At 58.4% G+C, this 268,905-nt stretch overlaps 13 protein-coding genes and 2 long non-coding RNA genes across 48 annotated transcripts; 6 read left to right on the top strand and 9 right to left on the bottom strand.

Moving 5' to 3' along the window:
- Positions 1-437: 437 nt before the first annotated feature.
- Positions 438-11,908, bottom strand: DNAJC27 (DnaJ heat shock protein family (Hsp40) member C27). Of its 2 annotated transcripts, none has more exons than XM_075086467.1 (7): positions 11,685-11,908; positions 9,583-9,665; positions 8,112-8,181; positions 5,648-5,812; positions 5,062-5,184; positions 4,341-4,501; positions 438-2,950 (listed from the first exon to the last, which is right to left on the bottom strand). In XM_075086467.1, the coding sequence occupies exons 1-7, from the start codon at positions 11,769-11,771 to the stop codon at positions 2,818-2,820; spliced, it is 822 nt and encodes a 273-aa protein (XP_074942568.1). In that variant the 5' UTR covers positions 11,772-11,908; the 3' UTR covers positions 438-2,817. The 2 variants fall into 2 exon arrangements, with proteins under 2 accessions (XP_074942568.1, XP_074942569.1); XM_075086468.1 differs by having other exon boundaries at positions 11,694-11,867.
- Positions 11,909-25,389: 13,481 nt separating this feature from the next.
- On the top strand, positions 25,390-64,694 carry EFR3B (EFR3 homolog B). 4 transcript variants are annotated; one of them, XM_075086432.1, is made up of 23 exons: positions 25,390-25,494; positions 37,636-37,712; positions 38,773-38,900; positions 42,546-42,696; positions 48,247-48,368; positions 50,392-50,541; positions 51,804-51,938; positions 52,294-52,372; positions 53,854-53,989; positions 54,515-54,676; positions 55,298-55,409; positions 57,278-57,329; positions 57,551-57,723; positions 58,310-58,385; positions 59,257-59,418; positions 59,759-59,890; positions 59,985-60,052; positions 61,359-61,486; positions 62,725-62,816; positions 63,348-63,396; positions 63,726-63,832; positions 64,039-64,088; positions 64,433-64,694. In XM_075086432.1, the coding sequence occupies exons 1-23, from the start codon at positions 25,488-25,490 to the stop codon at positions 64,536-64,538; spliced, it is 2,454 nt and encodes an 817-aa protein (XP_074942533.1). In that variant the 5' UTR covers positions 25,390-25,487; the 3' UTR covers positions 64,539-64,694. The 4 variants fall into 4 exon arrangements, with proteins under 4 accessions (XP_074942533.1, XP_074942534.1, XP_074942531.1 ...); XM_075086433.1 differs by lacking the exon at positions 25,390-25,494 and adding an exon at positions 26,781-26,802; XM_075086430.1 differs by lacking the exon at positions 25,390-25,494 and adding an exon at positions 34,308-34,430.
- A 4,030-nt stretch (positions 64,695-68,724) lies between these two features.
- On the bottom strand, positions 68,725-70,915 carry POMC (proopiomelanocortin). The gene is made up of 2 exons (XM_075089813.1): positions 70,420-70,915; positions 68,725-69,782 (listed from the first exon to the last, which is right to left on the bottom strand). Exons 1-2 carry the CDS (start codon positions 70,546-70,548, stop codon positions 69,144-69,146), a joined length of 768 nt encoding a protein of 255 aa, XP_074945914.1. The 5' UTR covers positions 70,549-70,915; the 3' UTR covers positions 68,725-69,143.
- A 17,350-nt stretch (positions 70,916-88,265) lies between these two features.
- LOC142055589 (techylectin-5B-like) lies at positions 88,266-100,915 on the top strand. Its single transcript, XM_075089714.1, has 6 exons — positions 88,266-88,685; positions 94,183-94,405; positions 97,053-97,190; positions 98,611-98,827; positions 100,046-100,241; positions 100,769-100,915. Exons 1-6 carry the CDS (start codon positions 88,266-88,268, stop codon positions 100,913-100,915), a joined length of 1,341 nt encoding a protein of 446 aa, XP_074945815.1.
- Positions 100,916-108,588: 7,673 nt separating this feature from the next.
- On the bottom strand, positions 108,589-114,749 carry STMN4 (stathmin 4). 4 transcript variants are annotated; one of them, XM_075086429.1, is made up of 6 exons: positions 114,641-114,749; positions 111,528-111,585; positions 110,999-111,094; positions 110,129-110,337; positions 109,745-109,936; positions 108,589-109,244 (listed from the first exon to the last, which is right to left on the bottom strand). In XM_075086429.1, the coding sequence occupies exons 2-6, from the start codon at positions 111,538-111,540 to the stop codon at positions 109,098-109,100; spliced, it is 657 nt and encodes a 218-aa protein (XP_074942530.1). In that variant the 5' UTR covers positions 111,541-111,585; positions 114,641-114,749; the 3' UTR covers positions 108,589-109,097. The 4 variants fall into 4 exon arrangements, with proteins under 4 accessions (XP_074942530.1, XP_074942528.1, XP_074942527.1 ...); XM_075086427.1 differs by having other exon boundaries at positions 108,589-109,241; positions 114,641-114,691; XM_075086426.1 differs by having other exon boundaries at positions 110,129-110,334; positions 114,641-114,691.
- A 4,781-nt stretch (positions 114,750-119,530) lies between these two features.
- On the bottom strand, positions 119,531-124,344 carry TRIM35 (tripartite motif containing 35). 2 transcript variants are annotated; one of them, XM_075086424.1, is made up of 7 exons: positions 124,196-124,344; positions 123,155-123,602; positions 122,028-122,159; positions 121,407-121,637; positions 121,210-121,232; positions 120,595-120,716; positions 119,531-120,270 (listed from the first exon to the last, which is right to left on the bottom strand). In XM_075086424.1, exons 1-7 carry the CDS (start codon positions 124,276-124,278, stop codon positions 119,705-119,707), a joined length of 1,605 nt encoding a protein of 534 aa, XP_074942525.1. In that variant the 5' UTR covers positions 124,279-124,344; the 3' UTR covers positions 119,531-119,704. The 2 variants fall into 2 exon arrangements, with proteins under 2 accessions (XP_074942525.1, XP_074942526.1); XM_075086425.1 differs by having other exon boundaries at positions 122,028-122,123.
- A 689-nt stretch (positions 124,345-125,033) lies between these two features.
- Positions 125,034-139,662, bottom strand: DRC1 (dynein regulatory complex subunit 1). Of its 2 annotated transcripts, XM_075086421.1 has the most exons (16): positions 139,497-139,662; positions 137,929-138,019; positions 137,257-137,369; positions 135,376-135,559; positions 134,602-134,739; positions 133,809-133,895; positions 132,964-133,086; positions 129,565-129,704; positions 129,099-129,233; positions 128,748-128,977; positions 128,206-128,375; positions 127,535-127,624; positions 127,017-127,103; positions 126,475-126,665; positions 125,930-126,073; positions 125,034-125,817 (listed from the first exon to the last, which is right to left on the bottom strand). In XM_075086421.1, the coding sequence occupies exons 1-16, from the start codon at positions 139,649-139,651 to the stop codon at positions 125,448-125,450; spliced, it is 2,448 nt and encodes an 815-aa protein (XP_074942522.1). In that variant the 5' UTR covers positions 139,652-139,662; the 3' UTR covers positions 125,034-125,447. The 2 variants fall into 2 exon arrangements, with proteins under 2 accessions (XP_074942522.1, XP_074942523.1); XM_075086422.1 differs by lacking the exon at positions 129,099-129,233.
- A 2,583-nt stretch (positions 139,663-142,245) lies between these two features.
- On the bottom strand, positions 142,246-150,769 carry LOC142054196 (uncharacterized). 9 transcript variants are annotated; one of them, XM_075086418.1, is made up of 5 exons: positions 149,953-150,769; positions 149,635-149,817; positions 149,102-149,331; positions 147,797-148,887; positions 145,136-145,222 (listed from the first exon to the last, which is right to left on the bottom strand). In XM_075086418.1, the coding sequence occupies exons 1-4, from the start codon at positions 150,358-150,360 to the stop codon at positions 147,816-147,818; spliced, it is 1,893 nt and encodes a 630-aa protein (XP_074942519.1). In that variant the 5' UTR covers positions 150,361-150,769; the 3' UTR covers positions 145,136-145,222; positions 147,797-147,815. The 9 variants fall into 9 exon arrangements, with proteins under 9 accessions (XP_074942520.1, XP_074942521.1, XP_074942514.1 ...); XM_075086419.1 differs by lacking the exons at positions 147,797-148,887; positions 149,102-149,331; positions 149,635-149,817; positions 149,953-150,769 and adding exons at positions 142,246-142,557; positions 144,228-144,778; positions 145,526-146,742 and having other exon boundaries at positions 144,993-145,222; XM_075086420.1 differs by lacking the exons at positions 147,797-148,887; positions 149,102-149,331; positions 149,635-149,817; positions 149,953-150,769 and adding exons at positions 143,241-144,778; positions 147,434-147,559; positions 147,652-147,790 and having other exon boundaries at positions 144,993-145,222.
- Positions 150,770-157,595: 6,826 nt separating this feature from the next.
- PTK2B (protein tyrosine kinase 2 beta) lies at positions 157,596-191,823 on the top strand. Of its 11 annotated transcripts, none has more exons than XM_075086401.1 (31): positions 157,596-157,644; positions 175,849-176,096; positions 177,202-177,380; positions 177,516-177,603; positions 177,950-178,029; positions 178,214-178,276; positions 178,672-178,726; positions 179,417-179,557; positions 181,166-181,240; positions 181,338-181,439; positions 181,876-181,993; positions 182,223-182,262; positions 182,352-182,398; positions 182,702-182,755; positions 183,115-183,212; positions 183,296-183,380; positions 183,889-183,989; positions 184,085-184,200; positions 184,440-184,540; positions 184,766-184,855; positions 185,420-185,624; positions 186,077-186,185; positions 186,324-186,389; positions 187,088-187,213; positions 188,028-188,174; positions 188,881-188,916; positions 189,209-189,236; positions 189,632-189,678; positions 189,925-190,068; positions 190,605-190,685; positions 190,773-191,823. In XM_075086401.1, the coding sequence occupies exons 1-31, from the start codon at positions 157,608-157,610 to the stop codon at positions 190,986-190,988; spliced, it is 3,123 nt and encodes a 1,040-aa protein (XP_074942502.1). In that variant the 5' UTR covers positions 157,596-157,607; the 3' UTR covers positions 190,989-191,823. The 11 variants fall into 11 exon arrangements, with proteins under 11 accessions (XP_074942502.1, XP_074942501.1, XP_074942500.1 ...); XM_075086400.1 differs by having other exon boundaries at positions 189,922-190,068; XM_075086399.1 differs by having other exon boundaries at positions 189,623-189,678.
- LOC142055692 (uncharacterized) lies at positions 173,036-174,593 on the bottom strand. 2 transcript variants are annotated; one of them, XR_012659995.1, is made up of 2 exons: positions 173,565-174,593; positions 173,036-173,474 (listed from the first exon to the last, which is right to left on the bottom strand). It is a non-coding gene; the product is annotated as an uncharacterized LOC142055692 (long non-coding RNA). The 2 variants fall into 2 exon arrangements; XR_012659994.1 differs by having other exon boundaries at positions 173,036-173,457.
- CHRNA2 (cholinergic receptor nicotinic alpha 2 subunit) lies at positions 191,812-201,555 on the bottom strand. 2 transcript variants are annotated; one of them, XM_075086411.1, is made up of 8 exons: positions 201,413-201,555; positions 201,044-201,325; positions 199,066-199,424; positions 197,691-197,845; positions 196,932-196,976; positions 196,603-196,712; positions 194,375-195,488; positions 191,812-193,904 (listed from the first exon to the last, which is right to left on the bottom strand). In XM_075086411.1, exons 3-8 carry the CDS (start codon positions 199,295-199,297, stop codon positions 193,779-193,781), a joined length of 1,782 nt encoding a protein of 593 aa, XP_074942512.1. In that variant the 5' UTR covers positions 199,298-199,424; positions 201,044-201,325; positions 201,413-201,555; the 3' UTR covers positions 191,812-193,778. The 2 variants fall into 2 exon arrangements, with proteins under 2 accessions (XP_074942512.1, XP_074942510.1); XM_075086409.1 differs by lacking the exon at positions 201,044-201,325.
- LOC142054195 (uncharacterized) lies at positions 194,867-196,701 on the top strand. The gene is made up of 3 exons (XR_012659461.1): positions 194,867-194,944; positions 195,324-195,577; positions 196,614-196,701. It is a non-coding gene; the product is annotated as an uncharacterized LOC142054195 (long non-coding RNA).
- A 1,809-nt stretch (positions 201,556-203,364) lies between the features above and the next one.
- Positions 203,365-206,954, bottom strand: LOC142055691 (uncharacterized). 2 transcript variants are annotated; one of them, XM_075089812.1, is made up of 4 exons: positions 206,593-206,954; positions 205,182-205,660; positions 204,473-204,675; positions 203,366-204,068 (listed from the first exon to the last, which is right to left on the bottom strand). In XM_075089812.1, the coding sequence occupies exons 1-3, from the start codon at positions 206,917-206,919 to the stop codon at positions 204,522-204,524; spliced, it is 960 nt and encodes a 319-aa protein (XP_074945913.1). In that variant the 5' UTR covers positions 206,920-206,954; the 3' UTR covers positions 203,366-204,068; positions 204,473-204,521. The 2 variants fall into 2 exon arrangements, with proteins under 2 accessions (XP_074945911.1, XP_074945913.1); XM_075089810.1 differs by having other exon boundaries at positions 203,365-204,675.
- Positions 206,955-208,427: 1,473 nt separating this feature from the next.
- EPHX2 (epoxide hydrolase 2) lies at positions 208,428-218,913 on the top strand. Its single transcript, XM_075086397.1, has 19 exons — positions 208,428-208,600; positions 209,922-210,006; positions 210,147-210,306; positions 210,862-211,052; positions 211,182-211,304; positions 211,612-211,686; positions 212,002-212,097; positions 212,407-212,485; positions 212,709-212,743; positions 212,859-212,885; positions 214,804-214,889; positions 215,080-215,191; positions 215,525-215,599; positions 217,178-217,223; positions 217,303-217,405; positions 217,616-217,685; positions 217,764-217,844; positions 218,195-218,253; positions 218,360-218,913. Exons 1-19 carry the CDS (start codon positions 208,500-208,502, stop codon positions 218,442-218,444), a joined length of 1,689 nt encoding a protein of 562 aa, XP_074942498.1. The 5' UTR covers positions 208,428-208,499; the 3' UTR covers positions 218,445-218,913.
- A 5,970-nt stretch (positions 218,914-224,883) lies between these two features.
- LOC142054215 (L-gulonolactone oxidase-like) lies at positions 224,884-245,268 on the top strand. Of its 4 annotated transcripts, XM_075086459.1 has the most exons (13): positions 224,904-225,060; positions 225,816-226,010; positions 227,624-227,725; positions 228,350-228,475; positions 230,105-230,199; positions 231,784-231,874; positions 232,567-232,752; positions 241,454-241,561; positions 242,001-242,077; positions 242,977-243,126; positions 243,748-243,912; positions 244,400-244,490; positions 244,814-245,268. In XM_075086459.1, the coding sequence occupies exons 2-13, from the start codon at positions 226,008-226,010 to the stop codon at positions 244,940-244,942; spliced, it is 1,323 nt and encodes a 440-aa protein (XP_074942560.1). In that variant the 5' UTR covers positions 224,904-225,060; positions 225,816-226,007; the 3' UTR covers positions 244,943-245,268. The 4 variants fall into 4 exon arrangements, with proteins under 4 accessions (XP_074942559.1, XP_074942558.1, XP_074942557.1 ...); XM_075086457.1 differs by lacking the exons at positions 244,400-244,490; positions 244,814-245,268 and having other exon boundaries at positions 224,886-225,060; positions 225,865-226,010; positions 241,454-242,077; positions 243,748-243,838; XM_075086456.1 differs by lacking the exons at positions 244,400-244,490; positions 244,814-245,268 and having other exon boundaries at positions 224,886-225,060; positions 241,454-242,077; positions 243,748-243,838.
- Positions 245,269-268,905: the final 23,637 nt, after the last annotated feature.

The raw sequence follows: 268,905 nt of genomic DNA, 5'->3' as shown, positions 1-268,905 counted from the left end.
CCAGGCAGGAGGATGTGGGACTCGCAGGCCAGAGACAGGGCCTGGATGGTGGCAGCCTCACTGGAGGGACTTGGAGTTTGGGGTCCTGATGAAGACAGCACAGAGGAAACACACCACCGGGGCTGTTGGTGCGGAGGTGTGTGCCTGGAGCAAGGACAGAGCTACCCCTCTGCCTCGGGCTCCCCTGCCCAGGGCCAGGCTCCACCAGAGCTGGGTGCATCCCACGTCACGTCCCTGTGGGACTCCCAGGGGTGCATTGATCCCTCACCCAGACCCACTCCTGTAGAGTTGATTCACAACCTCCACCATCACCCTGGACGGCAGCTCTTCACCACCAGCCTCGGCCAGACCCAGCTGGGGAGGAGAGAAATGAGTCAAAGGGCAATTAAACATTAACAGCAGGCGGTCGCTGTGGGAGGACAGCTCACAGGGCTTCCTTTGTTCCAAAGGGGGGTTTAATTTATAAAAATAACACAACTTAGAAGGTCACCGGCATCTCTAGACGTGACATGCGTGTGTAAACGTCTCCAAACATCCGGTCAGCTCGGTAAACACACAAAAGAAACCCCAAGACGAGCGGCCAGAGTCACCTGAGGAGTGAACAGGAGGGCCTGTGCATCGCACAACAGACCTGGAGAGCCCCCAAGCAGCAGGAACCGAGGAAGCCTTTAAACTACTCCCAGGCACTGAGATCTCACCCTCAAAGCAAAGTGCACCATTCAGCAACAGGATTATTTACCTTCCTCAATGGAAAAAAGAATACAGAGAAATAGGTTTGAAGCCAGAACTAAGTGTGGTTTCCTCCACTAGACAAGTGGGGAGGTTCCCAGTGAACTCTGTACCGTTATAAAACGTGTGGAACAAGACCTCACCAGTGTAACGTGCCACAGCTCCAATGGCTGTCCTGCTGATCTCCCCCAGCCCAGCTTTTTGTACACCTGGGAGAGGAAAATTGAGCTATTTTAAACATTAACCTCTTGTAGCAACATCTCCCCTTGGTTATTTCTCCACCAGAGGAGCAAAAAGTGCTTCCCAGCAGGACAGCTGATTTCTTCTTCCTGGCAACCCAGCACCAGAAACCAGAGCAAGAGCAAAATGATACTGGCTTTAAAGTCCCTTAAAGCTTGCTGCCAAAAAGAGGGAGGGACCTACTGTTGATTTATGATATATTTTGAAGGGGAAACACAGAAAACCTTCCTAGAAGTGAAAAAATATTGCACTGACCATAGGAGAAAACACTTTTAAACAGGATACTTGTGGGGTAGGATAAAGATACACACACACACGCACACTCAGTGGCTTTCCTTTCACAGCTTAGTGTCCTGCCCTTCCCCGCCAGGCTCACACAGCAGCAAGGAAATAGAATTGGGTCCTGACAAAACCACAGGACCCCAAGGGATCTCCCATTTTGTTCCCCAAAGAGCCTGGCAGCCATCACGGCTCTGATCTCCCTCAGGATCACCACAACCAGATCCCAAGCCTCTGCAAGCACTTCTTGGGGTGACCAGCAATGCTCCCCTCTAAATCAACAAGACTCTTCAAAGTAAACGGCAGCTGTGACTTGGAGGGAGCAACCCGCACCCGCCTGCTGATCAGCAACCCATAACACAAGCAGCAGAACAGGGGGATGCGTTGCTGCTGTGAGAAGAGAGGGCTGGGGGAGAACACGTCCCCTCCGCTGCTCAGCTAACCTGAGAGCGCCGTGGGGCCAAGCGAGCAGGCAGATCGCAGGCACCCGCAGAGCTCCGCGGTGTGGGCGAAGCTTGGGAGGTGAGGCTGGCTGAGGGGAGGAAGGGCAGAGCTGACAGACAGCCGTGCTGGGGGCTGGCCTGGCTCCTCCTTGGGTCAGCAGCCTGTAAACAGCCAGGGCCACCCGCAGCTGAGGACAGTCTCCCACAGGGGCTGGTGACACCTACCCAGAGCTCACCAGCACGGGGCCAGGAGGGAGGGAGCACGTGGCTTGAGGGCTTGCAGCCTTAGGCGCTCTTCCTGACGAGCTGAGCTCAGAGAGGTGGAAAGAGGTGGCAGTAGGAGACTGCTGTGGTGAGGAGGTGGGTGCCTGGGGGAAAGCACTAGTCCTGCCAAAGGGACTTGTTCTTGGCACCATGACAGCTTGGGGAGAAAGAGGACAGGCCAGGGAAGACTGGGACACTCTTGGAGCCAGTTTCTCCCTACAGTACCAGAGAGGTTTCCTCGAGCAACCTGCCCTTTTCCTCACAAAAAGCAGCATCACTGGGTGTCAACTGGAAGGAGCCAGTTTTGACCAAGGAGCTGAACCACCGCGGTGCCCGGCAGTGCCTGTGCGGCTTTCAGCACAGGCAGCCTTGTGGAGCCAGCTCCAGGATGACCCAGAAGGACAGACAACCTGCTGTGCCTCCTGGGCATCCTCCACGCACAACACCAACGCTTTGAGGTACAACGGCTTTTGGGTCACATCTTGCCCTGCCCTCGCTGTATCCACAGGTTAGAGCCACGCATCCAAACCCCTCCACAGCTGGTAACTCCCAGGAGGTGTAACAGAGCCAGGAAGGTGGGGACCTCACTGCTTTCAGCACTTATGCCAACCAGGACCTGGGGCCACGGATACAGGGTGGGTTCTGGGGTCCCTCTCCCCTCCTCAGGACTCTGCCCTCCTTTCCACCACATCACAAGCGCACTACAGTCGGATGCAGTCCTGCTTCCATGGCTGGTGCTGGGAGCAGCTGTGTCCATGCCAGCGGTAAGCGTGAGGAGGAGAGGGGTGTCCCGCGGCTGTACGTCTGCCTGGGAGCTAGCTGGGAGGAGGGGAAGGTTTCCAGCTTGGAGTGGCTCTCTTCCCTACTTGATGTTTTTGAGAAGCGCGGTCCGGGCGTTCACCACCGCTTTGAAGGCGTCCTCGCTGCCGGGAGCCACACACTTATCGGGGTGGAGCAGCACAGCCAGCTTCCGATAGGCTTTGTTGACTTCGTCCCTAGGAGACATGACAAGAGTCAGGGGACCCACACAACACATAGCTCAGCTCAGCCTTGCCTCGGCTGGCAGAGCACAGCAGGGCCAGGAGCTCCCCCTGTGCTAAACAGCCCTGTGTAGACAGTTTTGAACCCTTCCTTTGCTGGCACTAAGGACCTCCGGGCTTTGGAGGTGATGCTATGGAGAGAGAGCTGAAGAAAAGCACACAGGGCACTTCTTGGTGTGGCAGAAGAAGAGGAGGGGGGAGAACCCCCTTCCCGGGGCACATACACCCTCTCCACCATGGGACTGCGCCAGCACGACTGCTCCCATCATGCCAGACACGTGCCTGCGACACATGCCTTGGTGTGCTGAGTCGCTGGCACCACGAGAGCAGAAAGCTGGGAGACAGCGTGGAGGCACACACACCCTGACTCAGCTTCGCATCAAACCGCCTACGCGCTCCGGGTGAAGGCACTGCACATCACTTCAGCCCTTTAAGCCTTGGGTGTCTGGTCCAAGGCAGACATTTCGACTCCAACTGCAGGCTGTGGAGAGAGGGGAACACCTGCTGAGGGAGGTGAGTCCATCCGTGCTGGTGATCACGGCACAAACTGCCCTGCAGAGCTGCTGATCTCTCCCTGTGGGTGAGAGGGGGCTGGAGGAGGGGTTAGGCTCAACACCTACATTTCAGAGAGCCATCGGGAGGACATGAGAGTCCTGAATTATATATGTTATCCAAAAATCCACTCTCCAGCCCCTCCATAAGGAGTACACAAGGGTAGTCCTCGTGTTTCAGAGAGAAGAAAGCAAGGCATAGCTCTGCGAGCTTGTTTTAGCTGCCCAAGTCATACAGCAGAACTGGGAGATTCAATGTCCAGTCTCTTACACAGGCAGTGACCAACTCCCCATGACTAGGGGTCCTCTGAGGAAGACAAGAGAAAGCTTGTCTTGTGGAATTACCATTTCCAGGTGGAAGAGCTGTAACATTGATCCCTTTTTGATAACGTGGGCAGCAGCCTTACAGTAGCCTAAAAGCTTCTCCAGACCTGGGGAGCAAGGAAAGTAAAGCTGTAGCTTCTCCAAACACATCTGGCAAGTGAAATGAGCAGAGACAGCTCAGCCTGGAGGCAGGATGCAGGGCCAGGCAGCTGACCGGGCTGAAGTTCTCATGTTCGTCACTCCCTCTTTGCCTCCAGCCTCACTTTTCAGTCAAAAGGGGAAATTTGGCACTCAGGACCGAGGGTTTCTTTTGCATTGCCTCAATTTAGTGGCTAGACGCATGTGCCCAGCTGCTATATAAAGCAAGGTGAGCTTATCAGCAGCCCCGTCACTAAAAGCTCACAGATGCGACCAGCCTGCTTGTTCAGAAAGATTAGAGCCAGCCAGGCAAATGCCAAAGTCTCCCTCACCTTGTGGCTCCAGGTTTGACCCCCAGCATGTCCCAGCTGTCCTTGCTGTTGCGGATCCTGCGAATGGCATCCGCCTGCTCTTTGGTGAAGCCGACCCCCATGCTGGAAGGAGGGCGCTTCCCGCCGTTGTCACACAGGTCGATGATGGCGGAGTAGAAAGTCTGCGGACACAGGGTGAAATTAGCGAGAAGGAACAGTCCCCAAAGGCGGCGGCAGCGCGTAGGACACCCCACTGCCCTCGCTGGCTGTGGGCTCATCCCCTGAAGCACAGGGGAGCATTTGCACAACTGCTGAATGTTGGTCCCCGCTGCCTAGGCCGTGGGGGGCTGAGATACCCCAGTCTGGGGGGATCCAGTCCCTGCAAAGACCATGGGACAGACTAAGGAGGAGGCCAGGCCCCACATGTATCTCAAACCCACTTCAGCTCGGTGCTAAACCTGAAAAGGTCCCATAGGCATCTCTGCTTCACGTTCCCAGAGCAGCAAGAGGGATTACCAGCTTTGAGCAATGCAATGCTAGGGCCAGCTCAGGACGGGGAGGACCAGTACTGATCCTGAGCTAAACAGCTACGGCTTTCTCAGGGCGACATTTCACTTGGAAGACACCTCTGGGGCAGAGGGGCAACAGGTTTTGTGGGATCCAGGCAGTTCAGGAGGCATTCCGCTGTCAAATCCTGGCTCAGTATGGCATCTGTGCCCTCACCACCTTCATCACACCTCACCTGAAACATCTCGTTGATTCCTTCTCCTGTTTGTGCTGATGTCTCAAAGTAAAGAAAGCCCCTGCTCTCTGCCCAGAGCCGCCCCTCGCTTTCATCCACACTGCGGTGCTTGGTGCAGTCGATCTAGACCGGGAGAAAAGGCAGAGATCAGAGCCCAGCCAGGGTCTGCAGCGGCAGCTGGAGGAACACAGCTCCAAGGTCGATCATCTAATAGCAGTAAGGGGCATGTCTGGTTCGAAAGGTTGCTTATCCTGAAGGGATGGAGGCAGCATGGAAAGAAAGCGAAGAAAATTACAGAGAAAAGGCCTTTGAGAGTTTATCTAATGCGGAGACAATGTCACCTCTACTTGATCCTTTCCTGTCTGATGTGTGGCCACCACATTCCCAAAACCCTGTTGAAATGAAATGCGGTCTCCAGCGCTCCTCACGCATGGATCTGGCTCTTAGAAAGCCTTCCCGACAACCGAACAACGCTTCCCTTGCTGCAGCTGGAGCTCAACAGCTTGGGCTGAGGCTGGGAACACAATGAGCCCCAAGGGCTGGAGATCAGGGCCGCACCGCAGCCTGGCTCCCCACCACAGCCCACCTTGTTTGCACAGACAACGAAGACAACGTTCTCCATGTTCCCGTGGGGACCCAGCTCCTGCTTCATCTCAGCCAGCCATGCATCCAGTGCATCGAAAGACTCCTTTTGTGTGACGTCGTAGACCAGGATGACCCCCTGTGTGTCCTTGTAAAATTCGTTCCTCACCTGCGGGGACAAAGGCAGGGCGCTGGAGTAGCGACAGCCAGGCTTAGAGCACACGGCCCGGCAGATTTGGGGGATCACCATTTACCTGGCACCTATTAGATTCTGTGATAAAAATCGTACGTCCACACAAACAGATGATCACAGAAAAAGGACAGACGAGGGAACCCAAATAATAACCTGGCCACGCTGCCCCCAGGCCCATCACAGCAGAGTGATCAGCCCACAAAAGATTCACCTCCACACACACACACACAAAAAAGCACAGAAGCACAATGGCAGACAAGGTGTTCGACCAGCTTCTGGGGAGACTGGAAGGTCTGGGAGTCAACCGAGAGACCTGTTTGCATGTGTGTTTCCCTGTGCATGAGGCAGCGGGGCAGAGCAAGGACCCGGGGCCAGCCACTGGACCGACTGCATATTTAAGCCTGGCTGCCAGAGGGATCCGCAGGACGTCTGTCTGTGCATGTGGGTGTGCGTAAGGGGGTCTGTACCAGCAGCTGGAGTGGGGCTGCAGCCTCCAGGGCTCATATGCCCAGTGCCAGCAACTGGGGAGACCAAAGATCCCCAGGACAGGTGCTGGATGAGGGTCTAAGGTCAACTATAGGACAGACAATGGAATAGAATAGAAATAGAATAGAAATAGAATAATTTCAACTGGAAGGGACCTACAACAATCACCTAGTCCAACTGCCTGGCCACTTCAGGGCTGACCAAAAGTTAAAGCACGTTATTAAGGGCGTGGGGCATCGACCACCTCTCCAGGAAGCCCATTCCAGTGTTTAACCACTCTCTCAGTAAAGAACTGCTTCCTCATGTTCAGTCTAAACCTCCTCTGATGCAGCTTTGAACCATTCCCAGGCGTCCTGTCACTGGATCCCAGGAAGAAGAGCTCAGCACCTCCCTCTCCATGTCCCCTCCTCAGGAAGCTGCAGAGAGCAATGAGGTCATCCCTCAGCCTCCTTCTCTCCAGACAAGCCCAAAGTCCTCAGCCGCTCCTCCCCAGCCCTTCCACCAGCTTTGTTGCCCTCCTCTGGATCCATCTGAGCACCTTAACATCCCTCTTAAATTATGGGGCCCGGAACTGTACCCAGCACTCAAGGTGAGGCTGCACCAATGCTAAATACAGAAATAAATATAGCAGAAAATAAACTGCTCTTTCCTAACATTCTATATATTTTTATTAGTCACAGGATGCCGCTTTGCTAAGCGTCAACAGTGTATTTATAATTAAGAATTAGTATGTATTACACTGTTAAAACACTAGGATTATCCTGGATAAACATTTAATGTTCCGTTCTTCCACTTGTGGGCCCACTTTATGACTTTGTTTATAATTTAAAATAAACGTGATTAGCAGTGAGCGCAGTCATGCCTTTGTGCCAGCTCTCCAAAATGGATGTTGCAGTCTACGTGTTCAAATCCTAAAGTTCTATCCTGCAAGCTCCTTTTTGTAAATAGTACTGTTTGTTACTTGGACAGCAAATAATTTTAGAACAGAATAGACTATTTCAGCTGGAAGGGACCTACAATGATCGTCTAGTCCAACTGCAAGCGTTTTACAGCACTTTAGTCATGGATTAGGATGCCAGTATGCTACAAAAGCCCAACGTAAGCTCCAAAGACCTCCCACTCTGAGTAAATTTAACCTCAAGATGGGCAGATTCAGAAGCACAAGGAGCCACTTCAAAATACAGCTAGCAACACGAGCAGTAGCACAGCCAAACTTTACACTCATGGTTTATGAGCAAGTTGTTGGGTTATTCTTTCAGAGTTGTTTGTGGCTTTATAAGTTCCAGTTTTAATAACTTTGCTTTCCTTCTGATCAGCCAGATTAGGACGAGGCGAGTGGTGCTGCCTGTGCCAGTGCCGGCCGTTTCTGCCTGTGCTGTTCTGCGCAGCCAGCCACGTGTATCCCTATGTATGTCTTGTATAGGTGCACCTGCACGTGCCTACCAGGGATACGCACTCAGCCTCGCTCCTTGTTGGACCTCAGAGTGCGGTGCTGTGGCAGCCTCACCTCCACCAAGCTGCTGGGCTCCGCAACCCCTAGCAGCGGGGAGTCGCTGCTCACAGAGAGGCAGTGAGGGCTTCCACTGCTGGCCTGCACTAGGTGTCTGTCGCAGGAATGCAGTGGGTGTACTGCAGTGAAGGAAGCTCGTAAGAAATGTATTTTCAAGTTTGCCACCCCCAAACCCAATTTCAGGCAGAGCTGAGGAAAGCTGATGGGTGCTGAAGGCTCCTGAGATGGGCTGGCTGAGGGCAGCCCTGCAGCGTGCTGACCAGAGCCGGCTCTCCTTACCTCGTAGAAGAACGGGTGCCCCGCCATGTCAAAGATGTTCACCTTGATCTCTCGGTCTCTGACCTGCACTCTGAAAGGAGAGGTGGGAAATGCTTGAGAAGGCTTTAGCTCAGCCCTTGCACAGGCTGTGCCCCCAAAGGAACTCCTCTTATCTCTGCCAGCCCTCTGCAGAGAAAGAGCTGGGTGATCGGGGACAGAAAAATCAGTAAGACTTTCCAAGTGTCAGGGTTTAATGCCAGAAAACTGTCCCCAGAGCTGGTCAGACAAGGAGGACAGCACCAGCTCAGGATGTAACATGATAATGGGGAGCTACGCTACCAGAGGAAGGCAGATTATGCAGATTATCTTATTATTAAAGCAGAAAATGCAGATTATGCCACGGAAACTAAGCAGCCTGGCAGAGCCAAGCATGCCTGGCTCAGGACAGCCCCACTGCACCTCTTCCCTTTGGCCCTGTGGAGACCATTGCCTCCTGCAGCAGGTATCTCACCCAGGTCCTGGCAGACCGATGCCTGCCGTCTGCAACTGCATGGCTGTATCGAGTTTGCAGAGCAAAGTTGTGGTAGCCGGGGAGGCTACAGGGGAGGCTTCTGTGAGAAGCTGCTAGAAGCTTCCCCCATGTTCAACAGAGCCAAGGGCAGCCAGCTCCAGGACGGACCTGCTGCTGGCCAAGGCCGAGCCCATCAGCGATGGTGGTAGCGCCTCTGGGATAACACAGTTAAGAGGGGGAACAAAAAACCCCTCCTGTGCAACTGCAGACAGTGGGAGGAGTGAGAATATGTGAGAGGAACAGCCCTGCAGACACCAAGGTCAGTGAGGAAGGAGGGGGAGGAGATGCTCCAGACGCCAGAGCAGAGATTCCCCTGCAGCCTGTGGGGAAGACCATGGTGAGGCAGGCTGTGCCCCTGCAGCCCAGGGAGGTTAGCGGAGGAGCAGACACCTACCACCCCGCACTGGAGCAGGTTTGCTGGCAGGACCTGTGACCCTGCGGGGGACCCAGGCTGGAGCAGGAGAGGAGTGTGAGGAGTGCTCCCCCTGAGGAGGAAGGAGCGGCAGAGGCAGCGTGTGATGGACTGACCACAACCCCCATCCCCGTCCCCCTGCGCCGCTGGGGAGGAGGTGGAGATATCAGGAGTGGAGTTAGGCCTGGGAAGAAGGGAGGGGTGGGGGGAAGAGGTTTTAAGATTTGGTTTTATTTCTCATTACCCTACGCTGATTTGATTGGTAATAAATTAAGCTAATTTCCCTAAGCTGAGTCTGTTTTGTCCATGACAGTAATTGCTGAGTGATCTCTCCCTGCCCTTCTCTCAACCCACAAGCCTTTTGTTATATTTTCTCTCCCCTGCCCAGCTGAGGAGGGCAGTGATGGAGTGCCTTTGGTAAGCACCTGGCATCCAGCCAGGGTCAGCTCAGCACAGCGGCTCACCCCACTCTCCTGGCACTTTCAGCTCCTCACCGCAAAGGTACTTACTTTGTGACACCGTAGTCGATACCGATAGTCGCCAGGTATTTGGGAACGAACCTCTTCTCACAATAACGTTTTATAATGCAGCTCTGGGAGAAAGGAAAACAGAGAGTCTCAGCAGGAGGGCACTGCATGCCCTAATAGTCATGTTAATATGGAATACACGGACAGCCCCCAGCCAGCTGGATGGCTGCAGTGATAACAACTCTGCCCTAAGTCCCTAAACCAAATAATTAACCCACAAACAAAGCACCAATCTTTACCAGGAGCAATCTCTACCAGAAAGGAAGCTGTAGCAAAGTGGGGGTCGGTCTCTGTTCCCAAGTCACCAGTGACAAGACAAGAGGAACCGGCCCCAAGCTGCATCGGGGCAGGTTTAGGTTGGATGTGAGGGAAAATGCCTTCCCTGCCAGAGTGGTCAGGCCCTGGCACAGGCTGCCCAGAGAGGTGGGGGAGTCACCGTCCCTGGGGGGGTTCAAACACCGTGCAGCCGTGGCACTTGGGGCCATGGTTTAGGAGGCCTGGGGGTGTTGGGTTGGGGGTTGGACTTGATGATCCTACAGGTCTTTTCCAACCTTAATAACTCTATGATTCTATGAAAAGCCACTGGGTGTCAGTTATTCCTTACTTGTTTGGAAACTGAAATGCCAAAACACTCTTGATTTATTCCCCTACAGAAAATATCCAGCCTGGAGGAGCTGTGTGTTCAGCGGTTGTGGGGGCAGTCAACTCCCAAAAAGCCATTTTGGCAGGCTGAGCAGGCAGCACAAGAAGTGTGTTGAGGGTCATACCAGGTCCCTCCAGCCCTAGTTCTGCCCCTGACAGGCAGAGGTACTGTTCAGGGAGAGCAGAGGAGTCGGCTGCTATAGGCCATTGAGAGATAAATGCCATAAGGGTAAATGTCACCTGCCACCTCTTTGCTCACTCACTCTGTCCTGCAAGATCACAGCATGCCCTGAGCTGGAAGGGACCCACAAGGATCATCAGTCCAACTCCTGTCCCTGCATAGGACACCCCAAATTCACACCATGTCTCTGAGTACCTTGTCCAAGTGCTGCTTGAGTATCTCCAGCCTTAGTGCCGTGATGCCTCCCTGGGGAGCCTGTGCCAGGGCTCCACCACCCTCTGGGGGAAGGACCTTCTCCTAATGCCCAGCCTAACCCTCCCCTGGCCCATCTCCCTGCCATTCCCTCGGGGCCTGGCGTTGGTCACCAGAGAGCAGAGACCAGCCCTGCCCCTCCTCCTGCCCTTGGGAGGGAGCTGCAGAGCGCCATGAGGCTGCCCTCGGCCTCCTCTGCTCCAGCTGAACAAACCCAGGGACTCCAGCCGCTCCTCGTACGGTTTCCCCTCTAAACCCTTCCCCAACTCCGCGGCCCCCTAGGGACACTCTCCAGTAGCTTTATACCCTCAATGTCCTGCGGCGCCCAACGCTGCCCGCAGCGCTCAGAGATCCCTCTGGATTTTCTTGCCATCAGTGAAGCACCTGTCTGCCCCAGGGCGGGTCAGGACTACATCTATTTAGCAAAAAAAAGAGCTTCAGAACAGAACTTCAGAACAGAACCTAGCTGGGAGAAACACCACCTCGGAGAAGGACTGGGTCATTCACCACAGGAGGAGGAGGGGGAGCTCCTGAGGCGACCCTACCTAAAGGTAAACCTGGGCGGGGTGGGATTTCCCCCGCAGCCTCCGGGGGCCCTCGGGGAAGGCGCCAAGGGCTGGATCCACCCTTCCCGCCCTCCGCCGCTGCGCTGCGGTGTCTGTGGCTGGAGCAGGGCCATGCGAGCTGCCTCTGAGGGGCGCTGACAGCAGGGTCCGTGGTCGCCGCCATGACACCCGCCTCCACCTGCTCGCCGACACCCGTAACCCCGCCCCTTCCCACGCAGCCAATAAAACCCGGCGCTTTCTGTGCGCGACCCCGCCCCCGCAGCTGTCAATCACCCGCTCGCCTCAACCTCCCGCCTCGCACCGCACGGCTTCTGATTGGCTCCCGCCGGCCGGCACGGCCACAAATCCGCGGCCTCTGTAGCAGCGCGGCCGCCTGCACCCGGCTTATCATTGGCTAGCCGGCTTGCCCGCCACCGCACTCCCCGCCAATCACAACGCCTCACCTTGCCCACCTCCGCGTTGCCCATGGAGATGACTTTAATTCGCAGCGATTTGCGCGTCTCCTTCCGCTTCGGCGGATTCGCCTCCATGGCGGGGCGGGCCGGGGCGGTGCGCGGCCGCGCCGGGTCCGGTGAAGGCAGCGGGTTGGGGAGGGAGGGAGGGAACGCGGCCGGCCCGGGGCCGCCCGCCCGCCCTGCGCCTCCGCTCGCGCGAGACTTCCGCCACACACCCCGCACCCCCCCGCTCTCGTCCCGGAAGTCTCGCGAGATCTGGCGAGAGCAGCGGCACGGCCGTTCTGCCGGGGCCGTTACCGTCCAGCAGGGGGCGGTAGTGAGGGACGGCGGGGAGGGGCTGGGCACGGACGGGACCTGCCGGCACTGCCCCCCCCCCGCCCAGCCGGCACTGCCCCCCCTGCCCAGCCGGCGCTGCCCCCCCCCGCCCAGCCGGCACTGCCCCCCCCGCCCTGCCGGCACTGCCCCCCCCTGCCCAGCCGGCACTGCCCCCCCCCGCCCAGCCGGCGCTGCCCCCCCTGCCCTGCCTGCACTGCCCCCCCCCGCCCAGCCGGCGCTGCCCCCCCTGCCCTGCCTGCACTGCCCCCCCCCGCCCAGCCGGCGCTGCCCCCCCTGCCCTGCCGGCACTGCCCCCCCTGCCCTGCCTGCACTGCCCCCCCCCGCCCAGCCGGCGCTGCCCCCCCTGCCCTGCCTGCACTGCCCCCCCCCGCCCAGCCGGCGCTGCCCCCCCTGCCCAGCCGGCACTGCCCCCCTGCCCAGCCGGCGCTGCCCCCCCCCCGCCCAGCCGGCACTGCCCCCCTGCCCAGCCGGCGCTGCCCCCCCCCCGCCCAGCCGGCGCTGCCCCCCCTGCCCTGCCGGCACTGCCCCCCCTGCCCAGCCGGCACTGCCCCCCCTGCCCTGCCGGCGCTGCCCCCCCCCCGCCCAGCCGGCACTGCCCCCCCCCCCCCCTGCCCAGCCGGCGCTGCCCCCCCTGCCCTGCCGGCACTGCCCCCCCGCCCTGCCGGCACTGCCCCCCCCCCCCCCTGCCCAGCCGGCACTGCCCCCCCCCCCCCCTGCCCAGCCGGCACTGCCCCCCCTGCCCAGCCGGCGCTGCCCCCCCCCGCCCAGCCGGCACTGCCCCCCCCGCCCTGCCGGCACTGCCCCCCCCTGCCCAGCCGGCACTGCCCCCCCCTGCCCTGCCGGCACTGCCCCCCCCGCCCAGCCGGCACTGCCCCCCCCCCCCCTGCCCAGCCGGCACTGCCCCCCCTGCCCAGCCGGCGCTGCCCCCCCCCCGCCCAGCCGGCACTGCCCCCCCCGCCCTGCCGGCACTGCCCCCCCCTGCCCAGCCGGCACTGCCCCCCCCTGCCCTGCCGGCACTGCCCCCCCTGCCCTGCCGGCACTGCCCCCCCTGCCCAGCCGGCACTGCCCCCCCCGCCCTGCCGGCACTGCCCCCCCCCGCCCAGCCGGCACTGCCCCCCCTGCCCTGCCGGCACTGCCCCCCCTGCCCAGCCGGCACTGCCCCCCCCGCCCTGCCGGCACTGCCCCCCCTGCCCAGCCGGCACTGCCCCCCCCCCGCCCTGCCGGCACTGCCCCCCCGCCCTGCCTGCACTGCCCCCCCCGCCCTGCCGGCGCTGCCCCCCCTGCCCTGCCGGCACTGCCCCCCTGCCCAGCCGGCACTGCCCCCCCCGCCCTGCCGGCACTGCCCCCCCTGCCCAGCCGGCACTGCCCCCCCTGCCCAGCCGGCACTGCCCCCCCTGCCCTGCCGGCACTGCCCCGCCGCCCAGCCGGCACTGCCCCCCCTGCCCTGCCGGCACTGCCCCCCCTGCCCTGCCTGCACTGCCCCCCCCGCCCAGCCGGCGCTGCCCCCCCTGCCCAGCCGGCACTGCCCCCCCCCCCCCCGCCCAGCCGGCACTGCCCCCCGTGCCCTGCCGGCACTGCCCCCCCTGCCCAGCCGGCACTGCCCCCCCCCGCCCTGCCGGCACTGCCCCCCTGCCCTGCCGGCACTGCCCCCCCGCCCTGCCTGCACTGCCCCCCCCGCCCAGCCGGCGCTGCCCCCCCTGCCCTGCCGGCACTGCCCCCCTGCCCAGCCGGCGCTGCCCCCCCTGCCCAGCCGGCACTGCCCCCCCGCCCTGCCTGCACTGCCCCCCCCCGCCCAGCCGGCGCTGCCCCCCCTGCCCTGCCGGCACTGCCCCCCCTGCCCTGCCTGCACTGCCCCCCCCCGCCCAGCCGGCACTGCCCCCCCTGCCCTGCCGGCACTGCCCCCCTGCCCAGCCGGCACTGCCCCCCCTGCCCTGCCGGCGCTGCCCCCCCCCCGCCCTGCCGGCACTGCCCCCCCTGCCCAGCCGGCGCTGCCCCCCCTGCCCAGCCGGCACTGCCCCCCCGCCCTGCCTGCACTGCCCCCCCTGCCCAGCCGGCACTGCCCCCCCTGCCCTGCCTGCACTGCCCCCCCTGCCCTGCCGGCACTGCCCCCCCCCGCCCTGCCTGCACTGCCCCCCCTGCCCAGCCGGCACTGCCCCCTGCCCAGCCGGCACTGCCCCCCCGCCCTGCCTGCACTGCCCCCCCTGCCCAGCCGGCGCTGCCCCCCCCCGCCCTGCCGGCACTGCCCCCCCTGCCCTGCCGGCACTGCCCCCCTGCCCAGCCGGCACTGCCCCCCCTGCCCTGCCGGCACTGCCCCCCCTGCCCTGCCTGCACTGCCCCCCCCCGCCCAGCCGGCGCTGCCCCCCCTGCCCTGCCTGCACTGCCCCCCCCCGCCCAGCCGGCGCTGCCCCCCCTGCCCAGCCGGCACTGCCCCCCTGCCCTGCCTGCACTGCCCCCCCCCGCCCAGCCGGCGCTGCCCCCCCTGCCCTGCCGGCACTGCCCCCCCTGCCCTGCCTGCACTGCCCCCCCCCGCCCAGCCGGCGCTGCCCCCCCTGCCCTGCCTGCACTGCCCCCCCCCGCCCAGCCGGCGCTGCCCCCCCTGCCCAGCCGGCACTGCCCCCCTGCCCTGCCTGCACTGCCCCCCCCCGCCCAGCCGGCGCTGCCCCCCCTGCCCTGCCTGCACTGCCCCCCCCCGCCCAGCCGGCGCTGCCCCCCCTGCCCAGCCGGCACTGCCCCCCTGCCCAGCCGGCGCTGCCCCCCCCCCGCCCAGCCGGCACTGCCCCCCTGCCCAGCCGGCGCTGCCCCCCCCCCGCCCAGCCGGCGCTGCCCCCCCTGCCCTGCCGGCACTGCCCCCCCTGCCCAGCCGGCACTGCCCCCCCTGCCCTGCCGGCGCTGCCCCCCCCCCGCCCAGCCGGCACTGCCCCCCCCCCCCCGCCCAGCCGGCGCTGCCCCCCCTGCCCTGCCGGCACTGCCCCCCCCGCCCTGCCGGCACTGCCCCCCCGCCCTGCCGGCACTGCCCCCCCCCCCCCTGCCCAGCCGGCGCTGCCCCCCCTGCCCTGCCGGCGCTGCCCCCCCTGCCCAGCCGGCACTGCCCCCCTGCCCTGCCGGCGCTGCCCCCCCTGCCCAGCCGGCACTGCCCCCCTGCCCTGCCGGCACTGCCCCCCCTGCCCTGCCTGCACTGCCCCCCTGCCCTGCCGGCACTGCCTGTACTCCCTACACTGCCCTCCCTGCCTGCCCTCGGGGTCGGTGTTGAGGGGACAGGCCCAGGTCCCCTGCCCGCCCCAGGGGCAGGGGGAGAGCGGCACCCCCGGCAGGGCCTACCCCCTGCCCCTGCTTTCAGCAGGGCGTCCCCTGCCCTCTCTCGGCACCTCCAGGGGCTCGGAAGCAGCGCCACGTATATGGCTCTGCCCGCTCCGGGGTGCTGCTCCCAGGCCATCCCGCCGGCCTTGCGGGCTGAGCTGTGAGCATTTGTGTGGCCCGGGAGAGCCGCAGGTAGAGCGGTTGGGGTTACATCTCCCGTTGCTGCATGACCATGGCGAGGTGTTTCCCCCCAGCCTGGAAGCCTGCTCTCTTCCCTCGGCTGGGTCCCTGCAGGGTGGAGGATAGGGAATAGCAACCCCTGGGGAGGCTGGGTGGGACACAGCTCACAGCCTTTCTAGGAGGGTTGGATGGAAGATATTGGTTTGGTCTTAGTTAGGAGCTCTTGGGGTCAGCGTCGAATCAGTTCTCCGGGTGGGGGAGAGAGTGGCCCCTCATTGAGGATGGACCCCGTGTGAAATACCTTCTTGAGGGGAGGGCGCTGCTGGTTGCTGAGACATTAGGTGACACCAGAGCTGGCAGTGGCCCCACAGCACCCCGGGACATGACCCACAGGGTCCCAGTGACCCACCCCTATGCAGGGGCTAACCTGGGGCAGGGCCACCCACAGGGACCCTCCTTGTAAATCATGTCCTTATTTACTCCTCGTAGCCCAGCAAGATCCTGCCAAAAAGGGGAACCTTTGCATCATGCCTCGAAGACAAGGTACCAGGAGGGGACACACACGGCTGGGGGGTTTGAGGCCCTCTTTCCAGGGGGGTCATAGCCACCTCTCGGCGAGGAGATCCCCAGGCAGGGACCACATGGTCTGAGCATCTCTTGGCTCTCTGGGGACTTGATAGAGATGGAGTTGGGAGAGGGTTTCCTCGGCTGAGATGCCCTGAGGTCAGGGATCCTGTGACCCCTCCCGCCATGTCCTGCTGGGAGCACGTGTCTGGCAAGAGGCCGGTCTGGAAGCGAGAGCGGCAGAAGTGGGTGCTGGGTGCGTGGCGGGGGTCACTAGTGTGTGCTGTGGGCTAGGGGTGCTGGCTGTCGAGTCCTCAGCACCTCTTCTAGCTTCCTCCTCCCTGGCGACACGAAGCTGCTTTTTGACAGGTCTGTTATGGGCTGTTTGGGATCTTCTGCCTCATTATATGGTCTCATAAATCTTTGCCAGAAGAGTCCTGCCATTATCCATCTCTGGGTGTTTTATGGCTCCAGCTCCGTTCTTCATCTTCACGTCACCTTATCTTTAGCTTTGTTCTTCTTTATCTTCAGTTTGTTCTTCATCTTCCCACTCTCTGGCCGCTTGATGAAACCAGGCACACATGTCTGTGCCAATTTAAGCTGATTCCTTTAACCCTTCCTCTGCTGGTCCGATGCATCCATGTGCAGACATTCCTGGTGATATGGGTGTTATTGTTTCTTACAAATCCATCCGGCAGCTGATTCGGTGAATTCAGCCCTTCCTCCTTGAGAAGGGAGATGTCTCTGAGCAGCTCCTTGCCTTGGCCCAGGGAACTGCCCCCCTACCTGAGCCACGAGGGGTCCTACCTGCTCAGCCGCAGCATAGGAAAGGGGCTTATAGTTCCCACTGCCATGCAGGAGGCAAGCGCTGCCCTGCCCCGATCCCAGCGGCATGAGAGAGGTGAGCTTGGGGTTTTCTTTGGGCATTTCATCCTGGGCCAAGTGTGTCCTTTAGTTTGTTTGGAAAAGAGGCGGAAGAAAGAAGGTCATTTTTTTCCTCTTTATTTTGCTGACAGATATAAAGCCCTCTGTGGGGTTTTCTCCGGGTTGGGAGGAACAGAGCCCCTCTGTGCCTGGATGAGGGAAACAGCTTAGCCCTATGCTGCTTCACCGAGGCCAGGCAGCGTAAGGGCTTACGGCAGCCCTGCCGACTGAGTGGTTCAGGGTATGGTAACAGACACCAGACCAGCAGCTTTCAGGATAAACAATTTATCTCTAAATAATGGTACAATAATAAATACAGATTAGTAGTGCAATTATCCAGGTCATAATGACAGCGAATCCAGTAATTCACTGATACAGGGCTAGGCTGAATATCCGGGAGTGCAAAGACTTACATGACCGTGGCTGTCAGGCAGGCAGGAAGCAGAACATGGCTTCTTCTCGGGACGAGAGACTTGGACCAGCCGACCAGGCTTGGGGAGCCCCAGATGGGACTGTCCTTTTTGATTGTTGCCTTGCAGAAGCCCCGCTCAGGCTTGTTAACCCATTATCACACCCCACCTCTGCTCCCTTTCTGCGCTGGTTCTGTCCTTGACATGCATGGGGCCTGGAAATAATGTGTGAGGCAACGCTAGCCTTGCGTTTCACCCCTTGCTTGGTGAGGGAAAAGGTGGTCATTTTGTCGTGGTGGTGTAAGGCCAAGATCAACGTTGATGCCTCCCGCCTCCATTCATGGGGGTGTCAGGCATGGAGGGGAATTTGGTCATGGAGTGATGAAGGGTTACGTTGAATCAATACAGTAGTGTGTTGAGAAACCATCAGAATAGTGCGGGCCGAAAACCAACCACAAATTTGTAGAGAGGTATTTAAAAGAATCATAGAATCATTAAGGTTGGAAAAGACCTCCAGGATCACCAAGCCCAACCCCCAACCCAACACCCCCAGGCCTCCTAAACCATGGCCCCAGGTGCCACGGCTGCACGGTGTTTGAACCCCCCCAGGGACGGTGACTCCCCCACCTCTCTGGGCAGCCTGTGCCAGGGCCTGACCCCTCTGGCAGGGAAGGCATTTTCCCTCACATCCAACCCAAACCTGCCCTGACGCAGCTTGGGGCCAGAAGTAAGAAACTGCCCAAAATAAGAACAACTAAGGGATGAAGTAAGATGTTGAATATTCTTACAGCGGGGAGGGGGAAACCACCCTAAAAGGGATTCCCACCGGCCACATTTGACAATTTTTTGAGCGTGTTCCAGGATTTGTGTGTCCTGTGGCGTCATGGTGGACAGGTATTGATGTTTGTTGCGCCTGCTCCCTCCCCTGCTTCGGCAGTCGATGCATGGCTGTGCGCTGCAAAAACTCTTCCTTTAGAGGTTAGAGGTAGGGTGTATAGTTAGTTGACAGTACTTGACAAGCAATAATGGGGGCAGTATAGTTAAAATCCCAGCCAGGTAGGGCAGTAAAGTTACAGATATTCACTTTAACGTAGATAAGGTATGGTTATACGTAGCGCCGATATCTACGAAAGAATATGAAGATGGTGAAGGTACACAGCCGTTTCTGCCACACATAAGTGTTGTCTCAGCGTGTTTATCAGGTGTGTTATGAAACAATAGGCTCCCCGGGGGAATTAAGGCACATATCAGAGGCTCTAAAGGGATTTTCTTCACACGCGAACCCTGGTCCTGGCTCAGGGACGTGAGCTTCGGTGTCTCCTGATCCACCAGCCTTCCCCTTGGGTCACCCCTCCAGCATTTGGTAACGACGTGTGGTCAGCATGATTTAGATGTTGCCATCTGCGTCCCTGCCAAGCCTGGGTTGTTCGTGTGGGTGTAGCCAACGTTTCTGGCCGGCAGATACTGGATTTTTTGCCTCCGTGGCTGACCTGGCCCTGCCACTGTCACCCTTCTCTGTTTGACGGTCTGGAGCAGCCGTGCATGAGGTGTGCAGGTAAAGCCGTGGTGGTGACAACCTTGCACATGTCCCCTGAGCGTCCCTGTGGCCTGCACAGCTGCTCTGGGCAGCCAGCGGTGTTTGGGCGTGAGATGCAGAGCGTGACTCAGTTTCCCCGTCTCTGGGCCAGGGTGCTGGTGTGCCGTGTTGGTGGGGTGGGAGGTGGGGTGGTGCAGACTCTCCCCAGACTTTGTGTTGGGGCAGAATAACCGCGGTTCTCATCTGTGGATGTCTGGGCCCCAGGAGGTGTTGGGGACGGTCCTGTAGCCCTTGTAGCCCCCAGCACAAGCGCGGGGCTTCCCTGAAGGTCTGCAGAGAGCTTCTTTGGGGCACAGCAAGGGCTGGGGAGATGGGGCAGGGTGCCATAGCAGGAGCTAGCCCCAGGTCAGCCCAGAGCATCGGGGAGATGTGGCTCAGGTGACCTGTTGATTTGCCCGCAGCATCTTCTGGAGCTGGGGCATCTCACGCTGATACCCCTGGACACACCAGTGCTCCCAGCAGAGACACCCATGGGTGCACCCCTTGCAGCCAGAGGGAAGGCAGCACCTGTGCTTTTCGGCAGCGATTCTCCTCCGTCTGCTGCTGCAAGCAACCCACGTGCGGGCAGCATCGCCTTGCACTGTGACTGTGGCCTTGTCCCTCCTGTGCCACACACGTGCAAGACCTGGATCCTCGTGCAAGAAATAACGCAGGGACGTGGGAGAGGGGGTGCACTGCACATGATAACCGCCAGGGCATGGGAAGAACCCGTCCCCAGGTGTCGTGCAAGCGACGTGGCGAGTGTTGGTGCCAGAATAGACGCAGGTGTGCGCGAGCTGGTGCTCACACCCCAAGGCTGAGTGCTGGTGTGCGGGAGCAGCCATGGGAGGGTGGCCCATGGGCCTGGGGCCTGGCTCTGTCCTGGGTGCGTGGTTGGGGAAGGGATGCCCGGCTCTGTGCTGGACACCCTGCAGCAGTTGCTGCAGCAGCTCTGTGGCCATGGAAACAGCTGCGGGAGAGCAGGGAAGGATGCGGGATGTGAGGAAGGAGGGAGCAGATGGACCGGGGATGGACATGCCTGACAAAGGAGGTGCATGGGCGAGCAGCTTCTTGCCATCTTCCCGGCATGACTGTCACAGCTCCAGCTGTGTCTGGGTCACTGCTTTCCCCCAGTGCCCGCCATCCAGCTCCCTCTCAGCCATCCTGGAGAGGGATCCCGGGGCACAGCGGTCCGTCTTGGTGTCCCACGTGCCCACCCTGCCTGCCATGCTGAGCTCTGCACAGGTTTCTGAGCCCTAGGCAGGGACATGGCCACATGTTCCAAGAGCATCCCAGGCCCCAGGAGATTCGGCATCCCCCCATGCATGCTGGAGAGGTGAGGGGACTGTGCTGTGCCGGAGAGACGTGCTTGGATCCCTCTGGGCAAGGCTGGAGGTGTTGGGGCCCCTGTTGTGACAATGGCAGGTAGGGGCTGAGGGGCGTCAATGGAGGTGGGCAGGGTTTAACTCTTCTCTGCCCTTGTCTTGCACCATGAATCAGGAGGAGTCATGTACCGGAGGTGGCCTGGACCCCTACCCCAACCTCCGCAGATCCATCCCGACCCTGGGCAGGGATGCTCATGTCCATCCTTGCTCTCTGAGGGCAGAGATTCTGCTGGGCCTTTCCAGTGACACCAACTTCTGGGGTTCAAACCAGCCCTCCGTGTTTTGGGTGTGGGCTGGGAGGGCCTCAGGGGTTGTCGATGGTGGTGGGGGTTGGCACTGGCAGCTGACTGGGGGCTGTCCCCAGGTCCCCAAAATGGTCCTGGGGCACTCATTTCCTTGGCCGCCCTGCAGCACCATCCCAATGGTCACTGTGTCCCTTCACGGCCTCACAAATCGCCGTGATCCAAGGGACGAGGGTTCCTGGGCTGGGGGGATTTGCCACGTCTGCTTCAGGCTCTTCCCTCATCATCAGGTTTTACTCTGAGGCTTTTAATTCACAATAAAAAGGACTTTGTGACTGCTTCTGGGGCTGGGCCCGGCCAGGGGCGCTCAGGACCCCTGTCCCTCGGTCCGTGAGTGCTGCCATGTCCCCCATGAAAACCCGCCAGCCCCCTGGGAACATGGCTCTTCATGCGCCTGCTCTGCCACCCGGGGAATTGGCAACGCAGATTAACTCCCGAAATGTTTTAATTAAAACATAATTTTCCTGCGAGGAGGATTGTGAGGCACCAGCTATTGCCTAATTAGATGATCCAACCCGGGGGCTTTGCCACATGGGAAGAGACGCAGTAAAAATCTCGGGGAGGGGAAGATCTGTGGCAGCACGGTGCCGGCACCTCCCTGGTCCCCTGGCCCTGCCCAGACAAGGTTCCCTGTCACCTCGAGCCTTGTCCTTGTCCCCAGCCAAGGCCCAGAGCAGCGTCTTTGCTTTCCTGGATGACTTGTGCTTGTGACAGGGTCTGGCACAGGGAGGGCTCGGGCTTTGCTGTTGGGTCGGTCTTGCTGTGTGTGGGGCCCCAGGACACAAGGGGAGACCCAGCACAAAGTCGCCTATGTTGGCCTGGCCAGCAGGGAAAAGAAGTGGAATGGGTCCAATGGTGGGAAAAAAGGTAAATGTAAAGGAGAAAAGGTAGTGCTGTGCTGGGCATTGCTGTGTAGTACTCTGCAGTGCCAGGCTGCGTGGTGCTGGGCTGGGTTGAGCCGAGCCGAGCTGTGCCGCACAGTGCTGTGGTGCGTTGTGCACGCCACACCAAACCAAACTTTCCTGTGCCGGGCTGCGCTGTGAAGTGCCGGGCCATGCTATGCTGTGTTGAAGCACGTTGTGCCTCACCTCTGTCCTGGAAAGGTGATGGAGCAGTTCATCCTGGAGGTCATCTCCAGGCATGTAGAGGCAAAGAAGGTTATCACAAGTAGGCAACGTGCAGTCACCAAGGGAAGCTCATGCTGACCAACCTGACAGCCTTCTACAGTGGCGTGACTGGCTGGGTCGACGAAGGGAGAGCCGTGGGTGTTGTCTATCTCTACCTCAGTGAGGCATTCGACACTGTCTCCCATAGCATCCTCATGGACAAGCTTAGGAAGTGCGGGTTAGGTGAGAGGACAGCGAGGTGGGTTGAGAACTGGCTCAACAACAGGACTCAGAGGGTCATGATCACTGGGGGCAGGGTGTGGCTGCAGGCCCGTAACTAGTGGTGTTCCCCAGGGGTCTGTGCTGGGCCCTGTCCTGTTTAATAGATTCATCAGTGACCTGGACGATGGGACAGAGCGTAACCTCAGCCAGTTCGCTGACGGTACCGAGCTGGGAGGGCGGCTGATACACCAGAGGCTGTGCTGGCACCCAGCGAGAGCTGGCCAGGCTGGAGAGCTGGGCCCAGGGGAGCCTCAGGGAATTCAGCCAGAGCAGTGCAAGGCCCTGCCCCTGGGGAGGAACAGCCCCCCGCACCAGCACAGGCTGGGGGGGACCTGCTGGAGAGCGGCTCTGCTGGGAGGCCCTGGGGGGTGCTGGGGGGCAGCGGGGTGACCCTGAGCCAGCACCGGGCCCTTGGGGCCAAGGGGGCCAGCGGTGCCCTGGGGGGCATGAAAAGGCGTGTGGGCAGCAGGGCGAGGGAGGTTCTCCTCCCCCTCTGCTCTGCCCCAGTGAGGCCACACCTGCGGGGCTGCGGCCAGGTCTGGGCCCCCCAGTGCAAGAAGGGCAGGGAACTGCTGGAGCAAGGCCAGGGAGAGCTGCCAAGGGGATCAGGGGCTGGAGCATCTCCCTCGTGAGGAAAGGCTGAGAGACCTGGGTCTGTTCAGCCTGGAGAAGAGAAGGCTGAGGGGGGATCTCATCAGTGCCTATAAATATCTGAAGGGTGGGTGTCAGGAGGATGGGGCCGGGCTCTTTTCAGTGGTGCCCAACGCCAGGCCAAGGGGCCACGGGCACAAGCTGGAACACGGGAAGTTCCCCCTGAACATGAGGACAAACCCCTTCCCTGTGCGGGTGCCAGAGCAGGGGCACAGGCTGCCCAGAGAGGCTGTGGGGTCCCTTCCCTGGAGACATTCGCCCCCCGCCTGGACGCGGCCCTGTGCCCCTGCTCTGGGGGTGCCTGCTCCAGCAGGGGGGTGGGACGGGATCATCTCCAGAGGGCCCTTCCAACCCCCACCAGTCTGGGAGTCTGTACCGTGCCTTGCTGCGCTGTGCATTGCTGCAATGCACCATGCCGTGCCATGCCATGCCGTGCTGCACCATGCCGTACCATATGGCGCTATACCCTTCTTCATGCCCTTCTGCAGCCCCGTGCCCTGGCCCTAACACCTCCACACGGTGCCGTGGGGATGCAGGAGCCTTTTGTGCCACCCTCCTCTGGCTCCTCCTCGAGTGGAGCCCAAAGACCAGGAGCTGCAGCAGTGACAGAGATGGGAACACCATCGCCTCCACGCGCTGGCTTGTGGCTCCCACTCTCTCCTCCCTGCCTGGGGTGTCGGGCAGGTCAGGACTCCATGTTCCCGTTTGTGGTGCCGAGAGGGAGTCGTGGGTTTTGGAAGGTGACAACAGCAACTGCACGGCCAGATGAAGCGTGGGAGATGATCAGCACTCACATCCATGACCTGTGGCTGGGTACTGGTGCATTCAGAGCAGAAGTGCAGTGCCTGTGGCACCGACGATGCCAGAACCTGGACAGGGTCACTCCCTGCCTCAGTTTCCCCTTCGGCTACAGGGCGTTGCTGCATCGCTTCCGTGATGCCTAAAGGCACTGCGGCTGAAATGCATAGTAAAAGCACCTTGGGCAGGTGTCTTCCTTATTCCTCACACCCTCCAAATGACCTCAGCCCTTTCCCTGGTGTCCCTGTCTCCCCAAGCAAGTCCGAGTTCCCCCATCTCGCTCTCCAGGACTTTCTAGAAGCAGCCGAGGCGACCTGGATCCATCTCCATTTCCTACGCCGTCCCATTGCAGCCCTCGCTGCCGGCAGCAGCACACCTCCGTATTTTGGGGCCCTGCTGCAGCTCCCACCTGGCAGGGAAAGGCCTCGGTGTTCGTGGTTGCCCCTCGGGCGGCCGCGGATGCCACGGCTGGTGCTCTGTGGGGCTGGCAGCGGGACGCGGGGGAAGCACACGCAGTATCTCCTCCCCACGGGGAAAAGAACCTTGGTGTAACGCTCTGGCGCACGTATTCCCGGGAGGAACGATGCAAAGAGCGAGCATGGGGCACTGCAAGCTGTCGAAGGGAACCTCTCTGCTGGGGTTTGGGGTCCTCACACGGGACTTGGGGCCATCTGATCCGCAGAGGAAGGATCTCAGGGGCTCACTGGTGTGTTATCGGGGGGGGAACTGAGCGATCCGGGGAACTGAGTGGGTCCCGGCTTGCTGGCAGACCCCAGATGCGCAGGGCAGAGCTGCTACCGCCCCGTGGCTTTGCCCCCTGCCAGGCTTATCTGGCCAAATGCGGGGCAAAACCAGGGCAGGCTGCCCCGTGGTGGTGGGGGGCAGGCAGCGGGTGCAGCGTGGGGTGGGTGCAGCGGGGTGTGGGTGCAGCATGAGGTGCGTGCAGTGGGGTGCTGGGGTATGGGTGCAGCGTGGGGTGGGTGCAGCAGGGTGCTGGGTGTGGGTGCAGTGTGGGGCGGGTGCAGTGGGGTACTGGGGTGTGGGTGCAGTGTGGGGCGGGTGCAGTGTGGGGCGGGTGCAGTGGGGTGCCGGGGTGTGGGTGCAGCGTGGGGTGGGTGCAGTGTGGTGTGGGTGAAGCGTGGGGTGGGTGCAGCATGGGGCGGGTGCAGTGGGGTGCTGGGGTGTGGGTGCAGCGTGGGGTGGGTGCAGCGGGGTGCTGGGGTGTGGGTGCAGCGTGGGGTGGGTGCAGCATGGGGCAGGTGCAGGGGGGTGCCGGGGTGTGGGTGCAGTGTGGGGTGCGTGCAGCAGGGTGCTGGGGTGTGGGTGCAGTGGGGTGTGGGTGCAGTGGGGTGTGGGTGCAGCGTGGGGTGGGTGCAGCGGGGTGCTGGGGTGTGGGTGCAGCGTGGGGTGGGTGCAGTGGGGTGTGGGTGCAGCGGGGTGTGGGTGCAGCGTGGGGTGGGTGCAGCGGGGTGCTGGGGTGTGGGTGCAGTGTGGGGTGGGTGCAGGGGGGTGCAAGGGTGTGGGTGCAGCGTGGGGCGGGTGCAGCGGGGTGCCGGGGTGTGGGTGCAGCGTGGGGCGGGTGCAGCGGGGTGCCGGGGGGTGGGTGCAGCGTGGGGCGGGTGCAGCGGGGTGCCGGGGGGTGGGTGCAGCGCCGGGCGGGATGCGGGGCGGGGGCGGGGGTTTGCACCGTGCGGGGACGCAGAGGTGGCGGGGGGCCCGGGGAAAGGGCGGGGGGCCCGGGGAAAGGGCGGGGGGCCCGGGGCCGCGCTGCGGGCGGGCGCTGCGGCCGTGCCGGCGGGAGGAGCCGCCGCTGCGGTGCCGCCCCCCCGGTGCCGCCCCCCCGGTGCCGCCCCCGGCCGGCGCCGCTCGGTGGGGCAGAGCCGGGCCGGGCACCGCCGCCTGCAGCCGAGCCGAGCCGGGCCGAGCCGAGCCGAGCCGAGCCGAGCCGAGCCGAGCCGAGCCGGGGCGGCGGCAGCGGCCATGTACGGTGAGTGCCCGCCGGGGACGAGCACGCCGGGGCGGCGCCGGGCCTGAGCCGGTGTCGGGGCCGGTGTCGGTCCGGGGACTTGCGTGTCCCCCGTTTCCCCCGGGATTCGGGCACGTCCCCGCGGCGGGGCAGGGCTGCGCATCCCCGGGCCCGGTTAGGGGCTCACCCCTTCCCGGGGTCGGGGCACCTCGTTCTTTATAGGGCTGTGCACCCCCTCACTTACTGGGGGGTAGCCCTTCTTTTGGGGTGGGGGGCACCTCTGTCCTATAGACAGCTGTGCACCCCCCATTTACTGGGGAGTGATCCCTCTTTGGGGTTGAGGGGGGCTTGGTCTTTTGCAGGGCAGTGCACCCCCTAAGTTGCTGGGGGTCATCCCCTCTTTGGGTTTGGGGGGTCCTTGGTCCTACACGGAGCTGTGCATCTCCCTGGTTACTGCGGGTGACACCTCTTCGGGTTTGGGGGGAGCACCCCCCCCATTTTGTGGAGGGTGTCCCCCTCTTTGGGGCTGGGACACACACCGTAGTCCCATGAAGGACTGTAAATGCCCCCTTTATCACTGGGGCTTTGCCCCGTTTTTGGGGTACTACTGGCCATTAACCATCCCCCCAAACCGGGTTCCTGGGGGTCACCTGTTCTCCAGGGCTGGGAGGACCTTGCTTCTTTATAGGACCAGTTACCCCCATACTGCTGGGGGATCACCCAGTCCTTGGGGTGGGGAAGTCTTGGGTGCTCTATGGGGCTCTTCAGCTCCACCTGGTTACTTTGGGGCTGGCGGGGGGAGTGTCACACCCCCCTCCAGGATCACGGGGGATCTTGGTCCTATATGTGACCGCCCTTTGCGGTACTGGGGAGCTGCCTGGTCGCTGGCATAGGGTGGCCCTCAGCCCCATATAGGCCCATGCTCCGTGTTCGGGGATCGCCGTTGACCCCCAGGCTGTCACTGTTGTCACCCCACCGTGCAGGGCGGGCATATGGGGTCCTGCATCCCCGGCTGGGAAGTGCGGCGGGGTGATGCCACGTGCGTAATGGGGAGCAGCTGGTGGAGCAGCTGGCTGCCCCCCCCCCGCCCGGGGCAGCGGGGCCGCGCTAAGCTGCTGGGAGGTTTTGGGAAGGGCCGGGGGGTGGCCGGGTGGCTCTTAAATCCTCGCTGCCAGAGCATCCTTCCCTGGGCGCAGGGCGAGCACCGCGGAGGAGGGAACCCCTGACCGCTGCCCTTCCTCGGGGGCTCCGAGCCCAGCCCGAGGGCTGCGGGGTCTCTTTGGTGCCGCCAGCTGAACCCCCTCTCTGCGAGGTGCTGTGGTGCCGGGGGTGAGTGAGTGCATGGTGGGATGCGGCAGGAGGGAGATGGGTGGGCAGGGTGCTGGCCCCCTTCTGGGGTGATGGGGGTGCTCATTCTGGGGCTCGGTGTGGTGCACACAGACGGGAGGTCCTGAGATGTGTTGGGATACAGCACCTGCCTCCTGCGGGGAAAAGAGTGGAGCCGGTGGGCTTGGGGAGCGCGTTTTTATCTAGTGGGGCCAGGGGGAAGGAAGCTGAGGCAGGACACGCGGGTTCTGTTCCTTTCCTCTCCTCGTCAGGGTGCTGACTCCTCCGTGGCCTCCATTGAGTCATTCAGGTCTCCCAGCTGGTATTTTTCCACCCGCAAAATGAGGGGGATGCTTCCCTCCCCTCCCTGGCCGTGGCAGCCTGCAGTGATGCTGCTGCGTGCCCTGGGGACGCCGGCCCCTCTGCAGCCCCCCAGCGCCGGGATTCCCTCGCCCGCTCAGACCACAGGACCCGTCTGTCTGGCGTGGGGTGCCAGCGATGCTCTCATTGCAGGACAGCCGGCCCCGATGCCCAAATGCTCCCGCTGGTGCCCTTTCCATCTGAGCGCCCGCCCTTGCTCAGGGCTTTTGCATCCACGTTGCGGCTTGCGTTGATTTTTGGGGGGTTTTCTTTTGGCAATTTGTGCTGCCAGCAAGCAGGAATTTGCAGGGAGCTGTTAATCCAAGCAGTTCGCAGCAGCCTGGAGCACCTAATAATTTGCTTTGACGGGGAACTGCAGGGAACCCCAGCCCCTCTGCAAACCTGGGGGAGAGCTGAGCCGTGGGTCCTCCCGGCCCCCCTGGTGTCAGTTTGGTGATCTGGCCCGAGGGCTGTGACATGTTCTGGTTGTCCCCTGGGGTCCTGGCTCAGTGGCCAGCCTTTCCTGCCCGTGGGGAACGGCAATGCCACATCAGGCCACAGCTCCTCTTACCCACAGGTTACGTCGCTCCTTGCATCTTGGGGAAGCCTCTGCTCCAAAATACTTGGCGTTTCCTTAGGGTGGGGAAGGGCAGAGCATCTTTGGGGACCTGAATGTGACTTTGAGGACAAAAGCCAGGCTGGTCCCTTCCCTTGGTAGCGCTCGTGGCCAGGCGTTGCTGCGGCTCATCGTCCTGGAAAGCATCCAGGAGCTGGAAAGCTCTGTGGGATACTTTGGATGAAAGGTGCTTTAGGAATGCACAGGATTATTGGTATCTTTTTAATCTCTCTTTTAACTGTCTCTTGACCTGGGGGAAGGGTTAGATGGGTGGCTGGGGATGGATTTTTTTCCTCTGTGGACCGGACAAACACTTGCTCCGTTATGGGGGAGACCTGCTGCCTCCCTGGGAGGCGGTTGGAGGGACAGCACGGAGGGGGGCACAGGCCACCCTGTGCATCCCCTCTAATCCCACAGCGCTGGCGCCTTGCGCTGAGCTGGTGTCTGCGTGTGCGAGGCGAGAGCGGCGTGCTCGGCATGGCACACCGTGGCTCGTGGCGTGGGGCCGTGGCCGTGCACGCGGAGCAGGGCTGCTGGGGGTCTGCGCCCCTTTTCAGCCCGGCTTCGGTTTCCTTTTGCATCACTGGTAAAAACGGGAGAGCTGAGCTTCGACCATGGATGTGCCGGCCTGGATGGCTCATGTCATACAAACCACAGTTTTTTGGGCTGAACCTTCAGGCTGGCGCCCCTGCCTCCGGTGGGAGCTGGCTGTGCTGAGCCTGGCTTGGGGATTAGCGGCTCCACAGGAGAATTCACGCTGCAGGAGCTGGGGTGCTGCTCTCAGGCTTTGGCGGGCAAAAAAAGCATGGTTATCCCATGCTTAGGGGCTGTGCGACGGCCCCGGCTGCAGGGGAAGCCCAGCGCTTTGTGGGTCCAGCCACCACCAACCTTCCTGCTTCGCTGCCGTCTCCAGGAGGCAGGGCTTTAATTCAGAAATATGTGCAAAAGGCAGAGCGAGCTTGTTGGGCTGAAAGCGCTCCAGGAGCAGGGACGCGGCTGGAAGGAGAGGTAGGGGGAGAGCGGGGAGCGAGAGAGCCGAAGAGATGGGATGGAGTTAACATCTCCGTGGGGGGGGGGTCCCCAGCGGGGCTTGTCTGCAAGTCCCCGCCGTACTTTCGGCAGCCGCTGGGAAGGCAGCGCGTGCCGGAGCTGCGGCAGCAAGCCTTTGGGAGCCGTATGCCAACCGTCCGGCCCCGCAGCCGCTCACCGCAGCTTGTTTCCCTCGCTTTGCTTTCTGGTCACCGGCACGGGCTGTCTCCTCCCATGCCAGCGGAGCTGGAAGTAGAGAAGGTTCCTTTTTTTTTTTCTCTCCAGCAGCAGCTGGAGCAGGGGAAATGAGGTTTTTCGGCTACCCAGGGAGGAGGCGTTGTCGGTGGTGGGCGTCAGCAAGGTCCCTGCGAGCCGTCTGGGGCTGCCAGCGTGCCACTGAGTCACAGCCAGCAGCCGCAGGAACGGATGGGTTTTGCGCTAAATAAATAGCGCTTGGTGGGACGGGATGGCTCAGCAGGGGAATGTGAAATGCAATTAAGCTTCTTTTTTTGGCTTTTTTTTTTTTTTCCTTCTATGCTTTTTAACTAAATGATCTGCAAATTAATTCAGTGCTCGTAGAGGAAAAGGGGCTGCTTGTGGTGGCGGCGGCGCTGGGGGCTTTCCTGAGCCGCTCGGTCATGGCTCTCACAAGTGTTTACATTAAACCTCAATGGCTATGGCCAAGTCCAGGGCTTTTTTCCTGTTGGGTTTCCAGAGAGCATTGCCGTGTCTGGGCAGAATTTGACCCCTGCATTTGAAGATGGGAACTCCTCTGCCTGGAGCAAGCGCTAGAGGGGATTGTGCCAGGCCAGGAGCTGGCATTGCTCGCCTCGAACCTCATCAAGCCCAACCACTTAAGGGCTCTGGTAATTTCTTGCGCAATCAGTAATTGCACAAGAAAATGCGCTTCCAGAGATGCTCCGCTCCCCGCTGAACCCTCTGCAGCGCTGTAGCTCCGTCACAGGTCGCTCTGCCTTGGGGACTGGAGTTGCTCCCCCTCCGCAGCGACTGCAAACAACCGAGAAAGGTGGGGAGAAAGCGTGGCTATGGCTGGTCCCATCACATTTCTGTCTCTCTGTAAATCACAGAATCCCAGACCGGTGGGGGTTGGAAGGGCCCTCTGGAGCTCATCCCGTCCCACCCCCTGCTTGAGCAGGCACCCCCAGAGCAGGGGCACAGGGCCGCGTCCAGGCGGGGGGTGAATGTCCCCAGGGAAGGGACCCCACAGCCTCTCTGGGCAGCCTGTTCCAGACCGAACATTAGGGCGTTCAGTCATATTTTCTGCCAAAAACTAAAACCGGCTGTGGGGTTTGAGGTGGCGTATCGTGGGGAAATGGGAAACCGCCGAAACGTGTGTGGTCAGCATCTCTCAAAGGTCCTTGTGTTTTTTGTTGAACATGCAAAACAGGGTGGAGGGTTTGCGTGTGGGTTTTTTTTCTTCTCTCTCTCTGAAAGCCTGTCAAACTTGCAAGCCTCCCCGTGTCCTTGGCCCTTCCATCGCATCCGGCTCTGCGCTGCGTGGGGCAAGGCCCTGGCCTTGCAAAATGACCCAAGCTCTTAATTAAGCAGTTTTCAGAGGCCAGCTCTGATGCTGGGTGGACGCCTGCCTCCGTCAGAGCTTCCCCACCTACATTGCGTGGACCAGACACACCATGTCCATGGGACAACTGGGGAAGGTCTTGTACCAAGGAGCTGCGTCGAGGCCAGAGTTTGAGTGAATTTCCTGCTATTTAAGCTTCTTCCTCCCCCCAGCTTTCCCTCGGCCATGCCTTGTACAGCGAAACCAGGCACCCATTAAGGCACTTAACTCCCCTTCTCCTCCCCTTGAATCGGCACTGCCGGCGTGCCGGCTACGTGATGCAAACCTCCCTGCGCGCAGCTCTGCCCTTAATAGATGGTTTCCCCCGCATGCAAAAGGGCTGGTGTGGTGTTAATGCCCGAGCCTGATCGCCGCTGTGAAATATTAATTAATGCGGCCGCTGACGAAGCTTCGCACGTGCGCTGCGGTGTCGGAGCGGCAGGCTCGGGCGGGCAGTGAAGTGTGAATAATGGAGGGTTGAATCCGTCGCAGGTGTAAGCTGGCAGTGGGGCTGATCTACGTCCCACTGCTCACCACGGAGTTGTTAAAGCTGGATTTGATGCCTGCGTGCCTTGAGCTGTCAGCATTTGGAAGGGGGGAGATGCAAGGGAATGCGTTTGGGCACATGCAGGTGGGATTCAGCCATGCTGGCACCGGTGTGGATTCGGCCGCTGGAGCAGCTCCCATCTGTGGGGGGGGGGGGGTGTCCCTGCGTGGGCTGGGGGGAGCCCTGGCACAGAGCCACACGCTGGGGCTCTGCGTTGGAGCCGCTTTGCTTCCCCCGAGCCCGGCCGCAGCGTCTGCCCCGGCGAGACTCGGCTGCGTCGGTGGAAGCGAGGCGAGAGCGGCGCGTGGAGGAGCGCCAGGGGGAAGCTGCGAATTTAATTGCTGAGCTAAAAGGCTTTGCGCTGTCGGCTCCGGGCGGGCTGCGGGCGACGTCTGGGAGAGCGGTTCCCTCCTCCGGCCTGCTCCTGTCCATCCCGCTCGGCAACGTGAGAAATACGTCCTGGCAGCGGCAGCCTTGGCTCGCCAGTCCTGAGCATCTCTGCTCTTCCTTCGCTGTCGGTGCCTCGAAATATTTCGCTGTCCCTTCGTGCCGGCATCAAGAAATGCACCTCCCTGTGATCAGCGCTGGCTTGTGCTTGCCCTTAGAGGTTTGGGTCTTCTGCAACATCCTCGAAAGTGTCTCTGCTCACAGATGAGCTGTCAGCTTTTATAACACCCCCTCTGCAGATGCTGGCTCTTACCGAAGGACACTTGGATGAGCGATGATTAATGAGCAGGGAAGGGAAAAAGCCCTGGCCGTGCAGCCCAAACCCTTCAGCAAGGTCAGGAACTATTAATTAACATCAGGGCATTGCTCCAAATTACAGAGCTGTGGGGGTGAGCTGGGTTTGACCCCCTCCCCAGCTCTGCCTCTTCTACTAAAGGTGGTAGTGGTTTAATGCAACCACACAGGGTCCCCCATCTTCTCATGGCAACTTATTTACAACAGCTCTTCTTTGCAGTGGGGTGACCTGAACTGCTTGATCCGGCTCCTCTCCCAGCTTGGGAAAGAGCAAACTTGAGGAAACGGCCCCAAGCTGCGTCAGGGCAGGGTTAGGTTGGATGTGAGGGAAAATGCCTTCCCTGCCAGAGGGGTCAGGCCCTGGCACAGGCTGCCCAGAGAGGTGGGGGAGTCACCGTCCCTGGGGGGGTTCAAACACCGTGCAGCCGTGGCACTTGGGGCCATGGTTTAGGAGGCCTGGGGGTGTTGGGCTGGGGGTTGGGCTTGGTGATCCCAGAGGTCTTTTCCAACCTTAATGATTCCATGATTCCATGATTCGGTGATTTTTGGGGGCTGCTGTTGCCTCCCCCTGCCAGGGCATGGGCACCTTGCTGTCCTCACCCCATTCCCTCCACAGCACGCTGCAAGGAGCGTGTTGGGCCACAGTTTTAATTGGTGCCCAGTGCATTTGGCTCTCTTAAATGCAATTAGAGAGATTTACTGGCTTGCTTTACAGCTCTGCCGGCCTGCGGAGTTGTGCTGATTTACATCAGGATCTGCCCTGGCTCTGTGGGGGTGCAGAGGCAAATGGAGGCTGGCTGGTGCAGAAGCTGGATTTTAACGTAGGTTTTTCTGCCTCTTAAATTGGTGACGGAAGCTCAGAGGAGCACCTGCGCGAGCCTTTCCCTCGGGGGAGCTCTCAGCCACGCTCGCTTATGGCTATCAGCTTTCCACTTGGAACAGCTTTCGGGGAGGAGGGGGAGCTGCAAGTTGTGCCTTACCTCTCCCCCATCCCTCACGGTACCGAGCCTGTCCCTGCTCCCTGCCAGCATCACTTGTTTCTTGCCTTCCCTGATATTTTCCCCTCACCTCCCACGGGCTGGGGCTTCTCGCTCCATCCCTCTGCCCACCCTGGAGTGGGTGGAAAATAGGACTAAGGGGTCTCTGGGCCAACTTGAATATTGCTCAGTGAGATTTCCGATGCGTCGCAGGGAGATTTCATCCTTTTCCTCGGGCAGGCTCGCCCACCGGGTGCCAAAGTCCCGAGAGAGTCAGTGGATGGGTATGAAGGAGACTCACATCAGCTGAGATGAGATCAAAATGAGATTTTGCTAAGCGGATTAGGGAAAGGGCTCTGGTTTGGTGCAGGGCTCAGCAGAAGACAACGCTGGGCTGCTGGTAACCCCCCCCCCCCACCTTCAGGCTGGTGTTTTTGCTTTGGGTTAAGAGTGACCTTCATGGGATATTAGGTTCAATGAGGGCTTTTGCGTGATTTAATTAAGATTTATTTGCAATCAGTTGGAGTGCCCTTATTAAGTGAATTCCAGGCCTCAAATAATATGGCCATAAGGTTTTCCAGCCGTGCTTATTGCCAGGATGCCATTAAAAAGGGGACAGGGGAGGGGATTAATGAGGAAAGGCTTATGGTCAGAGCACTGGTGGGAGAGCGTGTGGTTGTGCTGGGAGGTGAGCTGGGCCTGTGTCCCGTTCTCAGCTGGCCGTACTCAGTCCCAAAAACCCCAGTTACAGCTGGTAGCAGTGAAACCCCCTCCTGGAAACACATGCAATGAGTTTACCTGGAAGCCTCGGGGCTCAAGCCAGCATTGGAGCAGCTAAGTGGGGGTTCTGCTAGCAAGCCACAGTCACTGGGACTGAAAGACTATAATTATCCCCAATTAGATCGACTTTCTCGGAGCTGAACTATTAAAGCAAAAGACCCTTTTAGCTCGCTTTGCCCCCCGGCGAGAGCACAGATGTGACCTGCCATGTCTGCGAGTGGCGGTGAAGAGCCCGATAAATGCCACGGGGGTGCCGCAGGCGGGTGCAAGACGGGGGTGACACACGTGTCATGGGTAGCTGCGGGAGCCGATGCTGCTCCCGACTTTCCCACCTTATTCCCTCCACAGGGAAACGGGTTGAGTCATGTTTTTCCATGCCTCAATTTACCTGACCTTTAAGAAAATCCATGTCCTTGGTTCCCACAGCAGCAGGCTGCCAGCAGGAGGAGAGCGTGACGCACCGCGCGGGCCTGTGCTCGCGTGTCTGTCGCATTCCTGGATGCTGTTTTGGGGTCAGCTCCGACCTGCTGAGCCTTCCCCCTTGTTAGCGCTGCCTGCAAACGAGCGATGCTTCATGTGCCGAACCAGAGAGCTTTGGGCTCGAGGGACCTTGAAAAACCGCCCCCGTTCCCCACCCTCTGGGGCCCTCCGAAATGCCCAGCTCCCCGGCCGCCCCCGCGTACCGGTGAGGTGCCGGCAGAGCAAAGCCAGCGCCGTTCCCAGCTGCCATCGGAGCTGCCTCGGTGACTCAGCAGCCGTGCTGAAAGCTCCCTTATTTATTTAAACGGCTGCTCCCGCTCGCTCGGCTGAGCATCCCCTGCAGCGATGCTGCCGCTGGGCCGGCCGCCGCTCGGTGAGGAGGAGAGCGATACCCGGCACCCTGAGCCCCCCGGTTTGCTCCGGAGACGATGGCTTTGACTACCTGGGCTCTCGGCCCCGCGCTGCGGCTCTGTGCCGCCGGCCCTGCCTGCTCCTGGGAGATGCTGCACGTGGCCGGAGCAGGTACCTTCCCCCCCCGCTTTGCTTTTCCCCAGTTGCTGGGTTGGATCTCCTGGGAGGGGGAAGCCAGTCTGGCTGCTGGTGACCTTCAGCGTCATCCTTCTATTTTTTAAATACCTTGTGCCAGCCTGGGCTGGAGGAATGCGTTGCGGCTGCGGGGTTTTGTCCTCACGGGGAGGGACGCCGCCGGTCGGTGCCTTGCTCGGGGCTGGAGCTGTGGCTGCAGGGCTGGTGCAGGGGCACGAGGTGCCTGGGGTCAGTGTGGTGGGTGCTAAAGGAAACCAGTGTTTGGAAGAAGAAATGTCTGTCACCCTTGTCAGGTGGCCTGGCTGGGGGGGTGTCGTTGCTAGCCCCAGCGTTAGGGTTTGGTGCTGTGAGGGTCTGGGGGGCTCCCATATGGACCAAGCACAGGGCTGATTTCAGCCCTGGCATCAGGACCAGACTTGGGTTTGTTGCTTTCTGGAGAGCCCTTGGCAGGGGGAAGTAAAACAAAGGAAAATCTTCCTCTTTCCTCCAGGTCTGTGTCATTTTTACTCTGCTTTTTTAAGTATTTATGGTCTCCCTGCCTGTGCCTGTCTGGGCTGGGCAAAACCGAGAGAAGGTTTGGGGAAGGAAAGTTTGTTTTGGTTTCCTGCAAGCAGAGTAAGCGAGACCCTTTCAGTGCCCTGCTGCAGGGAGCTCAGCCCTTTTACTAGGCATCAAAGAGTCTCAGCTGGAGGCACTGCTCTGTAGGAAGCCCTGTCCTTCTGCTGGGCCACGGTGGGATCCTGCCCTGATGTGCTGACGTGACTTTGGGTTGAGCAACGTTCTTGCTTTCCCTGTCTGGGCTGTGCTCGTGCCCTCCTGCCGTGGGACCGATGGGTCGCCCAGGTCCCCTCTCCTGGCAGGTGCCCCGGGTCTTCGCCTCTCTCCCGCTGCTCCTTTCTTTAGGTGAGGCCTTAAAAATCTCCTACTTCTGGAAGAAGAGGTCATGTTAGGTGAGAGGGAAGGCGTTAGATTTAATTATGCAATTATTATTGATGGGATCCGTGCTGTGTCTGCTCTTCAGCTTCATTCATCAGGATGAGGGTGGTGGATTGGGAGCGCGGACCTTTGCTCCTCTCCCAGGCCTAGGAATGTGCATTAATCCTGAAAATACTCTAAAGTCCCATTTCTGGAGGTGAGATGATTACTGAGGAGCTGCAGGAGGCGGAGGGGACCTGGCTCCTTGGCTAATGGGATCGCTTCGGGGGGAGCTCTCCAGCTGCTTTGCAGGGAGAGCTCGTGGCCCATGCTGAGGCACCGGCAAGGTGAGACAAGTCACGCTGCCTCGGCCGTCCCAGGCGAGGGGAATTTATTAAGAGGATTCAGGAGATCATCAGATGAGAGTCAAACGAGAATTTATTAAGAGGCCAGATTAAAGGTACTTTGCAAAAAGAGCAAAATCGATCGAAGGCAGCTGAGAAGGGAGGAGGGAGAGCTGCAGGCGGGAGACTCAGAAATGAACTATCAGATAGCGGGAAGGTGTAGAGGGGTTTGCAGGGAGGGCACAAGAGGTGGAAGGAGCTCTTTGCCGCGGCAGCATTGCCCGGCGTGGGGACCCCAAAGGGGACCCCAAAGCAAGCGGCAGCCTCCCCTGCGCGGGCGCCCGCCGTCGGAGGCGAGGCGCTCAGGAAGCGAGCGAGCACGTTGCAGGAAGCGAGCGGTGCCAGCGCCGGGAGCTGGCGCGAGCCGGCGTGAGCTCATGCGTTCCAGCGGGAGCGGTCGCCAGCTCCCGCCGGCGCGGCCTTTGTCCCCCCAGCTTCTGCTTCTCGGCAGCCGTTGCCAAAAAGCAGCCCCGAATTACTCACGCTTCCCCGGGCTCAAAAAGGCGGGTGCTGACACGGGTCTCCTCCGTGGGGTGCAGCGTCCGAGTGACGCCAGGCCCTGGGGAAAAAATGCATTGTGCTGGAGCAGGGGGATCCTGGCGTGCGAAGCCCTCCGAGAGGCACCGGGGAGGGTAGCGTGAGCAGCAATCCTTTTTTTCTTGTTTTTCCCTCTTTTTTTTTTAAAAATAAACACAACTGCTGATATGCATCAGCAGCCGGGAGGCAGGGCGGTGCTGGTACAGCTTTACGCAGGGGAATGTATCAGGGTGGTGGTGCCCACTGATGCTGAACTCCGGCGCATGTGGAAGCACGATGGATGCTCGAGAGCCTGCCTGGACCACCGACCATCCCCGAGCCGAAGACGGGGGCATCCCTGGCTGCTGCGGGGAGTGTGCTGCGGCCCTGAGAAACAGGATATGGCACAGGGAGAAATATCCAGGTTGCAAACAATCCCTGCCTCCCTCGGCAGCTCCCTGACAGCGGAGCGGGGGATGGCAGCCACTTTTGGGATATTTGGTGGTTAGGGCTAACTGCTTTGCTCTGAGTTGGGATGAGGCTGATGCGCGCAATTCACTGGCCTGCGGAGTTGCTGCTGCAAGGGGTTTTGGCCCTCGGAGAGGCTGCGCGGGGCACGGCTCGTGCATCAGAGACAGCTGCTCTCGTGTCTGAGGCCCCTCAAAAAGTGGGGCTGGGTATGGTTGAGTCAGTGTCCTGCGAAACACGGGTCACTTTGTGCCTCCCTCAGGGGAGAGCGACGGCGGTCCAGCAGCCCAAAGGTAGGGGGGCAGTCAGAGGTGTTTGGTGTTTCTCAGCAGCTCAGCTTTGGAGCTGCAAAGAGGAAAAGGCATTTTCCTTTCATAGCCTTCATAAGATGCTCTCTTTTTCTGTCCTGCTGTCTCTCGCAGCCTGTGCTCTCTTGCTGGCCGCTGGCTCCCTGGGGAGCACAGGGCAGGGTGCGAGTAGTGTGTCCTCGGGTGAGCGGTTAGAGGAAAGAGCTCTTGGTCTGAGGATCCGCAAAAGAGGATCTTGTGAAATAGAGAGGCACAGGTTTAGGGGAACTTTGGAGGTCTTGGTCTCTGGGGACTGCTTTCTTGGGTGAGAAAAGCAGATAACCCTGCAGTCCTGTGTCAAGTGATGCTGGTCACCAGCCAATTCCCTGCCTCTCAGCTGCGGTTTTCTTCCCTTGTTTTTTCTGGCTGCAAAACTCTGAGATGTCATCAGCTTGGTGCCCTGTCCTCTTCCTGGGCTTCCCTACTGAATCCAAGGCTATGTTTTCTACCAAAGGCACCTCCACACAGGGGTCTGCCCTGGAGCTGGGGATTTTATCCCTGCTGTGAGCGGCCCTGTCTCTTCTCTTCCAGGTGTGTGCGGCTGCTGCGGCGCCCTGCGTCCCCGCTACAAAAGACTTGTCGACAACATCTTCCCTGAGGACCCAGAGGTAAACGAGGTGCTGCTTCACGCACTGAAGCTCTGCTGCTTGGTTTGCAGGGACGCAGTGTCACCTGCCCAGGAACAGCTCCTGGGAGGTGGGCGATGCTTTGACTCCATAAGACCGTACCTGGAGGGTTGGATTTTCCTTCAAAGCCTGTTTGTGAGCAGAAATACAGAAGCAGCTCCTCCAGCCACGCCGGCCTGGAGGGACAGGCTTCCTTTCCCAAAGGTGCCAGGCAGATGCACCATCCGAGGACAGATGGATGGCAGGATGGGGACTGGACCTGAAGGCGTACCTCCTTCTCTTTGCAGGACAGGGAAAGCAGCTTCTAAGAGTGGGGGTTTCTTGGGTCCTCGGCCAGATTTTCAAGCTCAAAAGCTCCTTGTGCTTCCAGGATGCGGGGAAGCTGGTGCCCTGCTTGCTGCCTTGCTGAACCGGGGATGGGGGATGCCCTGCCAGCTGCGCCTGGAGCATCCCACCTCTGGCCTCTCTGTCTCCTTTTCAGAGCCAAGATGCAAAGGCAGTGGAAGAGCTGCTTGCAGTGGGGGGCAGTGGGGCTGGGATTACCCGGGGAGGTGGTGAGTGCCTGTTTTTTCATGGCACCGGCAACAAAACTGAACAAGAGAGGAGGTGCTGCTGAGCCATGCGGAGAGGAAGAAGCACCGCAGTTGTCCACGCTGCGGGGGATTGGGGCTGGCAGCTTGTCACACTGGTGTTGTTTGGCCTCAGCAGCCTGGAGGTGTCGATGTCCCTGTCCGTCCCTGTCCATCGTGGCGCTGGGACGTAGCTAGGGGTTGGCAGACAGTTCTTGTGTTCACGGTGTGGGGTGCTCGATGGAGACTTGCACTGGGGTCACCCCTGGCTGTGGTACATCAGAGAGTCCTCAGCTGAAGGAAAATGCAATCCTCCTTTGCCTTCCATGGTGTATAAGGTGTGGGGAAGTGCTGGGATGGGACCGGCGTGCTCCAGACCTCTGGCATCTCTGCCAAGGTTTGCTGCAGAGATGCTCCTGATGTTTGCTGGGTCTGGGTGTGAGGCTGTGACCCCCTGCTCTGCTCTCTTTCAGGATGGGCTGGTGAAGACCAACATGGAGAAGCTGACATTTTACGCCCTGTCTGCCCCAGAGAAGCTGGATCGCATCGGTGCCTACCTCTCCGAGCGGCTCATCCGAGATGTGAGCCGGCACCGATATGGGTAAGGGCTGGGAGGCTGAATCGGCCGCCCCAGTGATTGGCATAACGATGGGCCGCTAGACAGTAGAGGGGGTTCAGGCGAGGGGGAGGATGTGTGGGGTACGCAGCTCCTATGTGTTTCAAGGTGCCCTGAAGCTATAAGCACGCAGCAGGGAGGCCAGAGCATGCTCTGCCTCCGAAAGTGAGACGTGGGAGCACACAGGGATGTGCAAACTCCTTGCAAAGTTGCAAGGGACTAGGCAAGCTGGCAGCCATGTAGTGCTTCCCTGGCATCATGCTGTCCATCCTTGAGGAGATTGCATGGGTGTGGCGTTTGTCCCCAGCAGCAGGACTGCCATCATCCCTCCGGGCCGTCATCAGGAGCCTGTGGCACCCTCCTGGCCTTTCAAAGCCCACAGTGGCTCTTCCAGAGCCAGGTGGGAGTCTGGCTAGGTGTGGGCAAGCAGCTAAACAGGGTGGCCCTGGCTGCAGCTTGCTGGGGGCTATTCAGGACAAGCTTGGGTGTGTCGCACGCCATGCAACTCTCTATCGAGCTATGGTGACGTGGCACAAGAGGGAGTAAGGATGAGCGGCAGCACGCCGACGCTTTTCCAGAGAGCACGTGATGGGGATGCATTGCGCTGGATGAGGATTGCTGTGTTTGCTCTCTCCGGTTCACCTGCGTGGTCCTGCTGGGCCCCGTTCCCTTTGTCTTCCCTTCCCGCGTCGCTTCCAGCAAAGTTTTGCCGTGTTTACTGCAACAAGAGCAGTGCCCGCCTGGAAATAGCTGACTGCCCTGATTAGAACTGCTGGGGGAGCACAGGAGGGCTCCTTCCCTTTGAAATAGCTCCTGGATTGATTCGTGTTGTCTCCTGAACAAAGCCGCGGCAGACAAACACGGCTCAGCTTTGTGGTGCGAACTTCAGCCTGCCTTTTATCCTGGGGGAAGAGAAGCCAGCAGCCTGCCTAAGAAGTGTTAAAGTTGGAAAACCTTCAAAGCCTCATCCGCATCACCCATCATCGGGAGTGACAGGACATTCAAAGCTCTGCCTGATGTTCTGTGGTTAAGCGGCTGTTAACAGGCTCTGCTTGCTATGTTGGGAAAAGAAAGGATTTCAAAGATTTTTGACATCTAATGACAAGCCTTGGCGGGTGGAGGGGGCTAAAATATTCCTTCCTCCACCGCCTGTGCATGTAGGCACGTAATTGGGTTGGAGCACTAGCTAATTTTCAGAGTCTAACTTTGAAATGCCTGAAATGGGTTTGGATCAACCTTTTGTAGGTCGGCGTTGGCTGGAGCAGCAGGGCTCGCCCCGCTGCAGGCACTGCAGCCGGGCTTTGAAAGAGCAGCCGAGCACATGGGTGACTCTCCTGCATGAGAGACGAAGGCAGCCTCGATGTCAGGCCTGTTGGGCGTCACCTTTTTGTTACCTTTAATGCTAAAAGGAGAAAGTGTTCTTGTTTGAGTTTGCGGCAATGCAACCCACCATCTGTAAGAGGGTGGTTGGACGAGGTCGGACGTGAGAGCTCCGCAAGTGTCCCGTTTCCCTCTTGGTGGCCTGTGGCCGGTTGTCCCCAACAGAGAAGCCATGCTGTTGCAATAATACTGGGCACAGAATGTTGTTTCCAACCTTGTTTCCCATGAGAGAGAGTTTGATGCTTCATGTTGGTTGTCGGTCACCTCTTCATACCTTTTTTTTTCCCTCTGGGCCAGTTTCAGCCCAGTTTGACAGATGGGTAGGAGCCTTACAGGTCCAAGAATAGCTGGCTGCTTGTTTTCACGGTACCTGGAAGAGCTGTAAAGGTGTCAGAAGGACAGGCTGCAGTGTGAGCTCAACCACGCTACAAGACACCAGAGAATCTACTCAAGGCTGGAGCCAGATTTCAACAGTTCTGGGGCCTCAGGAGAAGGGGATCAGTCTTGCTGTGTTTTACCAAGCTGGAAGCCCAGCGTTTATCAGACACCACCTCTTCCCCAAGAGGGCCGTTCCCCTCCCCAGCTGCCCTTTAACGTCCCGGCAGGGCTGGCACCGGGAGGTGGGCGGCTCCCGCCCGCCCCGGTGCTTTCGGGTGTCCCTCTCGCAGCACGAGCTGGTGGCTGCTGCGTGCCACCCAGGCTGCGAATCCAGCCGGGCAAGGAGCTGGATCGAAAAAATGGAGGTTAAAGGAGAAATTGTGCTTGATATAAAGAGATCTGGGCTTGTCGCCTCCTGCCTCCTTGGCTGTGGCAGATCTCTGGGCTTGATGTGAGCTGCCGTGGTGCAAAGATTCACACCTTCGCAGAGAGCAGGAGTCAAAGGGAGGGGGTAAGGGACTGGAAAGTTTTACTCCCAGCATCCCGGTACCGGGTCTGTGTCAGGTGTTTGGGTACCTCAGAGGTCCTGCCAGAAGAGCTGGAGCTGTGAGACTCGGTGCAATCACCATTTAGTTTTTTTTTCCTGTGTTTTGGATAACTCCAGCTGGAATAAATGTCTGCTCAGAGCGGTCAGAGGTTGGGGTTTGCTTCTTCGCTGGGCTTTATGCACACAGTGGGCGACCAACAACTGGAGGTCAGCGTGGTCATCGCACAAGGAGCCCATCCAGGGGCTCCGGCCACCGCGTTGGTGATGAACCAGGCGCCGTTGGTGCAGAGGGTGTCGCAGGACCAGCCAGAGCCGCTCTGAGCAACTGGTCCAATTTGTCTTGGAAACATGAAGCAACACCTGACAAATTCTGCCATCGCAGTATAAGCGTCTGGCCACCTCCGTAATGGGCACCCGATCGAGATTCATCACTGGGAACAAGGGCTTCCAGCTTCCTCTCAGAGGCAGCAGCGTTGCAGGACGGGTTTAATAAATAGCCTTGAAGATACGCCGTAGCAGCCTGCACTGAACCCAGCTGCCAGAGGGTGGTCTGTGGGTGAGCTCAGCCTGGTCGGGAGCGATGGTGAAGGGATATGCTGTGCTCAGGGAGGGCCCCTGCATGGCCCAAGGACCTGTCACGGATACGTCCCATCTTGCTGCTGTATCTGAACCGTGCTCTGGGCTTCCCCTGCCTCCGTTCAGCGCATAGAGCCGAGACTGAGTGACCGAGCCCCGTCCCCGGAGGAGGGATGGGGACCAAAGTAGTCCTGGTGTGGGCGATGCTGTATCCTGGTCTGTGCACTGCTGGAGGAAACCCTGCCCACCCCGGGAACTTCTGGGGTGTTGTGACTATGCTTTGCAGGGCTCCTTTATTGCGTATTTAAGCACAGCTTTTCTGGAGCACATCAGTCTAATTCTGTGTTCTCGTCCTGTCCCTCCTCCCTGGCCGGGACCAGCTGGGTCTGCGAGAAGGGCTGCGTTGGGCACTGAGCCTGCCCTGTGCAAAGCCCAGTGCTCCCTCATGGGATATAAAGACCATTTCAGGGCAAGGGAAGCCCACGAGCAGTGTGGGGGGAGATCTTGGGTGTTGCTGGCAGCATTGGTCCTGGGGCAGCTGGGTCTTTGCTAGGAGGAGAGATGCTGGGAACAGCCAACACCATCTAAAAATATCCCAAGGGTATTTTGGGTGTTAAATTTTTCTCCTCGGCTTGGCCAGGGCAGGAGGCTGGCATTTTGCTGGTGAGCACCCGGGTGGTTTGGGAGGGGGATGGCCACGGGCCCGTGCTGCTGTTCAGGGAGTGACCCTGGCCTCTGCCCGCTCCCAGGTACGTCTGCATTGCCATGGAGGCCTTGGACCAGCTCCTCATGGCCTGCCACTGCCAGAGCATCAACCTCTTTGTGGAGAGCTTCCTGAAGATGGTGGCAAAGCTGCTGGAGTCGGAGAAGCCCAACCTGCAGATCCTGGGGACCAACTCGGTGAGTAGGAGTGCAGCGGGACGTGGCAGCACCCGCGTCTCTGCGCAGTGCCAGGGCAGCAAACCTTGTTGGGAAAGGATGGGCGGAGGCCACAGGGGAGGATTTATGGTGTCCCCTCTCACGTGTCCTGCCACGTGTGAGGCTTCTGAGACCCCAGCTGCGCTGCCCCTGCTGTTTGCTGTCTGTGACCAGTCGTTGGTCTCTGATCTCTGCTGCCATGCCTTCCCGCTCTTGAACTCAGCATTTCCTAAATGAGCCCGAGGACATGGGGGCTGTCAGCGGTTTTGGACAACAGACCAACTGAGGAGGCGATTGATCCCCATGGATTTGAGGTGCTCTTTGTGCTCAGAAAAGGGCTGGCTTAATCAGAGCTGCTGCTTGCAATAAATGGCTTAGCTGGACTGGGGATGTGTCGGTCACAGACATAAAATGAGGGGAAAGGAGAAGCATGGATGAACAAAGGTGACATCCTCCCAGCATCCAAACTGCTGATCCTCGCTGGCAGCCAGCAGCCACTTGTGCATGGCCTTTCTGCTGTTTTTTTACTGGGAACAGTGGGTGTACCTGGCACCTGGGCTTGCGAGGGCTCTACCAGCGCCGGGTAGCTTGGCTTGGACAAGCAGCATGTCCTTACTGCATTTTAAGAGGGAGTTTAGATAGCTGATGATCCCATGGGCAGGAGGGTGGACCGGGTAGATGCTCTCTCGAGTGCCTGGGAAACGCACAGCCAGCTCAGCCCTAAGCTTTAATTCTCTGCCCTGTGTGACGGGGAGAGGGATGGTGTTAATGTTCGTGCTGACGCCTCCCAGACAGGGTAGCACTGCATCCTGCAAGGCTTCTCTCCTCCAGGAGCCGGCACGGTCCCAGATGAGGCACGGGCAGTGGAGCGGAGACCTTTCACACCCCATTCTCCCTCACGGCTAATTGCTCCCAGCTGAAAGCGGTGTGAGCTGCCCATCAGCAAACCTATTAATCCATGGCTCTTGAAGAAGCAGGAGGATTGATCCCTCCATTGAAACCCACTGCCAACAACAGCTTGCCGTGGCGTTTCAGTGCAGTGGTGCCCTGGGAATGCTGCAGGGGTTGCCTGGGAAAGCCCCTTGTAATGGGAGCAGGGCCTCCGGGCAGCACCCACATCCCTCTGCCCAAGGGTGGCCCAAGCTCCATGGGAGTCCGGAGAGGTACTACTTGCTGTCCAAGCTTCTTGAGGTGTGCTGGAGCTGCCTGGATCCATCCCAGTGGCAAGCAGCTGGGTCTCTTGCTAAGAAAACACCCTATGTTGTAGTGCAGCCCTGCCTGGAAACGCATGCAATATCCCCTTGTCCAACCCCCGAGCTGTTTGGGAAATGCAGGGGTTGTCCCAGGGTCCAGAGGGACCTGGGGTAGAGGTAGGGTTTAAAGTTGAGCTCAGCCATCATCTCCCTCTCCCTCCGTGGCCACTCTCTGGACACTCCTCGGGTGCTTGGAGGGTGCCCAAGCGGAGCCCTGCATCAGAGGGGCTGCCGGCACGGGGCATGGAGCTGAGCCTCAACGGGAGCTGCCGGCGTGGAGCCGGGGAGGGGACAGCCCACGCCGCGGGGGCTCACAGTGAGGCTTCAGCAAACCAGCCCCAACACAGACATCATCGAGTGCGAGGCATCGGGTCAAGGCAAGACAGAGCCCTGCCTCTTGTTTCCAGGCGGTGCGGAGCAAACCTCCCGTGTTCAGGCACCCGCGGAGAGGAGAGGTGGTCCTGGACCACGGGTAGGTGTTTCCTTAGCGCTGCTGTCACTGCGGTCGGGAATCAGTAGCGGGTGTTTTAATGAGGGGTCCAGGTCAGAAATGATGGTTTAGTGCTGCTTTTTTTTTTTTTTGCCTTCTCAAGCGTGGCGGCATTCAGAGGGCAAATAGCACAGAAAACTTGTGGGCTTTTATAGAAGAGTGAGTAATGATAATGAGACACTTCTTCCTATATCTGCTAATGAGGAATATGCCTCAGGCTCATGCTTAATTAGAGGGTGCTGTCTCAAGCAATCTTCACAATAACGGAGCTGATGGCAAAGGCGGGAGGAGGTTGTTTATAGAAACCTGCTCCGAGTGAGTCATTCTCCGCGGCGTGAAATCTCGCCTGAAACACGTCTCCCTCCTCGCGCAGAGCCAAGGTGTCGCGCTGCAGAGGGGCTGATCCCAGGGACCAGCCCGCCAGGCTCCACGGCTGCAGCGCTGGATGCGTCCCGTGATCACTAGAACCCCATCCTATAATCCCCAGGGTGAACATATGGAGCTGCAGCTTAAATCCACTTTGATTTCTCATCCTTGTTAGGAGGCTGCTGGGCAACCTCCCCGCTTTGGGTAGGAACCATCTAATTTCCAGCTCGATGTCATTCCCGTTTTATTTTGTCTCGAACCAACATTGATCTTTCAGTTAAACAGCTCTTCCCCCATCTTGATTTGCCTCTTCTGATGTATTTATGTCTGATGTATTTATAGGTGGCAGTGTTATCCCTTCCCAGCCGTTTCGCTTCTCCAAGGCAGCCACGCTCCTCGCGTTTCCCCTGCGCTTGCTCCCTGCTCGTCCCAGCCGTGTTTCGGTTGGAGCTCCTCAGCTTCCAGCGCAGGAGCCCCAAGCTTCCCAGCCCCACACCCCTCCAAACCACAGCAGAAAGTGTGTGGCATTTCAGTGCTTTAAATTGTTTTCTCAGTGGATATACAGCATGAAGCTGTAGAGCAGCTTTTCAGCTGGGATGCGGTGCCTGTTAGTGAAAATAAGTCGCTTTCCCTGAAGACTTGATGCCTTCTTTCCTCTTGCTCTCGCTGGGTCGTTTCTGTGTGTCCTGGTGCTGCTTTTCGCCACTGGGCAGTGGGACTGGGGTGGGCATCTCCCGTCATTGCTGCATGGTACAGCACCCTTGTAGGGGCAGCCAACTCTTGGAAAAACACAATAGTCTATGAGCAAGTGGTAGAGTCCTAAAAACGCCCCGTTGCCAGAGCAAGGAGGATTCAAGGCTGTTTTTAATCTGGTTTTGGCTGCTTTTTACAAGTTCTGGCCCTGCTGGAGGCTGCAGGCTGAAAAACAGATGCAGCGAGGGCAGCTGCCTCCAGCTGTTGGCAGATGTGAGCACTGTGCCGCATCCAGTGCCACTGGGCATGGTGGCACGGCGCGGGGACATCTGTCCCCCGAGGACGGAGGCAGGCAGGGGAAGCTGCCCTTGGGGCAGGGAGCTGATGACCCGCAGGCGCTGCTGGCGTGGATGGGTGGGCTGACAATCCCCGGAGCCTCGACAGCTTCAGAGCAAGGACTGCCGATGAGGTGGCCCTGTTTGGTTGCCTGATGGCATGAAATGAGCTGCCGGCCTCCGGCTGGGTGTGGGGTTGATACCTGCAGATACTGGCTGCAGAGTAGCCAGTTCCTTCCTTTATTTCACAACACTTCTTGGCCATGGGACGCTTGGGAGGGCTCTCCCAGAGCTGCCACAGGGAGCCCTGTTACTGCCTCTCGCTCCGCATCCTGCCCTCACCTCCGGTTGCACGTGGAGTTACCATGAGCTTAAAAAAAACCCCCCCACTTTGTGCACTGCCTGGTACAGAGGTTTCTTATATAACAGCCCTGCATTTTTCTGGTGAGTAAGAGGAGTTTATCAGTTGGAGCTGGTCCCTGCACTCTGGGAACAGTTCCTGGCGGGGCTGAGCCGGCTCCTTCGCTTGGACGGAGGCAGCCTTTGCAGCTGACGTTATTAATAGCCCGGCGCAGCGGGTGCATGCTAATCAGCGCCTGGGATGGGCAGGCTGGCTTTGCCAGCTGTGGAGGGGCACCGGCGGGGTGGGCTGTTTGCCTGCTGCTCTCCTGGCTGGGCTGGGTGCCAGAAAATGCAGAAAGCAAGAAGTGAGAAAAGCCTGTGGGTAGGGCTGGGGTAAAGAAGGAGCTCCCGTGCAGCGTGGCATCTCCGGAGCACCCTAAGAAATGCCAGGTGGACAGGTAACCCCTTGGAGGTAGGTTAGGTCTGCCCAGCTGGAAGAGGAACTGGGCAGTCCTGATGCCTTGGCCCGGGACAGCTTGCCCGAGTGATGTGGGATCGCTTGGCGTGACCGCGGAGCCCCGTGCCACGCTGCCGCAAGCAATGGGGCTGCACCAGCATCGGCGCTGCGCCGTGGTCCCACGTCTCTGTCTGGCAGAAGCACGTCTTGCGTATGGTGTGAGCGGGTGCCCGTGGCGGGATATGCCTCGCTCGGAGCAGCGGTAGGTGTGTGCAGCTGAATCCCCCGCCTCTGCTGTCGGGTCAGCGCTGGGATCTTTCCCAAGGGCTCCTTTGTGTCTCTTGGCTGATTTCCGAGCCTGGAGGAGAGCATTTCCAGTGAGCGGCTTCCAAGATTGAGTGCGTGAGCATTGTTGTTCTCCCAGTGTTGCTGGGCAGCTGTTAACAGCTGGGGTGGTTTTGGGGATTGCTCGGACAGGGAGCATCCTCTCCCTTCATCGTGTGCCCATGCAAACAGCCTCAGCTTTCCCGGCGTGCTGAAGCGGGTGCAGCAGGGGAGCACAAAAGCAGCCAGCAGACTTCTCTGCCCAAAATCTTGGCAAGCAGCTGCTTACGCCCTTGCTCCAAGTGGGAGGATAAAGCGCGGGGCCTTGGTGGCACGGTGCTTGCCCCAGGCCAAGGATAAACCTCGTCCGTTCGCAGCGCCCGGCGCTGTTGGGCGGATGCAGGCTGAATGCTCTGTACGTTCCAGCGAGGGGCTGATGCCTTGGTGTTCGTGGCAGCTCTTGTGCTAATGACTTTTTATCTATTTTTCCTTTTTTAAAGCTACCCCGACAACGTGACCGGATGAGTTGATGTTCCCCCTTCCTGCCCGCCCCTTTGTCCCCATCTTTTAATGAATAAGTTTTGTAATTCAGAGGAAGGCTTGGAAGCATATTTATCCTTTCTTCCTCCTTAATTCTCTCCCTGAAAGTTTAAAAGCTAGATCTGTTGGTCAGCTGGCATTTCTGGCCGGCTCCGTGCCTGTCGGTGCGGCCACGCTGGAAGGGAGCGATGGGACCTCGTGCCGCCGGGTGCTGCGGGCGTCGTCTGGGATGTGGTTAAGAACCTGCTTGCGGGTGGTTTCTCCACTGGCATTTCCAAGGCTGTTTTCACCCCTGCAGCAGCATTTGGGAAATGCTGGCCAGGTTTTGTGCCGCCTGGGAGGACGGAAAGAAGCTGGGGGCAAATTTATTTCCTGCTACTAGTGTGTGCTGCATATTCAGGATCGCTGACGCAGAGCCTCGTTGCACCTCTAAATGCCCTTTACAGGGACCACTGGGGTTTGTGGTGCGGTTTGCAGCATCCGCAGCCAGGCCTGGGTGCTGATGAAGCTTGGAGGGACAGTACGATGGCACATTCCCGCTTGGGGACCCCGTGTCCTGGGTGCAGCTGGGCAGCCTGGCTCGTCATCCTGAGCACGTGCTGAGCTGCTGTAGCGAAGAGCCCTGTGTCACGCTGCAGAAACCCACAAATGTTTGCTGGTTTGGAGAAGAATTTTAAGAATATTTTTTGTTATCACGCCCTCTGGGCTGACCCCCTCTTTCTTCTCTCCCAGTTCGTGAAGTTTGCCAACATTGAGGAGGACACCCCATCTTATCACCGCAGCTACGACTTCTTTGTCTCCCGCTTCAGTGAGATGTGCCACTCCAGCCACGATGACCTGGACATCCGGACGAAGTGAGTGCTGCGAGTGGGGTGTCCCTGGCCCCACGGGCTCTGCAAACACATCCTGGGGGGCTTCCCTGCACCTCCAGCCTCTGCCTTTCCTGGAGAAGCACTTGCTTTCGGGGACAGGTTGGATGCAGGCTGTGCATGGATTGATTGCCTCGTGCTGTGATGGGGATGCGCAGTGATTTCTCCAGAGCTGGGCGCATCCAGGCTGCTGTTCTGTACCCTGCCTTATTTTCCAAGCGTTAAACCCTGCTGGCTATATGGGAGGGTGAAACGGGAGCCTAGAAAGCACAGTGCAGCGCACATCCAGCCTCCGTTGCTGTGCGGGATGTTGCGTGCAGTATTACATGCGCGTGAGAGAAGCTGGTTTGCCTTTGCCCTGAGAGCCGGGCCAGCTGTGGTGAGGCATTGGCTCGCTCTGACCACGGCCGATGGCAGGAGAAGGACCAAACGTGCCCTTGAGCTTCCACCTTCTTTTCTTTGGGCAAAATGTGAGCAGGTAACACCTGCAGCCTGCCCGTCACAGGGCTGTCTTAGTGCATCTTTTAAGCATTTCTCACCTTTCCTCCACGGCCCACAGACAGCTGGAGCTCAGAGCAGGAGGCAAGGAGGTGATCCTGGCCTGAAAAGGAAGGATGATGACAATGGGAAGAGGCCCCCCGCTCTTAGCAGAATGAACGTTCACTCAGAAACTGCCTCCTGCAGCCCTGTGGTCCATTATTTTCCATGTTTAAAGGTGGTTACATCTCTCTAGATGGCATCGAGGACTGACTTGCTTTGCTGTGATGGGAAACGTACCCCAGGGGGATTAATTACGATTAAAGCAGACAGATTAGTGTTGTTTACAGCTGCCAAGGCCAGCCCTGTCAGTGGTGTATTTAAAAAGACCCGGTGCCTGAAATGGCCCTGTGAGGCACCGACGGCGTAGCCCCTGCTGTACCAGGGACGAGTTGCCTTGCAGAGGGGCGAACCCCTGAGGTTCACCACTCCTAGCGGAGGCTGGTCTCCGAGGGCCAGGCTCGCCTCCTTTTACTGCTGCAGACTCACAGGTGGTTATTACTCCTTAATAAGGAAATAATGCAGAAGGCTCATTATTTCAGCTTGACCTTCAGGGCACTGGTGACGCTGGCTAAATTGCATTGGAGGCTAGGAGAGAGAAATTCGGCAGCTGCTGTAATTAAAAAGGAGCACGCTGTTTTCCTGGGGCCTTGGTCCTGCTCAATGCTCCTCCCTCAAGAATTGTGTCTCGGTTAGATTATTGCCTTGATTAGATCTGCAAAACACATTAGGGAGACCTCAGAACAGGTTATTTAATGCATTTGTTTCTGCAGATAAGCACATGCTGTCTTTCTCGGGCATTAGCAGTGGGTGTTGAGGGACTGGTTTCAGACCAGCCTGCTGTGTAGGGAGATGTTTATTGATGGCTCTGTTGCTGACTAGAGCAGAGTTAGGATCTTTGGTCCCAGGAGGGGCATGGGTGTCAAAAAGCACCTAGGTTTCCTTAGCACCCAGCATCCCCATTGGCACAGCGCGGCTCTGCGGCTGCTGGGAAAGGGGGAGATGGGAAAACCCTCCATGCACGCTGCAGCTGGGGAGCGGGGACCTCCCAGGTCCAAATTCACAATCCTTTGGAGAGACCAGGCTCGCTGGCGTCACCTCTCCATCTCTGGTAGCATGTGCGGTGGAGATGGGTGGCTGCTGCTTGCCTGGGGGCCTCCCGGGAAAGACGATGGATGGGAGCCGGCTGCTGCTGCCAGGACAATTTTAGCTGGTTCAGAGGCTTTCCCGCTCGCGTGCGTTGGGCTGAGGGAAGCCGCGTCTCTCGGGGATGCGAGGCAGAAGGATTGCCCTGGGGTACGCCAAGCCTGCAGCTGGGAACTGGGGCATTGCCTGCATGAACCCCTCCAGCAGCGCAGACATCAGTGTCCAACTTCTTGTGCAGTTTCACCCATGTATGTATGTGTATGTAAAGGTAAAATAACATATGCTATATAGATACGCAGCATTTTGGTGCCAATTTGTTTCCCAGGATCCGTATGTCCGGCATTAAAGGCCTGCAAGGGGTGGTGAGGAAGACGGTGAATGATGAGCTCCAAGCCAACATCTGGGACCCGCAGCACATGGACAAAATCGTGCCCTCGCTGCTTTTCAACTTGCAGCACGTGGAGGAGGCCGAAAGGTGAGCGCTCGCTGCTGTCATGACCCACCTGCTCCGCCAGCGGCTTCGGGGCCCTGGGGATGCTTTTGAGCAAGGTTTTGCAGGGCAGAGGCATCGCAGGCTGATTTGTGTCTGCAGCTCGTGAAAAATGCACCGAGTGGCCAGAGGGGAAACCCTGCAGTACCTCACTGAAGGATGCCGCAGGTGGCAGGAGCCCTGCGCGTCACCCGGTACCGTGAAGGTTATTGCTGTCTTGGCCACTGCAGGGCACCGTGACTCCTGTGGAGCAGAGCTCTCTGCGCTGTCCCTGCAGCTAAGGCACGCGGTTTGCAAAGGCTCTGAGCTGCCTGTTCAGTGGGATGACCTCTGTGAGGGATTCCTGCCTGAATGCTCCCGCAGCAGCTATTTTAAAGCCAGGCAAGAGGAATCTCAGGAACTGAAGTATGGCCTTGCTCGCTGTCCCTCCATTCTTCTGGCGTAACCCCCCGCTGGCTGCGTGCTTGCCACCAGCCGGGTGGTTAAAGGGGATTTGCTTAGCTGAGAAACACAGAGCAGGGAAGCAGGCATGAATTCCTCCTGGGATTTTCCTTTTGAAGGTTGAGAGAGATGTATCAGCCCTGGGAAGTTGGCTTCTGGCCAGACGCCTTTTCCCTTTTTCTTATAAACTGAAGCATCAAGGTGGAAAAAGCATTCGTAGTGTTTGTGTGATGCCAAACAGCCCGAGTGTGGAAAAAGGGGGTGGATGTCCTCTGGGGTGTGCACGCTCAGGGTGACTTGTGCCAAACCGCGACTGCTTTGCTGTTCTTCCCCCGGGAGGCTGTGTCCACCCTGGAAGGACGTTATGTCCTGCGTCCTCACCAACAAGATCCTTCCCCCTCCAACACTGAGCACCGGCATCCTCCTCCCAGTCCCAGGGACACGGGGGGCCGTCCCTGCTGCCTGGCACAGCCTGGTGCTGCAAGCGGGGCCGTCCTGGCGCGTCCCCCTCCTCTGCAATCCGTGCACCCATGCTGCTCTCCGATCTGGCTCAAATCCAGCAGCGTTTTATCTCTGGGCTCTGCCGGGATGGAGCTACCCTGTCTGCCTGGCAGGGTGACATTTGGCTGCTGCGGGGTGGCCGTGGGCTGTGCGAGGGGTCGCCCACGGCTCTGTGCAGCACGGGGTGCGGGCAGATGCCACGTCCATTTTTGCTCCAAGTCTCCCTGGCCGGGCTCTGTGCCTCTTCTCCCCCACTGCTGCCGCACACTCAGTGCCGCTCTCATCGCCCTCCTCTGCTTTCGCAGCCGCTCCCCCTCCCCGCTGCAAGCCACCGAGAAGGAGAAGGAGAGTCCTACGGAGCTGGCAGAGAGGTGTCTGCGGGAGCTGCTGGGACGAGCCGCGTACGGCAACATCAAGAACGCCATCAAACCCGTCCTCATGTAAGTCGTGCATCCCTTAGTTTTGGCACAAGGGAAACTGAGGCACGGGGAAACAGGTAACGCAGGCCGGAGCTGGGGCGAAGGCGTGGGCTGCTCTGGCTCCCCCCGGCACAGTACTGGAGACGGGGACTGGGTTTTAGGCTCTCATTTTTGGATGCAATGAGGAAGGTGGCATGGGAGAGATACCTGTCGCTGAGGAAAGTCACCCCAGAGAGGAGTTTGTGTCCCTGCCCTCGCCTGCAGCATTTGCTCCCTGCTGCTTCTGGCCATCCCCGGTGCCTGGTGCTGCTTCGCACCTCTGCAGGGTTTGGGGGACAGACAGTTACTTTCCCCTCTGTTTCCGTCTCTTCCCCAGCCATCTGGATAACCACTCGCTCTGGGAGCCGAAGATCTTTGCCACTTGCTGTTTCAGGATCATCATGTACTCGATCCAGGTGGGGAGCTGGCTGGCGGCACCGGCTGGGGACACACGTGCGTGCTCGGGAGCGCCCACGTCTGCCTCCGCGGCTGGGGCTGAGTCAGAGCCGCCGCCGCATTGCCGCATCCCGGCAGCGCCGAGTCCGGGCGCTCGTAATGAGCTCGGCCACCAAGCGTTGCCCCGAAACGGCCTGGAGGCCGGCGCGGCTCGGGGGTACGGCGGCATGGGCTGGGAGCCCCGTGGGTATGCGGGGAAATGGCTGATGGGCGTTAGGTAGCCTGGCTGTGTGCCAGCCCTGCGTGCTTTAGGCTGCTGCTCGTGGAGCTTGTATTTCAGTCCTGGGAGTGATTCCCTCCCTCTCAGCGGAAAGCAAAGGCCTGCTGAATCAGACGGGTAAGCGGCGCGCTGTGTGACATTCCAAAGGAAGCAGTTAGGCTTTGATGGAAAGCTGACTTTTTCCAGATCGCTGCTGTGTAAATCGGCCCAAGTTCCTCATCCCTGCAGAAAAGGAGAGCGGCTGTCTGGGGTGAAACGTGCCCCGGGCAAACCAGGAGATGCAACAGCACCTGCAGCCCAGCATCCCCATTCTTAGACAGAAACCCAGACTGGTGGGGGTTGGAAGGGCCCTCTGGAGCTCATCCCGTCCCACCCCCTGCTTGAGCAGGCACACCCAGAGCAGGGAAACGCTCTAGGGATGCTCTAGACATGGGGATGCTCAGAGACAGACCCTGCCAGGCTCTTCCCTTCTCTCTGGGGACCATGGAAATGCAGTTTAGGTGGACCCCAAAGTGATGGGAAAAGGTCCATCCTTTCTTTTTTCCATGTAGATCTCAATGAAACTCAGTTTGCACGGCTCCCTGCATGCTGTTGGGCATGGTGCTGCCTTCCCACCCTGTTCCCACTCTGCTGGGGCTCTCCCAGACCTGCTGCCCCACTTCACCCCTTTGGGAGTTTGCTTTGCTTTTGGACTCAGCCAAACTCTGCTTGGAGAGCTCTTACAGTGAAAAGCAGATCGCCGCCCCCTGCTCTTGTTTCTTGTTTTTAATCCCATAAACTGCCTAAAACCCTTTACAGCGCTACTAGATTTTATTAAATCCTGTTAATGCATATTGGAGGTGCAAGGTCACAATACCTCAGAAGGACTCTTTTGAAGTATAGACATGTTTGGGAAACCCTGGCAAAAATCAAAGCCCTTCTTCCTGAAATCCCCAAGGAGATTTCCTGGGGTTTGTCACCATTTCCCAAGATCTGTACAGCTCTTTAGATTGTTTTTCCCCTGAAAATTGCTCCAAGCTCTTGCTCAGGCCTGTGAAACAAGCTTCTTCCGGGTGCCTCCTCTTATTTTGCATCTGGAGCTGTCTTGGAAAGAGCTGGGCAAGGACTCAGCACATCTGGGCACGTGCGCAGGATTTGTCCCTGGCAGCCATGTGGGTTACAGGAACGGGCCGTCACCTCATGCATGCAGCACCCGTGCTGACGCTGATGTTCTCCTTCCAGCCACAGCACTCCCATCTCGTGATCCAGCAGCTCCTGGGGCACCTGGATGCCAACAGCAAGAGCGCAGCCACCGTGCGTGCGGGCATCGTGGAGGTCCTTTCGGAGGCAGCGGTGATCGCAGCCTCCGGATCTGTTGGTAAGTGGATAAATTTATCTTCTCCATCCATCCCTTCACCCTTTTATTGTGGTGGGAGAGGTGCCGGAGGTTTGGGCTGGGCTCTGGTCTGTGCCCAGGTGTGAGCTAGTGATGGGGGATCCAGTCTGGAGCATCCAGGGGTGCTGGGGGTTCTGTTCTGTGCCGTTTCAGTGCTCCCAAGCTCAACACCTGTGCCCACATGCAGTGACCTAAGCCTAGAGGGTGAATGCGATGCCTGCTTTTGCCTTCATGGCAGCGGGCAAAGGGATTTTTCGGGGGCTTGCTGTGAATATGCTGGGCTGATGGTGCTCCTGCAACGACATTTCTCTCCTGTCTTGACTGGGTGAACTGGCAGGGCTTAAAAGTCACTGTGTGTCCGGCCAAACTGTTTCTCAACCTGTTTATGGGGTGGTGGGAGGTATAAACCACACTGACCTGGGGGAAACCACAGCTTCCGTCTCCGTGGGGAAAACTGCCGCTCTCCTGAAGCGATGCTCTGCCGTCTCTCCCCTCTTGCCACCCCAGGCCCCACGGTGCTGGAGGTGTTTAACACCCTGCTGAGGCAGCTGCGGCTCAGCATCGACTACGCGCTGACGGGGAGCTACGACTGCGCCGCCGGCGTCAGCACCAAGATCATCAAGGAGCACGAGGAGAGGATGTTCCAGGAGGCCGTCATTAAAACCATAGGTGGGGCATCCTGCGGTGGGCTGTGCCGGGGGGCGGCCCCCTGGGTGGTGGGTTTCTGCCTTGTGCATCTGCAGGATTATCTGGGGTGAAACAAAGTCACCCTCATCCTAAAAGCGGTGATGGGAAGTGAGATTTATCTGTTGGGGCGCCGCTGCAAGCGCGGCGGCGGGTTATCGGCAGGTGGCATTGCAACCCCAGCCATCCCCAGCAGAGCTGCTGTGCGCAGGCAGAGCCCTGTTTTTCCCTGGGTAGGAGATCCTGAGGAAGGGACGGAGAGGAGGGAAGGAGGGCAGGCGTCAGCCTGCTGCAGCTGCTGAGGATGGGGATGCACCGGCCCCAAAAAAGGAAAGGGTAGAGGCAGGGGTGGGCATCTCTCAGCCTCACCCTGCCTGGGCCGGGGCTGCCCCAGCTGGGAGGCATTTTGGTGGGTCTTGATTCACCCTGAAGGTAAAACTGCCTGCGGGTACTGGATCCAGGTGGGCACTGTCCTATCCCAGCCTCGCTAGGAGGGTCCAGCAGCTGGTCTGGAGCAGGGCAGGTGGGCAGACCTCGCGGCACCGGCCACTTCTGGGGGCGGTGGGATGCGCCTCGCACGCTGCCAGCTCGCTCTTGTCCCCGCAGGGTCCTTTGCCAGCACACTGCCCACCTACCAGCAGTCTGAGGTGATGGTCTTCATCATGAACAAGGTGCCGCTACCCTCCTCGCAGCAGTCCATCGAGGCTGGCAAAGCCGGGTGAGAACGGATGCCTCCCTCCCTCCTCTTGCTCCCCCCTGCCCTGCTCTCCCTGCCGCTGTCCCGTGTGCGGTGGTGGGAAGGCTTTGAACGTGGGGTTGGAAGTGCTGGGGAGTTCCTGAAACACATTCCCACCTTGAGGTGGCCTTTGGGGACAGAGTGGGACACGGGCACAGTATCGGAAAGGCTGAGAAATGAGAGCTTCCACTGAAGACCGAGGGAAGCTGAGTGACGTGAGATCCGTGTTCAAAATGCTTTGCTGTCCACTGCAAATGTGATGACAAGGGCCTCTTGCGACACTGGAGCATCAAGGAGAAAAGGTGTTTGCAGGCAGCGGTGCTGCACTTGAACTCAGAAATTCAGCTGTCAGGAGCTCGGTCCTGGGGTGTCATCCAAAACTAGCCAGGAACTAAAAATAACGTTCAGGCGAGTGACTTCAGATGTCTCAGGGCATCGAGGTGGTCGCTGGTGAGTGAGGGCTGCCCATGGCTTTTGGGAAGCTCGTGTATGGCTTCGTGGGACCGGCTGCTCATCGCTGCCTCCCACCGCTGGCGCGTGGCCCCTCTGAGCTGCCTCTGAGCTTTTATTAACACTGAGCTGGAGGTGGTATTTATACCCGGCGGTGGAGGAAGAGAAGGGAGGGAAAACACCCAAACAACATAATCGCTTAAGCAAGTGTGGGAACAGACCATGAGAGCTATTTGGAGTGAGGGTATCGGCGCTGAAACATGTAGGTAAGGAGCAAACAGATTTTCAAGCTATATTTATCTTCAGAGTACGGTCAGGCTCTTCCCACTTGTCTCTGATGGGAGAGAGACTTTGCTGGCTGATAGGAGACACGCTCTGCGTCTCGCTCACATGGGGGTAGTTCCTGACGCCTGCGTTCGATCCCGATTCGCACGGTGGGAGACGCGCTGGGTGCTGGGTGCTGTTCAGCCAGGGCAGCTTTCCTTGCTGCAGGAGCAGCGTCGGGCTCGTAGCCCCAGGATGGCAGTCGCTTCTCAGCGCTAGGCTGGCTGTGCCAGGCTGCTTTGTCACTGCTCCTTTATCAGCTCATGAGCTTCCTCCGGGTGAGTTTTTAAATCTCACCTGACGCTGTGTGAAGGATGGTGCTTGCTCTGGGTGTGCAGGTGAACCAGGGGTTTGCAGAGGAGCTGCAGCCTGCGGTTTGGCTTCCGGGGATGCTGCCATTTGCAGTGTAGCTTAATCCCTGGGCAGAGGGAGGCAGCACAGGCACCTGTTGTGGGTGACGGGACAGCCTGGAAATCCTTTGGGAACTCCCTGTGTCGCCTTCCAGTATAGGGCTAGGAAGGACTGAGTTCAGGCGGTAGAGAATTCAAGATTTCCTCTTTTTTTGCATAAATGCCTCCTCCCGCGTCGCTGAAGTGGAAGCATCGTTCATGGTGTCTTCACAAGAAGTGAGATGGGAGTGAGGAGCAGGGGTACCTTCACGGACAGGAGGGCTTGGGCTTCGTCTTGCCAATTTTCAGCTGCTTAAAAGTGAGGAGCCTGTTCAGAGCTGGTGCCTGGCGTCCCTTGAGAGCTGCTGTGGGATGGGCATGTCCAGAGGGTGCTTCGTCGTCCTGAGCTCAGCTTGTGCCTGCCTGGTGGTGCGAGTGCTGCCCTGCTTCTGGGGACTATGGCAGGATGTATACTTTGAAATTCATCGTTCCTTTAGCAGCCTTTTTCCTGGCTGTTAAATCTGGAGCTCATTTGCTGGAGAACTTTACAGCATGGCTGTTTGTGGTGGTGACTCTTGGGAAGCTGGTCCTGCCCTTCCTGAGGCTTTTCCGTCCTTTGGGTATGGGACAAAACGGCTGTTTTGTTTTCACTTGGATTTTACCATTTGTTTCTTCTCTCCGTGACAGGGAGAACCGGAATCGGCTGACACAGATAATGCTTCTCAAGTCCCTCCTCCAGGTATGAGCATGTCACCATCCCTGCAGGGGTGTCCAGCCCCCATGAGACATGTGGGGTCCCCAGCTGCTGGCATGGGGGTGCTGAACTCGGGGACCCTCTCCCCCAGAGTGGTTTAGGAAGAGCTCAAGCTGTACTTGCTTGCGTCCCCGCTTTCTTGGTGTGCTTTAACCCCCCTCAAGTGACACTGTCATGTTGCCTCCCTTTTCCTTTGGTGCTTGCAGGTCTCTGTAGGCTTCCAGTGCAGTAACATGCTCACGGCGCTTCCCAGCGCCTTCCTGGATAGGCTGCTCTCTGCAGCTCTCATGGAGGATGCTGAGATCCGCCTCTTTGTCCTGGAGATTCTCATCAGCTTCATCGATCGCCACGGGAACCGGCAGAAGTTCTCCACCATCAGGTATGTCCCGGGGACCCCCTGATAGGGCTGGGACCTGCAGACCCTGCAGAGCAGGCTTGGGTTGGGGAGATCTGCTGGGCTGGGAGCGCTGGCAGGATTATTAATAAATCTGGTCCCAGTTCTGGGGTGGTTTAATGCTGGAGATCAGTGGTCTGCTAAAAGGCAGATGGGTGGTCCCAGGAGGATGCGCAGGAGCAATAACCTCCTTGAGTGGGTTCATCGACTGCATTGCATCCCCATGGATAGGCCTGCTGGGCACTGGGGTTGTCCGTGCTGTGTTACCTTGGAAGAAGGTGACTGTAATCCCAGACAGAAACATCTGCATGGGTTTTGCTGTGGTCCTGCTAATCCACTTTGCTTGCACTCTTCTTTGTCAGCTTGCCAACTTTCCTGAGCGCCACTGCCTTGAAATGCTGTAGTAATTTGGCTTGGTACTCTTGAATATCTGAATTGTTGAGATGCGTTTTAAAAGCCACCTTTAGCTTACCCCACTCCGTTCCTGGCCAGCAGCTCTGCAGGCATGCGGGAATCGCACCTCCTCCCTCCAGTGTCTGAGTTTTCCCTTCCCTTTGGCCTTTCCCTGCAGCACCATCAGCGACATCTCAGTCCTGAAGCTGAAAGTGGACAAATGCTCGCGCCAAGATACCGTCTTCATGAAGAAGGTAGTGCCAGGGTCTGGGTCAAGCTATCCTCGTCTAGACCGGTGTAAGGGCTGTGTGTCTGTTCCCCCAAGTCACACTGAGCCATGGGGGGTCCTGCGATGCCTCCAAACCTGGGCAAGGCCCTGGGAAGACCCAGTGGGATTCAACCTCCATCAGCGCTTCATGCGCCGGCCTTTCTAGACACCTAAATCTGCTATTTGCCCTAAGGAATGCGTACCCCAGGACACGCGGGTATCCCAAAAGCTATTTATCAAGTGGCTTTTGAAGTTGCCTGATTATTTTATTTATTTAATGATTTATTTCAATTCCCCCCATCCCCTTAACACATTTTCAGGGGTGGGGCAAACCCCTCTGGAGCTAATTTGAGATCAAGAGAGGATCAGTTTATTACCTTGTGGACACCAGGGAGCAGCAATGCAGCCCCTGAACCGAAAACCATGGCAGAGCTGTGTTTCCCTTGCACCAGCGTGTGCCCTCCTCTGTCCTGTGCCTCACTGTCACGCAGTGTGTCTCAGGGATTTATTTCTCTGTGTGATCTGAGCTGCGAGTTCTATAATGCTGCAGCAGAGGCATCCTTTCCCGGGGCTCGGTGCTGTGAGTGCTGTTTGCCTGCCCTGGGCTCTGCTCTTGGATCTGCCGGTGCTTTTTCCCCGTCAGGGTCCAGCATTGAATGGTGAAACACCACCTGATAGTCACAGCTCCTTCTCCCTGGGCTTTCTTCATTTGCTTGGTGAACAGAGGAGCTCTGCTCCCTCCTGCATGGATGGAGGCTCCTTTCCTGGGCCCTGCTGCTTGTCTTTCTCTGCGTTGATGGTGGCGTTGCTCACAGGGGATGCTCAGGAGGTGACAACATCCTTCCGTGTCCCCACAGCATGGCCAGCAGCTCTACCGGCACATCTACCTGATATGCAAGGAGGAGAGCAACGTGCAGGCTCACTACGAGGCTCTCTACAGCATGCTGATGCTCATCAGCATTGAGCTGGCTAACGAGGAGGTCGTGGTGGACCTCATCCGCCTGGTGCTGGCAGTGCAGGTAGGCAGAGGGGAGCTGGGGGTGCTGCTGGTGCTCAGCACCGTGGGGCGGGTGGGCTGGGATGCGATGGGAAGGAGCCTCTGGGAGGGCGAGTGTTTTGGAGCTGGGGTCTCTGAGGAAGTGGGTGCAAGTGCCTCACCTGCTCTCAGCCTCTTCCACCATAGTGGGATCAGACCAACACACCAGGGACAGACCGCAGTTGCTTTGGCAGCCTCTGATTTCTGCAAACCCAAGCTCCAAAAGCTGGGATGTTTGGAGGGCAGGTGATGCCACGAGGTGGATGGAGACCACGCTGGGGCCTTGTCCATCCTCCTCTCATGGGGCTGTGTCTCTGCTGCAGGAGATTGCCCAGATCAATGAGGATAACTTGACAGCGTACAACCGCTGTGCGCTCTTCGCCCTCAGCGCGGCTTACCTGAACCTCATCAGCCAGCTCACCACCGTGCCCACCTTCTGCCAGCACATCCACGAGGTGCGAGGGAGGGTCTGGGGACGTGGCAGCTCTGGCATCGGCTCTCCTGGCCACCCGTGGGGTTAAAGCTTGGCTCCTTGCTTGTCTTCTTCAGGTCATCCAGATGCGACAGAAGGAAGCTCCCTATCTGCTGCCTGAAGATGTGTTTGTGGAGAGACCCAGGTAATAGCTGGGAAAACACCTTTTCCCCTACTACCTGCTCCTGAGGGGTTGGCATCTGCAAGATCGTGGGCGATAATGGGTTTACCAGCCCTTCACTTGCTTGTGCTTCTCTCCTTTCCCATCTGGGGATGGCACAGCGGGAAGGACATCAAGAGATTTCAGCCTGTTTAGAAGCTGAGGAGGATCCCACGCAGCCAGGGAAGGGGGTGGCTGCCACAGCTTGTCCTCACAGCCAGCCAAATGCTGGGGTGGGCTCTGTGGGCCGATCCCTCCCCTAGTCTGACAGTGGGATGGGTGTAGATAGAATCACAGAATCATTCAGGTTGGAAAAGACCTCTAAGATCACCAAGCCCAACCCCCAACCCAACACCCCCAGGCCTCCCAAACCATGGCCCCAAGTGCCACGGCTGCACGGTGTTTGAACCCCCCCAGGGACGGTGACGCCCCCACCTCTCTGGGCAGCCTGTGCCAGGGCCTGACCCCTCTGGCAGGGAAGGCATTTTCCCTCACATCCAACCTAAACCTCCCCTGACGCAGCTTGGGGCCGGTTCCTCTCGTCCCATCACTGGTGACTTGGGAGCAGAGACCGACCCCCCCCTCACTCCAGCCCCTCTCAGGCAGCTGCAGAGAGCGAGAAGGGCTCCCCTCAGCCCCCTCTTCTCCAGGCTAAACCCCCCCAGCCCCCTCAGCCGCCCCCCAGCACACTTGTGCTCCAGACCCTGCCCCAGCCCCGCTGCCCTTCTCTGGACACGCTCCAGCCCCTCAAGGCCCTTCTTGTCCCGAGGGGCCCAAACCTGAGCCCAGCATTCGAGGTGGGGCCTCCCCAGGGCCGAGCACAGGGGCCCCATCCCTGCCCGGCTCCTGCTGGCCACACCAGTGCTGACACAAGCCCGGGGGCTGGTGGCCTCCTTGGCCACCTGGGCACACCGCTGCTCTGCTGTGCGGCCGCCTGGAGGATGCCTGCTGTGTGCTGACCGTCCCCAGGGCTGGCTGGGCTGTCCCCTTTGGCATGGGTCCCATTTGGTGGTGAGGCCCCCAGTGAGTGCCGCTGCTCTCTTGTGAGATTCTCTAGGTCAGGGTGGTCCTTCCCAAGCACATCCATATTCTTCTTGATGGGTCGAGAGCCCTTCTGGGCATCTGGCTTTGCACTGGTGTGTGCAGAAATACCATGATGTGTCCGGCTGTGCTGAAGCTAAGTGAAGCCACGAGAGCATTCTCTGACCCAAAGGGACAGAAACCCTGCTGACACAGTTTCCCTGGCAGGAGAGATGCCGCCATCTCCATTGGATCTTTTCCATCTCCGTAGGTTGAGCAAAAGCCTTGACCGCCTGGGCCCGGAGGTCTTCTTCTGGCAGAGCAAGATCAGCGAGGTGCTGGGTGGCAGCGGCTACAACTCAGATCGGCTCAGCACACCCTACATTCCCCAGCTGACGGGTACGCACCACCCTGGGGCATCCCAGAGAGCTGGGAGGGGAGGAAACCAGTCCCTCACTCTGCACAGTTATGGGGGTGTGAAGTTCTTGTGCTGGGCGTGGGCATGTTGGATTTTCTGCCCTCCTTTAGAGGTGTAGCCTTGTGGAAGCTGAGGCACAAAGCAGGAAATCGGGAGCTTCCTGGGACTGACACGTGCAGAGCTGCCTGGACGGAAGGAGCCGTGAAGCCCACTGGGCTTGGCTCAGTCCTCAGTTCACAGACTCCCAGACTGGTGGGGGTTGGAAGGGACCTCTGGAGATGATCCCGTCCCACCCCCTGCTGGAGCAGGCACCCCCAGAGCAGGGGCACAGGGCCGCGTCCAGGCGGGGGGTGAATGTCTCCAGGGAAGGGACCCCACAGCCTCTCTGGGCAGCCTGTGCCCCTGCTCTGGCACCCGCACAGGGAAGGGGTTTGTCCTCATGTTCAGGTGGAGCTTCCCGTGTTCCAGCTTGTGCCCGTGGCCCCTTGGCCTGGCGTTGGGCACCACTGAAAAGAGCCCGGCCCCATCCCCCTGACACCCACCCTTCAGATATTTATAGGCACTGATGAGATCCCCCCTCAGCCTTCTCTTCTCCTGGCTGAACAAGCCCAGGTCTCTCAGCCTTTCCTCACGAGGGAGATGCTCCAGCCCCTGATCCCCTTGGCAGCTCTCCCCTGGCCTTGCTCCAGCAGTTCCCTGCCCTTCTTGCACTGGGGGGCCCAGAACTGGCCGCAGCCCCCCAGATGTGGCCTCACTGGGGCAGAGCAGAGGGGGAGGAGAACCTCCCTCGCCCTGCCGGCCACGCTCCTTTCCATGCCCCCCAGGACACCGCTGGCCCCCTTGGCCCCAAGGGCCCGGTGCTGGCTCAGGGTCACCTCGCTGCCCCCCAGCACCCCCAGGACCCTCTCAGCAGAGCTGCTCTCCAGCAGGTCCCCCCCAGCCTGTGCTGGTGCGGGGGGCTGTTCCTCCCCAGGGGCAGGGCCTTGCACTGGCTCTGGCTGAATACCCTGAGGTTCCCCCGGGCCCAGCTCTCCAGCCTGGCCAGGTCGACATCCAAACCAGTTCTGCTGGTTTGGATGAATTTGGGTAAACGGCTTAGGTGGGCTGCTCCCCTGGGGATGGGACCCACAGCCGTGTTCCCCCCGGGGCTGCCTGTGATCACCCCGCTGCTCCCGATGTGGCTACAATTAGCTCTTCTTCCCTTTCTCTTCCTCGGCAGATGAAGATCGCTTGTCCAAGAGGAAGAGCATTGGCGAGACCATTTCCCTGCAGGTCGAGGTGGAATCGAGAAACAGTCCTGAGCGAGAGCAGGTACCACGTTACGCCAGAGCTGCCCAGGCTGCCTCATCCCTTCGGCGCCGCGTGCTTTTAGCAGCCTGACAGGGTGCAGTTAAGCCCTCTCTAATTCTTCATTTGGCTGCATGCGTAACTGCTGTGCTGGCTGCAAGCGCAGGGGCCCGTAACCCAGCCCTGGCACGTCTGGCAGAGAGCGGGGTCGGAAAGACCCCGACTCCCCCTGATGTCCGTCCCCCCCAGGTGCTGACCAGCCCCAGCCTGCAAAGGGAGCCGCACAGCAAGAAGGGTCTCGCACTGCTGTCTGCGTGGCAAATCTTTATTTTCCTTGTATGCATATTTCTTAGCAATGGGAGCCTTCGGTGAGGTGTGAGGCCTGGTTAGTCCAGCCTGAAGGAAAATAACGCATTTAAAAATGGAGGTTGCTAGGAAAGATATTGCTGATCTTTAAGGACAGACTCTGTTCTGGTGCAAAAATACAGCCTGGTTCTGGGTTGCTGTGATCCCAGAACACTTGTTGAGCCTCGTCTGCTTTCCCCCTTCCTTTAGAGAGCACCAGCGGAAGAGATCACGTACGAGACGCTGAAGAAGGCGATAGGTAAGCGAGGGAGCCGGCCGTGGTAGGGAGAGGGGGAGGCTGGCGTGCTGCGTGCGTATGGGTGCTGTCACCCCTGCGTCTGTGTGTGCACACCACGGATGGGTGGGTCCCCAGCGCCTCGCCATGGCAGCATCGCACCCAGGTCACGGCGCGGCTGGGCCTGGGGGTGTCCCTGGGGGGGCTGGTCCCAAAGCCAGAGGCTGGACACCCTCTCCTTGGCTTCCTAGTGATGCCCAAATCCATGCTGCCTGCTGGGGAGGTGGGCAAGCAGCACGTGGGTGGTCCCTGCTGGTGGGGAGCAACTGAGAGCCGTCTCCCCTCTGCTTCAGTAGACAGCGTCGCCATGGAGGAGCAGGAGCGAGAGCGGAGGCGGCAGGTGGTGGAGAAATTTCAGAAAGCCCCGTTCGAGGAGATCGCTGCCCACTGCGGTGCCCGGGTGAGCTGGGGCTGTGGCACTCCCTAAATCCCCGCGCTGCTCTGCTGGGGAGAGGCGGGTGGTGATGGCGTGGCTCTGAATTTTGCCAGACCACCCTCCCACTGCTCTGGTGACCGGGAAAGGTCAACGGGGTGTTTGTCCTGTGTGTACTGCTGTGGTCCTCGGGGTACGGCCACACTAATACAGCCACTCTCTCTGTGTTACAGGCGACGCTGCTTCAGAGCAAGCTCAACCAGATCTTCGAGATCACCATACGGTGAGTTGGGGTGACAGCCAAGCACAGTTTGTCAAGCCACCCGAAAACCCGCTGCTGGAGTGTGTCTGGCCACAGGGCTGTGGGGCAACGGGAGCCATGGGTGTCCCCCAGCACGGAGACTCGTGTGCTGGGGATGGGTGCCAGCCTGAGGCCGGGGTCTTTGCGATGGCAGAGGGGATAAGCGTTGCTGGGAGCAGCCTCTGGTTTGTTTGCCCCAGTTTCCCCCTGCTGTGCTGGCACTGAGGAGACCTGCAACGGTGCAGGAATGCACGTTTTCTGCACCAGGCTTTGCTTCTTCACCAAATCTCTCTGTAAACCACCTCCTTCCATCTCTTGTGTTTCAGGCCACCGCCAAGCCCCTCTGGCACCATCACAGCCGCCTACGGCCAGCCCCAAAACCACTCCATCCCGGTGTACGAGATGAAGTTTCCAGACCTGTGTGTGTACTGAGGGCGGCCGTGCTTGGTAGGGCAGAGCCACCTCTGCACAGCTCGCACCCAAGGACCTCGGGGGAGAGACTGCTGACCCCGCAGGGAGCACATCCTCGTGCAGGACGGGTGGGGACATGGACACCGAGGCCGCCCCAAGATTTGTTGGCACCACAAACCCGTCTCCCGTACTTTATTTTGTGACTCTGCCTCCGCAGCCACATTTTGCGGCGGTTGGTGGTGCAGGAGGCTCGGGGCACAGCGGCGCGGGGAGGTGGGTATTTGCTGTGACCTCCCTCTCTGCTCTCGTTTTTCTGGAAGAGGAGAGGAGATGCTCTGGCTCTGGGCAGAGCACGCTGGGCACGTACATCTTCCCAGCATAAAGCAAACCCGTTCCCTGGGGAATCTCCCCCCCGCATCGTCTGTCGGCCACGTTGAGAGCCCCTGGCAAGGGGCAGGGCTGAAGCTGAAGGGTGTGAGACTGTAAAAGGCAGGAGGGGTCTGCGGTGCGGCATGCTGCAGCCCGGGGCAGCCGCAAAACCAAAGCCCCCCCGAGCTGGTGCCTGAGGCAGGTTGCTGGAGGGGATTACGGTCCCCCCGTCCAACTCCTGGCACTGCAAGGATGCTCCGGACGGAGGGCTTGCCCGGTGCAGCATGAGGGTAGCGATAGTCCCATCCCAGTGTGGGGGCACACAGCAGCCTGGCTGGTTCCAGGTGACTTGAAAACATGATTTCTTTGGGAAAACCCTTTTTTTTTTTTTTTTTGCCGAGGGAAAAGCCCACAAGAGCTGTGCCTCTCGCCTGGGTCACGGCAGGCTGCTCGCGGGGGGCTGGTGCGACTGACCCGCAGGCAGCGTGCCCGGGCGTGCAGCGGGACACCTGGAGCAGTGACACGAGGCACGAGCAACCACCAGGCTGGGGAATATTAACACATTAACCCACTGTTGTCATATTTTTTGGGTTTGGTTTTCACAGTTTTGGAGTTCCAGTCTCAAAGAATTCTTGTTTTTTTAAGCAAAAGGACTTTGACAAAGTCCAGTCTTAAATCAGCTAGAGCCGTAATCACAAAGAAACCCCAGCGCTGCAGGGAACAGCTGCGATAAGAGGTGTTTTGCAGGGTCTGCAGGGTGGACCCTGTTTCTGGCCGGCCGCGGATGGCGCTTCCTCTTGGATAAAACTGGATTTGGGCTGGGGGGGAGATGAGGCTATGGAGAGTTTTGCTTTAGACGCACATGGTAGAAAATTCTGGCTCCTGCCAAACCAAAACTGCAAGGTGAAGACGGTGGGGATGGGGAGGAATGGTCGCTTGGGGGCATTCAGCCATTCACGGGGTCTCTCTTGCTCCCAAATGCCTTTCAAGCGTCAGCGCTGCCTGCAGCTTCCCTGCCGTCACCCTCCGAGCAGCCTGGGGGTCCCTGGGGGTCTCTCGGGCAGCCCCTTCCCCTCCGGCCGGACACGCTGCTTCTGTTCTCACTGCACAAAGAGACGTGGGAGCGTCTCAAGCTGGAGACGAGGGAGCTGCTTCTGCGCGTCGCGGCGGGGACAGACAGCAGGCAGCCGCAGCCGCTGGGTGGTCGCACCAGCTCTGCCCGCGCCCCGCTGGGTTGCTTCACCCACGACCCATTTCTCTGCCACCTCTCGCTGCCGATCTTCAGGCAGTTGTTTTAAGCTGTAATTATACATTACCATCGCCCCCATCCTTTATTTTTTCTTTCCCTCAGTGGCAAATACAGTTCACGATTGCCCTGAGGTCACTGCTTTGTGTGGTCATGCTCTAATCTGGGTTTAGGAAATGGTCTAGCTTAAGAGACCAGGAAAAAACAGGGTTTATTTCAGTCCCTGGGCTGGATCACGGCATTCGCAGCGTGGCTCTGCCGGTGCCTGAGGCTCAATCCTTGCTGCTGTCTCTCCTCAGGGTCCTCACGTGTCTCTGTCCCCTGTCCCCAAGCCCTTTTTGCTCCCTGGGTTATGCCCAGCCCTGCTGAAGCCTGAATTTTGGCCAGGGCAGGTTTTGGGGTGGGCAGTAGGAACGCAAAGCAGGCTGCTCGAGGAAGGAGGGTTTGCTCCCGTGGCTGTTCTAATGAAAAGCACTAAAATTTTTAACAAAATGCAGTAGGAAAAGCAATTAACCCCCAGATTGTGTGTCTATGGGAAAACACATCCAAAACTCTTCAAAACCACAGCGAAGGAGGGAAGATGAGCACAAGTTTGTATGTGCTAAAGGAGGGGAGCCACAGGGGCACCACGGGGCACATCTTGGGATGCCCATCAACCCTTTTGGGGCAGAAAATACCCCTGGCCTCTGCTCCCAGGAGCAGCTCCCGGTGCCTCCAGTCCCAGTGCTTTTCCCTTGCTCCGCTCTGTGGGACCTCCCAGCTGGCTGCATCCCCCAGCATGTCTCACCACAGCCCCGCCACATTTTGGAACCCAAACTCCACCTGTAAATGTCCCCCCCCCGAGACACGCACACGGTGTAAGTGACCTGTTTGTACATCACGTTTAGTTTAGGAACTTGTGTACGTAGAGATGACAAAGTATATTTCTATAAAGTCGACCGTTTAGGTGCATGTGTGCGTTTCCATCTCTGTATTTCGGAGCACTGTGGCGTTTGCGTGTGTACCCGGGGCGGGGGGTGGGGGGGGAGTGGGTTGTTAAAAAGGGCCAAGAAGCCCTCGATATTTTCAAATGCACCGTCTTAATGCCCTTTTCAAATAAATATTGATGTTGCCACCTTAGGGGCTCTGCTGTCTTGGCGTGTTGCATGGCAGCCCTGCTCTGGGAGAGGAAGAACGGGTGGTTGCTGCTGGGATGGAGAAGGGAAGGCATGGGGTGAGGATGAGGATGGCCTCGGCTGTGGACAAGCTTCCTTCCACCAGCTCTGTGCCCAGGATCCAACCCACGCCGGGCTTCATCTTCATCACCCGTTATAATTCAGCATTCCCTCCGTTTTCCCCCCATCGCAGAAGCTCCCTGCAGCGCGCGGGGCCGTGGGGAAAGGTGTTGGGCTTCTGCTCACGGTGCGCGTGGATGTGCACAAATCCTCTTGCTGAGGCCCAAATGGGCAATAAAATGCCCGCGTGGCTATTTGAGGGGCCAAAACGTACGTGGCGTGCGCTGTGCCGCGTGTGCTCCAGCCACGCACGCGCGGCGCCAGCAGCCCCTCCGCTCCTCGCTACATTAAGGACTGACCCAGGACATCTCTTAGCTAAGGAGAGTCAGGGAAAAGCGCTAATACGAGTCCTGTTTTCCTTTAATAATATTTCCACCATGTTATACCAAATAAATGGGGATGCACAGCCCCATGCATCGCGCTCCCAAGCCCCAAAGCCCCTCCCGTTTAGGTCATGGATGGTGGTGGGCTCATCCCACTGGGGTATCTGCACGTGCTTTCCGTCCTTGGGTGAAACGGAAGGTGGTGGGAAGCGCAAAGCCAGCACTTCAGATCAGCCTTACGCTCTTAATCCTGGTGTTTTGCTGCCTGGGAAGCATGTAAAAGGGGGATGGGCATAGGATCGTAGAATTGTTAAGGTTGGAAAAGACCTCTAGGATCATCAAGCCCAACCGCCAATCCAACACCCCCAGGCCTCCTAAACCACGTCCCCAAGCGCCACGTCTACGTGTTTTTGGCAGCAATAAGGTGTTAGCTGGGCAGAGGTGGTCAAGATTTGCTTTTCCATGAAACTGGGTTTAAACCCAGCCTCCTCCCCAGTGCACCAACCCAAGGCACCCTCCCCAGGCCGCCCCCCCGCTTCGCTACGTGAGTTAGCAGCATGACTTTATAAATAATGACGCTTTCCTTAGTACTCAGCCTCTTCAGCATCCTCATTTAATGGGGAATTAATGAGTTTACCTGGTGGGTGGGTGCTGGGGGAGCCTGGCTCGGTCCCTTTGCTCCTCGGGGCAGCACCCAGAGGACGCTGCATTTCCCCAGGCTGCCAGCAATCATCGTCATCCCATGCCACATCGGCGTGATGCCCCTCTCTGGGACCGAAACACGCTTTGCTGGGGTGTGCAGGGGCCGGCCCTTGCCAAAATGCAGCCCCCAGTGCCCTCTCCGGGCTGGCTGCAGCGAGCCCAGCCTTGCTGGAGCCCCACGGTCAGCCTCTGTGAAGCTCCCGAGCTTGGGGTGCAAAATTGCCCTTCCTCCCCTCATCCCCCATTCCCCAGCACTTTCCTAGCCCTGTCTCTTTACCCCTGAGTTGCAGGATTTTACTTGGCGATTATTTTTTCCTACCCCCTTTACAAACACCGGGCACCCCCAGAGACATTGCCGACACCTCGTTAGCTTGCAAAAAAATGTAAATTTTTTTTTTTCTTTTTTTTTTTTTAGAATTCTTTTAATCCATCATTTACAGTATTGTACAGCTCAGTGAAAATATATGAAAATCATCCAGTGTGCTCCAAACTGGGCGTCATCCCCACTCCCCGTGCGTGTCCAGTGGGTGCAGCAAAGCGGTTGGCATCTTTATCCCTAACCTGTTCCCACCCAGTGAAACCCGGGAGCAGACCCGTTTGGAGCAGTAATTAAGAACGACATAACGAGTGATCTCTAAGTGAAACACATACCAGTGGGACACTAAAGCTATGGGGGGTGGGGGTGGCGGGGTGCCCCTTGGGCTCCTCCCCATCACTGCCCCTTCTTGTAGGCGCTTTTAATGATGGCGTTTTTGAAGAGAGTCACTAGAGGGGTCTGGCTGTGCTCCGAGGTCATGAAGCCCCCGTAGCGCTTGTCCTTCAAGGGCGCGTGCCAGCGGAAATGGCGCATGCGGTAGGAGCTGCCGGCCTTCTTCTCCTCCTCCTGGCCTTCCTCCTCCTCCTCTTCCTCCTCGGGCGGTGCCTCGGTGCTGCCGAGCACCAGCTCCCGCCTGAACTCCAGCGGGTAGCTCTCGGCCGACTCCTCCTCCACCCCGTTGGGGTAGACCTTGATGGGTCTCCTCTTGCGTCCCACTGGCTTTCCCCAGCGAAAGTGCTCCATGGAGTAGGAGCGTTTGCCTTCCTCCCGCTCCAGCCCGGTTCCCTGCTCTTCCTCACGGTGGGACGGCGGGATGGCGGGCAGCGATGCCGGTGGCGGGTTGCCCCCCGCTGCCTCCTCCCGTTTGTGCCCCCCGCCGCCGCCGCTGCTGCTGTTCCTCCGGCCGAACTTGTTCCAGCGAAAGTGGCTCATGACGTACTTGCGGATGCTCTCGGAGAGGGGCTGGAGGTGCCCGTTCCCCGGGTAGACGGGCGCCTCGGCCGACAGATCAGCCCTGCACGCCGCGGCGCACGCCTGCACGGAGCGGGGGGAGATGTGCGGGATGGGTGAGCGCATGGCCGGGGGTCCCTGGGGGGGGTTTGCAGGGGGCCGCTTGCACAGAGTGGGGTGTTTCACAAGGCGGTTTCATGCTTGTGCCTCGCTGAGGTCCCTGCGCGGGTGCCACCCCCTTGGCAGGGAGCTTCAAGGGCTGAGCCTGGAGCATCGTGCCCAGGCACCAAACCAACCCCGGGTGGCTGGAAACAGTGCTGGGGGTGGGCGCAGCCCCCACTGTGGGGTCCCTGGTGCAAACTCAGTGCCTGCAGAGGGTGAGCCGTTCCCGCTGTCCCACCACGGATGAGAGCAGGTCATGCTCTGCAAGCACCCTCGCGCGCGGGGCACAGCCGATGCCCAAGTTGCTGGTTCATCCCATGCAGGAGGGATGCTGCAAGCTCAGAAACTTGTTTTAGCATCATGCCCCAGCGTGAAGCCAGGAGGCACAAACCCACGAGAACCTGGGGGTCATGGGGCCCGCAGCATCTCCCCACATCGACGTGGGTCACCCCACGGTGTCGGCACCCCCATCATCTCCTCCCCCAGCCCACCAGACCGGTCCCTGAGGAGGGGTCAGAAACCAAAGCAACCAGAGGGCAGCCCCCATCCCCAGGCTTACCAAAATGCCGGCCTCGCTGGTGAGGTCCTGGCATTTGCTGCTCTCCCAGCACGGCCCGCTGGCGCCGGCGGGGTGCCAGAGCAGTAGCCCCAGCACCACGGGCAGGCTGCTCCACAGCACGCTCGGCATCCTGGCCGGGGGCGTGAGGCCGGGGTCACACGTGGGATGCGAGGGGCTACGGGCCCAGAAAATGTGCAGGAGCTATGGGGACAAACAGAAAACACCACCTCTTTTTTTTTTTTTTTTCCTTCAGGAGATTCTTTAACGCTTTCTGTGACGTGCCCACCTTACCCTTTCCCGTTTCAAAGTCACCTCTGTGGGCGTTGCAGGAGCGAGGGGTCCCCTCCTGCGGCACCAACCTGCCTCCCCCCAGCCCTGTGCCTTCCCGCAGGGCTTTGCCTGCGGAAGATGCTGCAAACCCCTCCTTCTGCAAAGCTTTCCTTCAAGCTCTTTGCCGAGGGCTGCTCCTCCTTACACCCCAGGAGCACGAGGGTGATTTTTGCCAGAGGAGAAACTGAGGCACAGAAAAGGGGCACAACACCCAGACCTGCCTCCCTGCCTGCACCCACATCGCTCCCGCTCGGCCGCACCATAAACCGGGCAACGTTCCCCTCTGCCTCTTCGTTTTGCCTTCCCGACAGAAAGGTGTCTCTCTGGAGCCCAGGCCTTTTGTCACTGCTACCGTAGGTGACAACCGCTGTCGGCGGGGATTGCTGCCGCCTCCTAAGAACCCCATAAAGATGAGTGATGCTGCAAGGGGGAAGCGTTAGGGAGCTGTCTTCAGGTTTCATCCCTTGCCAACCACTTGCGGCTTGCAAGCTGATTCCTCTAACAAATATACGCTCCCTCCTACCCCGTCCGCTTGAGTGGCCGCAAAACTCCTGCGTGGTGGGAGACACAACTGCAAGTAATATTAGGATTAGAAAAGTAATACATGAATATTTTACATTAAATAATATTGAAGTTGGTTTCTTGGCTTTTGGGAAAGGTTATGGCAAGAGCTGGTGGTGGCTGAGACGTGGTATGTCCCGGGGGCTGCTAGAATTAATCCAGGGACTGGCTGAAACCCGGGGGCTGGAGCGGCTGTTGCCGCTGTGTCGTCACGGATGAGGTTGGGGTCGGCTCCTGGATGCCCACAGGACCTGGCCTCAGGGTCCCTGAGGATGCCTGGGGGGCTTTTCCTCTGCAAACCCCAACTCTTTCCCAAGCAGCTGTATTTAACTCAGCGTGGACTCACGTGTCTCACCTTCCCCCACGCTGCAAGAGCTCTACAGGAGGAAAAGCCCATCCCACATTGAAAGAAAACAGAAGAAAAATCTCATTTTGGCCCAAAATGTGTGGCTGGAGGGGAGAGCTGAGCCTCCCCTCTGGTGCAAGAGTTGCCAGGTCGACCCTGGATGGAGGGGGCTTTCTTTGGCAGAGGGGGAAAAAAGAGCTGAAATTTATGACAGCAAACAGCAGCTCGGAAAGGGGGATAAAAGACCGAGACAGACCAAATTTAAACATAAAGGTTGTCTTTCTGACTTCTGCTGCAATTTGTGGGTGTTGCTGCCCAGGACCCCCCAGCACAGCAGCACGGAGGGTGCAGGGAGGCAGCAGGGAGCACCTCTGTAACACAGGAACACCCAATAATGCAAATAAACCCGATGTTAAACCGAGGCGAGAGGGCAATATGCCGGAGGCGGGGGGGAAGGATGCTTTTTATTGCCCATCCCTCGCCGGGATACCCCTGCCCGGCAGCCATCCATCGTGGCGTGTCACCCCTCCGCAGTGACCGCTCCCCAACAGCATCAAGCCCATATTTTTGCGAAGTTTCTTTCCCACTGTGCACCCCAAAACGCATCGGGGGGACCCTCAGGGCTGAGTGGCTGGTTTTTTCAGGCTTACCTGTGGCCGGGGTGGGAGCCTGACCGCCGCCGCGTGCCTTCCGTCCCCCTCTCCCATGCGCTCCCGGAGAGCGTCTGCCACTTGGCCGCTGGTCCCGGCGGCTTTTTATACCCCCGCACCGGCGATTGCATCCGCCGCCGTCTGCCGGAGGGAAGGGGGGGGCGAGAGGGGAGGCGAGAGGGACCGTTCCAGGTACCGAACAAAAGATGAGCAAGCCACGGGCGTTCGCCGGATCCGGCCCCGCAGCGGATGGAGGGATTAGCATCTCTCCACGAACCGCAGCCGGCAAAGTTTTCCAGGCGATGCTGCTAATTGCATTTGCAGCTTTGGAGCTGGGGGGTGTGCGGGGGGCGGGGGGGTTGGATGGAAAGTCCTTCACCAGGTACCAGCCGGCACTGACAGCGGTGGGTTTGGCACAGGTTGTTTATTACCGGTGCGCAGGACAGGCGCATCCATCGCTCCTTGGGCTCTGGCGTGGGTGGGTTTCGTGCTCTAATGGGTGCTGAGGATTTGGGGTTGTCCTTCCATGGGATAAAAGGGGATTTGGTTAAAAGCAGATCTCTCAGGACAGCAGCGGCTCCTCTGCCCAAGGCAGGGTGGGCGCAGGCAGCGGGAATCTGCCCGACGTACCAGGGAGACCTGCGGCCACTGGCTTTGGGTGCAAAAGCAGCAGGAGAGTGTTTTCCAGCCTGGGGGGTGGCTTTTCCAGAGCACAGTTTAAGAAGTTTGGCCAGGCTCCCTTTCTGTGCCCATCTAACCCCAGCATCTCCGCTCTGCTCGAGCTGGATCAGTTCAGGCTGCAGACGCTTTCCCTATCGCACAGCAGCCCAAAGCCCAGAGGAACTCAGGTTTTCTATAAGGTTGGCCTTGGCTGCCCTATATTTAAGAGCAGTGGTGGCTTCCAGGAGGCTCCTCCTTGCACCTTGGCCAAGCCTTGCACAGGTGAGCAAGAGGGATGCTCCGACCTCTGCAATGTGTTCAGCCCAGGGTAACACCTTGGGGCAAGCCTGGAAGGGGGCTGGGCGCGATGGGGGATCTGAGGGGGTTGGAGTGATGGGGAAACTCATCTGGTGCCAAATTTCCAGCCCCCCCGGGAGAGCTGGTCTGTGCCTGGAGGGCTCAACTATCTTTTTCCACCCAAAAGAGGGTGGCAATATGCAAACCACCCCGGGGATGGCTGTGGCTTTGGGAACTCCTGGCTCTACCCAGGGTGGTTTGGGGTAAAACCACATCCCAAAACCCAGCAAGGCCCCGTGTGGGAGGTTTAACAGCAGCAGGATGGTGCTCAGAGCTGGTTTACCAGGGTTTGCACAGCCTTTTACAGCCGTGTCTCACGTGTTTGAGGCAAATTTGCCTCTGACCTTGTTCATCACCTCCACTGGCTGTCCTCCACAAGCATCCCGTTGGGGTGGCACCAGTCCTCAGCCGCATGTTGGGATCATGGGATGATTTTAAGATTTTTAAGGTCTTTTTTTCTCCAGCCATGGGCTTACCCAGGTGGAGAAACACACCTGCGTCGGGGTTTTCCATCCCCAGGATGTAATGCCAATGTGGACTTTGAAGGCTGGGCCATCCCCCCAGAGCACCTAACAGTGACTTTTGTCAGGTCTGGGCTCAAGCAAGGCCTACACATGGGCTGTGAGCATCCCTCCCACCAGCTCCTATGAAGCACAGTTGTTGATTTACATGCTTATGAGAAGAAAAACTTCAGGGCACGGCAAAGCCACGCAGGGAATCTTACCCGCAAGGAGTAGATGTGGTCTCACCTTGAGTGGGGGAAGGATTTGCTTCTATTTTACTCAATGCAATCTTCTGCAGGGAAAGGAGCCACCCCAAAAGCAACCTCCTGGGGAGACTAGGACTCTGGGGCTGGAGGGATCTGGAGTGTGGTTGAGCCACCTCATCCAGATATCTATCTGCCTTGGGGTGGAGATGCTCCATCCTGAAGAGCCTCCTCCGGAGATCCTCCCCTCTTTCCAACAGCCAGAGAAGAGCCTGAACATAAACAAAAAGGGTGTGGATTGTCCTTCGATGGGCTGCAGACATGTGCATCTCCTTGCCAAAGGATATGGGGGTGCAACAGGTTCACCTGAGTACCCCAGGACTGGATGAAACCCACCATAGCGGGTTACTAAAGAGGCAAAGCACCAGAGGTTCAAGGAATAGCTTCTGCAGCACTTCAATTTGGTTCACACCTTCTCTGGACCCCAGTCCTCCCCGGATCCAACCCCAAATTATCCGCATCTCACCGCAGCACCCGTAACTGCGTCAGCTGCCTCCATCCTCCCTGATGGATCCCCCGATCCGCAATATTTTTCCATGACGGAGAGCTATTCTGAGATACTTTATGGCCCAAACTGGAGCTATGATTCCCACTTTAAAGGCTCTTTCGTCTTCATTAGGCCAATCTGAGCAGTTTATGTTTATAAGGAAGATGCAAAATCTGTTTAGGAAACCTCGTTCAGCGGAGCGGCTGCAGGTGAGGGGCTGAGATGAAGCATCCTCTGCCACAGCTTCAGCAGCCGTGCTGGATGCCTCTGTGCTCACCAGTCTTGCAGCCGGTGCTTTCAGGCCTCCCTCTCGGAGACAACCACAGCCAGAGCTCACCCTCCCCACTGCCGGTGCCGGGGAGCACGGCATCTCCCAGGGAAGCTGGTGCCCCAGCATCTCTGGAGGATGCAGGAGAGCCACCTCCGCCGTTGGCATGCTGGAGTGACCAGCTCCCCCTCCTAGCACAGGGCTGTTCCCAGTGTAACAGCAGGACATTCGTATTTTATTCCAAAGCTTATTTACCTTTTATTTTTTTTCCAAAGAGAGTCCAGTGTGTGGATGCAGCCGGCTCCCAGGCAGATGAACAGGAGTGGTGGGGAACCAAGACTACAAGAAATGGACCCTCCAGTGGGGAGAAAATCCCATTAGGGGGAACCTCTTGTTTCTTGTCCCTGAGCAGAGGAGAGCGAAAGACTACCCAGGACCATATAATTACAGTGTACACATACTTGCAAGAGCAGCATCCTCCAGCCCCTGGACCTGAGCGTGGCCAGCAACAAGGCTCTGCTCCAGCAAACTGCCCAGCTCTGGAGACCTCCCTTTAGGGGTCCCTTGAAAGAGATCTGGTGGCTTCATCACAACCTCGTAAGAGCCACATGCTGAGGACGCGCAGCCCTTTCCCGACAGCGCTGAACGCGTGGGTGAGACATCCGTGGGTGAACGGGCTCGTTAGGCGCGTGGTTTCTGGCCTTTCCGTTTTAATTTGGAGAACAGGTTGCACCTGGGTGTGAATGAGCTCTGGGGCTGGGTGTGAATGTCGCAGCTGTGTTCAAATCCCACGGGATGTTGGGCAGCCGTCCTGCTGGGCTATAAACACCACCATCACAGGGTGAGAGGTGCTCTGGGGCTTGCAAAGACCTTGTGACAGCCAGGGAGGTCTGTCCTAGGACCCGCATGTCCCCCCAGCACAGCCACACGCTGTTGGGTGCCAAGTCAGACCCCTTCTCTGTTACCTCGGGACAGATTTCCTGCAGTGCTTTGCAGACAGCTGACCCATCCTCTGTTGAAGCAGGTCTCCTGGGCTCAGCACCCACTTCTGCTCCTGCCCGGGTGCAGCTGGTGGGGTGGAGAGCGGTGCTGAGGACCCTGATCCATCCGGACCATCTTCATCTCATATTTAGTCAAATGGGATGAGGATGGATCCCCAGGGCCGTGCATTAAGGGCTTGTGCGGGGTATAATGACCAGGGACCCAGGAGACATCCAGATGAAGAGATAGTTGAATCACCACCATAAAACTATCTCCATTTCCTGAAGAGTTTAAAGCCAGAAGACACTCACAGATGGTAAATCTGAGCCTTGGAGCCAGTGGCTGGCAGATCACCCATAGGATTAGGGCTTTGTTTGGGTGCATAAATGGAGGTGATCACATCTGTGCACACCTGGAACTGTGGTTTCAGGCTGGTGTTGATCAAGGGGTCCCTTCTGAACCCACCTGTGCATGCCTTGAGTCCCTGACAGGTGGTGAAATACAAGCCGTGCACCTTGCTCTTGGAGGAAAATGCTGACTACAGGCCCGTCAGTCTCACTTCTGTGCCTGGTAAAATTATGGAGAAGATTATTTTGGGAGTTACTGAAAAACACCTGAAAGACAAGGCAGTCATTGGTCCCAGCCGGGGCGGGGGGGAATTTCACGAGGGGAAAGTGCTGCCTAACACATCTGGTTTCCTTCTATGACAAGGTCACCCACCCGGCTGACCAAGGAAAGCCAGTCCATGTGATCGTTTTGGATTTCAGTAAAGCTTTCGATACGGTCTCTCACAGTCTCCTCCTGGACAAAATGCCCAGCACAAGCTGGGTAAACATGTCGTGCAGGGGGTGGGCAACAGGCTGATGGGTCGGGCTCAGAGGGTCAGAGTACATGGGGTTACATCGGGCTGGCGGCCAGTCACTAGCGGGGTTCCACTGGGATCCGTCTTGGGGCCGGTGCTCTTTAATCTCTTTGTTAATGACTTGGATGCAGGACTGGAGGGAACACTAATGAACTTTGCTGATGGCACAAAGCTGGGGGGAGCTGTTGGTGCTCCCAAGGGCGGCGAGGCCCTGCAGAGGGGTCTGGACCCACCGCAGAGCTGGGCAATCACCAGCCCTATGGAGTTTAACAAGGGCAAGCGCCGGGTTTTGCCCCTGGGGCAGGGCAGCCCCGGCTGTACAGACGCCTGGGGAGCGAGGGGCTGGGGAGCAGCTCCCCAGGGAGGGACCGGGGGGCTCTGGCCGACGGCAGGTTGAACACGAGCTGACAGCGTGCCCTGGCAGCCAAGGGGGCAACCGTGCCCTGGGGGGCACCGAGCCCTGCATCGCAGCCAGGTGAGGGGGGGGATTGTCCCGCTCTGCCCCGCGCTGGGGCGGCCTCACCCCGAGTGCTGTGGGCAGCGTTGGGCGCCGCAGGACATTGGGGGTATAAAGCTACTGGAGAGTGTCCCGAGGGGGCCGCGGGGCTGGGGAAGGGTTTAGAGGGGAAACCGTACGAGGAGCGGCTGGAGTCCCTTGGGTTGTTCAGCTGGAGCAGAGGAGGCCGAGGGCAGCCTCATGGCGCTCTGCAGCTCCCTCCCGAGGGCAGGAGGGGGGCAGGTGCTGGTCTCTGCTCTCTGGTGACCAACGCCAGGCCCCGAGGGGATGGCAGGGAGATGTGCCAGGGGAGGGTTAGGCTGGGCATTAGGGGAAGGTCCTTCCCCCAGAGGGTGGTGGAGCCCTGGCACAGGCTCCCCAGGGAGGCATCACGGCACCAGCCTGGCGATATTCAAGCAGCACTTGGACATGGCCCTCAGAGACACGGTGTGAATTTGGGGTGTGCTGTGCAGGGACAGGAGCTGGGCTCGATGGTCCTTGTGGGTCCCCTCCAGCTCAGGGCATTCTGTGACCCTGTGATGCTTGCTCTGTTGTAGTGTTGCTGTAGGAGCAAGAGCAGCTCTGAAGTTAGGGACCAGGAATCCCACCCCCAATTCCTTGGCCCAGTAGGCACGTGGTACCAGGTTTAAGTTCACGTGAAGGTGCTGAGCTCCACAGCAAGAGCAGCCCAGAGAAGCCTTCAGTAGAAAAAAAACAATCCTTGTTTTAGCTGGGACATGGCACCCATGAGTTTTATTGCGGAGTCCTTTTCTTTTCTTCCGGAGTCAAATGATTTACATAATGACTTTAAGAAAATCAAGATCAGACCTAAAATGAAGAAAGAAATAGCTGTGTGGCATGTGAACTGGTGGAACTCATTGCTGCCCTGCCTAAGCTTACTTATGTCAGTGCCTTTCCTCAGCTCTATTTATATGATAAAATCTAGAATTGTGCCTGATGCTCTTTGATTTGAACCAAAATTGGGCACCTCTCTAGGAACAGAAAACTAAAGGCATTTGAGGATCTGACTGATGTCACTCTGATATTCTTGCTTGTAGGTGTTTCTGGCATTATCTTTTCTTCCTGATATTTGCAAAGAACTTGAGTCACATCACCCTGCTGGATAGATCATGCACCGACTATAATTGCAGGATTCGTGCAAGACTACAGCAAACCCTTTACCCGAGCGAGCTCCTGCAGCGATGAGAGCCTTTACAGCTTGAACAGATTTGTTTCTTCTGCTTTTCTGAGTTCACAGTGAAGGACGCATCTTCACTGCAGCAACTGGTGCTTGTTAGGAGGAGAGGCTGATAAGCAACAAGTGCCCAGAGCAATCTGCGGGTCATGGTGTTTAATAGCCTTTCATGGATTTCTTTTTCACAGTCTTTTCCAGTGTCCCTGTGTGCCCCATCTGGGCTGCCACATTGTGACAAGATATTGCTGCCTGGGTAGAGAACCTGGCTGTAAGGGTACGGCATGTGGATGCTCACGTCCCCAAGAGTCGGGCCACTGAAGAGCATCGAAACAACCAGCAGGTGGATCAGGCTGCCAAGATTGAAGTGGCTGAGGTGGATCTGGACTGGCAGCAAAAGGGTGAATTATTTCTAGCTCGGTGGGCCCATGACACCTCAGGCCATCAAGGGAGAGATGCAACATACAGTGGGCTCGTGATCGAGGGGTGGACTTGACCATGGACACTGGCGCGCAGTGCGCCCTCATACCATCAAACTATATAGGGGCAGAACCCATCAGCATTGCTGGAGTGACAGGGGGATCCCAAGAGCTAACTGTTTTGGAGGCCGAAGTGAGCCCAACTGGCAATGAGTGGGAGAAGCACCCCATTGTGACTGGCCCAGAGGCTCCGTGCATCCTTGGCATAGACTACCTCAGGAGAGGGTATGTCAAGGACCCGAAAGGTTACAAGTGGGCTTTTGGTGTAGCCGCCTTGGAGACGGCGGAAATCAAACAGCTGTCTACCTTGCCTGGCCTCTCGAAGGACCCTTCTGTGGTGGGGTTGCTGAAGGTCAAAGAACAACAGGTGCCAATCGCCACCACAACAGTGCACCGGCGGCAATATCGCACCAACAGAGACTCTCTGATCCCCACCCATGAGCTCATTCACCAACTGAGGAGCCAAGGAGTCATCAGTAAGACCCACTCACCCTTTAACGGTCCCATATGGCCAGTGCAGAAGTCTAACAGAGAGTGGAGACTAACAGTAGACTATTGTGGCCTGAACGAAGTCACTCCACCGTTGAGTGCTGCTGTGCCAGACATGCTAGAACTTCAGTACGAACTGGAGTAAAAGGCGGCCAAGTGGTATGCCACAATTGATATTGCTAATGCATTCTTCTCAATCCCTCTGGCAGCAGAGTGCAGGCCACAGTTTGCTTTCACATGGAGGGGCGTCCAGTACACCTGGAATCGACTGCCCCAGGGGTGGAAACACAGCCCTACCATTTGCCATGGACTGATTCAGACTGTACTGGAACAGGGAGAGGCTCCAGAACACCTTCAGTACATTGATGACATCATTGTGTGGGGCAACACAGCGGAAGAAGTTTTTGAGAAAGGTGAGAAAATAGTCCAAATCCTTCTGAAAGCGGGTTTTGCCATAAAACAAAGTAAGGTGAAGGGACCCGCACGAGAAATCCAGTTCTTAGGAATCAAATGGCAAGATGGTCATTGTCAGATCCCAATGGATGTGATCAACAAAATAGCAGCCGTGTCTCCACCAACTAGCAAAAAGGAAACACAAGCTTTCTTGGGCGTTGTGGGTTTTTGGAGAATGCATATTCCAAATTACAGTCTGATCGTGAGCCCTCTCTATCAAGTGACCCGGAAAAAGAATGATTTCAAATGGGGCCCTGAGCAACGACAAGCCTTTGAACAGATTAAACAGGAGACAGTTCATGCACCAGCCTCTGGGAAAATTGAACAGTACAATGGACTGTTAAAGACTACACTGAGAGCAAAGGGGGGGTGGAACTTTCAAGCCCTGGGATACACACTGAGCAAAAGCCACGTGGTTAGTCAACACGAGGGGATCTGCCAACCCAGCTGGCCCTGCCCAGGCAGAACCCTTACGTGCTGTGGAAGGGGATAGAGTCCCTGTAGTGCACGTAAAAAATATGCTGGGGAAAACAGTTTGGGTTCTTCCTGCCTTGAGCAAAGGCAAACCCATTTGTGGGATTGCGTTTGCTCGAGGACCTGGGTGCGCTTGGTGGGTGGTGCGGGAGGACAGAGAAGTCCGATGTGTGCCTCAAGGGGGTTTGATCTTGGGTGAAAACACCCAATGAACTCAATGGCATAACGCAAACTGCTATGTAATATTGTATGTCATCTCCTGTGGTTGCTATATGCCATATCAATGATATCATAGTACAAATCCTCCCCGCTGATGGGGGAGTGAGTGAGCGGCTGTGTGGGGCTGAGTTGCCGGCTAAACCATAACACCTTATCAAGCCAATCAACTTTCAGCACCTACAGCACCCCTTGGCTGGGAGCTGCACAGCCCATCTCCCTGCTTTGTAAAGAAATGCCTCACTTTTAATTATCAGAGCAATATTTCCAATGGCATAAGTGTTTGGGTGAATGCTTGTCTTGCTTAGCAGCTTCTGACCATCCCTCGTGACCCTCATCTCCCTTAGAAATGATGCTCTGGTGGGTACCAGCTGCCCATCTTGCACCAGGACAAGGTGTGTGGCACCGATTTTGTGCCTAGCAGAGCTTGATGGGGATCTGGAGCCTCAGGGAGCTTGGCTGCAGTAAAAGGGCTTTGGGTGCCCATGGTGCAATGCCTGGGGATGCTCCCAGGAAGAATTGGTCTTGCTGAAGATGTACCTGGTAAGCAGAGCCAAAAACAGGGGGAGAAAAGCTGTTTGCACCTGGGAAGTGGTGTGCATGACCCCAAAGGAGGCTGCAGCAAGGCAGTCTGGAACAGCAGGTGATGGAACAAGAGCGTTTGCTCTCTCAAAGTCTCCTTTGAAAACCAACTTGTCATTTGGGATTTGCAGCTGGGGGCACAGACTTTTCTCTCTATAGGGAAGGTGTTGCTTTGCACATCAGCCTTTGAGCACCTCTTGGCACATTCATCCCCTGTTGCGGCTGAATTTCCTCAAATATTGATAGGCTGGAAAATGTCAACATGTTCTGGCACCTCCAGAATTTCCTCATCTTTATCAACTTGATTTTTCCAGCCAGGAAATTCATCCCAACTGGCCAAATCCTTTCAGGGAAGCCCTTTCCTGCAGCTCCATCTTCATCCCTTTAGAAATTATGACAGGAGTCTGCAGCCTGATTTTCCGTGGCTTTCGAAAGTTGGAGCCAGGCTCATCTTGGCTGTCACAACTGAGCTGACTTGTCTGAAAGGCTGAGGCTTTATTCCTGCTATGCCTGTCTTTCCTCCTGGAGCCCTCCAAGGGACCAAGGTGATAACATTCCCTCGTGAGGACCAAGCTGGCTCAGAAGAGGCTCATGGCTGCAGAAATAGTTGCTGATCCTTTGGCAGATGAGCCCAGCACATTGCGGTTTTTGTTTGTCCTGGTTTTGCCCCCCAACACCAACCTCCTTGGACAGCAGTGAATGGACAAATACCACCGCAACCTTTCTGCAGGGCACCTGGTTTTCTCAAGTGTGCCAGATCAGGCACCACCAGGGCATCACCAGGGCATCCCCAGGCATCGCCAGAGCTCACAACCCCATCCGTGTCCCCATTCAACATTCCTGTAAGCACAAAGCTGCAAAGCAGAGGCTAACGGTCCTGACCCCCACCCATTGCAATTTATGTCCCCCTTATTAAGAGGTTTTGAAAGAAATACAGCTGACTATTTCTCTTGGAAATGCAGAGGATTGAAAATACCTCTGGGCATCCCCAGTACAGGAAAGACATGAGTGTCCTGAAGCGAGTGTGCTGTAGGAGCAGTGAGATGGCCACGGAGCTTTGGAGCTGTAACCCTCAGCAGGGGATTATGGCTTGGGTAGGAATTAGTCCATTTTCACCACGAAGGCTCAGCTGTCTTGGTTGTGGACTGCTTCGAAACCGCTCAGAGCAGCTGGGCAGGGCAGGAAGAGGGCAGCTGCCTCTGCAGCTGGGAATGCAAGAGGCCATCGGAAGCGAGATAGCACATTGCATGGGAAACTCTCCCTGAGATGCACCTCTTACTCATTTCCAGCTGCTGGTAACAAAAAACCCCAGTGAGTAAATATTTCACCTTGCTTTTAGACTGAATTAATCTAATTTCAGCTCCTGGATTTGGAAATTATCCTGTTTTCTGGGCTGGAAGAATGGGGCCAGCAAACCCCTGGTTGGGTTAGGGGCACAGTCATGACCCTCTTGAGGAGGTGTCCTGACCCCACAGAGTGACACCCCTCCTGCCCAGAGCAGCTCCTCGGGTCCTTGCCACCCATCCGAGGATGCAGAGGTGTCCCTGGGTTGTGGCTCCTTCTCCAGAGACAGCAGAGCCAGCCCGGACCATGGGTTGGGGGAGCTGCTTGATTTTTGGCTGGTTAAATGTGCCAGGGATAAATCCTGCCCTCCTCCGGAACCGGGACTGGGTCATCCCCTCCTGCCCGGCACAGGCACACACTGCCCTGGGGGTCAGCCCAGGGCAGAGCCATCCCTGGGGCAGTAGGAGAGGTGGGGTCAGGAACCCAAAATTGTCCAATTCAACATCTTCTTTCCTCATTCACACTGCTTTTCTTTTCTTTTTGACCCAGTTATATACGCGCAGACACACGGATATGCTGTGCGCACACAGGCATTTGTACACCCAGAGCCAAATCCCCGATTACTGCTCGTGCCCGTAAGAGGGATTACAGCTTCTTAGGGGGGGAGCTGGCTTTCGGCAGGGTTTAGGAGCCTAGCAGGGACTTCACTCCTGCAACACACGGCTCGTGCTGTATTTCGGGGTCCTGTGGGAGGAGAACTGCACCCAGCCCCTTCTCCAGACCCAGTGACACTCAGCTGTGCCCTGTTTTCCTCCTTTCTGCAACATCATCTCTCTTTAAATCACACGCTGAAATTGCAGAAGAGAAGGAAGGGTGGGAGGGGGATTTGGGAGGCTGCAGGGAGCCAAAAGAGGAGCAGCCCCGAGGGGTGTGAACAGCCTCGCTTGCCCTTTCGAGATGCTGCCTCTTCCCAGGGCTGGCGCTCTCGGGGAGGATTAAGGGCGAAGGCGCTTAGCAAAGCCCCTGGGCAGAGCCAGATCCCTGCAGGATCCCGAAGCAGCCCCAAGAACTGCGGTGCCTTCCTGAGCACAAGCAGCTCCCCAGTTCCAGCTGGACCCTAAATCTCCATCAAATGCAGCCGGCCCCCCTTACCCTTCCCAGGCAGGGACTGCCCAGGGCAGGGCATCCTGGGGCAGTTCTGCACCCAGGGATGGGGCTGGCAGGGAGCATGAGCCCTGCAAGCCTATGGCCCCTGTACCTCAGGGTACGGCTTTTGCTGATATTCATGGAGTGTGACCATGGGTGGCAGAGCAGCACTAAAGTTTACTTTGATTTTGGGGCTCCCTGGTCTTCCAGAGCCTCTGAACTGCCTCTTACTGCTGATTATTTTATAGCAAATCACTGATTATCAGTTAGAGGTGGGAGCTCATTTGGGTCATTGCAATTCTAAAAGGTTGGGGTAGGTAGAACTGGGTTAGTTTGTCTTTCCTCCAGGACACCAAGGTAGGGTCAGGGATGGGGAGTTACCCAGGGACACCTGCGTGTCTCTTCACTCCACTGGGCAGGAACAAGAAGTGTAGAAGTTGTTGAAGGCTGGCCAAAGACTCACTGAGCAGAGGAGAGGCTGCAGCACCTGGGTGATGGTGGTGGGGACCTCATCTCCTCCAGGAGCTACAGTGGGAGCAGATGGAGTGGGACTTGGGATGGAGCGGGAAGAGCAGAAATTGCATGCCCATGGAAACGTTGCACATTCCTGCTTTTGGGAGGAAGCAGAAGATGTGCTCTCAGCACGGGAGGATGGTGGTAGCACAGGCTTCATGGTGCTGCTCTTCACAACACGATGGGGAGGTGGATGCTCAACCATAGCTACTCCCCAGCGTGGGGGTGTAATCTGCATCTGTGACTTTGGAAAGAGTTGGCCAAGGGGTACCTGGAGCTCTTGGTGTTGGCTTCAATGTCGGACCACTGGAGGGGTCATAGCTGATGTCCCCCCACACAGCAGGGAAGGGTGCCAAAGATGGGCAGACCAAACACCAAGCGCTGAACCTTGAGCCTTTCAAAGCTGTTATCTCTATTAGCATCACCCAGGCTCTCTCACTGAGTTTCCCCTCCCCTTCCCCTCTCCCCTCCTCGATAAATGCTCCCCAAACAACTCAGACATCAATTGAAGGCAGAAGAAATGGCCGTGCTTTGTCTCCCTGAAGAGGCAGCTTTGCATCGAGCCCTGTCGGGGCAGCCGGTGGTGAGCCGCCAGCGGGGACCATTTTCACATTTCCCTTTGTGAAGGAGCAGCCTTGAGTGAAACGCCACTCGAGGGGCATTGAACGAAATGTACGTTCGCCTCTTCCATGTGGCACTCGGCGCCCATCTCCGCCTCTGACGCTAATGATCCGGAGGAGGGTTGGGTTTTTTTTTCCCCCAAGAATAATGAGGAAAAGAAAATGAAAGGGAAAGGAGCTGGAGGAGGGGAGGTCAGATCCATTTAGGAGCCCAAACATTTATGGGGAGAGTGCCTCCTGAGTGCCCACACAAAGGGCCTGGCTGTACCTGGCTCCATCCCTCCTCCACCTCCTCTCCCCCACCACCTCTGGCCATGAAAAGGGGGAACCAGAACTGTAGGGCCTCTGTGAAAGATGAGGATAATGGATTTCATTATAGACAAGCACGTTAAATGTCTATCCACTCGTGTGCAATAAAGGAAAACTGGTCTTTAGCTAATCATGCTGGAGGAGCTCTTGGATGGGATTCGAGAGCGAGATGTTCCCCTTGGGCTCCTGCCCCGATCCCTGCCCTTGTACCACCCCATAAAGACCAGCTATGGGGTGCGATTAATCTTATAGGCGTGTCAGCATCTACCTTCGCATCCTTTTTCTCTCCACTGGCCATGGGGTGGCTCAGGACAAGCCTGGAGGGTAAATGTCTGTGGCCAGAGGAACAACCCTTGCGGTGGTGGAGTGGGGTTTGCTGGTGCAGTGGTGGGATCCAGCCCAAAGTGTCAGCACAGAAAGATCTTCACATCCATCATGTCCAGATGAACCACCACTCCGCCCTTGCCTGCAACGACCTTTTTCTGGCTCCCCCTACCCCCAGCCCCATTTTCCCATCCGCTGCCTGTGGTGTGCCTTCACACAGCGCTTCTCTTAGTGTCCCTCAGAGCTTTGAGGGATGATCTTGGGGTCCCTCTCCCCACTGTGCTCCTGCTTTACCCAGCACTGCTGTCCAGGCAGGCTGCCTGCTGGGCTGGCATAGCTCCTGCCAGCTCCAGGGAGGATGCTTCAGCCTTATTTTTCTCTCCCACAAGCGGCTGTGGAAGCAAAGCACAGCCATGCTTGAAAAAGAGCAGAGGGTGGCTTGGCTGGAAGCAGAACATACGAAGAGGTGTGATTTTTTAGAGCAATCTGGGTCCCTGGCCCAGCAAGAGGAGGTGTCCTCGGGAGGTCCTCCCAGCGGTTGGGAGCTGGGGTGGTCTGCTCCCTGCCTGGGCTGGTTGCTCTCCATTCATTAATGTGCATGAGCTTGGGAGACCCTCTGCTCACATGGGGGACTTGCTGCTGCGGTCCCTTCTTCTTCAAGTCACCCTGGGTGGTGGATACAGACACAGAGATGCCTGCTGTGCCAGAGGTGCAGAAATCAGCCCAGAGGCACAGCACCCTGTCCTGAGCTGGTAGGACTCAGAGGCAGCACACCCCCCTGCTTTGTCCTGACCAGCTCCCCACAGGGACAAAACAAATAAAACCCCTTCACCTAACATTTTTACAAGCAGAAAGCAAAGCTGGGAGCTGGTTGTGGGCTGGTGATTGGGCTGGGCTTTTTGTTTTTCTGCCTAACCCTAGAGCTAAGCTCAGCTTTTATCCTTCCCAGGGGAAGAGAGACTGGATATACCAGGCTGGATGCAGCTGTGAGGAAGTCAGGGCAGGACATGGCCCCACCATGGCATGTAGGGTCGGGATGCTCGGTTATCAGGCAAGCTGTGTCCTCCTCTTATCTGATGCAGACCCACAGTCTTGCTGGGGGCCATTGGTGGTGCAGGAGGGTCCTGTCCATGGAGGTGACAGGTCCTCCAAAGGATGCTCAGGTGGCCATCTGGGACAGCTGCTGGAGGACTGGGGAGGTTCAGCACTTCTCTAAACCACCCAAGCAGAAGTTTGCTAATGAAGCTCCTCTTGTCCAGGCAATTCCTCTCTTTTTGGAGGCCATCTGAGCTGCTTCAGTATCTCCTTTGTGAGAAAGTTTGGGACCATCATCTGGAACCTCTTCATATAAAGGGAAGAAAACCCAACAGCCAATGCTTTTGTCCAATATGGAAATCTCTGGTTTCAGCCTGCATTCCCATGGCTGAATGATTAACATATTTAATTAAGCAAACCTGTCGACATTACTCCCTTGCAAAAGCAAAAAAGGAAGCCCTGGGCTAGTGAACACAATAAATGATGGCTGTTCCCTGCCCCAAGCCCCCGTCCACGGCCAGGTTAGGAAGCTCTCCCCCCAAAACTGCTGGGATGGGGCAGGTCACTGCATGCTGGATGAACCTGCCCTCTCCCCAAAACATCCCCAGGGTGGGACAGGGGATTTCTGGCGATGGGGAGCCGTGCCCTCCTGCCAAGGCGCCGGCTTAATCCCCCATACGCTGATAAGGTCACACCAGGACCCTTGCTCCTCGCTCCCATGAGTCGTCTGAGACTGGCAGCTCTCTTGGCCCTATTTATAGTGCAGTGATAGGATCAGAGGGAATAAGCATTTAGTGTCCCCTAAATCACACCCTGCTCCCCATGGCCAGTCGGTGCTCGCTGGCCTCTGCTTTTGCTGTCGGAGAGCCTGGGCAGAGCCTTTGAAGGTATGTTGGGAGCTGGGGTGCTGCTTGCTGGGAGCTGGGGGTGGTGCTGGGGAGCTGTGGCATCCCTCCCAGCTCCTCATCCCCACTGGAGTGGGACAGGGATGGCTTTTGGTTGGGAGAAACCTTGGGAGCCTGATGGGATGGTGGGGAGCCCCGGTGCCAGGCAAGAATCGGAGGGCGGCTCTGGCTGCAAGGGAAGCCCAATTTCTCTGGGTAAAAGGGACCGAGTTGCAGATTTGTCTCACCCAGATGGTGGCCAGGCCACCATCCCTCCATCCCCCCTTGGACCTGAGCCCGCATGGGACAATCAGCCCATAGCCAGGGTCCATCCAAACTGCCCCTGGGAAGGGCTGGTGGTCTAACCCTGCCCAAGGGTGGGTTGGTGGTCTGGGCTCCCCATGTAGATGGCCACCATTAAGTTGATAACTCCATTTATAGTTACATCTGCCAAGAAAAAATCATGCACAGGGACTTGGAGAGAGCCCCAAAACCGTGCCCTGTGTCCCTGGGCCATGGAGGGGGCTGGAGGGGGCCAGGGAAGGTGGAGGACCTGTCAGTTTGCTGCAGGTGGACAGCATGGTGGGGAGGTTGGTTGCTCATCCTTCCTTTCCATCATCCACCTCCTTGCTCTGGTTCCCATTTCAGGGAGTGACAGCGTTGCGGAATGCCCCATCTGGAGGACACAGCTCCTTCCCGTGCATGGTCCTGTATGGGCAGAAAGCCCTGACGACGGGCTGACCACCCCCAGCCAGACCTCAGCACCCTCCAAGCCAACCAGCAGTTCTGCAGGACGGAAAACACATCCCACGAAGCCAGTGGAGCCTGGCCAGGAGAGCGGGGGATCTCCCACCAGAGCTGGTCCCAGCTTGGTGGCCACGGGGTGACACCAGGGAGGATGCTCTATGGGGACAGGTGTGTCCCTTGCCTGCAGTGACCCCCTTGTCAGGGGTTCTGGGGTCCCTCCTGATGCTCTGTGCCCATATAGCTGCAACCTCACCAGCTAGCTCTTGGGAGAAGACCTGGTGTTATGTCCTGGGGACTGCCACCTTTCTCCCCAACAGTGTTTGATGATGAGACACATGGGGTCATCCCCGGAGACCACCCTCACCTGCCTGACGGAGGTCTGCCCCGGCACCGGCTCTGCCAGGGCAGGTTTGCTATCCCTCATCCTTGTGGCCACGCTGAGCAGCCCCTCGCTGCAGAGATCCCTGCCAGCAGCGTACAGAGACAAGGCTCCCCAGGAGGGCACGGGCCTGATCCAGTGCGGGGAATACAGCAACCAGGTGCTGCCCAACGGCCGCTGTAAGATCGTGGCCACGCTGCCGCAGGGGGACGAGCAGCGGTGCCCGGACATGTTTCGTTGCACCGATGAGGTGTCCTACTGGCTCCATGAGAACGAGGAACGCAAGCAGCAGGTCCTGGAGCTGCGGGAGCTGATTTCAGAGCTACAGGAGGAGCTGAGGAACCACCGGCACCGCATCAAAGTCCTTGAGCTCCAGGTAAGGGGTTGCCCTTTGCAGACCCCCTCTGTGCCGGTGCCCACGGTCCCTCCCCATGGTCCCTTCCAGCTCCCAGCACTTGCAGGGGGAGGACACCTGATGAAGCATATGGTGTTGTTCTGACCACGGGCTGGGATATCCATTAAACCCCAGCTGCTCCTACTGCGATGGCTCAGGAGCCTTCAACGGCTGATCTTTCTCAACATGAGCCACAAACCCTTTGGTGTTTCATCTGTGCTATCTCCACCTTCGAGCCTGCCTAGAAGGGATTGCTGATCCATCCCATTGCCCATAGAGGAATCCCAGACTAGACCTGGAGTTCCGGGTGGCTGGTGAAGGACCACATCTCTGATGGCCACGGCTGAGCAGGAGAAGCCCTGACCTCCAGCCCGCAGCACCCTTCCAGCAGTCTCCTTTCTGGTGCGCATCCCACGCTGGCTCCATTCACCATCCCCACAGCCTGAAGGTTCACACTAATACATTTCTTCCGACTTTGTTTGGCACCGCTGAAGCTCTCAGATGTTTGGCGCTGCCCCGTGGCTTTGCATGGCAAGCACTCGGCTTGGCTGTCGGCAGTGGCAAGCAGCAGCTTGCACGGGGTTGTAACCAGGAGTAGGGAGAGAGCTGGGTGTGTTTTTGCTGGCTGTAGGAGTCATTTCCCAGCTAAGACGTCTTACTGGGCTGTTGATGAGATGCACAGGAGAACCAGCAACAATCTACTGGTGTCAGCTTGGAGAGCCCCAGGACCTCTGGGTGAATAGCACCCGTGTCTTTGTTTTTGGAGGAGGTGAGGTCCGACACAGTCTGGCTCTGGAGGTGATTTATTCTCTCTTCAGCTTCCTTCCACCCTCATCCTTGGGCTCCCTGTTTGAAAAGCCTTCTTCAAGCCGCCCCGCAGGGAGAGCGAGGATGTGCCAGAGGCCGCCAGGCGGTTGGAGTGCAGTGATGGCCACGCTGTTGGGTGGGCAACTGTACCACCGGTGTCTCTGTGGGAGTGAGATGGTCCTGGTGCGATGGAGGAAGGGAGGGAGGCATGTGAGTCAGGATGGGCGCTCGTGCTCAGGCAGACCCGCTCACTAGCCCCCATCCAGGGTCCCTCCTCCCATGTTGGCCCCTGTCCCCCATCCTGCCTTCTCACCTGCTTTCCACTGCTCCTCTCCCATTTTCTTTTTGCACTTGCACTGGGACAAGCTGGTGCAATAGGTCTTCCATCTCCCAGCTTCCCACATTCATCCCCTGGTGATATTTTGTCCCTTAGGACGGTTGCATCTTAAGCTGTTCTTCATTTCCAGAGTCTGAAATGACCCCTCTAAAGGCAAGGTGTTTGGTCTATGGCAAGTGTGCAAGGTCTCTTCAGAGTCAGAGGGAAGAGGGAGGAGAAACAAACTCCCTCCGGAGATGCGGGTTGTCTGGTGGTGTCTGAGCTCATGGCCTTGAACAGGACACAGCCTTCAGGCAAGGGAATTAGATACGGAGCACAGGCTCTCAGTCTGTCTAGCATCCACACCTGGATCCTGCACCTTCTTACCCTGCACGCCCGACTCCTCCTGCTCACCACCTGGTCCAGATTGAAGCTTGCTAACGAGTTACATACACAAAATTAAATTCACTGGGGAAATACAAACACTCCCAGGTCTTTCCAGCTGCTCATGTTTAGACCCCTCATACATGTACATGCGCATACACACAGATGTGCCTGTGCACATGCGTGTACACCCTGACCTAGACCCGTGAGCCCAACGGCCCATGTCCCTCCAGTTGCAGGCACTTAGACCCTGCAGCACTCACACATCGGAGAGAGTGAGATTAGCCTGAAAAAAATAGGCTAAGGAAAGGACTGCGTAAGGAGAGAAGACAGACTGCAGTGATCAGGCTCAGTCGGACAAGGGCACTGACTGGCAGCTGGTTTAAGCATGTCCAGCCCTTTTTAAATCCCCCATCTCTCCATTTTCCTACCCTCATTCCTGACCTCATCCACCCTGACCCCCTTGCCTTTCCCCACCTTTAACCTTTCCCCAGACATCCCGTAACAAGTCTCACAGAGTCCCACAAGCCCGTAATACTCCTGATATTTGTGTTTCCCCCTTCTCATCTGCTGCAGGGTTCATATGGACCCTGTTCAAGGCCATGCCCCAGCAGGTCCCTTCCTGGTCCATCAGCAGTGGCTGAAGCTTCTGCTCTTCCTAGTTGCCTCCCTTGTCACCTGCCTGGTAATTTCTATGTAATTTTTTTTAGTTTATAATTCCTTTCCCTGATATTTGCTTTTGTTTTTTGTACTGAATGGTCCTTAGACAGGTACCGGGTACTTTCACAACATACCCTGGCTCTCCTGCCCATGTCTGGCAGCTGGGGAGAAGCTCGTGGACATGGATGCTTCTGGATCAGCACCAAAGGGTGGGATTCCTCTTGCCCACCTCCCATGTCTGCTGTGCAAGGGTCTCTATGAGATCCAGCTGATCTCGCAGAGATTCAAGCAGTGAATGCGGACATAGATGCTACTAGGGCCTCTTAGATGTCTTCAGGAGGGTGGTATGAGATGGTAGAGCTTGTTTCTCCTCAACAGGAGGCCAGGTGAGCAGCTCTGAAGGAGCTGTGTTTGCTTTGGGGTGCTGCTGGGCTCCTCACCTTACTAGGAGAGCAGAGGGACACAGGGTGGAGCCAGGTGTCCTGGAGCAGCCAGGTCCCGGGTACTACCTGGGTATCCCCAAGTGGTTCATAGCTGGGGGACAGTGCAAAATCTGTGCCACCAAGGTACTGCTGCACTCAGAAAGCGGACATCCTCTGAGGTCTTTTGGGATCATCTGTAAAGAGTTTCAGAGCTCAAACTGGAAAAGACCTTGAGCAACCGTACCCAGCTTGGAAATCGGCTTTGCTTTCTGCAGGCGGGGTGGGCTGGAGACCTCCAGCCTTTTCTTCCAACCTCAATTTTTTTCCATGAGTATAAAAAAATAAAGAGATGGGAGGCCTGGGAGAAGAAAAAAACCCACAAAATCTGGAGAGATTGTCTGATGGCGGTGAGTGTGTCCTGCCACCCTCCGGGCACCGGAGCAGGGGGAAAGCTGAATGCTGCGTGGGGAGGTACAGCTGAGCGGAGGAGACCAGAGGCTGCTGAGCTGCTCGCCCCCACTCCCCGCCGGGTTTGGGACTCTCCCCTAAGGGTTTTTCCCATGGCGTTGGTCTGGCTGCTTCCCAACACCTGTGCCCAGCCTGGGAAGCTGCTTTCCTCCCACCTCCCCTCGCACCCCCCAGGAGTTGTCCTGCCGAATTCCCCGCTGCGTCAGCCTGGGTAGGTCTCCTCTGCCTCCGTTCCTCCCACTGAGGAGCTGTTGCTCCCTTAATCCGTCCTCATAAATCAGCCTCCGGCTGCTGCCGGTGGCTCTCCCTGGGGTTTGCCATCAGTTATTCCTCCGGGAGCTCAGCGTGGGCTTGTCTGTCCAAGCGGAGACGTCTCTCTGAGCTCAGCATCCCTTTCCGAGCTGAGCAAGAGCAACAGGCCCTTCCAGGTCACATCTCCTCTTGGGCTAACAGGGACACCCAAACTGGGTCAGATGGGTTAGCCCCATCCATATCCTTTCCCCCCTCCCCACCTCCCCCCTTCCAGCATGATTTAGGGAGCAAAAGGAACCCCTTCACCCAGCCTTCCCTGTGCATTTTGAGTCCTGTTGCATTTGCACAGCTAGGCAATACACAGAGCAGGACCCCTCTGTGCAAAAATACAGCCCAGGTCCCGCTGGGGAAGAGGGATGTGGTGAAGGGAGCAGCATCAGGGCACTGTTGCGGTGGTCTGGCTGTGCTGTTTTTAATCAGCAGCAGGGAAAAAAAAAAAGGTATAAACTGTGGAGGAGGGGACTGTCTGGGAGAAAGCATCATGGGGTTTACTCGGAGAGCTGATGCGTGGGTGAAGGGAGCTGGAAGAAGCCTGTATCAGTCACAGCTCACAGAGCAGGTCGGGGGGACGCTGATTCATGGTAGAGCTGGAGGCATTGCAGTCCTGAGAAGGAAAACACTGTGTTGTTGCATGCTGTAGTTCCCACTTTGCTGCCCCTTCCCATGTAGCTGCTCTGGATTTCGGGATACAGGCAGGCTTGGTGGGGTGTTAGCAGGGCCATCCAGGCAATGCTCAAGCATAGGAAGGCTGTTATAGAGCTGCCAACAGTTATTGGTACAATAACCCAGCAGTGGTGATGGCATCTCTGGGAACAGCAAGCAGAGATGTGTCCTGGCAGGAATAGGGACCGAGGGGTGAACCAGGTCCTGGGAGCAGCTGGAAGGGAAGAAAACATACTCTGGTCATGCAAACCCCGTCCAGCTGAAGGAAATTCCCGACCCCCAGCAGCACCACTGCAGTTTTGCAGGTAGTGATGAGTCAAGGGCCAGACCTCTGTGTCCCCAGGGCTATTTAATAAGCCACAAACTTGCACGGACACCTGAAAATCCAGGTTTGCCCCGATGCCGAGGACAGGGAGGTGAGAAAATAAACTCATTTATTTTCAGGGTCTTGGGGTGGCTTGTGAGCCCAAAGCAGTGACATCGAGCAGGTGATGAAGGAAGAGGTGCCCCCATCTGGGGACAAGGAAGTGCAGTGGTGGTGGAGAACCAGCATCCCTCCGCTGTAGATGGGGGCCTGGGATTGCCGGACCCTCAGGAGGGATTGGGGAGCACGGTGTGGAGCTGTTGCATTGCCTGGGGGAGGGAGGGGGTGCTCCCATGCTGCTGTGAGATTTTGGAGGTGCTGTTTAAGGCTTGCTCTGCCATCTAATGGACAGGGAACACTGAACAAGAGAGGCGAATGTGCCTGCAGTGACCGCATCTCCTGGTATGAGCCGTGGGCATCTGCAGCCAGCCTGTGCATACATTAGTAAAATGTATGCACAGAGACTGGTTGTCCTAACAACAAGCAGTAAAAGTGTCATGAAAGGGGCTGGGGTCCTGTATCACGCTTGCTCCCTGCATAGCATGGATGCCGTCATTGCTGTTTACAGGACTCCAGCCGTTGCCCAGAGAGCGAGAGGTGGCTCACCATGCAAGGTCTTGATAATAGAATCTCATAATATTATAATATTATAAAACATTATATGGTTTAAGGGGAAATTGGGCAACTTTTTGGAAGGAAAACCCAGCCGTGGTGGCATTGCTAAATACATAGAGGCCACATCCATGTTGCAATGGGTTGCATATATGAGGGTATTTGGAGAGGAGCCTTATATGCTTGCCTTGCTCTTGCAGCCCTAGGCTTGCCTGTGCATGCCCTGCTTGCACCACAGCCTGGGAATATCAAGCTCCCACGGTGGGCTTGGGGCTGGTATTGGGCTGCAGGGTGAGGGTGAGGGTGCAGGCACCATCCTTGGGTCCTTGGTCTCTGTTGGTTCATGCAGCAAGTGCTCCTCTGTCTGCTTGCTCCCCTGCCTGCTCGTCCCTGGGATGTCCCGGGACCATGGCCCCTGCTCCATGTCAGTCCCCAGGCATCCCTCCATCCCACCTTTCTCCCTGCCCGCAGCATGAGGAGGCGGCTGGCCGGAATCACAGCCTGGCCCAACGCGTGCAGGACCTGGAGCATCGGTACAGCGAGGCCAGCACCCTGCAGCACATCCAGGCCACGCTGCTCTACGACATGCAGGCGCAGATAAACAACATCTCTGTCCTGACCGACTGGGCCTGGCGAAACCCCACCTGCCTCAGCCCCGCTGAGATGAGGCTTCAGGAGGAGATGCATCATCCAGGTGATGGGGAGCTGTAGGGGCCAGCTGGGAGGGGATGCTTTGCCCTTGAAGCCTCTCTTGGCAGGGACTGTAGGGCAAGGGTGTGGAAAAACTGCTTTAAAACCCCTTTGTATTGGGCAGGAGTCTGATCTTACCCAACCTGCTCTTCCGAGGCAGCCAGGAGGGCTCCTCAGAGCAACGGACACCTCTGGGGATGGTCTCCATGCCATCTAGGAGAGGGGTCCTGCCCCTCAGTCACTCTTTTTCTCTCTGTGGATGGTGTGAGATGCTCTCAGGGACCAGCTCAGGCTCTGGCAACCAGACTGGCATTGCTCCCACCATCACCCCACCTGCAGTCAGCTGTATGGGCCTTCCTCCCAGCCTCAGGGACTGTTTTTCCATCAAAAAAACCCCAGGATTTTTTTTTCTTAAATTTTTGTTTAAAATCTGCAGCATGAAATTAGGGCTTTGGTAAACCCCTTCAACTTTGAAAAACAATTATTTTCTGTTATTTCTCATATTTTCTTTATTTTTAATTAATGCATTTAATTTTTTTGCCAGGTTTTCAGTTGTTTTCTTTGTTAGTCCCTGGAATGTTTTCCTTGGTTTTTAGAAAACATGGGAACTTTCAATTAAAGAATTCAAGGTTCAGTTTGACTAAAACCCCATTTTCTGTCAAAGAACCCACTGCCTCGTTTTGGCGAGGGCCTACCACAGCCAGGATCTTCAAAGCTCAACCTCGAGGTGCTGGAAGGGAAACTGAGTTGTTTTTGCAACCTGTTTGTGTTGCTGGGTCCACGGCAAGAGGGTGGTGGTGTTTGAGAAGACAAGACGAGATGTGCCAGTCTGGTCCCCGTGCCCCAGATCCCATCTCCTGCAGCAGATATCCAGGAGGAGCATCGGGGAAGGATGAAGCGATACTTCTCCTGGATAGTCTTCCAGCCTTTGGTGAACTGTGGTTGAGGGACTTGAAAGACAGCGTCTGTCTTCTCTGTTGAGGAGCAGGCTGGATGGGATGTCTCAAGCAGCACGTGCAGCTGAATCACTAATGGCTTTCACATACCAGCTTTGGTCTGATTTGAGCTGGTGACATCTAGGGCTGAAAGTCATGTTACTTCTCCCCTCAGCCAACTAGTCTAAGTCCTTTCCATTGTGCTTATTTAAAGCTCTTTTGACCACCATATCATGGTGGAGGTAGCATAAACAGCTCTGCTGGTACCAGCTTCCAGGTGCCTCTGAGCTCTGAGCAAGAAATGCTCTGTGCAAAACCAGGATGTCAGAGTTGTTGTCTACACCCATGGCCACCACCCGCAAGCCAGAGCTGGGATTCATCTCAGTAACTTGGCATGCCTGGGATGGTGACTTCTCTGGCCTGGAAAATGCCAGCTCAAGTGCAGCTGATTGATGAAGCACTTTTAGCTGATTAACTTCACAGAATCCCAGACTGGTGGGGGCTGGAAGGGACCTCTGGAGCTCATCCCGCCCCACCCCCTGCTGGAGCAGGCACCCCCAGAGCAGGGGCACAGGGCCGCGTCCAGGCGGGGGGTGAATGTCTCCAGGGAAGGGACCCCACAGCCTCTCTGGGCAGCCTGTGCCCCTGCTCTGGCACCCGCACAGGGAAGGGGTTTGTCCTCATGTTCAGGGGGAACTTCCCGTGTTCCAGCTTGTGCCCGTTGCCCCTTGGCCTGGCGTTGGGCACCGCTGAAAAGAGCCCGGCCCATCCCCCTGACACCCACCCTTCAGATATTTATAGGTATTGATGAGATCCCCCCTCAGCCTTCTCTTCTCCTGGCTGAACAAGCCCAGGTCTCTCAGCCTTTCCTCACGAGGGAGATGCTCCAGCCCCTGATCCCCTTGGCAGCTCTCCCCTGGCCTTGCTCCAGCAGTTCCCTGCCCTTCTTGCACTGGGGGGCCCAGAACTGGCCGCAGCCCTGCAGGTGTGGCCTCACTGGGGCAGAGCAGAGGGGGAGGAGAACCTCCCTCGCCCTGCTGCCCACACGCCTTTCCATGCCCCCCAGGACACCGCTGGCCCCCTTGGCCCCAAGGGCCCGGTGCTGGCTCAGGGTCACCCCGCTGCCCCCCAGCACCCCCAGGGCCTCTCAGCAGAGCCGCTCTCCAGCGGGTCCCCCCCAGCCTGTGCTGGTGCGGGGGCTGTTCCTCCCCAGGGGCAGGGCCTTGCACTGGCTCTGGCTGAATTCCCTGAGGCTCCCCTGGGCCCAGCTCTCCAGCCTGGCCAGGGCTCGCTGGGTGCCAGCACAGCCTCTGGTGTATCAGCCGCCCCTCCCAGCTCGGTACCGTCAGCGAACTGGCTGAGGTTACGCTCTGTCCCATCCTCCAGGTCACTGATGAATCTATTAAACAGGACAGGACCCAGCACACTTTAGGTGGGATCGGTCCACATCATTTCTGTGTTGCCATTAAAAAAGCGATTGAACTGAATGCCTTAAATGCAGATCTGTGCTAATGAACATTATCAGTAATAGGCCATTGCACACAGGCATGAGGTCAGCGTGCTGCAGAGGTTTTCAGCTTCAGAAGCAGCTCTGGATCTGGGATTATTTGTCCTGCTCTGCATTACGATTGCATGAAAACGATGCTGACTTTTTTTTGCGTGCCCCTTCCTCCAGGCTGTGCACTAAACACCGTGTTTCTCTGCTTTCTCACTCAGAGGTGAAGCACGCCAGGAACTGCCCCATCGACTGTGCTTCTGTTTACTACAACGGGCTCCGGCGATCTGGGGTCTACAGCATCATGCCCTCAGTCGGAGGGATGCCTATCGAAGTGCTGTGTGAGATGGACACCGAAGGTACTGTAGGAGGCACCTACAACATCTTCTAGAAGAACTTTGGGTGGGATGTGTCTAATCTGAGAGCTGTATCTTATATCTGAGGTATTTTCAGGCTACATTATAGTCAGTGAGTACCATCTCCAGAAGGGCTCTTATTTGGGGTCAGATGATTTGTTCTTTCTGCTGCCTAAAGGAGGCGTTTGGATGAATAGTTCAAACCAGACATTATGGCTGGGATTCAATTGCCTAAATACAGGCGTTTAGTGCTCTTTGAGATGTCCTTGTGCATCCAAGATATTTGCAACACACTAGTAGATGTGACACAGGGGTTAGGGAAAGAAAAGCCCTTCTGGAGTAGCAGCTGGTCACTGGGGGGTATCTGGAGCATCTCAGGTTGTTGAGGGCTATGTGTGGGCAACCAGTAATTGTAGCTGTGGTGAAGTAAGGAGGAGGGAGGTAGATCCTCTCCCACAGATATTTTGGAGTGTAAATGAGGGAGCAAGTGACCTCCCACACCCTTGCTGTCTAAATATCCGTATGGAGCACACTACCATCATCCCAAGGCACAAACTTACTAACAAAATAAGTTTGTGACAATTGAGTTTTGGAAGAAAAACTACGTTTGTCAGAGAAACAGGGCGGTGGATTGTCAGTCCCTTGCCCCATGGATCTGCTCCAGTCCGGATGGATGTGTCACATCAACATGTCCCATGCTGGAGGAAGGGGTTTATCTCCCTACATGTAGGCATCTCCCCTATTGTAGTATCTACAGGTGACTGCAGCTCTGGGATTCACGTGCTCATTGAGAAACAGGCTGTTCCGACAATGTGCTCTCTGTTATGTCATTACTATTATTTGCATGACCATCAACACAATCTTGGCCACTGTGGTGTGACAGACTGTACAAACAGCAAATAAAAGGATGGCCCCTGTCCCATCCCCCCTACCCCAAGCTTACAATATTGGAATAAAATGAGAGAGGAGACAGGATTTGGACAGATGGGAGAGCAGATGGAGACAGTGAGACAATACTGGGAGAGCTCGTGTGCCTCTGTGGTGCTGCAGGAACAGTACATAATAATCTCCAAACTCCAGGATCTCTAGTTTGTTCCAGTCCCAAAACATTTGCCTCCTGACAACTACCAGCTCTCTCTCATTTAAAACCACCTCAAGATCTGAAATGACCCTCTGACTGCCCGCAGGGGAGCACCATCATGAAACAACATGGGAGAGGTGGAAGCCTCCTTGATGTGCATCGTGTTTTATCCCCGTGCAGCAACCGGCACTGTGTTTCCCCAGTTGGTGGAAGGACACATGACAAAGATACACCTTGCTGAGCTGCAGACACATCCTCAGACACGACACCAGTAAGGGGTCTGTCTGGGACCCTTGGGTGATCCCTGGAGAATCCCATTTTACATTGTCTCTCTCCTGGCAGGTGGGGGCTGGACAGTCATCCAGAGGCGCCAGGATGGCTCCGTTGACTTCAACCGGACCTGGAATGAGTACAAGGAGGGCTTTGGGGACCTCAATGGCGAGTTCTGGCTGGGCAACGAGAACATCCACAAGATGACGAGCCAAGGGGACTACTCTCTGCGCATCGACCTGGAGGACTGGAACAACAAGCACAAGCATGCCTTCTACCAGGTCTTCAGGTAGAAAGTGGGGTGGCCTTCCCTGATTCTCATAGCTCCAACTGGTTCAATGCCAGGAGACCTTCAGGCATGGGAATCCCGTTGAGGTCAGAGTGACTCCGTCTAGAGAGCTTTTCATACTGGGCCCAGGCTGTCTATCCTTTCTCCCCCACCTGGATTTGACCACCAATTTTTGCTGTGGGTTGAAGCCTGGGTGTCAGCTGTCGAATATGCACTGTTATTCGGCCATGGCCAACATCCACAGACCCAGGGGAAGAGAGCTGTAGGACCCAGTGGACAGTCCCCAGCTGCTCAGGGGTATTTTTTTTCTGCCAAAATTATTGAGCTTTATGTCAAAATCAGGGTTTTGAATCTCATGGTCTTGCTGGGCAGGTCCTCCAGCATCTTCCTGGTTTAGAGTCATGTTTTGCTTTTTGCCCTCTTTACTCATGAAGTTTGCTTGCTGGGCCTGGTGTAATGTCCTTCAGTGTCTACAGCTCTTCCTCTCCTCTGGTGCTTTGTTTATCCACACCACATCAGCCACATCCTTTCTTAATCAGGGGTGAACAAGTCTGTCTAGACTGTCCCAGATGAATTCCTCCCCTGTCTCTACTGGAAATGCTTGTGGGTGACCGTAGAGTAATTGCCATGGGAGGATGTCCAAGGGACCACTGCACCTTATGGACACTTGAAGCTTGAGGGCTTTAAGTAGACCCCAAAACTGATAAAACTGCTGGGGAAAAAAAAAATCCCATTGCCTGAATGTGCCGTGGAGCATCCTCTGCTAGCAGATGTGTGCTCTGAATGGTGACACTGGCTTTTCTCATCAGATGTCATGTGTAATGGCAGTGACCTTCGGCCTTTGCTAGCCCAGGGGCAGATTACTAATCAGCTCAGTCTAGGTGAAGAGCAGGATGCTTGTTACGTGGAGAGGAGGCAGCGCTGTGTAATCAGAGGGACTGTCTTGCCAAGGCTGCCGCAGTCCTTTATTGTGGTTTTAGAGTCACGGTCTGCCCAGTTCAGCCCTAAACAAGTGCCCTGAGTCATGACAAAGTCATGCACATTCCACAAAAGAGAGAAATACAACATCTTTGGCTTCTAGAGGCGATGAATCATAGCAGGGAGCCTGGCCAGAGCAGCTCGATGATTGCTAGATGTCCACACCAGGAATGCAGTGTCCAGGTTGGAAAGAAGGCTCAGACATTCCCCATTAAATAGTCCCACCTTTGTTGCTTGTAGCATTGAGGACGAGGCAAACTATTACCGCCTGCACGTGGATGGGTTCAGCGGGACGGTGGAGGATTCCTTTGCCTGGTACCACAACAAGAGGAGCTTCAGCACACCTGACTCAGGGAACATCTGCGCCGAGATTTCCCATGGAGGCTGGTGGTACCACCAGTGCTTTTTCTCCAACCTCAACGGGGTGTACTACAAGGTAAGATGGAGGGGTGAGGATGCAAGGTGCTTTTTCTCCAACCTGTGCTTTTTCTCCAACCTTAGTGTCAGGTGTTACAAGGCAAAGCAGAGGGATGAGCATGCAGACGTTAGCACGAGGCCCAGGGCTGGCAGGAGGCTGTTGGTCCTCACATCATAGCAATTCTTCCTGGCTTGACCAGCCTCTGCTTTCCAGGGAGGGAACAAAATGAGTGCTGGGCACCAAGGCAATCCAGCCTTTTCAGTGCCATGGGCCAGACACGAGTATTGAGACACCTCTGCTTGCTGGGGTTTGGGACTGCATGATGGAAACTTGTGGTACGGGTGACTCATGCAGCCTGAGATGGATGGATGCCGGCTCCAGAGGGACCATTTGAAAAATGTTGGGGTTTACGTGCTCTTTTCACCGCATCATCATTAAGCTCCTTGCTCCAGTGTTTCAGAGCAATCGGTTTTCCGTTGCTGCCATCTGGATGACACTTCCATGCGTTTCCCATGTTTGATCATCCTTCTTTCTCTGCATCACAGGGCGGCCGATACTCCATCAAAAACCGCAAGATCCTGGGGCCGGATGGTATCGTGTGGTACTCATGGAAGGACACAGACTACTACTCCCTGAGGAAGGTGGTCATGATGATTCGACCACGCACTTTCCGGCCCCACCTGTCCCCATGAAGGAGCCTGGGACGTTCTTCCTTTCACCTCACACTGAAAGTTGAGAACAGAGGGCTGGAAATAGTTTGCTGTGAGCAAAAACTGGTGCTGGAGACCCTGGAGGCACCGAGCCACCATGCCTGTTGCTGCCTGTTTGCTTTTGAGAGAACTGAACCAAGAGCAGAGGTGTCAAGACCTTTGACGAGTGTTTGGGTGGTGAAAGCTCTCCTAAAAATGTGTAGGTGATTGCTGAGAAGGGCTTTGCAAAGACAAGCATGTGGCTTGCTGTTTCACTGGGTAGCAGCAGTCCTTGTCAGGCTTGGGCATCCTTAAGGCTTGAGACTAAATCCAGTTGAGTGGGCGATGGGAGTCAGCCACACACTGAGGCTGGACCTGATGTTGAATGGAGACACTGAGTGCCCTGGCTACCGACCCAATGGTATTTTAGAGGGAAGAAAAGAACCAGCAATCCTGTACGAGTTTTCCACGTGGGATGTGATGGACCAATTCTTGTGCCATAAGATGAGCATCTCTCTGGTCTCGGCAGAGTTTCTGTGTTCACAGCACCACATGTGTATTTGGTGCTGAAACTCCACCGCCCCAGGGATGATGATTCCAAGGTGCTGAGATGGCCCTGAGGAAAGCCATGGGCAAATGAGGAGGAAGGTCTGCAGTAGCCCTCGCCGTCTCTGGCAGGGATTGTGTTACACACCTGGGCATTAGCTAGCTGTGATAATAATACTCCAAATGAAAAGAGTTAAAAATAAAAAATGTGGAAGGTTTTCCATTTTCCATTCCATTTTCACCTCTTTGTCCTTTCTCCAGCAAAGAACTTCTGATGCATTTTCTGTCCACCCTAAAAGTGATCTGCAGGAATGATTAGACATGATTTTAAATCTTATTTTTACTGCCTTACTCTGGATAAAGAAGATTCATTGTTGCTGTCTTTCAATTTTCCACTTGTAGCTGCAGTGAGAGACCCTCCTTTTTCCTGACTTTGCCTCCTCACAGGATCAAGAGATGGAGGCTGGGACTTGGCCTCAGCCCTGACTGTGCTCGGTGATGAATATTTAATTAGATTACCTTTTTCCTGTTTCATGTGCGCAGATGAATTCAAAGAGGATTCAGTGAAGGGAAAAGGCAGATGTGTTAGAGACAAAGCACTGTTCCTCCCAACTACTTGTCTCCTGCTTGACATTCTGCTGACTCCCTGATGGTTTCTGTAGCCTTTACACTGTTCGGGACAATATTTTGCCTGGAACCTCATTTTTTCATGGGCAAATCAAGTGGAGATGTTACCTTCCAATCATCCTACAAACTAATATCACCAAGACAATAAAACAACATTATTTGTCTTTCCCTCTGCTAGGTTTGCCTTGGTAGTCTTGGTGGACATATCTGATGGTGTCTGGGAGTTGCAATGGCTGGTCTATGCTGCTGTTGGACCATCACTTGCCATGAACATCTGGGCACCACCAGCGGTGGGAGGAGAGATTTCTTGCCTCATGGCATGTGTGTCTCAGATATAAGAAAGGTCTGACATTCCCTCTTTGCACTGCAGGTATTCAAAAGGCCATGATGTCCACTGGTTAAGCAATACCCTACTAAGAGACTAATAAATCACTTGAATAAGCAACAGCCTAATTTAACTAATGATCGCATTGTCAGTACTAATCTATGATCTGATTTTGCACATTATTAAATACAACAATAAAGGGATCACTCAAACCTTGTGAACCACACATCCTACTGCTGAATTATAGTTTTACTACCCTTCCCTCCCCACAGCTCTTCATACCTGGGCGCAAGTGTCTCCCTTTATACCCTCTTGCACTAAGTCTTTTGGACATAGCCCTGACGGAGAGTCCAGCGAGTTGTCCAAGGGCATCCCATGCAGTTGGGTACCCAGGTCAGTGTCACCACCAGCTGTAGGCATCCACACTCTGACCACTGAAAGATCCCGCCTTCCTGTGTTCCTTACCTGGTTTCATAACTTATTCCTCTTTTTTGTTTTCTTTCTATTTCTATATTAGCACCTCTTTTTCTCAGCCCAATCTGCCCCTAATCACTTTTTTTTTCCTTATCGGTCCCAATTCTGCTACATCCATACTCAAATTTCTTATATCTGATGCCAAGATTGAAGCAATCTTGGCCCTCTAGGGCATTACTGATATGGTTGCCTGTAAACACATGGCTTTGCAAGACTCTGCACCCCAAAGCTCCCCTACAGTTATGGAGTTCATACTGGACACATGCTGGGTGTGCCTCAGACACGACTCTTCCACCTTGCCCAAACATCTTTGCACACACAGGTAGTCTGCACGCTGGAGGAGCAGACAGAATAACATGATCTTCGTACTGTTTTGGAGTTCACACAGCATCCTTGCCCTTGACCAGTTTTAATCACTCCCCCAGTCCCCCGCAGAAGCCCCAGCTAGTTACGACACCCAGTGCTCCAGCCAGCTTCCCATGGATGAACAGCTGGTACTTTGACCAGGTTTATGATGTCTGAGAAACCAGCACAAGGCTTTGGACTGGAGGAAGGACGTCAAACGGCAGCACTGTCCCTGCACAGTGTCACTGCTGTTGGTGACGCACGAGCCAAGAAAAGGTCTCAGAGCCTGGCAGTGGGTTGGTGGCAGGGAGATTCACCTCTTCGCCAGGTATATCCTGGAGGCACTTCCAGGATGCTGTTTCTGTACCTGCTTTGATCTGTTGCATGTTGCTTTGCAGAGACGGGCATTTGTCCGTCTGCTCTGAAGGACACCCACGCATATGCTGATGTTCAGGAAGTGCAACTCATAGCACAGGTCTTGCTTGGGCCGGGATTTAGGGATGGGATTGCACCTGACTTCTCAAACAGGAGAGGTGGGAGCAGGTGCAGAAGAGTTGTCCACATCTCAGCCCTCAGAGTCTGGCATGTGCCACGAAATATCTCCTTGGGAGCTTCCTTGAAGGCACCAAACCTTTGCTTTGTGTTTTCCCCTTGTATGTCCTGGCTGTGCCCACAGGATGGTGTTTCAGGAGAGGACTCTGGCATGTAGTCAAGGACCTGGTCTCCATCATCTCCTCTACAGTGTTTGGTCCAAGTTGCCCAGGTGCGAGGTTCTGAGCTCCAATCTCTCACCCAGGTGTGGATGTCTTCTGCCATTTGAGACTCGTGGGCTGGCACATGGGGTGGGCAGAGGTGACATGGGACCCTCAGGACACAGAGCCCTTGGGAACCAGGTGGGTAACTCTGGGGGCATCTCAAATGCCTCTGCATGGTGAGATGAAGGTGTTTGGTACCCCAGCAAGGCTAAGGGCAGGCTGACTCTCATCACTGCAAGCCCCAAATCCAGCCAGAGGATGCCTGAGTTCCTCCCAGGGAGGAGGGAGGAGAAATGGAGCCAGCACCTGCAAAACGAGCTCTGTAGCAGATAGGGAAGGCTAAGCCTGGACTCCTGGGTCCTCATGCCCCATAGCTTATAGCGGATGGGACATGGGGACACCTCCCCTGCCTCTCCCCCTGTATGGGGCTGACAACCCTGCTGACTTCCACTGGAGGAAGGTGATGGTCCTGGTGCAGGCATCTGCTTGGTGCCAGGCTTTGGGCAAGACACCGCAGTGTGGCTAAGCAAGAAACTAAATACACCCTATCAAACGACTCTGTACTCTCGGTTCCTGCACTGGGGAGGAAAGCATGTCTGACTCCCCCCAGGACAGGGCTCCCGAATGCGAGCCTGGCTCCTTCTTCTGCTCTTCCCCTTCACACTCAAACTAACCCCTGCCTCATTAATTTGGCTGACCCCATTATTGTGCTGTCTAAAGTGATGTGGGGCAAGAAATTGTACTGGCAGAGCCTCATCGAGTGCAGCCACAAGGCAGACACCCCACCGGGTCCCGTACATCGCTCCACCAACCACACAGCCCTGCAGACGCGTGCACACGTGGACATGCAATATTCCTGGCTCTGCGTGTACCTTGCTGGGCTAACAGCTATGTGACCCGGCGTTGTTTTGGCTCACAGCTACCCAAGACAGAAGAAGGTCTAAGAACAATTTCCATCTGATGTATAAGGTCAATGCAAGTATTTCCATCTGTGTGATAATCAGGACTCAGTGTATCTACTGGAGATGGAGATGGTTTATGTGGGCCACCAGCCCATGCTCCCACAGATCTCCAGTCCCATGGATGGGGAAGGCTTCTAAACTGAGACTGGAAAAAATGCAGGTAATGGCTCCTGGAGTGACGGTCATCAAAAAAACAACCTTGGTGAAGGGTCCATGACCAGAGGGCTGGATCTTCAAACACGTTGGGGTGAGGAGAAAGATCTAGAGAGGGAGAAGAATGGGGAAGTTAAACATTTCCTATTCTAAGACACAACACTGAAAACACTGGAAAGGAGATTAAAACCTGATCGGTTTAGGGAGGGGATTGTCTAAGGTAGACCACTGTGTTGGGCAAAATCTGGATGCAGGAAGAAGATCCAACTCACCTCTCTCTTTAGCCTAAGCCATCATCATCTCTCCCCCTTGACAGCAGTGGGAGAAAAATGAGGTTTTGAAGCCTTGCTGGAGCATTGACCCTGTTCATTAGGATTCGGGCCATGGAGCGGGATGATCTGAGATGCCGGTGGTTATGGCTGGGGTGTGTTCCTGCTCCAGGTGCCTGGAGAGAGTCCAGAGTTTTTAGAATGTGTGTCCTGACACCATCTGCATCACACTTTGCCTGGTTTTGACTTACCCTGATCCTCTTTGGACAGCCTCCTCCCAACAGCCGCCTCCTGACTGTGTTGGTGCCATCAGCTGTACCCCCCTCATCATCTTCTTACCTGGTGCCCCACTTTCCTCCCTGACACCTGATGGCTTCTCCCCAGGGAGAGCTGTGCTCTCCTGGCCCAGCTCCCCGTTTCTCTGCTACCCTCCTCAAAGCTTCTGGGTGCTTTTTAAAGATCTTTGGAAGAAGGTCTTATAGCCTCTCCCTATTTTCTTCATCCTCAGCCCAACTTGGGTGCCTCTTTCCTGCATCCTTTCATGCCCATTAATGCACGTGCTGTTGTGGGCTATGGCACAGAGTCCTAGGGCAGAATGATATATTTCATTGTCCTTTGTTTATTCAAATACAATATACCTAACATGCCAGTATTTTATTTGCTGCAGGTTTACCCAGCTCCTACAAGTCTGCTGATGGTCAGCCTCAAGACTCCTGTTGCTGTCATCTGCATTACATATATGCACCTTCTTCCTGAGCCTGTGTCTTCTTCTCCCTTGGGTGTAACAAGCTCTTCTGCTCTCCCCAGGTCCTCTCCTATATGGATTTTGGGGGTTGCTAACTCACATCCCACCAGTTTGTATGAACATGGTGGACTCTGCCACCTCAACACTGACTCCATGTCCTTTCTTGCACAGTCCCTTTTGATATGGCCCCTTCGCTGTTGCACCTGGGCGTGATGGGAACCCCTGAGCATGACTGCTGTGTTCACAGGGAGTTCTGAATCCCCTCCTGAGATTTGTCTTAATGTTGGTTCTGAATCCGACACCTGAGGGACCACCAGCTCCTTGGTTGGATCCTCATCTTCAAAGGCTTCTCAGGTTCAGGGAGGACCTCCTTAGCGCAGATCGGAGAGGACCAGGTCAGGGATGACCTCCTTGGCCCAAGAGGATTGGACACTTGGCCCTTCTGGGAGGCTGGTCCTAAATTTTGGTGTCATCACCTCTCTCAGGCTGAGCAAAGATGGGAGAGGAATTGGTGCCACTTTCTCCTTAGGGTTGGAGAATGTACCCCGCCAGCTCCTCTCCTGGCACTGAGGACATGACGTTTAGCTTTTTGTCTACTCTGTGCATAAACCAATGGATCATCTGGCCTCAGCGTAGACCTTGGCCCAGCTACCTCCATGCTTCCTCACCATACCAGCCAACTCCTCTCCATCTCCCAGCACATGGCTGAAATTTGGCTCCAGCTCCCTGCTCCGGGTCTGGGGTGGGAGAGCATCACCTCTGCATGCCCCAGGGGTGCACAGGGTGAGCCTGGGGTGCAAGGGGTTCATAGGGCTGGAGGGCCAAAGGAGCCCAAATCTGCTGCAGTCCCACTAGGCTGGGGTTGTTTGAGGCATTGGGGTAAAACAGACCGGTCCCCCTGACACACATGCTGCCTCCCACCCTAATTTCCCCCCCAGTCCCTTTCCCCTTCCCAGTGTAAGTGACACTGGGATGTCCTCCCCCGCCCCCAACCCCCCCCCCCCCCCCGAAAAAAAACCACACATAAGACACTGCACAGATCATGAGAAAACCAAAGAAATGCCAAGGCAGTTTATTTACAACCATTGTATACAAAAAAAGGACAGCTCGTGCCACAGTTAGGACAGCCCCCTCCATCGCCTTCGCCCACTGCCCTCTCCTGTGCTCCCCTCCCCGGGCGGGTGCCCCCCCGGGGCTCCGGGGTCCAAGCGAGCATCTCGCAGCACAAGAAGAGACACGGTTCCCTCCAGACCCAAATCAGCACTTGGAAAGTCTTGTCTGGCCATAGTGGAGATAAAACCCTCTGTTAGTGTCAGGGTTGGAGGCTGATGAGGTGCCAGGGCATCGTGGTACTGGGACCACTGCCTACTGGTAACTGGGAGAGGAGGGGACATCCCCACCCCCCCGTCAGAAAGCAGACTCTCCACCTTCTCTCACTGGGAGGGGTCTCACTGCAGCCTCTCTGCTTCGCTCGCCCTCCCTGGAGGCAAAAATCACCCAGGGGTTGCTCAGCAGCTCCCACAAAACACCTGGGCTGCTCACGAGCTGTTGGTGGGGTCCCAAACTGGCCTTCCTCCTGCCCTGGTGTCAACAGGAGGTGCCATTGCCATCCCCAGGGGCTCCCTACGGCTGTTGTCTTCTCCTGTTCTCCAGAGAAGCATCTCCATCCCACCTGTGGCTCTCCAGCCGGGGCTCCCCTGGCTCCTCTTTCCCTCTTGTGTTTCCCCGTCCCTTCCATCATGGTTTCCACAGCCCTTCCCAGTTTTCCTCTCCGGCTTTCACTCTCCATGGGGGTGATCTTCCTTTTCAAATCACCACCTCTAAAATCTGATGGCTTTCCAGCTGCTCTACAGCAGAAAAGGGGATTTCATCCAAGAGTTCCCACAAAGATGATTCTCAGGAGGTTCTTGCAAAAAAAAGCAACTCTTTGGGAAGTCACAGGGCTTTTCAGTTTCACCCTTGAAAAGGATCATCAGCGTCTCCTACAGCTTCATAAAGCCTTTGGAGCATGTGAGCCTCACTCTCTGAACACCTCCAGTGGGGGGATCTCTTCTCCCCCTTCCCCAAATCAGTTCTGTAAGGTCTATGGGCGAATAACACCTGCTTCGGGCAAGAGGCCCTGAGTCCAGGCAGGAAATAAGGAGGGAGGGACACCAAGAGATGCCACTGCCCATCAGTAGGGTGGGATGGAGGAGAAGAAGGAAGCCGGAGGGATGCCCACCTGCCCACCCTGCCTGCCCAGCACCAAATTAAAGTCACACACGATGCACATTCCCCCCCTCTTCCCTCCCCACCCACTCGGTCCCCCCACGGCTTTTTCCTGAGGGGCCACCTCCTCCGCTTCGCCAGCCCTTGGCTGTCTCCTCCGGACCTGGTTGACGGGCGGCTCATGAGACCCACCAAGGAGGTGGGCATCCCGAAGCCAGCACCCTCCCGCCCACCCTCCCTCCTTTCTCCTCCCTCCCCACCCTCCCCGAAACGAATAGGATGGCTTCACTTGTCAACTCTTTACATTCACGAACAAAGAAAGCAGAGGAACGTCCACCCTTCCACCATCCGACCTTGCGCTGCGGCAGCCTCCTCCACCTCCCCGGAGCTGTCAGTCCAACCATCGCCTCTTTACCTGGAGGCTTCTTCCTTGAGCTCCTTGTTTTTCCTCACTTCTTCTGCGTGTTTGTCCTGTGGGAGGGGGGTAGGAGGGAAGGAGGGGGGGGACACGCATTAGCTGGATGGACTTCAGGGTCCCCACGGGTGGGCCAGCAGCTTCAGAGGGGTTCGAAGGCACCAAGGGCGTTCGTGAGGTTCATCCCCGGAGGGACACCACCGATGGGTCAACAGCATCCTCTCCTCCCCTGGGGTGTTTTAAGGACTGTGGAGGCACTCAGGGACAGATTGTCCTTGCCCTCTAGCTAGGAGGTAGACGTCAACCAGACGGGATGGACCGGGAGCCCCAAGGAGATGGGGTTAGCTCGGATTGTCCTTCATTATCTCGTGCTCTCTGCCTCTGACCCAAGGCTAGCTGAGGCGTTTGGAGAAGGGCACTGGGCGAGCTCCTTGCAGAAGGGATGTTTTGGAGGGAGCTGGAGGTGGTGAGGGTGGGACCTTCCGTGCTGAGGTTGGGAACAGACCTGCTTCGGGGAGAGAGAAGAGGTCTGCACAGGCTGGCAGGGTGGAAGCATCTCCTAGCATGGCAGCACGGACCCCTCCAGCTCCACCAGGGAGCTGATGGCTCCACGGCCTCTGGGGAAGGGACCTGGGGAAGCTCTAACCACCCGGGAGGTGGAAAAATTGCCAGCAGTGGGTCAAGGCCATCACAGTTGGACATGGGGAAAGCAAAGGCTTTGCGTGTCTGCGGATAAGATATGGGTCCCAGCTCTCCACCCACCAACCACTTGTGAGCCTACGGACATGTCAGGCTCGGTGGGTCCCCGGGTAGGATCCCCCCACCCCGGGTGGGATGTTGCGTTTGGGTATTGCTGCATGGTGGGAGGGGAAGAGGGGTTCCACCTTTGGTGGTGTCCCCAGGGGGTATTGCCACCCCAAGAGCCATGCAGGGTGCCCGGGTGTCCTGTGACACCCTCCTGGACTGGTTTCCCAGCGCATCCTTCCCCCCTCCTCGCCGGGCTCTCACCTTCTCCTGCAAGCGCTCCAGCATGGCCGCTAAATGGGCCTCGCGGTTCTCCTTGTTGGACTCCATCTTCTGCGCCAGCTTCTCTTTAGCCATTTTGATGAAGTTGTTGTTCTCCTCGATGGCCTTCTGGATGACCTCCCGCTCATGCTCCCGCTTCTCCGCCAGATGCTTCAGCAGCTCAGCCTCCTGGTACTGCATGGGCAAAGCGGACACGATGGCCATGTGGACCATGGGTTCCTTACCCTCCCGGCCAAAACCATCCACTCCAAACTCAGCAACGTCCCCAAAGGTGGGCGTGCCTTGCTGAGCACCCCAAGTACAAGGCTGGGTGTCCCCATGGCACGTCCCGATGCTGAAGTGCCGTGCATGAGCTGCTGGACCTACCTTCCTCCTCTCCTCTGCCGCCTCCAGCTTCTTCTGGATCTCCTCCAGGGACGGGTCGCGCCGCCGGGGCAGGGAGGCGTTGAACTCGGGGATGCCGTCAAACGACGGGGGCTTCAGGATGACCTCGAAGGATTGCCCCGAGGTCCGCTTGTTGAGCTCGATGACTTCCATGTCGGAGATGACGCACCAGGTGAGGTCTACCGTGTCTGCTGGGAGAGGGGCACGGGCTGAATGCTGGTGCGGGCGCATCCCACCCCTTTGGGCAAGCCATCCTGGGGTCCCACACCTGCAGCCCACCCACGTGCCACCGCCTTCCCCAATCTCCACTGGTTTCACCCAAACCCCTGCACCCCAATGTCATGGGTTGGGGTGGGGACTGCAAGACACCCATCAAGAGGGTTGAGCTGGGAATATTTGGGTGAGGTGAGGGGCTGGGAGTCCCCCCCAAGGGAGAAGTGAAGTGAAGCCCTGCTTCAGGGAATGGGACCATGAAGCCCCTTTCTGGCTGCAGATCCCCCTACAGCCAGCGAAGAGGAGCCCCCCCAGGCCAGGCGTCCCCCTCCGCCGCCGCTGTCGCCTCTGGACCCGCTGACACGAATCAGTCTGAATCACCCAGCACCGTCTGCCTAAAAATACCAAGCCCACGCCCGGCACTTCGTGCAGCAGAGCCATGGCAGAGAGGGGCTGCGGGGCTGCCCGAGCCCCCCCTGATCCCAACCCAGCCCCCTGCTTCCAGCTGGTGCCAGCAAACTGTGGAGCCACCACTCCCGTTTGAAGGTGACCCTGCTCATGCCAAGGTGGGGTCTGTAGCCCCCCCACAGCTCCCACCATTCTGCACCCCTCGGCCGTGGGTGGGCAGCAGGGTCCTACCTTCATACGTGTACGCCGGCTTGTTTAGGTGATCCGAGAGGAAACAGGAGCAAAAGAGGGAGACGAGAGGCAGCTCCTTCATCTTCTCTTTGTAAGCTGGGAAGAGATGGTGGGACTGGGGTCAGAGGGATGGGGGGGTCCTGCCAGGCATCTGGGGCAGGGGCTGCCACGTGCCAGGGAAGGGACGGGGATGGTGGCTGGCACCAAAGTTTGCCCAGATATTGCAAACAGGGTGATCGTGGCAGGGAAAGCAAGGTGTGCAAAGGGGAAACTGAGGCACGCAGGGTCTGGGTGCTTTACTGATGGCCACATGGGTTACGTCTGTCCTGGCACATCAACCCCATGCAGGACCCATTGCCTGCCACCACTGGGATGCTGTGAGTGTCCCAGGGCAGAGGTTAGCCCTCCCCGTGGAGGTTTGGATGGGGTCCCACTCAAACTAGGGGTGCCCCGGCATGGGATAGGTGCCAGGGTTGGGTGAGCCATGCTGTCCCCCGTCCCCACGCGCGGCCCCGTGATGGTGCCGTACCAGCCAGAGTCATGGCGCAACAGTCCTCGGGCGTCTGCAGCGAGAGCTTTCCTGGAGCCTGGGGAAAGAAAGAGCCAGGATCAGTGTGGGGTGTCCTGGGGGCATCACCCAGCCCTGCCCACCCGTGCCTGCCCGTTGCGGGGTGTCCTGGGGTTGGGGGCATGGCCCGTCCCCTGCAGGCAGCTGCCCACACACGGCTGTTGTGTGCACGCTGGGGGTGCTGCAGTGGGCGCACGCTGGGGTGGTGTGCTGGGCACGCACTGGTGAGGTGGGCACACACTGGTGTGGGGTGATGGACAGGCACCGGTGAGGTGGGCACACGCTCGTGTGGTGTGCTGGGCACACACTGGTGAGATGGGCACACACTGGTGGGGTGTGGTGGCACACACTGGTGAGACGGACACACACTGGTGGGGTGTGGTGGCACACACTGGTGAGATGGACACACACTGGTGGGGTGTGGTGGCACACACTGGTGAGACGGACACACACTGGTGGGGTGTGGTGGCATGCACTGGTGTGATGGACACGCAGACGTGGTGTGATGTGATGGATGGGTGGGCACTGGTGTGATGTGGGGGACACGCACTGGGACGATGGCAGCAGCCGGTGGGGTGCGCCTGGCGCACACGGTCCTTCCCCTCTCTGGGGACCTGCACAACCCACGCGTGTGCACACATGTGCCAGGAGCAGCGTGCACACACACACACCTCCCACGGACAAGTGTGACCCCTTTGCACAGCTCTGCTGTGACCCAAGGCCACCCCTGTTGCTGCCCCCACTCATGTCTCAAGAGCCCCAGTCCTCAGCTGCCCCTTGCCAGACCATGCGCAAAAGGGCTGACGCACTGGGACCTTCTGCATCCCACTAGGACCTTCTCCAGGGTTCATGCGTGGCTGTGGGTCAGGCGTGGGGACATCCCTGGGACCCTCCCACCCATCCCTGGGGTGGGGAGCCCCTGGGTGAGTGCAGGACCTGCCATGGGGCGTCAACACCCACAGACTCATTAAAACCCATGAAAGCTGGGGCCGTTCCCCTTTCACAGGGTTTCTGGGGGACACAAACGGGCTGTCGGTGGCGTCAGAGGGGTTTCCTGGGGGAAATGCCCTTCCCAGCTGTGCCAAAGCGGGGGCTGAGTTTGGTTTTTGGAATTATTTATGGCTTTCATTTCCAAGGGGGAACAAAATTCCTTCTTTAAAATAAGGACTCTTAAATTCTCGCAGCCTCCCGGGGAAGAGCAAACACCCTCCATGGGCATTCCGGGGCCGTCAGGGAACTGCCAGCTCCCACAGCTGCAACATACCCCAACCCAGCTCGACATGGGGGGGGACCTGAGAAATCCCACCCCTCATCCGCCATCCGGCTGGGATCTGACATGGGCACGGTGCGAATAACCTGCCCACAGCTGCCGGGGGGGAACACCCGGGAACACCCTCCCCAGAGATGCCTCCCTCTTTTAGGTGACCCCCGGAGCCAGGGCCGGTCAGGTTTGGGGGTTACCCAGGGGTGTACCCCCACCAAGGGCTTCCCTCCTCGCCTGGCTGAAGGGTTTTGCCCTAGGCGGCTCTTGCCAAGCACATTGCCAAGGCAGGGCGGGGATGCTCTGATGGCTCGTGTACCGACACGAGGCTGTGCCTGGAGATCTGACAGCCCAGCTGGAAGCTGCCTGCGTGCAAGCAGGCAGCTAAAAGCATTGCTCTTGCTCATGCCTCCCCGCTCCTTGCATTACCACCCCAAATCCTCGTTTTCCCTGGGGTTGCGGGAGGACCTGGATGCATTTCATGCTACAGAAACCTTTCTCCTGGACCTCACGTGGCTTTTATGCCCTGGCTGGAGAATAAAAGGCAGAGATCGCCCATCAGACCCAAAACGGGGAGGAGGATGGGGTCCACCCCCAGGGATGCTGCTGGATGGAGGGGTGGTGGGTGCCAGCCCCACTCCTTCTCACTGGATGAAGATGCTGTTCAAGGTGTTTGGAGGCTCCTCCAAGAGGGAAACCCCTCCCTGCTGAGCTCCCTTCCCTCTCTGCTTCCCAGCCCTGGTGCCCCCCGAGCAGCACGCCCAGCCCACGGGCAGTGGGGTGTGGTTGGGGCCCTGTGGCCGCTGTCACCCCGAGGCTGAAGCCTCCCTCAAACCCCCAGCACGGAGAGGTGGTGGGAGCCATCCTGCTCCCAGCCAGGCGCACGTGGCGGGGAGGGAGCCCGACCCGACCCTGAAGGGCTGCAGCCCGCTTTCACACCCTGATCTCCCCTGTAGACCCCCTGAGACGGTGGGCCCCCCCCATCTCCCATCCCCTTCCCTGGAAGAAGCGCCCAGTGATGGAGGAAGAGGATGGAGGAGTGGAGGGGGCTCCTCATTCCCTCCCTTGAAGCTTGCCAAGCAATGGATGCTTCCCCCCCCTCTCCGGGGGAGAGGCAGGATGGCAGCAGCCTCCTCCCTCCCCCTCGTTTGTCCCCCTCCCTGGAATAAATATTTCAGCGCCTGCTGAGAGCAGGTCACCTCCGCCAGCATCCTGCCACCAGCAGTGATTCGGGGCGGGGGGTGAGGGGGGTTCCACACCCCTGAGCCCACATTTGGCGGGGGTCCAGGCAAGGCGATGCCCCCCCCCACTGAGTCCCGAAGATACTGGGGGTGTGCCACCCCTCGCCCCGAGGATGCTGGGGAGAGGCGAGGCGGAGGATGCTGAGCCCCATCCCTGCACCCCACCTCCCCGTACCGTGGGTGTGGGCTGCCCCACGCCCACGCGTGGCGGGGCAGGATGAGACCCGCCACGGTGCGGAGCAAGGGAGGGAGAAGGGGGCGTGGGGAGGGTCTCCAGCAGCCCGAGCTGCTGTCGAGACGGGGGGTGGGGTGGAGTGGGGTACCCACCCCAAAAGGGCTGGGGGCGTGTGGGGTGAGTAGGGGGCTACCCCAGCAAGGCAAGAAGGATGCTGGAGGGATGGGGAGGGGGACAAAGAGGTGTCGTGGCTGGAGAGCGAAATCAGGGACCCCCTGGAAAAAGCACACCCCCCCCCCTTCTTCGCAACCCCTCCCCAAAAACTTTTCAACCCTTCGCCTTCCAAAAAACACCCCCTCCCTCAATTAACCAAGGCCCCCCCCACCCAGGCACTCACCCCACCGCCGGTGCTTGGGCTGCTTCTCGGCGCTCTCCGGGCTCATTTAACGCGGGAGCGGGGGTCTGCGTGGAGCATCCCACCCGGGGGGCCCCCAGCGCCCCCCATGACATCACCTCCCCGGCCGGCGATTGGCGCAGCCGCGCCGCCGCCGCCGATTGGCCAGGAGGTTGTACGAACCGGGTACCAGCCCGGTGACATCACGCCGAGCAGCTATTTTCGGGTTGGGCCTGGGGGGGGTGGGGGGGGGGGGGAAGGAAAAAAAAAGGGGGGGATTAAAAAAAACCCACCACATTATAAAAAGGGGAAAAATTTATAAAAGCAGGGGGGCGCAAGAGGCGAAGGGAAGAGGGGTGAGGGGCAGGATTGGGCCCAAAAAGGGGGTTTGGGGGGGGGGGGGATTGGGGGAGGGTGTGTGATGGATTGAAAGGGTTGAGCGCGTGGTGGAAAGCAAGCTTCAGCTCTCTGCTAGAGCAGGACAAAGCTGGAGAGTGACAAAGAAGGGGGCTCAGAGGGTTTAATGGGGTCCTGGGGGCCAAACCACCCCTCCCCCCCCCAAAATCCCCACACCAGCACGGGTTATGGGGTGTCATCTCCACGCTGGGGGGAAATGGGGTGTCTTCTCCATCTTCCCAGGGCCGGGATGTGGCAGAAGCCCAGCGTGACCCGTTCCCAGCCCCAGAGGCACACGAGGACTCATTATCCTCCTCCAAACTGGGCAACGGGAGCTGGGAGAGGCCAAGTCCCAGATCCCAAAACTATTTTGGTGTGCCACCACCGTGGAAAGCGGAGGTCCCCAGGGAGCCCTGGCAGAGCTAGGACACCTCTTAGGGCTGTGCCCTTCCCATAAATTGATTCTCCTTCCCCCAGATCCGCTTTGCTCTGGCCTATTTATCGCCGATGGCTCCGTCTGACGGTGATCACAAGCCCGGCACCTCCGGGGAACCATGCGGGTATATTTAGGCACCGGTCTCCTCCATCACTGGTCTCCTCCGTTATGCAATGCGCATCGGGGAAGCTGTGGGGAGGTGGTTCCCCCTGGAAAACGAATGTAGGGTGACTTTGCAAAGCCCGTGGCCTCAGGACATGGGGAAGGACAGGGTGACCCAGCTGGAAATGGGGGGGTGACATCGCCTGCGGGACATCGCAGGTCAACTGCTTAGCTCATCGTGGGGCATAACGCATCCTGCTGAAAGTCAATGGTGCATCGCTTCTCTCCGAAAGCACCCTCTTAATGCTCAGGTCATGAGCGAGCTCCGTGCCAGAGCCCCCCTGGCTCGGTGGGGTCCGGGTGCCCACGTAGGTGTGGGTGCCGTGGGGAGGACGCCTGTGGGACACACGCGTTGCTGCTGAGGAGCACAGCCCTGAGCTGGAGAGGCCAAGGAGAGGAAAGAGTCAAGACATGGCGGCCAACAGGGGGACAAACAGCCATTGTGGGGACCCACGTGGCTGCGGGACAGTCCCTGCGGTGGCTGGCACCGAGATGCGTGGCACCCTGCGGCGGGGGTGCAGGGGGCTCTGCTCAAAGGCTCCTTTGAGCTCCCCATGGTCCAGGCTTGGGGCACAAACCCCTCCCTGCCACCCTGCTTTGATGGCCACAGTTTGGCTGCATGGCTGGGTTACTGGAGCCAGGGGAGATGCTGGCAGCCCTGGGCTGGGGGGGTGTCATGTCTTGAGGTGCCTCCTTGTCCCCCAGCTCTGCAGGACCAGTGTCTGGGGGGACGGAGCTCCGTTTCAGCTCCTGGAGCTCCTGTGTAAGGCCGTGGCTCTGGGGCCACTCGGTGGCCACCATCCCTAAGGGCTGTCACCCTCCACCCTGCAAAGCCTCCCGGCTGCTCCAACGCTGGGATGTGGGTTTCTCCAGCAGCACATGCTGGTCTAAACCAAACGAGGCGCAGAAAAAGGAGGCCGAGGAGATTCAGGCCTTCCCAGGGTGATGGGGACTGCGGGCTGCCACGGGCCACCCCTTTGCCAGCCACACTGTTCCCACCAAACCCTCGCCAGGGCGTCAGCCTGGTGTGGGGCCGTCCCCAGCACTGGGGTAGGACGCGGCAGGAGGTGGCTGGAGGAGAGGTTGGCTGTGGGGCCAGGCTGATGCCGGGGAGGGAAGAGCCCTGGCAGTGAGAGGAGGCCACGGGAGGGGAAGGGTTTGTCTTTCCCATGGCTGCAGCTTGCTGGCTTGGGGAAAATTGCTCAGCATCCCAACCCTTCCCAGGCGCAGGCCGAGGCAGTGGGAGAAATGGGGGAAAACTTTCGCTGTGGGCATGCAGGGTGTGGGACCAGTCTGCAGCCGGTGCTCCATCCGGGCTGGAGCACAAGGGCAGCCACGGGGGAAGGTCCATGTGCCTCAGGACACCCCTCGGCCGAGAGCAGGCATCCGGGGGAGACCCGAAAGATGGGTGAGTGTATTTGGTGTTTCCCCCCAGAGCCCTTTACCATCCTCCAGCCATGCTTGGGGAGGGGGTCGCAGGGCTGGAAGCAGGGTCTGCATCACCCGCCCCGGATTCCTCTCCCAGGACTTCTCTAACCTCCCCCCAAAGGTTCGGTAGCTGCAGATCCTTCAAGATGAAGACCCACAGGTTTGGACTTTCCTTGTCCCAGAGGAATTCCTGGCCCTGGGAAGAGTCGGCGGAGCAGCCGGCAGATCCCAGCCATCACTGCCAGGGATTAGCCCCAACCCCAGCGCTGGGGACCCGGGTGCAGGATGCATCCCCAGAACCCTCGGGATGCCCGAGGGCTGTGCACACCCGGGAAACCTCCTGGGGACGGGGAGATGGGGGGTCCCCACTTGCCCCCCACCCCTCCGGGATGCACCGTGCCCCGGGGTGAGGGAGGGTTGGGGAGAGGGCGGGGAAAAGGTACCCAAATCCCTCGGATTGGGCAGAAATTACATCATCGCCGGGCTGCCAGCCAATGGGAGAGCCGCTTGCTTCTCCGAAATATCGCCCGTCCCTATAAATGGGGGGGATGCGGTGGGTTGGGGGGGGTGTCAGTGCAGCCTGATGGGGTGGGGGGGCTTCACTGCAGCAACCCCAACCCTCTCCCGGTTGGATTCACCCCCCCTTCCCCACCCAGACGGCGGGGAGCCCCACTTGCACCCCACGGCCACCCATGGCCCGGGGTGCCCACCCGCTGCTCGCAGGGGAGCAGCACCGGGATGATGGGGATGGGGATCCCGGGCTCCCCGCAGGCCGGAGCGGGGCCATCGCTCCCCGTCCTCGGCATGAGCGGCCAAAAATGATGCTAAAATTAGTATTATTTTTATTGGTAATAATAATGAGACCCTTCTAATCGCTGCAAGGAGGAAGGTTTGAGCTCGGAAAAGGTTCTGCAAGTAACCGGCGTGTCCCAGGCAGGATCTCAGGCTTCAGGGAAGGATGCGATGGCTGCAGACGAGGGTCCCACACAAACCCTGCCTTCCTCTTACTGGACCCCTCCCCAGATTTGTCCTCCAGTGTTGGATGTGCGAGTAAAAGCTCGGTCCTGGGGAGGCATCACCTGTGGCTGCAGGGTGGGTGCTGTCTCCCAGGCCAGCTCCAGAGGAGACGTCTATGTCGGTGGGAGGAACAGCTTCACTGCCTCGGTTTCCACTTAAAGCCATTTCTCTGCCTCTGTTGGAATGAAATTAAGCTCAGAGGAAGATGCAGGTGCCGTTTATTACACTAAAAAACGCAGAGTTGTTGGGAGGCAACCAGTTCATTAATTCATATTGTTTCCTGCAAACCAATTTTTCACCCAACATTTCGGAAAAAAGTGGGAAGGTTTCAGTTTCACCATCCAGAGCGATGCCTCATTTCACCCTTTATTGCCGTTTTTACGCCAGGCACCTGCTCTGGCACTCGCAGCCGCGGCAGGGAAATGCTTCCTTTGGGCCTGACAAAGAGAAATGCCTCACCCTGCTCCAGCCCCGGCAACTCAAAGAGCTTCGCCGGCTTTTTATTGTTCCCAAATAATGCCTTGCTTGTGCCTAAACTGGCCGCGGGATGCCCAAATTTCCAGGTTCTTCTGGTTTTGGGAGTGATGGGCAGCGTCAGGATAGGGTGCAGGGAGGGAGATGGGATGCTCACGTTGATGTTCCTCCTTTCCCCGTATCCAGGGATGCTCAGCTGGAAATAGATAACGTCAGCCAACGTAAGGAAGGCGGAGGACCCCCGGGGTCGCCCCCGCACCGCACGCCTCCGACATCTCCCTTTTGTTTTTCTGCTGCCAGCTCTTGTTCCTAAGGAGCATCCGATGCAAATGGGGAGAAACCATGGAAACCACCCGTTAATATGAGCATCCTGCCAGCGAGGTCCTGGCCGGCAGCGAGGGCAGCGCAGCCCACCAGACACCCTCCCTTTCCCTAGGGAATCACCTTTAAACCCGAAGTGCTCACCAGGATGGAGGAAAAAAAGCCTTTTTGGCAGGATTAATATCACGCCAGACCCAGCACGGGGTTGCAGAGGGTGTTTTTTGTCTCCCCCATCCCACCTCTGAACATCCCCCACCTCCAAACACGTGTCATCACCTGACTCCCAGAGCTGCAGATTTACAGAGGGGTAATGGCATGGGGAGAAGGGTCAGAGGAGATGGGTTGTTACCCTCAAGGATGTCCCCACTGATATTTTTTCTTGTAGAGGGGAAACACACACTTCTGCCTGCATCCAGCCAAGCCATGGGGGATTTTCCCCATTCCTGAGGTACCAGGGCAAGGGCCACCATCCCCGGCTCTACCCACAGCAGGGAGACTTGGAGCCCCGCAAGCTGCAACACTTGTACAAGCCTGGAGAGCCCCCAGATGGTTTCATTTCCTATTTACAGCCCCCTGGCAGGGAGATACCCTCTCCTGGAGACCTTCCCAGCTTTGATCCGTGGTGGAGAGGGGTAGGAAAACAGCTGAGGGCAGAGAGGTGCAGAGCCGTACCAGAAGAGCAGAGTGTTTATTAATGATTAAAAAAAAAAGAGGCAATACAAACATAAATTCTTTTTTCCCTGAATTCTTTTTTTTTTTTTAAGGAAAGCTGAAAGAGCATCTGGAGAACCCCAAACACAGGCAGAGGCGGTGGTGGTAGGAGGTAGTGGCCGCTAGACGGGGACATCCTCGTGGACGCAGACCCGGAGGGGACAGATGCGGAGTGCCTCGGGCGGCGTGCCCACCGGTGTGCCCCCCACATAGAAATAGGGGAAGACGGTGCCACCAAACTTCTCGTGGAAAGTGTAGATGTGGGTTTTGCGGTCGGCGTCGTAGAAGGACAGCTCCCCTTCGTTGCAGTCCAGCTCCACCCGGATCCGTCTCAGGTCACCCACTGCCGCCTCCGAACGTGCCGTGTTGGACGCTCGGCACATCTCGCCGTCCTTCCCGGGCAGGCGGTAGATATACCAGAAGCCGGAGCGAGCATCGTGGTGGAAGGTCCAGTTGGTATCACCACGTGGCTGGGCCACCCCCACGCGCCAGTTCATGATGCCACCCAGGTCCACCTCCCAGGTGTGGAAGCCGGTGGAGAAGCCGTGGGAGCCCAGGATGCAGGGGGCCGAGGTGAAGCGCTCGGGGTTGTCCACCAGCAGCTTGTAGCCCCCATTGGTGACACTGGTCAGGTCCTCGGACACCGAGAGCCAGCCCGCCGCGGAGTTGGGGTCAAAGCTGAAGGGGACTGTGGTGGGGACATGCGTGTTAGGAGCCTGGCTTGCTGCAGGGATGAGCTCACGGGGGGACCACAGCCCTGCAGGCATCCATCCGTCCTTTCCTAACCCAGCTCACCACAGAGAAATGCACCCTCCAGGGCTTCCCTTTTGGGGTGCAAGTGCCCCAGATCACCCTTTATGCTCTCCAAGCCCCCTCGTCAGACACATCAGCCGCAGGCATGGCTTCTCCACCCTCCTCTTCTCTCCAGCACCCACCACCCCTGCAGCTGCCTCATGCAAAGGCTGCTTTAGCCCTGGGACAACCACCCTTTGGGGAGGACCCAGCACCTCACCTACGGTGATGATGTCTAGCATCTTCTTCCACACATTGTACTGCAGCGAGCCCAGATACTTGGCGATGTCAATGAGCATCCCTGAGGCCACGGCCCCTGGCTCCTCGGCCGTGCAGGCGATCCTGGGGCAGGGGTAGAGGATGGAGATGGGTCAGGGATGGAGGAAGGGACTGGGCTGAGTCTCCTGGCACCATGTGTTTTGGCAGGGGCTTCCCCACCAGTACCCCACATCTCCCAAACCTTGCTCTTACGCCAGGAGGGTGGTGAATCACTGCAGGTGGGTCCCAGCACCAAATCCCTTCAGCATTGGGGTTCTAATGTTTCCCCCAAGACCTGCAACGCTGTTTTGTGCCTGCATGCATGTTCCCTGTCCCCCCAGTCCTGCCTGGAGGGACCCAAGGGTGCTCCCTGGCCTTGGGGACACCCAGCACCTTCTTCTGCTGCAATACCCAGACCCGGAGGGGACACATGGGTACTGGAACTCGCGTGGGGCAGAGACCTCACTCTGCAGCCAGGCAGGAGACCCCGATCAGCCCCAGGGAGGGGATCAGGGGCTCAGCCACCCTGAGCACCCTGTGTCACCAGGCAGGGGACACAGCGGGGACCGGGACTTACCTGCGCTTGCGGTTCTTGTGGGTCTGAAAGAGAAGGAGACACCGTGCATCAGACCCCCTCTTGTAAGAGGTCACGGGGGTGTGCAAGCACGCAAAGGATCACCCAGCGCCCTGCTTGCACCCCAGGAGAGGCAGGAGGGTGCCACGGCGAGGGTGACACCCCACAGGGCACGGGGCAGCACCCTGGCAGGGCGTTACCATGAGGAAGGTGTAGTCATCCTCCTTGAGGTCTGCCTGGAGCTGGCGGGCTTCATTGAGCAGGGCCCGGCTCTCCTCTGAGAGCTGCTTCATCTTGCCCTCGATGAGGCTGTGCTTGCGCTGCATCTCCTCCTGCAGCTGGGCCAGCAGCGTCTTCTCCTCGCTCCGCAGGAACTCGTGCAGCTTCTCAAACTCCCTCCTGACCTGCTCCTCCAGCCGCACCGCTTCCACCTGCCCCGTGTGAGGAGGTCACCACCTCCCTTCAGAGCCCCCAGCTCCCATGGGGTCCCCCCATCTTCCCGCTAAATGCTCCTCTGGAGCCCTCCCACCAGCTCCAGTGCTCAGGGACTCGCTGGGCTCCCACTGGGGCCACGCCACCCTCCCAAAATCAATGTCCCTGCTGCCACGGCAGGCACAGCCCCATTGCCCTGGTCCCCAGTTCCCCATCTGAGTCCTTCCTCCCCCCAGCATCGCTCCCCTCACTCGGGGATGGAGCAGCCCAGGATGGCTGCAGCGCTCCACCCCGGAGCCAGCCGCATTCCTGCCCAGGGTGTGCGCACATGTATGTGTGCATGTGTCAGGATCAGGCCCATTGCTTCCCTGCCGGGAGGGACCACAAACCTGGTTGTGTTTGGAGATGGACTCGTAGGAGCGATGCACGGCTCCAAAATCCTTCGCCTTATCCCGCAGGGAGGTCTCCATGTTCTTCAGCTTGGCCTGCGGGGAGGAGACGCCTTCAGGACCCTCGCAAACCTACACCCAGGGTTTCCAGTGTGAAAAGACAAGAGCCTCAAACCCAGTGGGACGAGGTTAAGCAGGATCCTTGCTCAATCCACCCTTTCCCCTCCTGCGGCTGAGGCCTGCCAGCGCTGCCTGGGGTCAGCTCTGCGCTGGGCCCCATAAACGTGCCGCCCCTAAGCAGCGAGGCAGAGGAGCTTTGCTCTGTGGAGAATCCTTGCCTCTGTTTTTAAGCCCTTCTACTGATGCACCTTCAAGTCCCTGCCTGTCCCGGTGCTGCAGGCAGCTGCTGCCCCTCTCCCAGGGAGGCTCGGTGCCACCGGCAGCCCGCCAAGCCTTGCAAAACAGCAGCCTAATGGCCACCCCGCGACATTTGAAATCTGGCTCGTCCCCGCAGGCTGAGTCAGGGCAGCAGCGGCTGCTTTCCCAGCTGGGAAACACAGCAGGTCCTGGCACGATGCCCGCCTGCCAGAGCTCACCTCCTCCTCCTCCTCCCTGTGCAGCCTCCCGGGGCTCAGGGCTGCCTCCCCATCCCGCATCCCTCCCCAGCTGGGGTTATTGTGCAACCCCCATTCCAAACACCCACCCAACCCCCAGGCGCTGCTGCAATAACCAGCGTGGCCAGATCCAGCCCAGCCCGGCAGAGGATGAACGAGCCAAGGAAACACGGGGTCGGAGTCAAACCCCTTGGAGCATCCCCCCCTCCCCACGCTCCCCTTTACCGCGGGCAAATGGCTGCACCCCGGGGGGACGGGGTGGCACCGGGTAATTATTAGGCAGGGAGAGCGTTGGGCAGCGATGCAGCAGGGGCGCTCCCATGGGGACCCACCCTTGCAGCGTGGCTGCTTCGTCTTTCATCCTGGCACGCCTGCGGGTACAACCACGCCACGCGCGAGCCAAAGCCGTGCGCTGGCAGGTTTGTGCCAGGGCGCGCGTGGCCTGCGCCCCTCCAGAGGCGCGCTGCTTCTCCGTGCCATCGGTCCCCCCCCTTTTCCTGGAGCATCTCTCACCCTGAAATCCGCCGCCGTCTCTTGCACCGGCCGCATCTTGTGCCCTTCGTGCTGCTTGGAGCTTTGGCAGATGAAACACGCCAACTCCTTGTCCTCCAGGCAGAAGAGCTTGGCTTCCTCGTGATGGAGGGGACAGAGGGCAGCCACCCGGCCCTGCCGCTGCCCTTCCTCCTTGAGGATCATCTCCACCAGGTTGTTGAGCGTGTGGTTGACGCGCAGGTCGTTGAAGGAGGAGGCCTCCTTGCAGACGGGGCACGCGTGGTGCCGGTGCTCCCAGGAACGGCTCACGCAGCCCTTGCAGAAGTTGTGGCCGCAACAAAGCGTCACGGCTTCCCGGAAGGGTTCGTAGCAGATGGGACACAGCAACTCCTCCTTGAAAGTGGCCGTGGAGGACGGGGCCAAGGCCACCGAGGTGCTGGCCGAGGGGCTGTCTCCCTTCTCCATGGCTCTGGGGAAAGAGGGGGATGGAGGGAGGCAGGAGCGGGGCTTCCCGAGAGCCCCAGCTGGAAGAACAGTCCCGTTCCTGATGCAATCGGTTTCCTGCTTGTGACTCACCCCGCAGCTCCCTCCCCGACAGCACCGGCCTGAGTGACACCCCCCCCGGCCACTGGGAGCCGCCGAGGGCGGGCGAGCTCCGGTGGCCCCGCCGGGATGCGGCGGGAGCGCGGGGAAAGGGGCCGGGGGCGGCGGGACCCTGTGCGGGGCTTCTCCCGGTCCCGCACACGGACCGCAGAGCTCTGCCCCCGGGGCCCGGACCCGCACCTCCGGCGCCCTCCCCCGGTGCCCCGACTCTCTCCCCCGCTCTCCCGACCCCCTTCCCCAGTGCAGTCCCGGTGCCCCAGTCTCGGTGTTGCCCCGCTGACCCTGACCGAGACCCCCACCCTCCAAGGCTGCTCCGGTGCGCGGACCCCCAACCCACGGGGCAGCCCCGGTGTCCGGATCCCGGCTCTCCCCGCTGCCCGCGGGGTCGCCCAGCGCCGCGCACCCGGGTCCCGAGGGGGTCTGGGGGGGGGCTATTGGGGGGTCGGGGGTCGGTCCTACCTTGCCGGGGGCGCGCGGCAGCCCTTGCAGCGGCCCCTCCGCCGCGACGGGCGGGGAGGGGTCTGGGCGGGCGCCTGCAGCATCCCGGGGCCGGGACTCCGCCGGTGCTGGCGGCGGCGAGGGCGCCCGGAGAGGCGGGGCGGGGCGGGGCGGGGGCCGGGCTGCAGCCGCCGGGGAGGGCCCTCGCCCGGCCCCCCCGCCCCGGACTTGAACCCTCCTGCTGCTGCTGGGGGACATCTTCAGCCATTCGTGAAACCCAAGAGCTGGAGGCTGCCCCGTCTCCGGTTCTCAGGACATCCCCTGACTCCAGGAGCTGGTGCTTCAGCCATCCTGGGAGCCCGAGCCGAGATGCTGCTCCCTTGTCCCAAACAGCGTGCCAGTCCCTGCCTTCCCTGCCCCGAAACCTCTTTCCCCTGCCTCCCACCCGCTCTGTCCCAGCCTTTTGGTTTGCATTTCTGCCCTGTGGATCCCGCTGTACCCCTGGGGTACAGCGAACGAGCCGCCCCAGGGGATCCCCGGCCCTTGAAGCCGGATCCCCTGATGGGGACCAGGAGAAAACCGATGGGAAAAGTGAAAACTATTCAAAGGCACAGATACCCAGTGAGCAAAAAGAAAACATTAAAAAAATGTGTTATTCTGCTCTGGTATGAGAAACTGCTTGTGCTGTGCAAGCGTTAGGCAGGGGAGTCAAGGCTAAAGATAAAGCTCGCCAGGAAGCCTGTCCTGGGAATGAGATATAACCGGTGTGAACTGATGGAAGGGAGGCATGGATGAGACGTGGCCCTCCTGGAGATAACTCTGCCGGCAACACCGCTTTCAGCTGATATCGCCCTGGAAATGCAGGATTTGGGTATGGCTGTAGCAGCACTGGGAGCAGTGAGGGAAAAGTAATTGGGGGTGGGTTGTCTGGGAGGAGTCCAGGGGGAGAAGAGGTGTTGGGGCAGCAGAACTGGGGAATAAGGTGTAAAATCAGGGGAAAAAAGGTGGGCTTTCCCAAAGCCAGCACACCTAGGGATGGTGGGGACGCTGACCTGTGGGAGGTAAAGGCAGGGCTGGCTTTGGCTCCATGGGGGAAAGGGAGGACACAGACCAGACGACTTTGCAGCACAAGTGGGAAATGCTTTCCCACAGCGCTGTGAGTCCCCTGGATCGGGGGGATCCTCGGCTGCGGCTCCCCAGCATCTTCAGAGGCGAGAGGGGCACTCCTCGCAGGCCACACGCACGCTCACGACCCAGGTTTGGGAAGCATTTATTAGTCCCTGCCAGGAAGCCCTGGCTCCAGACCCAGCTTCAGCTCGGGGCAGAGAAGAGCTGGCTCCTGGCCCTGGGCACTCACCGCGCTTCCCCGGGGCAGGACAGGTTCAGGTTCATCCACCGCTTGCCGTTCACCTGCGGGGAGAAGCACCCTGGGGCTGACACCGGTGGGCTCCGGGCAGCGGCCCCCGTGTCTGCGACCTCTGATTCGGGCACACGTGGCGGGGTGTCCCCAGGCTGCAGGGGAGGAGGATGCCGCACTCACCCCGGAGCTGACGTACTCCTTCAGCAGCAGGCACAGCTCCGAGTTCTGCTGCTGCAGGATGGCTGCTTCGGCGAGGAGGCTGGCCCTGCGTGTGAGGACCTCGCTGGGCAAGGAGGGCAGAGGATTGACGCCGCCAGTCAGTGCCAGTCCCACTGCGGTTCCCCCTGCCAAGCCACCAACCCGCCCTGTCCCCAACAGCACTGCCAGCCACTCACTAATATTCCTCCAGTGCCACCGCCAGCGCATCCCACAGCTTCAACGTCGGCTCGGGGATAACACGTGCCAGGGCTTCCCAGTACTGCCCATCCTTGGAGCTGTCCCGTACCTGTAGCACCTCCTTTGCCGACTGGTCCTTCTCCCTGGGGGACAGAGAACAAAGCCCTGGGGCTCAGCTTGTCACTGGTGAGAACAGCCCCATCCCCCTCAGCTGCACTGAGCGCCATCACCATCGTCCCAGGAATGAGCATGACCCACAGCTGGCACCCACCTGCCCCACAGCTTTGCTTCCCTCCCTGGGCTGCTGGTCATCACCTGCCTTGCTGTCCCCAGCCACCACTCACTCAGGTACTGTCTGTACCCCCTTGCCCTGGTAGGACCCTCCCCACCCCTCTGTGATCTTGCAGGGCAGGCAGGGGAAGGTCTTACTCCAGCCAGGGCGATACAGTCACCCCCAGCCCTGCCTGCATGCCCCCATAGCCCTCCTGTGCCCCCCTCCGGCTCCCTCCCAGTCACAACAGCCCTGCTCTGCCCCTATCCCTACCTCAGCTTGTTGAAATCCTGCACAAATGCTTTCAGGATCGTTAGGACATCATCAGTGTGGATGTACACAGACGGAAAGGAGCCCAGTGAGCTCCGAGGGGATTTGAGCTTGGCGCTCTGGGCACCAGATCCATCATCCTCTCTGTCCTCAGCTGGATCCATGACATCTTCTGCACCTGGGCTTCTCTGGCTCTGGAAGGAAGGCCAGCAAGCTGGGCACGGTGCCTTCCACTGCCTCCTCCCCCCCAAGAGCCACCTTGTCCCTGGGAGCTGCCTACAGCCTTGTCCCTTGGTGAATTTAGGGAGCTCAGGGAAAAATTAATGTATTATTAAGGGGCCCTGTTTAGCCACGGCAGAAGAGGATTACAATCCCTCAGCCCTGGCACATTCACCTGCCTTGTCCAGTCACAGGGAAACAATTCAGGGTCAACATGCTGGTCTCGCTCTCTGCCTTCCCTGGGTGGTCAGGAGATATTCTGCTCCCCCTTTCCTGGACCCCTGGCTCTGCTGGGCTCTCCCCACTACTGCCCCTGGTGGTCCCACCTGGCCAACAGCTGCCTCCTGGGCTTTGTACTTCAGGAAAAAATCCACCAGCTGGTACAGGTCACCCTCACTGTCGATCTCGAGGGCCTGGGGAGCAGAGGAACCAGGTTAGTGTCCCTCAGAGACATCACGGAGGGGTGTGAAACAAGGAGCATTTCCCAGGAGCAGAGGGTGCCCTTCTGCCAATGCCACACAAGGCAGGAGTGGCTGGTGAAAAGTGTTTAGTGTGGGACAGCTGGGGGCATTTGTGGATCGGAGAGGCTGAGAACAGGCTGGAGGAGCCCTGGAGATGTTTAATTCAGCAGCAGGATGGCCTTGAGCTGAGAAGCATCTGGCCACAGTGCTTCACACCCTCTTGCAGTGCTCCTCTCCCCTTGCTGCCTCAGAGTCCCCGCAGCAGCCCAGCCAAACCTCTCTGGGGAAGCTAAGCCCAACGCCACGCGGACAGGGGGCAGAGAGCTTTCCCTGGTGACCACCAGCCTTCCCTGCAGCCCCTGATGGGCCAAGGCACAACTCACCGCAAAGATGGAGTCGAGCTTCATGAGGGTGCGCTCGTTCCTCCCCAGGGCATGCAGGGGCCTCAGCAGCTTGCTCTCGATGAGGAAACCCTTGGGAGACACGCAGAAAAGAGGGAGTGGAGGGAAATAGTGAGCATCTCCGTCCCTGCCCAGGAGCCAGCCTGTGCCCTGCTGCGGCCGTGCCATCCTGCGATGGCAGGCTGAGCGGGGAGGGTGGGCAGCGGCTGGGCAGCGTGGGGCTGGCAGGGCCAGGAGGCTCGGAATAGCCACCCAGCAGGCAGGGAAGACAGTTATCAGCATGGTGATGACAAAAGGACCTCACAATCTGAAGCTCTTGCTGATTGTTCCCAGAGACAGGGAACAGCCTAGAGCATCAGATGCAGAAGGTCTGCCTGAGCTTATTCTGGCCTGGGGAGCTGTGGATTTGGCAACAGGGCTGTGCCTGCCAATACCTTTTATTAGCATCATATATGTGCCACACACAGTGGAAAGACCTGGAGATCATCTCCCAGCCCCTGGGGCAGCTCTCTGACAACAGGCTGTTTGGCATAGGAAGGCAGTGCCATGCAGCAGCCTTCCCCCCCAAGATGTGGAGCTCGGAAGAGATCGACTACAAGCTGGAGCAACCAGGGGACAGCACACCTGCCCCCTGATCAAGGCATGTCACGCACCGACTCGTCGCTCACGAGCTCCAGGATCCTCTTGGCAGTTTTCTTGGAGATATTTTGCAGAGGTGTGACTCTATCCTCAACCTTCACTGTGTTTTCTTTTCCTCCTTCTCCACTACCCACTTCTCCCTTCTTCTCTCTCTCTTCCTCCTCCTGTCCCCCAGAGCTGCTCTCTGAAACATGGAGAAAGAAGGGTGAGCAAAAGCCTTTGTGCGTTGACTGTGCTCCCCAGTCACATCACTGCAGGAGTCACCAGGGAAAACACAATTGTTCCCTGTGACGTGGAAAGCACCCCAAAGATCTTGGGACACAAGCTGGCTCTTGGTCAGCTTGCCTGGAACTGGGAGTACTGGGCAAAGTACAGTGCAAAGATCCCCAAGCTGGTTTGGCATGAGCCAGCTCAGGGCTGGGGACAGCCCTTGCAGTGTCACCCCTGTAAGATCCCACCTTGCAATGGCAAGGACAGGAGCGACAGAAAGGGCTGTCGTGAGGAAGTTAAGGGTCTCCCAGTGCCACAAGGGTAACAAGGACACTGTGCATCCCACCTGTCAGGACCTCCTCAGCCAACGTGGTCGCCATCCTCTTCGCCTTGCAATGCCCGAGGGGCCCGACATTGTCCAGGAACCAGTAATGAGGCTCTTCCCAGGGCAGCCCCAGCTGCTGGGTGTGAATGATGCGATCCGCATCGAGGGCTTTCCGCATCAGCCCTTTGGCTTCTTCCTCGTTCATAAGCCAGACCTCTGTGAACTTCTCAGCGTCACTGACAGCAAAGTGCCTGTGCAGAAGGGAGGCGGCCCATGGAAGGAGGCTCCGAGCCCCAGAATGACAAGTCAGCTCCCCCACGCCTCACTCAGGTGCTCCAAGGCCTCATCATGGATGCCCGCGCAACACCCCACCTCATCCTCCTCTGCACCTCCTTGCACTGCCCCGTGATGCGCTCACAGTCGGCTGCCAGGCTCTGGTTCTCCTCTCTGAACTGCTTCTCTTGTTTGGCCAGTTTTATTCTCAGGTTATTGAGCAAGGTGTGGAGCCTGGGGAGGGACAGCAAAGCTGAGCATCCCTGAAGAGGCACCTTCAGGCATATCCAGCTTGTATGAAGACCTGGGGACTTGGGGCTGCTTATCTGCTAGTGACTACTCAGCGCCAAGGCCTGACTGACCCTGATGCAGCTGGCATCAGGTTGGCCAAGGCCGGCCTATTCCAAGTGCTCTGAGGATGGCCCTGCCCTGGGCTAACCCCTGCCTGGGGATGAGTTGGGACAGAGCTTGCTGGCTTGTGCTAGGTCATGGGCTCCACAAAAAATGGTGTATGGAAGGAGATGGCAGGTAAGGCAGGGCCCATCTCCCAGGGATGGCTTTTTACCGGTTGAGCTTCCTCTTCTGTTGGGATCTGATGATGGTGTTCTCCTTGTCCTGGTTCTTAAGCACCTGAAGGTTGTACTCCAGCTTCTCCTGGTTCAGCTGATAGACAGCTTTCATCTGCTGAAGCTGCCTCTCCAGGTTCTGGCATTTCAAAAAACGTGAAAACAAGCCGTGCCATGAGCAAAGGCCACACTGAAGCCTGGATCCTACTGATCCCACATCTCCAAACCCCATCTTCCCCTGCACAATTCCCCAGCTAACGCCTGGCCAGAGGGTATCACTCATGGGTGAGTGACAGAGATGCTGCTTGCCCGTAAGTTTGTGCTACGGGGCCACGTCTGGGGAAGGGAGAATGGACTGAAGTTGTACCAAACTCTCACTCAGTGGGGCATTAATCTGGGCCTCTCTCCTCAGCCTAGGTGCTGGTTTTCACACCAGTTTTAGGAATTGCACGTCTCTGAATTAACCAATAGGCTCAGAAGTTATTTGGTGGGCTGGAGGAAGGGGCACACAGGAGAGGTGACTGCACAAACTCCAGGTCTTAAGGAAACCAGAACATAACAAATAACTGAAGCATTTGTGATGGCAGCATCTTACTGCATAGTCTGGGGGACAGGAGAGAGGCAGTGAGTTCTCCCTTTTGCTCCACAGCTGCAAGGGAGGAGACATCTGCAATGGAGACATGTCTCTCAGCTTCCCAGCACCCAGTTTGCTGGATGGCTGATGGAAAGGAAGAGCTGGTTCCTGGGCTGATTGCCCCAGTCTCCTGGGGCTGCTGCTCTAGGCTGGGAGGCAGCACACCCTACTGATGATCGCTGCTCTCTGCCAGCCCTACAGCTCATTTGGACAAGAGCTCAGGGGGACACGGTGGCTTGGAAACTCCAGGAGCTGGCAGCGTGACTGCATGGATGGGTGAGAGGCAGTGTCTGGGCCTGGCATGGTTTAATTCATTAGTATGTGAGTGTCTTCCATGTGCAAGAGGAAGCAGAAATCTGATACTGAAAAATGTCATAATATAGCGCTTTACCGGGGAGGCCTATAAAGATTTCTTCCATGATAGGAAGTGATTGGAATTAAGCTGCTGCGAGGCCCCAGGTTACAGCATCAGCTACAGGCTCGGTTGTACACAGCAGAGAGACCCTGTGGGGCCTCCATCAGGGGCTCAGGCTTGCTCTCAGCCCAGGGGGATCTCTGGGGACAGGTAAAGAGTCCCAAGCAGTAGGCTAGAAGCAGGGAATACACTGGTACCCAGCTTAGCTGGCTCAGAGCCCTCCTGGGTAGCCCTATGTACAACAGGGAGTGTACAAACAACCTGGGAAGACACCCAGAAGCAGTCCCACCTGGCTTAGGGTCAAAGCCTGACTGAAGGAAAGATGGAGGTAAATTCCAGCAGGGCCAAGGGACCTTCTCCATAAGAGCAGACGGAGGAAAGCCATGGCCCAAACCCCGTATTTAAAATGCTGATTCCCATCTAGTGAAACTGGGGAGTACTCAATAACCCCCAAACCATAGACTTCATCTTTAGGTCTTGGCTAAGCTCCTGTTCCAGAGATACCTCAGGACAATGATATCACAGGTTAATCAGGAAAATAGGTGTTTCCAACTTTTCTTTTCTTACTCTCCCTGAACTGGAAGGGTGCAGTCCGTGCTATAAAGAGTTGCACAACTGCAGTGCTAAAGGGAACCAGGAGGATATCTGCTTCATCCCTCTGCCCCACAAAGAGCAACTTCCCCAGATCAGCCCAGCAGAAGTTGATTTAAGACGTTCCTAAATCCTGCATCAAAGAGCAGCAAACCCAGGGCACAGTCTCTCCAGGTAACAATCAAGAAAGTCCTTGCCATTTCTAGGTTTTCCTAGCTTGAAATTTCAGGCCTAAATCTGAATACCAATTTAAATCTTCCCTACCAAAATTCATCCTCATGATTTTTCTTGCATCTACAGTGGACCCAGAGAGGAAGCCATTCTCCTCCTCCATCATAGAGAATTGTGCATATCTGTAGACTCATCACCTCCCTACAGAAATCTCTTCCTTGGTCTAAGCAGCTCCAGCCTTTCAACCTTTTCTTAGGGGTTGTTCCTCTACTTGCTCTGTTCTCAACTATCTCTCCTGTTCCCAAGTGTGCTGCCAAACCTGGACAAGGTCGCATAGAAAGGAATAATTACCTCCCCTGCCTTATATATAAACCCTCCCACAACAACAGCTAAAGGCAGCAGGTGCATTTTTACAACAATCCCACACTGCCGTCTGTGAACCTTGATCTCCAGCATGCTGCTGCCTCCCTCTCCAAATGGCTCAGAGCCATCTGCGAACGTTACCCACCCTCTGTTACCTTCCAGGTTATCAATAAGAAGGCGAAGAAAGGGTAAAGTCAGGACTGAGCTCCCTGGACGTGCCATTTCAGGCTGACAGGGACCTTGCAATGGTAATATTCCAACCTGAAGTTGTGCAAAACTTTCTAGGTATCAGCCCTAGCCTGTATTTCCCTGGGCTTCCCAGGAGAACATCCCATGGGACAAAAAAGGAGCCTTCCTGAAGTCCTGAAGTCCCAATGCAACGTGTACCCTGGGAAGCAACACATGACAACTAGCAGGGAAGGTGTCAGCAGCGGCAGGGCTCTCTGCTGAGCAGAGGAGGCTGAATGATGCTGGGCAAAGCCAAACCTGACAGCCTTAGGAACAACGCCAGGGCTGCCATCCAGGGGGCCAGCAGGACTGCAGAGAGTCACAGATGCACTGCTTTGTTGACGCCGCTGCTCGCAGAGAACGGAGTGGATTAAAAGCTATCTGTATCCTGGGGAAGCCACAGCTATGAAGTTTGGATCTGCAGTGAGAGTCCCTGCTGCTTGTTCAGCCAGCGGTGTGCCAGGGCTGTGCTCTTCCACTGTATGCCCTCCTGCCTGAGTAAGGGCAAACTCATGATAGTTCTCAGACCAAGTGGACTTCGTGGGCACTAGAGAAATCATGGGTCTATGGCTAGATGTCAGAGGAAAAAGCTCACACCTCTTAGGACAAGGACCCTTACAAAAGAAGAACTTAGGCTGATCTGAAATGATCTGGTGTCAGGACACTCACACTATTTGATCCTCCTACCACCCATGATGCCAGAAGTAGCAACCCCTCGACCTTCCCAGGTGCTTCATACGTCCTAGTTCATGTGCTACAGACCTCCGAGAGCCAAAGGCAAATGGATGCTGTGGTGTAGGACCCATGGAGAGGAGAGAACAACAGCTCCACCACCCTGCTGACACGGGGCTGCGCACGCTGAAGAGCTGAGATGACCAAATACCAGTTGCAGCTTTTGTACCATCTCGCTGCCCCACAGAGCCAGCTACGCACAGAAAAACCCAGGAGATCTGGTCCACTGCCACCCGCCACGGCACATGCCAGCTTTTTCTGTACCTGCACATCGTTCTCCAGCTGAATCTTCATGCTGTTATATTCCTCCTCATCCTCCACCCGCAGCTGATTCAGCTGTTTCTCATACTCCTCCACCTTCCTCATACGGGCATGCAGGTATGCCAGCTATGGGCAAAGGAGGACGTCATCCATCAATGGTGACAGCTTCCTCCCGTGGTCACAGCTCCTCTGGCTAACCCAAAGCAAGGTCATGCATGGATAATTCCCCTGCAGAGAAAACTGCCCCTCTCCCCCCCACTCCTGAGGAACCGGCTGCCCTCATGCATGTATCTTTCAAGACAGCCCAGTGCTGGAGAGCAGCGCTGGTCCTGGCAGCCTTCGGGCCCCTCAGGATGAGAAGGCCCTTGAGGGGCTGGAGCGTGTCCAGAGAAGGGCAGCGGGGCTGGGGCAGGGTCTGGAGCACAAGTGTGCTGGGGGCGGCTGAGGGAGCTGGGGGGGTTTAGCCTGGAGAAGAGGGGGCTGAGGGGAGCCCTTCTCGCTCTCTGCAGCTGCCTGAGAGGGGCTGGAGTGAGGGGGGGGCTGGTCTCTGCTCCCAGGTCACCAGTGACAGGGCGAGAGGAACCGGCCCCAGGCTGCGCCAGGAGGTTTGGATTGGATATTAGGGAAACTTCTTCACCAAAAGGATTATCAAGCACAGGAACAGGCTGCCCAGGGAATTTGTTGAGCCACCATCCCCACAGGTACTTAAAAGATGTGTAGACGTGGCATTTAGGGACAAGGTTTAGTGGTGGACCTGGCAGTGTTAGGTTAATGGTTGGACTTGATGATCTTAAGGGTCTTTTCCAACCTCAGTGATGCTATGATTCTAAATTTCACATGGACCTTACCTCCTGGGCATTGTGGGCTTGAATGGCTTCCTCCCACTTCTTCCTGTTGTTGTCTAGCAGCTCTCGCCTTTCAAGCTCAAAAGCTTTCTGTGAAAGAGACAGAGCCGTTCACCATCATGTTGGCACCTCTCTTTGCACCAACCTTAACCTTGTCCAGGCCAGCAGCCTCCAGGAGAGGACTGGCTGCACACTGGTGTCACTGTCCGATGAACACACATTGGCCTGATCTCTCTTCTCCCACACCAGGACCCCTCTGGCAGAGACCTCACACTGCAACCTGACAGGGACTGCTGCTGACAAGGGCTCACTGGAAATCACTGCCTGATGATTAGCAGTGGAGCTTGGACAGCCAGCCACCTGATTTCACCTAACAAGATGTTAAATGGGGAGAGATGCCCTCGCTCAGCAACAAATGCAGGTTTGATCCACGAGGTGGGACTTTGTGCCTTGCAGAAGGTAAGGCTGAAGAACCACAATGGTCCTTTCTGGCTTTTAGAGAGATGAATAATCAGCCGTCAAGCAGCAACAGCATTCACACGCTACCGAGTTGCTCTGCACCGAAACACAGTCATTCGCAGCATGGTATAAACCAGCCCCTCTGCACTCAGCACCATTCAGTGCTCTTGCTTGGCCGGATGTCAGCCTCATTCGCCAAGACATCAGGCCTTCTGCTCTGGACAGCAGTCAGCCCAGCCAGTGCAATGAGCCTGAGGCCTTTTTGCTATAGGTTTGGAGAACCAAGTGGCTGCAGGTTTTCTCATTGGACTCTTCCTCCATCATATGAACTGGCTACCTCAATCTGTAGGAGTTTGTGACGGTAAGTTTTCAGCATGATCCTGATCTGTTCCTCCATTCTCTCCAAAAGCAGGTAGATATCATCCGACTGCTTCTTAATGGCCTGCACGTATTCCTCGTCTTTGTTTTTCAGTTCCTGGAGGAGGGGGAAAGCAGATGCTGAAATCAGGGACAAGTATTTGACCAGGAATTGTCAGAGGCTAGCTGAGAGGGTAAGACCCGGATGCTGCCTTTTTCAAAGGAGAAGAGGTGATGAGAGCAAAGAGCCAGAAAGTCAAGAGGTAGTTAGGAGGGAAGATGGGAGGAGAGACAGGTCATCGCTGCCAAAAGGTCCAGGTGAGATGGAGTGGGAGGTGACATGCCTGCAAACACACCACTCCTCCTCTGGGGGCCAGGGAACCTGCTGCAGGAAGGCTTTCTTCCCTCTACAAAAACACTCCCCCACTCTGCTTATTTGCCTTTTTGTTTGTTTGTTTTTTAACTGTGCAATCTGGGAGCTGCCAGTTTGTCTTACCGCTACCAGTGTTCTGTGTGTCTGTCCTGGTACACCAAACAATGCCAGGGCACCCCATCTCATCGTTCACGCTGGGACACTGGCACTGCAGCTCCTGGTGCAGTTTGACCTGGACTAACCGTCACTACACAGACCTCTGCACTGTACTGGTGAATTGCAGATCTAGACAGAGGGATGACCGTTGCTTTAGAACAGCATCCTCCAGAGCCTGAACCCCTCCCATCCTTCCTGGTTGTCCCTGCATGGTCCCCGTGCTACCTGCTGCAGGTCACTGATGAGCTTGTTCTTCTCCTCCAGAAGCAGCGCGCACTGCTGCTGCTGTTGGTTCAGCAGCTGCCACAGCTCCTGTGGGATCGTCATCTCCTTGGCCAAGGTCCACTTGGAGGTGATCTCCTCAAACTTGCACGTGCTAGATTTGGCCTCATTAGCCAGCTTCTCCACCCTGCAGGCAGAAAGGAGCACAAGGAAAATGGGGAGCTGGGGCAGGGTAGCAAATGCTTCAGCTGCTCTGGACATGACCCAGCGGCCCATGCGCACAGGACCACTTTCCTGCATAACCCAGTTTGAATTTAAAGTGGCATCACGGTATCAGTGGAGCAGCATCTTTCTTGCAAGTGCTTGTTAGACCATCACACAAGGGTAGAGCTGGCACCCTGCAAGCCCTTCCTTTCAGACGGGCATTTCCCCAGATCCGCCCTTGCCCGGTGCCCTAAAAACCACTTACCCGGAGGAGGAAAGACTAAAAAGCTCAGCTCAAGCCGCAGCCACCTTTGCGAGGAGCACTAGTCTTGCCAAGCGAGCTGTCTCTGGGCGAGAGGTGAGGGACCAGCAGTGCCAAACAGCCTCCCAACTACGACTAGACTTGGGAGTCAAACTTTCCAGAGACCATACTCCAGCTAAAGCCAAATGGCACCGAACAGCCCACATCCGTATTACAAAACTTTCCTCTTCCAAACAGAGGAACCATCCAACATACTCTGGGGATGGTCCCTGGCTCAGGCTGAACAGCGGCCACCACCTTTGCCATCCCCAGACCTGCTCTATGGGCAGTTCCTGGCCACAGCACCCAGTTCCTTAATGAGATTCCTCCTGGGAAACCACCTGAGCAAGGGACACTGGGTCTTGCTACAGCCAGCCTTCCATAAAATGTTCCTGCAGTGCCCTCCAAAGGCAGTAGGAGCAAGGACTCAGTGTTTCCCAGCTGATCTCCGAGTCCTGGAGACAGGGCTGAAAAAGTCAGTCCCTTGGAGGCTGCCCAGCTCCTCTGGTGAAGCAGGACAGGTTTGCCCAGGAAGGCACAGAGGATCAGAGGATCAGAGAATAACTGATACTGGAAGAGCTTCACGAAATCACTGTCTCCTGGTCACAGCAGGATTAACTTCAATGTCAGAGCAGGTTGTGCAGGGCCTTGTCCAGGCATGTGCTGAATATCTCCGAGGAGGAAGATCTCTACCACAGCAGGGGCCCCTGATCCAGCGTCTGACCACTCTCACTGTGAAGACCTTAATATCCAATTTCTGAAATTAGCACAGCCTCACATTCTTCCCACTCCTCAGGCACAGCCTGATGTGGCTGTCCCAGCGCATTCCTGTGGTGTGGCTAATAACTACCCCTATCTCCACGACTGGAAGGCAACCCCTGGAAACAGGGTGTTTACTGAGCCACCCCTTAGCGCAGGGTGGCACATTCTCCACCACAGTGTCACCTCCAAGCTCAGGAGAGCTACTCGGCAGGCCAAAAGCAAGGGCAGCTGTGCCTGTACTTCTCAAGCAATGAGGCCACAAGTAATACCTGGTGCAGGTTCCTGGTGAAAAGCTGATAACCAGCTGTGTTTCTCACACTCTGGAGCTGGAGATGTGATGGGTCTGGAGGACATCGGTAACCAGACAGTCCAGAGTATGGCAGTGCCACCTGGGGAAGCCACCAGCTTTGACCTGCGGAGCTCTGTAAAGATCCAGCTGTGGCAGGTGGGACCTGGAGGCTCTTTGTGTGCCTAAATTTTCCTTTTGAACATAAATTCAGTGTTGCCCTAACTGCTAAGTGTTCCTAGATGACCAGGGCTAGGATGTCCTCCAAAAGCTGCACCACCATCTGCACTGCTCCTCCCCAGCAGCACAGACCCACCGCGCAGTGTCTCACCTCTGCAGCTTCCGTTCTGCCTCCTCTGCCCTCCTCTGTGTTTCCCTCAAGTCAGCAGCCACCTGGATATTTGTCACCATCTGCGTGCCATCAAAGAGCAGCTTGGCCAGCTTCTGTGAAGTAGGTGGTACAATCTCATACCCAGAGACCTGAGCTCAAGAGGAAGGGATACTGGAGCAATTCTTGCTATGCCTGTCCAGGGTCTGGCTCCTATCCCCACGCTGAGGTGCTTCTGTGGACCCATAAGCCCCGCCTTCCCATGATATGGCAGGGTTTGGTGAGCACTGCCAGGACTGCAATGCACCCATGGGGTCCTCCCTCTCCTTGAAAGCCCTGCAGGCCACCAGCACCAAGAGAAATGTTCTCAGAGCACCTTCTTGTTTTGCTTCCCCTGTGTGTACAGATGGGGCTAGGGGTTTGGGTTGGGGTTTGGATGCACAGTGTCAGGCCCAAATCCTTCCAATCCACAGGCTGTTTGTCACAGGGAAATGATATCCCCAGGATCCAGCCCAAGAATCACCCCCCACCCAGTCCTGAAGAGTTTCTGTCCCTGCTTCTTCTCACATAAATGCTGCTGCGTGACACTAAGCACTGCACAAAGCAAAAAGGAGGGTAAAGCCAAATGTCTAGAGGTCAGGGACCCGAGAGGACCTTCCTGTCCTACTACCGTACCTGCCTGCTCTCCTCAATCTCCTTATGGCTCCTTCTCTGCTCTTCCTCTTCCTCAGCCACCTTTGGCTCTGCACCTTCTCCAAGGGCTTCCCTGGGCAGAAATGGGGAAAAGAAAGAACATTTTGCACCACACCATCTTTCTAATGCTCAGAGATGGTCTTGGATCTGGGATCCCAGCCCAGACTGCATAGTTCAGCACAGCACACTTCGCTCTCTCTTCCCCTCAGCAGGTTTAGTTCCAAGCCAAGAGGTCCCCACAGATGCAGAAAAGAGGCAGGAAAGTGTGGGACAGCCTCCCCAAGGGAAAACGGGGTCCACGCTTCCATTTCTGAAGCTGGGAGTGCAGCTGGTTACCCCTGCAACACAGGGTTAGGGGGCTCAGCTCCTGTTTGCTTCCCAGGGGGAGGAGGGCAAGGAAGAGAGACTGCCTGGGGACAGTCCTTATGTGGATGTGGGGGACCCTTGCTCAACTATGAAGACAGGGTTGGCACCAATCCCATGCTAATTCATTGGGATCAGTCTAACCTAAAGGGAAGGCTCTGGCATCAGAAAGGAGAAAACAAGCCTGTTTGGGTGGCGGTGGATGGCACTGACCTAGTTATGGTTTGGTCCCATGGTTTGGTAATGGGATCCACAGGCAGGCACCTTGCTGTGGTTTACTCTCGGTTTGGAGAGGAGATGGCAGTTACTGCCTCAGTTTTCCCCAGGCTGGGGGAAGATGGGACCCTGATCCAGCCCCAGCTCAGGAGAGGGTGGCAGGGTACTGCCACTTCAGGGTCTGATCCCAGCCAGCCTGGAGGGGCCTCTAAGGCTTGGGAGAGGACCCCAGTTCAGTTCTGCTTTGGAGAAAGGTGTGCCCCATTGCTGGTGAGTCCCAGTTTTGGAAACAGCATTGGCCTGATCCAGGAGGCCACTGGCTTGGCGCTGATTTTGTCCGGGGGGCAGAGGGTCCATGGCAGGGCAGTATCTTGGGGAAGGGGGGGTATTACTGCCTCAGTGCTGGGCTGGGGACAGGATGGGGATGTCCTTGACTTTGAGCTGAGCTGGGATTGCAGGGGGTGCTCCCTGGCCTCCTGCCATTTGGCAGGGAGTGGGGAATGTCTCTGTCTGGTTCAGGATTCAGGGTGGTCCCTGACCCAAGGTCACTTTTGGGGAGAGGCCCTGGGTCCCGTGAAGGCTGACAAAGCCACGCCAGGTCCGTGCCCCCTGCCAGCTCCTGGTAGCAGTCCTGGCCCCAGTGCTGGTGTGGGACAGGGGATGTTTTGAGCCCTGGGGATGGTCTCCGAGCCTGTGCTGGTCCTGGGTGGGGGCTCAGGACTGGGCGAAGGTTTGGGGTTGGGGATCTGGAACTGGCACTGGTTATGGGCTGGAGACATCAACCCCAGCGCCAGTCTGGGGAAGAGTAGATCATCTGTGGCCAGGCATGGGGTCTGGGGAGAAGGTGCAGGACATGGTGCCGGTTTAGGGCAGCGAGAGGCCTGGACTCAGCCCGGATTTAAGAGGAGCCGGCCTCCGCAAAGGCGCGCCCCCCGCCCCGGTTCTGCCCCCGGATGCACCCCGGGTCTCACCGCCGCTTGGCATCGAGGCGGGCGGCGATACGGAGACGGCGGGCGGCAATGCGCTCCTCGGGGCCGGGGCCGGGGCCGGGGCCGGGGCCGGGGCCGGGGTCGATGAGAGCCGGGGCCAGGACCCGCCATCCCGCCGCCTCCGCTCCCCGCCTCATGCAGCCGCGTCTCTCCTGCAGCGGCAGCTAACGCGCATGCGTAGGGCCGCGGCTCAGCGTCTCGGAGTCGCCTAGCAACGCCGGAAAGGCGCATGCGCAACGGCGGCCACCACGCCGCGCTGCCACTCGCCAAAAACCACGACCGCGCATGCGCGAGGCTGTTAATTCCCGCGCCCGACAGGCGCGTTCCGCACAGCGGCCGTTGCTGCATATGCGCAGTGCGCAAAGGCGCTGAGGCGGGGGCGAGCGCGCGCCTAGGTCTGAGGGGAGGGAGCGAAAATGGGGGCTCGGGAGGGGAATTGTTGGTGCTCATGATTCAGGGAATAAATAGTTCAACGTTACTAATGCAGTCTAGTGTAGCTCAGCAAATGTTGGGGCTCGGAGACAAAACTTAGCCAGGGTAATGAGGTAGCCTTGGGACCTGAGATAACAGGAACAGCCTGCATGATGTCTAAAACTTGTTACTTTGGGGCAGTCAGACTTCAAGACAAGAAGTGCCTAAAGAAAGTTACGATGACATTTGACCTTAAGAAAAGCAGATGTACAGAACCATAAAGATAAGGAACTGCAGAGCAAAAACTGACACAGAACAGACTATCCCTCAAGGACAGTATATATGTGATCTCAGAACTGAGTTTGCGCGAAAGCAAGGGTTAACTAGCAGACACAGTGAGGAAGAGTATATCTTTCATCCAGAGACCCCTGATGACCACCCAGAGACACCAACAGGCATGCGCAAAGGAAATTTGCATATGATAAAGAATTATCTGTATCTTGTCTCATAAAAGTAATGAATACATACATAGAATATGTACTTAATCCACACAATTAGACCTGATGGTGTGCAAATTAAGAGGAGCGATCCCCCTTGCACCCAGCGCTGGAATAAATATACCTCCTTTATAACTCTCTGTGAGTTTTAGAGTTTGTTTCTGTGCCTCACCGAGAAATGGCCATGGAGGCACTGTGAGATATAGCTGTGGTGCGGTGTCCTCTGCACTGCATTGCTTGTCCTGGGTGGCCTTTTGCATTCCTCCTCTGTGGGTCCTATTTGTGGCTCCACAGAATCCCAGACTGGTGGGGGTTGGAAGGGCCCTCTGGAGCTCACTCCGTCCCACCCCCTGCTTGAGCAGGCACACCCAGAGCAGGGGCACAGGGCCGCGTCCAGGCGGGGGGTGAATGTCTCCAGGGAAGGGACCCCACAGCCTCTCTGGGCAGCCTGTGCCCCTGCTCTGGCACCCGCACAGGGAAGGGGTTTGTCCTCATGTTCAGGTGGAGCTTCCCGTGTTCCAGCTTGTGCCCGTGGCCCCTTGGCCTGGCGTTGGGCACCACTGAAAAGAGCCCGGCCCCATCCTCCTGACACCCGCCCTTCAGATATTTATAGGCACTGATGAGATCCCCCCTCAGCCTTCTCTTCTCCAGGCTGAGCAGACCCAGGTCTCTCAGCCTTTCCTCACGAGGGAGATGCTCCAGCCCCTGATTCCCTTGGCAGCTCTCCCCTGGCCTTGCTCCAGCAGTTCCCTGCCCTTCTTGCACTGGGGGGCCCAGAACTGGCCGCAGCCCTGCAGGTGTGGCCTCACTGGGGCAGAGCAGAGGGGGAGGAGAACCTCCCTCGCCCTGCTGCCCACAATCCTTTTCATGTAGCCCAGGATATCGCTGGCCCCCTTGGCCCCAAGGGCCCGGTGCTGGCTCAGGGTCACCTCGCTGCCCCCCAGCACCCCCAGGTCCACAGAGCCAGTCTCCAGAAGAGCAGGCCCCAGCCTGTGCTGGTGTGGGGGGTTGTTGCTCCCCAGGGGCAGGACCTTTCACTTGCTTTTGTTGAATTTCATCAGGTTGCCCTTCAGCCCCAGAGAAATGGGGGCTGGAGGATGGTGCCCATCCCAAGGCTGTGCATCCCTCCTCAGGGCTGATAGAGGTGCCCACCTGGCTACTGCAGGGGGCACCCAAGCTGGGGGGCTCAGAGCCCTTTGCCCACATGGGCCATGGTGGGTGACCTCCTGTGGGAGCCAAGCCCCAGGCCCCAGGGGAGGGGAGAGAGAACTGGGGCTGCATTGCTGGACCCTGTGAGCGCTGCGGAAAGGCTCCTTGGAGGGATATTCAGAATCAAGGGTGAAGCAGGGACCGGGGATGGAATAGCTGTGGAAATGCCAGCACCCCAGGATGTCATAGAGCGGCCCCAGGGCCAGTCTCCCCAGTCAGAACTGTCCCTGCTATACTCATGGCTCTGGTGGTCACTGCCCCAGGTACAGGTCCCATCCCGCTGCGGGGGACACCTGGCATCGTGCCCCTGCAGCCGCCACGGCCCTGCAGAGAGCCCTGGGGCTGTGCAAGGGGCAGGCCCTGCCCTTCCCTCCCCATGGCTCCGGCAGAGGCGGGGAAGTGTCCACCAGCTCAAAGCCTTCCGAAGGCTACCGACCCACAGCTGGAGGTGGCTGGACATCCCCGGGGGCTCACAGGGAGCCGGGTTCTCTGGCACAGCTGGAGTCTGCCTTGCGCGGTGTGAGGGGAGGGCTCTTTTCTCAGCTCCCTGCAATATAGAGCTGGGGAAGAGCCACCTTCCTCAGCCTCAAGCGTGCAAGGCCCTCACTGAAGAACTAGGGAGACCTCGAGGGTGTTTGAGGATACCACTCTTTTAATCAGTCAATAAAAACGGGCTTTCACTTCCAGGTCTCGGCCGAGGTCTCGTGTTGGTGGGGAGCGCGCCTGTCGCTGGCTGCTTTTCAGGGCGAGCCCTTTCCTCCTTCCCTGCCTCTGCCCCCGCTGCTCCCCAGGCGCAGCCTCTTCTCCCGCTGCCCCTCCCCAGTTCTCCTGCCCTGTGCAGCAGCCTAGGAGACAGAAAGGCAGTGAGGAGGGGACCCTGGGCTCCCGGACCACACTATCTCGTCCAACAGAAACACCTCCTGAGGGCAAATTGCAGATTTTGCAGCCCACGAGGCATCGACGGCACTGCAGGCAGACGGGGTGTTCTTCCCTCATGTCACCGTACAGGACTGCTGCGGTGCTGTGCTGAGCTTTCCTCAGCTTCCTGACCACGTTGAGGCAGATCCTGTTGATATCCAGGGACTGTATCAGGCATCTGGCGAGCTCGTCCCTGTTGGTGATGGAGGGTGGGCTCCTGAGGAGCGCTGAGGTGGTCTCAGCAGTGACATTTGCATGCTGACCCACGCCTGCTGTGTGCCCGGGGAGCTTCCCCGCAGGGGCCCCTTTGCTGCTTTCCCTGCGCTCTCCTCCATGGGGCTTCGCCCAGCTGTGGGGGGAAATAGGGGCTGGAGTGTGGGGGGCTGCTGTGGGAGAGGAGAGACCCAGCACCCTCTCTCTGCCTTCTCGTACCCACTGGGCGATCTCCCAGCTGCCCGCAGCCTCCCCAGGGCAACAGGGCAGCTGCACGGGGCAGAGGGACCCACGTGTGGTCAGGGGGCTCCCGCAGGGGGCTGCCCCCCTGCAGGGAAGGGCGCTCCTTACCCTGCCCTCAGGCTCTGGGTGTCCGGACCCCTCCACGCCTTCCCAAGGAACTGAGGCTCCTGAGGGAGGAGGCAGAGGCGGAGAGGGCACGGGCAGCCATGACGGGGCCCCCCAGGTACAGTGGCGTCCTTTGGCCAGGAGCTGCTGTGGAGCCCGGCGCAGCTCTGGGACGGGGCTGCTCACTTCTCAGCTCCTTCCTCTTGCTTCTGCGGCAGCTTGTCCCTGCAGAGGTCCCCTGCCCCCAGAAAGCAGAAAAAGGGGGTGAGGATGGATGCCTGGGCTCCATTTTGTCCCTGAGCAGGAACCCCCGGGGCGGGGAGGCCCTGCAGAGGGCCAGGCTGTGGCACAGAGGGGCTCAAGGGTCCCAAAGCATCCCTGAGCGAAGGGGCTTTGGGGAGTGTGAGCAGTGGGCGGCAGGCGTCTCCTGAGCATCCCTGGCATCGCCCCTTGCCCTCCTCAAGCCCCGCAGGATACACACCTCCCTTTGCCCCTTCCCCGCAGCGGGGCCCTGCGCCTCTCTCCGTCTCTGTGCCGGATTCTGCCTCTCCGCGTGCTCCCCTCCAAGCAGTCCCACCTTTTCCTGCCGCTGCTCCTTACAACTCCACCTCCATGGTGTGCAAGAGCGCGTCCCCCTGAAACTGGAGGTCGAACGGCACCGTCCGCTCCCCTTCTGTGGTGCCGTTGTCAGCCGAGCTCCCCGCTGCCCACAAGCAGCCCTGCTCATCCTCAAGGCTCCTCCGCACGCTGCTCTTCAGCCTGTACCAGGCCCGCCGGATGCACTGCAGGCTGACCCCCCGCCCCAGGCCCCTGTGCTCCACGCAGGGCAGGGGCTCCATCGCAACTCTCCGCAGCCGGTCCAGGGCCGCAGGGGAGAGGGGCTGTGCCCATGAGGGCAGGGGCCGCATGGGGGCCGGGCTGGGGAGAGGCTGCCCCTGCCCAGCCAGCTGCAGCTCGGCAGTGCTGGCATCACCGCAGTCGGTGCCCGGCTGCCTTGCAGGAGGAGCCCTTGCCTTCTGCGGGGACGGTCTCATGTCTCCATGTGGTGTTGCCTGGGCCCTGAAGGTGGGGAGCGATGGCTGGGAGCTCCCGCTGTCCCCAGGGCTCCTGGGCAGAGGCACGTTGCAGACCTCGCAGCACCTCTCGGGGGCGATTTCGGGGATGCGCTGGGTTCTGTCCCACATGTAGAGCAGGTCCCCAGCCATGGTGAGCTCGAAGCCCAGCCCCATTTCCAGCTGTTCGATCTCCTCGTACCGCAGTATGTGCACGGTGTGTAGGATGACGGCCAGCACGGGCAGGTCCTCCTCTGCCACGGGCTTGCTGTAGTGCGGGCAGCTGCCCACGAGGCATCGACGGCACTGCAGGCAGACAAGGTATTCTTCCCTCATGTCGCCGTACAGGACTGCTGCGGTGCTGTGCTGAGCTTTCCTCAGCTTCCTGACCATGTTGAGGCAGATCCTGTTGATATCCAGGGACTGTATCAGGCATCTGGCGAGCTCGTCCCTGTTGGTGATGGAAGGCGGGCTCCTGAGGAGCGCTGAGGTGGTCTCAGCAGTGACATTTGCATGCTGACCCACGCCTGCTGTGTGCCCGGGGAGCTTCCCCGCAGGGGCCCCTTTGCTGCCGCTGCTGCTTTCCCTGCGCTCTCCTCCATGGGGCTTCACCCAGCTGTGGGGGGAAATAGGTGCTGGAGTGTGGGGGCTGCTGTGGGAGAGGAGAGACCCAGCACCCTCTCTCTGCCTTCTCGTACCCACTGGGCGATCTCCCAGCTGCCCGCAGCCTCCCCAGGGCAACAGGGCAGCTGCACGGGGCAGAGGGACCCACGTGTGGTCAGGGGGCTCCCGCAGGGGGCTGCCCCCCTGCAGGGAAGGGCTCTCCTTACCCTGACTTCAGGCTCTTGGTGGACCCCTCCACGCCTTCCCAAGGAACTGAGGCTCCTGAGGGAGGAGGCAGAGGCGGAGAGGGCACAGGCAGCCATGACGGGGGCTCCACAAACAATGGAATCTCTCGGCTGGGAGCCACTGTGGAGCCCGGCGCAGCTCTGGGACGGGGCTGCTCACTTCTCAGCTCCTTCCTCTTGCTTCTGCGGCAGCTTGTCCCCGCAGAGGTCTCCTGCCCCTAGAAAGGAAGTCCCGGCTTAGTGCGGGGTGTCTGCCCTCAGCGGGGAGGGCCCCGGCCCAGGAAAGAAGGACCGTGGGCAGGGGATCTGGAGGTACAGGGACCGGAGGGTCCCTGGCCCCAGGGCTGGTGCCCGAGCGGAGCTGGCTGGGCGGCTGCAGAGCAGGGCCCTGGCTGGGCTGGGCAATGGCCCCTGTTGCCTGCTCCCTCCCAAAACGGGGATGGGGCCCTCCCGAGGAGCCCGGGGATGGGCCCTGCCCAGGGAGCGTTTGGGGCAATGCCAAGAGGGATGCCGACCTTGGCCTTGCTCTTGATGCAGAAGTTCAGAAAGACGATCAGACCCAGGACGGCGAAAAAGCTGAGGGTGCAGGGCAGCACGAGCATGCAGAGTCCCCAAAGGCTCAGGCTGGAGACGTAGAGCAGCAGCGTCAGCTTCCATCTTGCCATGTTGCTCAGGGAGCGCCAGCATCTCCAGAGCTTCTGCATGATGAGGGGATGTGCAAAGTGGTCAACTGACTCTATGAGTCTGTGATTCTGACTGGGGAGGCTGAGAAACCCAGTGAGATATCTGAGGGGAGGAGAGGTTGGGGTGACACCAAAGCACCCTGCTCCCACCTTCCTCTCTGCCTTTCCACCCATCTCTGATGTGCTTTTCCCACGCTTGCCCATCTGCTCGCTGGCTCGCGTGTAGTCGAAAGGACAGCCGAGCCTCCCTGAAAGCTGCTTAAATAAGGCCCACGTTTGTGATGCAATGGTGACATCACATTGACACACAATGGCCGCCACAGCAGCCCAGGGCTGAGCTGGCGCGGGAGATTGTGGAGCCACCTGCCCCAGAGGGCCCCTGTGCCCGGGTTTGCGGGGCAGCGCAGCCCAGGACAGAGCCCAGGGCCTGTGGGGGAGCGGGCAGGGAAGGTCCCTCTGGGCCACCAACCTCCAGCCCCAGCCCAGGATGGGCCACTGGGATGGCTCCGTGGTCCTGGTGGCACCAGGGCTGCTCTGGCCCCCCATGGGGCCTGGCATGGGGCAGGCCCTGCCCTTCCCTCCCCATGGCTCCGGCAGAGGCGGGGAAGTGTCCACCAGCTCAAAGCCTTCCGAAGGCTACCGACCCACAGCTGGAGGTGGCTGGACATCCCCGGGGGCTCACAGGGAGCCGGGTTCTCTGGCACAGCTGGAGTCTGCCTTGCGCGGTGTGAGGGGAGGGCTCTTTTCTCAGCTCCCTGCAATATAGAGCTGGGGAAGAGCCACCTTCCTCAGCCTCAAGCGTGCAAGGCCCTCACTGAAGAACTGGGGAGACCTCGAGGGTGTTTGAGGATACCACTCTTTTAATCAGTCAATAAAAACGGGCTTTCACTTCCAGGTCTCGGCCGAGGTCTCGTGTTGGTGGGGAGCGCGCCTGTCGCTGGCTGCTTTTCAGGGCGAGCCCTTTCCTCCTTCCCTGCCTCTGCCCCCGCTGCTCCCCAGGCGCAGCCTCTTCTCCCGCTGCCCCTCCCCAGTTCCCCTGCCCTGAGTGGCGGCCTGGTCTGCCAGGTGCCCGGGCACCGAAGGAGGCCTGGCTCTGCCGTCCCCTCTGGGCGGGAAGGCAGCAGGCAGGCAGCGACGTCCCGGGGGAGGCAGGGACCGAGAGGGGCTGCTGCTGGGCAGGGAAGCCCCGCTCGCTTCCCTCCATCGTCTGCCAGCGGGAGTGGGGGGCTGCGCAGCGCGTCATCTCTTCTCGCCCGGCCGAGGAGGGAGGAAGGGGGTGAGGATGGATGCCTGGGCTCCATTTTGTCCCTGAGCAGGAACCGCTGGGGCGGGGAGGCCCTGCAGAGGCCCAGGCTGTGGCACAGAGGGGCTCAAGGGTCCCAAAGCATCCCTGAGCGAAGGGGCTTTGGGGAGTGTGAGCAGTGGGCAGCAGGCGTCTCCTGAGCATCCCTGGCATCGCCCCTTGCCCTCTTCAAGCCCCGCAGGATACACACCTCCCTTGGCCCCTTCCCCGCAGCGGGGCCCTGCGCCTCTCTCCGTCTCTGTGCCGGATTCTGCCTCTCCGCGTACTCCCCTCCAAGCAGTGCCGTGTGCGCACGGGAAGCACCGGCTTAACCAGTCACATCTTCCCCCCTGGCAGGACCAGCACAGGTCCCGAGTGCCAATCCCCAGGAGAGCCCAGGAGGGCCCCCTTGCTGGTGGAGGGAAATGGGGGCGCCTCTCCTAACTGCCATGACCAACCTCCAAAGAGCCGACACCTTCTGGCCCCAGGTGGAAGGGGAGCCGAGCAGGTTGATGGTCAGTGCACACAGAAACCCTATGGCTCTCTGCTGGCACATCTCCGCGGGGGGCCAAAGGGACCACACCCTGCGGGGAGGCAACAATTTGGTGTCAGTCCTACTCCAGTATAACAGCCCCATCCAAACCAACACTCATCGAGAGGCCATCACATCACTCACCGTCATCCCAGCACTCCCAGACCACACTATCCCGTCCTACAGAAACCCCTCATGAACTACACAGCTTCGATGGCTGCACCAGTCAGCTGTCCCCGTCGTCCTCCCACACTGTGCCGGATCCTGCCCACGCTCCTCCCAGTCCCACCTTTTCCTGCCGCTGCTCCTTACAACTCCACCTCCATGGTGTGCAAGAGCGCGTCCCCCTGAAACTGGAGGTCGAACGGCACCGTCCGCTCCCCTTCTGTGGTGCCGTTGTCAGCCGAGCTCCCCGCTGCCCACAAGCAGCCCTGCTCATCCTCAAGGCTCCTCCGCACGCTGCTCTTCAGCCTGTACCAGGCCCGCCGGATGCACTGCAGGCTGACCCCCCGCCCCAGGCCCCTGTGCTCCACGCAGGGCAGGGGCTCCATCGCAACTCTCCGCAGCCGGTCCAGGGCCGCAGGGGAGAGGGGCTGTGCCCATGAGGGCAGGGGCCGCATGGGGGCCGGGCTGGGGAGAGGCTGCCCCTGCCCAGCCAGCTGCAGCTCGGCAGTGCTGGCATCACCGCAGTCGGTGCCCGGCTGCCTTGCAGGAGGAGCCCTTGCCTTCTGCGGGGACGGTCTCATGTCTCCATGTGGTGTTGCCTGGGCCCTGAAGGTGGGGAGCGATGGCTGGGAGCTCCCGCTGTCCCCAGGGCTCCTGGGCAGAGGCACGTTGCAGACCTCGCAGCACCTCTCGGGGGCGATTTCGGGGATGCGCTGGGTTCTGTCCCACATGTAGAGCAGGTCCCCGGCCATGGTGAGCTCGAAGCCCAGCCCCATTTCCAGCTGTTCGATCTCCTCGTACCGCAGGATGTGTGCGGTGTGGAGGATGATGGCCAGCACGGGCAGGTCCTCCTCTGCCGCGGGTTTGCTGTAGTGCGGGCAGCTGCCCACGAGGCATCGACGGCACTGCAGGCAGACAAGGTATTCTTCCCTCATGTCGCCGTACAGGACTGCTGCGGTGCTGTGCTGAGCTTTCCTCAGCTTCCTGACCATGTTGAGGCAGATCCTGTTGATATCCAGGGACTGTATCAGGCATCTGGCGAGCTCGTCCCTGTTGGTGATGGAAGGCGGGCTCCTGAGGAGCGCTGAGGTGGTCTCAGCAGTGACATTTGCACGCTGACCCACGCCTGCTGTGTGCCCGGGGAGCTTCCCCGCAGGGGCCCCTTTGCTGCCGCTGCTGCTTTCCCTGCGCTCTCCTCCATGGGGCTTCGCCCAGCTGTGGGGGGAAATAGGGGCTGGAGTGTGGGGGCTGCTGTGGGAGAGGAGAGACCCAGCACCCTCTCTCTGCCTTCTCGTACCCACTGGGCGATCTCCCAGCTGCCCGCAGCCTCCCCAGGGCAACAGGGCAGCTGCACGGGGCAGAGGGACCCACGTGTGGTCAGGGGGCTCCCGCAGGGGGCTGCCCCCCTGCAGGGAAGGGCGCTCCTTACCCTGACTTCAGGCTCTTGGTGGACCCCTCCACGCCTTCCCAAGGAACTGAGGCTCCTGAGGGAGGAGGCAGAGGCGGAGAGGGCACAGGCAGCCATGACGGGGGCTCCACAAACAATGGAATCTCTCGGCTGGGAGCCACTGTGGAGCCCGGCGCAGCTCTGGGACGGGGCTGCTCACTTCTCAGCTCCTTCCTCTTGCTTCTGCGGCAGCTTGTCCCCGCAGAGGTCTCCTGCCCCTAGAAAGGAAGTCCCGGCTTAGTGCGGGGTGTCTGCCCTCAGCGGGGAGGGCCCCGGCCCAGGAAAGAAGGACCGTGGGCAGGGGATCTGGAGGTACAGGGACCGGAGGGTCCCTGGCCCCAGGGCTGGTGCCCGAGCGGAGCTGGCTGGGCGGCTGCAGAGCAGGGCCCTGGCTGGGCTGGGCAATGGCCCCTGTTGCCTGCTCCCTCCCAAAACGGGGATGGGGCCCTCCCGAGGAGCCCGGGGATGGGCCCTGCCCAGGGAGCGTTTGGGGCAATGCCAAGAGGGATGCCGACCTTGGCCTTGCTCTTGATGCAGAAGTTCAGAAAGACGATCAGACCCAGGACGGCGAAAAAGCTGAGGGTGCAGGGCAGCACGAGTGTGCAGAGTCCCCAAAGGCTCAGGCTGGAGACGTAGAGCAGCAGCGTCAGCTTCCACCTTGCCATGTTGCTCAGGGAGCGCCAGCATCTCCAGAGCTTCTGCATGATGAGGGGATGTGCAAAGTGGTCAACTGACTCTATGAGTCTGTGATTCTGACTGGGGAGGCTGAGAAACCCAGTGAGATATCTGAGGGGAGGAGAGGTTGGGGTGACACCAAAGCACCCTGCTCCCACCTTCCTCTCTGCCTTTCCACCCATCTCTGATGTGCTTTTCCCACGCTTGCCCATCTGCTCGCTGGCTCGCGTGTAGTCGAAAGGACAGCCGAGCCTCCCTGAAAGCTGCTTAAATAAGGCCCACGTTTGTGATGCAATGGTGACATCACATTGACACACAATGGCCGCCACAGCAGCCCAGGGCTGCGCTGGCGCGGGAGATTGTGGAGCCACCTGCCCCAGAGGGCCCCTGTGCCCGGGTTTGCAGGGCAGCGCAGCCCAGGACAGAGCCCAGGGCCTGCGGGGGAGCGGGCAGGGAAGGTCCCTCTGGGCCACCAACCTCCAGCCCCAGCCCAGGATGGGCCACTGGGATGGCTCCGTGGTCCTGGTGGCACCAGGGCTGCTCTGGCCCCCCATGGGGCCTGGCATGGGGCAGGCCCTGCCCTTCCCTCCCCATGGCTCCGGCAGAGGCGGGGAAGTGTCCACCAGCTCAAAGCCTTCCGAAGGCTACCGACCCACAGCTGGAGGTGGCTGGACATCCCCGGGGGCTCACAGGGAGCCGGGTTCTCTGGCACAGCTGGAGTCTGCCTTGCGCGGTGTGAGGGGAGGGCTCTTTTCTCAGCTCCCTGCAATATAGAGCTGGGGAAGAGCCACCTTCCTCAGCCTCAAGCGTGCAAGGCCCTCACTGAAGAACTGGGGAGACCTCGAGGGTGTTTGAGGATACCACTCTTTTAATCAGTCAATAAAAACGGGCTTTCACTTCCAGGTCTCGGCCGAGGTCTCGTGTTGGTGGGGAGCGCGCCTGTCGCTGGCTGCTTTTCAGGGTGAGCCCTTTCCTCCTTCCCTGCCTCTGCCCCCGCTGCTCCCCAGGCGCAGCCTCTTCTCCCGCTGCCCCTCCCCAGTTCCCCTGCCCTGAGTGGCGGCCTGGTCTGCCAGGTGCCCGGGCACCGAAGGAGGCCTGGCTCTGCCGTCCCCTCTGGGCGGGAAGGCAGCAGGCAGGCAGCGACGTCCCGGGGGAGGCAGGGACCGAGAGGGGCTGCTGCTGGGCAGGGAAGCCCCGCTCGCTTCCCTCCATCGTCTGCCAGCGGGAGTGGGGGGCTGCGCAGCGCGTCATCTCTTCTCGCCCGGCCGAGGAGGGAGGAAGGGGGTGAGGATGGATGCCTGGGCTCCATTTTGTCCCTGAGCAGGAACCACTGGGGCGGGGAGGCCCTGCAGAGGCCCAGGCTGTGGCACAGAGGGGCTCAAGGGTCCCAAAGCATCCCTGAGCGAAGGGGCTTTGGGGAGTGTGAGCAGTGGGCAGCAGGCCCCTCTGTGTTGCCTGGGCCCTGAGGGCAGGGAAAGATGCCTGCGATCTCTCCCGCTGTCCCCAGGGCTCCTGGGCAGAGGCACGTTGCAGACCTCGCAGCACCTCTCGGGGGCGATTTCGGGGATGCGCTGGGTTCTGTCCCACATGTAGAGCAGGTCCCCAGCCATGGTGAGCTCAAAGCCCAGCCCCATTTCCAGCTGTTCGATCTCCTCGTACCGCAGTATGTGCACGGTGTGTAGGATGACGGCCAGCACGGGCAGGTCCTCCTCTGCCACGGGCTTGCTGTAGTGCGGGCAGCTGCCCACGAGGCATCGACGGCACTGCAGGCAGACAAGGTATTCTTCCCTCATGTCGCCGTACAGGACTGCTGCGGTGCTGTGCTGAGCTTTCCTCAGCTTCCTGACCACGTTGAGGCAGATCCTGTTGATATCCAGGGACTGTATCAGGCATCTGGCGAGCTCGTCCCTGTTGGTGATGGAAGGCGGGCTCCTGAGGAGCGCTGAGGTGGTCTCAGCAGTGACATTTGCACGCTGACCCACGCCTGCTGTGTGCCCGGGGAGCTTCCCCGCAGGGGCCCCTTTGCTGCCGCTGCTGCTTTCCCTGCGCTCTCCTCCATGGGGCTTCACCCAGCTGTGGGGGGAAATAGGGGCTGGAGTGTGGGGGCTGCTGTGGGAGAGGAGAGACCCAGCACCCTCTCTCTGCCTTCTCGTACCCACTGGGCGATCTCCCAGCTGCCCGCAGCCTCCCCAGGGCAACAGGGCAGCTGCACGGGGCAGAGGGACCCACGTGTGGTCAGGGGGCTCCCGCAGGGGGCTGCCCCCCTGCAGGGAAGGGCGCTCCTTACCCTGACTTCAGGCTCTTGGTGGACCCCTCCACGCCTTCCCAAGGAACTGAGGCTCCTGAGGGAGGAGGCAGAGGCGGAGAGGGCACAGGCAGCCATGACGGGGGCTCCACAAACAATGGAATCTCTCGGCTGGGAGCCACTGTGGAGCCCGGCGCAGCTCTGGGACGGGGCTGCTCACTTCTCAGCTCCTTCCTCTTGCTTCTGCGGCAGCTTGTCCCCGCAGAGGTCTCCTGCCCCTAGAAAGGAAGTCCCGGCTTAGTGCGGGGTGTCTGCCCTCAGCGGGGAGGGCCCCGGCCCAGGAAAGAAGGACCGTGGGCAGGGGATCTGGAGGTACAGGGACCGGAGGGTCCCTGGCCCCAGGGCTGGTGCCCGAGCGGAGCTGGCTGGGCGGCTGCAGAGCAGGGCCCTGGCTGGGCTGGGCAATGGCCCCTGTTGCCTGCTCCCTCCCAAAACGGGGATGGGGCCCTCCCGAGGAGCCCGGGGATGGGCTCTGCCCAGGCTTAGCCCAGGGTACTTCCAGGGGTGGGGAGGCCCCACAGAGAGCCCGGCTGTGTCACAGGTAGGCCCTGGGGCCTGAAGCATCCCTGAGCAAAGGGGCTTTGGGGTGTGTGAGCAGCAGGCCCCTCTGTGTTCCCTGGGCCCTGAGGGCAGGGAAAGATGCCTGCGATCTCTCCCCGTCCCCAGGGCTCCTGGGCAGAGGCTCATTGCAGATTTTGCAGCACCTCTCGGGGGCGATTTGGAGGAGCCCCTGGGTTTTCTCCGAGATGTAGAGCAGGTCCCCAGCCATGGTGAGCTCGAAGCCCAGCCCCATTTCCAGCTGTTCAATCTCCTCGTACCGCAGGATGTGCGCGGTGTGGAGGATGACGGCCAGCACGGGCAGGTCCTCCTCTGCCGCGGGCTCACTGCAGTGCGGGCAGCTGCCTGTGCAGGTAGACAAGGTATTTTACCCTCATGGCTCTGCACAGGACTACAACGCTGCTCTCCTGTCACGGCTACGTGGTTCTGGTGGCACCAGGGCTGCTCTGGCTCCTGTGGGGCCTGGCATTGTGGCCTGCTGGTGGCCCTGCTAGCAGCCCCCCGCTGCCATCCCCAGGAGTTGCTGGGTTCTCAGTAGCCAGGGACACCGCGATGGCCTCTTGTCCTTTCCATTGCACAAGGGACCCTGGCCTGGGCCCCAGGACAGCCCGTTGGGGAGTTTGAGTGGCTGCATGTGGCAGGGAAACCCATGGGGGAAGGGTGGGGTGTAGGTCAGGCCAAGTCGCCTCAAGCATTTCTCAGCAAAATTCCCATCCACACTTAGGAGCTGCCAGGGTGACTTCTCTTGCCAGCACTCCCTATGCTTCCATTGCCACGGCAATGTTGTGGAAGAGCGTATTGACCTGAAACCAGAGAAGTTGTAGGGGAACTAGGGAGAGGCAGCAGGAAAAGAGGCTGCAACTGGGGAGCAGTGGGGCAGAGAGAGGGAAGGAGGAAAGGGCTCCTCTTGAGAAGCAGCCAGTGACAAGCCCACTCCCCACCAACACGAGAACTTGGTGTAGAACCCATCGGTGAAACCCAAAATTTACTGAGAGATTAAAACAGTAGCATCCAAAAACATCTCCAAGAGCTCTTCAGTTATTGCATGAACAGGGGGACAGTGACCTCCAGGGCTATAAGCTGTCAGGGACAGTGCTGGCAATGAGGGTGAGGCACTGGGGCCACTCTGGCTCTTCACCCCACCACTGGGGCACTGATGTGTTCCTAGCTGCTGCATCCCATGTCCCTGCTTCTTCCTTGTTTCTGAATGTCCTCTCACCTAATCCTGCTAGGGGAGTTCTGCTTGACATCTGCTGGAAAAGTGGCCTAGAAAGCTTCAAGCAGTCTAGTAGACTCTTGTTGTGCATTAAGGACTACTTCCTATCGCAGGTGATGGAAAACCTAACCAGAGGAGAGGATTTACTGGACCTGTAGCTTACCAACACAGAGGGACTCATTAGAGGGGTCAAGACTGATGGCAGCCTGGGCTGCAGTGATCAAGCCCTGGTAGATTTCATGATCTGAAGGGATACAGGTCAGGTGAAAAGTACAGTTAAAACCCAAAACCTGAGGAAAGTGCACTTTTGGTTGTTTAAGATACTGGTGGATGCAACCCCCTAGGAACTTCCCTCAGGGATAAAGGAGCAGGACAGAGCTGGCAGCTCTTTAAAGACATTTTTCTTAAAGCACAAGAACTATCAAATGTCATGTGCAAGGAATCAGGCAAGGAAGGCAGGAGACCAGCATGGCTGAGTAGGGACCTCCTGGTCAAAAAATGCACAGGCAGTGGAAGCAGGGACACACATCGTGGCAAGTCCATGGGATACTGCCTGGGAGCACAGGGATGGGATCAGGAAGGCTAAGGTGCAGCTAGAGCTAAATTTAGCACAGGATGTGAAGAGTAATAAGGGCTTCTATAGGTATGTTAGAAAATGAAAAGAAATGGTACTCCCCCAATAAATGAGACAGGGGATCTGGTGACAACTGACCTGCAGGAGGCTGAGGTCCTCAACAACTTTTCTGCCTCAGTTTTCAATGGCAGTAGCTCTTCCTACATCTTTCAGTTCCCTGAATCTCAAAGCAAAGACTGGAGGAATGAAGTCCCACTCATCATAGGAGAAGGTCAGATTTGAGACCATCTGAGGAACTTGAACATACATGGGACATGAAGATGTGCACCCCAGGGTGCTCAGGGAACTGGCACATGTAGTCACTAAGCCATTCTCTGTCATCTTTGAAAAGTCCTGGCAGTCAAGCAAAGTCCCAAGTGACTGGAAAAAAGGAAACGTCACATCCATGAGCTAGTAAGGTGCACTGGCAGCCCAGAAAGCCACCCATCCCCCAGGCTGCATCCCCAGCAGCGCGGGCAGCAGGGCGAGGGAGGGGGTGCTGCCCCCCTGCCCCGCTCTGTGAGACCCCCCTGCAGCGCCGCCTCCAGCTCGGGGCTCCTCAGCACGGGACAGACACGGGGCTGTTGGAGCGGGGCCAGAGGGGGCACAGAAATGCTCCGAGGGCTGGAGCCCCTCTGCTGCGAGGCCGGGCTGGGAGAGCTGGGGTTGTGCAGCCGGGGAAGGGGAGGCTGCGGGGGGACCTTATTGCGGCCTTTATATATTTCAATATATAAAGGGGGCTGATAAGAAAGATGCAGAAAGACTATTTAGCAGGGCCTGTGGTGACAGGACAAGCGGTGATGGTTATAAACTGAAAGAAGGTACGTTTAGATTGGCGATAACAAAGAAGTTCTTTATGAGGGTGATGAGACATGAGAACAGGTTGCCCGGAGAAGCTGTGGATGCCTCATCCCTGGAAATGTATGACCAGGGAGTCCCTTGGACAGAACAGCCCAGCCACCCCCCTCATGGTGCCTTGGTCCAGCCACAACGGGTCCACTTAGCCCAAGAGAGCTGAAATCCTGCCAGGTGTATGGAGCGACCCCAAAGCCCTTCCCCAACACCCCCCTCTGCAAGATGCCATTCAGTTCTGCCTGGCTCCCGTCCCACCCACTGAGGAAGGAGAGAGGACACGCAGCTAGCAGAACTGCTTGTAGCAGATTCCATCAGGGAGGTTCAGTGCCCTGGAAAGGTAGCATCACTCCTATCTTCAAGAAGGACAAAGAAGGAAGACCTGGGGAACCACAGGACTGTCAGGCCTGTAACTCCTCCGTGTGGGGCCTGGGGGACATCCTGGCAGCAGCCCCCCACTCCCAGCCTCCTCCTGTTTCCATGGAAACCGCAGATACAAATACCATGGCAACCCCATGGCAACAGCACAGGCAATGCCACCAGTTCCCACAGCCCGGGGGTGGATGGATGCCTGGAGCGTGCTGAAGCTGGAGATCTCTTCCTCTGTGCTTCACCACCACCACCCTTCCAGCCCTGCAGTGGTGACCACCAGTAGCTCTGGATGGAGGAGGAGGAGTTGTCCTGCTGCCCTGAGGTGGCCAGACATGGTCATCTCAGCCTCACCTGTCACCCTCATCCCAGGGCTGAGGGAGCAGGTCCCCCACCCTGGCACAGTCCTGCCTCTCCAGGTCTGCATCAGCTGCTTCATGTCCAACCTGGACCCCAGGGAGCCCATTCAGAGGGCACTTATTCTCCCTGGGACAGAAGCCAGGCAGAACCGAAAGGCATCCTCCAAAGGGGGCTGTCGGGGAAGGACTTTGGGGTCACTCCAAGCCCCTGGCAGGATTTCAGCTCTGCTGGGCTGAGGGAACTCATCGTGGCTGGACAAAACACCAGGAGGGTGATGGCTGGACTGGGCTGGAGGACAGCACGAGGTCCGTGGGCATAGACTGAGTTGGGTTCAACAAGCAGGCATATGTCAGTAGATAATCTGTGGAGTACCCTATTGGGTTCTAGGATAGCCCAGCTGGCCCTTCCCCGTGCCTGCCTGGACCCTTTGGAGGCGTCACGGGTGGAATTGCTCCAGGACCCAGCGAGCCAAGCAGTCACCTCACCAGACACCGTCAGATGGCAAAAGAAGAGCAAACCCAGCTGCATATGGGGTGCTTTCCTGCCAATCCTCAGGTCCTGACCCCCCATCCCCTTCCAAACCTGAGGGCCTGACCCACAGCTCCTGAGGGCTGAGGAGAGATGGGGTGCTGGCAGCAAGCATCCCCGCTGGGGACCCGCCAGTGCTCACTCGGGCGGTGATGCTAGCATTTATCCCGGCTCCTACTGACAGCCCCCAAAAAACACCCGAGCATCACGAATCTCCTCCTGCCTCCTGCCCGTGGCTTGGCACCCTGCACCGCCGCGGCCGGTGTCTCCCCATCGCTGCCTGTGGCCGGCACCCACCCGCCCTTACTTCTGCTGTTTTCAGGGGTTTGGGGCCTGAGCCACTTGGGAAAAGGATTTTTCATCCCCCAAAAGTGAAAACAAGATTGATTATCAAAGTAAATAATAAAAATAACTGCTTTGCTGGAACTTCCTATAGGTTCTGAGGGCCGGGGGGAGCCCCACACTCTTGGGGTGCTGCGGGGGGCCAGAGGGTATTTCTCCAGCTCAGGTTGGCTGGCCTCAAGATGGCAGCAATAACATGCAGCATCCCTCTACCTGCTTTGAGTGAGTGGGGACTGCTCCATCCAACCCTCCTGGCTCGAAGGACACCCCCAACTGCCTCTCCTGGCACCGTTTCCCTGCTTGTTCTACATAATTCTGGCGCGACGCAACTTCTTCTGCTCCTTCTTGGTGCCCCCAAACATCTGCTGGTGGCTCTGGAGCTGCAACCGGTGTCCTTCTCCATCACCCTGACCCTCCGGCCCCGGTCCTGCTCCCTGGCAAAAGTAAGTTGGTGCCTTTCTCCCTTGAGCAGCCCCGTGCTGGGATGATCGAAGCCGTTTCCGAAGCACCGCTCCCTAGTGATGGGAGAGGTGCTATTAATAAACCCCGTCAGATTTTATCGCTTCTCTCTGTGCCAATGAAGAGGGTGGTTTGGGGAAGGGGGGAGGCAGGGGGAAACCTGTTTCTCCTGAGCGTTTCATAGCTACGAGCTCACCCTCGGTGCAGGAGCATGGGATGGCTCAGCAGGCTGTTCAGCCAGCTTTCCTGTAAGTCACGGGGCTGAATCTGCTGGGGGCTCATGGGGGGCTCTTGGGTTCATTTTTGGCAGGGATTAGCATGGGGAAAGGGTTGCCCTGCTCCCTGGGGGCTGTGTTGGCCATGGCATGGGAACAGCGTGCCAGGGTCTCTCCCAAACTTGTGTGGAGCCCAGGTACCTCCTTGGGAGTGCATGGGTGGGGTGGGACCGGGGCGAGGGGATGGAGAGGGGAAGGGGCGCAGAGGAAAGGGGTGCAAAGGGCTGATGCACCTTCCCAGCTCCATGGAGCCGCGGCAGCGAGCAGAGGGGTCCCTGGAGCCGGTGGCCTCTCTCCCCCCTGCTGGCTGCCCCTGCTGCCCACCACGCTTCCCTCTGCCCCTTGCCGGGAGATGCCAGCCCACCCAAGGTACGCGGAGGTAGCTTTGACGGCATTTTGGCATTTAAATAGCTTGGCTGGCTTCGGGCAGGAGAGTGGGCGCAGGCTGTCAGCGCTGCTCTCCGTGCGTGGGAGAGCTGCCGCGGGAGCTCCGGCACCGCTGGCGGCTGGGCTGGGCTGGGAAGAGGGTGACAGAAGTTAACCCATGCCCATCAGAAGCTCTCCTGGCCCCTCAGAGGGTCTTGCTCATGCCCAGAAGCCTTTTGCTCTCTAAGCCTCTTCCCCCCACCCCATCTCTTGGGGTGCAAGGAGGTCCTCCATGCCCAGCTGCCGGAGCGCAGGGATGCTCTGATTGTCTTCCAGTGGGAAGGGGCTGTGTCCAGGCTGTGCCTTGTGTAGCACCAGTCGCTCCCAGGCATCCCACCTTGAGGGGGGGTAATTTGGGGGTAGCAGGGGAGGGGACAGGAAGGAGACAGGGGAGACCTGTCTCTGAACGCCTCCCCAAGGCAGAGGATACCCACGCAGGGAGGGACCCCGCTGTGCTGGTGATGTGGCTGCATGATGGGGTGCAGCTATCAATGGGGTGACCCGGCACGGACCTGCTGAGCAATGGGCAGGGAGATCCCCAGGGGGCTGCAGCTCCCCGGGACCCTGCAAGCTCCTGCCCGGGGTTTGGGGAACGGCCCGACCAGCTTCACCCCACCACTTCCCCATTCCCACTCAGTATGGGGGTGGCCCCCACCACCTCCACTGCCCCCCAGGATTGTGGCTGCCCCACTGCATGCTGTGGGGCGGGGGGCTCGGGGTGCACCTCATTGCTCCCCTCCTCCTCCAGCTCTTCCATGGCTCCTTGGCATCCCCAGTGCTGCCCAAACCATTTCAGCAGAGCCCTGGGGTCGTGGTCAGATCTTCTGGGGGCCTGGGTGGCCGGCCTCAACGTCCAGCCATGGAGGGGGTCCTCAGAGGAGCATTAAAGCAAACATTAAAGGGGGGCCTGATGCACCCCAGAAGTAGGGAGGTGTTGCTATGGCCCAGGGGTGTGGCGGTGCCAGGCAGCCACCCCGTGACCGCGAACGTCGGCCCCGGCGGCTCTTGCACCATTCTCCTTCCTGCCTTGGGTCCTTCCGCAGCGCTGGGGCGTCCCCCAGACCCGCGGTTTCGGGGGGGGACCCCTGCAGTGGGAGCTTGCCGGGGGCAGCCTGCCAGATCCTCCCCAGGTACAAACGGGACCAGCCTGAACGCTGGCTGCCTTGGGCTCCCTGCCCAAATTCCCGGCTGATCCCAAGACCTGCCTCAACCTGCCCACAGGACCGAGGTGGGGAAGGCTGGGTGGGCAGGTGAAGGGGTCCCGGGCCTTCCTCGCCTCTTGCCTCCTCTTCCTCCTCGGTGTTGGCAACACCCGGCCAGCTCTGGCAAGCCCTTTCCGGAAGCAGGCAGCGGGGAGGAGTGGTTTCACCACCACCACCCCCCCAGCACCTACTCGCGGGACACGCACCCACCAGGCCAACCCTCCCCACCGGCAACACCACCACCTGCCCCCGCCACGGCAAGGAGCGGGGCCGGCCGGGGGGGCGAAGGAGGCTCCCGCCAAGGTGAGAGTCTCTGCCCGCTTTGGGGGTGATGCTTGGGTGCCGGGGGGGACAGGGGAGAGCTGAGGGAGGCAGGCGGTGGGAACCCATGGGTGGGTGCCGGAGAGGGGCACCCCTGCTTGTGGTGGGGGTCCCCCTCTGCAATGCACCCAGCCAGCCGCCTGCCTGCAGGTGGGCGGACAGGCAGGCCTTCCTTAGCCCTTCCTGCATTGGGGGGGATGTGTGGCAGCGGTGCCGGGGTGCTCGGGAGCTTGGGGGCACAAGGGCAGGGTGCAGCGCTCCCCCCTGGCACTCCCCACCCTGCAGCCAGAGATCGGGAGGTGCCCGGCCTCTGCTATCTCTTGCCGGCGTCAATGTTTGTCCAACAGCGGGGTGGTTCCTGCCGGCGAACGTGCCTGCCTGTGCTCACCAGCCCGGCACGGCACCCGTGACAACCCAGGGGAGGAAAGCCAGAGACGGGAGCGTTGCAGTCCCAGGGGGCTGATGCAACAGCCCCGTGCTCCTTCCGCTGGGGTTCAACGCAGCCAGGGATGCGTGGTCCCAGCGGAGCGATCCCCCGGGACACGCTGCTCCTCCTAACCCAGCCCTGGCCGGGTAAATCTGCCCTGCATTCCCTGGCTGGAAAGAGCAACCCCACTGCTGGATCCCCCCAGACAATGACATCCAGGGGATGTCTGAACGCTTTGCCAGGGATCGGAAAGGACTTGGGGGTCTCGGAGGAGCTACACAGGGCTGAGGCTGTGCCAGGGAGGTGGAATGGAGCCGGTGACGTGCAGCAGCCGGGGAAGGCTGGGTGTGCGCCCCATGCTGACAGCGGGACCGTGCCAACGACGTACTGGCGTTAGGGCAGGGAGGTGTAGAGAGGTTAGCGCTGGCGGCCTGGCCCGAGCGTGGTATCTTCCAGGGGCTTTGCGGGTAGGGAGCTGCTGCAGGAGTCTTCTTGCTGCCCCCCCGGCCCAGTCCTGGCCGCAAACCACGCCCAGCGCAGGGGTATTTCCAAGGCAAGGTGACCCTGCAGTCTGTCAGGGAGGGGACAGCCAGCTGCAGCGTCCCATTGCATCCATCACGTACCCCTCCTTGCTGTCTTCGTGCTGGAGGAAGCTCTGGGGACGGGGTGACAGCGGGGCTTGCTGGGGCACAGGAACACCCCAGGAACAGTGCCTTTCCCACCCGTCACCCCCGCAGGTGGAATTGCCTCCGAGTGCTCTGCTGACATCAGCCACTCGGCGAAGGCAGGGGGGATGCTGCGAGTTCACTTCTGTGTGACCGCGGGTGACAGATCCTCGTGGCAGGAGCCGAAACCAGGCACCCCCGAGCTTCCTGTCGCTGGGCAGAAAAGGGCAGCATCGGGGTGCAGACCATCCTTTGGGTTTGGGTCTGCAGCCCTGATTTACAGCTCCCAGCCTTGCCTGCAAGGGCATAAGTGAGAGTTAGAGCAGGCTGCGAGTGTCTGGAGAGCCGCGGGCGTTCGAGAGCAGCGGGAAGTGGTGTGGGGCAGTGGTGCTCTGTGGGCAGTAGCCGCAGGGGACATGGGCTCACACTCTACACTGTCTGCAAAGGATGCGGCCTGTGGTGGTGTGTGCGCATGGGAAACACACCCTCACCTTCGCCAGCGATGCTTTGCACATGCTAGTGAGATGCAGACATGCATGTGCAAGGGCATGCATGGGCCCGGTGTGCAGAGGCACAAGTGCCACTGTCCCCAAGCGCTGCGTTTCCATGCCTTCGCGCTCAGCTATTACTAATACTCAGCATAAAGGTTCTTCCAGGCGCTGGGGGCTGGGAAAGCAACGTCTGAATCATTTTGCTTTTTCCCTGGCAGAGTTATTACTCATGAGGGGTAGACGGAGCTGGGAACCTTTCATGCAAAGCCTTGCTCATGTTTCAAATTGCAACGGCGGCGTGCGATACCCACGTCTCCTCCACTGAGGCACCCTGGCATGCAGGAGGGGTAAAACTCAGGATGCCTGGCACAAAAATCCCAGGGGAGACCTTTCTCTCGGGAGCCACGGGGGGTAAAACTAGGTTTTTTTTCTTCGGAAAACCCTCCCGAGGGGTGGCAATCGCTCAGGCTTGGCTGCGTTTTCCCCTGGGATGGGGCCAGACCACAGCTCCCGTGGGGCAGGGAGGGAAAGCGCCGGTGGCTGTGGTGGCATTGCAGGCCATCCAGCTCTGTTTGGGGAAGTGGCTTCGAAGAGGGAACAGGAACACGACGCGTTGGAGATGTGGCTCCCATCAGCCCCCGGGGAAACCTTGCAGGGCTCAGTTGGGCTTTTTGTTTTGGGGCGGTTTGCTATATTTCACGTTAAAAAATGGCTAAAAAAAATAGTTTCAGCAAAACTCTGGTTCCTGCAGGGAAAAACCCAGCAGCCACGTCTTGGTGTGGAGGCTTCTCCCTGGCTGTAACCACCAGTAAAGCAGGTTAGCTGGTGTGCTGGAGTGAACTGGGATGGCCCCACTGTGCAGAAAGACGCCACGGAGGGAAGGAAGTGCTGCAGGTTCGGGGGCAGGCAGCGTTACTGTGAGCGGCTGCTCCGTGCGCCCCGGGGGCCACGGCTTGTCTGAGCAAAGAGCCGCTTGAAGGCACGAGGAATACTCCTTTGGGGGAAAAAAAGCAGACGTTTTTAGTGCTTGAGTTATTTAAACCCCGCGGAGAAGGTGAAAACAGCACCCTAGAAGCGTCCACTTTGCTCCTTAGGCTGAAAAGCCGCCCGGTGATGCCCTGCCCCGGGGAGGTGCTTTCCACGGAGGTTTTCAGCACATTGGCCCTTTTAATTAATGTGGGAGAGCTCCGCCTGCCCCCTGGCCTCCTCCCAGCCTGCCCAGCTGGGCGCCGCAGCCCGGAGCAATCAGACGTCTATCTCAGCAGGAGGGCTGCCAGGGGCAAGAGCTTGCCACGGGCAACGTGAGCTCAGTCTTGTGTCCTAAGCTGGCTCCGGCAATTATCAGCTCGGGTGCCCTGCCTCTGAGTCTTGTGCAAGCTGCTGCACACCCAGCCACCTTGCACACCCTGCTACTTTGCACGCCCTGCAATGCTGCACACCTTGCAATGCTGCCACCCTGCCATGTAGCACACCCTGCCATGTAGCACACTGTGTCATACCGCACACCCTGCTACTTTGCACACCCTGCCATGCAGCACACCCTGCCATGCTGCCCACTGTGTCATGCTGCCACCCTGCCATGCTGCCATCCTGACATGCTTCACACCTTGCCATGCTGCCACCCTGACATGCTGTCCACTGTGTCATGCAGCACACCCTGCCATGCAGCACACTGTCATGCTGCCACCCTGCCATGCTGCCACCCTGCCAATCTGCCACCCTGCCATGCTGCCCACTGTGTCATGTGTCATGCTCCCACCCTGACATGCTGCCCACAGTGCCATGCTGCCCACTGTGTCATGCTGCCACCCTGCCATGCTGTCACCCTGCAATGCTGCCACCCTGCCATGCAGCACACCCTGCCATGCTGCCATCCTGACATGCTGCCCACTGTGTCATGCTGCCACCCTGCCATGCTCCCACCCTGCCATGCTCCCACCCTGCCATGCTGCCACCCTGCCATGCTGCCACCCTGCCATGCTGCCCACTGTGTCATGCTCCCACCCTGCCATGCTCCCACCCTGCCATGCTCCCACCCTGCCATGCTGCCCACTGTGTCATGCTGCCACCCTGCCATGCTCCCACCCTGCCATGCTGCCCACTGTGTCATGCTCCCACCCTGCCATGCTGCCACCCTGCCATGCTGCCCACTGTGTCATGCTCCCACCCTGCCATGCTCCCACCCTGCCATGCTGCCCACTGTGTCATGCTCCCACCCTGCCATGCTCCCACCCTGCCATGCTGCCACCCTGCCATGCTGCCCACTGTGTCATGCTCCCACCCTGCCATGCTGCCACCCTGCCATGCTGCCCACTGTGTCATGCTCCCACCCTGCCATGCTCCCACCCTGCCATGCTGCCCACTGTGTCATGCTCCCACCCTGCCATGCTCCCACCCTGCCATGCTGCCCACTGTGTCATGCTCCCACCCTGCCATGCTGCCACCCTGCCATGCTGCCCACTGTGTCATGCTCCCACCCTGCCATGCTGCCACCCTGCCATGCTGCCACCCTGCCATGCTGCCCACTGTGTCATGCTCCCACCCTGCCATGCTGCCACCCTGCCATGCTCCCACCCTGCCATGCTGCCCACTGTGTCATGCTGCCACCCTGCCATGCTCCCACCCTGCCATGCTGCCACCCTGCCATGCTGCCACCCTGCCATGCTGCCCACTGTGTCATGCTGCCACCCTGCCATGCTCCCACCCTGCCATGCTGCCACCCTGCCATGCTGCCACCCTGCCATGCTGCCCACTGTGTCATGCTCCCACCCTGCCATGCTCCCACCCTGCCATGCTGCCCACTGTGTCATGCTCCCACCCTGCCATGCTCCCACCCTGCCATGCTGCCACCCTGCCATGCTGCCCACTGTGTCATGCTCCCACCCTGCCATGCTGCCACCCTGCCATGCTGCCCACTGTGTCATGCTCCCACCCTGCCATGCTCCCACCCTGCCATGCTGCCCACTGTGTCATGCTCCCACCCTGCCATGCTCCCACCCTGCCATGCTGCCCACTGTGTCATGCTCCCACCCTGCCATGCTGCCACCCTGCCATGCTGCCCACTGTGTCATGCTCCCACCCTGCCATGCTGCCACCCTGCCATGCTGCCACCCTGCCATGCTGCCCACTGTGTCATGCTCCCACCCTGCCATGCTGCCACCCTGCCATGCTCCCACCCTGCCATGCTGCCCACTGTGTCATGCTGCCACCCTGCCATGCTCCCACCCTGCCATGCTGCCACCCTGCCATGCTGCCACCCTGCCATGCTGCCCACTGTGTCATGCTGCCACCCTGCCATGCTCCCACCCTGCCATGCTGCCACCCTGCCATGCTGCCACCCTGCCATGCTGCCCACTGTGTCATGCTCCCACCCTGCCATGCTCCCACCCTGCCATGCTGCCCACTGTGTCATGCTGCGCGCCGCGCTCCCGTGCCCAGCGCCGCCGCATGCAGGCCTGCGGGAAGGCAGTCACCGCTTCCCTGCCCCGCAGCAGGAGCCTTTTCCTCCCCTCATTCCAGCTCCGGTTCCCGAGTTAGAGCCGGGGGAGGGGCCGGGTGTGGGGCTGGGGGGAGCCAGGCTGCAGGGCTGGGCGGGGGCTGATTGCAACCCCCCCTCCCTGCTCTGACCCGCAGCAGGCCATTGGGCAGAGGAGGAGGAGGAAGGGGGATTGTCTTCATCTCCCTCTGCCGCTGCAGCTAGAGGCAAAATACCTGCCTGTGTTGCCAGGATCTGGCCTGTCCCCGTGGGGCCCTGCTGGGGCCGCTTCCTGCAAACGGGGAGTTTCCACCTGGCAGAAACTGGGGCATTTTGCTGCTTGGTTTTATCTCCAAAGGCTGAAGCACGGAGGTGTTTCGGGCGGGAAATCCCCCCTCTCACCCCCAATGCCGTCCCCTTGCAGACAGCGCGGGGTGTTCGGCCGGCTCCGCTCCGCAGCGCCAGCATCGCTGCCCTGGCCCTGTGCGGAGGCACGGGGTGAAGGGAAGGTGCTTTTCCCCCTGCTGGGACCTGCGCTCCTGGCCCCAAACCAAAAGCAAACCTCGAGGTCAAAAACTGGGGACCTCGCACTGGAAAAAGTTTAGAAATCGCCTGCTTTGGGGGAGTTCAAAGGGAATAAACGTTGTGTTTTGGCCCGAGCTGGTGAGCCCGCAGCTCAGGCCTGGCAGATGGAGAGTTGAAGGCACCTCGGAGGGTCATTTAGCTTATTTTGTTCTTTAAACTCATACTTAAAATGTTTCTCTTTCCAAGAGAAATGCTGAGAACTTTGCAGAAGGTGAAAAACCTTTCCGTTTGGTGGGGAGCGGGTCTTGTGTAAGCCTGTGCAGCAGCTAGGAGTGATTGACGAGCAAGAAAATAAAATGCTTAATGAAACATCAGCAATTAATTTGCCCCAAACTCAGCTGAATTCCCCTGGGAAATGCAAACTTCCAGCATTTTGCAAACCCAGCCGAGTGTGCTGGGACTGCGCCGCTCTAACGCGGCCTGACTGGACCCGACGGTATCGATAATGTAATGGGTGGTGTGGCACCTGCCGAGCTTATTGAGAGGGCTCCGTGGTGGAACCCGGCAGTTTGGAAAGGGAAATGAGTTTCAAAGCAGGGCTCGGGGATGACTTCCAAGCAGGCGCTCGGCTGGTTTTTTTGCCAGGGGAAGTTGTCACCACGCGGTGTGGCCACAACCGAGGGCTTTTCCAGGCTTCGGAGAAGGGGCTGGAGCTTGAAATTCCCTGGCTGGGGAATTTCCCAGTGCCAGCTCCCTCCCAGCCTGACGCATAGAGGTGGGTTTCTATCCCCGAACCTCTATTTTCCTTTCCCTCCCCCTTCCCGAAAGGAAGCAGGACCTGCATCTCCCGTGATCCCCACGGGTTGCCAGGCGACCGGGGATGCTTAGCGACCGGGTCCTTCCCGCCGTGCCAAAAATGATCCTGCAAGCCCTCGTGTGCTCCGCTTCCTTCTCCCACAGCAAGGTTACCGGTAAATACACCCCCCCTGTTCCTAGGAAGCTGTTTCCCCTCCCTGAGGGGGGACTTCGAGTGCTGCTCAGGGGTTATTTTTAGCCTGAGGGTGTTGTGTGAGCTTGGGTGGTTTGGTTTGGTGGGGAAGGTTGAGCCCTGCCAGTGCACCCCAACCGCTTGGCCCCGTGCTCCTGCCTCAGCCCTGTCCTCCTGCATCATCCCGGAGCGAGAAGCGCCTCCCGCACCCCCCTTACAACTTTCCTCAAGGGCTTTGGGAGCCCCCCAAAACTGATTTGGAGAGCTCTTCCAGGCTAGTGGCACATTTGACCCTTTTCCTTACACCGCAGGCCCATTGTTGTTGGCTGGAGCAGTGTCGCACCTATTTTTGGTTGTGAAAGTACAAGAAAAAACACAGACCAAGTGATAATTTCATTATTAATTGTAAGAAGGAGTGGGAGCCCCGGGATGACCCCTGTGATATGGGGTTGTAGCACATCTGCAGGGCCCTGGGACCTCGGTCCCTTAGCAGGACTGGCTGGAAACCAGATCTCAGAGCCTGCCCGCCATCCTTTTTGTGTCTGGCAGCTGCAGGCAGCAGGCAGGGGAGTATAAAAATGCAGCTTTACTGGCTCGGGTGTGAGTTGTTTCTCTTTTGGCATAAAAGATTTAGGGTGAACCCCTCTTCCTGCAAAGCCTGGGGCTGCTTGCTCTCTTTTCCCCCTGCAGCTGTGGGATTGCTCCTAGCTGGAGCAGCATGGAGAAGCCGATGGCGTGGCCGAGGGGCGATGCTCAGGCAGTTCTGGCAGGAAGGTCTCCATCAGGGTGGAGACCAGAAGGGACGGTTGTAGCAAACCTTGCATCTGAAACCCGGGTAGTCTGCCCTGGGGGCGAGGATGCTGCGGCCCCTCTGCAGCCTCGGGGCCCAAAAAATGCTTGGGGGGCAACTGCAGCGCTCCCCTGCCCGTGGAGGAGGCGGCCAGGAGCAGTTAGAAGGGGCTCAGGGGGGACATTTTCTCTTCAGGACCAGGCACCGCATTGGCCATGGCCAAAAAAGCGGCGCTGGGGGTCCTGAGCCCCTTGCTCCACTGCACCCTCATGGGGAGCCTTGCACTGGCACCTTGGGGACCGGCGTGCCAGCAGCCTGCCGTCTCCTCCCCGAGCAGCTGCCGGCATTGCCGCCGTCCCCATCTCCTGGTGAGCCGTTCCTCCCCAGATGGTCTTGCCTCGTCCCATCCCTATCTCCAGATAAACAGCGCTGCTCTGCGCCGGGAACACGGAGATCTTTCCCCCGTGCCTGAGTCACCCCCTTCCAGCTGAGCTGCTGCGTGTGGGCTTTGACGGCAGCTCGCCGGGTGTTATTTCTAATTCCCCGCGAGCGCGTCGCCGCTGCCGGCCGTCTCACCAGCTGTTGGGGTGCAGGTCGCAGTCGTGGTGTCATGATGGGAGACGGGATGTGGGGGGCAGATGGGATGCGGGTCTGTGCCCCGCCCTGCACCCAAAACCAGCCACACCAATGTTTTCCCAGGCTGAAAAACAGGAGTGCCCCTTTTCAGTGGGGAGTACCCCCCCACTCCCCGCAGGAGACAGGACGAGATGTCCGGGGCTGCTGTTGTAGCAAGAAGGGTGTCAGATGGGCAGAAATGCGATGAGGAACCTGAGGACGTCAGGGGATGCTCGTTGTCTGCTGGGGGTGGTTTTGGCTGTCCTGGGGAGCTGCTGCACCAGGGATGGGGGGTGTCAGTGAGGTAGGGGGGGTGTTTTGGGGTCCCTTAGCAGAGGGGACAGCGCCTCCGTACCTGCTCCAACCCCCTCCCGGGTGGCCCATCCTCGCCGGCCAAAGCCTGTGTCATTTCCTTTGCTTTGCGAAACGCAGGCTTCCTTTGCGGGGATATCACGTGAGGAGCCCTCGGTCCCCAGCCTGCCCCGGCACTGCCTCCCCCAGGGCGGGGAAATGGGGGTGACAAGACCGTCCCGGTGCCCCCAGCCAGCTCCCACCGCTGGACCACGCTCCCAGCTGCTGTCCCACCTTGCATCCCACCTCCAAGGGCTGTCGCATCCCGCTGCCAAGCCGGCAGCATCATGCATGTACCGGGGATGTGCCAGGTCCAGCTGGTGCAAAATCCTGCAGGGAGAAACCCTCGCTGGTGGGAAAGGGGAGAGATGCTGCGGGCGGGCAGGACTGGGGAAAGAGGGGATGCAGAAGGCGATGGGATGTGTAAGGAGGCAGGACAGCCAGCACTGCACGCTATGGCAGAGGCTTGGATCTGGCTGGAGACCCTGGCAGCACCCTGAGGCATGTTTTTTGTGTTGCCAGCCCTTGATACCTATCCATGATCTGCGGTGGCAAGGCAAAAACCTGTTCCCCGTGCTCGATGGGGACAGGGCTGAAATGATGGATGGGAGCCGGGCAAGGCAGATTTGGGGTAGATATGGGGATTGAGAGATAAGGCTGGGAGTGCAGCGGGGTGGCCAGACCTCTGAGCGTGATGGCACCCATCCCCGCTCCCAGTTATACGGTGGAAACTCACTGGTTTCGGTGCTGAAGCAGGGCTGGAACATGATGCTGTAGGTGCCAAATAGGGTAAGGAGCCTGTCTGTTCCCCGGGGAACCTGAGCAATAAAGTAATGAGTCATTTAAATACCTGCATAGATAGGGGAAGGGCCTGGGGCAGAGCAGGCAGCCCTGCCTGCTGCGGCCCTGCCTGCACTGTCCCCTGCCACTGAGGAATGATGCTCGCGGGGGTGACTCGGGCTGGGCTGGGGTCCCTGCGCCAGGAAGAGACCACGGGGATGGGGTTGCTCCCAGGGCTGTGTTTTCCTTGGATGCAGCTGGGATCCAACGTGGCAGATGCTGAGAGAAAGGGCAGGATGGTTCAGGGAGGGATGCACCGCGTCCCAGCGTGAGGGATGGTGGAGCCCATGGGCCGATCTGGCAGCCGGAGACCCTCCTGGGTGTCCGGGGGAAGTCGCGGGTCACCACTGACCCCGTCCCCTCTTGGGTTCTCAAGTCCGGCGCTGGTGGAGACCACCCAAACTGGTCTCCCCAGGCTGAGTGAGCTGTGCCTCAGTTTCCCCATCTGTATGACGGGCTGGAGCAGCGGCTTGCAGCACGTGCGCGAGCATGCCTGCGCGTGGGCCCTGCCTGCCTGCATGCTATGCAAATGCCTCTGCGCACACTTGTCAGCCGCAGCAGGAAGCGCCGGCTCTGTCAGCACGGGCTCGGTGTGGGGACGGAGGGGACGGCCGCCTCTCCGTAAGTGCCGCTTGCCTCCTGCTCCGCCTTCCCTGGGTGCCCGGGTGCCCCCGGGGTGGGATGGTGGGACTGAGACCCTCACCCCGAGGAGGTGGGCGAAGGGCTGAGCACGTGCAAACTCATCACACTGAGTTGGAGAAGGGGCTCGGTGGGGGTTTCAGCATGTCACTGCGGCCATGGCCGTCAGCCCAGGTGTGTCTGGGGTTTGGGGTAGGGTAGGGCTGGAAGAAGCGACACTGGGGGCACCAAACATTTCCAAGAGTGTGGGAGCGACCAGAATACTTCCTGGTCCTGGGCTGTGCTGGGGTGTGGGACGGGAGGTGGCTCTGAGCCGCCGTGGGGACCTTTCAGGGTGTCACTCTCAGGATAAAGCAACAGAGGTTGGAGCGAGGGGATGTTGGTAATGGTGCCAGCAGGGCAAGCTCTCGGCTTTGTTTTGTGGGCTCCTCCGTCCCCGTGTGCCTATGTCACGCATCTGGCATGGCTGTCCCCACTGGGGACAGAGCCAGGCTCCCGAGGGACGTGTCCCCATGCCAAAGGGGAGGCAGCAGGCAGGGCATGGAGGTTCGGGGAGCTCTGGCTGTGGCCAGGGCCCCTCTCCATCCTCCAGCCAAATGGCCCCTGGGATGCCCAGCTTGGGAGCAGATGGGGTGTGCACGGCCGCGGTGCAGGCAGGGTGCAGGCAGCGCCTTCACTGCGCTTGCTGGCTTTAATTCGGACGGGCATCTCGGCCCAGGCACGTCAGGGATGAGCAAGGGAAGAGCGTGAGCCCAGGGCATGCAGGGGCTGGGAGGCTGTGGGGTGCTTGGCTGGAGGGACAGACCATCCCTCGTATCCGTGTTGGGCTTGAGCAGACACCGAAATGCGGGAGGTGCCCTTGTTCATGCTGGCTGCCTCCAACCCTGTCTGTCTCCGGCCAGGACGATTGGAGGTGCTGCTCTGCGGCAGCGGGGTGCTGGCTGTGGGGTGCTCCCTGTGGGGTGCTGGCTGTGGGTGCTCTCTGCGGGGTGCTGGCTGTGGGGTGCTCCCTGTGGGGTGCTGTCTGTGGGTGCTCTCTGCGGGGTGCTGGCTGTGGGGTGCTCTCTGCGGGGTGCTGGCTGTGGGGTGCTCCCTGTGGGGTGCTGGCTGTGGGTGCTCTCTGCGGGGTGCTGGCTGTGGGGTGCTCCCTGTGGGGTGCTGGCTGTGGGTACTCTCTGCGGGGTGCTGGCTGTGGGGTGCTCTCTGCGGGGTGCTGGCTGGGGGTGCTCTCTGCGGGGTGCTGGCTGTGAGGTGCTCTCTGCGAGATGCTGGCTGTGGGGTGCTCTCTGCGGGGCGCTGGCTGTGGGGTGCTCTCTGCGGGATGCTGGCTGTGGGTGCTCTCTGCGGGGTGCTGGCTGTGGGGTGCTCTCTGCGGGGTGCTGGCTGTGGGTGCTCTCTGCGGGGTGCTGGCTGTGGGTGCTCTCTGCGGGATGCTGGCTATGGGGTGCTCTCTGCGGGATGCTGGCTGTGGGGTGCTCTCTGCGGGGTGCTGGCTGTGGGTGCTCTCTGCGGGATGCTGGCTGTGGGTGCTCTCTGCGGGATGCTGGCTATGGGGTGCTCTCTGCGGGATGCTGGCTGTGGGGTGCTCTCTGCGGGGTGCTGGCTGTGGGGTGCTCTCTGCGGGATGCTGGCTGTGGGGTGCTCCCTGCGGGGTGCTGGCTGTGGGTGCTCTCTGCGGGGTGCTGGCTGTGGGGTGCTCTCTGCGGGGTGCTGGCTGTGGGTGCTCTCTGCGGGATGCTGGCTGGGGGTGCTCTCTGCGGGATGCTGGCTGGGGGTGCTCTCTGCGGGGTGCTGGCTGTGGGGTGCTCTCTGCGGGGTGCTGGCTGTGGGTGCTCTCTGAGGGGTGCTGGCTGGGGGTGCTCTCTGCGGGGTGCTGGCTGTGGGGTGCTCTCTGCGGGGTGCTGGCTGTGGGTGCTCTCTGCGGGATGCTGGCTGGGGGTGCTCTCTGCGGGATGCTGGCTGGGGGTGCTCTCTGCGGGGTGCTGGCTGTGGGTGCTCTCTGCGGGGTGCTGGCTGTGGGGTGCTCTCTGCGGGATGCTGGCTGGGGGTGCTCTCTGCGGGGTGCTGGCTGTGGGTGCTCTCTGCGGGGTGCTGGCTGTGGGGTGCTCTCTGCGGGGTGCTGGCTGTGGGTGCTCTCTGAGGGGTGCTGGCTGTGGGTGCTCTCTGCGGGGTGCTGGCTGTGGGGTGCTCTCTGCGGGATGCTGGCTATGGGGTGCTCTCTGCGGGATGCTGGCTGTGGGGTGCTCTCTGCGGGGTGCTGGCTGTGGGTGCTCTCTGCGGGATGCTGGCTGTGGGGTGCTCCCTGCGGGGTGCTGGCTGTGGGTGCTCTCTGCGGGGTGCTGGCTGTGGGTGCTCTCTGCGGGATGCTGGCTGGGGGTGCTCTCTGCGGGGTGCTGGCTGTGGGGTGCTCTCTGCGGGGTGCTGGCTGTGGGTGCTCTCTGAGGGGTGCTGGCTGGGGGTGCTCTCTGCGGGGTGCTGGCTGTGGGGTGCTCTCTGCGGGGTGCTGGCTGTGGGTGCTCTCTGCGGGATGCTGGCTGTGGGTGCTCTCTGCGGGATGCTGGCTGGGGGTGCTCTCTGCGGGGTGCTGGCTGTGGGGTGCTCTCTGCGGGATGCTGGCTGGGGGTGCTCTCTGCGGGGTGCTGGCTGTGGGGTGCTCTCTGCGGGGTGCTGGCTGTGGGTGCTCTCTGAGGGGTGCTGGCTGTGGGTGCTCTCTGCGGGGTGCTGGCTGTGGGGTGCTCTCTGCGGGGTGCTGGCTGTGAGGTGCTCTCTGCGAGATGCTGGCTGTGGGGTGCTCTCTGAGGGGTGCTGGCTGTGGGTGCTCTCTGCGGGATGCTGGCTGGGGGTGCTCTCTGCGGGGTGCTGGCTGTGGGGTGCTCTCTGCGGGGCGCTGGCTGGGGGTGCTCTCTGCGGGGTGCTGGCTGTGGGGTGCTCTCTGCGGGGTGCTGGCTGGGGGTGCTCTCTGCGGGGTGCTGGCTGTGGGGTGCTCTCTGCGGGGTGCTGGCTGGGGGTGCTCTCTGCGGGGTGCTGGCTGTGGGGTGCTCTCTGCGGGGTGCTGGCTGGGGGTGCTCTCTGCGGGGTGCTGGCTGTGGGGTGCTCCCTGCAGGGTGCTGGCTGTGGGGTGCTCTCTGCGGGATGCTGGCTGGGGGTGCTCTCTGCGGGGTGCTGGCTGTGGGGTGCTCTCTGCGGGGTGCTGGCTGGGGGTGCTCTCTGCGGGATGCTGGCTGTGGGGTGCTCTCTGCGGGGTGCTGGCTGTGGGGTGCTCCCTGCGGGGTGCTGGCTGTGGGGTGCTCTCTGCATCCCGCTCCCTTGCAGCCTTGCTCATCGAGGCAGGGACACAGAGGTGACATCCAGCCCCGGCCCTGCGGGCTCAGCCCCGTCGCTGCACTGAGAGTGTGAGGGGATTTGTCGTGGGAATGGGACTGGAGGAGGAACAGAGAAGATTAGAAATGAGGAAGATGGAGAAAAGCCAAAGTGAAACATTCCCAGTGCACGTGCTTGGGACAACAGAGAGCTGAGCTCCCCCTCCCCAGGGGCAGACTTGGACTATCATCTCCACCCCATCACCCCCCTTGGAGGGTCCCTCGGAAACCCAGAGGATGCAAGATTCGCTTTTTTGCTATTTAGCAGAGGAGATCTTTATTTTAGAAGCTTTTTGGGTACCGGCCTTTTCTGCAGAGCAGCAAGAGATGAGCAAAGCCTGAAGTGGCAGCTTTCTGTGCCCGCTGGCAGAGGGAGGTTGCTGGTTTTGCTTGACCCTGTTGGTCTTTGAGCCTGTGTGAGCAGGAGACACTCGTCCAGCACAGCGTGATGGTGGGCAGCTGCAGCGCAGGTGCAGTCTGCAGGCTGGTGTCGCTCAGGCAGGTAGCATTCATGATATCTGTCGCAGGGATGGCCTTGGCTTCTTGGCTTCCCCAGCATGGCCAGAGACAGGGCAGGACAAGGGGGGAGGGGTGCCCTGGTTGTCCCTGCTTTGGCCAGCCCTTACAGCCCGCATGAGAACGGGACATGGCCCATGGGTCACCTGCAGAGACCTGACCAGAGAGATGTTCTGCAAAGGATGTGGGTTGCTGCAAGACAGTGCCTGTGCAGCCTGAGACAGTGCTGCAAATTTAAAAAAAAAACCCAAAAAACACAAAACCTGGTAAGAAGAATGAATGTGAGCTCACACACGCGTGCCCATCAGCGTGGCTGGGCTCGCTTCTGGCCCATGCCGGAGGTGAGGGTGCCCAGCTCAGCGCTGCTGCCTTGCTCGGGTCCAAGGTTAGCATCCCAGCATCCCATCGCTGTCGTAGCCGTGCCACGCGGATGCAAAGTCTCTTTCCCCTGTTCCCTTGGAGAAACCTGGAAAACAAAGTCTGGGCCATCCACGCATCCCCCTGCTGCCAGCAAAACCCTTTGTACGGACCTGAAAGTGCCAGGCTACGCCGCGTGTATTTTTAGGACAGTGACTCAAGAGAGGTGCTTTAAAAAGACGAAGCTCGCGGGAGGCAGCACACAGAGTCCTGCTAGCACACAAGCTCGCACAGGGCTGTAATTACAGCGAAGCCGCTTCTAAGTGCTGTGCAAACGATGGTGCAAATCCCAGCGAGGAAGGGGGAAATGGGAGAGAAAACCTCGGCAGCCAGCCTCGGGAAGGGTTTCTGCTGGCAGCTCCTTGCTACATGTTTTTCTTGCCGTCTCCCCGGTCGGTGCTTGGTTTTGCGTAGGCCGGTGATGGGGGGGGGGGTGGCTGAAGCCCCCCCGACTTGCGGTTCAGGCTTGTGGCGTGGGGCAGAGCATCCCTCGAGCCCTGCAAGGGTGACACCAGCCCACGCTCGCTGCCCCCACCCCAGGTTGGCGCTGCCGGGTGCCCAGGCAGCCAGCCGCGAGGTTTGGATGCATTGCCCTGGGTGAGATGAGGGGTGCTCTGATCCTTTTTGCTGCCGTATTAGAGGCTGTCTTGGCCCCCGTGGGGATCGTGGGGAGGGCAGGACCCTCAGCCCCACGCACTGGGATGTACAGGACATCCGCAGCTGGTCCCACACACTCCTTGCAGCATCTTCCAGGTCTGCTCTTCACCCTGCCTGCCTTCTCAGGGCAGAGATGAGACCCTCGGGCAGCCCAGCCCCAGCCCCTCCCCAGCCCTTCTGCCCCTCCAGAACCCCCCCCAGAGCCACACCAGGACCGTCCCAGGGTGCAGACCCGGAGCGATGCCCGGAGAGCTGCAACGCTCTGGTTTACAAACAGCTTCTCGGCTGTTTAATCAGTAACTCGAGGCCTGAGCTCAGCCGGGCTCTGGCTCAGAAGCAGCCTAATGGGTGAACTTTCACATTTTTTTTAATTTTACTCCCATAAAAATGCAGTTTGCAAACCTGAATTTGCCCCGTGCAGCTGCCTGAGGGGCGGTGAATGGACGTGCTGGCTGGTGTTGGGCTCACTCAGGCTCTGTGCAAAGCCCTCTGCTTGCCTGGGAAGCTGGTAGCCGGGCTGAGACAAACACCTTTGTCCTTAGGGGGTTACATGAGCCGAGTTTGCCCAGCCTCAGCTCATGTGCATGTCCAGAGAGATGGAGAAAGCAACCCAGAGCAAACCCTCTTCTGTATCAGCCCAGTCTATCTTGCAACCCAAAAGCCACATGAAGAAGAAAATTTTTGATCCATTCAGATTGCCTAAAACCCACATACCCCATCAAATGTTTTTTTTCAGCAAAGGGAAAACTCAAGCCGCTTCCCTTCTGGCTCAGATGACATTTTTTGAGCAGGCTTCTGGGTTTTATCCCCGCTAAAAATAAAAGAGCAAATCAATATAAATCAGTATCGCCCTTCCAGGGGAGAAGGGACACGGCTTGCTTGCCCCATTTTGCTTTTTATTGGTTTTTTTTTTTTTTTTGCAAAGCTATCTGCTAAATTCAGCTCGTTTGGGAGGTCACGTTGTTGAACCACAGCTGCAGCTGCAGGGGTAGCCGTGCTGGGAAGCTGCAGCCTGAAGCCTTCGCTCAGGTTTCGCTGGGGGGGAGGTAGTGGTGAGTGCAGGGGACACAGAGGTGTTGCTCCGGAGGTGCTGGGGACACAGGGGTGTTGCTCTGGAGGCGACAAGGACACAGAGATATTGCTCTGGAGGTGACAAGGACACAAGGCTCTGCTCAGAGGAGCTGGGCTTGGGGTCCCTGTGGTACCTGGTGGCCATGTGTGGCTGGGGTGTACGATGGGAGGGAGGGCACCCTTTGTCACACTCTATTTTCTCTCTCGGTCTCTGTCTCCATCCACCTCCACGTCTCCATCCCTTCCCTCCTTCCCTTCCCCACCCACCCCAGGGTGTCCCCATGCCACCCCTGCCTCTCCCATCCCCATCCCGCTGACCCTCTCCCCACCCCCACCGCGCAGGGTGACACCCCCCCCCTTCCCCAGGGTCCCCACGGTGCCAGCGCGGCGTCTCTCCCGCAGGGAAGGGATGCTCAGCTCCTAGCGGCCCCGGCATGCTGAGGATGTCGGCCATCCCCGAGGTGCTGGGTCGCCCGCGGAGCAGCTCCTCCCGTAGCCTGGCCGGGACACTAGAGACCGCCCTGGGCATGGGGACGTTGGAGATGGACAAGGAGGAGATGCGCATCCTCAAGGTCTGCTTCTACAGCAACAGCTTCAATATGGGCAAGGACTTCAAGCTGGTGAAGTGCCCCGTGACAACAGAGATCCGGGTATGTGGGCAGCGGGGTGGGCAGGGGAGGGGAGGGGAGGCTGTTTTGTCCACCTGGCATCAAGCTAGCTCCCTTCCAGACCCCCTTTCCCGTGGCATGGTAGCCCCCAGAGCCCCGTGGCTCGCATGCACCAAAACCCGGAGGACGGAGAGGGAATTTATCCATCTCCGGTGGCCCAAGGGAGTTTGAAAAGAGCAAGGGCTCATCAGCCCTGCTGCCCGTTCCTGCAGCAGGGATCGGCCCCAGCAAGTCGCTGCTGGTCTCCTTCGTGGGCTGCAAAGAGGAGTTTCCAGGCCACGGTTGAGCTCAAGAAGACATCCTCGGGCACAGCGGTGCAGGGAGCGGTGGGAGGAGGCCAGAGGACAAGGGCTGTCCCCCTCCTTCCATCTCCAGGAGGAGGTCGTGGGCATAGCAGAAGGCTTCAGAGGAGTGGTCGGGGCAGGACAGGACTCACCCGGCTGGGAAGGAGATGCCTGGGGGAGGGAAATGCAAGCGAAGACATGAAATGGTGAGGGTCCGGCTGTCCCCAGCGCAGGGAGAGCACAGCCAGCAGGACACAGGAGCAGAGCAAGCCAGAGGCGGTCACAGCTTGGCCACCGGTTGTGTTAAAAGCCATCAGTTTTTAGTTGTCTTTTTGGCTACTAGAGTGAGAGCAGAGGCCTGGCAGGGTCCTGGGGACTCCCTGCCCGCACCGGACCAGTTCTGGGGCAGGAGAAACAAGCTGCACTTCAAGCTTAGCAGCAACAGTGATGTCTGCTTTGCTACCTGCTCACAACCAATACCGTGCACCAGGTGTAGCTCAGCCGAGGCATAAAGAAGGGTGGAAATGATCCAGCTGGGCTTTTATCCCTGACCAAAACACCTCTGGGAGTGTGGACGGTACATGTTCAGGCTGTGGGCTGTTGCGGAGCAAGCTGGAAGCATCTTTGGAGGCTTCACATGGAGACGGCTGGGGCTGGTGGCTGTGCCCGGGGCTGTCTTTTTGCTCCAAGGACATTTGCATTGTGGTTGCGCTGTATTTCCTCCTCGTTTTCCTCCTATCTAAAGCTCATCTGGAGCCCAGCTGGGGATGCTCAAGTCTCAGCCTTGCTCCTTTCCACCGCAGGAGGTGATCAGGTCCATCCTGGTGAGCGGCCGCATTGGGCCCGACATCAAGTTGGGGGAGTGCTACGGGCTCCGCCTGAAGCACGTGAAGTCGGACGAGATCCACTGGCTGCACCCGGACCTGACGGTGGGCGAAGTGCAGGAGAAGTATGAGTGCCTGCACCTGGAGGCCGAGTGGAGGTAGGACCTCACGGTGGTGGTGTCCCTCTCCATGCCCCCAAACCCACGTGGGGCAGGGGCATGGGAACCACCGAGCCCCGCTAGAGGGAAAGCTCCTCCAGCGTGGTCCTCATCGAGGGGCTCTCCTGTTGCTAGGTATGACCTCCAGATCCGCTATCTGCCCGAGGATTTCATAGAGCGCTTCAGAGAGGACAGGACCACCTTGCTCTACTTCTACCAGCAGGTCAGAGTTGGCCCTGGGGGTCTCCTAGTCCCAGCCAGGTCTGCTCTCCAGCCACCCTGTCCCACCCCCCCGGCTCCAGGAGGTCATTTCCTCCTCTCCAGCCCAGAAACCATGATTCCCCAGAGCCCCAAGACCTTGCAGCCCATTTACCTTCACCGTGAGCTTGCTCACGGGCAGCCCCCGTGGTCCCATCCCACTGCTGGATCTGTGCATCTCCATCAGGGACAGCCAGTCCCCAAGCCCTTCGCCCCGCTCCTGTCCCTGCTGCATCCCAGCGCGGGATGCGGGAGGGTGCGGGCTCTGCCAGCATCCCCTCCGCCTCCTGACCCCCGCGTCTCCTCGGCAGCTCCGGAGTGAGTACATGCAGAATTACGCCAGCAAGGTGAGCGAAGGCATGGCCCTGCAGCTGGGCTGCCTCGAGCTCAGGTACGTGCCTCCGCCTGTCGTGCCGCAGCAGGAGGGCTGGGGAGGATGGGGGAGCGGGGTCTGGGGCCGTGGAGGGTCTTGCAGGGGAGAAGGGAGCTTCCAGCTCTTTCTTTGCCGTGGTGGGGGGACGTGGCGGAGGGACATGAGCGCAGGGCGGCTGTCTGATGTCCCTCCCTTCTTGCAGGAGGTTTTATAAGGACATGCCTCAAAATGCGCTGGATAAGAAGTCCAACTTCGAGTTCCTGGAGTGAGTAGGCACAGCCCATCCCACTGGGCAGAAAACCCCTTACCCCTAAACCCCCCACCCCATCCAGCCAGTCCTGAGGGGCTGGGGATCTGCAGATGGCCTTCATCATCCTCCTGCAACTCCTCATCCTCCCACGGCTCCTTATCCTCCTGCAGCCATCAGCCCTGCTGACGGGGAGGGAGCAAGGAGGGGGAGATGGGAACCTTTCACCCAGCGCTGGGTGGGTTGCTTCACCCCCAGGAGCACCCCTTTGCCCCTCAGCACCCGCTTTGCTTGGTGCATCCCACCCACCCCCCCCCCACTGGTCTGCAGCTCCCCGGGGGGGCCCCCACGCAGCGCCGGGAGCGGGGTTCCCCGCGGGGCTGTTAACGTGCACGGGGGTCTCTGCTCTCCAGGAAGGAGGTGGGTCTGGACCTCTTCTTCCCCAGCCAGATGCAGGAGAACCTGAAGGTGAGGGACGTGTGTGGGGGCGGGCGGGCAGGGCTGGGTGCGCGGCTGCGAGGCGTGGAAGCATGCAGGGACGTGGCGGGGGGTGCTTACCTGCGTGCATCGAAGCGCAGATGTGGATTTGCACGTGTGTGCGCGTCTGCCCGCACTGGTGCACGTGCGCGGCTGTGCTCACACCCGTGGGGGTGTCTCTGCACGCGCACACCCGCCTACGTGTGTGCGCATGTGCGCATCGGCGGGCGTGGGTGGGCTTGCACACGCAGGTACGTGCACATCTGCTCACACTCGCGGAGCTTTGCACGCGCTGGTGGAGGGGCACCTGCTCCTGCGTGTGCGTTCACATACAGGGCCACGTGTGCTCCTGTGTGGATCGGGTGGCTTTGCACGTATAGGCGTGTCGCCTCACACACGTGAAGGTGTATTTGCATGCGCGGGCGTACGTGCGCGTGTATCTGCAGGCGTACGCGCGCAGGCACATCTCGCGCGTGGCGGGGGCGTCCCGCACGCACACGCGCGTGCATATGCGCGCACGTCGGTTTGCACGGGCGCGCCTGCCCACACGCGAGGACCTGGGCGCGAGCGCGTGCCCGTGCGCGTGCCCGTGCGCGTGCCCACGTGCAGCTCGCGCCCTCTGCGCCCCCGCGGCGTGCCTGGCACGCGCCCGGCGTGGCTAGCGGCCAACTGTGCCCGCAGCCCAAGCAGTTCCGCAAGATGATCCAGCAGACCTTCCAGCAGTACGCGCTGCTGCGGGAGGAGGAGTGCATCCTCAAATTCCTCGCCACCTTCGCCACCTTCGCCAGCATCGACCAGGAGAGCTTCCGCTGCGAGCTCATCGTGAGTGGGGTGGGCTGGGGTGGGGATGGGGATGGGGAGGGGATGGGGATGGGGAGGGGATGGGGTGGGGTGGGGTGGGGATGGGATGGGGATGGGGATGGGGAGGGGATGGGGTGGGGTGGGGTGGGGATGGGATGGGGATGGGGATGGGGATGGGGATCGGATGGGGATGGGGTGGGGTGGGGATGGGGATGGGGATGGGATGGGATGGGATGGAGATGGGGATGGGGATGGGATGGGGATGGGGATGGGGATAGGATGAGATGGGGAGGGGAGGGGATGGGGATGGGGATGGGGATAGGATGGGGATGGGGATGGGGATGGGGATGGGATGGGGATGGGATGGGGATGGGGATGGGGATGGGATGGGATGGGGAGGGGATGGGATGGGATGGGGATGGGATGGGGATGGGATGGGGATGGGATGGGGATGGGGAGGGGAGGGGATGGGATGGGGATGGGGATGGGGATGGGATGGGGATGGGGATGGGATGGGATGGGGATGGGATGGGGAGGGAATGGGGATGGGGATGGGGATGGGATGGGGTGGAGATGGGGATGGGGATGGGATGGGGTGGAGATGGGGATGGGGATGGGATGGGGTGGGATGGGACAGGACTGGATAGGATGGGGATGGGGTGGAATGGGGATGGGATGGGACAGGTCAAGATGAGATGGGATGGGAGCGTGTCCCCCAGCCTGGGGTGCTTTGGGGCCAGTCCCATCAGCTGTGCCCCCATGTGTATGGGGGTCACTGAAGGATGAGGACAACCTCCATCACAAGCTGGTGTTTGAGGCTGCATCTCCCGTGCCCTTAAACCCAGCAAAGTCTTGCAAAAGACACCACCGCAGTCATCCGTGCCCTTAAGCCGATAATTAACCCTGGGCGGCGGGGCAGCAAGCTGCCACCTGACGCATACCCGGCACCGTGTGGGCAGTGCAGAGCGAGATGCTCGCAGGTGGACAAAGCCACCCTGCTGTGGGCTGCTCCCTCCCGCAGCCCCCAGGCTTGGAGAGGAGCTCGACCATGCTGAGCTCAGGGGAGGCCCCGCGAGGAGTTTCCAAGGCTTGGAGATCACTCGCTGTCGCCCAAGGGAGGCACAAACCCAAAATCCCCCGGGGAGGGACTGCTGGTCTTGTAGCCCCCCAGCATCACCTCCCTGAGGAGAAGCTGAGCATCTCTCCCCTCCCCACAGCAGGGAGAGGCCCTGAGGGGGACCCTTTTTGGAGGATGCTGAGTCCTGAGAGGGGCTGGGGGTGCAGTGGGGGCTCTGGGGACCTTCCACACCCAGGGGTCCAGGCCTGGTGGGTGCAAGCCAGTGCCTGCAGTTTGCTGAACCCCTTTGGGACAAGAAGGTAACAAACCAGGAGCGTTGGGAACCCCATTTGGGCCAGGAGGAGGAAAAACACCCACACTGGGCTCCTTACCTTGCACCACCCACCGTCCCCTCTCCAAACCACCCTCTCTCCAAACCTCTCCAGGAAGGTGACTTTTTTTTCCCCAGGGCGTCTCACATATTGCAGTGGGTTGAGGGGGGTGGCCTGGCTCTGGGGGTACACATTTCCCCCCAAAAAAATTTGCATCCTCCTTCTGCTGCCCTCCCCCAGCAAGGGTGGAACATCACGGTGGACCTGGTCATCGGACCCAAGGGCATCCGGCAGATGACGAGCAAGGAGGCCAAGGTATGGGGTGGGTGTTGGGTGCTGGACGGGGAGTGGGGGGTTGCTGCTCTTAAATTGGTGGTTAAAGTCAACGCCGGGGCTCTGGCTCTCTCCCCAGCCCACGTGCTTGGCCGAATTCAAGCACATCAAGTCCATCAAGTGCTCCAGCGTGGAGGAGGGCCGGGCGCTGCTGCAGTTGGGGCTCAGCGGCACCCCCCAGGTGAGAAGGTATTGGGGGGCTGTCCCGGCTTCTGGGGGGGGTGTGTAGGTGGGATGGGGATTCCCCCGGGGCCGTGGGATGGCATCGCATCCCTGCGGGTTAGTCAGGACTTGGTGGGTGACTGAGGGAGCTCCTGCCTCCAGCCCCGGCCGAGGAGAGAGTGTCCCCCAAAGCAGGGCACGTCCAAGCTGCCCTGGGGGTGCCCCTGTCCCAAGGGTTCACCCTGCCCAGGGGTGGTTTGGTGCCAGGCATGTTGGCTGTGGTGTCCTGGGGTGCTTGGAAGGATGGCGCTGGAGAAACTGGGGTCCGGTGTAGAGCAGGGAGGTGGTCACTGAGCTGCCCGAAGGTAGAGAGAAGGGGGACCCCTCTCCCATCCCAGCATCCCCCTGCTCCAGCTCTGGGCTCACCCGCCCCCTGTCCCTGCCATCTCCACCAGTCCCTGACTATCAAGACAGCTTCACTGGCCGAGGCGGAGAACATGGCCGACCTCATCGACGGCTACTGCCGGCTGCAAGCAGGCTTGGAAACCTCCCTCATCGTCTTCCCCAGGAAAGGTAAACACCCTGAGGGGCACCAACCCCAACAGGGTCCCCACTTGTGCTCCCCCGAGCCCTCCTCTGCTCTCTCCGTGGCCACAGCATCACCTGTGGCTTTGGAGTGACCCCAGCTGAGACCCACCAAACTCACTGCATGTGTGGGCGAGGTGTTAGCGGGGGTCCCCAGCACCCATCAGGCTCTGACTGGGGGGAGCTGGGAAATGACTGTCTGCTGTCCTGTCCGCAGAGCGGGAGAAGAGGATCAGCCTGCCGCAGATCCCAGCCCCGTGAGTAATGCCTGGCCCCAGAGCAGGGCTGGGACCCCGTCCTGACCCCCCACCCCGCCCCCTGACCCCGACCTCCTCCCACCCCACAGGCACCTGGAGGAGAGGCAGTCCACCCTGTCGGACAGCATGAGCGTGGGTGAGTTTTTTGGCTCCTTCCTTCCCACCAACCCCAGGGCTGCAGGCAGGGCTGTGGGGTACCGCTGCGTGGGGGTGTGGGGGTGTGGTGAAGCTGGACACCCCCAGCCCTTTGTCCGGGGTTTGAGGTGCAGCCAAGCACCCCTGGAGAGGGCCAGACCAGCGTCCCGCACGCTCCTGCCAGCTGCAGTGCCTGCAGGGGCTGCTCCAGGTTGGGTAGCCAGACCTCATGGGGATGCTGGAAGAAACCCCCCTGCCCAGTGAGCTGCCTGAATCCCTGCCTACAACCTCCTTCTTGCCCTAGACTCTGATATTTATGCTGAAATCCCCGATGAGTCTTCAAGACCGAGGTCTGGAGGTAGGTGCTACACCCCCTGGGTGCCCTCTTGCCCATCTCTCAGCACCCCAACCAAGCCCTCCCACCTCCTCCTGCCCACCCCAATTTCCCACCCCATCCCTACAGAGCTGGGAGCAAGGTTTTGCCCGCACCGCCCACATTACCCCCCAGAGGGGCTGAAGGAGCAGGGATCACCCTGTGTGCCATGGGGCAGGACCTGTGGGTCTTTGCCGAGGGGGTGATGGAGAGGGTTGGTACCCGGGGATCGCCAACATCTCCTGTTTAGCGCAGGGGCTCTGCCCATGGAGCAGGCAGGGGTACAGGCAGCCTCCTACCTGCTGGCGCTGCCACTTCTGCCCTCCCCTCCCCTGTCCGTGAAGTCCAGCACTATGGGATCTCCCGGGAGGACGTCACGTTGGGCAGGATCCTCGGAGAAGGCTTCTTCGGAGAGGTCTATGAGGGGATCTACACCACCCCGGTGAGTGTCCTGCCCTCTTCCTGCCCCCTCCGTGTCCGGGGGGAGCAGGGTAAAGCAGCCCCCACCCCTCCTTCTCCTTGCAGAAAGGGGAGCACATCAACGTGGCTGTGAAGACCTGCAAGAAGGACTGCAGCCCGGAGAACAAGGACAAGTTCCTGAGCGAAGCGGGTACGCCGGGGGTCCTGCAGCCCACCAGGCTCGCAGAGGCAGGCAGGGGACAGATGTGGGGGGGCCTGGCAGTGTTTGCAGCGTTGCAATGGTGGAGTGATAGGGACAGGATAGCTGAACCCTGCCCTGGCATCCCCTGGTCCCTGTCTGGGGACAAATTGCCACTGCAACGCAGGACAGAGCAGGAAGAGGGAGGTGTCCTGTGCCCTCGCCCCTGTGACACACATGGCTGATCTCCAAAATACCTGTTTTATGGGAGGGATGGCTACCAGGGTGGGGGGAATAAAGCTGCTGAATCCTTGTGTGAGAGCAGACGGGCACCACCTGGATGTAGATCCCTGGGGAGCTGGAAACCAGGGGTCCCAACCCCTTTGGAGACATACTAGGCTATCCCTGGCAATTCCTCCTGCTCTGTCTCCGGCTTCAAGCCCCCTACACTGCAGGGCAGGGGCTTGGGCTCCTGGAGGGGGCCCCCCATGGCAGGGTGTCTGACACAGTCTCCCCGCAGTGCTGATGAAGAAGCTGGACCACCCCCATATCGTGAAGCTCATTGGCATCGCAGAAGAGGAGCCTACCTGGATCATCATGGAGCTCTACCCCTATGGAGAGGTGAGCGGGGTCCCACTGCTGGAACCTGTCCCATCCCCCTGCCACCCTTCCTGCCCCTGCTCGTCCCTGAGCCCCCCTCGCTCGTCCCATTGCAGCTGGGGCAATACCTGGAGCAGAACAAGCACTGCCTCACCGTGCCCACGCTCATCCTCTACGTGCTGCAGATCAGCAAAGCCCTCGCCTACCTGGAGGCCATCAACTGTGTGCACAGGTAGGGCAGGAGGGAAAAGGAGCAGGATGCCGGGAGAGGTGGGGGACAGCAGGGACCACAGGAGAACAGGCAGGTGGGGAGCAGAGAAGCGGGCGGAGGCAGAGGCTGGCAGCATCCTTTGCTGCAGACCCCTTTTGCAGCTGGGTGAGCTGGTTGTCTGGGTGTGAGCTCTCCTTCTCCATCCCTTCTCCATCCCTTCTCCATCCCTTCTCCCCAGCCAAGGTTCTCTCTCCTTGCAGGGATATTGCTGTGAGGAACATCCTGGTGGCCTCCCCAGAGTGCGTGAAGCTGGGAGACTTTGGGCTCTCCAGGTACATCGAGGATGAGGAGTACTATAAAGGTAAGAGCTGCATGATGGGGTTGGGGCGAGCCCCAACCCTGCGAGGTTGGAGCAGGGATTGCATTGCCGCCATGCAGTGGGGCTCCCTGCAACAGCAGGATGGGGTGGTGGGAAGGGGCTGGGGCAGAGGCCGCGGGGAGACCTCGCTGCCCTGCCTGTGCTGGGGCTGCTCCATCCCCCCTCCACCACCTGTCTCTCTCTGCCACCGTCTGTCTCTCCCCACAGCGTCCGTCAGCCGTCTCCCCATCAAGTGGATGTCACCCGAGTCCATCAACTTCCGCCGCTTCACGACGGCCAGCGACGTCTGGATGTTCGGTGCGTGGTGGGACGGGGCCGGAGCAGGGTCCCGGGCATCGTCCGCCTCCCGTGGCATCGTCTTGGTGCACAGGGACAAATCCTGCTCCAGAGCGGGGGTGTTATCCCAGCCTTGCCCTTGGGGAAAGGCCTCCTGGGGCAGAGCTTCTTGCAATCCAACCATCATGAAGTGCTTCCTCCTCTTCCAGTGAATTCAGGGCAGTCAGGGGGCTGTGTTAAACTCCACCCCTGTATATATCCATCTCCCTGCCTATCAGCCCACCCCCATGGCCTCTGGTGCTCATCTGTCCGTCTGTCTGTCCCTAGCAGCCCTATGGCCAGCAGCAACCAGGAGCTGGGCTCCCTGCAGCTCCCTGGGAGAGCAGGCAGCTCTTCTTTCTGCATTTTTCACCCAAGGACCAGAAAGGTCGAGCAGCCTTGTGTCCCTGTGACCTTGTGCAGGTCACCAAGTGACCTGGTGTCACTCAGCAAAGTGTGGCACCGTCACAGGTCCCCAAAAACCCACGCAAGGAGCTGATGCCCCAGCTCTAGCATCAGTTGAGGTTGCTCATGTTGCTCCCACAGCTGTGTGCGTGTGGGAGATCCTAAGCTACGGCAAGCAGCCCTTCTTCTGGCTGGAGAACAAGGACGTGATCGGGGTGCTGGAGAGGGGCGACCGCCTGCCCAAGCCCGACCTCTGCCCCCCCATCCTCTACACCCTCATGACGCGCTGCTGGGACTACGACCCCAGCGAAAGGCCCAAGTTCAAGGACTTGGTTTGCAGCTTGAGGTGAACAGGGAGGTGGGGGACTGATGACGGGCTGGGGGATCCGTGGTTTGACGGAGGGGTGGGCAAGTGGGTGAAGGAGAAAATTTAAGCCATGTGACGTTTTTAGGTCTGGAGATTTCTGGCCAAGTCCAAACTCAAAGGACCATTTGAGACCATCTGAGCCCACCTGGGGTGGTGGTGCCTGGTCTGAAATGGAAATGCTTTGCTTCCCAGGGAAGGGTCTTGCAGGGGAGCTCTGACCCCACATCTCCTGGGGTCAGCCGTGGTGATGCCGAAGTGGCCGGCCCAGATCATGCTCTGTCCTCTCAGTCCTTTCCTTTTGCTCTTCCCACCCTTCCTTGCTCCCTCGTGTTTTCCACGGCCCATCCAGCTCAAGCATCCCCATGCTCTGGGGTACGGGAGGTGTGCCAATGCCCTCTCCTGGGACTGTCACCCTCCGTCTCCCCCTGCAGTGAGATTTACCTGACGGAGAAGGAGCTGGCCAAGGAGCAGGAGAGGAACAACCGCCACCGGCCTCCCAAAATCATGGAGCCGCCGTCCTTCCAGGAGCCACCTCCGAAGGTGAGGAGCGGGCAGAGCCCACGCGGGCAGTGCCCGCAGGTTCATCTCCCTGCCTCAACCCGCTGGTGGGTGCTGCAGAAGTGGGACCTCCCTGATCTTGCACCCACTGTGCATTTCTCCCTTCTCCACTCCCTGCAGCCCAGCAGACCCAGGTACAAGCCACCACCCCAGAGCAACCTCCTGGCTCCCAAGCTGCAGTTCCAGGTATGGTTGCATGGCTGGAGCATCCCACAGGGACCTGAGCGAGGGGGGGGTCAGTGCCAGAAAGCCGTGCCTGGAGCTCGAGTCTCGGGGGCTTGTGACTTTTGGGGCTCCGAGGTGCCCCACGCCACCACCGAGTGCCTCCCACCGCCTTGCCAGCAGGACACCGCACCGCTCAGGGCTCAGCCCTGCCCTGCCCTGCCTGCCCTGTGTTTTGTCCATCGCCCTCAGAGCTGGCAGAGAGGCTTTCGCCCTGGGGAAGGGCAGTTTGCACGCTTGGCACCGGCCGGTTTGCACGCACAGCTGGGAGGAGAGGAGGGTCGCTGCTCCCTGGTGTCACTTGGGCTGATTTTGGCTGTCCTGTGGGGGCATCGGTCACCCTCCCTGCAAGGACCAGCGCTGGCCTCTGCAGCATCAGGGTGAAGCGCTCAAGAGCAACTATTTTAGGCAGGGGTGCGGGCAGCAGCGCAGGAGGTCTTAAGCCCATGCTCAGGGTGAGGAAGAGCCAAGAAATCTTCCTCCATCAGAGGAAGGTCCCGATCCTGCTGCGCGGATGGGTGTGAGGGCAGAGGCTGCTCCAGGTGCAAAAGCCGCTCTCCCCCGCGTTGTCTGCTCCATCTGTCTGTCTGCACTAACTCCCTGTGGCCCTGTTTTGTGCCCGTGCCGCCCCGCTGCCTGCCCCCCGCCCCGCCCACCCGCAGGTACCCGAGGGTCTGTGTGCCAGCTCGCCTACGCTCACCAGCCCCATCGAGTACCAGTCTCCGGCCAACTCCCTGCACACCCCGCCGCTCAACCGCCACAACGTCTTCAAGCGCCACAGCATGAGGGTAAGAGAGGGATTCCCCCATCCCGTGGCATCCAGAGGACATCATGGTTATAGGTGGCCTCATCCCGGGCACGCCGGGGACCTCGCAGGAGGCGAGGGCTCGGTGGGAGGGATGCTCGCTGCACCACGCTCCGCTTCGTGCTGCCACCTCCGCTGCTTTGAGCTCAATGTTGCTCCCAACCCGGCTGCTGGAGGGCCAAATCCTGTCACCCCATGGGTGCTGTTTGCAGGCCGGAGGGATCAAGCCGGTGAAGGACTCCAGGGTGTCTCCAGCCCCTTGCCATGCATGCTTGCGCACACATCCCGGTGAAGGCACGTTGGTGGGCAAGCAGTTGGCGCGGTGTCCCCAAAAACAGGCAGGGGACGGGTGACTTCCCCTCCTCGGAGCTTTGGGTCGGCTCCTCACGCTCAGCGTTGTCACCTAAAATGCCGGCGGTGGTTTGCAGCGTGAGCTCGGTTGCTCTAGCCCCGAAATCGGGGCCAGGTGTTGGGGTGCGTGCCGTGATGCTCTGCGTGGTGTGCCAGCACGGTGGTGCCGAGTGGCGGTGCCGTGGGCGTGATGAGCTGCTCCCCAGGCTGGCCCGTGCACGATCCCCACGGCTCACACACGGGGCTGGCAAGTGCCAGGATGCGGTGGTGGGACATTTCCCCTCCCTGCTGTAAACACAAGTGCTCCCCAAATTCAGTCTGGGGGTTCGCGGCTGTTAGGGTCTGGCGCATGGCTTGCATGCACGGAGCGGGGCTCTGGCTCCCGTGCTAACATCGGGGGGCTCTGACTCCTGAGCCCCCCGGTCACTGCCAGCTCTGCACACCAGGAGGAAGATTTCCTCCGTCCCAGGAGCAGGGAGGAGGCGCAGAAGCTCTGGGAGATTGAGAGTCTCAAGATGCAGCAGGTCCTGGACAAGCAGCAGAAGCAGATGGTGGAGGACTACCAGTGGCTGCGGCAGGAGGAGAAGTCCCTCGTGAGTGGCCTCAGGATGTCTCCAGCTCTTGCACCCTTGCAAAGGTGGTGGAAGAGCCACAGCAGCCCCTGAGGTTGCTTTTCGTGGCTGGAAAAGCCAGTTTTCATTGGAGGAACGGCTCCTCCAGCAGCCAAATCTCTTGCACCCCTTTATTTTCTGCACCCACTTCACGGAGCTGCTTCATTTCAAAATTAATATTTTGAAACTCGGGCAAATTTTAAATACTTGCAATCATATCTTAATGAGCTTTTATAATGCTTCTTAAATAAGGACTGGAGATAGCTAATGTGTGACTAATCCATCAGCTTGCTTTTGAGACAGGCTTGGAAGGAGACAGAACATCTTTTATTTGATAGACCTACGCAGCTGGTGAAGCAAAGCCCAGCTCCCCTCGCCCCCAGGGCTGTCAGATGCCGAGCGGCTGCAAACAGCTGCTTGAATTAAGCTTCATTTTTTTTTGGTGCAACACTTTGAGGTTTCTGGTACCCCAGGAGCAGGTGGGGAGCAGACAGGAGTGACGGGATGGGATGGGGATGGGACCAGCGATGGCCACGAAGCCCCTTCCCCTCCCACATTCCCGAACCCTGCAGAGATGAATTCCTGTGATGTGTTTAATGAGTCTCCCAGAAATTAGGAAAATCCCTATTTTTTTCCCATTCTTTCTCCTTTTTTCCATGCCTCTCACAAAGCTTCTCCCCCTTTGCAGGACCCGACGGTGTTTATGAACAACAACGCTCCTCCGGTGAGTGGTGCTGGCCCTGGAAGGACCAGGTCGGGGTGTATTTGGGTGCAGAGGGTCCTTCCCCTGGGGTTGTCTGGAGATCCTCATTTGCTTTGGCATGGATGGGCTATAGATATTTATATATGTGCCCCTCACACTGGGAAAATTAATCCGAAAATGTTAATGGGGTGAAATACTGGTTGTCCGGAGCTCCCCACCAGAAGCCCCAGGAGGGGATGGCGATGCCTTCTCCCTCTTTGTTGCCTCCAGGCAGGACTTTGCGCCTCTCATTCGCTGTTTCTTCCCCCCACAGCTGCTCCCGGAGAAGGAGACGGATTACAGTGAGTGCCCACAGCTGCACGGGGCGTGGGGCTGCCCGTGGCCCCCACCGGGGAGCACCCATTTTGGGGCTGCAAGCAGGGAACCCTGCACTGAGCTGCGAGGAGCCTCAGGGCCGTACCCCTCCTGGCTTTGGGATCCTCCGTGAAAGAAATCCCAGATCATGGGGAGCAGTTTTACCTGCCCCAGGGAGGGATCTGCCTGTCCCGGGCATGGGGATCCAAGGGGGTCTGACCCTGAGAGGAGGTGGCACAACTGGGGTGTCCAACCGCAGTGGGACACGTGGCTCCAGGGTGGTGTGGGACGTGGCGTAGGTCCCTGGGGTCTTGCAGCATGCACGTGTATCCAGGGGAACAGCCAGAGTGACTCTCCTTCCTTTCCCTTACTGATGTCGTAGCGGAGTTCACGGGGCCCCCCCAGAAGCCTCCAAGACTTGGGGCACAGGTAAGACCTCCCTGGATGGGGCCACCATGGTCCCAGTCCTCCCCCACCTCCATCATCCCTCTTCATATGCAGGATGGGACTTCTCTGACTCTCCCAGTCCCCAAAGGGGTCAGACAGACCCAGCAGCATCGGGGTTGTGGGTGAGAGGTGGGTGGGTCTGGCCAGGGCTCCCCATGGGTGTTGGTCTTTCCCACTTTGCCCCCTCGGTCCATCATCTGATCCCATCGTGTCCCCATTCCCCAGCAGCCCATCCAGCCGGCCCCCACCGCCAACCTGGACCGCACAGATGACATGGTGTACAGCAACGTCATGGACCTGGTGCAGGCCGTGCTGCAGCTGAAGAACGAGATCAGCCTCCTGCCCCCAGAGGGATACATCCTTGTGGTGAAGGTAGGAAGGGCAGGGAGGGGGCAGGGGAATGGGGGAGGGAGTTGGGAATGAGTCTGCTGAGTGATTCCCCCCAAACATCCATCTCAGGAAGGTCTTGCACATGTAGGAGGGAGCGTTTCCAGCACTGTCTGCTCCTCCATTGGGTCTCTGGGTCAGCAGTGAGAGAGTTTCCATCATGCCCTGCTCTTCTGTTGGGTCCTTGGGCCAATGGTGGGAGCATTTCCAGCACTCCCTGCTCCTCCATTGGGTCCTTGGGCCAATGGTGGGAGCATTTCCAGCACTCCCTGCTCCTCCATTGGGTCCTTGGGTCAACGGTGGGAGCGCTTCCAGCACTACCTTCTCCTCCGTTGGTTTCTTGGGCCAATGGTGGGAGCATTTCCAGCACTCCCTGCTCCTCCGTTGGGTCCTCGGGTCAACAGTGGGAGAGTCTCCCTCTTCCAAATGGGATCCTTGACTCAGCGGCACAGACTGTTCCCATGCACCACTGCCCCGTGCCCGTGCCTGGAGTCATCCTAACCCTGCTGCCCTCCCCGCAGAACGTGGGCCTGTCCCTGCGGAAGCTGATCGGCAGCGTCGACGAGATCCTGCCCGTCCTGCCCGCCGCGTCCCGCACCGAGGTAGGACTGGGGAGGAGGGAGAGAGGTCCAGCGTGGGGTCGGGTGCTGGCGTCACCCCTGTCTGTAACGCCTGTGTGTCATGGTCAGATCGAGGGGACCCAGAAGCTGCTCAACAAGGACTTGGCAGACCTCATCAACAAGATGCGCCTGGCACAGCAGAACGCCATCACCTCGCTGAGTGAAGAGTGCAAGCGGCAGATGCTGATGGCCTCCCACACCCTGGCCATGGATGCCAAGAACCTCCTGGATGCCGTGGACCAAGCCAAGGTCCAGGCCAACCTAGTGAAGCTGTGCTTGGAGTGAGGGCAGGGGTAGAGAGAGGGAAGGAGAAGGGGTGGGGAAGGAAAGGAGAGGGACCGCTGTGCTTCCATCGGCGGAGATGGGACGAGCGTGTTGCAGAGGAGCTGGCTTTTGTGTGTCTCCCATGGCCTCGCTGTCCTGCCCTCCCTCTCCCCCCTCCTCCTGCAGCCGCTCATGTCTTTAGCGTCGTCTCATTAGTCTTCTGAAGAAGGGAGGCATCTGGTGACTTGTCCCTGGAAAGGGCTGTGGGGGACCTGGCTGTCCCTGAAGGCAGCTGAAGAACCGTCTGGCTCGGCAGCTCCCTGCTCCCCAGCTGCCAGCAGGTCCGTGTGTCCGTCCCTCGGCCCCTCCAAGGACAGATGGCCGCGGGCGGCGTGTTGCAAAGGGGACCTGGACCCCGCTCCTCGCCAAGAAGAGCCGAGGGGCATAGCGGCCGGGGAGTGGCGCGGGGGGTCCCCAGGGGCCATTAGAGTGGTGGACAGAGGGACTGTTTGCGTTTCCTTGTATATTGTATAGAAGACTTTATTTAATGATGGGAGGCGGGTCCGCGTGCCGCCGTGAAGCTGGTTCCAGCGCCTGTGGCCGGAGCGCGCCCAGCCCCAAGCCTGCAGAACACGGGGAGGGATGGGAACCCGTGGACTGCAGCCTTCGGTGACACAAACCAGGAGAATGGTGCCTCTTCCAGCTGAGTTTTCTCCGAGCTGCTCTATGTAAGCGATGACAGCAAACCAAGTCTCTGGTCGGTTTGTGCTTTGAGTTGGAAAACCGTATGGTTTGGGCTTTTCCCCAGCATCTTCCCACAGCACTGTTCATTCTAGCTGAGATAAACCATGCACAAGGTCCTGCTGTGCCTGTGCTTGCCTGTCACCCCCATACCGTGGGGACAAGTCCCACGGTCACCAGCACCTCCTTAGAAAGAGTAAGGGTTGTGCTGCTCAGATCTCTGAGCCATCTTGCCGGCGTGGGGAAGCACCAACCCAGTGGCAGCATCCGCAGGGGAGCTGCTGGGGTGAACCTGGGTCTGCCTGCACCCATGTCATCTCTGGAGCCCCATTTCTCTCCTGTTGAGCCCACAATCCACGCAAGGGTCCTGGACTCCCCCTGCTCCCACCCCAAGGCTTGCTACTGAGAGTATATGCAAACTTTTGCTTTTCAAAAACCATAAGGAAATCATGGGCGATTCAAGGTGAGGCTGCTGGGAAGTGGTTTATGCGGGATAACAGAGCCATGAAGATGGGTTCCCCCAAAAAGAATGATGCTTGTGGGTCTAGTGCCACACTGGGGGGGTCACCCCAGAGTCCTGGTGGCTTCATCAGCCAAGCAGGGCTGAGCTGAGAGGGGCGGTGGGTGCTGGCTGCAGCTGGTGAGAGGGGCTGCAGGGATTAACATGGGAAGGGGAGCAAGTTCCCCCCCTGCCCCACCACAATGAGGTCTGCTGAAGCCCTGTATGCCCCAACCAAGCCAGAAATTACCCTCACAGGAGAGCTCTCCCCACCCGCGCACCCCGGGCTCTGCAGAGCCCTAAAGCCCGTCTGTACCGGGTTAGACACACACGTATACCCACGCACGCATCCACCCCGCCATGCCTGAGCACTCGCTCCCTCGCACATCTCATTTCCCAGCCCCGTGTGTGCGCGCCTGAGCCAGCCTGCCGGCACCGGAGGCTGCATGAGCGGCTACAAAACCCTCGGGACCCGTACGTCCCGCTATGGCACCATTTATTCTGGCCCATTTCACTCCTGAAAACACAAAGTGTTTTCTGAAACCCCTCGGACTGCATCCAGCACCGCAACGGGTCGGTCTCCAGAGGAGAAGTCGTTGCAGGAAAAGCCTGGTGTCATTCAGGGCATGGAAGAAGAGAGCAGATGCTCTGTAAGTATGGGTCCTTCAGGGTACATGGGATCTAGGAATTAACAGCTGGGTTGCAGCAGTCATCAGAGCCAGGCGGTTTGGGGTCTGATGTGGGATGGAGAGGAGGATTTGCTTGGCCATGCAGGTGCCCCCCCGTGCCAGCCAAGTCCACCAGTCTCGACACGAGGCAGCACCCCTGAGCTCCCAGGGTCCGTGGGCACCGCCTGGCTGTGGCTGGGGGCGTTATCCCATTCTGCAGGGTGGTTTCCCCCTCCCACGCCACCCCACGTTTCTGGTTTGGCTGTTCCCATCTCCCTGCTGCTCCAAGCTCCAGTGTGGGATCGTGTGGAAGTTCCAGCAGGTTGCAGAGGGTCTGTGCCTGGGCTGGGCTTTGCAGAGCCAAGACCCCCGAGCCATGTGGCTGCCATGTGGCTGACCAGGGACCTCCATCCCATGACTGTACCCCTTCTGCATAGACCATCTGAAGCGTTATTGCCTGCCCCATGCAGGACCGCAGCAGCCCGTGGTCCTGAGCACCCGGGGGGCCAGGATGCTGTGAGGTCCCCTTTTCTTGCCCAGCATATTGGATGCAGCTCTTGGGTTTTGGGTTTGGGTAGCAGCTCGAGGAAGCAGTTGCCTCTTCTAGATGCCTGCGCTCAAGCAATGGAGCAATGGAGTACCATGCCTTTCTTGATGCCGGGACGGCTGCGGCCACCCCGGGCAGGATGGCAGGCGGCCGTCCCTCCCCACCATCCCCAGGTCACCCCTCAGCACAGCTCTTGCTTCACCCGGCATTTCCCATCTGAGGGTCCTCCATGGTTGTAACCACGTCCTCCCAGGGAGAGGCGAGGGTCCAGCTGGACACAGGCACCACCGTGCCCGCTCCCTGGGGAGGAGAGAGGGTGCATCGCCCGCCGTCCCCACTGCAGCCTGGCCCAGCCCCTAGATCATCCCCGCCAGGTAGGGTGGGAGGAAGAGCCCCACGGTGCCCAGCAGGCAGACGATGATGAACATCCACAGGAAGATGCGGTCGATCACCATGGCCACATATTTCCAGTCCTCCTTCACCTGCCAAGCAGAGAGGGGCTGTGAGCGCAGGCAGAGGATGCAGCCCCCCGTTTGTGCTGAGTTAGGAGACCACCCAGGGCTCCCTCTGCATCTTCCATTTCCTTCAGGGTGAGGAGTTACCCTGTGTTTGGGGAAATCCCTGGAGCAGCAGGGGTTGGACCTCTCGAGGAGGCTGCTCAGGGCAGAGCTAATCCCACCCAGGGCTTTCTGAAACCACCTGGCTAAAAGTAGAGGTGCCACCTCCGAGCCAGGTCCCAGCAGGGCAGGCTTGGCCGTCGCTGCTCTCTGAGGGCAGGACAGCACCGGCAGGAGAGCGACCTCCTCTCCCTGGTTTTGGGTCCACAGCAGCCAGGGCACTAACTGGGTGTCCCAACACTGATCCCCCCCATCACGGAGGTACAAGTGACAGGATGCAGCACCCGGGATGGGGGACCTCCCTCACCCCCCAACCCTCGGGGGCACCCACTCACCGAGAAGTCAGCATCCTCAGCTCGCAGGTGGTCCGCGATGTACTGCACCCCCTCCAGGGCCTTCAGGATGCTGGGGGACAGCATCAGCCCCCTGCCTGAGCCCACCTCCTCCTCCTTCCCCTTGGGGGGCACCCGGGGGGCTGAGCCTGCCGATGCTTTCCCACCTTGGCGCCCACAGCCATAGCGGCCATGGGACCCTGCTTGAGACATGCGGCTGGGGTATGTCTTCTCCTCTTCCTCCTCCTCCTCCTCCTCTTCCTCCTCCTCCTCCTCCTCTTCCTCTTCCTCCTCCTCCTCCTCCTCCTCTTCCCACTTGTCATCCACATCGGTCTCCAGCCAGCACCGGGAGGTGCTGAGCCTCGTCCCCGGGAGGTCGTACTGCCCCGCGGTGCCCTCGGGGGGAGGCAGCACCAGGGGTCGCTTCATAAAGAGCCAGCGAGGGATGGAGTCGAGGAAGAAGCTACGCACCCATCGGGGCATTGTGTGGGTGCTGGGGGAGCGGTGGTGGACGTTGAGGACGAAGACAGTGATGATGATGGAGAGCGTGACGAAGATCATGGTGAAGAGGAGGTACTCGCCGATGAGGGGGATGACCAGCGAGGTGGACGGGATGATTTCTGTGATAAGCAGTAGGAAGACAGTGAGGGACAGCAGGACGGAGATGCAGAGGGTGATCTTCTCCCCACAGTCAGAGGGCAGGTAGAAGACCAGCACGGTCAGGCAGGAGATAAGCAGGCAGGGTATGATGAGATTGATGGTGTAGAAGAGCGGGAGGCGGCGGATGATGAAGCAGAAGGTGATGTCAGGGTAGATCTCTGTGCAGCAGTCATACTTCTTGGAGTTATAGGTGCCGATGGCATTTATGATGGCCCACTCGCCACTCTCCCAGTAATCCTTGAGGTCCACGTGGTGCTCCATGTTCTCCAGGTCAATCTTGGCCTTGTCATAGGTCCAGGAGCCAAACTTCATCTTACAGTTCTGCTGGTCGAAGGGGAAGAAGGTCACATCGATGCTGCACGAGCTCTTGTAGATGGCGGGCGGCACCCACTTCACCTTCCCGTTGGAGAAGAGGTGGGCCTTCGTCATGTGGGTCACAGCGAACTCCCCGTCAGCGCTGCAGGGATGGAGAGATGAGGAGGTCAGAGGGGATGAAGCATATCCCCCAAGAAATAGGGTCAGGAGCTCCCTCTGCCCTCAGGACTGGTATGAGCCATGATTTGAGGCTGTGGCCCCATCGTGCGTCCCTGCACGGTGCTGGGTTCACCCTTCTGGGGATCATCCAGAGCATGGAGATGGGTGGGAGCACGAGCACCAGGCATGGGAAGAGGGATACAGACTGATCTGCATCCTTACCACTGGGGTGGGATGGGGGGCAGGAGGCCTGTGGGGGCTGGCAGCACCAGGGAGCTACTGGGATGGGATGGGATGGGGTGGGGTGGGATGGGGTGGGGTGGGAATGGGATGGGATGGGGTGGGATGGCATGAGGTGGGGTGGGGATGGGGTGGGATGGGATGGGGATGGGGTGGGGTGGGATGGCATGGGATGGGGTGGAGTGGGATGGGTGGGGTGGGATGGGATGGGGATGGGGTGGGGTGGGATGGGGATGGGGTGGGGTGGATGGGTGGGATGGGGTGGGGATGGGATGGAATGGGTGGGATGGGGTGGAATGGGTGGGATGGGGTGGGATGGATGGGGTGGGATGGGGATGGGTGGGATGGGGTGGGATGGGTGGGATGGGTGGGATGGGTGGGGTGGGATGGGGTGGGATGGGATGGGATAGCATGGGGTGGGGTGGGGATGGGGTGGGATGGGATGGGGATGGGGTGGGGTGGGATGGCATGGGATGGGGTGGGGTGGGATGGGGATGGGGTGGGGTGGATGGGTGGGATGGGGTGGGGATGGGATGGAATGGGTGGGATGGGGTGGAATGGGTGGGATGGGGTGGGATGGATGGGGTGGGATGGGGATGGGTGGGATGGGGTGGGATGGGTGGGGTGGGATGGGGTGGGATGGATGGGGTGAGATGGGGATGGGTGGGATGGGTGGGGTGGGATGGGGTGGGATGGGATGGAGTGGGATGGAATGGGGTGGGATGGGTGGGATGGGATGGGGTGGGTGGGATGGGATGGAATGGGGTGGGATGGGTGGGATGGGATGGGGATGGGATGGAGTGGGATGGAATGGGGTGGGTGGGATGGGGATGCCCCATCTCGGCAGCGTCACTCACTTGTTGTACAGCACAATGTCAGGAATCCAGATCATCTCAGAGGGCACCCGGATAGAGGTGACATTGTCGAATTCTGCCGGGTCCCAGCGCAGCTTGTAGTCACTCCACTCCTGGAGGGACACATGGAGGCATCAGGTTGCCCTGGGTCTGGTGGAACCAAGCTGCCCAACACCTCCTCCTCTTCTTCCTCCTCCTCTGGCAGCATCCCCAAGAAGAACAGCACCATGGAGGTGCCACCAAGACCCGCAGGGCAGGGTCTCTCTGTCCCAAATGCTGCGCCCTCCTTGACACGCTCCTGTCCTTGCCCCAGAGAGGGAACAGGCTCTTACCTGCTTCAGCCAGACATTTGTGGTCATCATCTGGTTCTTCTCATCCTGTGGTGCAAAAGAAGGGAGAGGTGAGAGGAGACAGAGAGAGGGCTTGTCCCATCACTGCGTTGCCCCCCGAATCACCGCTTTCACTTTCTGCCCTCCTCCTCTGGGGTTCAGCTCCTGGGAGCAACTGGTACCAGTACAAGTCCAAGGAGAGACTATTGCTCCCTGAGATATCTGCTCACTAGGTGGCAGCAAGAAAAAACATATTGCAGCATACAGCGCTGAGCCGCTCTGATGAGCGGGCAAATGTGCAGTCCCGTGGATGGGAGGATGGACAGATGGACAGATGGATAGGTGGGTAGGTGGATGGATGGACAGGTAGATGGGTGGATGTGTGGATAGGTGGGTGTGCATGGGAGGAATGAGCGAGGGATGGATTGACACCAAAGCCCAGAGGTGCCCAAGGGCAGGGAGATGGTGGATAAGGACATGGCAGTGATGGAGAACTGCAGATTTCCTTGGTGCTCTCCTGCTGTCAGACGAAGGGAGGGTTTGGGGTGGAGGGGAGGGGTGCAGAACCCCCGGCTCATCAGAGGTCTGAGAGAGGCAGAGTGCGTGGTTTGTCACCTGCTGGAGATGGCCAGGGTATTGCTGCTGCCCAAACCCGACCTCACACCAGTGCCCCCAGGCTCTGGTCTGTCAGACCAGTAGGACCAACCAGTGAAAAGCCAGAGATGACTGTGGGGCTGAGGTCCCCACGGGCAGGCTACGCACCACGTCGATCAGCTGCGCGATGGAGAGCCCGAACCTCACGATGACCACGTCGGAGGTGTTGGGCACCGGCCGTGACCAGCGGTTGTAGCCGGTGAAGAGGTGCTTGAAGAGACGGTCCTCGGCGTGGCTGCCGGGCTGCTGCCGCAGGCAGGCGGCTGCAGGGAGATGGAGAAGGGGACGGGGTGATGGGGACCTCGCTGACCCCTCCTTCCACACCCTGCACTGAAATGGGGTGCCCATTCTGGGCAAGCCCCCTCTCCACTGCAGCAGGCAGGGATGCTAAACCCCACCCTGAGATGGCGAGAGGGGAATTAGCCCCCTCAAAGCTGTCCCGTGCTCCTCCCGGGGAGCAGAGAGCAAGGTCAACCTTGCAATGCTGGCTGAGAAAATCCCACTCTTGGGTGGCTGAGGTCCTCCTCCCAGTCCCCTCCAGCTGTTCTTACTGGTGCTGACTGGTTCAGCTTTGCAAGGTGGAGGCTGGCCCAGTCCTTGGGACTGCTGCAGCCTGCCCAGAGACCATCCCTCAGGCTGGGCTGGAGACAGGGCTGGGAAGGAATGCAACGCTCTTTGCTCTGCCTACAAATTGTTGGTGTTGGTCTTCAGTGCCATCAGCTTGCGGTGCATCACTCGGCCGTCCTTGCTCGCTGCAGAACCCCATAAATTTCCACCAGCAAGTCAAGGGAGGCTGAGAGAGGGAGGGATGGAGGGAGGGAGGGCTTTGCGCAGTGATGTGCAACCAAAGAGATGTACGGGTGGCTCTGCCCTGAGGAAGGATGGGTTACAGCCCGGTAGCATGCCCTGTGCCCCATGAAAGCCCTCCCCTGCGCCCAGCAAGGGGCCCCAGTCCCTGTACTTGTACCGGGGACAATGTGCTGAGCATCTTCAAGGGGTGTTGGAGAGGGTTGGTCCCAAGTGAAGGGATAAGCAAGATGCCCAGCTCCTGGGAGGTCTTGCGTTGACAGGGGGTGGAAGAAAAAAATCCATTTTCCATCCCTCCAACATTTCTAGCTTGCATAGGATGGATACAGGGTCCCAGAGGTGCATCCCCTGGGGGCATGACCCACAGCAGACCACCCCACCCAAGTGTCTGGGTGATGCCAAGCTGCTCTGCAAAGGCACGAACCCTGGTCTAGCATGGCATGTGGTGGAGGACACCAAGCCAGCGTGGAGGCTGGGGATGCTGAGAGACTGCATGGGGGTGAACTGGGAGAGAACTGGTTTTCCATCTGCATGCACCACAGCCCCCTCGGCTTCCCCTCCCCTCTCCCCAAATTTACCCCCTCCCCTGGGCTCCCAGTGGGTGACACCCATGGGCAGGCAAGGGCTCAAGCGAAGGAAATTCTGGTACCCCAGGGAAAGCCAGAGCTGCCCTTACCTGCCTGGAAGGTGATGAAGCACCACGCGATGAGAGGGATGATGCTGTGGGCCGGCCGCCCCATCCTCCTTGTACTAGTGTCCCCCGTGGACCCCCTCCCAGGGGCAGTTTGCAAAGCCCCCCAGGAGGGACCAGGTGGAGCAAGGACCTGAGAAGGTGGTGGGAGAGGAGGCTCAGCAGGGAAGGCCACCATAGGGGACCTCCAACGGGGTGTCCTGTGTGTCCCCACCATCAGCGATGGCTGGGGGAGACATGGATGGAGCTGGGTGTGGGCTGGGAGAGCCTCAGCAGCGACACAGCCGGGCCAGGGTGGGTGCGTGGTGGGTGCTCTGCTGAGCTGCCTGCCCCAGATTTCATTCCTGGAAAGACAGCAGAGAGTGGCACTGTCACCATGATGCCACCGTGGCCTGGGTCTGGGAGGTGACGGTCCCACTGTAGCCCCCCCAAAGCTGCTCCCAGCTGTAAGCAGGTCTTGGAGCTGATGTGAGCTGCCACCATGGCAGAGTCAAGGGAAAACGTCCGTAGAGCATCTGCTCTCCATTCCACCAGGGCTCCTCGGGCAGGCAGGGCGTGAATCTGGGCAGCATCGGATTTAACCCTGTGAGTTAAAGCAACCCAGGGAGGCCAGGCCTGCCCCCGGGAGGTTTAATAGCAGAGATGGAACCTGGTGCTCCAAACTTTATTGGGATGACCAGAAAATAACTGGTTTCAACCATCCTTCTGCCCCCCCCAACTTGAAGCTGCCCCAAGGGCAAAGGAGGAGGAAGCATCTCAGCTGCTCCAAGAGCCTACGTTGCCCCAGACGGGCTCCTGGGGCTGGTGCCTCCAGCAGCACTCACTGCTGAGTGCTGAGGATCCTGAGGGTGCTGAGGGATCAACCTTTCACCATCCACCCTCATCCCTCCATGCATCTCTTTGTTCATCCATCCGTGCACGCATCCATGGATCCTTGCATCCATCCATGCATCCAGGCATCCATGGATGTGTTTGGTTCCCTTCCCCAGGAAAGCAAATCTCTGCAAGGGGAGGAATCACTCGCTCTGCTCTGCAAAGGCCCCAAAATCTGCTCCTGCTTACAAGGTGACGACTCCACACCTGCCCCGTGCCCCCAGGAGCAGCCTCCCCTCTCTGGGAGGCAATTGCTTTCATCCCCGCAAAGAAGGAGGTTCCCAGCCCAGCACTGATGTTGCTAAACAAGAAGCTCCTTTGGCTTAAGTTCCTCCCTGGCCCGGTAAAACCACGAAGCCCTCCTGAACTCATCATCGTCTTCTGCGCAGTTTTCAACTGATTAATACATGGATGGTGAAGGGGGTGGGAAGCGGGAGGAGAAACACCAGCCACTGCACTGAGCTGAGGAGAAAATTATGGATGTGCCTCTCCTGGCTGAGCTATCTAAATATACCAGAGAGTACAGAGGGTGCTGGGGGAGCTGCTCCCACTCCAGGCTTGGTTACATGGTCACACGAGTGGGGATGTGGGTTCCCCAAAGCTCTGGTAGATATTGAAGAGGGGAAGGAGGTGCCCTGGGTGATGTAAAGCTGTGCCTGAAACTACCTCTGTGTGGCAAAGGGGGTCTGGGGGGGGACACGGGTGGAGAGGAACCCACCCGTGGGTTGCACTGGGGATGGGGAGGTGATGGGAAGGGGGCTGTGTGGGTGGGAAACTGTACACACGCACGCACACAGGCCACCCCAGGGTGCTGGGGTACCCTGTCACCCAGCCAGCACCCCACACCCGCATCCCCCTCCCCTCCCATCACCGCCTCGCCTGCCTGGGTGCTCCTCCAGCAGCCCTGGCGGAGCCTGGCAGCGGGGCAGGCAGCCCTACCCTCCTGCCCGACCTTCACCTACAGCCCTGCCTCCCCTCTCTGCATCCAAACCATTTCCCTGAGGGATTTCCCATCGCTCCCTGACACAAAGCGCTGGGTTTGAAGCGCGCTGCCCCTGCAGCAGAGATGCCCCAGGAGCCACCCACGTACCTGCAAAACGCTGCTCACCGGGACTTGCCAACCACTTTCCTGGAGGGATGCGGAAACCTGCCCCGTGCGGATGCTCAAGGCTGGACCCGAGGACGCCTGTGACGGCGGCAAGCCTGGCAAAGCTCCCGGCATCCCGACACGCAGGCAGGGAAGCAGCGAGAATAAATAACTTATTTATTGCATTTTAAAGGCAGGCGGTAGGGGTCGGTGGGAACTTCACGCAGAGCTGGGAAACTTTCCCTGCCACTGCCTCCCCATCGCTCCCTGGCTGTCCTCGGCACTCTGCAAACAGCGTTTAATCATGGATATTTGCAGGGAAAAAGAGATTTTCTCCTTCCCACCCAGCCTGGACCCAAAGAAGCCCCTTACCTGCTGCAGGGAGAGCAAGGAGGGGTCCCCGAAGCCCTCCGTTCCCTGTGCCGTGCTGGGGTTGGGATGCTGTGCTGTGGAGGGCTCCGGGGAGGACTGGGCTCCAGCAAAGGGTGTCTCAGCTCTTACTCGAAGCGGTGGCGGTGACGACAGGGGCTGGGGGAGGAGGGAGAGCCATGCCCAGGCAGGGAGGGAGGGAGGGCTGGGGGGGACGAGGGGGAGGAAGGCTGGGAGAGGCATCAGCTCCCTCGGCCCTTCTCGCCCCCGTGCAAAGCGTCCCCGGGGTCGGAAAGGGCTGGGTTTGCCAGGGTTTTCTCACTTTCTCCCAAGGCACCGTGTGGCCGGGGGAGAGGAAAGGGGATGTTGGGCTTTATGTGTGAGGATGGGGAGGGAGAGGGAAGGAGAGCAGGAGCCGAAGTGCTGTGGAGCAGCGGAGCCGGAGCCCGGCACGCAGCGTTGCGGGGCACGTTGCACAGGGCATGGCAGGAGGCATCGCTGGGCACCGCACGGGGCGTTGCAAAGGGTCAGGCTTCTTGCACCGGCCTGGGGGACCAGCCCTCGCCAGGTTAGGGTTTCCCCACTTGCTCCGCAGCCCTGGGCTGGGGGTTTGGTGCCAAAATGCCTGCAGGCAGGGTGGCTCCAGAGAGCGGTGATGTCCCCTGCCCTGGGGAAAATAGGGTGCAAGGTCTTGAGCTGGCCCCACGCAGCGCCTGCCTCAGCCCACGCTTGTCCTCATAAAACACTGCCGAGGGGATGCAAAATGGGGAAAGTAAAGCCAGGGCAACATCCAGCATCTCCCCCCGCCCCTGCAGACCCCTTCCCCCTCCTGTCCCCAGTGTCCCTGTATGAGGGGATGGGGACAGGGCTACTTTGGGCAGGAGAGGTGGTTCTCCCACCGCAAGAATATGGGAAACCCAGAGCTCCCCCTGCTTCCTGACCTGCCGGGGGAAAGACCCAGCCCTCTCCCCACACCAGCCTCTCTCCTTCCCTCCTGCTAGGAAATTTAATGCGCAACCTTCCTGCAAATGAAGCCCAGGACTGCAATTTCCAGCCCTGGGGGACCTGCCCTATGATTTGCTTCCTTTCCCCTGGGAGATAAATGAGGAGGCAGAAGCAGGCATGGAGGGCACCTGAATTTGCTGCTCGCCCCGCTCTGCTGCAGGACCCCATCCTGCCTGCATCCCTGTGACTGCCCCCACCATCCTTGGGATGCTGAATACCAGAAATCCTCGGGGAAGAGGACCACAGAGCCCTGCTGTCCTGCCACCCCAGCAGCAGCCACTGCCAAAGCCAAGCAGATATTGGGTGTCCCCTCTCCGGACCCAAGGCCATGAGCATCCGCTCACTGATGCAAACCTCACGCTGGGGTGATCCAGATGTCTCATCGATGTCATGATTGCATTAAACAATCTGTTTTTTTTAAACCCTGGCAAACCTCACCCGCACCAGGGAACCACACTGTGGCCAGCGTTGTGATGCAAAGCCCCGTCCCCGTGCCTCGGAGCAGAGCCCTCAGCCCACAGCCACGTCCCAAGGCTGTCTGCGAGGCCGAAGGGAGGGCGTTTGGCGTCAGATGGACCCCCAAAGCTGGGGTAATGGGGAGCGGGGAGGATGGAGTGATGGATGCCAGAGGGATGGGGAGCAGCTGGAAATTGCAAGGACTGCTCCAGGAGATCAATCCAGGCCCACCAAAGGAAGGGAATTAGGAAGAAGGATGAGTCGGGGAAGGGCGTAGCAAATTAATCAGGAAAAAAAGACAACCAACATCGATTTTTCTCGGGAGGACAAACCAGAGCTGACTGCTGGGATGGTGGATTGGAGGCTGGGGGGGTGGTGGGAAGCATTGCGGGTGCTGGGAGGTCCGTCTCCTTCACTGGGCTCCTGATCTGGGTCAACTATTTTGGAGGTGGAGGGGCAGTTAATGCTGCAGACAACTTCATATATCCTCCTTTTCCCGTAGACAGCAGAGGATGGAGAGAAAACAGACGCAGAGTTAACGCTGACGCCTGGCACAGCACAATGCGTCTTTATTTAGCAGCCTGCAGCTCCTGCAGAAGTGCCGCTGCCGCTGCCCGGGGGTATTTCTGCCTCTTGCCCATCCTTTAGGGTGCACCGTGGGGTTAGTGGGGTGCCCCGAGCCCGGTGTGCCTGGGTGGCCCTGCCCATTCCCTCCAGCCTCCAGGGAGAATCTCTGGGCGTGCAAACACACAAGGATTTTCTGCCTCCAGCTCTTTTCCTCCTGCCCGAAGCTCAGCGGGTTGGGAGCACTCGAGTTGCCAGCTTCAATTTATTGCTGGGAGGTTCATCTGCAGCCGCTCTCCCGCTGCCTGCCCTGCCCGGGCAGCCCCATCGCCTCTGCCCTGCCCACCCGGAGGGGCCGAACTCCCGACCCAGCCTCCGCTGTTCCCACCCTAGGGACAAAAACACTCTTCCAAGCCTGGACAAGATGCTCCCAAGGGCAAAAGGATTAACTGGGGCTGGCAGCGGTTCTGTCCACTCTGGGCAGGCGGTGATGCTGCTGGACCACTGGCGAGATGCAGCTGAGCCCCAAAAGAGCTGGCATTAATTTTTAAGACCCTCTGGGGATCCTCAGGAGCCCGGTCCAGGCAAGGCTCCGGGTGTGATGGCTTACTTGTTGGCAGGCAGAGCTGACTAGCTGTGAAAAAAGGGAGCCTGTGTGGATAAAGCTCTTCCAGGGAGGACCAAAGGGGTGCAGAGGTCTGCTGGGGATGGGAAGGACCCCCCTGCAGAGGGGTTTTCCCCCAGGCATGGGGCTGGGCACACGTGGTGGCACCAGGCTCTGCTATATGGTGCAGAGCTCCTGCAGGATAAATGCGTCGAACAGTTGGGGCTGGGGTGACGGGCATCATGTGTGCAATGGCATCACATGTGCGATGGCATCACGTAGCAGGCAGCGACCTCCCGTCCCCGCCCGACGCTGCCGCCTCCAGCACCCAAACCATTCTGCAAACACCCCGTGCAAAGTCTCAGCTCCCGAGACCGGGGAGAAGAGCCAGGACACCCCAAAAGCCGTGGAGATGAGCCGCGTTGGGGTCCTACCAGCAAGCAAGGCCATACGCAGGGTGACGGCGGAGCCCGTCCCCGTGTCCTAGGGCTCGGCGGCGGCGGCGGCGTGGGCGGCCGAGCTCTGCAGGCGCCGGCTCAGCTCAGCGTGGAGGCGGTGGGAGGCGTCGTCGAGGGTCTGGGCCAGGCGGCCAGTGAGCCGTAGCATGTGGGCCACCACGCGGACACCCTTCTGCAGCCTGGGACGGGGGAAAAGAGTGGGCTCAGTGTCCCCTGTGTCCCCACCAGCCTCCCCGCAGCGGGGTGTGGAAGCGGGTGCTGCAGCACTGGGGGTCCCGGAGGGGGTCCACAACCTGGTAGAGGAGGTACCCCAACTCCTCCATCCTGGTAAACGCTGCTCCATCATCACATTGTGGCTCAGCTGTGCTGGGTCACTGGTTTAGGAGTGAGAAAACCCCCATGTCCTGCCATCCCACCCCCCCACCCTGCCCTCGGAGGACCCCTCACCAGCCCCTCTGTGGTGGGTTTATGGGAGGAACACACGTATGGATGTTAATGGCAGCAGTTTGCTGAGCACCCAAAGCCCGTGTGTCACCTGAGAGCCACCACGAAGTCTGTGGGACCCTTGGGGACACCCAGACCCTCCCAGGGGTCCATAGCTTGGGACTGGCTCCCACCCACAAAGTTTGGGGCACCAGCTCCACGGAGCATCTCCCCCAGTCCATCCCCTTCCCATGGCACTTACTTCTCCTTCTTCTCGGCCATCCGTGGGTGATCAGCCTTGGCCACGTGAGCCTCCAGCTCCCTGCGGACATTGTCCAGGCTCTCCTGAAATTCCAGGTTGGCTCCGTGGATGGCGGGCAGTGCCTCGGTGATGATGTCCTGGTAGCGGGTCTGGTTGTCCTCCAGCGTGGCCGCCATCTCCACGTCCTTCAGGCTGGCCTTGGTGTCCAGCAAGAGGCTCTTGAGATGATCCAGCTCATCGCGAGAGGTGGAGGGGGGTGGCCCACGGGGGCTGCAAGGGCTGGGGGTGTGGAAGGTGATGCCACAGCGCTGGGGGTCCTGGAGGGGGTCCCCATCCTGGGTGAGGTGGTACCCCAACTCCTCCGTCCTGATGCTGGGTGTCACGTCCTCGTCTGGTCCCCCCTGGGCGGTGGTGGGGGGTACGAGGGCGCAGAGCCCCACCAGCAGGCACCAGCCGGGGCCCCCCGGGACCATGGTGTCCTGCAGGAGCAAAAACGGGGGGTGGGGGGGTCAAGGCTGTGGCTGAGACACCCTCTGAGACCCTTTAGGGTTCCCCCCAGGAAGCCCCCAATTCCCACCAGGAAAACCCCCCAAGCAACCTTATTTTTCCATGCATCTCCACTGCCAGGCTTTGGGATTTGGGGGTGTCATACCCCACTCTCCCCGCGCCACAGAGGACTCTCCCCAGGCATGGGGGGGGACACGCTTTCTGCACCCCCTCAGCGCAGCACATGGAGCATAGCAATGGGGAAACTGAGGCACGTGAGGGTTACTGCAAGGGCTGGGGTGAGGCTGAGCCTGCCGGGGGGCAGCTCGTCCCCCCAAACGCCCCCTCGGGAGCCATGGAAAAGCAGGAGGCCACGGTGGGGGGGGGCAGACAATAGGGCTCTTTCAAAACCGCCACTGGAAAGCCTTGGCGCCGGGGCCGGGGAGCGGGTGCCAGCGGCTGCTGGCGTGGCGGGTGCCGGGGCTCGGGGGCTTGGGGGCTTGAGGGGGGGACCCCACCAGCACCCCACACACCTCTGAGTCAGCCCCGAACCCCTCTGCAGAGGGAAGGGAGGCGGTCCCATCGGCATTCAGGGACACTCTGCCAGCATCCTGGGGTGCAATGAGCTTCCCAGGTCTCAAGCCAGCACCTGGCAGGGGTGGGTGGTTTTTGCTTTGGAGCGAAGGACCCCAAAATGGGGGGGGTGGGGAGGTGGGGGGGGAACCCCACAGCGGAGCCTGCAGAGGCACGGTAGCCCAGCCCTGCCACGAGTTGGCCGGGTCTCAGAGGCGCAGCCGTGCTGGCATTTCGCTGGCACCGAGGCTGGGTTGTTCGTCCTGGCTCTTCCCACCGGAATAGCAACAGGCCAGCAAAAATTCTTCCTTTTCCCCCTCTCCCCCCCCGCCCCCCCTAAAAACTCTCTCACCTTTTTGCCAGGGACAAGCTGAGCTTGGCGTCGCAGCGGCCGGGACTTGGGGGGTTCAGAGCTGCAGCCGGCCCCGGTTTTGGGGTGAGCAGAGGGGCTGTGCCGGAGCTGCCCCCGCCGTGATGGGAGGAGGAAAAGCCTTGCCCCGCCAGAGATCTGAGCCATGTTAGAAGGCAGGGAAGGGTGTTTCATCCACCCACCCAGAGCTGGACCACCCTGGGAGGATGCTGGGGGGGTCCCATCAGGGGTCCCGGAGACAGCGGGAGGTTGAGGACAAGGGATGGGGGACACAAAGCCCTGGCAGCGGGATGCTGCCGATAAATGCATGGCTTATCCCAGCTTGAGCCCCCGTAAAATAACTCTGCCCCCTCCCCGATAGCCATCCTGGCAAGGAACAGCCCCCCAGCTCTGCTGCACCATGCAGGGGTGCAGTTATCCCCCCCCATCTCCCCCTTCCTCCCAAGCTGTGGCCGAGCCAGCGTCCCAACGCCCGTTTTACAGGTGGGGAAACTGAGGCAGGGAGCTGGGATTGCCTGGAAAACCGCTGCCGATCCCCCCCGGACCCCTGTCCCGCTCACCGCTCGGCGACACGGCCGTCCCGTCATGGCACTGCCGGCGGCTCCCCGAGGCGGGGCCGGCCCACACACACGCACACGCATGACCGAGTCACGGCCACGGGCATGTTGTGTCCGGCACCGAGCAGGCGGTGCTGCCAGGGCTGGTTTGGGGTGCACGGGTGGGGTCACACGTCCCCCTGGGGCTGCCTCTCCAGGGAGGGGTTCAGGATTGCTGAAATGGCCAGGCGGCGTGCACGCATGTGCACATATGTGCTTGGCATGCAGGCGTGTGCTGAGCGTGCACATACGCGCTCGGTGCCCGCACTCCTGCCTGGTGGTGCACAGTGGTGCTCGGCAGCGCACGCACATGCTCAGCAGTGCACGCACACACGCCTGGCAGTGCACACGCGTGCCGAGGGTGCACACGCGTGCTGAGTGTGCATGCACACGCGTGGCAGCGCACGCGCAGCCTCACTGTGCACACACATGCTCAGAGACGCACACACATGCTTAACGGTGCGCACACATCCTCAGCAGCGTGCCTGGTGGTGCGCATGAGTGCTCAGCACGCACACGTGTGTTTTGCATATGAGCGTATGTGCACACGTGTGTGCATGAGTGTGGGTGCATGTGTGCATACATGTCTGCATGTGTGTGTTCATGTGCATGCTTGTGCGCATGTTTTTGTCTGCTCATGTGTACACACGTGTGCACGTGGATGCAGGTACGTGCACATACATGTGTGTGCATGTGGGTGTGCACATGTGCATGTGTGCATATAAGTGCATATACGTGTGCATGTGCTCCTGTACACATACAGGCACGTGCGTGTGCATCTCTGTGCATGTGAGCATCTGTGTGCACACGCGTGTGCACGCCTGCAGCACGTGGCCGATCCTGCTGTGCGCCCCTGCCCACTCTCAGACCCATTAGGGCCCTCGGAGCTGGGTGCTGCTGCACCCTGGGGTGCTGCGGGAGCTGAGGGGGGGGTCCCCAAGCTCCCTGGCAACGGGAGAAAACGCGATTATGGGCAAAACCCCGGGGAGCAGCGGCGGGGTTGACAGGCGGGCACCCACAGGGCTGCCACCCACGGGGGGGGGGAGGACGGGTGTCCCACAGCCCCACGGGACCGGGAGGCTGCTGGTGGGACGGAGGGGGGTGTCCCCCGTGCAGGGGTGACCTGCGGAGGGTGCCAGGGGTTCGGGAGGGCACCCTACGTGCCGGCCGCCGAACGGCGGCGCTAGGACCCAGCGCGGCGCCCAAGCAGGGGGCGGGGCGAGGGGGCGGGGCCTGAGGGGAGGCCTGTGGGCCCCGGGTTCGAGCCCGGCTGCCGGCAGTGGTGGAGCGGCCATGGCGCGGCGCGTCGTGTTGTTTGACCTTGGCGGCGTGCTTTTTGGGCCCGGCCTACAGCACTTCCTGGGCTCCTGCGAGCGGGACTGCGCTCTGCCCAGGTACGGCCTAACTAGGCCTGACCCGGCCCGGCCCGGCCCGGCCCGGCGTTACTTGTCCGCCCGTACCTCGGCGAGTCGCCGCTGGGCTGGAGACACATAGAGACGAGGCGACAATACTGTGTGTGCGGTCGCCGCCCGCGCGCGGTATGCGCCAGTGGGGCCCCCGTAGCAGGAGGGCAGGGCTGAGTGTGGGGTGCAGGCTGGGGGCCCCCTGTCCTGACGCCGGGTGCAGGCTGGGGGCCCCCTGTCCTGGACGTGGGGTGCAAGTTGAGGTCCTAGTGTATATATGGGGTGCAGGCTGGCGCCCTCCTGACTCAATGTGGGGTGCACGTGGTGGGGACGGGGGTCCTGTCCTGGATGCGAGGTGCAGTTCAGCGCTCAAAACTAATCCCCAAAGAGGCAGATTTGACATAGGGGACGTTGGCAGAAGTGGTAAAAAGAGCAAATAATAATTAATCAAGCAGGATAATTAAGCCCAGCGCTGCCCCAGCACTGAGACCCGACACAACTCAGTGCATGAGCTGGAGCTGATGAGCCCCAGAGCGTAGTGGGTCCCACACAGCCCCTCGAGTCCTGGTGAGCCCTTTGCCCTGTTTAATACGGGGTGTTTGGGGGTTAGGAATCCCAAACGGGAGTGGATCAGGTTCTATCTGTTCACCCAACACATCAGGATTTCCCGGCAGTGCGCAGGCGTTAAAAAAAGCAGGGAGTTAAAAAAAGAATAAAATATTAAATAACTAAATGCTCGAGGACGTGGAGCAGATGGAGCAATAAATTCCCAGATTATCAGGTCATCAAACATTTTTTTGCTTCACTTTATAGAAAAAAAAAAGTGACAGCAATTCTGCTAGAACAGGTAAAGCTGCTTTATTTTTAACCGAGCTGTGTTTTTATCGACTCGGAAGAGAGCTTTGTCCAAAAGCCAGTCGCTGTAATCTTGTTTTATTGCCACCCGAGAAGGCCTTTTGTGATCTTGTGATAGGGGCAAATTATTTTCCTTGAGCTACAGCTTACAAAATACCTTGCTCTTTGCATTTTTATTTTATTTATTTATTTTTGTTCCTGGCAAAACTCAACGCTCGTCTATCTGCGGGGCGAAGTAATTGAGCTGCCAGCGGAAATAAATGGGCAGCGATCTCCCCGTCCTGTAATGAAGTGATGCTCCGGTCCCGGGTGATGGAGGAGGGAGCGGGGATGATTTACGCAGTGGTGGGAGCTCCGTATGCCTGGCACGGAGCATCCCCCTCCCCATAGCGCACCCCAACACTCCCCCTGGTATTGGGGTCCCTCCTTGGCTGATCTCTCTTCCTCTGCCTGGCAGGAATTTCTTGCGAAAGGTCATGTTTGCTGGTGACTCCGATAGTCCTTATGCCAAAGCGATGAGGGGACAGATCACCCTGTCCCAGGTGAGCCCTCGGGTACCAGCCGTGGAGCATCACTGGCGGCTCGGATGGGGCTCAGGAAGGCGCCGAGGGGAGCGGGCTGCGGGATGGGCTCTGCTTTGCCTTTGAAGGGTCGATTGAATGACTACGTGGGTGTTTTCCAGCTCTTTTCCGAGATGGAAGAGGGCTGCAGGCAACACGCCTCCGCCTCAGGCATCACCCTGCCGCCCACCTTCTCCATCGCCCGAGCCTTCGAGGAGATGGCGGCCAAAGGGACGGTCAATGCTCCCCTTCTGCGGGCAGCGAGGGTGCTGCGGAGGAACGGTGGGTGCCGGTGGGCTTTGGGGCAAGGCGTGATGGGGTAAGGATGCTGCTCCCCTCCCGAGCAGGAACCACAGGGGTCCCTGCTTGGTCCCACCCTGGGGTCCCTGCTTGGTCCCTCATCGTCATCTGAGCGCTCTCCTGACGCCACGTCTGAGCATCCTTTGATTAGATATTCTGAGCCCTGGTACCAAACCCATCAGACGTGTTATCGCCCAGCCAGCAATGAGCAGGATGCCATAGCCCTGCGCCCCGTGCCGTGGCCGGTCCATGGGCTCAGTCCTCGGCATCTCCATGTGCCCAAGCTCTGGCTCGGGTCCTGCCTGCGACGGGGGGGGGGCTGAGCCTCTATTCCTGAAAGTACAAACTGGGCATAAGCTCCTGCTGAGCATCCTTTTATCTCCTGCTGGGGTGTCCCGGCCCGGGCAGAGCCTTGGAAAGGGGAGATTTTAGGCTGGGAAGGTCTGAGAAACGGGGCTGGGGAAGGGAGGTGAAATCAAACGCTTGCAGGAGAGCTGGAGTGGGAAAACCAGTGCTCCCCGCTCTGCCCTTCCCTAGGATTGAAGACTTGCGTCCTCACCAACAACTGGGTGGACGACAGCGCCGGGCGGCTCTTCACGGCCACGCTGATGAACCTGCTACGCCGCCACTTCGACCTGGTGATCGAGTCCTGCCGGCTCGGAGCGCAGAAGCCAGATCCTGAGATCTATGCCTACGCCCTGGACGCACTGCGGGCGAAGCCGCAGGAGGTACGGCCGTCACCCTAAAACCAGGGCACGGGGCGGGGGTGTCTTTCCAAGCACCCAAAGTCCTTGGCCAAACCCAGCGGCCGCCCTTCCCCGGGGTGCTGAGCCCGGTTCTCACCGGTGTATCTCCAGGTCATCCTCCTGGACGACATCGGGGAGAACTTGAAGCCGGCCCAGGAGATGGGCATGGCCACCATCCTCGTCAGGGACACCGAAACCGTCCTGAAGGAGCTGGAGGAGCTCTCGGGTGTCCAGGCACGTAGTGGTGGCTGGGATCCTCTCTGTCCCCTGCTCTGCTGGAGGTCCTGGAGCAGTTCTGCAGAGCCAGGAGGGATGGGCTCGGGCTTCTGGGTCTCGCGGTGCTGGTGCAGGACTTGCAGGCGGCTTTGGAAACAAATGGGATGGGGGTTGTGATCTCCTGCAAGCCCTTCCCACCCCCCGATAACCTCATCCCCTGGACCTGCTGAGCTGTGTCCGTCTCAAACACGTGGATGGTGGGATGGCGGGATGTCCCGTGGAGCTCCAGGCTCGCTCAGGAGCTCACCCTGTGCTCCTCACCCAGCTTCTCACCCAAGAAGAGCCGCTTCCGACTGCGTGCAATCCATCCGACGTGACCCACGGATACGTCCCCATCCGGGTAGGGCGGAGGGGACTGCCTTGGCGACAGGCTGTCACCGGGCTTGGAAGGGCTTGAGGGGGGGGTCAGGTGTCCTGGGGAGGCTGTTGAGCCTCGTGGAAGGATGTGCCAGCCAAGGGGTGGCTTGTTGAGTTGTGTACCCTCCTGCGGGGGCTGCTCTGGGTGGGGGATGCTGAGCCACCCTGTCATTGAGGTCGTCTCCATCCCCCCAGAGGCCAAAATGTGCTTGTGTGGCTCCGAGATGCTGGGCTGGAGGGGGTGGGGGGGGCGAAGCCATGCCACCTGCAGCCGGCGAGGGCTCTCCATCCCTTCCAGCCCGGCGTCCAGCTGCACTTCGTGGAGATGGGGCACGGCCCCGTCATCTGCCTCTGCCACGGCTTCCCCGAGTCCTGGCTCTCCTGGCGCTACCAGGTGATGGAGGAGACGGGGAGGAGGGTGGACCATGGCGGCTGGCGGTGGGATGCTGGAGCGTGATGGAGGGGGTGCATGAACACCACTCCTGGGGGTGGGGAGGGTCCCGGGGCTGTCCCACCACCCTGAGGGACACAGGACACAGCCCAGGAGTGTTCCTCACCCTCCAGCCTCACCAGCGTCTGCCCTTCTGTGGACATCTCCGGGCTCGGCCAGCAGATGCTTGGGTGGGCAGATGCAGGATGGGTGGTGGTGAGGGGGAGCCTGGGGGTCTCTGTGTCCTTCGGAGGCTGCTGCTTTCCCTCCTAGATCCCAGCTTTGGCTGATGCCGGCTTCAGGGTGATTGCTCTGGAGATGAAGGGCTACGGAGAGTCCACGGCCCCCCCGGGTGAGCTGGGCTTGCTGGGACGTGGTGGGGACTGGGGGGGGACCCACAGGGCTGGAGGTGCCAAGCCCAAGGCCAAGACCCCTGGAGGGGATGGGTGGAGGAGTCTTCTCCTGGGAGGGTGGAAGCTGTCACGCTCCTCCTGCAGCCCCAGCACCTCAGATGCAAAATACATCCTTAGAAATCTGTGGATGTTAAAGTGATGGTGATTATGTTTTTCATGCAGATGTAAAAGAATACACCCAGGAGCAGATATGCAAGGTGAGGAGCTGCAGGGTGCGGACGTGGGCGGGATGGGTGCGGCCTGGAGGGTGGTGGGGGCTGGTAGGGCATGGCCCCGGGCAGGATCTGACCCCTTCTCTCCTCCCTTCCCCAGGACCTGGCGGTTTTCCTGGACAAACTGGTGAGGAGCCCGCTGCAGTGGGTCCCTCCTTGGCAAGGTTTGGGCGCGTGTCCCCCACAGCTGCCCTTCGCCTCTTCCTTCCCATGCAGGGACAGCTGAGCTCCCTGGTAACTTTGGTCCAAAACCCTCGGGGTAGCACAAGCCCTGTCTTTGTGTTCCGCATGGATGGGATTCTAGGGATGGGGATGTTCATACAACCCATTGCCAGTGGGGAGAACCCATCCCTAGGAGGGTTTCCAGCTCTGCATCACCTTCTCCTGGACCTTGTGTCCTTAAACCCTGACTGGAGCAGCTCCCAGGAGGCTGGGGTGCCCAGGGGACCCACGCTGCCCCTTGGCACGGCTCGAATCCGGTGTCATCCTGGCATCTGAGCTACTTGGGTTTGGGAGCTCCGGGTTTAATTCCCATCCTGGTGAGGGGATGGCATTGATTTCTGCGCCTTTTAAAAGAGATGAAGCGGAGGGGAAGAAGGCACAGCCCGCAAATGCCAACATCTCCAGGGCTTTTTCGTTGCGAAATGGCTTCTGGGGGGCGAGTCTTTCAAAAAGCACAGTGGTAAACAAAAAAAAAAAGAAGCAAAGGGTAAAAGAAATGAGAAACAAAGGGTAAAAAAAAGCCCTTGGGGTTTTGCAAGGGCTTCCTATGCAAGGGGCGGTGGTGGTTTTGTGCTGGCATGGGAGCAGCAATGGGTTTTCGGGAGGGGACCAAGCCGGGCGTCACGGGGCCGCGGCTCGGGTTTGGTGCTGAGCAGGCGCAGATAAATCACCGTGATTTTATTGCTGGGGAATTGCCTTTGTGCTGGATTAATAATGATAAGGAAAAGAGATAAAGAGGTGCCCGCTGAAAGAGCCTGGCAAGTGGGTTGGCCCCCAGTTTGCTTCAGGGTGGGCTTGGTAGATGGGATGCGAGGTTGTGGCATCCCGTACGGATGGGACGTTGGTTTTCCCTGCTCCTCCGCTACCGTCGGGGCCCACACTGCTCCCCTGCCCCCTGGGAGGCTCCTTCTCCTTCCCCTGGGACCACCTGGGGGGTGTTTGGGGAGGATAAATGTCTTCTTGAAGCTTCACGTGTTGTTTAAGCCTGTATCTGGGAGGCAGAAGATGCAGAGTGGTCCAGGAGCCGGTGGGATGAAACCCATCCGCACCGGGGGGACCCGCCCAGCCCCACATCGAGGGTGGGAGCTGCCGGGAACCCCCCCAAACCCTCTGCTCCCCCTTGGGGGGGGTCTCAGACGCTGGGTCTCACGTCATCGGATGGCAGCGAGCAGAGCTCGTGGCACGGAGTCATCCCCGAGCTGCATCTGCCCAGAGGGAATTTTAATTATGCTTCTAAATATCAGCTAATTAGGAACGGGCTGCTACATTGTCAGGAGTGTGGGTTTTAATTGGATTTATTTGTAGGTGCCCAGAGGGGTCAGGAAAAAGGAATGGAGCAGGGGGGGAACAGTGAGCTCGGTGTGCCGGGCTCCGGGCAGGATCCAGCCAGCCCTGGGGGGGTGCTCTGAGCCCCTCCGCAGAGGGGCTGGGGATTGATTCAGCTGCCCTGATACCGACACGTTCCCTGTACGATGGCAGCCGTGGGGGGGACCCGTATGGGTGATCCCAGGGGATGAGCAGCCTCCAGGCGTGTTTTTTGGCAGATAATATCAAACCAGTTTCCTCTGGAGGGCCCAGGTTTAATTAAGTTGGAGCAAATTGCGCTGGGTGATCAGGTAACGCTTGTTCCTTGGGGAAAAAACATGAAAAAGGGGGGGAATAAAGGAAAATATTGCTGTTCTCTGATCCCTTTGCTGCTTCGGAGGAAGGTAAATCTCGTGTCTCCCCTGCTGCTCGCTCTTGGGTGCTGCTTTTGGGGAGGATTTTGAGGTGCTTCCCGGGGCGCGGCTGCGGGGGCACGCTCACAGCCCCGCTCCCCGCAGGGCATCCCGCAGGCGGTGCTGATCGGCCACGACTGGGGCGGCGCCGTGGTCTGGAACATGGCTCTTTTCTACCCAGAGAGGGTGAGGTGGGTCCGTGCCACACGCGTGGTTCCATGGGGATGGGTCCTACCCACCCCCCAGCCAGGTCCCTGCAGTGACCCCTGATCCTGCCCTCTCCATTCCCGCCCGCCCCCCCCCCCCCCCAATGTCTTGGCTCATGCTGGGCACCCCAAATCCACGTGTAATGCTGACTCTGCCCTCCCCATGATGTTCCAGAGCTGTGGCCTCGCTGAACACCCCGTACCGACCCGCCGACCCCACTGTGGACATCGTGGAGAAGATGAAAACCTATCCCACCTTTGATTACCAGTTCTACTTCCAGGAGCCGGTGAGTCCAGGACCACAATTTTTATCCCCCACCCCATTTTTGGGGCTTAAACCCGCCCCCCGGTATAGGGACATGCCCACATTGGGGTCCCCAGCTCGTGGCTGGGCATCGCCTGCCCCATAGCCAGGGTGCCATGCCGTGGGGCTCTCGCTGTCACTCCAGCTGTAAATGGCTTGTGGTTCCCCTGCCAGACCTTGTTCCTGTCCTGAACTCTGAAAAAAAACCATCCCCAGCCTCCACCCAGGCCCCGGCAGGTGGCAGGATCCGGCCCCAGGGTGGGTCGGGTCCCTGGGGTGGGTTGGCTTCACCAGCCAACCTCCCTTCCCCTTGCAGGGTGTCGCAGAAGCGGAGCTCGAGAAGGACATCGGCCGGACCCTGAAGGTCCTGATCCGCTCCACGCACCAGGGGGTAGGTGTGGGGCTGAAGGTGGGCCTGGGGTAGGAGCAGAGGGCTTTCCAGCCTGCCTGTGGCCAGCTTGTGGCACCCTCTCCCCTTCTGCCTCGCCCACGCCAGGAGCCAAAAGCTTCAGGAGTGGCTTAGCAGGGGCCCACTGTGGTCCTCAGGCACATCGCAGTCCATGTCTGCCATCCTTTTGCTGCCTGTCTACAGTAAAGTCTCCATTCAGTCAGCCATCAGTAGGGACCAGAGTGAACACATCCTTGTGAGCAGCGGCGCAGGGCCCGCAGCTCTTTAGGACTCAAAGTTGACCCAGATAGGGATTGAGAAGACCTCTGGAAAGCTGTGGTGCCTGGGAAGAGACAGTCCCGCACCGGGAACGGCAGATTTGCAGGGTGACTGTCTTGGCATGGCCTGGCGGAGCCTCCTGCTCCCCCTCTGCCCTCGCAGTGCCAGTGCCGCTCGCTTCCTTAATCCCTGCTCATGTTAACGTCTCGCTTCAGGGTGAAAAACCTTTGTGGTTTAAATTAACGGCGCCCTGGGAGCACGTGGGAGGCCGTGCGGCATCCTCCTGCCTGCCAGGCCTCCTGCTCCCGGATCCGCAGCCCGGGGCTGCACGGTCGGATCCCGCATCCCTCGGGATGCAGCGATGCTCTGTGTCAGCTCCCGGATCCGCAGCCCGGGGCTGCACAGTCGGATCCCGCATCCCTCGGGCTGCAGCGATGCTCTGTGTCAGCTCCCGGATCCGCAGCCCAGGGCTGCACAGTCGGATCCCGCATCCCTCGGGCTGCAGCGATGCTCCGTGTCAGCTCCCGGATCCGCAGCCCGGGGCTGCACAGTCGGATCCCGCATCCCTCGGGATGCAGCGATGCTCTGTGTCAGCTCCCGGATCCGCAGCCCGGGGCTGCACGGTCGGATCCCGCATCCCTCGGGATGCAGCGATGCTCCGTGTCAGCTCCCAGATCCGCAGCCCAGGGCTGCACAGTCGGATCCCGCATCCCTCGGGCTGCAGCGATGCTCCGTGTCAGCTCCCGGATCCGCAGCCCAGGGCTGCACAGTCGGATCCCGCATCCCTCGGGATGCAGCGATGCTCTGTGTCAGCTCCCGGATCCGCAGCCCGGGGCTGCACGGTCGGATCCTGCATCCCTCGGGATGCAGCGATGCTCCATGTCAGCTCCCAGATCCGCAGCCCGGGGCTGCACGGTCGGATCCCGCATCCCTCGGGATGCAGCGATGCTCTGTGTCAGCTCCCGGATCCGCAGCCCAGGGCTGCACAGTTGGATCCCGCATCCCTCGGGATGCAGCGATGCTCCATGTCAGCTCCCAGATCCGCAGCCCGGGGCTGCACGGTCGGATCCTGCATCCCTCGGGATGCAGCGATGCTCCATGTCAGCTCCCGGATCCGCAGCCCAGGGCTGCACAGTTGGATCCCGCATCCCTTGGGATGCAGCGATGCTCAATGCTGGCTCCCGGCGAGGAAGGGCATGGATCCCCCAGTCTTCCTGGCAGCCACAGGGAGCCCCTCAGGTTGGGTTCCCCCCCAGGCGCGCTGCCACCCCCCCGCCAGCCCCCCATCCCCTCTCTCCGCAGGACCGCCTACCCTTCGCACTCAACTTCCACCGGGTCCAGGAGCGAGGTAACGGGGGGGAGACCTCGCTGCGGGGTGGGGATGCCGCGGGTGGGAGATGGCAGCAGTGCTGTGCCTCTCGTTGCAGGGGGGCTGCTGGTGGGCTTCCCAGAAAACCCCCCCGCCAGCCAGATCCTGAACGGCCCCGAGCTGCAGTACTACATCCAGCGCTTCGAGAAATCTGGCTTCAGGTAGGGGCAGGAGCCCGGGGTGCCCCCCCTGCAGAAGGGAGACCCCCAAACTCACCAAGGCCTTGCTTAATACCCCAAAAAGGGCAAGGCTGGGGGGTGGGGAGGCTGCTTTCCCCTTGCAGGCTCTTCCCGTGCCGGCTTTGCCGTGGGCAGGGGGATGGACCCCGTGGCGGAGTCCCAGGATCTCCACCCCATTCCCCTCTCTCCCAGTGGCCCCTTGAACTGGTACCGCAACATGCGACCCAACTGGCGCTGGGCACTCTCTGCCAAGGACAGGAAGGTGGGGACTGATCCCGTCCCACGGGGGGGATTTGCAGACCCAGCACCTTCCCCACCTTGTCACCCGTGTCCCCTATAGATCATGATGCCAGCACTGATGGTCACAGCCGGGAAGGACGTGGTGCTGCATCCCAGCATGAGCAGGGGCATGGAGGAGTGGGTAAGCCGGCATGGTCCCGTCCCACGCCAGCCCTGTGCTCGCCCGGGACCGGCGTGCACCGAAGCCATCCCGCTTCCATAATATCCCGCCATGGGAGAGCCGTGGGGCAGATCCATCCTGCTGAGGTGGGCTGGGTTTGGCCCAGATATGGGGACATCACTTGATGAAGTGGGACAGGCTGACACGGGGAGAGGGGGGCGTTTGCCACGTGCAGCAGGCAGGAGGGGATTTGCTCTTGTCAAAAGGAAGAGCTGGGGATGGAGGGGCAGCCCGGGGCGGGCTCTACTGGTGCCGAACGTGCTGGATGCTGGCACGAACCAACCCCTCTCCGCTCTTGCGTCCCTCCCTAGATCCCGCAGCTGTGCCGGCAGCACATCGAGGAGTGCGGGCACTGGACCCAGATGGAGAGGTACCGGTATCATGCCTGGCATGCACAGCCTCGCTCCATCGGAGCCAGGCTCCCCCATCTCCCCGGGGGTGCCGGATCCCACCCCAGCTCTGTCTCGTCCTCCCAGGCCGGCGGCGCTGAACAGGATCCTGGTGGAGTGGCTGGAGGGGCTCCCCCCCGACACCTCCCTGCCCAAGATCTGCAGGCTGTGAGCGGGTCTGGCAGGCAGAGCCCTGCCCCGTGCCGTCCCCCATCCCCGGGATTATTTTCCCTTTTAGGGTTTGATTTTTACCTTTAGAGTCTGATTTGTGGTTTTTGGGGGTTGATGGGTAGAAGTGATGGGTGAGCCGAGGCTGGGAGGAGGGTGGCACAGAGCATTGCTCCTGCTTTGTGCAGCTAAAAGGGTCCCGGTGAGCTCTTGTGGGGGTCTTGGGGTGCTGGGAGATGGTTTGGGGCTGGACCCATCCTCGTGCCATGGCAGGGGCTGCACTGGGGCTGCCCCATCACCCCCAGGGACTTGCCTTGCTCGGGGGTTTGGCTGGAGGGTCCCAGGTTGTGGCCGCTCATGTTGCGTGGTTGGTTTTGGTGTGGAGATTTTAATGCCCTAAAAATAATAATTAATATCTGAGAAATTGCTCTCTGCCTTGTAACATGAAGAAATAAAGCACGAAGTGACCCAAGCACCTCAGCTGTCCCCGTGGTCCTCAGGGTGCAGGTTCATGCAGCATCTCATTGTCTCTTCCCATCCTCCCTGTAGCACATCTCCGTGGTACCAGGGCTCGGCCCCTGCCTGCAGCCACCTTCCCCCGAGCTCCCGGCCCTTCTCCTGGCCCCAGCAGACGTTATAAACAGACATCCAGGACGGCGTATGGATTTGGACAAACACGCCTGGTATTTCCCCCCGCAAATTCTCCCCAGCCCTCAACTATTTTCAGCTGGGGCTTTGCGGTTTGTCTGTCTGCATCCCTCCTTCCAGTCCTTCCCTGCTCTGCCAGCAAACCCACGGGAATGTTTTGCATCTGGATTCATCCCTGAAAAAGGAGCTGTGTGGATTTGGGGTGGGAGGAGAGGAAAAACCCAGCCCCTGGGTGGGTAGCGAGAGGTTTAAACCTGCTCCCTCCAGCCCGGAGTTATCCGTAACCCTGGCTGTACCCTCCCCAGGTTTGCTGGCAGGGGAGGCAGCCTCAGGAGCAGGGTCTGGACGTGCTTTGGACTCTGCTGATGAAATGTAAAAACCAAGAGCATCATCCCTGGGCAGCCGGGAGCTGCGGCCAAGCACCCGCCCCGGAGCCTTGCCCGGAAAGCCAGCCAAGCGCTGCCAAAACAGCCTCTCCCATGGCATTGGCAGCTGGGGTTGTGGTTTCCAAAGGAGTTTGCAGCCTCCTGCCAGCCCTCCCTGCACCCCAGCCCTGCCAGGGGCCTCACCTGGGTGCTTCCCCCATGCTCTTGCAGGGCTGCAAGGCTGCAGCGATGCCCGGGAGCGCACCAGCCCTCCCGAGCTTCTGGGGATGATTTTGGGAGGGAAGAGGACCTGCAGAGAGCTCCATCCTTCTTTGTACACCGTGTAATCCCCCACCCACCCCCTGCAGTGCCACAGCAGGGCATTGCTCCTGCTCCAGCAGCCCCCTTCCCTGATTCCCACCCTACGTCCCAGCTCCGTGTCCCCTCTCCTGCAGCCCAGACTGGCTTCTCTAGCTCCCACCCACCACCCTGGCTGTGTATGTCCTTGGCCCCACCGGTGCGTGCAGCTTTGGTGCCCTGTGCATACGCATCCTCGGCTCCCTGGGCGCACACAGCCTCCGTCCCCGGGGCGCAGATGCCCTTGGTCCCCCGGCGCATGCATCCCCAGTCCCCGCAGCGCATGTGCCATCGGCCCCCCGCTGCGTGCATCCTCCGTCCCACACGATAACGCCCGTCCTCAGCGTGTTCGGCGAGCTCTGATGCCCACAGAGACCAGTGGGATGGAGTCACCCGGGGGACCGGTGGGGATGGAGACACCCCACCGCCTGCAGAGCCGGGACCCAGGAAACCAGCAGAGCCCCAGCAGACCTGGGCCTCGATGCTGGCATGGCCAGAGCAGTGCAAACACCGGGGGAAGAGATGCCAAATCCCACCCCAGTTTCCTCTGGGGCCTTGCTCCATCTCTCAGTGGGTTTATTCCCTGGAGAAATCCTCCAGCCATAAACATGAGCGCCGGCACTGGCTGCTGCTGCCTAACAGCATCTGCAGGGCCGGGCCCCGGCGCAACAGATGGAGCCTGAAATGAAGAAATAAATCTGGCTGCAGACCAAGCTTCTCCGGGCCTTTTCTTTTTTGCATCTTGAAGCCGCTCGTGGTGGTCTCAGGCACGGTGGAGGGAGAGGGGCTGCATCCCTCGGGATGCCGCAGAGCCGGCAGAGCTGGGGAGCTCATACCAGCAAAAGCCCACGGGGGTTGACCTGGCGCCCATCTGCACGATGCACCATGGCTCCCTCCTGCTCCTCTCTCAGCTCTTCGATGTGAAAAGGAAAACTAAAACGTCTGGAAAACCTCAGGGTGAGTTTCAAAGCCCTGATCCGAGCAGCAGAGGTTTGGAAGAAATAACCTCCCAAAGCCCCGGCGTGAGGGGCAGCTCCTGGAGCTCCCAGGGCAGCTCGCAAAAGGCCGGGTTTATTTTTTAAGAAATGCTTGCAATTCCCGCGCTACAAATCCGAACGCTCACCTTTGAGAACAACAAAAGGCCTGGATGTCAAGCGGAAAAATCACGGTGTGTCCCCCGGGGAGCGGGGGCTCAGCCACTCTGAGCAGGCGGGTGACAGTGGCAGCACCCGCCGTGTCCAGGACCCGGCCGTGGGGACGGGGCTGGGTTTGCAAGGCGATGCACAGCTCAAGGGGACTAAAACAGGGCAGGGCAGAACCCCCAGATCTCCAGTTCTGGCACCCACTTCCCTGCCCTGTTGGCTGCCAACACCTCCGAAGGTCGGCGAGCAGGAACCCGGGAGGTCTGAGCCCCGTCGTCCCCGGGATGCGTTGCTGCCATCGCCGAGGGCAGGCAGCAACCCTCCACCACCGCTGCCGCTCTCCGGGAGACTCATCCCCCCCTTCTGAGCCCCGTGCGCAGGAATTAAAGCTTCATTTCCCATTATTTATTCTCCATCAGGGCTTTTTAGTGCTTAAACAAGATGCCGACGGGGGACGGTGGTGGCGGGACGTGGTCGGTCACCCTCCCCGCGCTGGCTCTGCTGCGGAGGTGAAGCTGGTGGCAGTCGCACCGTGTACAAGGGGACAAGCAGATCTGGGGGGGGACAGTCACCCCCTCAGGGTTTCTGCCGTCCCTCTGACCCCACCGGGATCTCTGCGATGGCCGCGATGAGTCTCAGATGGGAAATGTCTGCCAGACGGCGTGCCCGGGATGCGGGGTGCACATATGCAGTGCAGGGTGCACACACGGGGTGCGGGGTGTGGGCATCGGGGTGCAGGATGCACACACAGGGTGCAGGAGCACACACGGGGTGCAGGGTGCGGTCATCGGGGTGCAGGATGCACAAATGGGGTGCAGGATGCACACACGGGGTGCAGGGTGCGGTCATCGGGGTGCAGGATGCACACATGGGGAGCAGGATGCACACACGGGGTGCAGGAGCACACACGGGGTGCGGGGTGTGGGCATCGGGGTGCAGGATGCACACACGGGGTGCAGGGTGCGGTCATCGGGGTGCAGGATGCACACATGGGGTGCAGGATGCACACACGGGGTGCAGGAGCACACATGGGGTGCACGGTGCGGGCATCGGGGTGCAGGATGCACACACGGCGTGCAGGATGCACACACAGGGTGCAGGGTGCACACACGGGGTGCAGGGTGTGGGCATCGGGGTGCAGGATGCACACACGGGGTGCAGGGTGCACACATGGGGTGCAGGGTGTGGGCATTGGGGTGCAGGCTGAGAACACATGGTGCACACACAGAATGCAGGGTGCAGGCACTGGGGTGCACACATGGGGTGCACGGTGTGGGTACTGTGGTGCAGGGTGCACACATGGGGTGCACGGTGTAGGTCATGGGGTGCATGGTGTGGGTACTGGGGTGCAGGGTGCACACATGGGGTGCACGGTGTAGGCCATGGGGTGCACGGTGTGGGTACTGGGGTGCAGGGTGCACACATGGGGTGCACGGTGTAGGCCATGGGGTGCACGGTGTGGGTACTGGGGTGCAGGGTGCACACATGGGGTGCACGGTGTAGGTCATGGGGTGCACAGTGTGGGTACTGGGGTGCAGGGTGCACACATGGGGTGCACGGTGTGGGTACTGGGGTACAGGGTGCACACATGGGGTGTACAGTGTAGGTCATGGGGTGCACGGTGTGGGTAATGCGGTGCAGGGTGCACACATGGGAAGCAGGTCACCCCAGAGCCTGGCAGGGTCATGCTGGGGGACTGTGGGGGGTGCAGAGCCCCAGACCAGGGCTGGCCTACTGGCAGGGTCTGTCGGGGTGACCCTGCCCCATGCATGCAGCGGGTGGGCTGGAAAACCCACAGCTGCCAGGGCTTCTCCTTAGAAACCCATCTGAAATAGGAAAAAAAAATGAATATATAGGTAGAACCAGCAAAAGCCCAGCTGGTTTGGGGCATGGGGCTGGGGCTGCTGTGGGAAGGAGCTGGGCCTAATCCTGCACCTCCAGGACCTTACCCCACAGCAGTCTCCTGCTTTGCAGGAGGGCTCCCTTCACCCCCACCCCGGGGTTTGGGTGCAGGAGGGCAGGGTTGCACCCACCAAGCTTGATGGCACCTGGTTAAATTTCAACCCAGCCCACCCCTGGACTCTGGGATGCCTCCGGCTTTGCCCCGGGGATGCTGGGTTAATATTTCAGCCCTGGGTGCCAAGGGCGAAGGTCCCTCTGGGGCCAACATGCCTTTGCACAGCTCAAACAGCAGCATCAACCCACCCCTCGGGGACCCAAATGCACCCCGGTGGGAGGGTGGCACGATGTGACCAGCTCTGTGTGTCCCCTGCCTCAGACCCCCCCCGGAAATGTGCTGGTTTCCTCTGCTTTTAATCGGTTTCTCCCTCAAAGGCTGCGAGGCACCCATGGGTGCTGGCGGCAGGGATGCTGATCTGCAGGGAGGACAGGGTGGGACTCTGGCTGTAGCCACTGGTGAGGATTAAGGGACAATATCTCCCTGCTCCCATGCAGGGTCCAACTCTGGTCCTCAAATCCCCTCCTCCAGACTTTGTTCGCTGGCCCTGTTTCAGAAAGGAAGCAATTAACTCAGAAAAAAGAGGGGAAAAAAAGCCCTTGGAGATTGAGAAATAAAGAATAAAAGCTGCACATAATTAAATTTCAACTGTTTTATTTTTAAATGGAGAAGAAAGAAGACTTAAAAAAAACCCAGATTGATTTCTGCCTGGCCTGAGACACCGCTCGAATGGCTCTCAGGACTCAGGTTCTCAGAGAGCCCCAGCAAAGCACTCCTGCCCCAGTTTCCTCGCTGCTGCAGGGGAGGTAGCAGCTCTGGGGAGGAGCACGGCGGGCAGGGGTGGCTCCAGCCACAAGCCAAATTTGGGGGCAAATCCCATCCCCGTGCTCCTGCACCAGCTCGGAGGCAGAGCGTCTACCCCTCCAGCAGGGCGGCAAGGCAGGCTCCCTGCAATTTGGGGGTGCATTGGGAATGCATTGCAGTTTGGGAACATGGCGATTTGGGGGTGCACTGCAGTTGGGAGTGCATTGAATATTTGGGAACACACTGCAGCATAGGGACACACTGCAGTCTGGGAATGCGTTGGCCGTTGGTGGTGCAAATGTGCCAGTCACTGCAAAGGCAGGGAATTCCAGGGAATTTCCAGGGAAAGGCAGCCCCACGCCAGCAGCTGCAGAGGTGCCAGTGCCGGTGCAGAGAGGGGCCTCTCCCACCTTCCATCCCCATTTTGGCTGCTTTAGAGGACCCCACCCCGGCCGCCGCAGCCGATAACCCTGCGTCTGGGTCCGCAGCCCTGCCTTCCCCGTGCAAACCACCCACCCCCGCGAGGAAAACCCAACCGAGGCACCCGCTGGCGTCGTGCTCCCATGATTTAAGCCACCCAACGATTGGTCTCCTGGTCCCCAGAGTGAGCCTGGGGGACTGAAGCTTTCCCTGGTCTGGATGCATCCTCCGGGGGCTGCAGGAGAGCCCCAGCCAAACTCTGCTGCCCAGATCCCTCCAGGAGAGACACCACGGCATTTTCCATCCCACCAGAAATGTCATTGATTCAGAAATAAATTCACAAATATCTTCAACACCTGGCAAAACACCACTGTTTATTATTATTATTACTATTTATTATTATTACTACTATTATTATCATTATTATTATCATCATTATTATTATTTCTTCCTTTAATTGAATTATTCCCTGCTGTTCAGCAGCGACATCCCTCCCAGAGGCAGCCGAGAGCTGGCAGAGACTGAGGTGGTGGGGGAGAGCTGCGTCCCTCCCCACATGCATCCCCTTCACCCCGTGCTGTTAATGAATAATCCCTTGGGGGGTTTATTTTTGGAGGTTTTGATGACCTTTGCACGGCACTTGGACCCAGGGCTGTTAGCTGGGCAGCCGTGGAGGTGTCTGACCCCAATCGGTTGGCCCCCTCGGCGTCTATCAGGGCTCGAAGGTGTGTTGGAGGATTATTCATTAATTTTGCCGCGTTGCAGCAAGGAAAATATCAGCAGGGTTTCAGGATGGTCAGGAGGTCAAGGAGCTTTGAAGGGAGATGTGAAGACCCATGGAAAAAGCTGCTGGAAGTGCTCTGAGGTCCTTCGCAGGCTGCACAGCTCCTGCTCTGTGTTTAAGAAGCAATTTCCCCCCCTCCCCAGGTTTGTGATTGTGCTGGAGAGGCCGGGTCTCCGAGCACCCCGTGGCCATGCGACAGCAGCTGCCCGCAGCGGCCGTTCCCTGCTCCCTGCCCGCTCGGGGCTTGGAGCCGGCTCCCGGGGGTCACCTCGCCCGAGTGAGCCGGCTCAGAAATAGCGTTATCATCCCCTCCTTAATGAGGGGCCGGGGAGGGTTTGCTTATCACCAAAGCGCAGCCACGGAGCGCTGCAGAGCTCCTGCAAATCACTGCTCCTCACCCGTCCTTCAGCCGAGACCCGTTACCCGGCCGGATCCTGCCCCCCCCCCGCTCCCGGTGGGACGGCAGCGCGAGTTTGGGGTGCAAGGCAAGCGTGCGAGGCGCGGAGCATCCTTCTCCTTGCAAGACCTGGAGCGAAGAGCCTCAGCACCCATTTTTCACGTGGCGATGCGATGCAGTGAGGCCATCGCGTCACCCCCTACCTGAACCCCCCCTCCGTGTGCCTGCTGCTGGGCCCCCCAAACCCAGCAGGCCTTTCCCCTGTTCCCCACCTTGCCCAGTTCGCCCAGTGCACTGGCTGCAGGTTCAGGGGACCTGCTCCAGGGCAAGGATCCCCAAACGGGAAGCGGCTTCACCCCCAAACCCTCTGAAGCACCTTCTTCCCCAAACCCCCAGAGTTTGCAGCATCCCTGTAGGACACAGGACCCCAGGTGCAAATCCCCATGCCAGATCCTGCTCTGCCAGCGGGGAAGGAAGGGCTCAGCCCCTCTCCTCCCCCAGGGAATCCGGCAAAGCCCAAGGGGAGGGCTGTTACTCATTATCCTTCCAGCCTGGAGAGAGGCTCCTTGTTGACCCACAGGGCAGGAACAAGCTCTGCCAGCCTTGGTCGGGCCAGGATCACCCCTCATCCCCAGCACCGGAGCAGCCGGAGTCCCGCTCGCTCCAGCAGCATCTCCAGGAGAGGCAGGCGGGATGGTAAGGGAAAGCCAAGATGGGAATTTCCTAGTTTTTGGGGTGGAAAGGGTGATCCAGGCAGCGTGGGGCCACGCGCCGTGGTTGGGGCTGGCGGGGACGCTAGGGTTTTCTAACCACCTTTGATATGGATTTAATAACCATCATCGCCGTGATGAGAAATAGGAGAGGTGTCTCGGAAAAGAGGGAGGGGAGGAAAGCCAACGGATTCCCTGTATAAATCACGTCAGGCTCTGGCTGCCAAACAGGAGTATTTTCTAACCCAGGCTTCTTTCAGTTTCCTTCATTTTGTTCTTCTGGGGGGCTTTTCCACATTTTTTTATGCCTCTCTCCCTCCGTACCCTGGCTCACAGACCAGCTCCAGGTTTTAACTTGCATGGGGAATGCTGGGGGGGCAGCCCCTGCCCCACCTCCCCCTTGCCCCGAGGGCTCCCTGCTGCTATCTGGGCTGTCGGCAATAGCTTGCTGATGGCCCTGGCTCCGGGCAGTGTCACCTCCCTGGGCAGGGTGATGGGTCATCCACTGTCCCTGCTCTGCCCAGCCCCTAAAAGCAGCCTAGGAGGGGGCTGGGGTGGTGGGGGAAGGGGGTGGCAGGGGGGGAGGAATGCTGCAGGCACCCCTGGGAGACCCCCGTCTGCACCCCTGGAGGCGTTTGGCCAGGTCTGGGGTCTGCTCTTTGGGTGGGAGCTGAACCCATCGTAGAGGCGGGGAGAAGGAAAATGAGCTGAGGGCGGAGGAGGGAGCCTGGGTGGGAAGGTGGAAGGCGGAGGGTTTGCTGATGGAGAGGAGGCTGGAGGGAAAGGGAGGAAGGAGGCCACAGGAGGGGGCAAGAGAATAAATCATCCCCTGCAGCCAAGGTGGGACACGTGTTGTGTTGGTGGGGCTGCACGTGGGATCCAGTCCCACCTGGGGCAGGGGGATTCACCATGTAATCTGGGCTTAGTGCCCAACCCCACGGCAGGTCCTTCCTTGCCCCTGGCCACGGCCAGGGAGGAACTGTCCCCCCACAGCCAGGACCCATCCAAACCTCCCTGGGGATGCCCCGCCTGGGGTTAACCCCTGCCTGGAGGTGGGATGGGGCTGGGTCTTTTGGCTGCACCCCTTCATGCCAGGCTGGGGGACAGTGTCTCGGGGTGGGTGGCTGAGGCTGAAGGGAGGTCCCAACCTGGTCCCAGTCAGCCCCTTAGGATGAGATCATCTGGGGACACTGGGACATGAGGCCGTGCCCACGGGCCATGAGGTAGGTGTGGGTGCTGAGACCAGGTCTGAGAGGAGACCAGAGCAGAAGAGGCCGTGCAAACCAAGAGGACCCCAGCACACATCATGCTGCAGGAGGAAGGGATGGGCTGCGCTCAAGGGAGGCGTCTCAAATAGCCCAGGGGCTCCTCCCACTTCTCCCCAGCGACCGCAAACGGAGCCCGGGCTGACTTGCTCACGTGGGGACATCTCTGCTCTATGGACTCAAGAGGCTGAGATGAACCTCTGTGTCCATAAATAATTAATCCCTTTGGAAATGTGGCTCTGGTACAGTGGTCCTGGTGGACGAAGGATGGGCTGTGTGGAAAAGCAGGGGCGGCACTTGCTTTCTTCTGCTTTAGCTCTTGTTTTTGGTCCAGGTTCACGGCCAAGGAGGGGTCAAGTTCCAAAACTGGGCCAAGACATATGGCTCCTCTCCAGAGCTGTACTTCCAGCCCACCTCCGTGGAGGAGATCCGGGAGGTAAGGAGGGTGCTTCCAGGAGACAACCCATTAGAAATTAAAAGGAGAAAAGGCCAGGAGGGGCTGTGATGCTCCACCATGTTCAGTCAGAGAGGTCATAGATGGGGACAGCATGACCAAGGGAGATGACCAAGCCCCAGGAGATGGCCCATCCTACTGAACATGCTCTCCAGCAGATGTGTCCAACACTTAAAAGCTGCAGAAAACCAGCACGCCTGGCCGCAGCTGGACTCTTTTCCTTGGGCGTCAGCATGTGGCATCCTTCTGGGGTCCCCTGCCTGCCCCAGCTGCCATGCTGTGTCACTTCTGCCACCCCAGAGATGCCTCTGTCACCCTAGGGTGTCTCAGGTGGGCATCACCTCTTTTGGGATCATAGAATCATAGAATGGTTTGGGTTGGAAGGAACCATCTAGTCCAAACCCCCAAGGATGATCTCAAGGGTTGTCTTAGGAGGCGTCTGGGCTCCAGGGGTGGTTTTAACCCCAAGTGATGAGTTATCCAAGTAAATGGATGTCAATGGGTGAGATTTTAGCTTGGGCTGCGTCACAGTGCCTCTGGCACCGCCCTTAGCACATGGCCTTGAGGGAGATGGGGGATGCTCAGGGCTGCCTGTTGTCTCTGCAGATCCTGGATGTGGCCCGACAGCGGGACAAGAGGGTGAAGGTGGTGGGGGGTGGCCACTCTCCTTCAGACATTGCCTGCACCGATGACTTCATGATCCAGATGGGGAAGATGAACAGGGTCCTCAAGGTAAGACCGGGAGGTGGCAGGGTGGCGCTGAAATGTGGTGGCACCCCTGTTCGTGCGGCCACCAAGGGCTGGGAGGCATTGCGCCAACACTGCCGTACCCATGGTGGGAGGTGAAAGGATGGAGAGGCTTTCCTGTCCTCACAGCCAGGAGTTTTTCCCAAACCAGTCCCTGAAACACTGCTCCAAGACTGGGGAATGCGCATTGTCCTGGTGTAAAAGCACCCCTTGTGCATTGGAATCATACGGGGCAGCTATAAAAATGCAAAGAAGTGATGTCTTCCCGGTGTGCGTTCAGCGAGGGCTTACCCTCGGCGTGTCGTCCTCACCACAGTGGGGTCTGCTGGATGGGAAGAGGTGCCTGGCATGATCACAGGGTCACAGAATGCCCTGAGCTGGAAGGAACCCACAAGGCCCATCGAGCCCAGCTCCCGTCCCTGCACAGGACACCCCAAATTCACACCGTGTCTCTGAGGGCCTTGGCCAAGCGCTGCTTGAATATCGCCAGGCTGGTGCCGTGATGCCTCCCTGGGGAGCCTGTGCCAGGGCTCCACCACCCTCTGGGGGAAGGACCTTCCCCTAATGCCCAGCCTCACCCTCCCCTGGCACATCTCCCTGCCATTCAAGGAAAGATCCTTGCACAGATGCTCGATGTGACCTTGCAAGGTGCCTTAGGCACAGCAGCCTGGCAAAGACCTGGCTGGATGTTCGTGGTCCATGGTTTGTTCCTGTGTCAGGTGGGAAACGTCCCCATGGGTGATCGCTCCATGTGATGACACTGGGAAGGAAATAGCTCTTGCTGGTTGCCTCTGGATCATATCCTAATCAACTCTGGGAAAATGAGAGCTGCTGGGGGGGGAGAGGTTTTCCTGCCCTCTGCTTTGCATCCAGCCCTCCGAGATACTGGGCTCTTACTGGGGCTGCATGGCTGGCTGGTGATAAACACTGGGAGAACTGCCTCTGTGCACGTGCACGTGCACGTGCCGTGTGTGCAGGCACACGTATGTGTGCATGCCTGTCACGTGTGCGTGCACATATAGGCACCTGCGTGTGTGCGTGCATTTGTGTCTATATATGCACGTCCGCATGTGCGCAGCTGATGAAAAATCCTGGCTGTGGCAGCGTATCCCGAGAGCTGGATCGTTACTGTAATTAACTGCAATGATTAATTAAGGAATGACTCCCTCCCTGACAGCTCTGCCTATCGGAAGCGGGACGAATAGCTCCTGATGGTAATAAGCCGTCCCGCCACCGGGAGCTGGCTGAGCGGGGCAGGAGGGCAGAGCAGAGAGGTTTGCTGAAGGTGGAGCTTTGCTGGGAGATGTCTCGCCCCTTGCATTGACCAACACCTCAAAGAGGAGTTATGGGAGAGGTTACACACCCCTGAGACTGGGGAGAGCAGAGGGGAGCAGGGGCTGGACCAGGGATGGGAACCAGTGGCACAGTTGGGTTGGATGAGGTTTGGGTTGGGTGAAGGTCTGAGGCAGCAGCTCAGGATGGAGCAAGGCGCTCGTGGTACCAGCTCTCCCATATGGACGTTATCAGCTGCATTGGTAAGAGTAGAAGTGTTGTCCACGGAGTGTTTCTCCTCCAAGCTGTGTGACACTCCCCCTCCCATCCCGTCCTTTGCAGGTGGACAAGGAGAAGCAGCAAGTGACGGTGGAAGGTGGGATTTTCCTCTCGGATCTGAACGTCGAGTTGAGCAAGCATGGGCTGGCCCTGGCCAAGTGAGTGGGACACGTGTAGGGGGTCATCTCTGGGTGTCCTCCAAGGTGTCCATCCTTGCAGGTCAAGTGCTGGGATGTGGCAAAACAGGAGCGATTGAAGAGCTTTGACTGCAGAATAGGGGTGTTTACTCAGGATCTGGTCTTTCACCAGGGTCCTGCAGACCACAGGTCAGCTCCCCCTCATGATGGAGTAGCTGATCCTGCCTCAGAGCGGCAGGTTGGACAAGGGGAGCCTTTACCCCCACACCAACCCCATGTTCTCACTGCACCCACCAGGCTGGTCCTTTCCATGTCATGAAAGAAAACTCTGCGCTCCCTGGCCGTGAAAAGATGAGAGCATCTTTTCCGATGCCTCCGAGGGGTGCCTTGCGTGGGGCAGAGGCTGACAGCATGCAGCTCTGGGCAAAGGATGCTCATGGTAGACAAAATTAAGCTAGGAAAGAGTATTTGGCAGCGAAAGTGCAATTAGCCATCAGAGTATCTTAGCAGGAGGCACGGGAGAGTCTGTGCTCTGCGTTGCTTTGGGTTGCCCGGTGTCCCCAGAAGAGGAGGTGGAAGTGATGGGCTGGGGGTCCAGGGAATCCAGGGGCAGAGGGTGGGACACCTTGAGCTGATCACAGCTGACCCCTCTGCCTCCAACACGCGTGGTTCTCCCTTGAAGGGAGTGTCTTGCCAAGGGCTCGTTCAAGAGCCCCGTTCAGATAAGGAAAGAGCCGCGGAGAGCACTTCTCACATATCCACCTCTTTCATTTGCTGACCTCAGGGAATAAATCGCTCTTTAATTACAGCCTAGCTCAGAATCTGCGTTCCTCAGTCAGTATAAGAGGTCGGTTTGTCAGAGCCCTGGACAGGCCTGGGGTGGGGGTTCAGAGAAATAAGCCCCACCTGAGCAAATGGTCGAGGGTGGGCATGGGGTGAGCAGGACTCCTTCATGGAGGAGGAGCCCACCGGTGGTTGCAATGGCCATAGAAACCACATCTGGTTCAGGAGGTCCCTGCTCCCCAGCTGTTAGAAGCTAGAGAGGTATTTGGGGGAAATGGCAGGAACAGCACACTGTGTGCTTTAACCTTCTACCATCCCCATGTGCCCGCCTTGGCCATGGTTGGAGGGACGGACCTCGGTCTGCAGACCTCATGGTTGCAGATGCTGCTTCCAGCCCTGCTCTGCAGTGAGGTTTCTGGGGTAAACTCAGGTTCCTCACCCCATGCTCTGACTGTGTATGGGAGGGATGTGTCCACCCCAGTGAGTCCCTCCAAGCTGATGGGGAGAGATAGGGACTTGTGAGATGGGACACAGCTGAGTTGACCGGAGTGACCTGAGCTCACCAGCCGCCTCTTCTTCCCTGTGGACTATAATGGCATCCTGATTGATACGTCCCATGGAGACGTGCACACGTGGCTAGCAAACCCTGCTGCAGGGTACCCAGAAGGGTGGAAGAGCTCTTTGGGGCAGGGGGCACATCCTGTGGGGACTCTGTACCTGCACACAGGGTCTGCACGCAGCATTATGCCTGGCTCAGCGGGATGTGCCCCACGGTGTCCCCCACATGCTCGGGTCCTCACCAGCCCCTCTGTCTGCCCCCAGCTTAGGAGCCGTTTCTGAGGTGGCAGCAGCTGGGGTGATCGGAACGGGGACGCACAACACCGGGATCAAGCACGGCATCCTCCCCACCCAGGTGAGACACGACTCGGGAGCGTGTTGATGCGCGGACATCAGCATCTTGAGGGCTTCAGGGGGGGTTGTCCCATCACCCAGTCTGGGTCTGGTGTGCCCAGCCCTGGGGTAAGGAAGGAGCACAATGTACTCAGCAAGCAGGAGGTGTCCTGATCCCCCTGGGATGGGGCTGCTATGGGGGACCCCCAAGTCCCCCATGCACAGTGGAACCTCCTCATCTGCCAGTTTAAACATGATCCAGCCCCAAACTCCTCCTTTATGGTCTTATAATCTGATGAATAGGCCCTGTACCAAAGAGAAAGCAGTTTTTCTTGTATTGGAGCCCCCCCAAAACAAATCTCTGCAGGGACCAGGTCTATTTTTAACTAGACAGTTACAAAAATCCTCCACTTCTAGCTCAAATCCTGTACAGCGATTCCACCAATGATTATGTAGAAGTGAAGTCATCTGGGGGAGATTTACTTCTTTGATGGCTTTTCCTAGCGTGTCCCAGAGAAAGGAGGGATCCTTTTATGTCACCAGATCAAAGGTGGCAGGAGCGGGGCTGGTGGAGCCAAGCTCACCAGGAAGCACCCTGTGAGGCCGGTCGTGGTATGGGGTCTCCCCGCTTAGCCCCCAGCCCTAAGGTTTGGGTCTGGACATGGAGATGGGATGCAGTGAATGGTTGCTGAGGCTTTGCTCCCCTCTCGGCAGGTCGTAGCGCTCACACTGCTGACAGCCTCGGGGGAGATCCTGGAGTGCTCCGAGTCCATCAACGCGGACATCTTCCAGGCTGCCCGCCTGCACCTCGGCTGCCTGGGCATCGTGCTCACAGTCACCTTCCAGTGCGTGCCCCAGTTCCACCTGCACGAGGTGGTCTTCCCCTCCACCCTCACCGAGGTACGCCATGGGTGCTGCTTTCCAAGCTTCCCTGGGGATAAGCGTGGGTCTCGTCAAGGTGATGTGGTTGGAGGGAGACTGGGGAGTGGTTACGCTCTGGTAGAAAAATCCCACAGGGGTGTGGGTTGCTCTCCCTGTGCATCTTGATAATGTGCTTCACGGTGTCCATCGAGCTGGAAACTTCTCCAGGGTGACAAAGGAGAGGAAGAAAAAGCCATGTTTCTTAGCAAATATCGCTTTAACTTCCCATGGTTGGGAACAGCATCTTCTGGGAATGGAGAGGTGCAGGAGTGGGGTGGGGAGGAGAGGTACTCTCCTTGAGAGCAGCCCTGCCCAGAAGGACTTGGGGGTGCTGGGGGTGAAAAGCTGGACACGAGCCGGCAACGTGCGCTCGCAGCCCAGACACCCAACTGTGCCCCAGGCTGCATCCCCAGCAGCGCGGGCAGCCGGGCGAGGGAGGGGGTGCTGCCCCCCTGCCCCGCTCTGTGAGACCCCCCTGCAGCGCCGCCTCCAGCTCGGGGCTCCTCAGCACGGGACAGACACGGGGCTGTTGGAGCGGGGCCAGAGGGGGCACAGAAATGCTCCGGGGGCTGGAGCCCCTCTGCTGCGAGGCCGGGCTGGGAGAGCTGGGGTTGTGCAGCCGGGGAAGGGGAGGCTGCGGGGAGACCTTATTGTGGTTTTGATATATTTAAATATATAAAGGGGGCTGATAAGAAAGATGGGACTGATAAGAAAGGTGGGGACAGATGTTTTAGCAGGGCCTGCAGCGACAGGACAAGGGGTGATGGGTTTAAACTAAAGGAGGGGAGATTCAGACTAGAGAGAAGGAAGGAATTGTTCACGCTGAGGGTGGTGAAAGCCTGGCCCAGGCTGCCCCGAGAGGTGGTCGATGCCCCATCCCTGGGAACACCCAAGGCCAGGCTGGACGGGGCTCTGAGCAACCTGCTCTGGCTGAAGGTGTCCCCGCTCACGGCAGGGGGTTGGGCTGGGTGGCCTTTAGCGGTCCCTTCCCACCCAAACCCTTCTGTGATTCTAAGATTCTCGCGAGCGCCGCCTCTGCGCGGGTGGGTGGTGGGGGCCTGCCGCAAGACGTGCGTTGCATCGTGCGGTTGATGTTCAGGAGCAAAGCAGGGTTTGAGGAGTAGCCCCACACGTGGTTGCAAGCTGAGCCAGTGGGGTGGTGGGAAACGGGGGTGCTGGGTCCCCTTGTGCGGCAGGAAAACATTGGCTTCATTCCCAGAGGTGCTGCGTGGAGCAGAGGTGAGGGCTGAGTGTGCCCTGGCAGCTTTGCTGGTCACAAAGTCTGGGAGGGGGCTGTGTGGGGAAGCCCAGGGTGCTGTAAGTCTGCCATCAGGAGTTCTTCAATCCTCACAGAAAAGCAGGTGGGACCTCTGCACCTCGCACTGGGGGAGCTGGGCAGAGAGGGAGAGCTGTGGGGAAAGAGATGAGAGTCACTTCCTTTATTTATTGTTCCTGGTGGGTTTTGAGAACGTTGAGACACCTTCTCTGCGGGAAGTTGTGTCCATTCCCAGCTGCTTTCAGCTCTGCATCTGGCCCAGGACAGCTCAGGGGTGTGAAGGACGTGAAACCTCACCTCTTTCATCATTGCCATGCTCCCCCCTGAGCTGTTCCCAGGCTCCGCTTTTAAAACTGGTCCAGGTTGACACAGATCTTTTGTATTTATCCAGCCTGAGATTCAAATAGCTGGGTTTTCTGTCCCAAACCAGCCTCTGTGCAGCTCCAGGGCGGCTCATGGCTGCAGGAGAAGGCTGGTGGCTTCCAGTGTCCTGAGGAACCTGCCAAAGGCTTTCTGTGCTCACCATGGGCTGCGGAGAGCGACCCTGAGCTGGGACATGGCCATGTCCTTTGGAGACATCCTCTGGGTCCCGGCAGGAGAGATGGGACCACCGTGCTGCAGAGGCTGCTGCGGGAGGGCTGGCTGCCTGGCAGGCAGGCACTGCTGCCCGCTCACCTGGGCACGATCCCCAGCTTGCAGAGGATGCGCTGGCATGGGGTACGTTGCAAACTTGAGATCCAGGGGAGTAGAGGGCTCCTCCTGCTCAGGAGAGACCTCCTGGCTGGGCTGGAGTTGGCCAGTGGGAGCTGTGTGCCACCCGTGGGACCAAGGCAGGGGAGAGGAGGGTGAAAACGCTTCTCCTGCTCTTCTCGGTATCACCTTCGATTCAGATTTGGGGCTGGCAAGGTGCTTCCCCTCTGGAAGCCAGTGCCCTCAGGGAAGAGGCTGGACAACGAGACCCCTGTCAGTGTTCCCATGTCCTAGCCTCTCTGCAGCATCATCCTCACATCTCAGCATCCTGCCTGACTCAGCCCGGAGGTGACAGAAATCGTATCCCCCTCCTTCGGCTGTCGTCTATCCTTTGCGTACAACTCCGTGGGTTTTAAACTGTTCCCCCGTCTCGTGAGCAATGCCTGAGCCTCGCTGCAGGCAGGGATAAGCCAGGGGAAGAGCAGCCGCAGCGGTGGGGAGCTGCTCCGGGCTTGGATGCGTGCCGGGGCTGTGCAATGCCGGCAGTCCCACCGGAGGCGGGATGGAGGTTTGCCCAGAGTCGTCAGCTTCATCTTCCCTGGGCTGCCTCCGAGCTGCCGCGGGACTGAGCAGGGAGGCTCCGGCCCAATTGAGTTAGAGATGCTGAAGGAGCCCGCGGGCGTCAGTGCTTGCTTCTGGCCGTGGGAAACGTCACGGTGAGACGGATCCGCCAACAGTTTAACCCAGTGTTCGCAGGCCGCCAGCAGGTCAGCAGAGATCTGATAACTCCAGACACGCATGACTAAGCCTACGCAGATTTAATGTTCCAGCTGGAGAAAATCGCCCTTGCTGGAAATCCTGGGCTGGGCTGACGAGCTGATGCGCTTGCCTGACTAAGCGAGAGCAGGGAGAAGGCTGTGCGTGTGCTGAGCCAGCATCCCTGGAGGCAGGCAGTGCCTAGCTGGGCACTGGAGGAGAGGAGCAGCATCCCGCAGGGCATAGCTGCTCCCCCGAGCCGTGCGCTCTCCGAGGAAGTGCCATCTCCCATCTCGTTGTCTCCTGCTGCTCGGCTAATGGAGAGCCTCGCTTCTTCCAGCGACAGAAGAGCCACTTAAAATCGCCCATGATCATCTTGCGCTTTTGATAGTAACTTACTCGGTCCTTTTTTGTGTGTTCATGAAGTAGGGTTTAACTCTTTTTTTAAGCTGAACTTGGGATGAACCACGCTGGGGATGAGGAGGAGTGGGATGGGTGACACATTTCAAGGATGAGACTTAACAAATGCCCCAGCAGAATCCAACCCCAGAGCTGCATTTGGGTCGTGTGACAGAAAACTCCCTTTAAACCGATTGTCATGTTGCTACTGGACTTGTTCATCTCTGTCTTGCCAAAGGTCCAGATCACCCAGACTAAGGTGTATGGTGCTGGTGACCGGCCTATCTAGGACATTCCCAAGGGAGGTGGGTTTCTGAGGAGGGTTTCTGACCTGCTTTTTCGTAGATGAGGATCTTGCGTGACTCTAAAGTCTTGAGACGCTGTCTCCTCCTCAGCAAGTTCTCCTGCTGTCCCGCCATCCGTCCTCTCCCTGTTGTCCCCTCTTTGTGACCATGTCCCTCCTGAAGAAAACATCTTGCATGTAGCCCATGAAAGGGAACTTGACTGGCCATGGAGAGCACGAGAAGTTCAGGTCCTCGCTCAGTACAGGGCTGAGGCACTGGGGACAGTGTCCTGGGATGCTGGTACGGAGATGCTCCGTGCTGGAGAGCGGTTTCCTCCAGCCGAGCTTTCCATCCCCAGCAGGAACCAGGCTGAAACAGGGTGGTCTCCCTCGAAAGAGGCATGAAACGTCCTTTTTTGGGGGCAGTGCATCTCCTGGGCTTTACGAGCTTAGGTCTCCATGTGGCTCTGTGGCCAATGGTGGGTGTGATCCGGTTCCTTCAGAAAGTGCTTTGAAGGCCCTGTGGGCATTTCTACAGAGTGATTTGAAGGATTTCTTTCTGCTGGGAACACACCAAAACTGACTTTCCCTGTCTCTGCCATTATATAAACTCCTTTTAACTGCTGGATGCATCTCCTTGGAGCCCTCCCACGGTGCTGAGAAGTCGGCTGCAGCGATTTGTTCCACCTGATGCTCCGACCCTCCGTGGCTGGGACAGCTTGGCACAGGTGCCCTATCAGGATGTGACCTCCTGCCTTGAGCTGAGCAATCATCTGGCTGGCCCCGGGTCTCTGGCGCTGGATCGTCGCTGGAGGTTGCAGCATTGCACAGGCTAAAGCCTGCAGAGAAGGGGCCACCTGCAAGGTGAAAGACCTGGTGGCCTTCTAAATGCTGTGCGAACTCGCCGCGTTCATGAGGAGTTAGGTTTCTGGATGGGGAAACTGAGGCACAAAGTCACTCAGGTGGTGGTGGAAAGGAACCTCTCCAGGAGCTTAGATCTGCTTCAACCGCTGATCGCCTTCACCCTCCTGTGAGATCTGACGTCCCTGCTGGTGCATCCTCAGCAGCATCCTCATCCGTTGACTCATTTGGGTCTCACAGGTCCAGTTCCAGCCCTGGCTAACGACAACGTAAGCCTTCGTTAAGTCATGAAAAATAAATAGTCCTTGGACAAAAGGAGCAATATTTGTTGCAGGATTGATCAGAGCCGCAGCACTGAGAAACGCTGTCCTTCATTTTTTAAGGACTGAATTATTCAGTGCCCCGTTGGGGTGGCCCGAACACCACCACGAACGTGAACCTAAGGCACCTTTGCGGTATCTTCTTCGTAAGCCCTGACCCAAAGCAACCCACTGGTCCTTGTGCTGTGGGCGGCCGGGCTGACCGGGAGGCGGACAGAGAGGTCCATGCACGTTACCCGAGACCATTAGCCTGTCTGCCTGCCTGCCGTCACCCCTAAGAGCAGCTGCACCAGGGCGGCCGAGAGCTGGAGCGCTTCAGGGTCTTATTTTTCCTGGAAGGAGGGAAGGAAAGACAGAGGAATAAGGGAAACCTGCCAAGATATTTCTCCAGCCTGAAGTGAGTTCGTTACCGGTGTTTCCAGTTGCAGAAGGGATGCGCTTGCGTTTAATGGCTCAGGAGTATTTTCTCCCTGTGAATTGCCCATTTGATTCCTGAGCTGCAGCTTCCCTGGTGTCCCACAGCAGGGAGTTCTCCGCTTTAAATGCATTTAAATACGTTTAAATGTGGTGGAAGCCTGCCAGCTCCTTACAGCTTGGTCCTTACCCACCCTGCCAGTCTGCTCGGACCTTCACTGCATCCTTCCCTCAGCCAAATTGCCAGGTTGAGCGTTGTTTTACACCTCCTAACCTGCCTTTTTGATAGGAAACTTAAGCTCACGTGCAGGATAACCCCACTGTCCTGAACAGGGCAGGTAGCCTAGGCTGAGCTTTACCCTGCTCAGCATCATCTACCCGGGCTATGCCCCCTGTGCAGCTCAGCCTATCTTTCCCCATCCCTCGGGGCTGTTAGGAGGGTGAAACACAAATGCACTCTATAAATATTAATGCCATTATCAATTCTCTGTCATCGCTGTTCCTCGCCCGCTTCCAGATCTCTGGCTTTCATGTCAAGTGGCCCAGCGAGGCGGAAGAGAATAATGGCAAGGGAGCAGGTTCCTTGAAATATTTAAGCCTGAGTTATCTAAGACATTGCACATAATATATGTGTCAGAGGAGCCAGGCTTGGATTTGTGGTTATATAAGATCTGCATGCTTTCTTTTCTGGCCTCGTGATTATCTGTATCACTGGGATAGAATCAGCCTCTCTCTAGCTGCTGATGGTGACCAGGAGCAAGGCGTGGGACCAAGAGGGTTTGTTGCACAGCTGAGGTCACCAGAGAGACCTGCAGAGCATCCCTGGATGGTGGCAGGGATGGAGTCAGCCTCCCCTTACCCCAGACCTGCTGGGAGGCTGATGAGGGTGAGGATGGGTCAGACTGTCATACGATACTTCTTCCCTAGATCTTTGCAGCTTTGGGGCTTCCTGAGCTGGATGTGGTTTCTATATATGCAATAAGGCAATGAGTTTCTCATCCAGGAAGGTCTTTGATCTGCTGCTGAACCCAGGCAAACATTTAACCACCTGCAGGCTTGCACAGCTTAGCAACCTGGTGGGGTCAAGTTCTTCTTTTGGTCTGAGCCTATCACTTCCTAACCTGAATCCTAACCCTAACCTGAATCCTAACTTTTGGGGGTTGTCCCAGGCACCTGGGGTCCCTCAAGCCCAACTCCCCCAAGACCACCCAGTACTAAACCCCCTTGCTGGGCCTGACATCGTCTCTCCTAGCCAGAAACGTGGGGTTTGGCCTCACTGCGTGGAAGCGACTTTTCCAGCTGGTGCTCAGACATCGTCCCCTGATGCGGTGGGACCCTGCAGGCGAAGGGGGAGGCTGAGCATCCATCTCCTCTCCCAAAACATGACCTCTCCGTGCTCCCTGGCTCCCCTTCGCTGCTCTGATGGACCTATGGGATGTGTGCTAGTGAATTCTTGTGCTTCGTCCTCCCCGGCACCTTGGCCACGTGTGCCGCTTGTCCCATCCTCGCCCTTTCCCCGAGGACCATCTGGAGCCACCAAACCTGCACTGCAGCAGGCAGGGTGCCTGACCCGCAGCTCAGCAAAGCTCTTGGAGGTGTTTGCAAGCAAGAAAGCACACGGCATCTTTTGACCCGGCCTTTATGAAGCAAAGGGACTTGTTCTGGGCTCCTGGGAGGGAAGCAAACATGAGCAGAATCCGGCGGGTCTCTGCATCCTCCAGGGTCACCTCTGTTGCGTGCGTTGGCCACGTTAGAGCGACACGATTTCCACCGCCCGACCGCCGCCTCTGGCACTCAGCCAGCAGACAACATCCCCAAGGACTCCCGAAGCCGGCTCGCTCGCCGCCTTCAGCTCCTGCCCGCTGCGCTGTAATTATCCTACAAAGTCGCGGGCTTATTTTTCTCAGACCCGTATTCCTCTATCACAAAGGATCAAAAGCGCACATTGGAGAGGTCGCCCCGCCAGCAATTTGCTTCCGCGCACAAACGCCGTGGCTGGAAGGCAAACAGGCGTTGGAAGGATCACCTTGGGAAAGCTGCGTCCTTCTTTTCCCCGCTTGTTTTAGCTGCCGGATGCATGTGTTCCTAGAGCAAGCTGGGGAAAATGTGGGGTTGTGGCTTTTGTCCTGCTTCTACTTGCACAATCGTTAACTGTTTCCAACATAAGAACTTCTCTGGCCAGCAAATAGGCTGTTTGGGGAACATCTTAGAGAGATTTTTTGGCTTTTTGGGAGCTGCGGTGAAGATGACGACAACAGCATTAATTCTCACCCGTCACAGGAGAGCACCATTTGTCCTCCCATCCTCCCTGCTTTAATGGGACCGTGGCATTACGGGAGCGTGACCCCACAAAGACCCTCACCTTATGGCAGGGTCACAGCAAGATGCTTGGTGCTAAAGCAGCTCAGCCTGGTGATTAACAGCTCATTAAGACAAACAACTCAAATGGCCCAGCTGGAAAGGAGCAGCTTCACAGCTAAGGTTGCCGAGACCTTCCTGGGGTGACGTCCATGGGTCGTTGCACCTTCTCCTGTGTCAAGCAAACTGCTCGAAGCAAAGCCGCTGGGTTTTTAAGCCTTTCTGCAAAGCTATGGAGATCTCTGCAGGAAGAGCAGGGGGTGGTCGGAGAGGCTGTTTGCAAGAGGGAGAGGTGCTGGCCTGGCTGCGATGGCACCGTGCGCAGGGGGAGCACAGGGTCCCTCTACCCTTGCACGCACAGACAGGGTGAGGGGACGAGGGCTGAAGGGTTTTCTCATTCCTGTGGGTGTTACTGTGTGAGGCAGCGGGGTTTTCTCCAGGTAGCCTTGGGACAAGACCCCGATGGCTTCAGGAACAGGCTGAGTATGTCCTGGGGCTGCGGTCACCCCCCTTGAGCCCCATCACCTGCGTGGTCCTGCCTGTCCCCTGCCTGCCCAGACTCCCCATGCCTCATGTCCTCAGCTCTGGCAGGCAGCTCATCTGAGGGATCTGCCTTTCTTAAAGCTCTTTTTTGTGTCTTTATGAATAATTTGGCAATTCTGCATCTGAAGCAGGGAATGTCTCTGGGACCGGGCCGTGTAACGCATCCCGGCTCCGTCCCCTGTTGTACCCAGGCTCCATGCCCCGTTGCATCCTGGCTCTATCCCCCATTGCCCTGGGGCTCCAGAGCTGCAAAGGGATGTGCTGCCAGGGTGTGAAAGCCGGGGAGGGCATCACTGACACTGGACCAGGAGGGGGATTTCGGCAGCCCCCAGCGTGCCCCACTGTATGGCTGATGGCTGGAGGGAACCCCTCCATCCCTGGCTGCGCTGCCTTGTGTCTGGGAAAGCCTGACAGAGCAGTTTGGGGGCTGCAGAGGTGTGATTGAGGGGTCTGAGCTCAAGTGTGTGACAGATGCAGCTCCAGCAGCATCTGCAGGACAGGGGGCTCTGCCACAGCCCAGGCAGAGGAGACGATGGGCATGCTCGGTTCTTTTCTCCAGATGTTGGGTCCATGGTCTCTATTAGCCCCTTGGTGCTTGGCTGGGATGTGTTGACTCCCTGTCCAACCCAAAGCTTGCCAAGACTCTGCAGACGGACCCCTTGGACCTTTCCCAGCATTCCTGGGAGTCCTCCGAGGTGCCTCCAAGCACTGCTCCCAGGATCCCCGCTCCATGGCGGGGGGACAGCCACTGACCAGCCCCCGTTTCTCTGGTTGTTGCAGGTCCTCGATCACCTTGATGACCACCTGAAGAGATCCCAATACTTCCGATTCCTGTGGTTCCCTCACAGTGAGAACGTCAGCGTCATCTACCAGGACCCCACCAACAAGGCAGGTCCCACCGGGCTTCACGCAGGAAGGCGAAAGGCCCGTGCACAAAGCTGGGTCCTGCCCAGAGCTGGTGTTTTAGGATGGGCTTGCAGTGCAAGGGCTGCTGGGGGGGGGCTATATCAGGCAAACAGCATTTTGGGGCTGGGCTGGGCTCTGCCCATGCTCTGTGGTCTCTGTGTCCCAGGACACAGACGCGGCTGGGGCTGTCCAAGCTCTCAGCAGCCTCATGACAAAGCCTGGTCTCTTCCTGGGAATGGATGTGGCCCTCTTTCATCATGGGAGAGAGATGTGGGGAGTCCTGGGGTGCCCTTCTCCAAATCCCCTCTCCCAGCTTGGTCCTGGTCCAGGCATGTGCTCCCACCTTCACGCCCGCTGCAAAGAAAGCTGCAAACCCTGCTAGTCCCTAACTACCATCATCTTCCTCTGCTTGGCTTTGCAGCCCCCCTCTTCCTCTGCCAGCTGGTTCTGGGATTATGCTGTTGGCTACTATTTGCTGGAGTTTCTGCTCTGGATCAGGTAGGAGCTTGCTCTGGGCAGCTGCTGGGGACAAGTGGGCTCGGGGAGGTTTGTCCAGGGTTGGCCTCATCCAGCTCTGTTTTTCTGCATCTCTACATTGAAACCTGTGTTGCTTTGCTGGGAGTCCTAGGGAAGATGGCAAGGGAGGACTGTGATGCCCGTCCCCAGGGAAGAAGGAGATGCTTGTTCTCTGAGCAATCTCCTGTGCAGGAGTGGGTCTGGGCTGGGATTGATGTCTGGGGCTGCACTGCCCTCTCGTGTGCACAGAGATGGAGCAGCATGCCGAGGCGGCGTGGGTTTGCAGCTGCAAGGGAGCTTTTTGGGGGCTGGTGTTGGCTGCGAGCATGTCCTGAGCACCAGGGTGGAGAGACGAGATCTAGGCAGGTCCTGGCTGAGAAGCAGGACCCTGGTGGCACAGGAGAGCTGGGCTGGACTCTCTGAAGAGGGAGAAGAGGGACTGTGGCCACTTAGGTCTCTGCCAAGGGGTCCACCATGACACTCCACCCTGTCCCCAGTAGTTCTTGTTCCCCCAGTGCGAGGATCGCAGCGCACAGCGTGGGAGGCGCTGAGGTCTCAAGAGGGAGGGAAGATGATGATCGAGCATCCCTTTCCTAGCTTGCAGCAAGAGTAGGAGGAGGGAGTGGAGGGCGAGGGTACAAGGTCCCAGATCAGGTGGGGTGAGCACAGGTGAGCTCCCGCAGGGCTGCAGGACCCCACTGGCTCCAGCACCCTTGGAGGATTGCAGCGTTGCTGCTTTGCTTGCAACCCCTTGAGAGGGCATCCCCTTGCCCAGCATCTCCGACTGTGGCTTGTGGCACCACAGCTCACAGCCTCCCCTTGGCAAAGCCCTGGGCAGCAGCTCTGGGGTCAGATCTCACCTCCTGCTCTCTCCTATGCAGTACCTTCATACCCAGCTTGGTGTGCTGGATCAACCGCTTCTTCTTCTGGCTCCTCTTCAGTTCCCGGGTGGAGAATATCGCCATCAGCTACAAGATCTTCAACTATGAGTGTCGCTTCAAGCAGCACGTTCAAGACTGGGCCATTCCCATGTAAATCGTAGAATCATAGAACCATTAAGGTTGAAAAAACCTCCAGGATCACCAAGGCCAACCCCCAACCCAACACCCCCAGGCCTCCTAAACCATGGCCCCAAGTGCCACGGCTGCACGGTGTTTGAACCCCCCCAGGGGCGGTGACTCCCCCACCTCTCTGGGCAGCCTGTGCCAGGGCCTGACCCCTCTGGCAGGGAAGACATTTTCCCTCATATCCCATCTATACATCCCATGATGCAGCTTGAAGCCATCTCCCTGTCCCTCCCCGGCCGGGCTCAGTGCCCAAATCCCATGCCATCCCCTGCCCGTGCTCTGCCCCAGCCTGGAGCAGAAGCAAAGCCATGGAGAAAGGGGCCTGTCTAGGAGGCACCATTCCTATCTGCAAGCTTAGCATGGGGACCCTTCTGCATCCCCGCCCTGGGGTACCAAATCCATGCCACACCACGTCTTGGGGTTTTGTGAGCCCAAAGCCATGGCAGGGATGTGCTGGGACATACCAAGCCATTCCCTGAACTAGCATGGGGTCAGGGATGGAGCTGTGGAGGTGGGGATGCAAACCTGAAGGGAGCTGGTTGTGCCCATGCTGGCCTTAACGGGCTGGGGGCTTCCCCTGGGCAGAGAGAAGACGAAGGAAGCCTTGCTGGAGCTGAAAGGGGCCTTAGAGAACAACCCCAAGATGGTGGCTCACTACCCTGTGGAGGTGCGCTTTGCTCGGGCGGACGAGATCTGGCTGAGTCCCTGCTTCCAGCGAGACAGCTGCTACATGAACATCATCATGTACAGGTGGGCCACGTCCCCGTTCCACCCCGCTCTCCTCCTCCTCTTCCTCCCCAGGGCAGTGTGCTGGTGCACTGGGGGCTGCACCCAGAGACCCGGCAGCAGCAAACGCACATCTCAAACACACCAACACCAGCTCTCAGCTGGCACTGGAGAGCTGGACCGAAGGAGCTCCTGCACCTTTGTCCGCTCACCCCTATCAGACACTTGCAGGCACCAAGCCAGAAGGGATGGGGTGGCCTTGGAGCACCCTAGAGCCACCCACCCTTGTTTCTCAAGGATGTTGTCCTACATGAGGGTCCTCTGGCCAAGTGCTGGTGGCATGCTGGTTCCCAGAGGGTTTCCATCACCCGGTGCTGGTCAAAGAGCCCATGATGGGTCCCTGGGGTTGTCCTTCTCCCCAGGTGGGGATTTTTCATAGAGGTTTCCTGAGTGCGCAAATCCCCCCACAGACCCTGTTAATGCCCTCCCTGTCTGACACCCCCCCCCCCAGGCCCTACGGAAAGAATGTTCCCCGTCTCAACTACTGGCTGACCTACGAGGGCATCATGAAGAAGCACGGTGGGAGACCACACTGGGCAAAGGTACTGATGGCCCCGCTCTGGGAAGAGAGGGTCTGCAGAAGAGCGTCCCTTCCCCTTCTCCATCGTGGCTCCTCAAGGAACAGGGGGTTTGCAGTCAAGTGGGGGTCAGAGAAGGGATCCCACATCAGGCTGGTCCCAGAGGGAGATGGGTGCCTTGAGGAGATGGTGTTCCCCTGTTTGCTACCCCCTCTGGGCACGTAGATAAGGGGGTGGAGGTCCCATCACTTCTGCAGGGGTTTCCCATAGCACATGGTGGTGGGGATCCGGGGCCAGCAACATGTTCCCCAGTGATGGGCAGCCCCCCAACACTTTTGCTTCTGCAGGCCCACAGCTGCACCCGGAAGGACTTTGAGAAGATGTATCCAGCCTTTCCCAAATTCTGCTCTGTCCGGGAGAAGCTGGACCCCACAGGGATCTTCTTGAACACCTACCTGGAAAAGGTGTTTTACTGATGGGGGGCTCATCCAGGGGATGGAGGAAAAATCAGCCATCACCCCCAGTTCTTGGGACATGCCAAAGCTCATGGTCCTCTGTGGTCACAAGGTGCTGCACCCCCAGCTCTGCCCTCATCTGTCGTGACAGCAGGCAGCAAGGGCTGGCCCCACGGGCAAGGGCGCGCTCTGGTCTCCGTGCTAACAGGGCTCTGTGGTGCCTGGAGATCTCTCCTGGAAACCAGCAGCTCGGGGGGGACCATGTCCCTGACTCCCCAAGACCTGTACAGCCCCAAGTGCCTCCTGTCCAAGCCAACATCTCAATAAAGACCTTTCTTTGAGCGGAACTTAGATAAGCCTGTGCTTTCAGCCTGGGTGTGTGTCTGATGGAGGTGCCCAGCCTTGGGTACCGGGGAAGGGGCTTGATGTCCCTGTACAGCCCCACTGCGGGGGTCATGGCTGGGTGCAGAGACCAGAGCCCATTGCACAGCCTGGGGCTGGTGCCATCCACATCCGTGAGCTCAGGCCATCTCCTGAGCAAGCGCCGGGTTTTGCCCCTGGGGCAGGGCAGCCCCGGCTGTACAGACGCCTGGGGAACGAGGGGCTGGGGAGCAGCTCCCCAGGGAGGGACCGGGGGGCTCTGGCCGACGGCAGGTTGAACACGAGCCACCAGCGTGCCCTGGCAGCCCAGAGGGCAACCGTGCCCTGGGGGGCACCGAGCCCTGCATCGCAGCCGGGCGAGGGGGGGGATTGTCCCACTCTGCCCCACGCTGGGGCGGCCTCACCCCGAGCGCTGTGGGCAGCGTTGGGCGCCGCAGGACATTGGGGGTATAAAGGTACTGGAGAGTGTCCCGAGGGGGCCGCGGGGCTGGGGAAGGGTTTAGAGGGGAAACCGTACGAGGAGCGGCTGGAGTCCCTTGGGTTGTTCAGCTGGAGCAGAGGAGGCCGAGGGCAGCCTCATGGCGCTCTGCAGCTCCCTCCCGAGGGCAGGAGGAGGGGCAGGGCTGGTCTCTGCTCTCTGGTGACCAACGCCAGGCCCCGAGGGAATGGCAGGGAGATGTGCCAGGGGAGGGTTAGGCCGGGCATTAGGAGAAGGTCCTTCTCCCAGAGGGTGGTGGAGCCCTGGAACAGGCTCCCCAGGGAGGCATCACGGCACCAGCCTGGCGATATTCAAGCAGCGCTTGGCCAAGGCCCTCAGAGACACGGTGTGAATTTGGGGTGTCCTGTGCAGGGACAGGAGCTGGGCTCGATGGTCCTTGTGGGTCCCTTCCAGCTCAGGGCATTCTGCGATTCCCCTCACAGAGGCATGCAGGCAGATTTTGGGAGGAAGGGGCTGCCTGCCAGGTTCACCCCAGCCTGGCTCATGTTGGTGTAAGGGAAGCCACACACGGGCAGATGCGCTGTGCCCTTGCCCAGGTGGGACTGCAGCTGCCCCACGCTGCCAAAACTTGCAGGAGATGCTCCTCAGGATCCATTGGGGTGATGCTCCTGCTCCTGCCCCTCCTCTCCTAAAAACCATCCCTGCTAGGCTGAGCTGAATGGTGCCGGTCTGAGCCCTCTTGGCATCACCAAGAAATGGGGAAGGGGACTTGAGTTTCTTCAAAGGAGCGGCAGGATTCCTGAGGATGGCCAGGACAGATGGACACCAAGCCAATAATGCTTTTAGAGAGACACCATCGCAGCACCATGCAGCCTCCCTGCCCTGCGGGGGCGTGTAGGAAGTGAGTGCAAGATTTTATGGGAGGGGAGAGTGACACTTATCCCCAAAACTTGTGGCACTGGTTGGTTTGACCCTCTCCCACTCCCCGCAGCTTCACAAGCACCATGGCCTGGGTGTCTGGTGGCATGGCCAGGATTGCTGGTGTGCAAGACAGAGGGTGAGGAGCACCAGCAGTGATGTCTCTGAGGTTGCCCTTGATGGACGATGACAACCCATTCATGGGCAGATGTTCTTTGACTTCCAGAACCATCGGCTGGCGCCAGGGTGGGAATGCTGCAGCTCCTGCATCTTACGGAGCCCAGGTCACTCAAGGCAAGATGCTGGAGTCATGTCCAAGGTCATCTAACAAACCTGGTGGTCCAGCCATGTTTGAGCAAATGGATTAAGGAATGCGGGAGGAAGGTTTCAGCGAATGCCTGGGTGTCACTGCTGGTCCCCAGGAGCACCAGGGATGAGAGAACAGGGAGATGCTGGAAAAAGTGCATCATCTCAGGGGAAAAAATGCAGGCATGGTGGCTCTTCCTTGTGACAGGTCTGGTGGTGTCTCCCAGAAGCTGCTTGTTCGCTAGTTTCCAGCCCTTGGAGGCGGGTGGGGGGTAAGGACTGCAAGTTGGGTTTCTAGCTCTCAAATTTATGCACGATCTTGAACGTGCAACGTGAGGGCAACCTACAGAGGAAGGTCGGTTGTTTTTTGAAAAGATAGTTAAAAAGTGGGAAGAGGGAGAGGGTGAAGATTCAAAGGAGTGAGCTGGCCACCTTCCCAGGAGGAAGGTTTTATACAGCCTCAGATTTTGCTGCAGTTTCATTTCTGCTGTGCAAGAGGGGTTTCTGACAACTCTAGAAATCTGAAGCTATGAGGTTGCATAAACTTATATACATTTCAATTTCTTTTGTCATGGGCTTCTTTTGTGGTAATGCTTCGTCTTCCTATCTAGTTAATATTTGAATGACTGTAGTTTGTCTAGATAATATGCCTGATTTTGGCCTGATTAATTAACACTGGATTTATTGAAAGTAACTTTTGGGAATATTTCTTTCCAAGGACATGGTTTAAGTCTCTCAGCACCTCTATTGCAGATTGTTGGACTTGGTTTTCTTAGAGAAACTTGAGCCTCATTAAACCCAAGAGACTCTTTGAACTCTTGGAAAATTAAACTGACATTGTTGTCTCAGAACTCAGGCTTTCAACCACGGGTGTGCTGCATCGAATGTTTGTTTAGCTTGGTGGTGTAAAAGGCAGATGCTATTTTATATTTCTCCACAAATTCTTTCATGATTTTCTCTGTATAATCATGTCGCTGGAGTATCCACAGGTTCTACACCAAGTATTTTAGGTGAAAAAAAGTCCAATCAAAATCACTCACAAAAAATTATACATGGTATAAAAGAGCAAATATAATTCCAATTCTAATCCTAATCCTAATTATATTTGCTCTTTTATTCTTTCTTATATTAGTCCAGGTTTAAAGTTATAATTCTCTGTTATCTCTAGGACTACTGTGATTAGCGGCACACATAAGGATAGCGGCGTATACAGGATGTGACAATTATAGAATAATAGAATCATTTAGGTTGGAAAAGACCCTCGTAATCATCTAGTCTGCCCATAAACCCAACACGGCCAAGCCCACCACTAAACCATGTCCCGAAGCACCACGTCTTCACCACATGTCTTTTAAATACCTCCAGGGACGGTGACTCCACCACCTCCCCGGGCACCCTGTGCCAGTGCTTGATAACCCTTTTGGTGAAGAAATTTTTCCTAATATCCAGCCTAAACCTCCCCTGGCGCAGCCTGGGGCCGTTTCCTCTTGTCCTATCACTTGATATTCAGAAGAGACTGACACCCACCACGGTCTTGCTTTATCTCTTTGCAAGGAAGTGTCTGTTTAAAATTAAATTTCACATCTGCTCTGGAGTCTCTCGTCAGTCTCCGTGTCTCCAGCAAGTCCCTGCTTTCTCCCACTCTGGTGCATTAAATCATGCACCCACCAGTGGAGCTGCCCCTATTCCTAAGGACACTTCAAGGGTAAGCCTGCGAAGAAGCCAGAAATGCAAATCATCATAAAAGTCCTGCTGTGACCCCGGAGGAGGTAGCGGTGATGTCCTTCCACGTCAAGGCAGTGAAGAACGTGACGGTGCTCCTCCCTTCCCTTCAGGAGGATCTTGCAATGTTTTATTTTCCTGGAGCCACCATGTTCTGACCTGCGTGCAGCCCAGTTTCCACTAAACGATAACACCCCACCACCCACTTACGGTCACCCCTGGTTTGGTGCTGGTCTATTAGGACAGTGGGACGAAGACTCAGAAAACGAGCTGAGTTCAAGGGGATTCTGTGCCGCATCCTCTGTCACGGTGAACATCACTGGGAGTGGGTCCTGTGATTCTGCACCTGGTGCGTGGTGGTACCCCTGGTGGAGAGGAGACCCAGACAGTCACTCTTAGCATCTCCTCTCTGTCCAGGGATGCTGGGAGTGTGGCCGCCTCCTCCAGCAACCCCAGCCCAGGACCCCCCTGGCTGGCTGCTGGAGCCCAGCCCAGCAACCCAAGGTCTCTGCCCCACCTGAGGGATGATGCTGCTGGTGCTGCTTTCCCATTTGCAGGGTCAGCCAGCGGCAAAGCTGAGCCCGTGTCCGAGACACACTCACAGGACACCCTCTGGGTTCGCAGCCACATATATGTGTGCGGGTCCCTCGAGCACCGGCATGGCCCCCCTGTCACCCCGGCGCCCCTGCCCGGATCCCTGCATCCCCGAATCACCGGCCGGCCCAGCTCAGTGCTCACTGCAAACCCACAGCACCCACACACTCGTCCCATGGGCACCCCACACTTGTGGGTCCACCTGGGTACCAGCAGGGACCACCCCCACCTGCCTGATACCCCCACCCAGACCTGAGGCTGTCCTGCTTGTGGCTGGCTTGAGGTTTTCTGGTGAATTCACATGCGCACCCCAGGTGCACCAGGACTGGGGGATACAGGGACTGGGATTGGGGGGATGCAGACACTGGGACTGGGGGATATAGGGACTGGGATTGGAGGATACAGACACCAGGACTGGGGGGATACAGGCACTGGGACTGGGGGGATACAGACACCGGGATTGGGAGGATACAGACAGTGGGGCTGGGGGGATACAGACACTTTGCTCCCCAGCGTCTGGCACCAGACACCACACTGCCCCACTCCAGCCACCAGTACAGAGCCCCTCACTCACCTCATTCACACTGGTCCCCCCCAGGAGCTGGTTTTGGGGACACACATTGTTCCTATCCCAGTAGCTGGAGGTTAAAGACTCCCACTCACTCCAGTTGCTGCACAGGGACCCCACTGGCTCCAGCATCTGACGGCATGACCCAGGAGCACCCACACCCCTGGTCTGACTCCAGTAGCTGCCCCCAAACCCACTCCCACACAGAGGTCTCACCAGTAAGTGGCACTGGGTCCTTGCAACACAGCATAGTGGATGAGATTTAGGGTTTAGGCTTTGAAGGCATCTTCCATGGCTGGCATAAAAGGGGAATTTAACATAAACTGAGGCGTATTTTTTTGATTTTGTGTCTCTCAGGTAGCTTCGTGTGCAAAATGGGAGGCAGGCGCCTGAGATTTGGTGATACGAATGTTCCCCCTGAGCTCAAGGGCTTTTGTTTCTAACAGGAGCAGCTGACAGACAAGGGGGTTGGTTAAACAAGTGCTTTCCCAGGGCTGTCAGAGACGATCTTTGGTTGGCGAAGCCTCTAGAGACAACTAGAGAACTGATGCACTAATGAGAAATTCGCTTTCACCTGAAAAGGTGGCAATGCTGATTTACTGAAAGCTGGAAATAAATGTGCGAGAGAGGCCAAAATCCTGAAGGTGGGGAGGATGAGGCTCCGAAGGGCTGTGAGTATGGAAAAGCCATGGTGCCTGCTGACCCCGAGGAGATGCTCGGCTTGGGAGATGCCTCCCTAAGAGGGAGACACAGATCTGCAGACACAGCTCTGACCCTCTAACCATGCCTTCCCTCCAGACAAAAAGATGCAAGAAGATCTAAAGGACATTCTGGATCAGTCTGTGGAGGAGCTGTTGAATTCACCTCCAAACAGCCTGCCTCGGACAAGAAAGGGGATCGACTATCTCGAGTGAGTTGTCAGATGTTTTTTTCCCGAAAGGCCATCTTTTGGATTAATATCAATTCTCCATGAAGTCTGGCCATTATCTAGCAGCTTCTGATTACTCTGAACTCTCCCTTTGCTCTGTGTTTGTGTCCAGTTTGCCTTCCTAGCCACCTCCGCTTTAATTCTCCACTCTATATGCAAGAACCATAGGAGGTAACTTGGTGGTGGGGACGACCCCTGATTCAGAATTGCTTAATAAAAAAGAACCCACGTCAGATCACTCTGCTGCAGGATTATATTCGAAAGGAAGAGGTTTTTGTGCGTGGTGAAGCAGCCGGCTCTTGCCTCAGCTCTGGCTTTGCAGCATTGCACAGGGTTGCAGTGTGGAGCAACCTCACTGCTGAAGTAGGAAGGGAAGAAACTGAGCTTTAGTAGGAAAGCGAAGAGGTGCTGGGGGAGGTGGGTGAAGCAAAGAGGTTCATTACGTTGTCCTTAGCGCGGATCTGGGGACAAGATGTAAGCGAGCTCCTTTGGTACGTGGTTTTTTCAGCTTCCGAGTGACTCCATAGTTCTGCACAAGGCTGATCTCGTGTACAGGGTCAGCGCCCAGCAGTATTGGAAGGGGAAGATGCTCAACAAGGAAGAAACAGGTGACTTTGAGGTTTTCTCTCTGCGTGAAGCAGGCAGGGATGCTTCGCAGGCTTGCTGATGAAGCTAACCCTGTGGGAGGAGTGGGAGTAGCACCTGGGTTTGGACAGGTCCTTGGGAATTTCCTTTCCTCTTCCTCCTCCTTCCTCCATCCTTCAAATTAGTGATTAAAAACAGCGCAGGGGCAAGAGACGATCCCTTGAGCTCAGCCTGGCCTTGCACCCCCACAATGCTTCCTCATCAGAGGCAGCGTATCTGGAAACCTTTTGCATTCCCCAGTTCCTGCACAGAATCATAGAATCACTAAGGTTGGAAAAGACCTCTAGGATCATCAAGTCCAACCCCCAACCCAACAATTCCCTGTCTCCTAAAATCATTCAGATGTCCCATGTTGAATCCAGAGCATTCCTGGGTTTGCACCTGGGCATTTTACCATGCCAAACACCTTGCACTGCTACTGGGTACTGAAAATGGAATTGCATTAAAACCACCTGAAGCATTTTTGGTGTTGCTTTTGCTAAAACCCTTCTGGCTTGGCATGGGTTTTTGCCTTGTTCTCTCCTCTTTGGAAAGCCTGTTCTTCTCTTTCATTCCGCCCAATGTTGGAGTGCTGGCCATATAATTATTCTACTACCTTTTCATCCCAATATTATTGCTTTCCCAGTCCTTCAGAACTAGGACCCATTGCTATAACCAAGATGAGACCTTCAGCATGAGCCTGCACTGGCTATGAATTTATCCGGTCCTTTGCTCATCCACGAAAATCTTTTTCAGTACTTTTTTTTTCCTCATGCAATATCCCATCCCCAAGGTGATTCTGTGGGACCAACCCTAATCCTGGTGGTACCCACATCCCTACTACATTGGACCAGTTCTTGCACCTACGTGGTTATGTGCTAAACCAGACCAGGCGACTGGTGTGGAAGAAGGCAAATCCCTAAAGCCTTTCTCGAGCTTCAGGATCTCCCACGAGCCTTCTCAGGCCGCCATTTGTGAAATGCTGATGTCCCAGGTGTTCTGCAGGAGGAAGGAGTTTGCTTGGGGTCTTCTAGAGGTGTGCTGCCTCCTCGCACTGCTAGCTCCACCTTGCTCGCACAGTTTCAGAGATCCCGAAGCTGAAAGAGTGCATCCAGATTTTTTATGTAGAGCAGAAAAGGAACATACTGATGGATTATGTGGCAGAGGTTTTGGTCATTTTCTTACTGATTCAGAGTCTCCAGTCCAACCAAGATGCACAGATCTGTCCAGAACAACCTCAGAGAATACCACTATTTTCCCTTTGCTGGGCAGGTGGGAATGGCTCCAGACAGAGGAACAGTTTTCTGCTAGGTGTTTCTGAGCAATATGTCCCTGGGCTGGGGGAAGTGGTGGGGGAGCTGGGGCAGCACTGGTTGCACTGGTTGCGGGGACACTTGCAGGGTTATGTTTATATTGCATCCAGTGAGAGGTGTTCACTGATTTCTATCCCTGTTGTCCATTTACTTCAGTACCAGCATGTGAAAAAAAGCCACTTGACAGACTTAATTATGCAGAAGATCCTTGATCTGGAGGAAGATACTGAGAAATGTTTTATACCTCCCAAACAGCCACTCAGCGAAGACGTAGATTGCTTCATCCCAGAAGTTGCATAAAAGGAATATCCACAAGAACCTCAATGTGACTATAAAGCAGTTTATTTGGAACCCTAGAATAATTTAGTTTGGAAAAGACCTTTGGAGGTCTGCGGCGATGGCTAACACCGACACTAGGTCCGGCTGCCCCAGACATTGTGCAGGTAATTTTGAGGATCTCCGAGGCGGGAGCCTCCGCTGGGCCGGGTGGCATTGGTGCCCTAAAGCCAGCCAGCTCGGTGGGATGTCTCCCATCCTGGCTGGGTGGAGAGAGGGCTGACAGGGGAGATGGGGCACCTCAGTACGCCAGTCCCTGAGTGACCTTGCGCAGACCGCTAAGGTGTGTGCCAGACCCACACAGCCACACAGAGGGGACTGAAATGCTCTCGTTCCAGCAGCAGATCCTCCATAGCCCCATTCAGCTGCTGCCCAAGGCTAAAGGCACCGTAGTTCAATGGAAAAACACCTCCCAGTGCTGAAAGTCTTCTCCTGCACATGTTTGCTTGTGCCTAAGCACCAGCAAGTGGCATTCCTTTGCTTGCCCCTGTAGGAAGACTTAGCTGGGTGGCAGCTGGCCCTGGCAGGAGGCATGCTAGCCCCAGGAGTCCCTTGCAGAGTCTTAGAAGTCTGCAGATGTGAAGACCATTACTTGCTTTTTCCTTTCTGAATTGCCTGGAATTTGAATGCAAACTCCATTGAATGCAAAATGCGTTTTGGATGCGCGTCCTCGGGGCTGGGATGAGGAGCTCTGCTCCCACCTTGCACAACTTCCCCTCGTTCGACGTGGTCGAGGATGACCCCCTCGAGCAGAGTGAGAGCAAGCCAGACTCTGTAACTAAAGCAGTGACCTGGAAGAAGAGGGAAATGTGTTGCCGGATTAAAGCCCAATTCAGATGCAACAACCACGGGATGAAACACTGCAAAAGCACATGGCAGCTTTATGGCTGTGGCTTTGTGGTGGCTGCTGCAGAACGTGCTGAGACACGATGCTTCCTACGCCCTTGCAAGGCAGCCGTGTGTGCCGAGGCAGGGCATTGCTTCCTCTGCAAGGCCAGCGGCTAAACATCAGTGCTGTGGTTGAACCCCGGTGGGCAGCTCAGCAGCACCCAGCCGCTCGCTCGCCCACCCCTGGTCAGATGGGGGAGAGAATCAGACATGTAAAGTGCAAAAACTCCTGGGCTGAGGTAAAATGAGTTAACCAGTTATCACAGGACCCTGAAACCCATGAACAAGGGGGTGGGGTGTACACGTCCCGGACCTTCGGCCAGAAGAGGGTCATCAATGACTCCCTGGCTCAGCAGATCTAAGAAAAAAATGACATGACTTTTGGAAGCATATTCGGTTGAGAGATTCCTTTTCCTGCGTGAAGTCAAAGGGTGCAGAAAGGGGCCTCGAGGTGCCACGGCTCATCCCCTGTCCCACAGCAGGATGGAGGGTCCAGCCTGTTTCTGATGGGTTTTTGTCCAACCTCCAGTATCAAGGACCTCGCAGCCTCCCTAGGCAACCTACTCCATCACTCCCTGAACCCTTGCACTAGAAAACTTCTCCTAACATCTAACCTGAATGTCCCAGTCCTTTTATTCCTCAGGGTTATGGAAATAGTCTGTTGCCTTCTGCTTCTCAGTGCCCTTCCCTGTGTTGGAAGACTCTTGTGTTTCCCCTCAGCCTTTTCATTGTTGAACAAATCCCAATTTTCAGTCCTTCCTTGCCTGTCCCCAGCGTGTCTCCAAGTTGCGTCTCCCTGAAGCGCGGTGCAAAACCTGGTGTTGCTCCTCCGAGGAGAAAGGCTTGTGCAGTGGGATGCCCTGCTCCAGGGTATCTTCTCACCTTGTACACACCCTGGGGCTGTCACCTATTCTTATATCCATGCACTATCATTGTCTTGCTGCCCTTTAAACCCTGCTGCTGCCGGCCAGCTCTTCCCCAGGCAGCATTTGCAGCTCTTGTGCGTGGCTCCACACGTACCTGCCTGGCCGGAGAGCGCCCAGTGCTATTTGCCTTCCCGCACCTTATACAAAATCGTATTTTCTTGTAGCCAAAGCCAAACTGGTTGGCGTGTGTAGCCCAATCCAGCCAGCCCAGCATCATGTTTGCTTGTGAATTAGCCGTATTTGCCCACAGAGGGATGGAGTGAGGTCGCGCAGAGAGCAGTTAGGAGGAGGATTTAATGGGAAGGTGGGACAGACTGTGGTGCTCAGCTGCAAGGCTTGGGCAGACAAGTGTGTTGAGCAGCACCTTGCACTTGGTCAGTCCCTTTTACCCCCTTTTTTCCCCATTTTCTCTTGCTTGTTCTTCCCCGTTCACCTCGATCCCTCCTAGTTCCCTCTCAAATAACTCACCCCAATTAAGTTTTCCCTAATTATTTTAGTTTTACTACATGCGTACCCATATTTGGTGTTTCTCATATCTTTACCTACAATATCTGGGCCTTGTAGGGTGTTGCTGATATGGGCACCTGGTCACTGATGCCTTGCAAGACTCTGCTCCACCAACGGTCCCCCAGACTCCCGTGGGGCTCCCAGTGAAGTTTGACCATCCCCCTCAAGGACCCATGAAATTTTAGGGTGATCTCTAACTTTGGTCAGCTTCTCCCTTTCCTAGGTGTCATGTTCAGCAGTTTCTCCTGCCATGCCCAGCAGCTTCTCATGGTCTGTTCAGGTGGCAGAACCTCAGACCATAGCTGCCTGCCCACGTATGTTCACACCCTTGGCACCAAGCATGGTCAGCAGATATAAAACCAGAGATAGTTTGTGCTTCAGACAGCTTGAGATTTGCATGGCAGACAGGAAACAGAAAGATGGGGACAGAAAAGAGAGATGCTAGAAGACGGTGAATAACAACAGCTAAAATGAAGACTAGTTTTCATCCGGTCACTTGCTTAACCTGAAGGTCACTGTGCCTCCTGTGGCTCCTGGTTGCCCAGTGTCCAGCAGACTTGGGGGCAGGGAAATGCCACAGCACCCCAAAATCTGCACCCATTGCATGTTGTGAGTGACTTGAAGTCCATCAAGTGGGACATGAACATCATCCCAACCTCTGTGTCCTGGAGGAGAACTGCTTGGGCCATTGCCGCAGGACCAGGAGAGCTTCCTCCAGCCAAGATGGACCAGGGTAGCACTTGTATCTTCAGGTTTTAGAAAGGGACAATTCGTGCCCAGCATTTGCTCCTTTTCAAATAATAAAAAAAAAAATAACTAAGGCCACATCCTCAGTCAACTATCAAAAGGAAGTTTCCGCTTTCTGGGACCGTGGAAATCGTGCTGCTCAGCTTGCGTTGTCCCAGCCTGCATTCCTGTGGCTTCCCCTTGGCTTCCTGCTCCATCAGGATGGGGAGACGGTGGATGACACCTTTTCCTCTGTCCTCAGTGAATTTATGATCCCAACAGGATCCAGATGGGAGCCAGGTCCGCACTGAAAGCCTGCCCACGCAGCAGCAACTCCAGAAAGCCAGGATGAAGTAGCCGGTGGTTGACATAAAATAGAAGCTCAGGTTCCTTCACCAGGAGGTACGCTCGCCTCGCGAGGGGAGAGGGACGATGCCTGCAAGGGGCTGTGCAAGCAAGAAGGAGCGCTAGAAGACAGGGGGAAAGCGCAGCCTTTGTAGGACCTGTTGGGGTGATTAGTTCTGTTTCAAGGTCCTGTAGAGGTGAGAAAGGGAGATATGAGATGTTCCACCTTGACTTTAGCAAGCGTGGTATTGAGGAGGGTGTGGAGTCCCTGCCCTTGTTCTTGTACCCAGGCATAAAACTTCCCAGCTGGACATTAGACTAGACCAGACCAGAATATTTTCTGCTGGAAGGGACATCTTCCATGTTAAATCAGAGCGCAATGGAGAGGTGATGCCCACCGGCACCAGCTGTTCCAGTCATCTGTTGAATGCCACACTTTCATTTAGATCGTCTTTATGAGGCTATTATCAGGTTGTTAGCGTAGATCATATTTTTATGACTGAAGTGATGGTGGCAAACATTTGAAGTTATTCTTGCAGACAGACTTCATTATCAGGGAGACTGAAAGTCATCGTCTAGAAGGAAGCAGGAATCTACCACTCCCTTGCTGCATCCCTTCAAAACGACCGGCTGCCGTGCTATGAAGGTATGACCAGTCACCTCCTGTTTTCTTAATTTCATACTGAAGGTACTTTTGATTTTTACAGAATAACCCCAATATAGGCTCAGAAGAAGAGTCTGGGCTTACAATCTGCCTGTTGAAAGGCTGGGAAGGAATCCACAGGGCAAAAGGATCACTTGGTCATCAACTCAGAGAGATTTCTGAAGTCCAAAGTAGGTCATGCTCAAATACAGAAAATCAGCTGCCTGTTTTACCTTAATTCACTAATTCTTGTAAAGTAAGGAGTTTTTTTTCCAGAATTAATTCATTGTGATTTGTCTGTCTTCAAAGGATTTCCCTCATGTCTCCTTTAGCATCCTAAAGTAGTAAGCTCATGAATTTGTTAGTGCCTTCCTCTCCCATCGGTAGGTGGCATACTCAGAAAATGGAAAAGTTAAAAACCCAGAATCCAGAAGTCTGAGGTTTGCTTTAGGAAGACACCTTAATTACTGGATTAGTTAATTCTGAAAGTGGATTGCTGGGCCAGTCAGCCAAGCCTAAGCTGGAAAGTGTCCCAGAGATGGGTCACCTGCGATACAACGGTGTAAAGCACTGCATTTTCCTTTCCCAGACCACACCACCGGCCCTCCTCCCCTTGGGCATCTTGGGTCTGGATCTGAGTGTGACAGTCACCACTTCAGGATCACAGGGTCACAGAATGCCCTGAGCTGGAGGGGACCCACAAGGACCATCGAGCCCAGCTCCTGTCCCTGCACAGGACACCCCAAATTCACACCGTGTCTCTGAGGGCCTTGGCCAAGTGCTGCTTGAATATCGCCAGGCTGGTGCCGTGATGCCTCCCTGGGGAGCCTGTGCCAGGGCTCCACCACCCTCTGGGGGAAGGACCTTCTCCTAATGCCCAGCCTAACCCTCCCCTGGCACATCTCCCTGCCATTCACTTTACCGACAGCTGCTGCCAGGCAAAGTGGAGCACAAGCCTACAAGAGGATGCAAACCATCCTCAGCAAGAGTATAAAGAGAGAGTTGGAAAGGGGACTGTTTGAAAAAGTGCAGGCGAGCATGAGAAGGTGCTTCCAGGACCTGAGGGTAAGTTGTGCACCTTCTTGTTCCTTGGGAATTCTTTACAGCCATTGGCAGTGTTTGGGGGTAGAGAGCAATGGCTTAAAAAAGGATCTGGTGAGCACATGCGTGGTAGTGTAAAGGCATCTCCTTGCAAGACATTGGCATCAGGAGGCTCTCATGTACACTGGGAGGCCACCGCTGGCATTGCTTTTGTGGCAGGAGTAATCTCCGGTGGTCCCCAGAAGTATTATTAATGTCATTAATCCATTACGGCTGCTCACCAGTGTCGATCCAGCTTAGCTAAAGACACTGATGTGAGTCTGAGCCCCATACCTAAGGGTCTGCCCACAAACATCTAACTTGACTAGCAATTTTTATCCATAGTTGGCACCTACATCACTCCTATCCTCAAATTAATTAATGAGTTGGGCTTTAGAGTAGCTCAAAGCTGCTGCCTCTGCATCTGAGAGCTCCTCAGACCCGGCAGGCCGTAAGACGGTGGTCTGGGGGGCTGGTGGGGTGAAAGCCTCCTGCTCATGTGCTCGGCCATGTGATGGCTGCAGGTGGAGATCATCAAGAAGGAGAAGGACTTCAACGTGCTCAGCCTTGCCTTTTGGCCACGGACCAACTCAGCAGCGAGCTGCCAGGCACGGTCGCAGTGCACGGGTTTGGGGGGGATGTTTCGTGCAGTGCCTGCGGCCCCCAGTCCTGCACCCTTGCTTTGGAGGTGCGGCAGGGACGGGCTACAGGACAACAGGACCTCCCAGCTGTGGCAATGCCCAGAAGCTGCCCGCTCTCATGCAAGTCGCCTTTGCCTTGCCGTGCTCCAATTCCCAAACCTTTAAACACCAAATAACCAAGCCCCGCAGGAGAAATGAACTCAGTGAGTATGGTGGATCATTTCACGAGCAAGGAAAGGTGACAGGTGAACCAGATGTCCTTAATGGACTCCTTTTTTTCTTTTTTTCAGACTCGCAGAATGAGTTCTTCTTCACCCATTGCCGTTCATGAGAACCAGAGATGCTTGGAGTGCTGCAGGGATCATCTCAGATGATTCGGTTTTATTATTCACGTCGGTGACTTGCTCTCTTTACTCCTTGGGTTCACAAGCAATCACCTCAGGTGAATTTGTCCCCCCTAAAAAAGCATTTCCAAGGTATTTGGTATGCATTTTATGATATTGCATGAGTCCCGTGAAATTCCCAAGTACCTTTGCCCTGCATGCCATGATGAGTCCCGCACCCTTCAGCACTGACCCTCCATCCCAAGGTTGCTCTCACCTTGACTCCTCGTGATGGGTATCACCCTGGGCCGTGGGGTTGATGCTGTCCCAGGAGGAGCAGGATCAGGGTGTCCGTGACTCTGACCAGGCTATTGGGGTCCCCCCAGCTATCACACCTCTGTGCTCCTTCATGTTTGTGGGTACAAGCCTTTCACCCTATAACCCACCATGCTCACGTGCCAAATGTATCCCGATTTTATCTGCTTATACCTCTTTTGATACTTTGGATTTTGATAGTAAAATAAAAATGTTCAGAGCAAACCTGGAGGTATTACCATCCCTGGAGGTATTTAAAAGACGTGTAGACGTGGCACTTTAGGGCAAGGTTTCAGAGGCCTGAGAGTGTTGTGTTGATGGTTCAACTTGATGATCCTAGAGGTCTTTTCCAACCTTAATGATTCTGTGATTCTAAACTTGCTTGTACTTAGCGTGCTGCCATGAAAGGCACGCTTGGATAAAACCAGCCCCACAGAGCTGCTTGGGAAGGGCTTGCTGCTGTAAAATGACCTGATGAAATCGGTTTGATGTTTCCAGAGGAAAGCAAGGCAGAACCTCTGGGGTCTTCAAAGGAGAAATGGCACCAGAAGACAACCAGCCTCGCAGGGGGGTTTTAACAGCGAGGAGAACACTGTAATGGTGAAGGAAAATCTCCTGAGAGATGGAGAAATATCTGGAGGGAGCACTGAGAAAAAGCTAAGTGGGGAGGACAGGAGTGCAAAAGCAAACACAGGGAAAAGCTGTGCAATACCTTGTGGAAAAGCTCTGTTGTGGGAAGCATGTGCCCACTGATAATTAACCTGCTGCAGCGTCGTGAAAAAGCGCCTGTGTCGAGTTTCTTGTTTGAAATCCAGGGCAACTTCTGTACAAGCTGTACAAGCAATGGCCCCAAGCTGCGTCAGGGGAGGTTTGGGTTGGATGTGAGGGAAAATGCCTTCCCTGCCAGAGGGGTCAGGCCCTGGCACAGGCTGCCCAGAGAGGTGGGGGCGTCACCGTCCCTGGGGGGGTTCAAACACCGTGCAGCCGTGGCACTTGGGGCCATGGTTTGGGAGGCCTGGGGGTGTTGGGTTGGCGGTTGGACTTGATGATCCTACAGGTCTCTTCCAACCTTAATGACTCTATGATTCCATGATTCTAATTAGTGTTAAGGCTGGTTATGGCCCTGTAGTCAGAGCGGGATGCTGTGCCCAGGTATGGCGTGGGGGTCCTGACCAAAGGCCCAGCCCCAGGGTTGCTTTGGAGAGGAGAGAGTTTAGCAGGTTGGCTGTGGCTGGCTGGCTGTGCTCTGGCCAAAAATCAGCCCTGGTCAGGTTTAGTATAGCCCTAGAGCCCTTTCTATGGTACAATGAGAAAGGAGCCCATGAATGTCTTTTTTGGGGTGGGGGCACTGCTGCATGTGTAATGTGGGAACAAGTGATGGTTGAGCCCCTGTGAGCTGGTTTTGCTCCCTTGGATGCTTCCCAGGTGGGGAACCAGCCTGACCCAGCTTTCTGCTCACTGAAAGCAGCTCCAGGGCTGACCCTGCCTTCACACCTGGGCCAAAAGCCAAGCAGCCAAATTGCTGGGGGGGCCCAAGCTTCAGGCATCCTGGGGTGGGCTTGGAGGCAGTGGGGATGCTTGGCCATGGGTCTTCTGGACCCCTCCAGGCTTGTCTACATCAAGGAGCAAGCCTTCTCCTGGCTTTTCATCCTCAAATCTTGCATATCTTCACCATCCCCCTGATATTCATAGGGTATAAAATCATTTTCCCTCCTCTGCTGCTGATCCAGCACCCCAGGGCAGCTGTGCTGGAGGCTTCTGAGGCTGACAAAGCTGCCCTGTGCTAGGACCAGCCATCGAAGGGGTGAGTGGTGAGCACTGGTCATAGTCCAGTGCCTGAGCAATGACACAAGTGACATCAGGTGGAAAAATGCCTTAATTATCTTCTTTTTCTCCCTCAAGCCATTCCTGAAATACAGACATCTTTAAGACCTTATCACTGCTCCTCTGAGTACAGATGGGTTGTGGAAAACCAGGGGCAACCTGGGGATGGTGAGGACTTTGGGACGGGTCGACTGAAATGGCAGGGGCTCAGGGTGAGAGGGCAGCCTGTGCCATCATCTGCTCTGCTTCTGCAAGCGTAGGAGGGGACTTCCCCAGGCTTCTGCCGCCCTCTGCCCTGTCCTTCACACCAGCTCGTGTCAAGTTATTCTGCTTTCACTCACTTGCAGATTTCTGGAGGGTAAAGCTTTCCAAGTTTAACCAGCTGCCAGGACCTGAGAAGTCACAGCATCTTTTAAACTGCATTTCTTAACAGAGGAATTGGTTTTTTAGAGTTTCTCCGCTTTGCTCAGGGACAAAGCATGTCATCACCACAGGGGAGTGGGGATGGGATGCCTGTACAAAGGCTTCTTCCCCCAGATATACCATTCATTTTAGGGAGCTACCCTTATGGCAGCGTGTCCATCATGCCCATCTTGCTCTGCTCTTTCTGCACTTTCCTTAAATGTCCAACACAAACCACAGCCAGGAGCGATTTGCCTGGCTAGGGGGACTTTGGAGCCGACCCAAGGTTTGCTACGGCCTCCCCCCTTGGGCAGAGGCTGTCCTCAGGGATTATGGAGACCTGAATTCAGCTGTACATTTCCTTTTTTCCTAAAGAAATCTGGGATCTTGATATGGGCAAAAAACCTGGAAGCTTTGGATCACAAATAGGACCGATGTCCTCTCCCGTGCTCATTTACGGGGATGGAAAATCCTCCTCCCCAGTATTTGAAATGTCGCTTTTTTATTCTGTTTCAGAAATCTCCAGGCTAAGAGACCGTGTCTGGAGGCTCTACCTGAAACCTGATACAAGATTATATGGAGGAAATTCTTGTTATTTTCTCCTTGGTGGATGTCTACAACCGCATCAGGTACAACGTGGTATTGGTTGGGCGTAGTCTCCGGCAGAGCTGGGCTCGTCCTGGCAACGGCCTCTGCACGCTCAGTCTTTCTCTGATCATTGAGCTAGGTAGCCAACACCCTCATCCTTCTCGGGAAACAAATGCAAAGCCTTTCCTCGTACATTGGATTGAGCTAAACAGGGATTTATTGCATGAACAGGGACAATTCTATTGCTTTCCCCTCCGCAGTCCTTGTTTAACTTTAAGCTGCCCAGGAGTTTCCAAGGGAGAAAAATGCCAGAGCACATTGGCATCGCACCAGGCAGCTGTGCCAAGGGTTGTGTCATCCTGCTCTTGCAGGATCAGCCCCTCCAGCAGGAAGGGCTGGGTGAGTACGTGAAAGTTGAGATCCAGGAGCTGAAGAAGTCAGGTCTTTGCCCATATGGAAGTCCCTCTCTCTAACAGGGTGAAGTCTGCAAGAGGTGCATGCAAGAGAAACCTGGACAAGATCTTCCTCGTGAGCAGCACAAGCCTGATGCGTTCTGTGAGGCTGGATAAGTTGATTTCGTTTCCTGTCCTGCAATTGCCTTCACCATCAGCTCAGTTTCTATCACCCATAGACATCACTGACAAATTCCTTGAGGTCTATGAGGACGAGACAGTATATTCTTGCTGCCTATTCAGTGTCACGATAGCTGGGCAATATAATTTTGATGTTCTGTAAAGCGCAGGGATGTCAAAGAGATTCCATGCCTAAAGCAGGTGGTCAGAGACCTGCCCCGGTTGCTCCACAGTTACACACCAGCAGCATTAGCCAGGTCTTGGGAAGTCTTTAGGTGGTGCTGCCAGGAGCAGGGAGTTGAATTCGATGATCCTTATGGGTCCCTTCCAACTTGAGATATTTTAAATGCACTAGACAAGGACGGTCATGAACAAGGTCATGCCTGATTTCCTCCCACCCAGTAGCAAGTTCTTCCAGGGCTCATTCTTCAGCAGGACTCCTGGAAAGAGCAAGGCTATTGCAATGCCAGGACGAGCTCGGAGAGGGGCATCACACGTCCCTACAGCTGTATGCTCTTCTTCAAGGAGACGGTGCTCAGCTGGGGACAAGTATGAAAATGAAGGCAACCCTGCTGGTTTCCTCTGCAAGCTCCTCTGGGCCTGGGTTTTGTCGGGGCTGGATGCTTGGCTTTCTTGCTAAAGCACTGGCTGGGGCATGGGGCAAGGCATGGGAGACCCATCATCTGAGCTGTGCTGGTGCTTTGGGTTTCTCCTACAGCCAGTGAAGGGAGAGGCTCTACAGGAGGTAGTTTAAGCCCTACCTGTTTTAGGGCAGGATGAATTATCCTGCAGAGATCTTTATTTTGTGCTCAGGAAGGCTGCTAGTGGCCAAAGGAGGCTGCAGGAGGATGAAGCAGAGGCAGAGGGTTTCTGGCTGTCCTCCCCATACACTGAGACAAGCAGGAATGACCTGGGGATCCAGGTGCAAAAAGATAACAATGAGATGTATAAAAGGGCAGAAGAAGATGGGGTTTATTTTGTTTTGGTTTTTTTTCCTGGGCAGTTACATAAAAATTGCATTGCCACCAGGAATTTTGACATTTTTTAAGTCACCACTTGTTTTTTAGTAGAAGAAAAGCAACAAATGCGCTAATTCTCTTGCTAAAGCCAAATAAACACAACAAAACAATATCTCATAAGCCATGCTTTTGGCTTGGCAGGACAAGATGACCCAACTCTCATCCTTGATAAAACAACTCTAAGAACAAGAACTTTTTGTGTCCTGGTACATCTTGTCTTCATTCCCTCAGTGATACACGGATCTGGTGAAATGTTTACTGTCATCTAACTTTGCCTGGTCTCTTCTCAAATACCCTGACAAAACTAAGCTTGGAAACTCTTCTGCAGGCAACCTGGTCCGGGAAGCTCAGGTCTTTCTTCCTCCCCAAGAAACCTAATATTTCATGACGTTGTTGAGTTACCGAGCAAACTAAAACGCTCTCACCGTTATTCATTTACTTAGGCAAAGCTTGTAATTGACTTATGTGTCTCAGCGACTCGCTCATCTCTCCCCCAGTGCTTCTAATCTTCCCACAGCCAACATCACCCAGCCTTTCTTTACCTGGAAAACCAGGACTGCATTAGCAGTGCAACATAGAAATCACAGCGGCGTTTGCAACCCCATCCTTTTCTGTTCTGTGTTTTACATGGGTTCAGACAGAGTAAGAAAGAAAATTGCTATCTTCCTGTCTCCCGTTCCCCAAGGAAAAGAAGAAAGTTAATTCATCTTGTGTCTTCTGGTAAAAGAAACTTGCCTTGACCGGCAAAGAATAAAACAGCAATGATCAAATCCTCAGCCTGGGTTGGCCTAGGGGTAGGATCCAAACATTGATCTAGAGGCACCATCAGCAGCACCCCCGATCTGTGCCAACCCCTTGCATTGGAGCTCCCCTACCCTGCTGTCGCCTCAATCCTCCCGTGCCTGGGAAAGCAGTGACCCCAGGAGAGATGGCGAGCAGGGGGAAGCCCATCATCTACCTAATGGTCAGTCAGGAGGCACCTCTGATAACCAGTAGTTATTGATTCAGCATTGGGCGCAGCAGAACTGGGTTTAATGCTGAGCCACAGTCAGCTCCTGCTTCATCCCTGGGGCAACACTAGATGTTCGTGACACGACCTGCTAGAAGGTAATGGAAAGTAGATGGGAACCCCAGGCGACCAGAGCATGATGGATTTGGTCCTAAGCTTGAGAGCTAATAATACCCTGCACTGCAAGGAGATCCTAGCTGTGTGGCCGGGTATGTCCAGCCCAAGATACAAACTCAGCCTTTAGAAGTCTGTGCAATACATGCCTTTGAGGCCATGCTATTAAAACACCGGTCAAGTCAGCTTGAAGACAGGTTCATTGTTATTACGGGCACCTGGAACTGGAAAACTCACACATGCACACAAATTTCTGCCCGCTGGCCTAAGGACACCGCCAGCACGCCTCGGGGTGGGGGGGTGGGAGCATCACTCAGCTGCCGCAGCCTGGATCCCTGCGCACCGTTTGGCCTGTTGGCCAGAGACCACTGCTCTAGCGAATGTCTTTAGCGGTGTAGATGCAGCCCAATATCCCTCAATTTTACCATCTCATTCTCCGTAACGACCTGGTGTGCTCCGCCTGCCCCCGGGCTTGGAAGTGTTTGGATTCTGCTGGCAAACGAGGCTTTGGAGAGATGCTGGTAAACACATGACAATGATTCCTGCAGACGAACATCATCATGAAAGCCCTTGAAAAAGAACTTCTGAAAAAGAAGAGTATCTATGAGTCCCTTGTGTTTTCCATCCGCAGTACCTTATCGCTGTGTTATGAAGGTAGGACTGGTTCTCCATCTAATTCTGCATCCGCCACTCTGAGTTTGCTTGTCTGGCCCTGGGGCACGTTTTCCCAGCTCTTGCATTGGGTCTAGGTTCAGAAGCCTTTAGTTTCACTGGCTGAAGGAGGATGTGTAAATTCATGCCTTTGGGTGATGCGTTCGGTGGGTGACAACCTTATTTCCAGAGAAAATGTTTGAGTTCCAAAACCTACCGCATAAATCCCGTGTCTTGTTGATGCTGTTGTCCCATCCCTTGACTGTCAAACTACATAAACCCATCATGCTTCTCTTGTGGGTCAACTGGAGGCTCTTCATCCCCCAGATGGAGAGGGGCTGGGGAGGAGCGACCTTGCCAAATGCTACTGGGGAAAGCTGGAGTGGAAGTGGAAGGAGGTAACTTGAAGGTTTTGGTGTTGAATAAAGGAGGTTTTTAGGTTGGGAAGAGGTGGAAATCTTCCACCGGCTGGTTCCCGGGCAGCATGGCTTTAGCATCAACAACAGCATGTTGATGTTTCCCACCGTTACAAGAGAACCTGCTCAGATCAGCGGAAGGGAGACACACGAGCAGATAAAAACCCATCTGGAACATGACATTGAGGTGGAGGTAGAGAGGGAGATGTTTGAAGAAGCAAAGGAGAAGATGAAGAGTCAGTTCCAGGATCTGAAGGTGAGTGATGCTTCAAAACCTTCTGTTGTCAACCTGGAAAGTGTGATAGACAAATGAATGGCTGGACCCGTGGCCACTGCAGAATGATTTTAATGCTTGGTGAAATTTTATGGACTGGGTGGGAGGTAAGTGCTGAGATGACAGAGCGATGGTGCGAGATGCAGGTTGTTCTGCAATGTTATAAATGTGACAGTCTTTGGAAACTTCAATGAGAAATGAGCTCTTGATCAGCTTCAGCTAATTTTTGTTGGGATTCAATTCCCTCGTTGTCCCCAAACCCAGCTTTGCCGTCCTTACTTAGCAAGCAAAATTACAGGTTTCTAGGTAGCAATTTCCTAGCTTCGTCCCATCCTTTCGTGATTTCTGACCTCATAGGAGCTCTTCTATCACCTCTGGCCATTCCAATCATTCTTGTGGGTTTAAACCTGACGGGTTTAGGCTGTGATCACACACACCAAGACTCATCGCAGTTATTGGAGTGAAATTCCTTTACATTGGCCAACAATCTGGCAAGCCAGCTTGACCGGAGATGATGTACACCTAGGCGGGATGTAGACTCACCTAATGAACTCCGCATCTGCTTTGGGTATGGAAGGTCGGTTTTGATGCTTCCCCAGCAGGTGTTTTGGGTATAGAATCATAGAATCATTAAGGTTGGAAAAGATCTGTAGGATCATCAAGTCCAACCGCCAACCCAACACGACATTGGTGTTGCATGGTATGGGCATGGTACGCCCGGGTCAAAGCGACCATCACTACCTTAACAACCTTGGCACTCCCAGCAGATAATAGTGCAAAGGGGGGGTTCCTGGCTCCGTCATCTGATGCCTGACACTGTCGTCCTCCGCCATCGCAGGAGCACATCACCGAGATGCTGGAGAAGGACTTTTCCAACATGCTCAGCCTCACCTTTCATCCGTGGGACCGACTGGTTGGGCTGCTGCCAGGTAAGGGCCAGCTTCTCCTCTCTGGGATGAACGTGGTGGGTGGAAGAGGGTTTGGGGACAGGCCTAGAGGGCTGCCTTTTTCCACCATGTATTCATTCCTAAATAAACAGCTGGGGTCCACGACCGCTGAGCACACTTGCATGTTCCCATTCATTTCTACTGAATCTGTTATCATTTTCTTCCCCTTCTCCAAAAAAACAGAGGCCAACAACGAAATCTGTTTTATTTTGCTCTTCTCCTTGCAGCTTTCCAGAAGGAATGCCAAGAAATCCAGGCTTTGCCAAAATCCCTGTGGCAACTGGACCAAAAAGACCTGCAAGAAGAGTCTTTCTTTGCCTTTTTTTTTAAATAAAAAAAGTAATTTGGGGGGGCTTCTATCATTAATTGCTTTTAAGCAACCAGTTCATTGCTTTTCTGTGTTGACCATCATGCAAGTGGGAATTTTAGAGACGTTATGGGTTAGATTCAGCAGCTTAAACGCAGGTTCGTAAGAACCCAGGAGGGTGCAGATCTCTTCTAGGTCCCATGTCACATCTGCCAGCCCCTCGCGAAGGGGCTTCTCCCCACCCTGGCCTCGTTTGGAGAGCACTGGAGGTGCCTCAGCTGCTTTGTTAAACATCTTTTAGGAAATAGGACAATAGATGACGTGTGTGAGTTTAATTGCATTTATACTAAAAGTCATAACTTGTGCATAGCTTTTTTCCTCTTTTTATAAAGGTAAATCCCTTTTTTCCTCATGCATTTCAGTTTCCCAGTAGAAACCAGCAGGGCAAGACTCACCTATGCCTGAATCGAACCCAGAACCATCCAGTGGCGTGTTTATTGCATGGTGTACGAACCAAGAAGGCTGCAAAGATGCAACACTCTGCTGGAAATTACCTGAAATTTAATAGAATATTGACCTTTTTGGATTATACGTGGCCGGTTTGGTTTTTTTTTAATGCAAAAGAAGTAACCAGGCAGATTGGGTGTTTTGTATTAAAATGAAACCTTGGGAATACTCTACAATAATGGCCTTTATTTGCCGCAGCTTCGGTTTCCCTGGGGCAACTTTTGCAGGTGTTTGGCCAGGCCGGAACGGAGCATGCTTTGATGGTGCTTTGTCCCAGACCTTCGGGGTGTCTTTGGTAGCTGTCCCAAGGGGTCAGGGGTGGCTGTGAGGGGCGGCTGCCACAGACTCACATTGTACCGTGGTGTGAGGAGACCTGCAGCCGTGTGGTTGCGCCCCTGGAAACTTTCATCCTGATGGAAGAAGTGATGTGTGTGTCCTCAGCATGGCACCACGGCTGGAGATGCCCCTGGGCAAGGAGCACTCGCCTTTCTCCCCCCAGGTCTTGCCATCCTTCTTCCAGGTCTAGGTCTTGGTCCCGGTATGTTTATGGTTTCCACAAAGGTGTGTTGCCGAGGCCTGTCTGATGGCACCTGGGGGTCCAAGTGGCTCATCGTGTGATGCAGCATGCTCAGCTCTCCTGGCCCCGTCAACCCTATGGGTGGTGAAACAGCCGTGAGCCAGCATTGACCCCACCGTCCCGGTCTGCCCAGTGCTTGCTCACACCCATGCACACCCACCCCAGGGAGACAGCAGTCACCCTCCTGATGGTGCCACCGGGCCAAGCCAGTCCCCCTCCCACCCTGGAGAGAGATGCTCCTGCCCCCGGGATGC

This window comes from Phalacrocorax aristotelis, chromosome 3 (assembly GCF_949628215.1).
Source record: "Phalacrocorax aristotelis chromosome 3, bGulAri2.1, whole genome shotgun sequence".
Taxonomy (NCBI): Eukaryota; Metazoa; Chordata; class Aves; order Suliformes; family Phalacrocoracidae; genus Phalacrocorax; species Phalacrocorax aristotelis.
The sequence above is the reverse complement of the archived record's forward strand: the minus strand, read 5'-3'. Positions and strand labels throughout refer to the sequence as shown.

What these genes read in the sequence shown, in the direction of transcription:
- DNAJC27 (XM_075086467.1), bottom strand. Translation starts at nt 11,771, where the DNA reads ATGGAGGCGAATCCGCCGAAGCGGAAGGAGACGCGCAAATCGCTGCGA. An exon ending in GGCACCCGTTCTTCTACGAG is followed by an intron (nt 5,813 to 8,111) that starts GTAAGGAGAGCC and finishes TTGTCCCCGCAG; the next exon opens with GTGAGGAACGAATTTTACAA. An exon ending in GAATCAACGAGATGTTTCAG is followed by an intron (nt 4,502 to 5,061) that starts GTGAGGTGTGAT and finishes CTGTGTCCGCAG; the next exon opens with ACTTTCTACTCCGCCATCAT.
- EFR3B (XM_075086430.1), top strand. Translation starts at nt 34,337, where the DNA reads ATGGCTTTGACTACCTGGGCTCTCGGCCCCGCGCTGCGGCTCTGTGCC. An exon ending in TCTTCCCTGAGGACCCAGAG is followed by an intron (nt 37,713 to 38,772) that starts GTAAACGAGGTG and finishes GCTCTCTTTCAG; the next exon opens with GATGGGCTGGTGAAGACCAA. An exon ending in CTGCCCACTGCGGTGCCCGG is followed by an intron (nt 63,833 to 64,038) that starts GTGAGCTGGGGC and finishes TCTGTGTTACAG; the next exon opens with GCGACGCTGCTTCAGAGCAA.
- POMC (XM_075089813.1), bottom strand. Translation starts at nt 70,548, where the DNA reads ATGCCGAGCGTGCTGTGGAGCAGCCTGCCCGTGGTGCTGGGGCTACTG. An exon ending in CCAGCGAGGCCGGCATTTTG is followed by an intron (nt 69,783 to 70,419) that starts GTAAGCCTGGGG and finishes CGCTCCGTGCAG; the next exon opens with GCGTGCGCCGCGGCGTGCAG.
- LOC142055589 (XM_075089714.1), top strand. Translation starts at nt 88,266, where the DNA reads ATGGGGTCATCCCCGGAGACCACCCTCACCTGCCTGACGGAGGTCTGC. An exon ending in GTGTGAGATGGACACCGAAG is followed by an intron (nt 97,191 to 98,610) that starts GTACTGTAGGAG and finishes CTCTCCTGGCAG; the next exon opens with GTGGGGGCTGGACAGTCATC. An exon ending in GCCTTCTACCAGGTCTTCAG is followed by an intron (nt 98,828 to 100,045) that starts GTAGAAAGTGGG and finishes TGTTGCTTGTAG; the next exon opens with CATTGAGGACGAGGCAAACT.
- STMN4 (XM_075086429.1), bottom strand. An exon ending in GCCGGCGTACACGTATGAAG is followed by an intron (nt 110,338 to 110,998) that starts GTAGGACCCTGC and finishes CCCCTCTCCCAG; the next exon opens with CAGACACGGTAGACCTCACC. An exon ending in TGGAGCGCTTGCAGGAGAAG is followed by an intron (nt 109,245 to 109,744) that starts GTGAGAGCCCGG and finishes CTCTCCCCGAAG; the next exon opens with CAGGTCTGTTCCCAACCTCA.
- TRIM35 (XM_075086424.1), bottom strand. Translation starts at nt 124,278, where the DNA reads ATGCTGCAGGCGCCCGCCCAGACCCCTCCCCGCCCGTCGCGGCGGAGG. An exon ending in AGACGGCGGCGGATTTCAGG is followed by an intron (nt 122,160 to 123,154) that starts GTGAGAGATGCT and finishes CCCTGGGTGTAG; the next exon opens with GTTTGCGAGGGTCCTGAAGG. An exon ending in CACAAGAACCGCAAGCGCAG is followed by an intron (nt 120,717 to 121,209) that starts GTAAGTCCCGGT and finishes CCCCTGCCCCAG; the next exon opens with GATCGCCTGCACGGCCGAGG.
- DRC1 (XM_075086421.1), bottom strand. Translation starts at nt 139,651, where the DNA reads ATGAGGCGGGGAGCGGAGGCGGCGGGATGGCGGGTCCTGGCCCCGGCT. An exon ending in TCATCAGTGACCTGCAGCAG is followed by an intron (nt 134,740 to 135,375) that starts GTAGCACGGGGA and finishes CCCCTCCTCCAG; the next exon opens with GAACTGAAAAACAAAGACGA. An exon ending in AGCTGGAGAACGATGTGCAG is followed by an intron (nt 129,705 to 132,963) that starts GTACAGAAAAAG and finishes TTGAAATGCCAG; the next exon opens with AACCTGGAGAGGCAGCTTCA.
- LOC142054196 (XM_075086416.1), bottom strand. Translation starts at nt 150,360, where the DNA reads ATGCCAGGCCCCATGGGGGGCCAGAGCAGCCCTGGTGCCACCAGGACC. An exon ending in GCATCAAGAGCAAGGCCAAG is followed by an intron (nt 149,332 to 149,634) that starts GTCGGCATCCCT and finishes TTCTAGGGGCAG; the next exon opens with GAGACCTCTGCGGGGACAAG. An exon ending in ACCAAGAGCCTGAAGTCAGG is followed by an intron (nt 148,888 to 149,101) that starts GTAAGGAGCGCC and finishes TTCCCCCCACAG; the next exon opens with CTGGGCGAAGCCCCATGGAG.
- PTK2B (XM_075086398.1), top strand. Translation starts at nt 157,608, where the DNA reads ATGGGATGGCTCAGCAGGCTGTTCAGCCAGCTTTCCT. An exon ending in GCTTCCGCTGCGAGCTCATC is followed by an intron (nt 179,558 to 181,165) that starts GTGAGTGGGGTG and finishes GCCCTCCCCCAG; the next exon opens with CAAGGGTGGAACATCACGGT. An exon ending in GATACATCCTTGTGGTGAAG is followed by an intron (nt 190,069 to 190,604) that starts GTAGGAAGGGCA and finishes CCCTCCCCGCAG; the next exon opens with AACGTGGGCCTGTCCCTGCG.
- CHRNA2 (XM_075086411.1), bottom strand. Translation starts at nt 199,297, where the DNA reads ATGGTGGGGACACACAGGACACCCCGTTGGAGGTCCCCTATGGTGGCC. An exon ending in GACATTGTGCTGTACAACAA is followed by an intron (nt 195,489 to 196,602) that starts GTGAGTGACGCT and finishes CCATCCCTGCAG; the next exon opens with CGCTGACGGGGAGTTCGCTG. An exon ending in CTGAGGATGCTGACTTCTCG is followed by an intron (nt 193,905 to 194,374) that starts GTGAGTGGGTGC and finishes TCTGCTTGGCAG; the next exon opens with GTGAAGGAGGACTGGAAATA.
- LOC142055691 (XM_075089810.1), bottom strand. Translation starts at nt 206,919, where the DNA reads ATGCATTTATCGGCAGCATCCCGCTGCCAGGGCTTTGTGTCCCCCATC. An exon ending in AGCTTGTCCCTGGCAAAAAG is followed by an intron (nt 205,661 to 206,592) that starts GTGAGAGAGTTT and finishes TTGCTCCTGCAG; the next exon opens with GACACCATGGTCCCGGGGGG. An exon ending in ATGGCCGAGAAGAAGGAGAA is followed by an intron (nt 204,676 to 205,181) that starts GTAAGTGCCATG and finishes CCCCCGTCCCAG; the next exon opens with GCTGCAGAAGGGTGTCCGCG.
- EPHX2 (XM_075086397.1), top strand. Translation starts at nt 208,500, where the DNA reads ATGGCGCGGCGCGTCGTGTTGTTTGACCTTGGCGGCGTGCTTTTTGGG. An exon ending in GACAGATCACCCTGTCCCAG is followed by an intron (nt 210,007 to 210,146) that starts GTGAGCCCTCGG and finishes GGTGTTTTCCAG; the next exon opens with CTCTTTTCCGAGATGGAAGA. An exon ending in GAGGGTGCTGCGGAGGAACG is followed by an intron (nt 210,307 to 210,861) that starts GTGGGTGCCGGT and finishes GCCCTTCCCTAG; the next exon opens with GATTGAAGACTTGCGTCCTC.
- LOC142054215 (XM_075086457.1), top strand. An exon ending in AGATGAACAGGGTCCTCAAG is followed by an intron (nt 228,476 to 230,104) that starts GTAAGACCGGGA and finishes CGTCCTTTGCAG; the next exon opens with GTGGACAAGGAGAAGCAGCA. An exon ending in CATGGGCTGGCCCTGGCCAA is followed by an intron (nt 230,200 to 231,783) that starts GTGAGTGGGACA and finishes GTCTGCCCCCAG; the next exon opens with CTTAGGAGCCGTTTCTGAGG.